This window comes from Trematomus bernacchii, unplaced genomic scaffold (genome assembly GCF_902827165.1).
Source record: "Trematomus bernacchii unplaced genomic scaffold, fTreBer1.1, whole genome shotgun sequence".
NCBI lineage: Eukaryota > Metazoa > Chordata > Actinopteri > Perciformes > Nototheniidae > Trematomus > Trematomus bernacchii.
This window is the reverse complement of record NW_022987708.1, coordinates 4,261,711-4,501,295: the sequence shown is the minus strand read 5'-3', so window position 1 is coordinate 4,501,295 and position 239,585 is coordinate 4,261,711. Positions and strand designations below refer to the sequence as shown.

Sequence of the window (239,585 nt, the reverse complement as noted above, 5' to 3'; positions counted from 1 at the left end):
ATTACATACACAGTTAATCATTTTAAATCTAATTTAGACCGATGACAATCATATTAGATTCATATTAACCCTAGAACTGCAGACAATATAGCTAGGACTCAATCAAAAAGTCTGTTCAAAAAGGCAGAATTCCAGGTAAGAAAATCATATATGGCATTTGCCATTACACATATTTAATTTAAATGTATGTTAACACTAGAACCGCCAACAGCATCAGCACCTACATAGATATCATTTTCAAATCATTTAATTTGTTCCTCTTCATCATTTCCTTATAAACTAAGTAGGACGATTTAAAACTCACTTAATTGGGTTAATTTTGAAATTGCTTCAGTTTATCATCATAACAGATCAAAAAGTTCAGATTCATTTTTACAATAAATCAAGGAATGATGCACTTCTACAAACAAAAACATCATAATTAAAACATTTAAACAAACTACTAAAAGTAGATGAACTACATTATTCAACAGTTTACAGTAACTTCTGATAATAACACAGGGGAAATAAACGAGGCATCTCTTTTCCTCTCTCTCTCTCTCTCCCTCTCCTGACAGCCCATCAGTATCAGGGTTAGTCAAAATGAATCCCTTGGCGGTTCTAGTGTTCATTTACCGTTTTGTCTTCTCTTTGCAATGCTTAATCGATTTGAAACCAAGTCTAACGTAGCTTAAACTTAACGTTAGCTTTCTAGCTGACACAACACATTCACGCACCTTTCTCTCTGGGTTTTTTTGTAGTGACGAATGAAGTTGGATGTTGTGGTCGTGTCACTGATCTTTATGCTGCAGACCCTGCATACCGCTGTTCTCTTCTTATTAGCGTCATCGACAACATAATCCTTGAATCCAAACTTCACTAATTTTGGAGTAACGCTAGCCGCTGCCATGTTAACCGACACTCCTGCCGTCTAGTGGGTTGCCAGGTTTGCGCGCATGGCGCTATAATCACCCAATCACGTTTTTCGAAAAAACTAAACGTAATATCACACTACAAAACAAACGCAAATATTTTATTTTAAACAGTCAAGTCCTTTCAAGTCATCTGTCTCAAGCTTAAGTCAAGTCTCAAGTCATGAATACCAAGTCAAAGTCAAGTCAAGTCTTATCAATGTTAGTCAAGCAAGTCTCAAGTCAAAAAATATGCGACTCGAGTCTGACTCGAGTCAAGTCATGTGACTCGAGTCCCCACCTCTGCAAACTGGAGAACCCAAATGCACGACCCAGAGACACAGTCTTGAATGTAACAAAAATTGTCTTTTTAATGTCATTGAACAGAAAATCCCTCTTAACAGAGTAAGTACTGGAATAACAAAATAAACCCTCACAAGGAGGAAAAAACTAGTGATGGCAGTTTGACACTGCAGCTTCAAACGGAGCTTCAACCCTGGACTTCCTATTCCATAGAAGCAGTGATTCGAAGCTTGCTTCAAATCACGTGACATATGACGTCCGAACCAGCAACTGCTTCAAATCACGTGACATATGACGTCCGAAGCACCAACTGCTTCATTTCCTGGATGAATCACTTGACTGGTTCGCGGTCCAATCACGCGATTCAATGCACTGCCTCGTCTCTATTCTGACAGGTGACAGGTTGAAACAGTTTCGCATTTGAGCGCTTCAACTCTTATAACCGCTCTAAACAATGCGCAATGTGTGGGTTGTTGTCGTAGTTTGCGTTGTTGCTGTTGAGTTGTTGGTATTGCATTTTAATTGGATCATTATAGAGCAAGCCAGGAAGAAAGATAGGTCGTTCTGGCTCGGGAAACACTTCGAAATGTGGAGAAGTTGTGAACAAAAAGACAGTTAACACTAATATGAAAACCATGTTACCAACTTAAGGTATAGATAGCCCAGTGGATAGAGCCGGCGGCCCGAAGCGACGATGTCCTCCGCACAGCTGGTTCAAAGCCCGGAACAGATGAACTTTAATCATTCCTTTTCAACTTTAATACTTTATTAACTGATAAAAGGCCCTCTCCGCCCAAACAAAATTCCAGCACTCTCTAGTCTCTTCTCAATAACCCAATACGCACAATTATCAATCTTTAATTGCAAATAGAACATGATATTCAGTCTTGTGTGTGTGTACATCGAATATTTTTCAAGGCAAAGATACGTTAAACCCACTGCAGCCTTGCACTTCGCCAGGAGAGGTCGCTGTAACTGAAGCTTCGAGAAATGAACCTATTTCCGACACAATTGTCCAATTGGTTCGATGCTTCATTCAAAGCTTCATTTTGCCATCACTAGAAAAAACTAAGCGTAATAAAAAGAGAACTTAAGATAAACTTAAACTAACAAAAAAACAAAACCTAACAAGACTGGAAACGATCCTCTCTTTGCTGAGGCCTGGCACGACCACACGTGGGAACAAACACGAACTGACACAGGACAGAGGGGAGACAGGACTATTTAAACATGAGGTGAGTGGGAACAGGTGGAAACAATCAGGGGCGGGGCAGACGCTGACGATGGCGAGAAAACACACAAAGGGAGGAAGTAACTGGGCCTGAAATGAGAGACAAGAGGTAAGTACAAAATGAAACAGGAAATGGAAAACGAGACACGACATGAAACACGGAGACTTAACTAGAGATGAATGACATAAATAGACAGACCTGACATGACGTGAATAAACATGAAAACCTGACTAAACATGAAATGACAGACATAATACATAAACATAACTAACACATTTGACGAGGCACAACAAAAGGCAATGTTTGGCAAATACATTATCACTATTCTTAGATAATACACAATATTTGAAAACACTTTGAATACAAACAACCAAATGCATGCAGGAATGGACCCTGTACTGAACTTACAAACCTTACACGTGTAAAACATTTTGATAAGCTTGCCGAGTACAGTTAGCTTAACTTGCTTTTTCACTAAGCAGCCTGACGTCGGACTGTCAAACTTTGGCTACGGTTACATAAATTAACTGACAAAATTGTTTGTATTAGTCACTTTCTTTGTCTCTTGAGTTACCATGTCCATTGGGGGAGGTTACTTCCTGGTTCAGCAAAGGGCGTGGCCGAGCGCTGAGGACTCATAAATACTGCAAGGAGCCAATTGGGACAGATTGGGACAAACCACCTGCTTCCATGTTAAAGGGGGGATTTGGGTTTTGTCAGTGTCCTTTGTGTTTTCTGTTACTATTAATTATCCCTTGGTTTCAACTTGGTTTGGCCAAGCCACTATATAGGTTCCTTGGTTTTTCTTTGTAGCAGGTCAGTTTGTTGAGTTCACACCTGTTAAGTTGATGCCATGTTTCTTTGAGGTATTTTCTGTTGACCTCTTTTATAGGCCTAGTTATTAGAAATTATTGATTTATGATGTTTTCTGTGGACTTTTGGGTAAATAAAAAAACCCAGTTTATTTAAACCATTCCTGTGTCCTGTTGTTCATACCCCTCACTTTTATTTATTCATCATTCAATTCATTCTATATTTTATTGTGTACATTATTTTTCACTTTACTGCTTTTTGCACTCCTGGTTAGAAGCTAAACTGCATTTCGTACCTGTAATATGTGCAATAACAATAAAGTTGAATCTAATCTTGAGCAGGAACAAATGTATTTACTTAGTACATATCTGACATTAACGATTAAACACATTTGTGCATTCTTTATAAATGCAAACTGGTCAAGACCACTGACGGAAGTAGTTTTGAAAAGTAATAAGTGGTTCTGTCTTTTACATGTAGGATTCAACCCCCCTTGTATTGATTTGTTTTAAAATGAACAGACACTTGAGTCATTCATTTGTAGTGATATAATTGTGGGATTTCTATTGCATCCACTTCATCCGCAACGAAGAAAGCCAACGCAATTTCCGCCATTGCAAACCGAGTCAAGCCGACTCCGAGCTGTCCGACTTCAGGCGAGCTTTTTGAGACCTCCCCCAGCTGCAATCGGCTATTCTCGTCTACTTTCTAGGCGAGCCGCAGCTCATCTCAAACAAGCCTATTTTTTTCTGTTGACCGTTTTTGTCCCTATAGTTTGTCGTTAGTTTTTGTTTATTAAATATTGTCAGACTATATTACTTCAGTGTGGACTTTCTCTTTGAAAACGCGTCACAGCCTATAGCCAAGCTTAGCCTCTCGGGGACTCAAACTGGACTGGGAATTGAGCCGCCACAATAATAATAAAAATTATGATTATTACCTTACTTTTGTCTATTTTTATTCCTCTGTGTTGCGTTTTTAAGGTGCAATGCCAAGACACATTCTTTGTATGAATCACCATCACATTTGTAGTTCTTCCGGTTTGCAAAGACATACGGTCTTAAAAATATATATCTACTAAGCATATACAATATCTAGTATAGCCAAACTAGTAATTACACTGCATCAAGATTATGTATATTAAGAAAAAGATGTTGGTTTATTTTAGATATTTTAGCTATTCTAGAAATGGGGTTTTTCGGTTGGTTCTTTATTTTTTGGTTACTGTGAATATCTACAGTACATTGTTGGTTACTGTGATTATCTACAGTACATTGTTGGTTACTGTGATTATCTACAGTACATTGTTGGTTACTGTGATTATCTACAGTACATTGTTGGTTACTGTGAATATCAACAGTACATTGTTGGTTACTGTGATTATCTACAGTACATTGTTGGTTACTGTGATCTTCTACAGTACATTGTTGGTTACTGTGAATATCAACAGTACATTGTTGGTTACTGTGATCTTCTACAGTACATTGTTGGTTACTGTGATGTGTTACAGTACATTGTTGGTTACTGTGATTATCTACAGTACATTGTTGGTTACTGTGATGTGTTACAGTACATTGTTGGTTACTGTGATTATCTACAGTACATTGTTGGTTACTGTGATCTTCTACAGTACATTGTTGGTTACTGTGAATATCTACAGTACATTGTTGGTTACTGTGATGTGTTACAGTACATTGTTGGTTACTGTGATTATCTATAGTACATTGTTGGTTACTGTGATTATCTATAGTACATTGTTGGTTACTGTGAATATCTACAGTACATTGTTGGTTACTGTGATGTGTTACAGTACATTGTTGGTTACTGTGATTATCTACAGTACATTGTTGGTTACTGTGATCTTCTACAGTACATTGTTGGTTACTGTGAATATCTACAGTACATTGTTGGTTACTGTGATGTGTTACAGTACATTGTTGGTTACTGTGATTATCTATAGTACATTGTTGGTTACTGTGATCTTCTACAGTACATTGTTGGTTACTGTGATTATCTACAGTACATTGTTGGTTACTGTGATGTGTTACAGTACATTGTTGGTTACTGTGATCTTCTACAGTACATTGTTGGTTACTGTGATTATCTACAGTACATTGTTGGTTACTGTGATCTTCTACAGTACATTGTTGGTTACTGTGATCTTCTACAGTACATTGTTGGTTACTGTGAATATCAACAGTACATTGTTGGTTACTGTGATTATCTATAGTACATTGTTGGTTACTGTGATCTTCTACAGTACATTGTTGGTTACTGTGATTATCTACAGTACATTGTTGGTTACTGTGATGTGTTACAGTACATTGTTGGTTACTGTGATTATCTATAGTACATTGTTGGTTACTGTGATCTTCTACAGTACATTGTTGGTTACTGTGATTATCTACAGTACATTGTTGGTTACTGTGATGTGTTACAGTACATTGTTGGTTACTGTGATTATCTATAGTACATTGTTGGTTACTGTGATCTTCTACAGTACATTGTTGGTTACTGTGATCTTCTACAGTACATTGTTGGTTACTGTGATTATCTACAGTACATTGTTGGTTACTGTGATTATCTACAGTACATTGTTGGTTACTGTGATCTTCTACAGTACATTGTTGGTTACTGTGATCTTCTACAGTACATTGTTGGTTACTGTGATCTTCTACAGTACATTGTTGGTTACTGTGATTATCTACAGTTGGGACGTTACTACTGCTATTTCTACAGTAACTCCAGAGTTGCTGTAATTTTTGGTTGGAAACACGGTATTATACTCTAAAATGGTATACAGTAATTTACTGTGCACAAACACTGTAAATAACTGTGGATTTCACAGCCATTTTTTACAGTGTAAGATTGTCATCCTGTTTTCCATTTTTTTGTTATTAAATGATTTTTTTTATGTAACTAAGGTAATACAGTTCCTTATTGTAATTCTGTAACATGTATTCCGTTACTTCACAAGCCTAAAGTTGTACTATGTTGTGTCTCAATTCGAAAACGTGTTAGTACGCTTCCATATTGAGCACTGTAAACACTTGCTGTCAGCTAGCGAACTACCCAGCATTGTTATCATTCATGGTAGCAAATAATGACAGACTGCTCAATTAACCCAATTAAATGATGATGCCTTCTTTACCTTACTGGCTAAGTGCTACATGTAGTAAATATAGGAAAAAGCACATGTATAGCTTTTAATTGTATAGCGCTCTGTTCACCAGAGCAACCATAATCACGTCTGATCCTGCAACTTTCTATCATAGCGAAGATGGCGGTTGTTGAGTTTGAGTAGCATTCGACACGTTCACACAATCCAGCTTCGTAGTATAGGCCCCTGAGGCCTGTACTACGAAGCTGGATTTTCGCTTAGCCGGCTAACTTCAGAGAAAACTTGGGCTTTCCGGTCCTACGACGCTGGTTCTCTTTTTAGCGGGCTAGATCTCCATGGTAACTTATGCTGAGCGGCTAACCTCCTCGGGAGGAGGTTAGGTTGCAGGCTAAGAGATCAACTCAGTGAAAGCACCGCCTGCTGACCAATCAGAGCTCTGTGTGCGGAGTTTAAAGCTATCAAGTCATATTACAGGATAGAGGAAATACAGAAAAACTTCCGTTGCAGGAAAGACGGCCGGCAAAAATCAACTGACTGTGTGAACGTGAAAATGAATAGAATATCCCCTCCCATCTTCAGAGCAATCTGACTATTATAACATTAGCGTTAAGAAAGCTTACTTAAATATCTGCCACAACATAAGTAACCGGATCAGAGTAACATTAAGTACAGTCCGCGGCACTGTGAGTGCAGACGTCGATGTGTCCCATTATCATTCATATCATATCACATCATAATGTATCATATATTTCCTTATTTGTGTCAGCTTCTTGAGCCGTATCTGGCCGTGCAACACTCACAGTGTCACATACTGTATGCAGAAGTATTATTTTAAGCAACACATTAAGTTGACGAAACACTCGAGTCAAATGTAATTAAAGTCAGATCCACTCGTGTCTTGGACGGGGCAGTGATTTCATAAACCTGTTAATGTACGCATTCAAACGCTTTTTCTTTTACCAGCTGTATTCACCTTGCAGGTGCAGCTATGTGGCTTTTATCCTGGATAAAGTGTTTAAGTCATGGATGTTTAAAGTTTAACTTCTTCATATTTGACTAATATTAAAGTTGACTTTTCATTCAGGAAGTATGACGCTGCGCTGTCAGTACGCTTCTCCGTGTTTGAGATTGGTCGAATGCTCCAAATACCACCCCTTTCATGTGAACGCGCACCTAACTAGATACTACAGAGATATATGAGCCCTCATTTTGCTTAAGTGCTAAAATCCGGCTTCGTAGTACAGGGGCCAGAGGCCTGTACTACGAAGCCGGATTTTCCTAACCTGGATATGTTTGAGTTAGCCGGTTGGCCTAATCCAAAACATACGCGCTCTCGCTAAACTGTACTACGACGCTGGTTATCAAGTGGATCGCTCAAGCCAGCCGTGTCCTATCTAGTTAGGTGCGCGTTCACATGAAAGGGGTGGTATTTGGAGCATTCGACCAATCACAAACATGGACAAGCGTACTGACAGCGCAGCGTCATACTTCCTGAATGAAAAGTGAACTTTAATATTAGTCAAATATGAAGAAGTTAAACTTTAAACATCCATGACTTAAGCACTTTATCCAGGATAAAAGCCACATAGCTGCACCTGCAAGGTGAATACAGCTGGTAAAAGAAAAAGCGTTTGAATGCGTACATTAACAGGTTTATGAAATCACTGCCCCGTCCAAGACACGAGTGGATCTGACTTTAATTACATTTGACTCGAGTGTTTCGTCAACTTAATGTGTTGCTTAAAATAATACTTCTGCATACAGTATGTGACACTGTGAGTGTTGCACGGCCAGATACGGCTCAAGAAGCTGACTCAAATAAGGAAATATATGATACATTATGATGTGATATGATATGAATGATAATGGGACACATCGCCGTCTGCACTCACAGTGCCGCTGACTGTACTTAATGTTACTTTGATCCGGTTACTTATGTTGTGGCAGATATTTAAGTAAGCTTTCTTAACGCTAATGTTATAATAGTCAGATTGCTCTGAAGATGGGAGCGGAAATTCTATTAATTTTCACGTTCACACAGTCAGTTGATTTTTGCCGGCCATCTTTCCTGCAACGGCAGTTTTTCTGTATTTCCTCTATCCTGTAATATGACTTGATCGCATTAAACTCCGCACACGGAGCTCTGATTGGTCAGCAGGCGGTGCTTTCACTGAGTTGATCTCTTAGCCTGCAACCTAACCTCCTCCCGAGGAGGTTAGCCGCTCAGCATAAGTTACCATGGAGATCTAGCCCGCTAAAAAGAGAACCAGCGTCGTAGGACCGGAAAGCCCGAGTTTTCCCTGAAGTCAGCCGGCTAAGCGAAAATCCGGCTTCGTAGTACAGGCCTCTGAACTACAAAACAACCACAAGAGTATCTGCATACATAACACAGAATGATTCACTAGAGGATTACAAATCATGCACCGAGTATTACAGGCTTTCAACTACTTGGACAAAATAATCATAAATATAAAGATGAAAAATAACCGGGGACTCAATTTCACAAACAACTCTCTTTGAGCATGATCAAAGGCTGTGAAAACATCAATGAAACCCATGGACTTGTTACCACAATTTTTGTTTTAAACGTTCTGATGTAATAAACTTCTATCCAGTGACTTCTTATCATTTAAGACCAACAATTAGTATATAGTATATAATTGTTCTTGAATGTCCCATAACACAGTCTCCATCTACAGTGCAGACAGATGTGAAATTATATACAAAACTTAAACAATGTTATTGCATGGGTTGCTTTAGGTCACTCGTATCGCAACAAGACCCATGGAGTGATCTCTATCTGCATGTGGGTCCTTGATGCCAGATTATGGAAGTGTCTGGCTATGCAAGAGTCTCTATGTGTTTCAGTTTAGCACTTAAGCAAAAATGAGGGCTCATATATCTCTGTAGTTATTGAAAGAAAATATAGTGGTAATGTAGGGAATACATCTGCATGGAAAATATATAATTTGGAATTCTATTTTGAGTAACAGAGAGCCCTTAGGCGCTGCATTTGCATATTTAAAATGGTGCTTTTTGCATGCTATTGTACAGTTCTGGTTAAAACTCTCACCCTAACAACTAACAAAGGTAAAGACTAGTTTGATTTGATGTATTTAAATGATTATTTAACATTTCTATTGATATCACAATTTACTTATCTGAAACTCTTTCGGTCACAATATTCATGTGAGTGTGTGTGTGGGGGGGGGGGGGGGGGGGGGGTTAGGGGGTAGACGCAAGTGTGTTTGGACCTGAATTGTCAGACCTCTTCCTGACTCTATACGTGCAAATGCGTGTGTCTGAATGTGTTTTTGTTTGGATTATTCTTTAGTTATACAGTTTTTTGACTAGGGGGCTATGACAGATGTGCACAGACACACACACACACACACACACACACACACACACACACACACACACACACACACACACACACACACACACACACACATAGACAGACACAGACACACGCAAACACCTTCTGGCCATAAAAGGTTAGTGTGTCTATTTCAGTATATCGTACAGTAAATCCCTATGGCCATCATTTTGCATCTGAGCACAAGTCCACACATAAGCATAATATTGCCTCAACAAAATTAGTCTTACTGCATAATGTTTCCCTGAGGCAAAAAACAAAACCACAGTTATCGTGTATTAAAGAAATCAAATATGGGAGAGAGGAACCTTTACACATCAGAAACTTGGTGGACAGCTGTCTATCAACGAGACCTGCAAACAATGGGGAATCACCATGGCTACCTGTTGTCGTTGCTGCTGCTGTACCTGAACGGCGCAGGATGAAGAGGAGATCCAGGGTCGGAGTGCTAGTGAGGCTGAAGAAACGTGGGAACCGGCCTCCTCTACCGAGTAGACTTTTATTGTGGCCAGGGACTAACGACTTCTAACTCCGCCAATATGAAGAAAGTCCTAACAGAAATACCAGCACATCAGCTGCCCGATGCGCGGTGGAAATACACGAGACAATGTTTATTCCCCTTTCCGACATGGATATAAAGCTCTCCCTCGCCCTCCCTGAGGCAAATTAGACAACCTCTCACTGCTGCTGCTGCCTGCTTACAAGCAGAAACTCAAACGGGACAGGCCGGTGACACGGAGTATACAGTGCTGGAGTGAGCATTCTGATTCCACTTGAGGACGACAACATAAATACACACGGACGCAGTCATTAGCTACATTTGCAAATGCATTGATGGCATAGTACCGAAGATTACTGACCGAACATTCCTGAATCAGAAGCCCTGGATAAACGGCGAGTTGCGTGCCAAGCTGACAGCGTGGACTATCGAGGCGGAGACCTTGAAGAGTATAGGAAATCAAGTTACGCGCTCCGGAGACCTATCAGCAGTGCAAAGAGACACACAAACAAAGAAAAAGTCGTTTGAGAGCAGCCAGGCTGTGGAGGTACAGAGGGATCAGGAGCCCTGCCCTTTTGTTTTAAACAGGGCAGATGTGTGCAGATCCTTTAAAAGGGTTAACCCACACAAGGCTCCTGGACCTGATGGCATCCCTGGACGTGTTCTCAGGGTGTGTGCAGTTCAGCTGGCAGAGGTGTTCACAGACATCTTCAACAGGTCCCTGCTGCAGTCTGTAGTCCCCACATCTTTCAAACACTCCACCTTCGTTCCTGTCCCCAAAAAGTCAAAGCTCACCAGCCTCAACGACTACCGCCCAGTAGCACTCACCTCCATCATCATGAAGTGCTTTGTCAAATCATTCATCACCTCCTCGATCCCTGACTCTCTGGACCTCCTGCAGTTTTCCTACAGAACAAACAGGTCCACAGACGATGCCATAGCCCTCACCATCCACACTGCCCTCTCACACCTGGACCAGAGGAACACATATTCCTAGGTGTCCACATCACTGAGGACCTGACATGGACTCTTCACACAAACACTATCACCAAAACAGCTCGACAGCGGCTCTTCTTCCTCCGCAGGCTGAGGAGGTTCAATATGGACTCCAGGATACTCTGCAACTTCTACAGGTGCAACACAGAGAGGATCCTGACCTTCTACAGGTGCACCATAGAGAGGATCCTGACCTTCTACAGGTGCACCATAGAGAGGATCCTGACCTTCTACAGGTGCACCATAGAGAGGATCCTGACCTTCTACAGGTGCACCATAGAGAGGATCCTGACCTTCTACAGGTGCACCAGAAAGGATCCTGACCTTCTGCATCACGGCCTGGTACGGCAGCTGCACCGCCCTCAACCGTAAGACTTTACAGTGGGTGGTGAAAACTGCACAGCACATCACCAGGACGGAGCTGCCATCCATGGAGGACCTCTACTCCCAGCAGCTCAGGAAGAAAGCCCTCAGGATTATCAAAGACCCCCATCACCCCAGCCACAAACTGTTCTGCCTGCTGTCGTCTGGCAGGCGGTACCGCAGCATCAGGACTAAAACCACCAGACTCAGGGACAGTTTCATCCCACATAAGACTATTTAACACCTGAGCTTGCACCATCTTTATATATTTGTATTGTTGTTTTTTATATTAATTGTTTTATGTCTTGTAAATTGCACTGTTGAGGAACCTGCATGCTATCTAAGTTTTTCATACATTACATAATTACACCGTAGTTTTGTATATGTCTTGACAATAAACCTTGAATCTTGAATCATGTATGCTGTGATTAAATACTTACTGTTACAATAAAATATCAATAAATATTAAAATGTTAAGGTTTTATCTTTATTAAAATAGGTTCTTGTTAACCACAGACATCTAATCCGAATAAAGGCAGTTTTTTACAAATGATATGAGTTATCCGTGTTACCTGTACTGCAATTTGAATACTGACAATTAAGGGCTAGAGCAAAAATGAGAATTTATTGTAAGTGGTCAGTTAACACTACCTTATTATTCTTTTTTAAAGGGGAACTATTGTGCTCGTTCATATGTGTATTTGTTTGCCTCTACTGGGACATGTCTCCATGCTTTAATGTTCAAAAAGGTCTTTATTTTTATCATACTGCCTGTGCTGCAGCACCTCTTTTCACCCTCTGTCTGAAACCAGAGCCCAGTCTGCTCTGATTGGTTAGCTGGCCGGCTCTGTTGTGATTGGTCAACCGCTTAGAGATGCCCCACCCCTTAGCCTATCACGTACAATTTGTTGGAGCGTGCTAGCCAATACAGCACAATAGGGCCTCTTTAAGTGGGAACGGGAGAACTTATTTTAACATGTGCAGCTGATAGACGAACCTAAAACAGTACTTTGTATTACTGCCCCAACAACACTAAGAATATAATGCAATATTTTGTATGCCATTTAATTTTCATGAGACATGCCTTGTGTTACAGTATTCATCAAGCATCAGGAATGTCTCAAAAGCCATGTTTATATATGGAGCTGTTATGATAAACTGTAATTAGGTTATTTTACTGTTTAGATTATTTTTGGCTTCGGGGGAGCGAATAAGCACTGCCTCGGTTTCATTTCATTCATTTGGCAGATGCTTTTGCTCAAAGCAATTACAATAAATGAGTTTAAACCTCCATAATAATAGCACTCAACCTCTTATGTGATGTATGAATGTTATACATTTTCTTTTGTACATTATTGCGTTTGAATTTAGCAAAGAAGAGTTGAGAGTAACCTCATTGTGATCAGATTAGCACAGATATTATTAGATATTTAATCACAATACACATCAATTGCAAACTTGGCTTCTCCCATATTTAAATTTTGGGAGGCTTCTAATATTAGGATGTGAGGATTTTTTTACAGCTCTCACAACACATTTTTGTCCCACTCTTTCAATTCAGCACCCCACAACCCCAATGACTAAACTGTACGCACAATGATGTCTGTGTGTGAAATGTCTCGCTCCCTCCTGAACAAACACTGCGTTGCTTCGCTGTGATATCAGACTTCCGCTGAAAAGAAGATGCCGTGTGACTGGGTACAACATAAATGTCAGCTTAGTGATTTACCACTAATGAGACGGCACCTGTGACAAGACGGGAGGAAGATTTGTTGTTCAAAACACACACACACACGAAAATAACAAAAAACACCACTGCTGCTTTGAGAGCTGACAAGGAAACGCTCAAAGGGATCAAATAATTTTACATCTCATACATATGCATGCCTCCATTAAAGTGTTCCACTTTGTTTATTTACACTGTGTTAGGCTTGTGAATACAGCTGAGAGGAAGGGGGATAGAAAGAGTGCATCAAAGATATGTGAAAGTCTGAAGCATCTTCACATTCCATTAATGTATCAGGAGTTCTGGAGTTGTATTGACCCAGTTGATTGCACTAGCTGTCACGTCCAACAATGCTGTGGCAGATTTATCATGCTGCACTCAGAGCAGAGGATCACTGCATACAATAACACATGATCTCAGTATTTGGTTGGATTGTATTACAGGCTTATATTATAGCTTACATACAAGTCATGGTAAAAAATCTGTTTATCTGTGTATGTTATTGGTAACATGGCATAGGTATTATAGATTACATAGTGTCAGATTGTTGTTATACATTGATTACATGTGTTTCTGTTGTGCGATAATAACAAATTGTGTATTTCTCAATTAACCAGGTATTCATCTATTGCCTTCTCATAATGAATGCATGATGTAGAGAAAATCAATATGAGAAACTGCAGTTTTATTTTAGATTTTTTTTAAATAGATACATACTCAATTTCCATCTTTTTAACCTCTTGCTTAGAGCTGAAACTTACAATTATTTTCTTTATCGAAATATCAGCAGATACATTTTTCTAGATTAGTCGGTCTATTCAATTAGCAGAAAATAGTTTTAAGTTGTCATTAAGTTGACGAAACACTCGAGTCAAATGTAATTAAAGTCAGATCCACTCGTGTCTTAACGGGCAGCAGTGATATCATAAACCTGTTAATGTACGCATTCAAACACTTTTTCTTTTACCAGCTGTATTCACCTTGCAGGTGCAGCTATGTGGCTTTTATCCTGGATAAAGTGTTTAAGTCATGGATGTTTAAAGTTTAACTTCTTCATATTTGACTAATATTATAGTTCACTTTTCATTCAGGAAGTATGACGCTGCGTTGTCAGTGCGCTTCTCCATGTTTGTGATTGGTCAAATGTTGCTAACCCCACCCCTTTCATGTGAACGCGCACCTAACTAGATAGGGCACGGCTGGCTTGAGCGATCCACTTGATAACCCGCGTTGTAGGACCGTTTAGCGAGAGTGCGTATGTTTTGGATTAGGTAAGCCGGGTAACTCAAACATATCCAGGTTATGCTGAACCGGCTTCGTAGTACAGGCCTCAGGTCCAGGGAATGGGCAATGTTTCACACAGCCCAATTGATCCTACACCTAACCAAGTTGGGTTTTGCGGTCAATTGGAAGAAGAGCTGCCCCATACCTCACCAGCAGGTAGAATATCTGGGGGTTTTGCTCGATGCAGGCAGACTACGTGCCACCGGAAACCGTGATGCGCCGGTGAAGATGGCCGCATCGTCTTTGTGCTCCTCTCCAACTTTGCCCATTTTCGTATTTTGTACATATTTCTTTTACTTTTGCCGTTTTACTTTTAACATGGTTCGCAACATGCTAGCCGACCGCACCTACTCTGCCATACAATATAGCAGAGAGGAACTTTTCCAATTGCGAAACTTCGTGGACAATATTAACCCTCCGACAAACAATGGAGATTCACCATGGCTACCTGTTGCTGTTCTACCTGAGAGACGCAAGAAGAAGACAAAGCGGGGATGCCGGGCCGGGTTGCTGGTCAGACTGAGAAAACGAGAAAATCGGCCCCCTCTTCCGAGTATTCTTCTGGCTAATGTTCAATCCATTGAAAATAAGCTAGATGAACTCAGAAGCCGGATTGCTTTTCAACGGGACATTAAGAACTGTAACGTGTTAATTCTCACTGAGACTTGGCTCAACCCCGCTATCCCGGACTCCGCTATTGTCCCTGACGGATTCTCTATTTTTCGTCAGGACCGGACAGTTAACTCGGGGAAAAGTAAGGGAGGCGGTGTGTGTGTAATGACTAACAACAACTGGTGCTCAGATGTGAAGATTATTTCATCGGACTGTTCCGCACAGCTAGAGCACCTCATGATCTCATGTCGGGCCTTCCATCTGCCGAGGGAATTCACATCTGTTGTGATAACAGCAGTGTATATCCCGCCGCAGCCACTCGCCGACAACAACACGGCACTCGATCAGCTGTTTGGGTTTATTGATAAAACCGAGACTTCACGGCCAGATGCGGCGTTCGTTGTGGCCGGAGATTTCAACACCGCCAACATGAAGAAGGTTTTGCCAAAATATTACCAACACATCAACTTCCCGACGCGCGGGGGAAACATACTGGACCATGTTTATTCCCCTTTCCGGAATGGATATAAGGCTCTCCCTCGCCCTCCCTTCGGCAAATCAGACCATATCTCACTACTGTTGTTGCCTGCTTACAAGCAGAAACTTAAAAGGGACAGACCGATAACAAGGACAGTACAACGATGGAGCGAGGAGTCAGATTCAGCACTGCAGGATTGCTTTGCATCTACGGATTGGAGTGTGTTTGAGGACAATAACATCAACACACACACGGACACTGTCATCTGCTACATTGGGAAATGCATCGATGACGTGGTACCGAAGGTTTCTGTACGGACATTCCCAAATCAAAAGCCCTGGGTAAACGGTGAGGTGCGCGGCAAACTGAAAGCGCGCACTCTCGCGCACACAGCGGGAGATTTGGAGGAGTACAGGAAGTCTAGGTATGATCTCCGGAGAGCAATTCAAAATGCAAAGAGACAGTACAAAGACAAGGTGGAATCTGACTTCAAAGGCTGTAACACTAGGAATATGTGGGCGGGACTAAGGACAATGACTGACTACAAAGGAGCAGCGGGGGGTGCTGCGGGAGTGTCTGCGTGCGCATCTCTCCCAGATGAGCTAAACAGTTTTTTTGCACGCTTTGAGAGCAGCCAGGCTGTGGAGGTACAGAGGGACCAGGAGCTACACTGCCCTTTTGTTTTAAATAGGGCAGATGTGTGTAAATCCTTTAAAAGGGTTAACCCACACAAGGCTCCTGGACCTGATGGCATCCCTGGCCGTGTTCTCAGGGTGTGTGCAGTTCAGCTGGCAGAGGTGTTCACAGACATCTTCAACAGGTCCCTGCTGCAGTCTGTAGTCCCCACATGTCTTAAACACTCCACCATCATTCCTGTCCCCAAAAAGACAATCATCACCTGCCCCAACGACTACCGCCCAGTAGCACTCACCTCCATCATAATGAAGTGCTTTGAGCGGTTAGTCAAATTATTCATCACCTCCTCCCTCCCTGAATCTCTGGACCCCCTGCAGTTTGCCTACAGAGCAAACAGGTCCACAGACGACGCCATAGCCCTCACCCTCCACACTGCCCTCTCACACCTGGACCCGAAGAACAGGAACACATATGTGAGAATGCTGTTCATTGACTACAGTTCAGCATTCAACACCATTGTGCCCTCCAAGCTGGCCATCAAGCTCAGAGACCTCGGGCTCAACAGCGCCCTCTGTGACTGGATCCTGAACTTCCTGACGGGCAGACCCCAGGCAGTGCGGGTGGGAAATATCACATCCTCCACCCTGATTCTCAACACCGGTGCCCCTCAAGGCTGCGTGCTCAGCCCTCTCCTCTACTCCCTGTTCACCCACGACTGCGTGGCCACACACAGCTCCAACACCATCGTGAAGTTTGCTGATGACATGACCGTCATCGGCCAGATCACAGACGATGACGAGACGGCGTACAGAGAGGAGGTCGAAAACCTGACATCTTGGTGCCAGGAGAACAACCTCCATCTCAACATCAGCAAAACTAAGGAGCTGATTGTGGATTACAGGAAGCAGCAGGGAGAGGGACACGCCCCCATCGCCATCAATGGGACTACGGTGGAGAGAGTCAAAAGCTTCAGGTTCCTTGGGGTCCACATCACTGAGGACCTGACATGGTCTCTTCACACCACCACCATCACCAAGAAAGCTCGACAGCGGCTCTTCTTCCTCCGCAGGTTGAGGAGGTTCAAAATGGATTCCAGGATACTCTGCAACTTCTACAGGTGCACGATAGAGAGTATCCTCACTGGCAGCATGACGGCCTGGTACGGCAGCTGCACCGACCTCGATCGTAAGGCTTTACAGAGGGTGGTGAAAACTGCACAGCACATCACCAGGACGGAGCTGCCATCCATGGAGGACCTTTACTCCCAGCGGCTCAGGAAGAAATCACTACGGATTATCAAAGACCCCCATCACCCCAGCCACAAACTGTTCTTTCTGTTGCCGTCTGGCAGACGTTACCGCAGCATCCTGGCAAGGACAAGAAGATTCGGAGACAGTTTCTTCCCGCGGGCAGTGAGACTGTTAAAAATTGAACTGTTGAAACAACTTCAAACATTCAACTGCTACTCAGTAGTATGTATCTAATACCTAATATATATATATCATTCCAATAACTTGTATATAGACTCATACTGCACTATTCCACATCATAACTTTATTTCATTTTTATAACTATTATTATTTTTATATTGCTCATGCTCTTATTGTTATTATGTTATGTTATTATGTTGCATTGTTGGAGAAGCCTGTGACATAAGATTTTCAACTGCATAATTACTCTGTAGCTATGTCAGATTGACAATAAAGAACCTTGAACCTTGAACCTTGAACCTTGAACCCTGACAGAAAGCAGACAAGCATCCCTGCTTCGGGAAGTTTGCAGACTGCGTCAGGGGGCGACGGTGACAGCTTTGACCATCATGCAGACTTTGGGTCTCATGGCGGCTGCTCACTTTGTGGTGCCACTCGGATTATTGCATACATGTCGCCTGCAGAGGTGGTTTATCGGCCTTCGTTTAGATCCCAAGAGGCACAAACGACGTCTGGTGACCATCCCCCCCTCAGTGGAAGGCAACCTCCGATTCTGGGGGTCCCCAGAGCATCTGCGGAGGGGGGCTCCACTGGGGCGAGTGACCTCCTACATCACGGTCTTCACAGACGCATCCGTGACAGGATAGGGGGGGAGCTGCCTAGAGAGAGCTATAGGTGGTGGCTGGCCTCTGACAGAGGCTCGGCACAGCAACCTCCTAGAGCTGCAGGCAGTAGTGTTAGTCCTACAGCACTTCAAACCCTTAATACAGGGCAAACATGTGCTAGTGAGGAGCGACAACCGCACCACAGTGGCGTACATCAACAGGCAGGGCGGGGTTCGCTCCGCCGCCTTGTTGACCGCAGCAGAGAACCTGTGGTTGTGGGCTTCACAGAAGGTGTTGTCTCTAAGGGCCCTGCACATCCCGGGACGGGAGAACGGGGGGGGCGACCTCATGTCGAAAGGCGGGCCCCTGCCAGACGAGTGAAGGCTTCACCCGGAGGTGGTGAAGCAGGTCTGGACTCAGTTCGGGAGAGCGGAGGTGGACCTGTTCGCCAATCGGTGCAACAGCCACTGTGCCCTGTGGTTTTCCCTGGCTCGGTAGGACAATCCGTCCTTGGGGGTGGACGCATTTGCACACGAGCCATGGCCAAGAAAGCTGCTTTTACGCCTTTCCACCGCTGCACCTTATCCCCCCCCCCTCCTGGAGAGGGTGAGGCGGGAACGTCTGTCAGTCATCCTAGTGGCCCCAGGCCGCCGCTTGGCGCCGTGGTACGTGGAGGTGACACAGATGATGGTGGGCCAGCCCTGGGCGATTCCTCAGGTCTGGGGGGGCGCTGTCTCAGGAAGCAGGTGCAATAGGGGCGTTACCCACTCTGGGCCAACCTCTCCAGGCTTGGCTCCTGAGAGGGACAGGCTGAGACAGGTGGGGCTGTCCGACAACGTTATTCAGACTATCCAGGCAGCAAGAGCAGGATCCACCACAGCCTGTTACAGGCCAAAGTGGCTGGGATTCCAGCGATGGTGTGAAGAAAGGAGTCTAGAGCCGCTATCGTGTACGTTGGGCTCTATTCTATCCTACTTACAGATACTGGTGGACAGTAGGTATCTGACCCCCACCCTGGACATAATGCACTTGTGTGTTTCCCATGCTCCTTGGGGACCTGGGAAACATGGTGCGCAGTGAGCCCCATACAGGGCTGGAGGACTTCCCCACTATTTGTTTCCATGCACACTCTACACGAGGTAAGCGTGTGTGAGTGTGCCTTATCCAAGCTGCGGCCCCGACTTCTCCACGGTTACAACCGGATGGGAGGAAGTGGGGGTGCGGTGGATGTTAGCCAAAAGCCGGTCAGGGGCAGTGTGATGGGTCGATGTTTTTGGACGACAGGGCGTTTATACATCGGGGCTCCACCCACTGTACCCATAGAGTCCAGTAGAGGGCGGAGCCTGTGTGATATATAACGGGGGGTTACGTATTGTAACCCTAGTTATATAAGCACAGGCGGAGCCCTCTACCTGGGGGCCCTGTCTTTCCTATGCCACTCGCTGAAGAGGGTGTAGGATGGCGGTCGGGAGGCGTAGCCGCCTTATATACTGTGGGCCTGCGCGCGCATTCAGGTAGGCTCGCCCTGATTGGCCGGCTACGTTTATGCAACTCAGTAGGTGAATGCACGCATAGCATGATAGAGAGTAGTACCCATAGAGTCCAGTAGAGGGCTCCGCCTGTGCTTATATAACTAGGGTTACAATACGTAACCCCCCGTTATGGGATGGTCAGACTGAACAGGGGTCCGCTGCCTCGAACTTCCTCACAAAACGGCCACAACAGGCCAATCCAGCATTCAAACTTTACTACAGCTGGCTCTGTGCACTACACCAAGACTTCACATGTGGGACAGTTACTCACATGTTCTCACTTTGAGTTAAAATACCTATCAGTAGCAGGAAAGATGAGAAGAATCTTTTTGTAATGCTGGGTTTTATGTCCTCAATCAAAGCAGTAACACATCTGAATTCTATTCAAATGCAGACTCCCCATCTTTTCCTAACAGCATCTGGGGCGCATTAGGAATAATATAGAATAATAACAGACTCCTTTCAAGCATGCTGCCCCTGTCTATTTCAGTTTTCAATTAAAATAGTAATAATAATCTTTTTCTAGCGCCTCTTCTACCTTCTCACTGTGATTGTACTTACTAAAGTAGGTGGGATGTACTCACTTTCTTAGACGTTATTGTGCTTTCATGTATTCAGCATTTTATACTTCACAGAAAACTAAATAATAAGCCTACAATATTATTCCAGGAAAACACAAATATATGGATTATGTTGCCCTCTTATGGATAGTGTGGATAATCCTCAGACAGCTCTGCTTGTTTTTTATTAGGGTAATCTCTATTTAAGGATTTAGACAACTAAATATGATCATATTGGTATTAGGTATAGAAGCATTAGCCTTACAGAAGTATGGCCCTTTATGTTAAAGCAGCATTATATTACGAAAATGCTCCATTGCAAGTTCAATAACTGCATTCAAAAGTAGATGTATAGCAGTGTTAGCAGCTAAATGTGTTTTTAAAACTCACAGTACTCGTTATGCAGGAAGTACTCCTCAGTTTTGTATTATGTCATATAACAGGTGTCATTATTGCTGATGTGACTGGACAGTGTCAGTAGAATTTTAAAGTTCTAGCTGTATAGAGGAGGAACTCATTCTTACTGTTAATACTAACTGTCTTAGACACCAGCCGGCACACCCTGTCCATGGTATACAGACTGGTCTTACTTTTTACACTGTATCAAATGTCTCAATAAAACAAAAAACAATCTGACTCGTCAATCAGGCCAGGAAGACAAATCAAGACAACCAACTCCAAAAAGGCAATCCAGATCTACTATCACTGTATCTTCTCAACCCAACATTTCAGTTTCTGCCATGAGGCCTCAGATTGAAAGTCCCTACTGTCAGTCTCGATGCCCCCTCCCCCCACCTCCAACACACACACACACGCACGCACGCACACGCGCGTGCACACACACACACACACACACACACACACACACACACACACACACACACACACACACACACACATACACACACACACACACACACACACACACACTCACACACACACACACACATCTCATTTCAACTCTAAGCCCCCTTTCCAAGCATCAAGGATGATTTTAGGGACATTCTGCAACCATCGCCCTCAGCAGCACTGTAACTCATTTTAATGTATATATATTAATGTATTGTTAAAACTACTGAATAACATGCATTGTTGTGATATTTTAATGGACTACATGCCAGTGAAAGAACAATCCACTTAGCAATTTTATTATGATTGCCCTTTGTCACTTTAAGATGTGGATCACATCACTCCTGTTCTGAAGTCTTTACACTGGCTTCCTGTGTGTCAAAGAATAGATTTCAAAATATTGTTGCTGGTTTATAAAGCTTTGAATGGTTTGGGCCCAAAATACATGTCTGACCTACTGCTAAATTATGAACCATCCAGAACCCTCAGGTCTTCAGGGACTGGTCAGCTTTCTGTCCCCGGAGTCAGAACTAAACATGGAGAAGCAGCGTTCAGTTATTATGCTCCGAATATCTGGAACAAACTCCCAGAAACCTGCAGGTCCGCTGCAACTCTTACTACTTTTAAATCCAGGCTGAAGACTTTTCTTTTTGTCGCTGCTTTTAATTGAACTATTCACATCTTAAACTGCACTGTAACTTTTAACTTTTATCCATGTATTTTTTCTTTTAATGTTTATTTTATTATCTTTCCTTTTTAATGACTGATTTTAAATGCCATTTTTAAAATGTCTTCCATTTTTGTAAAGCACTTTGAATTACCTTGTGTTGAAAGGTGCTATATAAATAAACTTGCCTTGCCTTGCCTTGCCTAAGACTTTAAGATGCATAACTGTAATGTATTGTGTGTGAACCTGTTATGCTGTGTATGTTGAGTGTTGTCTTAAATGCTGGTGCAAAAGACACACTTCGATTTCATGCATATTTATGGACAAAAGAAGTCATATGAATCTGAACCTATACAAATGTCTCAGATTTAATTGGATGTATAACTCTTAAACCATGTGATGGCATAAACGTACAAACCCAACATCTAAAAAGTAATTATAGATTTGTAAAGTAGCATAACATTAAAATAGTACTTGTATTTGAGTCATTATAATTTGAGTAATTGTACCACTGAGTAGCAATAGTAGAAAGCAACACTTTGCTTAGTTTAAGGAATTACATATTTGTTCATTCACAAACAAAAAGCTGTTTTTACTCCTCACATTTGAAACATCAGGGGCAGAGCCTTTTCCTCTATGACCCCCTCCCTCCTGAACAAGCTTCCTGTCATTGTCAGAGGAACACACACTGTGTCAGTATTTATAGGCAGATTCAAAACTGTAAGGAAATCTGACAACCTGATTCACAACCCACCTTTCACTTTCTAGATCCCCCTGCACTTTGTCTGTATTTACTGCAGGCTGCCCTGGTGCGTGTGCCTCATCTCCACAAATATATTTGAATTGCTCTCCACCTCCAATATTGCATGAAATTGAACTGCTTTTCTACAGCACCGCACTAAATATAACACACATCCCATCACTTAAGTGGGCTGGTTATGGGGGTATCACTGACAGATTGTATATAAATAAATTATATACAGTTTACAAATCTTCAGCCTGCCATAAAATGAATTACATCACTTGACATGCAAGATGTGCATTTGGTTCTCGGTTATAACAGACTAAACACAACTCCCTGTGTTTGCTTTCAGTAGTGAAATAACTTTCTCTTGTAGATACTGAACTGAAAATAATTTAATAAATCACTTTTGGGTATCAAAACCCCAAACCACAACAACATTCCACAGGCTTCTTTCTGCCTTTGAACCTCTTCCACGGGATACTTTAAAACCCATATTGTGGCTCCATCTTGTGGACAACATATGTAAAAGCTCAATAAATAGGTATTAATTTAAAGTCATGTATGAGCTAAACATATTAGATCTAAAAGTATAATGTTTACCAAGTCACTTTGATTTATTCATATTTTTTCATTATGGTTATGTGGAAAAGGTTTGAAGCAGATAAACCATTCCACTGGACATAATATTCTCACTCTTAGTTAATCTGTAAATTCTGCTGCAGAATGTATTAATTAGTGATCTCGATTTGTGATAATTTGTTATTCCATTATAGCTTGCTTTTACCAATCCTTACATAGAAACATTTAAAATGGTGACAGTTTCTAAATTCAGCCCACTCCAAGGTGAGCATGTTTTTATTCCATTTGGATACCATCATGAGAACAGTAAAAGTACAGACACTCACACCTGGCAGGATTATTTAAAGACTTCCAGCTCACAGTTCAGTACATTTCTAAATGATAAAATAGTTATAGATTTATCATGGATAATATTATATTGTTTGTTAAGCTTTAATGAAATATATGAGATGGAATATTTTTCTTTCTTTTTTAAACAAATGTGCTACAGTAGACAGTATGTTTAAGGAAAACCTTTGAGACAATAACCTCAACAAAAATGAAAGTGTATTTAGTTTGCATGTCTAATATTACTTTAATGTTTAATCTTGTTGTGCTTTTTCATTAGATTGTGTATATATACACACATGTGTTTCTGTGTCATTTTTGTTTTAACTGCTAATTTTATATTATTGCAATATGTTAGCTGACCTGAAATAAAAACAAATTCCAGCTCACAGGAAGTAAACTCATGTGTAGTTCGAGTCACCCTGGTAAAGCCCCAATGCGCCCCACTCTTTTAAAGAAATCTGAACTCTTCATTCTATATACTAAGAAAAAATACAATTTAAAAGTATGTGCTTGTGTAAATCGTCCATATTCCTATTATCGTTTTACATTTCCAGTGTTAAAAACCTCTGAATAAAACAAATACTATAAAATACACTCAACTTAGAAGCTAGGGAAGTGCTACAAGAGTTATAATTGATTAAAACATGTCGTTTTATAACATTGAAAGGAGAAATATATTGGCGGTACATCACAGGATTCGTATGGGCACTTTTTGGTAAAGAGCATAGTAAAAATGGGCTGGTTGTTTTTACGTGTTCGTCGAAGCCAAGTTTTTCGCTTCTGTGTCAGAGCATGAAAGCACCACCCCGCCCAGGTTCCAGTTTTGCGTTCGTGTCGACACAGACACACTGCTCCTCGGCTAGCAGCCGGACAGTCACCGGCACGTCCGAGGAGACACCCAGACGAGTAGTGACATTATTTACAAGAGAGTTGGTGTCCCTGCACCCACGAGTCACTATTCCTGTCAACCGACAATCATCCAGGGTCCTTCTGTTACATCGAGTTGCCATTTTGTTAGGCTCAACTCCACAACAAATGTTTACCTTGTGCTTTAGAAATTAGGTTCAATCTACACATTTACAGGAGACACAGTGGGATTTATTTGTTGCATGAAAGAAAATGTTTTAGGCGTCTTTCTCTGCAGAATGTCGAAATGCTACATGTGTAGTTAGTGTTTTGACCAATCAGTTGTAGAGCCTCGGTAGAGGGGTATAAATGTGAGGCGGTTGCCGTAGAAACGTGCCACTGAAGAGTTGAACGCAAGAGCCCGTGATAATCGTAAGGTAATGCTAGCGCGGTAATTCGTAGTAAATGCCATATTTACCAAACGTGAATTAATGTTATGGTAAGTTGTGTTGTCCTGCTAATGATTGAACAATTTGCGACAGTTGTCATAAGTTGGAAAGGAGCCCACGAGGTTAAACACGACTACATCCTAACAGCTAACGCTAGCTAAACGTTAGCTGCGGTAGCTAAGCTAACTAGATGCTTCCTAACAGGTATTGAGTTAAGATGCTCTCGATGGACCGTATCGCCCTGTTTGTGGCAAAAAACAGATCTGTACATAAGATAGAAAGGTGAAAATACATCGGTAGTGCAGTGTCGGCTGTCAGTTAAGTCGCCTGGAAACGATAGTACATGTATTCAATGTCCTTAATATTTATTGGCAGCTAGCTAATATGACTATTTATGCCACGAAAGCGTCATTCACAACATTTCTTGGCCGGGATTACATCTACACCTTTCAAATAGAGCACTATAACTAGCTCCCCTAGCTTCTCGTTTTCCCTGATAACTTGCTCTGGAGGTTAGCTGAGATGCTAGCTAACCGGTGGGCGTGGTGGCTTCACGTATTGGCCTGATCACTGTCAACAGCGCAGCCATGCTTTCTGCTCAACACCACACATTACATCTGAAAACAACTATAAGTTAAAGCCTTATATTAAACCAAGCCTGCAACACCTTACTGAATCTAATTTTAACAGTAGGTAAAGGTAATGTTTAGCTAAAATAATGATTTAAAATGCATAGTCTTTTGTCGGGTTGAGTGATTCAGGTCTCCAAAATCTGCGATGAAGTTAATGATGTTTGTGTGGTGAAACTTTCTAAATTATTTAATTATTAATTCAATATTCCTGATATTTATTTTTTTAAGAGTGGAAAATATCTGGGAAAAAAAATGTTTTGATTGAAGCTTTTTAAACTTACAAGAAACCATCATTTGCGTCCTCCATACTTTCTATCATATCACTTAGTACCACTAAATGCATTGCAATGTCACCTAATAATAAATGACTTGAACAACTGAATATTAAATGTTTGAATAAATGAACTCCTGTCAAGTGCATTGACCAATTGTTTCAGCTGCACGTCCAAAAACATGACAATGTCAGAATAGTGGTTTATGTTTTAAATAATTGTAATTCCCCGAGTTCATCTATATCTGTTTTATTTTAACATCTAAATTAAAGTAAGCTTAACTAGATTCTCATTGTTCATTTATTTGGCTTGGTTGTCATATGAAAATAACTGGTATTTTGGACAAAACATTTTTGAAAAGATGAACTGTGAACAGGCAAACTGTGACAACCCTGTTTATGGAAATGTCTATCGATCAAAAGTGATTCCATTACCTGTTACTGTTTCACTTATTGACATTCTCAAAAGTGCTTTGGAAACATGGTTTTGTTAAAGGCTCCTGAGCCCCCACTGTTCTCTTCTGATGGTGTTGCTATCCATTCAACTAGCATTTTATATATAGGCTTCTGCTGGTGATTTATTATTTATTATTATTTGTGAACATCCAGTCAACTGACTAATTTGTTCAGATAAACAAATCAGAGAATTGATGATACTGCAATCTCGTTGGTGTTGCTTATTTGACATTACCCCAGCCTTGCTGTGTCTTTACAAGTAAGCAATATTGAGCATACTGCAATCAATAAGCTATTTATTTTCAGTATACTATGCTGGAGAGGTTGGGATGAGTGCTGAGACTTCAAACTTCTGAACTTCTTGGCATCCTATGTTTTTGTTCTCACTATCATTTAATCTACAAGAAGGCCTTTTGGGATCGTTGTTTGCTGTTTCAAGACACACATGCAGGTGATCACATCCCCCTGTGTCTGCTGGCTGCCTGATTCTCAACATTGTTTCATGTTGAAATGATCAGACTATATTTTATGAGGGATGGATCTGTTGAAGCATATTGACTATTTTAGTACAGTATCGGCTTGACTTTAAATTGTCATCTTACCTACTAGCACTTTCAAATGTTGGACTGAACAGTGTTGTGTTGCATTGTGGGTAATGTAGGGCACCAGGATTTATGAAGTCTGTTGTAAGTTAGAATATGTTTCAGCCCTGTTGTAGTATTAAGCAGTGACTGACTACTTTTTTTGTGTGTGTTTTTTCAGTATATACCCAATATCCATGTTTACTGAAGCAACTACTTTCTTCTTCTTTAGGAAAACGTGTGATGAACACCAAATTGCTGCAAAGCATTCAACATACTTTTTCCCTCTTCATGGCCTTCAGACAAAACAATGTCTGGTGTAAAAGTCTGTCCCACTGTGAACGGAAACCCCCCTCCCCCGGAGGTCATAAACCCTAAGAACCCTGGACGTGACACCAACCAGCTGCAGTACCTGGAGAAGGTGGTGATCAAAGCCTTATGGAAGCATAACTTCTCATGGCCCTTTCGCCAGCCTGTGGATGCTGTGGCACTGGGTCTGCCGGTAAGTAATGAGATGACTATAGCATCAGGTTTTTCTGGTTTCAGGTAAATAATAGAATAATAGTATTACAATGTTTGAACTGCAATATCATTTTTTTATGGTGGAGTCGCTTCTTTAGACTTTGATCTGTGAAGGAAGGGCAGTGTTTCCCCTATATACAAATAGTGGCGGCGCAGCGCCGCTGCTGAAATATGCGCGCCGCTGCTAGGGGGCGCCAGCCAGGTACCCAAAACAAATAAAATAATATTTTTTTTTTTACTTGTTTTTTTTTTTTAAATTAAAATAATAATAAGTGGCGACCCTTTTTCATTTTGAGGTGTATACTATAGGACAGTAACCAAAAATATCGTTTAAAGTTGGAGAGATACAAAAATATGCATAAATAAATAAATGTTAACTAGGTAAAATAAGATATAAATGAACAACAAAAATAAAATAAGTTACATTTATTTGTTATTGGCTATGGTAGGTTATTGGTTATGTTCACATACTTATTGATTATTAAAATGTAAACCGATCTTTTTCAGATGGGTGTTTAGAGTTGTACCCCCTAGATCAGGTCTCTAGTAATTGTGTGCTCAAAGTGCACCAGATTGAAGCATTTTACTTTAAAATGTTCAAAAAAATCTTCCCGGGGGGGCATACCCACGGACCCCCCTAGAGAATGTGACGTCCACCCCCCAATTAAAACATGTTCATAAAATACTGAATACATTTGAAGCCATTTTGACGTATATTACCTATGTCAATAAGTTTCTGTTTTTGTAGTGTATTTGTCTTTAGTAGAGATTTTTCATTTATTCTTTATATATAAAATCTCGCCTAGGGCAGCAAATTGGCTAGAACCGGCCCTGGTACTAGGCCTCAAGAGCCTTTCTTGTGCTGGCAGACACATAGAAACAAATTGGCGCGGCGCACTTCGCACGCACTAAAAGATTCAACACGCTCATATTATGCTTGGCCCACGTGCCTTAGCACCGCTGCTATGACTCCATCCTAGGGGAAACACTGAAGGGTTTTGTATTCATTCTAGTGTATTTGTTGTCTTTCAGGATTATTATACAATCATCACAAAGCCTATGGATCTGACCACTATAGAAAAGCGTCTCGAGAACAAATACTACTGTGGAGCACTTGACTGTGTACAAGACTTCAACAACATGTTCACCAACTGCTATATGTACAATCGGGTAAGAGAATACTGTTGTGGTGCTGTCAAACACACCAACGTCAAACTGCCCACACAGAAGTAATGGACATATAGAACATTAACAGTGAGGAAGTATTGTACATTTCAAGCAGTTCTGTGAACTGATATAATGTTCACTTATTGCTGTTCTATCATAAGGAGAGGGTTCACACCCAGAGGGACATTTTATTTGAGGCTATTACAGTGCTGGAGATTATTTCTGCAGTTCAAACAGGATTGGTATATCAATACATGCTTTACTAAGTTATTTTATTACGCACCTTCTCTTTCTACAGCCTGGAGATGACATTGTTTTTATGGCACAGACCCTAGAGAAGCTTTTTCTGCAGAAACTGTCCGACATGCCTAAAGAAGAGTTTGAACTTACAGCAAACAATACAAAGGAACCAGTGAAGGGGAGGAAGACACATACAGGTATCATGCACACCCCCAGTCCCAACCGCAAGGAAGTAGTTCTAGTTTGATTTTCAAATGGTTTCTCATATTGTGCATGCATTCCTCTTTGCCTCAGCTCATGCAGGTTCAGTAAAGCACAGATCCCTTATGTCAGAAGTTGTTCTCCAGCAGACTGTGACAGTCATTCCAACTGATGTGCCTAAATGTATCCCACCCAACCAGCTCTCTCTACAAATTGATCCCACAGTAAGTATTTAATTACTTTGAAAGTAGATTTTACACTTTACATTCCGACGTTTAACCACTATGTAAGGTGTTCAACATGTTGAAAAGATTTTTGTCTTTTTTGCTAGATTTTTACAATGAATATCCTATATATATATTCATGTTGCATTGTTGGAGGAGCCTGGGACTGTAGCTATTGTGCATATGACGATAATGCTTTGAATCTTGAATATATTATAGTTTACAATTCAATTCTGATGCTTGACTCGTTAATTCAGTACAAAAAGTTGTATTTGTTTTCTTACGAGTGACAGCTTCAAAGAAAAAAAGGTAAAGCTCCTTGTGGCAAAAACGATGAGGGTCTCTTATGCTCTCCCGTAGTGCGTTCTATAGGTTTTTGTGCATGTACATGATCTGCAAAGGCTAACATTCCAGAGGGAGTTTCTCTCCTCCACACTCCCTCACCCCTTGCCTGAAATGTGATTCGATTTGGCTTGCGCTCAAACACATTGTACGTGACAGGCTGAGGGGCGGGACATCTCGTGTGTTGTTAACCAATCACAACAGAGCCGGCCTGCTAACCAATCAGAGCAGACAGGGCTCTGGTTTCAGACAGAGGGGGAAAAGAGGTGCTGCAGCACAGGCAGTATGAGCATTTTTTTAGACTGACAACTTCCCAATTTGAGAGGGTAAGATACATACTCATTGGAGTTGGAAGCAGTATTACAATAAATCCTAAATGTATCATTCATAGAATTTGGACAATACAATTGGTCTATGTGCCTACAGGCAAACTTTTATCTCATAACACAAAACAAATGGTCAATAATTCTTCCTACAGCTTTTTTAAACTAATATAGTAATTTACTCTAAATTTGCAATATGTTTCTAAATACCCAGGTAAAAAAAGGTTTTAAAAGGAAAGCAGATCCCACATCCTCCACCACCTCCGTCATCTGCCGCAGGGAGGAATCCCTCTCTGAGAAACATTCAGCACCGTGTGCGTTATTGTCCAGGAGAGGCAGTGGAAGGCCCATCAAACCTCCGAAGAAGAGAGACTTACCTGCCTGTGAGAGCAAGGTGCGCCTGTCTGAGCAGCTGAGGTTCTGTAACGACATGCTGAAGGAGATGCTGTCCAAGAGACACTATGCCTACGCCTGGCCCTTTTACACTCCTGTTGATGCTGTGTCTCTGGGCCTGCATGACTACCATGACATCATCAAGCAGCCTATGGACCTCGGCAACATCAGGGTAAGAATATTTGGATGATTAGCATATTATGTTACTTTCAATATATGTCCGATCAATTTTCATCAAAGTCTTATTTTCTCAGAAAAAAATGGATCAAAGGGAGTATGAAAACGCAAAGGAATATGCCGCTGATGTTCGCCTGATGTTCTCCAACTGTTACAAATACAATCCACCGTCACACGAGGTGGTTTACATGGCAAGAAAACTGCAGGTATATATTTCTTGTTCTTTAAAATCACTATGCTAATACTAAAAGGTACCATGTGGAGATGTTTTGAAAACAAAGTTTTGTATGTTTCCCATTCAAATGCATTTTGTATATGCTTAAGGATTCATAAATGTCTAGAATGTATAATCTTCTTCATTAAATATTTGCAACCTCCATTTTTGGAAGAATCTGAAACCTACACTGTGAACATCAACATGTGCTTGCTAGCAGACTCCTTCCTCCTTGTCTTGTTTGGTACGTTGAAGGTCACAGCGTTATATTTCCTGGAATGTTAGCACCGCCAGCTGTTGATCAGTAGAATGGAGTGCAGCTAGGCCCACATGTAGTGCATGTAACAACATGAGGACCCACCCTTAATGTCAATGCTCTATAGCTTTACTACTGGTCGAATGGTACCTGCAGTTTTGTTTATCTGCAGAAATGATTTAGTAAGTAAGTAAGTAAAACTTTATTTATATAGCACCCTTCTCAACACGAATGTACAAAGTGCTTTACAGTACAGTACACAATTCACAGTACAACTAAAATGTAGAATAAAAGGCATAAAAAGGCATAAAACAACAGCAGGTAATACATAGGATAAAACATAGGATAAAACACCAATAAAAGACAGCTACTAACTCACCTCCTCTGATGCCCCAAAGGCCTGACGGAAGAGGTGGGTCTTTAACTGCCCCTTAAAAATCTCTACTGAGGCAGAGGTTTTTATTTTCTGGGGGAGTTTGTTCCATAGCCTTGGGGCCACCACCTTAAAGGCACGGCCCCCCTTAGTTTTTAGCCTGGTTCGGGGCACCCTTAGGAGGCCTTGCTCAGAGGACCGCAGGGCCCGGGTTGTGCTGTGAGGGTGGATCAGGTCATTGGTGTAGGATGGGGCTTGGCCATGGACAGCTCTATATGTGAAAACCAATACCTTAAAGTGGGTTCTGAGATGGACAGGGAGCCAGTGCAGGGCAGAAAGAATCGGGGTGATTCGGGCGGTTCAAATGAAACGGTCACTATTTGTGGTGATTTACTGTACTGATTATTAGTAATTAGCCTAGGCCACATCTCACTGAACTGCTGTAGGTTTTGTCTGTGGCATGTTCTTCAGATGTAGACACTCAAGCTATAGAGAAAAATGTCAGCTATGTATATGTTGCCAATTTAATATATGCTACACAGAAATATTAGGTTAACAATAACCATAGGATCACTAACAGAGTTCTTTATAAATGTCCATGAACTGTGATCCCTACTAGGCCATACTGAAATCAAAGCTCTAGTAGTGGTGTTATCATTTCTAACTACTACAAAACGTATTTTGTATTTTATATCAACAGGACGTCTTTGAGGCCCGATATCTGAAGGTTCCCGAAGGAGCAGATGTTTGTCCCATACCTCGTCAGCAACTCGACAAAGGAAAGGCAGAGCGAGTTGGAAGTGTGTCAACATCAGCCAGCTCTAAAAGCGACAGTTCCTCAGAGGCAGAGAGTTCCTCAGGAGGGGTGTCGGTTCAGCTGGCCAATCTAGAGGAACAGGTTGGTATAAACATGCCAGTAACCGAGCTAAAAGTTCTTTACTTCAGTGCATTTCACCTTATTGGCTCATTAATGGCTGGCTTTTCAGTTGGAAGCTGTCCGCGATGAGCTGAAGAGACTTGCCCAAGAGCCTGTGATGAAACATAAGAAGAAAGCAAAGTTGAAAAAAGAAAAAAAAAGCCAAAGAAAAGGATATCGCTAGATTAAAGCACATATCCTCGAAATACAAATCTATGGTAGAAAAACTGGCCAACCGCAAAAGCTCTACTTTGTAAGTGAACCCACTTTTATATTATATTTTATACTTTGAACAAGGAATTTTGAAGTCAGTTTTTTGAAAGCAGATGCTGAGTTAACATTAGATGTTTTTGTATATATGTCTAGGCATGGCAACAGACACAATATTCATGGAGTACCTTTAACGTGTGAGGATGAGGTCCCATCAATTCCAGTGACTTACCAGGAGAAGAGGCAGCTGAAATCGGACGTGGACAAGCTGCCTGGTGACAAACTGGGCAAGTTGGTGAAGATAATCCATGCCAGGGAGAACTGCCTGCAAGACTCTTCTCTGGAGGAGATTGAAGTTGACTTTGAAATGCTCAAGCCTTCCACGCTGAGGGCCCTGCAGAGGTTTGTTGCAGCGTGTCTGAGGAAGGTCAACAAGAAAGCTTGTAGTAAGTCCTTGCTTAAGCTTTCCTATTTCAGCAAATATACCTCTTCTTTTTACAGAGTCTGTTCAATTATGGAATGCTTAATGATGATGGAGGGTTATTATGTCTTCCTCCTGCAGAAACGAAGCTGGTCACAGGAGGAATGCAGACCGGGAAACTAAAGAATGCCTGTACATCTCAGGTTGCTAGTAAAGAGCAGCACTTAATTAAGAATAAACAACAACCGCGTAAGATCTGGATTTGATTAACAATGTGATACCCCCTTTACAGCTTGCACTTACATGCTATTTGGGTGATTGGATTGCAATTGGATAGGGTTTGACCACATGGAAGTACAGGTGTAAATGCACTCAAAATATGACTCGCAAATCTACATGCCCCTGAAAATAAATGACCCAAACCCTCTGCAACGTCTGTCTGATTGTCTGCAGGACATCAGAGCCTGGATGGCCTTGAACTTTTTAAAATTCAATGAAAAAAAGACCGAGGTGATAATATTTGGACCCAGTGGTGGCCCCAATGCCCCGCCTGTGCTGGATTCTCTTGTCCCATATGTGAAACCCATTGTAACAAATCTGGGTGTACGGATTGATCGTGATTTGAAACTAGACAAACAGATCAATTCTGTGGTCAAATCCAGCTTTTTTCAGCTAAGAATTTTAGTAAAGGTCAAGCCTTTCCTTTCTTTTGATGACTTTGAGAAAGTAATACATTGTTTTATATCCACTAAACTGGATTACTGCAATGCTCTGTACATTGGAGTAACCAAGGCTTCCCTGTCTCGCCTACAGCTGGTCCAGAATGCTGCTGCGCGCCTCCTTACAAGGACAGGCAGGCGTGAACATATTACGCCTGTACTCGCCTCTTTACATTGACTAGCCTACCAGTACATTTTAGAATACAATTTAAAATGTTATTGTTTGCATACAAAGCCCTAAACGGTTTACCGTACCTGGCAGATCTTTTAAAACCGTACACACCCACACGGTCACTGAGGTCGGCTGACAGATTACTTCTGGTCGTCCCAAAATCAAGGCTAAAGCAGCGAGGAGACAGAGCCTTTGCTGTTGCAGCTCCAAAGTTATGGAACAAATTGCCCCTCCAGGTTAGACTTGCTCCAACTCTGCCTGTTTTTCAATCTTGTTTAAAAACCCACTTCTTTTCCCTTGCATTTACAGACCAGGTGACACTTGTGCTTTTAAATTTGGGTTTTTATCTTACTAGTATTTTGTATTGTTTGGACGTCATGTGGGAGAGTTATCAGTCTGTGGCTTCTGATCTGGTTTCAGTGTCACATTTGTTTCATGTCCTGTCTGTTTTTTATGTATTTATGCTATGTTTTTATACAGTTGTTGATGTACAGCACTTTGTTCAACTCTGTTGTTTTTAAATGTGCTATAGAAATAAAGTGGATTGGATTGGATTGGAAAATGCATTGAGGGCAGATTACGATCCAATCGGCTAGACCAATAACAGTGATTTTATTATACATACAACAACTAGGTGGGCCGAAATGCTTAACCACATGCAACTATTCCAAAAAAGCGAGGAGGCAGCCAGTTAGCAAGCTAAGCTACTAGTAAGAAAGCAATTGATAATCAAGATGCTCGTGGTTAGAGACAAACACTCACAGTACATTTAGTACCAGACTGCTGGTGAACTCTGCATCAACAGGACAGCAACGTGGCCATCAGGCAGAAGAGTGGAGGATGTGAAGGGAAGTTGTTGGAGCTTGAGGCAGCTATAGGATTCAAAATGTACTTGTTACGCATATTAATACAAGGTGTTAATATAAACCGGTACAATCATGAAATCTGAAGATGAGATTCATTTAAATTCAAGTTGTAAAGGGGGTCTAATTGTGCATCCACATGCAAGGCACGGAGAGTGCAAATTCAACTTTGACCTTATTTTTCGTTAACAGCTAAAGTCATGTCGGCCCCTGACCCCGGCTGGCTCCCACGCCTCAGTGCGAGCAGCAGCAGTGATTCCAGCTCTAGCAGCGATGGCAGTGTCCTCGATACAGGTAAGCTGCCCCCCCCCCCCCCCCCCATCATCTGTTAGAATTGTTCTCCTCTCTCCACTGATGAAATAAGAGCCATGGGAATAATTCAACTGGGTGCCTTTCCAACCCTTATTATGGTTCCACACCAAATATGATTATTCCTTTTTATTTTATTTATACACACACTTAAATAATCTTTCTACACGTCACATGTGTCACATGCACAATGACATCTGAGAGTATTGTGGTCAAATATTATATAGGTTTAGTTTTTTTTTGAACTGGACTATAAGTGGTATATGCTGAGGCAATGCCAATGTAAATACACCTAAGCAAGTGAAACGTTTTAAATCCGTTTTTGATAGAGTATTGTTCGGGGGGTTGTGCCTGACACTGCCGACTGTGAATTATTGATGTGCATGTCTTTCAGTGCCAAAAACAAAGAAGCAGAAAAGTAAAGACTCTTGCCAAAAGGTTAAGACGAAGGTAAATGCATTCAGCATTTGCTTACTGTAATCAAATGATTAACTGCAAGATCTACAATTTAAAAAAAGTAAGGATGTTGTTTCTTCTTTACTCACAGGTAACTCGTACTGCCTGTGGCAAGCAGATATCGCTGATAAAAGATTTGACAAAAGCCTCTTTGAAGACCTGCCAGCCTCCTCGTGCTGGGCAGTCCGCCAAAGCAGAAACCAAAGGCCTCCCAACATACAATAATAAAGACTGGACCTTTGACAAGATTACTTTATCACCTCCAGGTACTGTTCACATCTGTCCTCTTTGTCCCTCAACTAAGAGGGAATTAAGATTTTTCCAAAAAAGTCAAGTTTTCTATTTACATTTTGTGATTTTCCTTCGAAGTCTGTGGGTCTTTGGCATGTATAAACTGTCATCCTATGCTTTAACAGGGTGTCCGCGGGGTCTTAAAAAGTATTAAAAGTTGATAAATCAATTTAGCAAAAATTAAGGCTATTAAAAAGTATTAAACGGCATTTTCCAAGGTATTACATTTTGTAGCTTGTTTTCAATAAGTATATCAATTGTCCAAAGAGGTTGTATTCTAGTGTGTGCCTGAATGTAATCATTGCGTAGGTGTGTAGTGTGATTCTGTGTCGTTTATTTATGGCATCCCGTTGGATTTGACGTCATCTGAACAGGACATCGCACGCTCACTGCTTGATAGCGCGCGAAGGTCCGTTTACGCCGGTTGTTAAACAACATCGTTATGGGGAAATGCAAGTTTGCGTCCAAATGGTTGGAAGATAAGGAGGAAGGACAATCAATACTGTATATAGTCAATGTGAGGTAAAGTGTGTCGCCAATGTAACCGGTTAAAACTCAAAGTGGCGATGAGGTCTTAAAATGTATGGAAAGGGTCTTAAAAAAGGTCTTAAAAGGTCTTACATCTGACTTCAGGATTCTTGCATATACCCTGATTTAATACTGAATAGTTCAAATGTATATAGTTGTCTCTTTATTGGGCTAAAGTGAAAACATTTGAAACACTTCAAGGGTCCCCATACTGTTCATTTTCAGGTTTCATATCAGTATGTAGTGTCTCTACTGGGACATGTCTCCATGCTTTCATGTTCAAAAAGCTCTTTATTGTTCTCATACTGCCTGTGCTGCAGCACCTCTTTTCCCCCTCTGTCTGAAACCAGAGCCCAGTCTGCCCTGATTGGTTAGCTGGCCGGCTCTGTTGTGATTGGTTTACGCTTAGAGATGTCCCGCCCCTTAGCCTATCACGTACAATGTGAGATATTAGCCTTTGCAGACCATTCACATTCACAAAAACCTATATAACACACTGCAGGAAAGAGAAGACCACAAAAAGCATAATATGGCTAAATCTAAATATATGAACTTACAGTAACGCTGTTTTGTGTTTTTGTCTCGGTCTGGCTGAAACATTGTTGGGTGATCATATGTTAGGTTGTGTTGGTGTGTTTATGTGTTTGTCTTTCTGCAGCTCATCTCACATACTTCTCTACATCAGCTCAATATTGTTTGTGCTCATTAATGACTTCATGCTCAAAGACCTCTTCATTGAGATTCCTGACTTTTGATAAAACCTATTTGAGTGTTTTAAACCAAACAACAGGGCAGAGAGTGCACTCGACCCTCTCGTTCTTTCCCAGCCTTTAGTAGGAGTCCCTCTCAGCGCCTTCTGATACCTCCTGCCACATCAGCAAGAACACCTCTCCAAACCCTGTACTCACAGATCAGCTTTGTCAGCAAATACCTCTCATTGGAATGTCTTATTCCTCCCTCAGTGATATGGCTCCACATCTCAGACTCCCTGTTCTCCTTTTAATTGTCCCATATGCTTAGTGTCATCAGGAGACAGAAGTTTGGAAAGTTGCTGTGGCTTAGTTCTAATAGTGCTGAGGAGGAAATAAGGGAACAAATCACCGCCCTTATGTTAGGCCTGCCCTTGACCAAAGATGTTCCTAGTCGACCAGTAGCCGCAGTTCAAGCAATGAGTTTTTTAGCTTCACAAAATGGTTTCATTACAGGGCTGAGAAACAGTGTAATAAGTATACATCAACATCATGGTTCATGTATAAAACATATTATACATAAGTGTAATAAAGAGCCTAAGCCCATATGGACCGCAAGAAAATAACACATTTGTTTCACAACACAAAATTAAAATGTTGCCTAGGTTTATTATATATGAAGATCTATATTTATTTGTATAAGGCTCGGCTACCGCCTGACTCACTGTCACTGCAGCTTCATTCCTCCAATCCTAGACTTCTCATATAATGAGGAGAGAGCATATCTTTGTCCACGTTGTCAGAGAGAAGTGTCTCTGTGTCTTGCTCACCGAATTTGTGTTTCGGCTGATATGTTGTATCATTTTGTTCCTACCATGCCAGGCACATTTTTGCCTGCAGAGTTTGCATGTCACCTTCTTGGGGTCTTCCTCTACATGCACAAATGATCCAACACTTAGGATTTCCTGCTCAACATAATTGACTCAATGACCAGGCACAACTCCTGAAAGAAGTGTGAGGGGTTTTCCTGCAGACACGACAAAGCACAGCCCCCAGATGGAGTTTATTTTTATTTTCTTTATGCAACTAATAGACTAATGAAAATTGCTCTCGCCAAAGACTTTTTTTTAGCTGACCAACGTTTGGTGTACTATTAGGGGGCAGCCCTTCCTTATTAAATTCAATCTCATGCTGCTTCTTCATGCATTCAGTTGCTTTGACTGTAGCTCTTGTTATAGTCTGTATAAACACAGAGAGGTATTAACACATGGTTGTGATGTGTTTAGGTTTATATCTGTCCTTTTCTGTTTGACAGATTTGTCTGCCCTCTTATCACCCATGGTGTCTCCAGGAGTGTTGCTGGACTGGACTGCAGCCAGATTTGAGGTACGTCTAAAGATATGACAACACTTCACAACGACTGCTGGCTTAATTTATAAAATTAAAAAACGTTTAAAAATATCTTGGTACACACACTACTTATTATTATTATTATTATTATTAGTAGTAGTAGTAGTATTAAAGGTCTCCTATTATACTATTTGTAGGCATATATTATAGGTCTCGGATATATAAAAATATATAAAAAACATGTCTATGAAGTGGTTTGCTCAAAATACCAAACAGATCACCCATTCTAGCCTCATACCCCTCTATTTCAGCCCTGTTAGAGAAGTGCTGATTCTGAGTCAGTAGCTGGAAAAAAAGAAACATTTGAAAAAAAGAGGGGGGGGGAGCTTATGCCTTCTCATGCAGGAGAATTCTACCCAGCTAAATGCTGCCGTGATTAAACACCATATCATGTTCCAAACCACATCAAGGATTATTTCTGAAAGGGTATGGAGCTCAAATGCATTTTCTCTTGCGGGTTTACCACAAGGTGAGTTCCTTTTTTTAAATGTCCTTACACATAAGCCGCTTTCACACCAAGTATTTTGCCATACTTAGTGCCCAGCACTTAGTACCCCCATGGAATTAAGTACAGATCGCGTTCACACCGGAATAAGTACCCTGGGGGAAGATTACGCAAATAAAGCCGCTGACGTCACTTCTTCTTCTTCTTCTGCTTTGGGTTTACTGGCAGGCCGCAAACAACTTCACGGCGTATACTGCCACCCGAAGTCCCCGGAGTTGGGGACTGGCTTCAGTAGAAGCTGCTGGGACTCCCAGCAGCTTCTACTGAAGCCTTCCGAGTAAATCGCCAGAACGCCGACACCTGCTCATCACTCCACCGCTCCCATGTTTTCTTTTGTGTTGCCATAAGTTATTCTCTCTCCGTTGGTGTGCGGGGCTAATGCTAATGCTAATAATGCTAATGCCAGCAAATACAATGGCAGCTTCAAAAAACTTTTCAGAGTTTTACGGGGCGTGGTTTGCAATTCGCCCAGCCAATTGAAATTGGTACTTTTTTCTCCAGCAGGCACTAGAAATGGGGGTAAAAGTTCTCGGAACTAAGTACTCTTTTTGGTGTGAACGCAAAATTCCAGGCACTATCGGAACGAAACGGGAAAAGTACGGATAAAAGTACTCCGGTGTGAACGCGCCTATACTCTCTCCAGTACAGCGTTAGCTCTGAGTGTTAGCAATGCTTGCTAATGTGAACAAAGACCATATTACATCCAAACCACGTCGAGCATTGTTTCTGATAGCAACGTTTCTGATAGGGTCGTGGGTGTAAAGCCAGCCCACATTTCCGATATTACGTCATATCGGACACAAATCTGGATCAGCTCCGTTGTAGCCCCGTTTTTAGAGATTTGGGTACGGAGGAAAAGCGAGAGGGTTTTGTTTTCTGACACTTTGTGAGTTCCCTGACACACCGGGGACACATATTTATGTATAAAAGACATACAGAAGTGCATTTTGCATGATAGGAGACCTTAAGTAACATTTTAAATGACCTTTAAACCTAATGGATCTTCCACATCACTTAACTTCACTTAACACACGTAATTGTCGTTTCAGGTTTTTGGTAGATTTTTGTTGGCTGCCCTGCTGTTAAGCATTAAGGACCGTAAAGATGTTTCATTTACAAACTGAATCTCTTCTTTCAGCCCGGCCCAGTGCTGTCCCCTCTGACAGCCAGCCCGCTGCATCCCAGGGAGGACACCAGGTCCAGTAAGTCACTAGGAGACCCTTACTCTGAGCCCACCATGTTTAATAGACATAGTAATCCTTTTTTTAAATGATTATGGCAGATTTCAGATACGCTGAGGATTTGCCTGCTCAGCTGATTAATGTGCCTTACACCAACACAGCAAGTAAATCTGCTGAAGAGGGAAAAAAAGAAATTCCCCAAAAGGTTAGCATTGTTTGTTTCCCTCAACTGTAGAAAAAACGATTTAAAATATTTAAGTAACAAGACGTGCTGATTTATGATTATTATCTTTTTTTATGTTAAGTTAACCAAGTAGTTTTGTTTCAATTCATAACGTTATCCATGTGTTTAAAACTAAACGTTCCACAATGTGCGAGCAGGTGCTGGAACTTTTCCTGGATGTGAAACATATTTCCTGTGATCACTGATAATGGCCATGATTAATGGGATGATAACATTCCAAACATGGTGATTTGTTTTGTTCAGGACATTGTTCTGAAAAATGCTGAGTCATGGGCAAAACTGGTGAGGCAGTCAGTAACTACAACTGCTATCAAGTCGTCCAAGGAGAGCTTCAAACAGTTCCGTAAGGTTGCTCAAAAAAAGGAAGAACTTGAAAAAGCCCTGAAGAAGAAACAGATGGAAGACAACAAGGAGAGGGAGGCTCCTGAGAAGAGCAGGTATTTAGAGAATGCATTAGATTTGTCTCTACATTTTTTCTTTACTAGAAAAATAATTCCACTTTGAAAGAGTCCAAGACTACATTTCTAACATAATTGTCAGCAAAGCATCCAAACCCTTTTTTCTTTTTTTAAAGCAGTATTTGAAAGAAAGCTTGGTGAGTCAAAGATCTATACTTTTAATAACAAGGACATTCTCCTTCTAGCTTACCAGGCCCTTGTGAAGCAGACACTAATCTACAGCCTATTGGGGAGGGTCTTGAATCACCCGAGAGCGTTTGTAGAGAAACTCTAGACGCTACTAAGGATGTTGAGCTGCAAAAGGCTGCTGTAGAAACACAACCTCTAACCACACAGTCTGCGGTGGATATGAGGAGAGAGATGGCCCGCAGGAAGGAGCAAGAACGACGCAGGCGAGAGGCTGTGAGTTCCCTCATTCCTCTTTCAGTGTCATTGTGTTGTAAACATGACATTTGTTATGTATTTAAATGTCATTTCTGTGGATTGTTTTTCTTTATAGATGTCTGGTATAGACATGTCTCTGCAGCGGGACATCATGACTTCATTTGAGCTCGCCCTGGACTAAAGAAACTACTTGAAAAAGATATCCCTCTGTGCCAAACTGAGCATCGTCTCAGTGAATAACTCCAGCTGCTGCTTCTAGAATAGAAAAAGAGAGTTATTGTGAAAAAAAACATTGAACAAATATTCAATGGGCCCTGAAATGTTGCACTGACACACTGCACTGTTGGATTTGAGAGGATTGGGGTGATGCACTGTCAAACCTGAAGCTGATCTTTTGTGCAAGTTTATCTGTTCTTTTCTCCTTTGTGTGAAAGTTGTGTATGACAAGCTATTTCCTGCATGCATATACTGTAGTTCAATTGTCACATTGTCTTGTTTGCTGAAAAATGGCAGTGTTGTTAAGTTATGTTTGTTAAATTATCCCATCTGATCAACCCTTACCACCATCTTTCACTTCATCCTGACTCAAATATACCAAGCGCAGACCGAACACTGTTATATGTTGATGTTACATGCACACGTGACTTTATTTTCTTGCACAAAAGTACATTTTGACCCAAGGTTGGTAGGTCCTTGTCAATGTTTCCAATGTGGAATAGAAGTTAATAATCTCAGTTCCTTCGCTGTACTACTTGAAAATGCCATATATTGTGTTAACTGAACACACACTGCACTTTGTTGTTCATACAGTTCTCACTGTTCCAAAGCTGCTTTTGGAGATTATCGACATGTTCTATATGTTACAGTTTGTATAAGCTAAATAAACAAGAAATTATTTCTTCTTTTTTTTGGATCAAAGTAATAAAGTTATTTTCACTAAGCAATCTGCATCACTTCATCAGTACTTCTACTTATACTGGCAGTGCAGAGCGGACCACAGCGCCTCATCTGAGGCTCATCTCCCCTCAGCACCAAGCTGGGGTGCTGCGATATTATGGCAATTAACTGCAATAATACAAATGTATATACAAATATCGATATGTAAATAATGCACTTAATATTGTTTAAGTTAGCTAGAACCTCTTGGATCATTTTCATATCCATCTTTGTAATTGTTTTTGTTATGTACGTTCCAACCGTAATGGTTACAGACTGTTCCCTTCCATCGCATTTTGAGTGCAATTCCTTCCCCCCCAAAACCAATTTGACTGATAGCATGTCTTTCAAATTATTTTTAGATTTTACAATAATTTAATGCTTTGGCAAATATTTTGGATTTTGTGTAATGCTGTGGTTCTTTCCTGCAGGATGGATGGATTTATCTTTAATATTTCCATATTTATTTATATTCCAAATAATATTAAAGACCCTATCATTTAAAAAATGTTTGCCTTGGCAGTGGTAGTGTCAAGCTAAATCCCTTTATCTTTGCCTGTCATTTATTTGAATGATGTAGATAATTAAAATCAAACAAATTGATGCTACAGTCGAAATAATAAAGCTTTCCTTTTGGTGAATTATTTAAGTAACGTCATTCATTATTCATGAACGCCTCATCTGGTCCGCTTCGGGGCTCCATATTTCAGCTCTAATAAGGACAATGGTCTCAATCTGTTATCCAGTCACGTGAGGGATTAGGCTAATCTGAAACACGTTAATTGCTTCATCCCGTGTGTCATTCGGTCTCGAGTTGTGTTTCCCACCCATTGACCCGCTGGGCTGGTTAACAGCGGCAGATAAAAGCGCACCTGCACCGCATCACGGCTCATTAGAATATTAATGAGCTGCCCGAAAAACACCAGTATAGCCAGCTAATTAAATCCACTGTTGGCCGTTTACTGTTCTGAAAGTGGTGGGTGTGACAATTGAAATTAACTCGAAATATTTCATGTATTAAAAGCAGGTGCCTTATAGGCTATTTTACATGCAGTGTTGTTGCCATAACAGCGGCTGGAGCCCGGTGCTCTGCGGTGATGCTCCGCTCTCCCCGCCTCTCATCTCCGCAGAGCCCCGCACCGAGCGGCTCACCGCCTCATTTCGGGCTCGCCTTGTATAGTCAACAGCACCGTCTCCTCTCCTACTGAAACAACCCACTGCTGTCACACGCACGCGTGAAATCTGACGTGATGCTGTTGCCACCGTCCCATTCAGCCGTGTGTCGGGATCCTCCCTTCAGACAGTCGTGCGTATGCGCTGCTGGGAACGACATTGTGCAGAGCGGTGTTTAAGCAGAAAGCGAGCTGTTAACAGAGACAAATCAATAGGTAACTAAATCCCGATTGATTTTCCTGCGGCAATGTAAAGATGGCGAGAGTGCTCCAGTACTTGCTGTTATTTCTGATGAGTCTCGCGCTGAGAATCAGAGTTTTGGGCTACTGGTCGCTGATCTACGGTTATTGTGCGCTTTGCACCATCGTAGCCCTGCTGAAACTTTGCTGGAACATCATCCTGAGGCCGACTGCCACCTTCCAATGGGGGGGTCCGTGAGACTCCCCCGGCTTGTCTGAATGACACGTCCTTGGGAACCCACTGCTACGTTCGGATCAAGGTAAGGTGTGTGTTGTGTGTGTGTGTGTGTGTGTGTGTGTGTGTGTGTGTGTGTGTGTGTGTGTGTGTGTGTGTGTGTGTGTGTGTGTGTGTGTGTGTGTGTGTGTGTGTGTGTGTGTGTGTGTGTGTGTGTGTGTGTGTGTGTGTGTGTGTGTGTGTGTGTGTGTGTGTGTGTGTGTGTGTGTGTGTGTGTGTGTGTGTGTGTGTGTGTGTGTGTGTGTGTGTGTGTGTGTGTTAAATGCTACAACACCTTGCCTGCGTGTCGCGTCGTGCACACAGGCCTGATCTCAGAGCAGATCACCACTGTTGGTCCTTCAGACGTGGTTCCGCTGCTCTGGTCTCAGGTGGTGCTGAAGGGACAGCTCCTCTCGGCTCCACAAGCAGAGGCTGCCTGCCAGCCCCCAACAACCTTGGTGTTCAACATTATGTCATTAAATACCAAGGCATGCCTTTCAGTCATGGAAAGTAACATTTACCCAGGCATTGTGCCATTTGAGGCACTTGTACTTAACTACAGTGTTTTATTTGTATGCAACTCTCAACCTCTAATCCATTTGACTTGTCCTAACTGCATTACTTGTTTACTTCATTTACTTCACAGGTGAAGATAAGAGCTGTGAACACATGAAATACAAGGCATTTTTAGGGACTGCCAAGTTTATACATCAGTATGAGAATAATAAATAAGCTTCATTGCAGCCAGCTACAACAGTTTAAAGCATGCATGTTATACAAATGTAATATTCTACTCTAATGTAACAACTAAAGAGCCCATTGGCTGCAAATTAAGTACTTTTTTATGTTTACATTTAAAGTAGCCTTGGTTTTCTGGAGTATGCTTAAATTCATTTACAGAATTAAGATTTTAAATACAGGATTTTACTTAGAAATTGCAGCTATTACAGTGCATCATATAAACTCGTTATACAGTATAAGAAGAAGAACAAATTAACAGAAAATGTAAAAAAGATTTTAAATCCTAATAGGAAAGCTTCTTGACTAAATGTAGCCTACTTAATACATCTTTGGTGTTATTTTGACAAGCAGCCACAAGCAGCCACTCTCCCTAAAGTCTTCTGAGTAGTTATGTTGTGTCTCTGAGTGGCTGTGGATAAAAGCCTGTCTTCTCTTCACCAGGAGTCGGGCCTGAGGTTCCACTATGTGGCTGCTGGAGAGCGTGGAAAGCCACTCATGCTGTTCTTACACGGATTCCCTGAGTTCTGGTAGGTCAAATGGAAATCAGGGTTTGGGGGCATAGCAGCTGCACTTCAGTAAACAGCAGAGTACAGCCACCACTGTACCATGTTTGTGTTTGTTCCCTCTGTCACCGCTCTAAAATTTCCCCTGAGAATGAGCATGCTTTAGCTTTATACCATTAAAGCTACTATTACATATCTGCGCTCTTCCTCCGGGGCTGCAGAGATAATTCCACACAATGCACGAGGAGTCCTCAATCACAGACACGATTTGCCGTCGGGGGAAAAGGGTCCAAAGCATTCAAGATCTCCTCCTCCTGATATGAAATGAAAAAGTGGTGCTGAGCAGCGCTCCTGGATTGGGGCCAAAGAGGTTGTCACAAGCTATAAGCCGTCCATATCTCTAACATAATATCTAAGCTGCTGACAGGACGGGGATTCATTAACGCAAGAGGGGAGCTCTTTCTGCTTCACTCTATGATGAACTGTGCTCAGTGACACAGATGGAGAGAACTCTTTAGCGCTCTCAGAAATGAGAAGAAGAGCGTGTGTGGGAGGCTGTGGCTCAGTGGATAGTGTGCTCAACTTGGAATCAGGGGGTAGCAAGTTCAAGTCCCACTGCAGTCAGCATGTCGTTGCGTCCCTGAGACACTTCACCCCAAATGGCTCCTGTGGGGATTGCCCACAGTACTGAATGTATGTAAGTCGCTTTGGATAAACAAGTGACATGTCATGTGATGTGTGTCAGAGGAATGCTTTCTTTGCTCTAAACCTCATCTATATTCTGAGATCTGAGAGTTCAGTGGTGGGATCTTATACTGACTCATCATAATCTCACTGGAGGAGGAGGAGGAGGATTTCAGTTCTTATGAGGAGCCTCTAGGAGACAAGATCTTCAATTAGGAAGTCATCCCAGTCCACATGATCTGTGGGCGGATCAGAATCTAAAACAGCTTATTTTATACTGAAGTGACCTTCACTCGCTGGAGAGAAAGCTCAGTGCTAGCTTTAAAAAGTTTGTGAGGTTAGTTTGTGTCTCAAATGAGCATGTGCACTGTGCAAGTTTAAAGAGGCGCTTTCCTGACTTTGCAGGGTTATCCATATGGAAACAAGTCAATACAGTTTAAGTGTTAATAACTACATGTAAGGTCAGTTTTGTAGCGCCGCAAAGAGGTATAAGACACTGTTGAATTGCATTATAAGAAGGAGCCAGATAGTTAAAAATATATATTATGTTCCCGTAAAAAAAAAGCACATTCTAAACACATTGACCCGCAAATAACAGCCAACAGATTAACATAAAGGAGGGAGACAATTGCACAAAAAAGAACGCTAAATAACCTCTGGAGGCACAGCTGTGGAGAGGACAACGATCCAACTCTAAACGGTCCCACAAATCATGATTTACTCCCGGTCAAATATCAGTGTAACATCAATTTCTCATCGTTAAGATCATCATCCACTCTTTTGGGATTCATTCATTCTCATCTTTTATCTATAGAAACTCTTCCTTGTGGCAGTTGAGATAGAGTCAGAGGTTACTCTTCCTTACTTTAGTTGCTAAGATCTTTTGTTCAATGGTGTAAGTAACTTCAAGGGATTCCTTCAGTATAAGAGCAAGAGACCTTTAAGACTTAAGTGAACATTTTAAGAAAACATTAAAGAGAAGACAAAAGACACAACTGATTTGATGTTCATTCACACTTCAGTGAAATCTTAAACTGATGTTAAGGTGTTTTGGGCAGCTGGGGCCTGATGCCAAAGTAGGGCCTAAACCTCCGGATATCTTGACTTCTGCTGTGAAGTTTTTTCAATAAAAAGTCTCCTGCAAGTTCCACAATGCTATGATCTGGGCAATTCCAACATTTTGGAGAAGCCCTTTAAAAGGAAGCTGTTGTGAAATAAAACAAAGAGCTTTGTCTCATCAATTATGAAAGTAAATCAAAGAAATGAAGGAAAAAGTTGTTTGTGTGCCTCAGGTTCTCCTGGCGTTACCAGCTGCGTGAGTTTAAGAGTGAGTTCCGCGTGGTGGCCGTGGACATGCGGGGCTACGGGGAGTCTGACCTGCCGCTCTCCTCTGACAGCTACAGCTTCGACAGCCTGGTCACCGACGTCAAGGACATCGTGGAGTACCTAGGTGAGAGAACAGGAGAACCGTGTGTCTGTGATATGAACAGAACTCTTGTTTAGACAGCGTCTCCAGTCTAAAATAAACTTGTTTATCAGTGTTAGGCTGTGGACAGCCTTCAGGCCTGCAGCATGGCATGACAAACTTCCTGTGACTCATTCTTACTGAACATGGGACATTGTGCAGATACCGAGCCAACAGCCTGCTGACTGCATGCTAACACTAGCAAGGAGCTAGCCTGAGGCTGTCTGCACACACCAGGCAGCAGCCAATGGGTTTCTGCCAAGGTGACACTTTCACTCTTCAATTGGCCAGCATTTCACAGGATAATGAGCACTGCTTACCTACTGTATGAAATAACCAGTCTTAGCATTGCCACTTGCCAGCTCCTATTTTAGTGTGTATTCTTGGTGCTAATTACAAGTAAACATGTAAATATATGTTTTGGTTTATAGAGCTCTTAGGGTTCTTGCCCTCCTATTTATCAGACTTGCTTTGAACCCTCTATAACCCTGAGGTCTTCTGGTACTGGCCTTTAATGATATACTGTACCTAAAGTGAAAACAAGGACCCACAGTGAGACGTCTTCTTCTTATTACAGCCCCCCAGAAGACCTGAGGGTGGCAGAGAACATTCATATTTTTAAGAGCCAACTCAAAACCTACATTTTTTATTTGTCTTTTAATTGAATAGCATTTTTTCAACATTTGTATGGAGTTTAGTGGGGTTTTATTACATTACAATGTCATGTCTTACACTGGTTATTCTATAAATGAATACATCTAGAAATGGGGTTGATTTTGTTTCTAAAACCAAAACATTGAACTGAAAGATGCTAAAATGCTGTATGGATACATCTCCAATGGTTCATCCTACGGGCAACACATTACATTTCAATACACACTGTCTACTGGTCCATTGTTAATATTGCAATATTAAGTTGAACAGCTTTAAATGGCGCGAGTCTATTTGATCTTTAACCAAGTAAAAGTCCAGCCCAGAGGAACGCTCTCTCCCTAATATTCCCCTGCACATTCCTAGTTACATTGTTCTAACCGTCACAGTCATTTCTTAACAGGCTTTAAAGCTAATGCATATTGCTGTGAAGAGGATTCACTCAATGCTCATTTGAGTGGAAGTGGGAGGCTTGCATTGATCATAAGATAACTGCCGTACTCTGACACGTGATTGGACTACAGAGCCTTTTTACAGCGGCAGTTAGAGCCCAAATGGTCCACATTACAGTTCCACCTTCACAGCCAGCTAATGGGGCCACACAAATCAGAGGTTTGCCCTTTAACCACCAATGGCACGTAACATTGCCCTTTTCTTTGCTCACAGCAAACACTGCATGGCCCTCTGTAAAGTGGCCCCCAGACTTTTGAAGTGCATGTGATATTAATGTTGAGATGAGGTTCGCTGTGATTCATAACAGTGGTTGTAAATTGTGCCAGCAAAGGTAAGAGGATTACTTTAGAACAGTAATGTGATCAGCATCCCTCAGATGGATGCCCTGACCTTGATCTGCATTTGGCTGTCAGCATGAATAACATTCATTTGATGGGTGTAAATGTCCTCTGAGGGAGGATCCCAGCAATAAGAAAGTGAGAACAGTATTGATTTTGTGGCTATGACATGCCTTAATAAGCAGCACAAACATCCTTTATTAGGAACAACAACAACAGACTAATGCTCCTTTGCTTTTCTTCCAAGGATACAACAGATGTTGCCTCGTTGGGCACGACTGGGGCGGGACTATAGCCTGGCTGTTTGCCATCCACTACCCAGAGATGGTGACCAAACTCATCGTCCTGAACAGCCCCCATCCCTCTGTGTTCACAGGTATGATTGTGCAAAAGAATAAATCCCAACATAGTTTTCCCTGTCGGGACCTATTATGCTCATGTTCAGGTGTATATCAGTATGTAGTGTCTCTACTTTAAAGAGTCCTCTCCTGCTGATGTTCAGGTGTATATCAGTATGTAGTGTCTCTACTTTAAAGAGTCCTCTCCTGCTGATGTTCAGGTGTATATCAGTATGTAGTGTCTCTACTTTAAAGAGTCCTCTCCTGCTGATGTTCAGGTGTATATCAGTATGTAGTGTCTCTACTTTAAAGAGTCCTCTCCTGCTGATGTTCAGGTGTATATCAGTATGTAGTGTCTCTACTTTAAAGAGTCCTCTCCTGCTGATGTTCAGGTGTATATCAGTATGTAGTGTCTCTACTTTAAAGAGTCCTCTCCTGCTGATGTTCAGGTGTATATCAGTATGTAGTGTCTCTACTTTAAAGAGTCCTCTCCTGCTGATGTTCAGGTGTATATCAGTATGTAGTGTCTCTACTTTAAAGAGTCCTCTCATGCTGATGTTCAGGTGTATATCAGTATGTAGTGTCTCTACTTTAAAGAGTCCTCTCCTGCTGATGTTCAGGTGTATATCAGTATGTAGTGTCTCTACTTTAAAGAGTCCTCTCCTGCTGATGTTCAGGTGTATATCAGTATGTAGTGTCTCTACTTTAAAGAGTCCTCTCCTGCTGATGTTCAGGTGTATATCAGTATGTAGTGTCTCTACTTTAAAGAGTCCTCTCCTGCTGATGTTCAGGTGTATATCAGTATGTAGTGTGACTAGTGTCTCTACTTTAAAGAGTCCTCTCCTGCTGATGTTCAGGTGTATATCAGTATGTAGTGTCTCTACTTTAAAGAGTCCTCTCCTGCTGATGTTCAGGTGTATATCAGTATGTAGTGTCTCTACTTTAAAGAGTCCTATCCTGCTGATGTTCAGGTGTATATCAGTATGTAGTGTCTCTACTTTAAAGAGTCCTCTCCTGCTGATGTTCAGGTGTATATCAGTATGTAGTGTCTCTACTTTAAAGAGTCCTCTCCTGCTGATGTTCAGGTGTATATCAGTATGTAGTGTCTCTACTTTAAAGAGTCCTCTCCTGCTGATGTTCAGGTGTATATCAGTATGTAGTGTCTCTACTTTAAAGAGTCCTCTCCTGCTGATGTTCAGGTGTATATCAGTATGTAGTGTCTCTACTTTAAAGAGTCCTCTCCTGCTGATGTTCAGGTGTATATCAGTATGTAGTGTCTCTACTTTAAAGAGTCCTCTCCTGCTGATGTTCAGGTGTATATCAGGGTTAGGGTTAGGGGGCGGAACATCTCTAAGCAGTTAACCAATCCAACCTGGTCTCACCAGAATGCGTGACTCCACCACGACTCCTTAACACCGCAGTGCGTGGTGGAGTCACGAACTTTGCTACATTTACATTGTTACACAACAACCCCAATGTAAAGTGAATGAGGCTCCTTTGTCGTGGTGCACACACGCATTTCTACAACGTCCCGCAGTGAGCTTTTATTCTATAAAACGTTTTTAAAATCTACTTTATAGCTTGTAGTAACTCACGGGAGGCTTCTTTTATTTTATTTGTATTCATAATCATTTATATTTTTCGTCAGAATTTATTATGGTGCATTATTTACGAATGTTTGTTCAGTGGCCAGCGGTCTAGTAGTTAATAAAAAACAATAATATCAAAACAAAATATTACTACTAACTTTATTGTGAAATTAAAACAGAACGGTAAAAGAATAGTTTCCGGTCTATTCTGAGGCCCGATCTCTGTAGATAAATAAAGAACTACGACAGATGTGTAATGTTTAATGCAGCCAAACCATTCATTACAATGCATTCATGTGATGACTTTCAAAGAGTAAAGCAAGCACTGCTGAATAAAGTATGATTTGATCTTTTACGAAACGTTTTTTTTTCATATGGAATGCAGTTGGAGGTCAACCAATCACAGAGCTTGAGGACTAATCACGGGGTTTGTCGAGCAAAGCGGAACGATAGCTGAGGATTCTGGGTAGTGTAGTGTCTTCGGCCATCCTAAACTCTGAAAAAATATTTGTTTCTCTGAATCGAAGGGGAAAAATACAAAAGCATTGCACACAATTTAAACCAATCAATGTTGTGTAATTAACAAGGATAATCTGGTGTTTTTGAGTTGATGAGTAGTGCAGATATCACTGTAAATAAAATCGACAGTAAGGAGAATACTTCCGGGTGTAAAATCCTCCGTTATCCAATGGGAATGGACGCTCACATTGCTCTCTGCGTCCGTTTATGAAGCTGAAGGAGACTCTGCGCGTCACAACTGCACGCCAAAGGACCCTGACCAAGCGTCGCTATTGGACTATCAGGGAGTGAGACTGTGTTGCCGTGGTAACGACGGAATCTTCTTCTGGTTTATTGTTGTTATAATAAAAATGATTATTATTACCATTAAACAAAAAGCATTTGAAATACAGTCAGTAGCCATCGTCATTCCAATGTGGGGGGAGTGGTTTTCACCATCATTATCATCATTATATATTTTGTAAATGACTAATATTAGCCTACAATAAAGGGGACATGATCAAATAGGAATATAATTATCTTGTAAATAACGTTAACTAAAGGGAACAATCTATTTGACACAGCTGAAGCTCTGGCCTTCCTTAAAAACTAACTAATTTAATACAAATCACAGTTGTATTACACACAATGCACTGTTTTTTGAGAACAAACATTGGTAAATAATGCACCATAATACATTCTGACGAAAAATAAAAATTATTATGAATACAAATAAAATAAAAGAAGCCTCCCGGGAGTTACTACAAGCTATAAAGTAGATTTTAAAAACGTTTTATAGAATAAAAAGCTCACTGCGGGACGTTGTAGAAATGCGTGTGTGCACCACGACAAAGGAGCCTCATTCACTTTACATTGGCGTTGTTTGCGTGGTGCAGACACGTAAATGTAGCAAAGTTCGTGACTCCACCACGCACTGCGGTGTTAAGGAGTCGTGGTGGGGTCACGTATTCTGGTGAGACCAGGTTGGATTGGTTAACTGCTTAGAGATGTTCCGCCCCTTAGCCTATCCCAGACAATGTGTTGGGGCACTAACTAACAGAAGCGCAAGTGTTACATAGTGATGTCACTATGTTCAGGAAGTAAACAAAGGAGAACAACGGAGGTGTTTCAAGCAGAGAAAGTCCCTCTGGAGAGAGCACAGAGATGTTAGCCTTTGCCTCTTTAACGTTGTAAGAGAAAACCAATGTTCTTCATACTAATCAGATAGCTCTTGGATTATTAACATAATTATTGTCATTAATTAGGAAGCATATTACTTCAATTCTATGTTTGCATCCATCTGGCCAATCCTCTTCTGTCGTAAGGGGAAGATGATGAGAAGTTAATTACAGGAGGCTAATGTGAGGCTGGAACAGCTGGTTTTAAACAGAGAGGAAAGCCATCCGGAGTCATCACGTCCAAGACCCCTCAGAGGGTGAAGACTTGGCCGTTAATTACTATCTAACAACTGAACTCCTCCTCTCCTCTCCTCTCCTCTCCTCTCCTCTCCTCTCCTCTCCTCTCCTCTTCTCTTCTCCTCTGCTCTCCTCTCCTCTCCTCTCCTCCTCTCTTCTTCTCCTCTCCTCCAGATTACGCTCTTCGTCACCCGAGCCAGCTGCTGAAGTCCAGCCATTTCTTCTTCTACCAGCTGCCCCGCTTCCCTGAGCTCATGTTCTCCATCAATGATTTCAAGGTGGTCTGTTGTGTGGCCTTAAGCACTTTCAAGGTCAAGGTTGTGTGTGCTAGCATCCTCTGTGTGTTGTGTGTGCATGCACATGCGTTCATGCATTGTTGTATGTTGCATGATATCACAGTGACAGGCTTAATATCCTGCTGTCAGAGAGATTATTTGTAGTAAACAAAAGGATCAACTCTGGAGGAAATCCAAAATTAGAGATTATGACCAAATCATTTGTTAAATTGTTTAGCGGCATTTTGTCATCAAAAGGCAATAATACTTTTTGCAAAGCATCTTTTTCAAAGAAAAGTGGGATTGCTTTTTTTGTTTTTCATGTAAATAAACATGATGTGAAAAGACACAAGAAGAACATTCTTATAATAACATAAAGATTATAATTTCTTATTCTAAAAATTGTAAATAAAAACCAACAAATCCAATACATAATAAATACATCATTTATTTGGTGATTAAAACAAAGTAATGTAGATTTTTGTATCTACTTTATTGTATAATAAAATGGTCCTCTTAAATCCAGTAAGATTATAATCGTCATTTGTTAAAATGTGCACAGGGCCTGTTTAGTAAAAGTTTTTGGTTTAAAATAAGCAGGCGGGAACGGCTAATAAACACATAATCTTGCTTTTATTCAAATTAAACAACAACTTCGTGATTTCTACACGTTGGCCTTTTACGCTAAACTAGGCTAATTTAAGCTGGCTGTTTCATATTTAGGCTATGGTTTCAGAGACAAATAATTACCAAAATGTTAAACTTTTCAATGAACTTCAAGACTTTAAGCCGTTGTCTGTGCTGCAGGCTCTGAAGGCCCTGTTCACCAGCCGCAGCACGGGGATCGGGAGGAAGGGCCGCCTACTTACTGCCGAGGACCTGGAGGCCTATCTGTACGCACTCTCACAGCCGGGGGCCCTCACCGGAGCCCTCAACTACTACAGGAATGTCTTCAGGTGGGGAACACTTCACTCACCAAAACATGTTCAGGTCAAAGATATAGAAATTGTTTACAGATATTTGGAAGAAAAGTTCCAATCTTTTCTTAAAGGTCCCCTATTATACCCTGCTGCAAAATTGCTGATTCTGTGTCTGTAGCTTTAAATGCTAATGAGCTGCTGCTGGCCACGCCCCTTTGAGAAGTGATTGAGAACACAATGGTGCTCTTAGGAGGAGATTCAGGTGCTACAATGGGTGGTTGCAGGGCCGTCCCTGGTCAACATGAGGCCCCATGCAAAGTTATATGATGAGGCCCTCTGTTTCGCGAGTGTCAACGGGGGGGGGGTTGCTAGTGGAAACCGTGCCGCGTCACACTAATTGCGCCGCATAAGCGCATAGGTGCGCCGCATTTTCCGCTCAGTTGAGGCAAGATGAGGCACCCTCCGCAAGATGAGGCCCCCTCCGCAAGGTGAGGCCCCACGCAGTCTGCATGATCGGTCTGTAGGGAGGGGCTGGGCAGTTACCTTGGTTGGTTATTGGCTAATGATTGTACAACCCAAAACACATTGTGACATCACAAAGTGGCCAAAATCTGATCAGCTCATTTTCAGACAGGTTTTTATTAGGGCTGTCAGTCGATTAAAATATTTAATCGCGATTAATCGCATGATTGTCCATAGTTAATCGCGATTAATCGCAAATGAATCGCACATTTTTTATCTGTTCTAAATGTACCTTAGTTAGAGGGATATTTTTTCAAGTTTTTAATACTCTTATCAACATATGAGTGGACAAATATGCTTTATATGTTTGTTTATTATCATTTGAACAATGACAAATATTCTCATGAATATTAAACACAACAACCTGAACATTACAAATATTCGCTTCAAATCAACCTAGAACCTCTCTCATACAATAATAGTGTGTGTGTGTGTGTGTGTGTGTGTGTGTGTGTGTGTGTGTGTGTGTGTGTGTGTGTGTGTGTGTGTGTGTGTGTGTGTGTGTGTGTGTGTGTGTGTGTGTGTGTGTGTGTGTGTGTGTGTGTGTGTGTGTGTGTGTGTGTGTGTGTGTGTGTGTGTGTGTGTGTGTGTGTGTGTGTGTGTGTGTGTGTGTGTGTGTGTGTGTGTGTGTGTGTGTGTGTGTGTGTGTGTGTGTGTGTGTGTGTGTGGACACTGTGATCGTTGGAGCTCAAGGCACATATGCTCGAACGGGAGCTGCCTGGACGCTGCAATCATGTTGCGCGCACAATCCGTGCTGAGTGTGCTGACTTTTCGTACAATGTCCCACTGTCTGGCTACCTGCATAAAGTCAAGTGCTCGGCGCAGTTGTCGGCGAAATGTCGCTCCTCTGTTTTCATTGAAACAGCTCCTTATATCCGTTAGCGCAACTAGCTAGCACCAGATGCTAACAACAACAACACGTAAGGTGTGCCTCGCTCGTGCCACAGATACACACACCCTCCCGGTCCTCCCGATGACCAGTCTGGGCCTGCCAGTGAGCGTGGAAGTGTGGTCTGCCACAAGCGGGCGGCAGGAGCGGGGCTGTCAGCATCAGCTTGTAGATGGTATTTTAAACTCGATGCGCTCTGAAACTACGGGGCGGCCGAGGACAAAAAATACACATGCATTAATCGCGTTAAAATAATTAGTGGCGTTAATTTTTTTTTGCGTTAACGCATTATTAACGCGTTAACTTGACAGCCCTAGTTTTTATATAAATGGATCAGGACAACAAAAGAGAGAATCTTTTTTCCTGAAACTTTCAGAATCTCTTTACACAGCGGGGGACACATGTTTATGTATAAAAGACAGGAAAAAGTTGATTTTGTATAATAGGGGACCTTTAAGGATAAGGAGCATTGTTGGAATATGATAAAACATTTTTATATGTAAAGGTTTGCAGGGGTGACATATTCTTTTAGGCAAACCTCTTTTAGCATTTCTAAAGCAAAAATGTAATTGCAAGAAGTAAAACGCATTGGTTGCATGACTTTACGTCACTCCGCAATGAGGCTGTAAAGGCAGACCAGTCAGTGATACCTTTTAATATCCTGACAATCTCTGGAGTCTCATTTAGCCCCTTGCTAGCAGCTGCCTTTTTAAAGACTCGTAAAAGCCTCAAAACTCACATGTGGGGTAATAACTAACATATTGTATGTCCTAGGACAAAACGTTGGGTTACGTATGGTAACCCTTGTTATATAAGCACAGCGTAGCCCTCTACTGGACTCTATAGGCGCGTTCACACCGGAGTACTTTTCCCCGTACTCTTCCCGTTTAGTTCCGTTAGTACCCCTTATTTTGCGTTCACACCAAAAAGAGTACTTAGTGCCGGGAACTTTTACCCCCATTTTTAGTGCCTGCTATACTGGGGAGAAAAAAGTACCAATTTCTATTGGCTGGGCGAATTGCAAACCTACGGGCCTACCTGAATGCGCGCGCACCCATCGCATAAGAGGCGGCCTCGCCCCCTCACTGCTATCCCTTACTTTCTCTTCAGCTGAGTAGCATAGGACAGCAGTGCTTCCATGAGTAGAGGGCTCCGCCTATATAACAAGGGTTACCATACGTAACCCACCGTTATATCTCTCACAGGCTCCGATGTATACCCGCTCTGCTGTCTCGCGAGAACACCGTTCCATCACCCTGTTTTGAACCGGCTTTCTGTTTAGCAGCCGCTGCGCCTCCCTCACTTCTCCCTCGGTCGTAACCAAGGAGAGAAAGAGGCTGCGGCTGGCCGGGCACACCCTGATGCGCTTACCCCGCGGAGGTGTGCCATAACGTAGAGGATTTCCTCCTCCTGTCTTAATGCAGGGGAAAAAAGAAACCTCCAGCCCCTATGGGCCCATGTGCGCGTTCATTTCATTTCAAACCTTTATTTATCCAGGTGTATCCCATTGAGATCATTGATCTCTTTTTCAAGGGAGACCTGCGTTACGTCCCCCGGGGCCGGGGGCCCGGGAAACGTAAGCAAATTACGTCCGGGGAGGGGGTCAGATGCCCACTGACCCACAGTCCCCCTCTCCCTCTTCGCCAGTCCTGCGTTGCCCCAGCAAGCACAGATGATGAAAAGGAGCCAGACATGTCCAAGAGATAAAACTTAATGAAGGGACCTGGTGTTGACCAAGATGCCACCGTGCATATGTCCTCCACACTTACGCCATTAAATAAGGCTGTTGACACAGCCATGGCTCGTGTAGAGTGTGCACGGACCCCCGTGGGGAAGGCTCTCCCCGCCTGTCCGTAGGCATGTGCAATGCACTCGCAAAGCCAGCCTGCCAGGCGTTTCTTGGACAAAGCTTTTCCAGCTACACCACCGCCGAAACACACAAACAGCTGTTCTGTGTGTCCAAGGACAGCCGTGAGCTCTACATAACATGCTAGCGCACGCACCGGGCAGAGGAGGTGCAATTTAGCCTCCCTCACCCCACTATGGGGGGGAGATTAAACCCCCCCAACTGGATAGCCCTCGACCTGAACGTACTCCTTAGGCTCTTGGGCACAAAGGAGGGGTTCGGTCTGAGTGTCGCCCCGCTTTGGTCACCCCGGATATTTAAACAACTCGGGTGCACCGATAAAGCGGTTAACTCAGACACTCTTTTGGCTGACGTTAAGGCAAGTAGCAACGCTGTCTTCCATGACAGTGCTTTCAGGGAGGAGAGCTCCAGAGGCTCAAATGGTCCTGTGACCAGTGCCTCGAGCACCAGTGGCAGGTCCCACTGCGGGGCAGAGGCGTGCACCACTGGGCACAGCCTGCTGACCCCCCGCAAAAACCGCGACATTAGCGGTTGGGCAAAAACTGACCTGCCGTCAAACCCCTCATGGCAGGACGAGATGGCTGCTGCATACACTTTCACTGTGGAATGAGCAAGCCCTCTGTCCACCAACAACTGTAAGTACGACAAAATAGATCCCAATTTACAAGATAGGGGCTCTATTTTTTGCTCCTCACACCATCGCCGGAATCCCAGCCACTCCGGCCTGTAACAGGCTGTGGTGGATCCCGCTCTAGCTGCCTGGATAGACTGAATAACTCTGTCAGACAATCCATCCCGCCTCAGCCTCTCCCCCTCAGGAGCCAAGCCTGGAGGGGGTGACCCAGAGTGGGAAACGCCCCGATTGCACCTGCCTCCTGGGAGATCAACCCCCAAACTTGGGGGAGCGCCCAGGGCTGGCCCACCTTCATCTGTGTCATCTCTGAGTACCACGGCGCCCCCACGCGATCCGGCTCTACCAGGATGACTGACAGACGTTCTCGCCTCACTCTCCCCAGGAGAGAGAGAATGAGACGTAACGGTGGAAAGGCATAAAGCAGCTTCTTTGGCCATGGCTCGTGTGCAAACGCGTCCACCCCCAAAGGAGGGTCGTCGCTCAGAGCCATGGAGAACCACAGTGCGCAGTGGGTGTTGCGCCGGCTGGCGAACAGATCCACCTCTGCTGTCCCGAACCGGGCCCAGATCCGCTTCACCACCTCTGGCCCGGACCACCCGTCCGGGCTGCTGGGATGGCGAAGACGAAGGGCACTCCCTGCCCGAGGTCCTCCATCTCCACCACGTCGAGCTCTGGGTCCTCCACCGGCGAAACGTAGCACCCCTTGAACACCGCCACTCTGTGAAAGCGGCTGGATCGAGTCAACAGCCGGCAGGCGCTGCAGACTGCTGATGGAGGCAGGTTAGCCGCCGCGTGGTCAGACCCAAGACACTCGATACACCGAGTATGGGGATTGTCACCCTCGATAGAACCCGGACACGAAGGACACGGGCGCTCTGCAGGTGAGTCCATAGTCGTTCGTTGTTTTTAAAAAAAAATCTTCCTTGTTTTTTTGTCCGTCTCTCTTCACTCAGTTACTCGTATGCTGCTTAGCTGAAGAGAAAGGGATAGCAGTGAGGAGGCGAGGCTGCCTCTTATGCGATGGGTGCGTATTCAGGTAGGCCCGCTCAGGGGCCGGCTACGTCTATGGAAGTCTCAGTGAAGGAATGCGTGCATGAATAGGATACAGGGGAGTACCCATAGAGTCCAGTAGAGGGCGGAGCCTGTGAAAGATATAATGTGAAAAATGTCTACACTTGTGATAACCATAGACCTAATTTCAGTAACCTAATCAAATATCCAATCAGAAAATCTATTGTCTTCGAGGCGAGGGGTTAAATCTATAACATTGCATCAAATAATACAAGGATCATATGCATGGAAGCAGTTGCCATAGGGACCTTTCACTGATACTAAACTACTTTTTAGTCAGTGATGTGAAAAAAATGTGTACAAGAAACAACTATACAATGCTCTAATTTAATGCAAATTTAGTAGCACCATCTACTGTCAGAGATATTCTCTCCATCCGTCAAATATTTACATCTACATACAGCTCCATTCTTACATGTCGGACTGACCAGATGGCTCACAGAGTGATCGGTATAAATAAGATCAAAAATAGAAAATGTGCATTTGTATCTGACATGTGAACTGTATGCATGATTGAGCATGCCATCTGCTCCCTTCTCATGCAATGAGTTATCTTAGAATAGCTTTTATATGCTTACATAAAAGAAATATCACTGACCCATGCTCAAGTAGCCAAGTGATATGTACCTTAGCACTGGGGACAAAAAAAACATTAACACACAGCATGTATCACATATGTAAAATGCTGTACAAAAGTGGGAAATCTAGAGATAACATTACAGAAAGGTATTTTCTACAGCAGGTCATTGTAAAAAAAAAGCACGGCTACCAATAATTCTAACAATGGGTCAGTTGGTGTTGCAGTCCTCATTGACAGTGTGACAGTGAGGTAGCGTGAACAGACCCAGGCGCAGCCAAGATAAGAGATGGTCGAATTTTCTCTAAATGCTAAGGAAAGGTCCTTCGTTTCTTATTTTCTTTAGCATAGGAAACTGTAATGGCCCGTCCACACGGCGGCGTGCGTTGAAGCTTCAACGCTTCTGCCCATTCACTTTGAATGGGGTGACGTCACGCTTCGCTGAACTGCATTGTGGGAGCGTCGCTACGCGTTGCTCGCTTCAAAAGTTGAGCAATGTTCAACTTTTGAAGCTTCGACGGAAGCGTCAGCCAATCAAATAATATGCCAGTACAAGCTCTAGCCAATCAAACCGCGTGCCCTTGTGTCCGGGGCGGGAGATTCATGTGATTGGTTGTTGGTCGAGTTTCAGACACGCCCACCTGCAAGCTTCAACGCACGCCGCCGTGTGGACGCTGCGTAAGCCATCCTTTATTAAAGGTGTGGTTGTGTCTCGATGTGATCTACACACTCACTTTGGCAAACTTTAGCTGGACATATTAAGGTTAGGCATTAACCTCCGATGGTTAAGGTAAGGTTAGCTCACCAGCCAATGAGTCTTGCTCCCATCTAGACACAACAAAAGGAGATAGTCTTATCACAGTTGATGCACATCAATAACATTAACCTTCACAAAGTTACATTTCCAAGAGTAAGTGCATTGGATTCTATAACCACTGGTTTTCTTTTCGTAAGTCCTCATTTTCTCTAAATCTTTCCTTGATCTCATGATGATTTCCATCGAGGTTTAGGAAAAGACATAGGACATATTATTTGACTGTTGTAGGTCTTGTGCTTGTCATACCATGACATGTCAAAATAGTTTAAATATGAAAGCCTGCTGGCAAACTGTACAAAGTGTAACTTGACATCACAACTTTTATTTTTAAGTTAGATTCTAGATATTGACTTTAGCTTTTGTATGAGACTGCTGAAATGTCAGTATTTTTTCCGTTTTTTTAAACGGTAGTGGTTTGCAAGGGTTTTGGTGCACCTTTTAAAAACTGTCAATTGTTTGTCTTCTGTGGTGTGGAAGTCTGGGAAAAACTAAAGCGTAGTAAGGGAGGATTGGCCCACAGAGAACAAAAAAGAAATTCAAACTAGAGTCTGCATTTCAGATGGTCGTATTGGATACAATGCATGGCTGCAGAGAAAAAAAGGCAGTCCATCTACATTTGAGTTGCTATACTGTATAGTCTTGGCTTGAGTGAACACACAGCCAGCAGGTTAAGTCATTACTTAAACACCAGAACATTATAATTCCATAGCATTGACACATTCTCATATTGATATACAGAATAAAGATACATTTTCCCTTAAAATCTCACACGCAATCATATTTGGGATTTTCTCTTTTGTGTCCTCAGCTCCCTCCCCCTGAGCAAGAACCATGTCCGGTCTCCAGTGCTGCTGCTGTGGGGGGAGCGAGATGCCTTCTTCGAGCAGGAAATGGCCGAGGCATGCCGCCTCTACATCCGGAATCATTTCCGTCTCAACATCATATCTGGGGCCAGTCACTGGCTGCAGCAGGACCAGCCTGATATTGTGAACACCCTCATATGGACCTTCCTGAAGGAAGGAGAGGGACGCAAAAGCCACAGGAACTAAATCCACAGCGATGCCTCCGCGCCCCCCCCCCCCTGCCCCTCTCGCTTGCCACACCTGGCAGCCTGGAATATGCCTGTGATACCAAGCAACATAGTGATAATGCAATCATTCTTTAAATCTTTCACATTCGAGATATTTTTTAAAGACGTCAGCAGCAAAGGAAAAGAAACAAAGCACACCTCACCGGAGAGGACACTGAGCAGGACGTGTGACACATATATTCAAGATGTTTTTTGCACATGACTTCCGCCTTAAAGTTTTTCAGTTACAGCATTACAAATGTGCAGCAGAATCTCTTGTGACTTGTATTGTGTGGTGCCTTTTAACTTTGGAGTTGTAGAGATGTCCTGAGAGGCAAGGATGTGTACTTGTATGTTTCACCGGGTCGATCCACTCTTCTTTGGGCACAGTCCTTCGGGAGCCATCGCTCTCCCACTCCCTTTATCAGGTAGTGTTGTTGAAAGAAGCTTTCTTTTTTTGTATTTTTTCCTCAGAGATGCTCAAATGTAGAGAATGTTGTTATCTTGATCTTCCTGTATAGAAATGTCAGTGATGTTTGACTATTGTACTATTTTGTATCTATTCCTACACACTGCATTTTGAAATTCACAGAGCCAAGTCTACACCTTTTGATTTTATAAATAAACTAAGTGTCAATCTGTTTGACTGCACTGCCTCTCATCATTCCTGGCCTGTTTAAAGATAATAATAACAGTGGTGTGTTTGAAGCTGTGCGCTGGGCTTCATGATGCCTCCAGGTTATACACAGAAGAGATGAAGAACACCAGAAATAGTATTGTATGTGCTGTTAAATATAGCACAGAGCTGAGTAATACAGCAGTTGACGTTGGTTATTTTGGGTTTCCTCTGTAGTACAAACATTTGATATATTTTTAGATCCCTTCCTGACATTGTTGATGTAATGAAATGTTAATGTGAAATTACACTGAGATGTCTATTTATCAGTCTTACATAAACAAGTTTCAGTGCTGTTGTCAGGCGATACATAATGTCAGTTTAAAGACAGCAAAAAACAAAAAATAACTTGCCATTATACACTTTAGTCCTTTTAAGTGGCTTATTGTTCATTATTTATAATACTTCAATCCATTATTTCTCAAACGTATTGGTTTCAATGTAATTCTTAAAATTATGCCTTATTAGAAAGTTATTTTATAATTGCACCAAATGGCTCTGCAGTAGATCTTACTCTGCAACCACGCTGGACATTTGCTGTGTTTGTTTCTCTAATGCTGATTCAAACATTTACAGTTGCATTTCCACTGACAGCAACGATGCAGGAGAGGTCGATGACATCAACAACAGTCAGGGACAAGCTCTTTCGCTGCCTTCAAGGGCAGTGGGAAATATTATGTCTGGCACACATTTTTCAGGTCAGTATTTTTATGGACTATATTTTTTGTTTTTTAATAATCATTGCATGGATTGAAATGTTATTGATAAGCAATATTAGTGTTGTTTTTTTTACTTGTGATTTTGCATTATTTACATTTTTGATTTTGTTGTAGACTTGTAGTTGTAGATTGTGGTCTGTATTTTTTATAGAGTGCCGAAGTCCCTCCCTTTCCGGGGGACCTCCATGGGACCTTATTTCGGTAAAAGTATGTATTGAAGTCAATGGCGAGAGAAAGATTATCTTTCAATCCCGTTTGAATTGTGCCACGAATTACAATTACAAAGAAATAAAAATGTGTCGTAAAACTGTGAAGTAACAAACTTTGTGTGAAACCGGTCAATGAACTACATCTCCCGTCTGGCACCAACACCAAGACGGCCGTCACGTTGGCACATTTCACTTCTTTCTTTCAGAATGAGGCGAAAAGTATTAAACGAGGTGAAAATCACTCCAAGTCTGGGCATGTTGAGAGCTGTACATACACACAAGGGGAGTTAGTCGGTTCCGTAAGAGCCAGCATGCAGGACCGGGATTCTGGGATTTGTAGTCTTTCTAGTTGCGTATTTTTCATAGTCTTATATTTCAACAGTTTTACGACAAACTGTGACTTTTTTGACATGGAAATTATTTTTTAAGATTGACAAACATCATATGTGTAATTCGTGGCACAATTCAAACGGGATCGAAAGATAAGTTTTCTCTCTCCATTGACTTCAATACATACTTTTTCCGAAATAAGGTCCCATGCAGGTCCCCGGAAGGGGAGGGACTTCGCCTCTCTATAGATAAGAGTAACACCTACGTCACTTCCGGGCGAAAATTACGGCCCCGCCCACTTTTGGATGGCGGTCAATACAAATTCTGAAGTTCTTGCCAATCCGATCAGAAATGTAAGAAAACCTTGGATTTTTGGATCTTCAAAGAGCCCGATTACGATGGCCAGTCAGGCAAACAGTTACATTAAATAATTTGAAATCGACGATGGGGCTCGATATATGGTTAAATTAAAATCAGTAGGCGAGGCCGTAATTTCGCCAGCTGTTACGGACCGTCCACACAGCAGCGTTAAAAAATCTTGAAACGCTTCTGCCCATTCACTTTGAATGGGGTGACGTCACTTTCCCTCACTTTTCGCCAAACTGCATTGTGGGCAGGCGAGCGGAGATTTTCAGGATTTTCAGGATTCAAAGTTGAACAATGTTCAACTTTTGAGGCTGAGGTGGAAGCGTCAGCCAATCAAATCCCGTGTACGCAAATCTGACAGTTCAAGCTCTAGCCAATCAAACGGCGTGTATGCTGGGAGAGACATACCGCAGGTCATTTCCTCATATTCCAAAAAATGGAGGAGAAATTAGCGGTAGGGAATCACCCAGTGCTTTATGACCAGTCCCTATTTACCTACCGGGATATAAACCGGAGGAGCCAGGCATGGAGGGAGGTGGCAGAGACAGTGGTATGTTTTCGCCTGTTTGGGGAGTTTATATCCAGTTTACTTCAAACTTTTTTGCTTCGTATGTCGGGGGCGGGAGATTCATGTGATTGGTTGTTGGTGCCTTGCTCGCAAAAAATCCCCAAGCTTCAGATACGCCCACCTCCAAAAAATTTTTAACGCTGCTGTGTGGACGGTCCGTTACTCTCATGAGCGAGGTGGAAAATAATTGTTTTATCATGCCAAAAAGCTTCTGTGTCGTTTATTGCACCTCAAACATTAAAACAAATCCAGAGCTACGTTTTTCTGTACTTCCTCTAAGAAAAAAGGACAGTAAAAGAAGAGCTCTGTGGCTTCAGGCTTGATCGCCATTCAAATGACAGCGTTGGTTTCCCCCAAAAGTGGGGGATTACATAGATGTTACTCTCATCTATGGACATTGATCGCCTACTGCTATATTTAACCATATATCGAGCCTGATCTTCGATTTCCAATGATTTAATGTAATTGTCTGGATGCTCCAGAGCCACTATTTCAAGGATGCTACGTCATCAAGTCCCGCCGAAGGACTGTTCCAATGTCCAGACTCCTTGGAATTCTACCGAGCCCGGCGTCCTTCGTAGCGAGAAATTTCGAGGCTGCACATGTGTATCCTCCGCGGTCTTAAAATCCCCACAATGCTTTGCGCACGGACCAATTTCCCAAATCTTTGGCGGAAATCGCGCTCCATTTAAGGCGGGGCCTCGCATATGACGCACACCTGTTAGCCTGTTCCACCATTCTTCGTTTTCCGAGGCTAGGAAGGATTCTTGCCTCACTTCTGAAGGAAGTGACTCGGAAGACATGTCCTACCAAGGAAGCGTCCTCGACATTGAGAAACACCCCTTATCTTGTTCCAAAAAATATTCATTACATTCAAATACATTTACATATTTCAAACTTCAAACAATAGGACTACGGGTGGGTTCAGATCTAATTGCTACCCGGATGCAACAATAAAGTGTGAGGCGAGGTCTTACTCTGCGATATGAAAATAAAAACACAAGGGACCAGAAGAGTTTAATTTCAAAGTGTTATTAGAATTTCGAGGTTAGGCACAGAACCTGAAAGCATCATCTGAGGACCATGGATGTATAATACTGAGGACACGGCACCTTCCTTGTTTGCACTGCGCATGTGCCGCAGCTTCCGGGCTGTGACGGCTTGGCCGCTCCCCCGAATTGCGAGCGGTGCTCTGGAGGGCGATGGGTGGGGAGGAGAGCAGCGTGCAGCGGTGATGTCAACAACATCGGTCAGTGGGTCAGCCGACGACACGTTAATGAAGATGCTTGAGCTGGTAACCGAACCTCATACTAATAGACAATTATCTAACTCATTTGTGTCGGTTTATTTTTGTCCCCAGACATTCATGGTTTAAGGAAGATAACTAACGGTAGCCCATGTTAGCTAGCGCGAGCATGCTAGCAATGAGAGGGACATGAGAGTAATGTTATTCGGCTAACAGCACAGGCCGTGTCGGGCAGAGAAACAGCAAGTACACGTGTAAGCATAGATATTTGTGTGGGGTTTAGCCGAGTGTGGTTAAATTATTGAAACAAATGTAAAAAGAAGAGAGAAACTGGTTATAATTGGTGTTATCAGTGGTGTTTTCTCGTAAGGAAGCTGAGTAAAGCCGGTTTTCTGTTCAAAGCTATATTTGTCGATTTTCTAATTACGTTAAGGTTGAATAATATCCTTGGACACGGTGAATTTGTTTTGGGTTGTCGAGGTCATCTCTACCCTTTTTAATAGATGTTCTTCATATTGACAAGCAGCAGCACCTCTATGGGTTACAGTGCTGGTAAATGTGAGTGTGTGTGGTGAGTGAAGGTGTTGCAGACTGACAGAGAGCATGTCAGGTGAAGCTGGCATCATATGATTGAAACAGTATTAAAGCATTACATTGCATTTTATTTGGCTTGTGGGATTCAAGCGATATGCTACTGTATCTCTTTTTTCAAAGACCTGTCTCACTTGGCCAAATATATTCTTACGTTTCTTTCCCAGCATGCAACTGGGGTTTTATGTAGCCCAATTACTTTTAATAGTATTAGTTCTTATACAATGTTTTTGACTTTTTTTTTAGCTCATTGAATGTACGCCTGTGGCATGAAATGTCCTGTATAAATGAACTGACCGGCTAAAATCTCTGTCTTGCCTATGTCTCAGAGAACCTGATGAATCATGATCACCACAGAGGCTGCCAGGGAGTTCCAGGCCAAAGAGCGCAAACACAAAGAGCAGCTGAAAAGATGTTTATCAGCTGCATTATCTGCAGACCTTGACAGGTAAGACATGTGACAGTATGCACTGAACGGGGTGTAATCTTGGATCAATGGCAAATGTCAATAACAAAAAGCTTGCCACGCCTGCAACTTATTTTAAAGGCTCGTCAATAGTAGGGTCAGGAAAAGGGATCAATGCTGCTGTCATTTAAAACAAGTGTGTAAAACAATAGTTTTACAAACAAATCTCAACTCAAAGACCACATTTAAAGGGGCAGTTCAGCAATTGTATTCATTAACTTCAACTAACTTGTCAAAGAGAGAAGTACTCAGTTGTTAAAACTGTTTTAATGTATCCTCTTTGGCCCAAGAGGAGCTTATAAAGTTAGAAAAATAACCTTGGTGATGACATGGGGTTAATCTTACTTTACTTGACAAAACATTCTTAAAGAAATAAAGGAAGGAAACTTACATTGCAAACTGGAGGTATGGGCTTTGAACAATTTAAATCATAATTTAGGGGCAGGATAGTCTAGATTAGTCTGAGGTCTATAGTCAAGTGTTTAAACATGCATGCAAATTAGTCGCTTTTCGGCGCCTCCCGCTTTTCTAACACTGATTTGGGTGACTTGTGTAATTCGTGGAGAACCGAAGAGTTTTCGTTTTGGGGGGGGGGGGGTCCGACTCACAGACTGACGGACAACTTCTCACTTCAAAAATGTTTTAAATGACCATTTCTACTGATCATAATACCATTGTTGAGGTCTACTAGAATAGATTTAATGTTAATGTTCCAAAATCACATTGGTTTCTCATACAGCATCTCTGTATAATATGTGTATTCACTCTCTGTCCTAAACGGCTTGTTGGAGCTCCGGTGTTCGAATTACCCATTTGCTTTCGGGGGAGCCCTATTTTTCAGTGCACATCCTGCTACTAAATATGTCACACGCACGCTCTGTTGACTGGCGCAGCAGCGCGGATTCGATCAATCGCTATAAAATCACTCTGCTACTACTACAGACGGTGTCACTACGCCGGCGGCTGTGGCCGTTGTTGAAGCCTCTTCAGGCTCCGCATCGGCAGGCCTCTCCCTCGGTGTGGAGCTGTCAAACCCGACCCTAACGCCGCTTACAGCCGGCCAACTAAAAGTTGTTCAGTTCACGTTGTCAATTTTAGACTCCTTCGCTTCTTTGCTTGTGAATCCAAAAGCTGCGACGCTTGGCTGTTTTCGTTTTGCCATATTTTTTATTACAAAGCCAGAGTTAAAAAAATATCGATATGAACATTTCAAATACCGTTCCGGCATCGCCGCCGTAACCATAGCAACATAAGTAGCGTAAAGAATGCAGCGCCGCCACGTACAGATGGCAACACCCAGAAATATTCACAAATATAAAACAAATATTCAGAAACTGTAATGAACAATAACTATTATTTATTTCAAGAATTGTTATTTACAGAAACTCAACATTTCTAATCTGTGTGACACAAATATGCACGATTGTTTTGGGCTCCCCCTATTTATCTCAAAGTCGGCCTTCAGGGGAGCTCCCTTCCTCTTCGGGGGAGCCAAGCTCCGCCTGGCTCCCCCCCATTTCGAACAGTGACGCCAAACGACCCACGGCGGCGTGCGTTGAAGCTTCTGCCCATTCACTAGCCGCCGCTATTTGTATATAGGGTAACTTGAATGAGCCGGGCGGTGTGTCTTATTTGTTTTAAAAAGGTAGCAACAAAAGCTAGCAATACGACCAACCTTAAACTGCACCTGAAACACACAACCACCCCATTCCGTTTTCCCAGCTGGGAGCAAACACGGCAGCTGGAGATGGAGAGCCCCCACCTTCCTGACAGTTTACAATCAAAGATGCATTTGCCCAACAATGCAAACATGTTGGTGTTCCTTGCTCGAAATCTTTGAAATACAGATTTGGATATGGCCTGTTGAGGCATCTGGGTCTTTGTATGGACAGTGGACTGTACACTTGACTGTTGTTTTAAGGAGTTTTTTTTTGCTTGTGAGACAATGTGTGCTTTTATTTATTTATTTATATATTTATATATATATATATATATGAGAGAGAGAGCTCTGTTTTGCAGCCTGAGTCTATTTAATTGATTGTTTTGGTTGTGTGTGATTTTAATTAATTTGTTATAATTAAATGTATTTGTTTTATTTATTATATATAATTTATATATTTGAATATTATTTCACGTTTCATTTGCAATGTTGAATGTTCAATAAAAAGTTCTATTTGAAAGGATGTACTTGAATTATTATTATATATTATCACTACTGTATGTCAGTGGTCTAAAATGGTCTTACAACGGTGCCGACAATATTATCGTTTATCGCAATAATTTCTGGGAAAATGTATCGTCCAACAAAATTAATTATCGTGACAGACCTAGCCCTTGAGAGGAAAAAGGTTCCCCGCCCCTGCTGTAAATAATAATAAAAGCCCTTCATTTATAACTTAACATCTCTGTCTCCTATTGATCTGAGTATATTATAAAGAATAGCCAGTTAATTGAAGCATTATAGCACAGGCCTTTGTCAGATGGTATATTACGCTGTTTTTTTTCTGCTTCGAATAGTTCTCTCTTTTTTCACCATACGTGTGTTTGCATCCCTGTTTAAAGAGCATGAAACAAAAAGTCAGAATATCCTGGCCTCTGCTAATGCATTCAATTTGACCATCCTTTTTTTGTCTCCTATGAGTCCCCAGTCTTTATGTACAATATTGAATTAACCTTTAACTTCACCTCTAAGTTTACCTTGGAGGAAAGTTTCCTGGAAATTACTTTTACTTTTTAAAATGACCTTTACTTATCTTATTAAGCTTTAAATGTAATAATATTATAATATTGTCCTACTATTTTAGGCATTCATTTGAATTCACACAATGGCTACAGCGTAGCTTTGCAATGAAAATCTTCAGATGAACAAGGACGTAGCTATTTTGCATATTAAATTAAAGCCTTTGAAAATGTAATCTTAAACATACCATAGAAATAAAAGCATAAAAAACTACAACTTATTTTTTTGAAGAAAAGTAAACATCTACTGAGGAAGACCACAAGGTCTGGTTGAAAACTGTTGATGTAAGCTAATAATTGGCCCTTAAGTTAAGGACTACTCTTTCCATGGTCAGGAACCCTTGAGAAAACTATAGAAAGGCCTCAGATAATAAGACTATACATCTTGGTAAGCTGCAAAGTTACAGTAAAGTTCACCCATGAGAAACATGGATCTGTGCAGGTCATTGGGTTTTATCTGATGTGGATGTAGATGTCCTTGTTGCACTAGTGGTTCATCACTTTGGGCACATTTAATCGGACGGTTACAGTTATGGACATAGTTTCATGGTTGAACTTGTACATACCGCACTCTCGGTCTTTAGCTGAAGATTCCTGGGTCACACAGATCAGTCGTTGAGGCGCGAGGAGAGATAAGGATGGTGAAGAAGAAACGCACCGCCTCAGAGTCGGGACTCTGCTGTGTTCGTCTGATAAGGAAAAATAGGCCATCAGATTACTCTTTGAACCTCAGAGATTTTAGAGGTTGGTTAGTTAAGAAGGCCTTACTTGTTCATTACTGTTCATGTATAGAGTAAAAAATCTTCAAAAAAAAAGTTCAGCGTGAGTCCGATTGAACAAGGAATTTACTTGTTTTCAAAAAACTCAACAAAATAAGTTAGTTTTGTAAAAGAAATACAACGTGTAATAAACCGAACAGTTTAAAAAAAAAATAGGAATAGGATGATTAACTAATATAAAACTAAAGAATGAACAGAGGTGGAATGATACGTGGTTCAGTTTCTCTGTCTGTTTTACTACCAATACAGCAAAGGAACTTCAATGTAACATCAACCATTGATTACATATTACCCCAGTAAGACACAATAACATGAACTCAGATTTATCACATTTTGTAATGCGTGCAAAATAATAGAAGGCACATAATGTTCTCTGTTTATTAGAATGTGTATGTAGTCGTAACATTTGGAAAGAGGTTCTTAAGAGGGCGGCAGTGGCTCAGTCTGTAGGGACTTGGCCTGGGGACCGAAGGGGTCTCCGGTTCACGTCCTGATCGGTCAAAAAAAAAAAAAACACGGTGGACTGGTAGCTGGAGAGGTGCAAGTTCACCTCCTGGGCCCTGCTGAGGTCCCCTTGAGCAAGGCACCGAACCCCCAGCTGCTCCCTGGGGCCGGCACCGACCCGCTGCCTCTCCACTCTGAACCTCTCCAAAATGCATGTTTATGTGTTCACCATGTGTGTATTTGTACTGTGGCTCGTAAAACAAAAAATGCATGTTCATGTGTACCTATATACTTGTAGTGTGTGTGTGTGTGTTTATAAAAACAAAGTGAAAGCTGAATTTCCCCTAGGGGGAACAATAAAGGTTAATCTTCTTCTTCTTAAAGAAATTAATGACATTGACAATTGGTAAAACAATAAACATCTCTCCTGCATCGTGCATTTTAGGCATAGATGAATATCCCTCAAAATCGATTAAAACTCATCAAAATCCCCCTCTTCGGTGCTAGACGGTGCATTTTATTAAAGTGGGTGTCAGAAGAATCCCCAAATGTCACACAGTGGATGAGTAGTGTGTTATGGCGCATTTCCACTACAGGGCCTCGCTCGGTATGGCTAGGCCTCGTTAGGCCTTGTTAGGCCCGGCTCACTTTATGCTGCGTTTCCATTATAGTTTAGTAGCTATAGTAACGCAGTGTAGGCGGAGCCGTGACGTCATCTTCAATGCGAAACACAAAACCAACATCAGCCGTTAGCTGTTAGCACTCAAGCTCACAGCTCCTCATATCTGTTCACAAACTAGACAAAAGTTAAACAAGTACAAACCACAGACTGTGTCATGGCGAATACAGTCGCTGGTTTATTTATGTCTGTATAGGCCGTTGTTGTGAGTGTGGACGGTCGGAGCATATACTGCGTTAGCTTAGCCGATCTCCGCATTTTAAAAGGTGTTTCGCCTGCCGTCTGTCTGCAGACTTGTCAAAGCATTAATTCATGTTTTTTACTAACCGGTATCAGTATGTTGTTACTTCGGCATCATTTTGAAACGTGTATTACAATTAAATCACGGTCAAATATGTTAATTTTGTTGTAGTAGCCCCTTGCCAGCGATTCTCTCTCTAGTTTATCATACTCAGCCCAACTCAGCCTGGTTGTTGTCCCGGATAGAACCTCGATTTTATGGGGCAAGAAAAACTGTGAAATAGTACCTGCTAGCCAGAACTACGCCAAGTGGAAACGCAACCAAAAACGGGCCGGGCACGGCACGCTTAAAGCGAGCTCCGCGCTGTAGTGGAAATGCGCCATTAGAGTTCATGCCTCTTGAAGCCCTCAGCTTTTATTTAAAGGGGACCTATCATGCAAAATGCACTTTTTACGTCTTTTATACATGAATATGTGTCCCCGGTGTTCCAGGGAACTCACCAAGTGTCAGAAAACACAACCCTCTCTATTTTCCTCCATACCCAAATCTCTAAAAACTGATCCAGATTTGAACACTTTACTGACGTCAGTAAAGTGGCGCTACGGCTATTAGGCCAACTCTCCACCTATCAGGGGAATGTGGGGTTGGGCCACGGCCGGCCATTGCCGCTCGAAAGCGCTGGAGACGCTGTAGTACATATGCCAGGCCTGTAAGTGGCGCTGTAGTCTGCCACAAAAGCAGCAAAGAAGACTTCCCGCCCATGGTTACCCTTCTGTTTATTCTCCGCTGTGGCTTTTTTTCTCCCTCCCCGAGGCAAGCGTTTGCTCCCGCTGCTTTAATTCAATGCAATCCCTCCCCGTCGAGGCAAGCACTGTAATTCTCTCCGGTTAGTCCACCAGCAGATGACAAACACCCACCTCTCTGCCTCTTCCAAGGAACGAGGGGACCGTGCGGCAGAGTTTCAGTTTCTTTCGCCGGTCAAGATGTCCGTTAAAGTTTAAATCTTCCGGACAAAATTAGAAAAGTGCCGGTCAAAGGTCTTCTTTGTTATTTATTGAGCTTTAAAACAAATGAATAACGACTCTATAGGCCTATAATAATATAATAAAACACGGACGACGGAGATCTTTTTTTCTCCCCCTCTTGACTTGATCAGAGCACGGCTCCCCTCTCCTGCAGGGGGGCGTGGTCAGCTGCAGCTCACAGAATCAGACCCGTAGACAGCAAACAGCACATAGAGCGAAATGAGGCATGGCTAAAATGCATGATCTGTTTGGTATTTTGAAAACAGAAACGTATAAATATACCTTATATTGGTATGGCCCTACAATATATCATTTAAATATAGCATGATAGGTGTCCTTTAAGAGATGAACCGTTTCAGTTTTATAACGTTTGTCCCTTTACCACTTATTTAGGACCTGAGTCCCTACGGACAATAACAGCAGGGCTCTGTGGTCGGGCATGGGGACAATAGAAGTTTTGTTATTGCTTTTGTTATTATTATTCATATTATTTTAATGTCTGTACTATCTGGTAAAAGTTGTAAATACTGGTTTCACCTTTCAAATCTGTCATGTTCTGTTAACCTGTCTTGTATGAATGGAAGAAAAAAAGGTTGACATAATCAAAGTCTTGATTATTGAAAACGTATTGTTTGTTTTTTTATAAATGTGTATTTAAGTTTAATTAGTTAAAATAAACTAAACTCAACTATGTTTGCTTTAAAATGTAATAATATGTTTTACATGTCGCCAACAGGGTTAAAACCAAAGTTTTTCTTGTTTGTGTTTTGTATTACCTTTTTTTTTTAGTCGATAGTTACTCAGACACATTGATGGTGTGCATGTTTTAAATACAGTTAGAACAGGAGCATTTTGATGGTTCTGCGTGTGCTAAAGTGTTGTAAATCCTTTCCCCAGACTGCTGCAGGAGGAGCTGGAGGCGGATGTCTCTCTGTATGCCGGGGCCGGCTCTCTGCAGGCCCACAGAGCCGTCCTGTTGGCCAGAGCTCCTCATGTCCTGCAGGGCCAGGCCCACAAAGATCCCACCAACATCTATCTGTCTGGATATGAGCTGTCCGGGTTAAAAGATTTCCTCAGGTAGGCCAGATTTATAATTACAGCTTCTATTTAAGTCGCTAAGGCCTCTTAAGTTGAGATACCCCTACCCGAGGTAGACCAACCATGTTATTTCAATACTTTAATATATGTCGTTTTTGAAATGGATTGTAATATACAAATATCTTAACTATTTTTCTTGGTTGAGATTTGGAACCTTCCCATAATCGAAAATAGTGAAAATGTAGTCTTCTCCAAGGGGGATCGTGTGTGCCTTATCACAGGTATCTCTGAACATTCTAATAATGATCAGAATGTCACCAAATAAATGTTTACATAGAGGCAACACATACAATAAAGCAATGATTCATCAATACCTATTTCCATCACTGTAATATACACTTTAAAACACGTGAATGATAGAGGGAAACGAAATAGGAAATCCAAATCCAATCACAGAAACAAATATGAGTACCAGAGACTGTTATCTTTCCATACATGTAGGTCTCACCCTCTGCAGTCATAAACCCCTAACAGCTAACCAGTGCAGCCAATCGAGCGGTAGAACCTATGGGTGGAGAAGGCTACTTTTGTATTATTTTTGGTTATGGGAGGTTTCCAAACATCAACCAAAAATAATAATGTTGCAGTAAAATCATTAAAACAGGCATCCATTTAAAAAACTAGACAATAAATCTGGTTTATTTGAGGGGTATCTCAAAAACAAAAACCTTTTTGGGGGGGGTTGTGCCTTTACCAATGTGCCTTTACCAATGTGCTTTCTAGGGGATGTGAGGAGACATCTTTTTTTCTCTTGGTGATACATACTCACAAACTGTCCAGCAGAGGGCGCCAAGCACACCATCTGTAATCTGCAGGATAAGAATCTGCTGCTGTTTGTATGTTTCTTTAAAGGAGCATGCAAATGCTGCAGCTGTTCAATAATAAATTGCACGTCACATTTTAGTTTCAGTGCTGAGACACAAATCCCAAGGTGTTTGAAGGTTTATAATCATTCTAGTGTAGTTATTTCCATCAAGGCTTTGCAGTGTTTTGATCCACTGATGTGAGTCTGGGTTTATAATTAGGGCTAGAAGAAAGAGTCGTCCTTGTTTCGCTACACTACCATGAGGTCTAAAATTAGTTTCAAGCTTTTATAATACATAGTAAAAAAAAAACATCCCTGCATTCAGGTTACCATAAGATGGAGGTTTTTGGCATGCATAGGCATCCTATTAAAAAGATTCAATATTAATGAGTTTAGTCAATCACAAATTAATCAATTAACTAATTTTGCTGCTGGTGTTGACCTTTTTAGCCATTGCCTTCTTGAATTATATTTAAAACTGCCATACCAACCAGAGCAGTTTTAGACGGTTAGTTGGACAAATCAAGCAGTCTAAATGTACTTGTGCTGAAAAACGTTTTGACATTTATCAGTTATCTGGAGAAAGAAAAACGTTATCAACAGTTTCTATGACATGGTCACTGTGGGTTTAATAAAAGTGTGGTGTACAAGAAAGAAGCAAAAATCATTAAGTTAACAAAACGGCATTGTTTCAATGAAATAGTGTGCAACATAAAACAAACATAAAAAATACAAATTAAGGGATAGCAGCACTGCAACTACAAACAAGCTAAAAATAATTAGTGCAGTAGTATGTGTAAGTATGAGTAAGTGTTAAAAAACACATGGAACCAAGTTGTCCAGCAGCAACATTATCAGAGATCCACAGAAACATAAGTATGAGCAGCATGGAGAGGATGATGTTTGTATCTGTTTGTCATGACTAAGGGGATCTGAAACAGGTGCCAGAGCGTAGGGATATAACACGCAGGTAAGATGGTAGGTGCCATCTGTCAAGATAGAATTTTCCCTGTTTACCAGCTGAGGGTTATATAGAACAGGCCGGCTACTCTGCTGGACCATCATCATTGTGCTGTTTGTTATTACTGTTTTAGCTAGTGCAAGCTTGGATTTGATATACAAAGACCATAGGGACTGAAGATAAAACATGTTTCAGGGTAGGATTTGTAGTAGAGGGTCATCAGGGACCTGTCGGCATGAAAGTTGGCAGGTTGCCGGAGACTGTAAAGTGTTTGCACTCATCTACTAGCCTTTTTAAGTCCCTACAGACTGAGCTACTGCAGAACCGGAGGGTCGCTCTTTTAATTCCCAGAACAAAGTATGGAGTGTGGACTGGTACTTTGAGATGTGCTAGTGCTTTAGTCCTGGGTGCTGCCGAAATGCCCTTGAGCAAGGAACCAAACCCTATCACTGCTCCCTAGGTGCTGTATGATAGCTGATGACTGGTCTTAATACATGAATGTGTTAAATGCGTGGACCTTATTTGACTGTGTACGTGTGTGACGATTTAATAGCTTGGATAAAAATAATGCAAACATATTTTTCTTAAAATAAATCTCTTAAAAATAATGCAAACATGTGTTTCTTAGAAAAAATCTCTTTTTAAAATATGCCAATCTTCTCACTGCACTATGTTAAATTAATTGTATAATATATTTTTTGTATAAAGCGATAGTAGAGGAGAAAGAGAGATGAGGAATGACGTGCATTAATGGTCAGACTTAACCCCAGGAATGTTTTTTATTGTCTGCACTTTAACGCCTGGGTTGCATTATCACAACTCACTCGCTTGCTTAACACACTTGTCAGACCAAGCCAGGCTGCCACAGCAGATTACAAAGCACTCAGGGCACATGTACTATAACAGACTGTTAGTAACTTCATCAGGTTCCGAGCCACTTTATAAAATGCTTCACTGAGAAAGAAAGAAAATCCTTTGCAGTGAAATGTATGCCCTGCATACTTTGTCACCACAGTCACATGAGATTGTTATTTAGCGTGAAAGGTCTTGTGTTAATTAACCTTTGGAGTTTCCCTCTGCAGGCGCGTGTACACGGCACACCAGAGCATGCACTCGGCTGAAATAATCCCAGACATGGATGACTCGGTGCCAGAAAGCACTGCTCCTGACCCAGCAGACCTGCGTGGTTCCTCTGACTCAGGTATACACGCTTCTCTATAGAGGGTTATTGTAGGTTATGTGAACTATTAGCCCCCACCTGTCCCCATCCCCATCCCCCTTCTAAACATCATGTTATCTCAGCCATAATCCATTTAAGAGATAATCCCATTTGGATTCCTGTTGTCGTAACTGCTAATTTCAGGATGGCCATCACACGGATACTTTTTAACGTCACAATTTGCTGTGTTAAAAGTTAAGGCAGAGGTGTCCAAACTACGGCCCAGTGGCCAACTGCGGCCCATGGTCCATTTTTAGCCCACAACGAATTCTAAAAGTATAATGGAATATGGCCCACACATTGTACTTCTTAAGTATGTAAAGCCCAATTTTCAAATACATTCAGTCAGTTCAAGTTGAAAACATTTTCTAACAAGTCTTAGTTGATAAAAAAGCCCAATAACCTATTTGCATAACAAGCTTAAATATACCCTTCCTATTTCGGCTTATCGATATATATATATATATGAGGCTTCTGTTTTAAGGAATGAGCTGCCAACACTTGGGTGTAATGTCATCTTTTTTTTCTTTAAGCATATTCAATTATCAAGAATAATTTACCTACATTTGATTGATTTAGCTAACTTATAACTTAACTTATGAGGCATTATAAAACGGACAAGCCAAATCAAGCAATCTGATTGGTTCTTAGCCGTGATATACTGAGCGTATACCACGGGTAGAATTGTAAGTTACTTTTCACAACAACTCAGTATCCCTCCGCGTCTGAGAAAAACTGTATACAGTTGGGACGAAAAGCAAACTGCCTGCAGTTTGCTTTTCAAACTGGAACAAGAAAGCAGCGGAGAAGTAACGGGCAGAAACCCTCCTTTTTACGCAGCGGTCCAGACATAGACATCAAACGGCAAAAACATATTCAGTGTGCAGCTCCTTTGGCATTAGGGCAGGGATATTTAGATACTTTCCAGGGTTTGACATAATGAATTGTGCTACTTTTAAAGCAAGCAACGATGTTTTCAAATCTGTAATCAAAAAGGTCTGCAAAAACGCTATCGACCAATCAGATTGCTTGATTTGACTTGTCCGTTTTATAAATATATTTACATTTCTTCCGTTACGAAACAAACTTACAGAGCATAAGATGGAAACATTTAAGATTAACTTCGACCTCCGGGGGGGTCTTACTATGGAGGAGTGGATTGAGGAGTGCCTATCTCCAGAACAAAAAGCACCTAAACGACGACATGCTACGTGAAGAGCAGGTAGACCAACTTGAAAGGTACCACCTTTCAGTTAAGGGGGTTGTCGACCCTCCGCTTCGCGTCGGGCCGAACCACGGCCCTTAACTGTGATATAATGGCCATATACCACGGCCTGTCGTGAGCTATTGCTTAAATATACCTCACCTCTAGTGAGGGGCCCAACCCTTTTTTTCTGTATGTGGCTTTCAGTGAAAAATGTTTGGACACCCCTGAGTAAAAGGGTTTAATGGTAGATAACTCTGCTGTTCCACAAACACAAATATGCACGTCTCACACTCTGAGCCTCGCTCTTCGTTACTCTCCCTCCCGCCCTTCCTCATTATCCCTCTTTACTCCAGACGCTGTTCTGGAGCCAGCCTCGGGCCTCGGAGCTGACTTGCTGGATCTATACCAGCGGGGTGAGCAGTGTGACATCACCATCCAAGTAGCAGAGCAGGTCTTCTCCTGCCACAGGTAGAGCTGCTCCCACTTATCTTATTCATACATCTGGAATTCGAAAACATTGTTTTTCTTAAGAATAGTATCATATGGGTCCTGTAAGATGTTCAGCTCAGTACAGTCAGTGAGAAAACACTTCAGAGGTCGCACATTGGCAGTGTGGAGCAGTGGTGGGTGGTCATTTTGTGATGCAGAGGTTGTAGAAACTGCTGGTAACCATGGAGACAGGTTTCTCCCAACTCATGCTTAGGGGAGCAGCCAGTGAATGCTTGTCAGAGAGAGGAAGCTGGGCAAGTTCTTTCAGATATGGGCATGTTATCCTGCCAAAAGCATCTATTGGAAGATGGGTAAACTGTGTGTCATATAGGGATGGTCTGCAAAAATACTCAGGTAGGCTGTGGTGTTTAGACCACAGACAATAGATTTATGCAGTGATAACATATTTGTGTAGGCCGACACGAAAGTTAGCATCGCAAGGGTTCCCTCAACAAAAGCAATTGGATTTTTCTATTGCTCTCCAGAATATTGCAGAAAATAGGATCTATGTCAAACACACGTTTATGATACTTCCACGTTTTGTTCAGCAGGATCATCTCCATTATAACACACATTTATAATTTTTTAAGCGTAAATGCAATAGCCAGAAGTTAAAAGCTAATGTAAGGTGAAAACCACGCAAAGCTAAATGTGGCTACTGTTTGGTGTGATGATGTTTAGTTGTCTGATAAAGTCACTTGTTAGCAACCGCCATTGTTATGACCTTCAAACTTTCACCTGTGTGTTTTTGCTGGTGTGTTTTATGTCCTAGAGCAAAAAAAGGTAGATCTCTTCAGCTTTTTTTAACCACAAACCTACTTCAGACATTTAACTAAAGACTTAATCAAAAAACACATTGACTTTGAGACAATTGAACCGTTAGTGAAAAAAAAAAGAAGACTCATTTCCGGGTTGGCCATTCTCCTCTGACCTCTGCCTTCAACAAGGTTATTGTGTAACTGACTAAATGCCTTGAGTTGCTATCACATGATTGGCTGAGCAGATATTTGCCTAAAAGAGCAGTTGAACAAGTGCACCCAATAACGTGGCTGATATTTAGCACACTAATTCATAATTCATGGTTGGTTGTGGTCTCTTCATGGGATTTAGAAAATCACTAGCCTCATCCTTCATTTGAGCTAAGTCAGCAATATAAACAGGTTATTTCCATATTTGTGACAGCACAATCTTCAGAGGAAGTGAGAATAAGAGAATCTCCAGAGACTACAAAACACACATATGTTTTGTTCTGTTGTTGTTTAAGTATACGCAAGCCTGCCAGATGACATGTAAAATATTAAAGTGGTGGGTTGATCTGACTTGCAACTGCCTGCTTTACTGGGTTTCTAGGGCAATCCTGTGTGCGCGGTCCCAGTATTTTCGAGCCATGCTGAGCGGGAGCTGGATGGAGAGCTCCAGACAGTGCATCACTCTGCAAGGGTAAGACTCAGCATCATCCTGCAGCAGGTCACACGGATCAATAATACACCTCTGCTCCTGCTCTGACAATTCCACATTTTATTCCTGAACAACACAGTTGAATTACTGCATATGCTGCATTAATTATTCAGGCCTAGCAACAGAGGTGGCTTTGTACAGTATGGGGTTTCACTCACAATGCCTTGTTTTAACTCCATATATACCCACACTCACACACTCACACATATACACACAGCAACCCACTGCCAGTGGAATCTGAAATGGCTCGCTCAGTTTGTTTCATTGTCCTCTGTGAGGCACATCAATGTCTTCTCATCCACTGCCTGCTGACGGGCCTCCCCCACCACCGCCACCGGCCCCTAACCCCCCCACACAGCCTCTTTCAGAGCGGGGAAAGGCAAATGAAGCCCATTTTTCCTCCGGGGAGAGAGATGCCGCTCGCCTCAGCATCACTGATCTGAGGTTAACGGGGGAAGACGTGTCGGTCAGAATGGAGAGCTACGGCGTTGACGGGGGGGGGGAACCTATAAAGTGTCCCTCGGGCTGCAGTCACGAGGATTGAGTGCTGCATGATATATGGATTCTGTTCACAGCATTCTCAGTTGTGTTTGCAGTATAGATAGACATCTAAACTTTGTGCATGAAGTCACAAAGAAAAATAAATAGGCTATACCAGGGCTATTCAATTAGTTTGGAATGGGGGCCGGTTGATGAAAATGATCCAAAGCAAGGGGCCGGGAAAAAGATGGCTTGAAATATGAGCAATCATATTTAAGAGCTTCAGATACAGTAAATACTACAACAGCATAGTGGAGTGCATATATTGTGTTTAATTCAATCAAACAACATAGCCCCAAGGCCTTTATAGATCTAAATGGCAAGTTCAGAACTCAGTAGGCCTACATGTTTCATTTGATTTCATTTAGGTGAAATGATCTAATTCACGCAGAGATGCAATCAATGACAGGAGTTGTCACTACAGTATAGTAGGTGGGTTCGAAACCCGAGCCCGTCGAAGTTTTCAGGCATTGTCTACCCCTCTATCTCTCAATGTAACACCCTCTCTGGAATAAAGGCACTATGGCACAAAAAAAAAAAAAAAAAAAAATCTTAAAAAAAAAAATTTGATTACTTTTTAACATTATACTCAAAGGGCCAGTAAATATCACCCCGGGGCCGGATTTGGCCCGTGGGCCGCCAATTGAATAGCCCTGGGCTATACTTTGGTACAATTCTTTATGTTTAAGGAATAGTTTGGATTCTATGAAGTTGGGTTGTATGAGATCCATAGTCATTGTAATACAGTATCTACAATAGGTTGTTGGCACTCATTCGGGTACCATTTTGGCCACCTGAAAGAAAATGCCGCTGCCCCATCCTTACAGTAAATTGCTAAGCTTCCTGCTGGTACTCCTGTCAGTTTCTCCTAAAAGGGAGCGTGTCCATTGCCATTTACTGTGGGTAATACACTGACCATGTATTAGTACCCAGTGGTGGGCCGTCAGGGACAGAAAGGCCTTCACTGCTGGCAAGCTAGCAAGCCTGTCGCAGCCTGTGAAAGGGTTTGACCACCACTTTAATTTCACTAACTTCAGCAGTACCTTGGCTCACAGCCTCCGAGGAGTACAGCAAACTGTACTGCTGGGAATGCCTGATATTCGCAACTGACCGACTTGGTGTTTGGAGCCATAGAGGGTTTGCAAACTTGAGTTGGCAGCATCGAGACACCAAAGCACAGCTGGACACTTACAAGCAACGGTGCTTTGGAAACGTTTTTGGGAAACTCGAGTGGATCTACAGCCTAATTAACAAGTGCGCAGGGAAACGGAGCTCCACAATGTTTTTTGCCAGAAATACGACTGGACAAACTGGACTTTCAGCATTAGCCTCCATGGCGATTGAACAGGACTTGGAACTGAAACACTCAGATAATCTGAACAACAGAGTAATTTAACTATTTTTGAGGAAAGAAAGGAGCATGGATTTTGTGTACAAATAATCAAACGTATTGGTGAGTAATACTATAATGACTTGTATTTATATATTTTTAATTTGTTCAAGTAAATATGAATGCTTCTGCTAGAGATGATGTATGCAGCGCAGCTGTGGCTGCAGTGAAAGGAGACTTGTTGAATTGTGTTGTTTCGGTTTGCTGCTTCAGTAGCAGCATTCATTCTCGCTACATTAGTGGTGGTGGTGGTGGTGGTAGTGGAGTACAGAGCTTCACAAGTACGTCGGTACGCAAATGCGCTTTGTGACACAAGTGACGGTACGCATTTCAGATTGTTGCAGCGCATGCGTACCTGCGTACCAGTTATGTGCACCCCTGCTTATACACCCCAACCTGCAAACAATCCAAACTATCCCTTTAACTTTAATAATATCTCTTAACATATTGTTTTGTTGCCCTTTTTTCAGCTTAGGGCCAGATGAGATGGAGGTCCTGCTCCAGTTCATGTACGGAGCCATTGTGGATTTACCACCTGGAGCCAGTGCCAGGTACTGTATGAGACCAGACAAAATTAGAATGCAGATGCAGAAAACAAGCTGACCTGTGTTTGGTGTCTCCTGTCCCACAGTCAGGTGGTGTTGGCTGCAGACATGTTGGGTTTAGAGGGACTGAAAGACGTGGTGGAGATGGTTCTGACCCGAGACTACTGCCGCTTCTTCCCCAAGGTCAGCTTTACATTATGAGGGATGTAATGATGGTCTTTATAGGCTTGTTCTCTTTCAATATGTACTGTGTGTATGGGCTAGGTGGGGTCACATGTGTAGCCTTTAAACATGTTGAATTTGGGGCTGCTATCAATTACGTTCATTTTTCGGTCACACGATCAGTTAATAGCACCTCATTAATCGCTGGCCTCAGGTCATTTGCAAAGTTATTCAAATTAGTTCAAGGGAGTAAAGAACACAGATTTTAAATCTGGTTAACCCGAGCACTGGTATTGGCAGCAGTGGTCGCGTTAACCGAATATTTTCCGTCTATGCCGGATTTTTTTTAACAATGACTGAAAAATATGAAAGCAGTCTGTCATTTTGACGGATTAGAACAACTCGGAACAGCGCCAAAGTTTCCCCGCAGTGAGGCTCCGGTGTTATGCCGTGTTATGCATGCCCGTCAAAAAGGAAATGATATAGTTTCCAAACCGTACTTTGCTGTACAAATCATTGAAATGTCTGGGAGTATGTCTGGAACAAAACGTTGCTTAACCTAGACCTGACCAACTGCAGCAACCCCAGATCATCACACTGACCCCACTGGGCATGATGGGTGCATCACTTCATCCGCCTCTATTCTTACCCTGATGCGCCCATCACTCTGGAACAGGGTAGATCTGGACTCATTGATTTAGTTTTAATAATGCGTTGGACAGTTCTTAACCAGATTTTAGTGGTTTGAGCAGTCTCCTTAGTTGTGTTCTGACCTTTCTGAAAAGGATTAACATCCTTTCCACGACCTTAGGATATGTGTTCCGACATGGTTGTTGAGAAATGGGAAACTAAACACCACATCAGCTAGGGTTAAATAACTTGTTGCTAGCTGAAACATATTAAACATATTAATCACAGATTGGCTTAGTTAAACCAAGTTGGTGACTTTGTTTTTGGATGGGCAGTGTATTTTGCTACCGCTGTCAGCCCCATATGGTCTGGTTCACCAAAGAAATGTAGCCAATTATATAATGACACACACACTTGTGTGCAAATTTTACTTATTCGCATCTGATTGCAATTATTCATGTGGCAAGGTATAAATGTTACCTTTGCGCCAGGAATGGAGAACAACAGTGAAAAATATAATGTTGTAATGTGAGCATGAGCTACAGAACATGATGAACAAGGTGCAGAAGCATTCCTTCAAACTTCAGTCACGAAGTAAAACTTGCGAGAGAGAAAACTATTTCAGGAATTTAATATCCCAGTCATCGCTGCTTTTTCAAAGCACTGCTGTTTGAAATAGTCATTTTAAGCGGATGACAAGAAAATCATGCCATGATCAGCCCCCTGACACATGCGCTTCAGTTACCACCAACTCTCTGAAGACGCCAATGATTTCATTCCAACTTTGTGGTTATAAGCGATATTTCTTTTTTATTTGACTTTTTTTGTTGTCATAGAAAAGGGCGGGTCAATTTTCCTCCAAATGTATGCATACTCTCTAAATGTAATACATTTCAAAATGCTCTGTTGCACCAAAACAATATTTGCTTGGCAGCGCCCTTAGGGGTGCTTAGGAAATGACACGTTTTCTTTAAGTCTTATTTGTGAAGGTCTAGGGGCCTTCCAAAAAACGCAGTTCTTTTCTGTATTCACCCATCAGTGTAGTGATCCCTCGTCCAAAACAACAATAAATGATCACTATGTGTAGTAACACAGCTGAAAACTCAGAGAACAAATCCTATTGTAAGTCCTTTGGCTTAACACTTGTTGATTGAGTATGGTGCGTGCATGTTCAGTGCCAATAATAGTGCTGTTTAACTTATCTGAACACTTTTTCATTCTCATTTTACCATATGCCAGATTTCACAAATGTTGTATGTGTAAATTCCTATTTTTCTTCCCCCTCCTGTGTTGGCAGCCGATTGACGGGGTTCAGAGAACAGTTCTTGAATGTCTGTCACTCACACACGCCTTAGGCCTTCAAAACCTCCACCTGCTGTGTAAGAGGTGAGTGTCTGTTGTTGCTTTTCTATAAATGTGTTACAGCTTAGAAATCTGAAATACATTTAGACGAGACACTACATATAAATAATTGGTCCTATCATTTTAACAGTTGTCAAAGATGACCTTTAAAGATGCTTGTGTAATTGGAAAAAAAGTGCAGAATATTCCAACCTTGCTACTTTCGCTTACATCAGCATCCTGTTGCTAGGTAACCAGCATGTGGGTTCATACTTGTGTTATGAAATAGCCTTGGGTTGGGGTTACATGCCTTAATGTGATTCAATTCACCATTCTGTTGAGTACAATTAATTGCATTTATATCCTTTAAAGCAATTACTCCTTAGACAAGGAAAAACCTACAGAAAACACTCCTTTCATTTTTCTATTAAACCTTTAACATGTCAAATGTAGATGACGATCATTCTTAAGGGCCAATGCATTTCTCAAGTTTGCTGTTTAGTTACAGACACTAATGCATTGCTCTACATTTATAAGTCGATCAGATTTAACAAAAAAAATTAGGCACGTCTTTACATTTCAGTACGCTGCACAGCTTTTATCACTTTCCTTACTGTGCATTTGTTCACACACAATCTCATAATGTTTCACTTTGAGATCTCATGTAGCTGATTCTTCTGTAGGCTAACTAGCGATGTTGGTGCGCTAATGCAGTGAGCTGGCAGGAAGTTTATAATGTAGGATAGGGGATAGGATGTGTTAAGCTGGGCTGTGAGCTGGTTCTGATTTGAGTTGGTGTGGGGGGGACATGGCCTTGCCGTGTTGTCTGATGAGTCACGCATGTATGGCAGTAAATCTTCCTGCGCTGCTCTGTGCAGCAGTGCGTTACTGACCTTCTCATCCTCACTCACTCTGTTGTTCCCTCGAGCAAAGATCGGCTGAATGCTGCCTCCAGCCACAGACACTCCTCAGTGATACACTGCAGTACACCTAGAATACGACTTCACCAGTTTCACTGAAAGTCTGTCCTGCTGATTTTCTGCAACTAATGTTTCATTTTCTTTACTGATTAATCTGCCAATTTTTTTCTAGATTGATCTATTAGTCGATTAAATGTCCAGCGCAGTTTCAAAAAGTCCATGGTAATGTCTTTAAATTATTATTATGCTCATTCCCAGGTTCATATTTGTGTTTTGTGTCTCCACTGGGACATGTCTCCATGCTTTAATGTTCAAAAAGCTCTTTATTGTTCTCATACTGCCTGTGCTGCAGCACCTCTTTTCACCCTCTGTCTGAAACCAGAGCCCAGTCTGCTCTGATTGGTTAGCTGTTCGGCTCTGTTGTGATTGGTCAAATGCTTAGAGATGTCCCGCCCCTTAGCCTATCACGTACAATTTGTTGAAGCACTAGCCAATAGAAGCGCGAGGGTTACTTAGTGATGTCACTATGTTACGGAAGTGAACAAAGAAGTGGTTGAGAGAAGCTCCCTCCGGAAGGAATACAGGGATTTTAGCCTTTGCAGCTATTTACATGCACACAAACTTATATAACACACTACAGGGAAGGGAAAACCACAAAAAGGGTAGAAGAGCCTCTTTAAGTATCTTGCCATGTCAGTCCAAAACTCAAAAGATATTCTCTTTAATATAATGCAAAACAAACTATAGCAGGACATTTCCAAACTTGAAAGGCTCAAACTTGCATTTGCTGCAATTTTTGCATTGAAAGCAATTGATTATTAATCAATAATCAAAATTGTTAATTGATACTCAATGATGTGTATTTTCAGGTGGGTTGCTGATCATTATGTGAAGACCTGGTGTGAGAGGAACTTTTCCCTCTTGTCTCCTGAACTCCAGGCAGCCTGTCTAACAGCTCTAACTGAAACCATGGTGAGTCCCTCCCTCCCACAGTCATCAGCTGAACTGTATGCATGTAATCGCACAAATACCATCAACCCATTCTCCAGTGTTTTTCCACAGGAAGGAAATCCAAACGTAATCTAATCAAAGATGACCTTTATTAAATTCACAGTTATTAAAGACGGACTCATGTTGGAATATAATGTAGATGTAGACAGATGGGGAGTGAACCAGCCGTGTAATTGATAATTGAATTTCGGGTCTGTCTTTCATCACCATCTAAGGGGTGGAGTGCATTCTGTGAGTAAAGTGAGACAAGAGTACTATTGTTCAGTCTTTGCCAGTATTGAGATTCAGAGCTGGCCAAGAACCATTACACAATCCCGGGCCTCCCTCTACTGATCGATAGGTCCTGGGCAGGAGTAAAGACTGCTTTTATGGAGGGCTGTGTTCATTCGACTTGAGTTTTCACCCACGGTATAGACTGTCTTTAGCTGATAGATGTTTCCATTCAGACTGTGCAGAACGCAGTAACCATGCTCTGTGGCACTGAGCAGCTGATTGGCAGTCTCCCAGAAGTCAAGTGGGCCCAGCAGGTGAGGAGTCTCGCCACGCAGCTGCAGGAGGAGAGCCTGCACGTCATTGTCCAGCATCTCCCCGATGTAATCCGAACTCAGGCCTTTCAGGAGCTTCGCAGGGTAAGAGGATGCTGGAGCTGATGCTTATGCTCTCTGCTGTACTGTAACAAACATATTCAACTTAGGTTCTATGTTTTTTCTCAGAGGGAAGAGGTTACCCGTGAGCCCACGTTGTTGAAGAAGCTTTGTTCAGCTATCAGAGAGGGTGCCTCTGTGGACAACTGCTGTGATCTTTTCGCTGCTGTGTACCTCCTGTGTGGAGATGACGGGGAAGAGGACTCCCTCCTACAGCAAGGAGGGAGAAAACAAGAGGAGGTGAAATGAATCAATTTTTCTGTATTTCAAAAATGAACATCATACTTAGGCTGTGCTCACACCTGTTTGTTGTGCGGTTTCCATTTTAGTCCAGTTTGACTTCTGGTCTTCTTCCCAGACTCTGTTGTAATTTGAGAAAATGAATTAAGAAATCATGGTCTACTTACAATATTTTGCCATAGATTTGAACAACTCTTCACAACCACTAGAAAAGGCAAGTGAGGCTCCACTCCCAAACACAGTGCAGTGTAACTTCTTTCAGTCAAGCTTGTAATAAGTCACATTGAATCTTAAACACACTAGTGATACATTTGGTATGTTTCAACCCTGGATTTCTATCGTCCCCTCCAGAATTGGGCAAATACGCTGCACAATTAATTTGTTGGGGCAATTCCTCACTTTCAATGTGCGTTCACTAAAAGTACATGTTTTACCACAGACAGGCTTGTTGACAGAAAATAGCTCTATTAGATATACAATGATGGTGCAGTCTTGCTAAATACTGGATCCATTTTTGAAATTGTTGTTCACCTTTGTCACTTGGAGACAAAAACATGGGGAAATTGGGGCCAGGTTGAAAAATACTGAAGTAACCCTTTAAAAAGCCACAATGTTTAATATGTTCGTCAAATCATCCAAGCTACAGGTTTAACACAGCTTAAGCTCTCTGCTATAAATGTTCTCCCCCTGTCGGCTTGTCTCCCCTTCAACTCAATTGTAAGCTTTGTTCAATATCTATGAAGATAGTTTTAAATCATATCTGTCAAACCCTTAAGAGACTAACAAAATGTATTGAGTTGAGCAGGCAGGTTAAGCTCGTGAGATGACTTCCAGGGAAAGTGACCCGGCTGCTGAGTTAAAGCTCATTCAGCTCCCTGTAAATACGGTACAGTATGGCAGAATGGATTAGGCTGAGGGAGGCTGTGACGTGTGCCAACGGCCTTCACTAATCTGGCCGTGTGTGTGTGTGTGTGTGTGTGTGTGTGTGCTGCTGACGGGTGTGTGGTCAGTGCAGCCGAGGAGCTGGAGCTGGCTCCTCCCTAACCTCCCATCCCTGTTTTCATAATCAGGCGTGGAAACAGGAGAATGGGCATCAGCCACTGACATCACTGATTTCACTCAAGGGAGCTCAAGTGCATTCTGCAACGGAGACAGAGGGGGAGGGAGGGACAGAGAGAGGGAGGCAAAGGGAGGAGGGAGGAGGGAGGGGCATTTGTTGCCATGGTGAAAGGTTCTTGAAGCAGCTGCTGATTTGCCTGTGCTGTAGCGCACCCCTTTCCATTCTTCTCTCTCTCCTCTGTGTTACCGCCAGCCGTTCAGGCAAGAGATTTGTACGCTGCGCGCTCGCCTGTGGACCTTCCTGCTTCAGACCTTTTACGCGGTCCGCCACACGCAGGGATGGGAGACCCTTTCTACCAAACACAGAGAGAGGATACTAGCAGGTAAGGGAGGAAATCCTTGCTGTGAGCTCTCTTCTCTTAGTCACAGACAGAGATTCATGCTGCAGTGTGTGTGTGTGTGTGTGTTTTCTCCTCTCCCTTACCCAGCCTGGCGCTGCGTTGAAGCCGTGGCTCTGCATCATTAGAGATGAAGCAAAGCTCTACGTGCATGCTGGCTGATTTAATACATAATGGCTTTTTTCTACACAGCTGTCGAAGCACTCTTAACCTATTTATTGTCTATTTTAGCTTTATGTGAGCTACCTTTTCACAAGTCTCTGTGAGATGAGTATCGTTAACATGGCATTGCACCAGACACGCCATGCTTGTTTTTAAAGGGTGCGAGTGAAGGCTGGATTCCTGTCTTTGTGGGTCTGATTTGTGGCCCCCACAAATACAAATAACATACTGTTTCCTCACTGTTGAGCCAGCAGTGTGCTGAGATGCACTGCATGAATAATGTATGCAGCTGGTATCAGCCTGTGCCTATTACTGGTACATTTATTGCCACCGAAATCGGATTCCAGATCTTGCATGCAAGCATCACAAATGTATTTCAGTGAAAAGAGTCAATCTGGGTATTAAAAACAAAACATGATTAGGTTTTCAAATTGTTTCTGTTTTAAGCATAGAAAGGGCAGTGCTTTGCTTGAAATATTTGTATTTGAAATAATAGTTTGATCAATATATTAATGTAGTGTTTGTTTCCCAATTATCAAAGGGTAAACACAGAAAAGGACATTTGTGAATGTCTTGATTTGAATATATGATACATGGTTTTGCATGCAGAATACTTTCTTTTTGATGATCATTGCTCTTCCTTTGATCCTCTTTTGACAGATGCTATTGATAAGGGGGACAACCGGAGACTTGGTAAAAAGCCTGTATTCACTAGCTCACAGGTAACATTACCCTCCAACCATATATGTTAAATACATTAACATTTATATAAACTCTTTTTGGTGTTTCAGAAACTAACATTTTTTTTTGTAAATCAGAACTCTGACTCTAAGGATGAAAATGTACGATGTGAATTTATGAGGCAGTTTCATCTCTGAGAAATCCCTGTAAATGTGTTTAATCCCTGCTAGTCATTACAGTGTGGCCATCAGATGCCATATGTCATAAATGCCCCACCCTCGCAGCACAGAGATACACTATAACATTTGCTGCAGGGCCTCTGTAAACAGATGTATTGCTAAGATAAGCCTGGCTGAGGTGATCCACAGAGGAATTCAAGATGTTAGGTGTGAGTGGTTAAGAGCAGTAGAGCTCCTATAGATCATGAGAAGTGGTGTGATTCGGTGAAAACAAGCACTTTGTCTGTTTTAAGATATGATTGCTCATTTGTTCGAACCTGCAGATGATTGTTCTACTGACAAAAGCCAGTTTAGTAATTTGCTCAAGTTCACAAAGTGACACACAGAAAAAAAAGAAGCAAAATTCCTTCCCTTAACTTCTGATAGCAAATCAACTGTTTAGGATAGTCAATCAAGAACAGACTATATGAATTTTGTTTGTCTATTTAGTATTTAGCACAGACTATAGAAATCTCAACGACCGATGTTTAGATGATGTCATCCTTTTTTCTTGTCTTATACTCCAGTAGCTTATTGTAATCTGCTATAATGTTATTCAGTTTCATCAAACCACACTGTGCTTTGCAGCTTAATCATGTCTTACAGTTGCATGACTAATATGGTTATTTCTTTATCCTGCAGCCAAGGGTTGTGAAATGCCCTTCATCTGGACCTGAGAGTCCTCCTGTGCACAGGACCCAGAGGGTGTCTGAAAACACTACCTCTTCCTCCCGTAGTGCTGCGTCAGCCATGAAGTCTGATGGACTGGGGACAGCTAGCAAGCCAGGAGAGGGTCAAACATCCAAGGCAAAGAATGCAAAGAAGCCAGGGGAACGTACTGCAGCAGCCAAAGCAAAGACAGCAACAGCTGGAATACCAGTTGTCAACGGCACTGGAGCTGCAGGGGCCAGACGAGATGTAGCCAACAGCTCCAGAAGCTCTCAAGGGGTGAGAGAGCAGGAAAAGAAACCAAATCCAGGTGCACGGCCTAAAACATCTCCCCCGAGCTGCACATCTACAAGCCAGCCAAGTGTATCCAAGACTCAGAGGAGCTCGACAGGAAAGGCTGACAGCTCTGTTGGCACCTCCCAGGCTCAGCCCAGCGCCTCGTCCACATCAGGCAGCGCTTCGCCAGAGAACGGTGCCAGCAGCCCTCGTAATGACAGCGCAGGTTAACTCTCTTTATTCACTTCCTCTCATTTCCTCATGGTGACTGACACCAATTACAATGTTTGAGCTGAATGTGAATGCAGACTTAGTAGTATGATGAATTTGTGTTATGGCCAAGAGGGACTTTTGGAAGACGAGGGCAGGCATGTTGATTTATTAGCAAAGAAAGCAGCCTGCTGGTACCAGTGTACAAACTCTCAGCAGAACAGCAGAGGTTGATCACTCTGCACTTCCCGTAGAGGAGATATTTTTCTGATGGTTTAGGGAGGTGAGGTATTCTCCACTGATACAAGTGTTCAATGCTTGAGTTTGTCCATGTACCCCACACTGAAAGTTACTTGTTAACCGTCTCTGATGTCCGCTCACATACTCACAGCACATTACCCTACCCTGCTACGTATCCCTGCTACCCTGAAGATGATTTATTTAGGAAATCAAGGTTTAATATGTATCAGACTAAGTCTCTTTTGATTCATCTCAATGCCTGACACATTTTTTTCACAAAAATCATGCATTGTTTTCTGTGTTTAGGTGCGAAGCCCAAACACCAAACCAAGGCGGGGGTCAAATCCACACTGACAAAACCTCCTCAGAAATCAGATACAACGAAGATCAGCAGGTGAGCTCTTCCTTAATGGTTATTATCAGTGTGCTTTCTCGTCACTTCTTCTTTAGCTTCTTGTGTATTTAGTGAAATGTTAGGTGTAACGTTCTGCAAGTGCTTTCCTTGTCAACTTCCACATGGACGTTCTGCTTGTTGTGGGTCCACCATTAAATGCCATTCTACTGTTTAAGGCATTTAAGAACAATCTAACTCAAATGGAGTTAGAGATTTTCTTTTGAGTGTTTCTCAAGTTTCGCAAGTCAACAATCCAGCAAGCATTTTGGTTAATTTCGCCATGCTAAAAAAACTTCCAACTGGAGATATTTCTAAATATTAAACTGTGTTTTGCTTACCCCTCAGACTGTGTAGCATTCCATGTGTTTATGTTATATGTCAGACTTACGCAGCCCCAAGTACCAAGGCAGTGGAAAAAGCTGTTTTGTGATTAAAACAAATGTGGCCTATAAGAACTCAAAGGATGGAAAAGGGTCCTGGAATTTGACTCGTGACTTGTAAAGTACAAAACATATAACAGAATGACAAAAAAGAGAGCGTGAGAATCTAAATCCTCAAGTACAGCATACATGTCTGATATCCAGAAAACATCACCAAACAATGGAATTAGCAAATTATTTAAAACATTCAAACAAGAGCAGTGAATCAAACTGACTATTTCACTATGGCCAGGCCAAGTTGCAACATGAGCTCAAAGACAATATAACCAACTCCAGTAGCTGAAAGCATTCAGGGCCTAGAAAGCAAAACAGAAAACGGTCAGGAGGCAAAAGCAGCTGTGTAACATATTCTGACAAAACTTTAATCTGCCTTTCAAAGATGTTAAAAATATCCTTTTTACTAAAATTCTGCATCATTCAAACTGGGAGCACATCCATTTTGAACAGCCTCCCTGCAAAGAAACCATGTAAGTTAGCCAGAAAAAGCTGATGGCCTAACAAAAGATATTGTTGTTGCATCTTTTGATTGTCATCTTTTGTAAAGAAACAGATGGTGCAGGTAACAGTTAATCTATCTTGTATTCAACGTCTGGATTTGTGTGCTGAGAATGAAGATGCTCTGGAAGATTAAACTCCCCTCCAACCTCAATTTACGTAGCGAGAATAATCCTTTGTACATCGTGTATTTTTTAAACATGGCCCTGTCGTATTAGGTAATGTAGAATCTGTAAAACTGTCCTCAGTGAACTCACTAAAATGTCAGATAATATGCTCCCTGTTCTCTTGTTCCTCCTACACTTAGATTGAGTTAAAATCCAAGGAAGAACATCCTTCAGAAGGACAACAACTTGAAATTATTTGCCTTCATAATCAGTTCATGTCTCAGACGCTTGTCCTTGACAAAATGGGAAAACAACTCTGCTGCCCCCCGCTGGTGCTGAATATTAATCCATGATTTAATTTCTCTGTGACTCTTCTTATGAATATCTTGAAAGATGATGTGAACCATCATGAATTTAACGTTGCGTTTTTGTTTCCGTCAATCAATAGCAGTCCTATCAATAGGTCCAGTGCAAGAGAAAGTGCTAAAGTCAAGACTAGTGCAGCAGAGAAAGCATCTACAGGAGGGACAACAGCAAGAGCAGAAACCAAGGGAAGAGGCACACCAGACCATGGTGAGATGTTCAAAGTCTGCTTAATTTAAATGTCTGTCCATATACTGTACAAAGTACTAATGTTCTATTCTGTCTTTGGGTTAGTCTCCAAGCATGGATCCAAAAAGCCTGCTTCCCCGAGGAAAGAAGACAGCAAGGACGGGTTGAAATCCTCAGCACCAGAAAAAGCAGCCATTGAAGTTCAAAAAAAGAAGACCACAAAACCTGCTTCGGCACCTGGAGCCTCAGCTAAATCAAGTGCTAAACCACCAAAAGCCTCTTCGGCCCCCTCCAAGCAATCTTCAGTAGCAGCTGCCAAGTCCGGACCAAAGCCTACGGAGAAAGCTTCTCCAAAATCAGCAGGAACTTCCAAAACCTCACCTGCTACCAAGAAATCAGCAACTAAAGGAAAAGAGACAGTCAATGGCAAAGACTGTAAAATGGAGTCAGCGCCAACAGAAAACACTGGTGAAGTTACAGTGCATAAAGAGAGTACAGAGGTAGAATTCTCTGACCAGTCTGCAGCACAGCCAACAAACCAGGGTGAAGGGGATTTACTTAGCCAGCAACTAGAATCCAAGCAGCATCTCCAGAAGACTGAAATACTGTCAGAAAACACTAACTGTTCAGCTAGCAACACCCCTCATGTCAAATCTGCTAAGGCGGACACTTGCAAACAGACTGAAGGGAGTAAAGTGAAACCGCCCCCAAGCGGAGTCATCAGTGGAGGGCAAATTCACGAGGACGGCTCCAGAAATTGTCAGAGAGATAGCGAACGTCTCGTAGACACACCATGCAGCGTGTGCAGCACTGGCACCCCCTTAGAGGACTCCTGGAGTGCCGTCCACCATCAGGTCAGCCCCGAGTCTGAGACCTGCAGCACACACACCACCTCCTCCGACGACATCAAGCCCCGCTCGGAGGACTACGACGCCGGCGGCTCGCAAGACGACGACTGCTGCTCCAACGAAAGAGGCGTTTCAAAGTGCGGCACCATGCGCTGCCACGACTTCTTGGGTCGCAGTAGCAGCGACACAAGCACCCCAGAGGAGTTGAAGATGTACGAAGGCGGGGCGGGGTTAAGAGTGGAGGTGAGGCTGCGGGGGCGAGAAGCGGAGACCACTACCAGCGAGGAAGAGGGAGTGAGACAGCTTCCTCGCTCCTGGTTGCACCGAGACGAGCTTCCTGTAGAGGAGGAGCACTCCGAGGTGGAGGCAACGGTGACGGTGAAAAGCATCCCCGACCACCAGCTCTTCTCCTCTGAGGAGGAAGAGGAAGATGAAGAGGCGACGGAAGATGACAGATCTGAAGTCGAGGTGATTCCGGGGCAGGCCCCGCTGCCACCATCTGAATCCTCTCCAAACTTTCAGGGGATCATCAACCTGGCTTTCGACGATGAAGCCGCTGACCAGGATAACGATCAGGCCGACTACCAGACCACGGCTAACTTTCGCCGCTCAGTGTTGCTCTCTGTCGACGAGTGTGAGGAGTTGGGTTCAGAAGAAGGCGGCGTCCAAACGCCACCTCAGCAGCCCAGTGAGGGTGACGTTTTCGAGTCTAACTCCACAACTCCTCAGACCAATTTTGCTCCAACCAACAACCAACTGAACCACCTGAAAGGCCATCTTGAAACTGCAGACACAACGCATACAAAAACAGACGAGGAACAGGATGAAAAGTCCTCTGTGTTCCTTACAGAGATCCAGGCGGAGAGTAACGGAATAAAGTCTAGCGTCCCTCTCTTGGATGCTGACATGAGAGACCTGCCTCCCCAGGAGCGCCCATGCCACCTGGATCTCCGGCACACAGAACAATACAACGCAGGGCCGCGCAAAAATCACTCCAATCCCACAGAAAGCAAGAAAGCTGATTTACATCTAGACTTAAAAGAGCCTCAGCAGACAGGGGACTCTCCTGTACATGCTGCACAATCTCCAGCAGGTAATGTATGATCTACGGACACTTATAGACCCCAAATCCAAATTCACCTCCTATCCCCAAGGTATAGTTTATCCCTGCAAGATTCATCCTCCACTGCTCCAACTGCTAGACCTTACCCACACCCAACATGTACCTATTCCTCTTTCAGAAAAAGGATATAGTGTAGTAACTAAATATAAACACAAGTTCAAATTCAAATGAAATCAGTGGTCATCATTTCCACCCATTGATTGTGTAGCTGTTGTAAATTTGAATTTGCAACATCAATATCCTTTTAAAGACGGAGTTTGGTCTCATCATAGTACATTTAGCTGTACATTTGAAACAACTGAACTACCTGTAGTCAGAGGCATTTAGGCCTTGGTAAGTCAGTTTACACAGAAACAGGGGAAAGCAGTGTACATGTCACTCACACTGATGATATCAATTGTATATGTGACATTAAAAAGAATATGCCTTGTGACAAGGCCTGATAGATAGTTCTACCAATGCACTTTCATGTACATACAAATCAGATTGTTTTGGTTATTGTTGTCATTTCCTTTATGCAGTGGAATAGCAGTTGGCCTTTTTAGAGCCAAAGAGAATTTGACAAATTTGATGGAGCTTTAAATATAGTTTTGAAATCAATATATCGTTGCTAAATTAATTTAGTTCGTATTATTAAAATTGTGTTTCCTAAAAATAGAATACATTCCAAAAAGCCCCATCACTCAGGAGATGTTGCTCTAAAAGTTTTCTTCTGCTTTGTTGTAAAGGATAGATGTGTTTGGCTTTTCCTTCATTAAACCATTGTCATTCTAAGAAGGACAAACATATCTCCAGAAGCCCTTTTTTATTTGTCTTTTGGCTTCTCATCGATGGCCCCTTGTTTACAGCGATTAAAAGAACATCTAAAAATAACATTCAAAAGATTTGTTGATGTGAAAATGCTATATGTAGCACCTGGCATCAAGGTAAAACACACAAATAGATTAGCTGAACTGCCACTGCTTGTCAGAAAAAGGGGAACTTTTCCCTTGCATTTTCTTGCTGATCATCTTTATTTCTATTCATGAATGTACCTGAGTTTTGTGTTTGCTTTTTTTTTTTTTTTTTTTTTTTGCACACATGCATGCTTGAATTTAAAAAAAAAAAGTGTCATCCCCCTCTATCAACCATTTTTGTGTCTTTTTTTTCCCCACATTCCATTACCTCTTGTCATACCCAATAGACTTAAGTGTAGATAGACGTCCACTTTTAAAGAAGACTGTGGTTTGTTGTCTATGAGCTTTTGTTCAGTAGGTTTGTGTAGTGTCAGTAGCCTCCTCTGTAATGTATGTGATGACTCTTGATCAGCTCTCGTGGTCCTGCCATGTCTCTCTTTCTTCACTATCATATTTAGAAAAATAAATCCTGCTGCACCTTTACTGAGGGTATATTCCGATGCAAACATGTCAATTACTTTGTTTTTAATATCAAACAATGATCCATCTTTTGCCTTTCTGGAATTGTACAAAAAATTGAAAACACAAAGAATGTGAATTGAACTTGGTGGTGTGCCATCGTTATGTGCTACTAAGTAAAGCACCGTTTGCTTGCATTTTAGGTTTTTGTGACAAGTCTGTTCATTACGTCTGCCCGTTCAATGACCTGCACGTAAATCTCAAAACATATCACTGTTAGCTACTGACACATGCAAAGTTCACTGGTGCTGGCGATGCATGGCTTACTTTGTTTGAAAAGGTGGATAAAGAGATGCATTCAGATTCCTCTGTGCATTACCTTTAAGGCAACTGTATTCACCTACTGTGGCATCCATATTTTGAAGTAATGATGTTTCAAATGATGACTTCATAATTCTTTATAGTGTTGCCATTTGAACAACCATATTGTGACCATCAACATCACTGCTTTTATAATGTTTTGAACTTCACTATGGATTATCTTTTAAGTGAAACAGTTGCATTAAGGGTAAACATTTAGTCATCACTGTTTTATCAAACTAGGCAGTGACTAGCCTCTGAAATGTGAAGAAAAAGGAGTGAATCAGTTTGTCATTTTGCAGTATTGTCAATTGTTTTTAGGGGACAATGGTTGTGACAGATCGGGTCAAACCTGCAAACATGACCGCCGACCATCCAAAGCACTATCTCCCATTTACGAGCTGGATGTTGGAGAAGCCTTCGAGCAATGCTCGGAAAAGGACAGGAATGTTAAACTCAAGGCAGAGCAAGAAAAGCAAAGAGAGGACGATGAAAAAAGCAATGAGTTTGCAGAGCGGGACTGGAGCATGCTCAGGCAGCTCCTCTCAGACCACGAGTCCAACCTGGGAATCATAAACCCTGTGCCTGAGGAGCTAAACCTGGCCCAGTACCTTATCAAGCAGACTCTGTCCCTTTCACGTGAATGCCTGGACTCTCAGGGCTTCCTGTCCCCAGAGAAGGAGACCTTCAAACGCTGGGCGGAGCTCATCTCGCCCATGGAGGACTCCTCCACCAGCATCACAGTAACAAGCTTCTCCCCAGAAGACGCTGCATCTCCTCAGGGGGAGTGGACCATCGTGGAATTGGAAACACATCACTGACTGCTCACACAGAGGAGAACCTGCCGGACAGTTGTCACCTCTGTGAACGTTGAACCTCTAAATATTAACTTTGTCTTAATTTATTCTTATTTATAATCATATGCTGTCTCAAACATTTTCATCTTTTTTTTTTCTGGAATCTGCAGAACTCTGGACTTTGCAGCAGTTTATTTTGCATTCCCCATCATGCCCTCAGTGGACAGTTTTTTGACACAAACGGGATGTTATGCATGCTAATATTTTTTGTATGTCTGACTGTTTAATTAATGTTGCTTCACAGCTCTAGAAAGAATAGAGTAAGGAAACAAATATATTTTTTCTCATGGCAGTCTTCTGATAATATGGTTGACTGAAGTTTCTTAAAGAAAAAAATAACAATGGCCTACTGGCTTGCATTTAATGTCATATTGAAAATAAAGATTTGTGTTTATTGAAAAATGAAAAGTGTTGGTCACTGACAAGTCACAGAAACGTATTATTTTGTTCAATGTTACCTGGGTGCACTGCACAGATGTAATGTGTTTACTGGTTGGGCTTGATTATGTTATTACTTACACTTGTGCTTATCATGCTATGAAATAAGCACATAATGCACACAGGTATCCCAACTGAATTACCTAATAATAGTAAAAAAAAAAACGAAATTATAAAACAATAGAAGGTGCCTTTACCGTTAGTATTTGTTATTTCTCGTCTCAAAAACGTAAAAGAAAGGTTTTGAAATAGTATCGCAGCGCCTTCTCGTGGTTCAATACACTGACATACAGTCTCTGAATACTGCGACCGTCTCGTGCGAATGGACCGCGAGGACATTCCAGAAAAGACGAAGCCTCATTAACCGCTCTAATATTTAGACTTTCATTGAGCAGTGGGTTATGGCGACACACACAGAAACAACTCCTCAGTGGAAAACAACGATTATAGTCAGCACTTCACTTCAGGTAAGTGATGGGTTAACTCCTGAGTAGTCAAACATTTATTTTAGACTTTAGTGTCAGATATTGGTAAAATAAATAGATAACGTGAAGAATATCGGTTTGCTAGCTATCTAGCTAGCAAAGCAATGCCTAATACAAAACGCAAAGTGTTGGTTAAGATAACAAATTTGACTTATTTAACTTTGTCTGGTTTTAAACAACTTTAGGAAATACATGTATGTAATTACCTGTATTTGTTACACCAGAATCATGACACAAGCAGGATGCTAAGCGCTCAGCCGCACCGAATCAGGTTTTCAGACGGTGTCGAGTCGGGAGCCTTCATCTTCCCTCTGTCAGGTAAACCTGCTGTCAGCTCTGCTGCTGGTTAGATAACCCCCTTATCTTTAAACCGACCCTATAGATCCCCTTTAATACACCTGCCTTACAGTTACACTATCAAACCCAGTAACGCTATACAATATTAAGTTTCAGTAGTGTAAAGTAAATAAGTAGATTTACTCAAGTACTGTACTTAAGTACAATTCTGAGAGACTTGTACTTCAGTATTTCAATGAATGCTACCTTTAGTTACTTTGCAGATTTTGATTAATAATGTGAAATATAAGCGACAAACACTTAAGACTTTAGTTACACCTGGAGTAAATTCACAAGCTACTCTCCGGTATAACATGTATTTAAAACTAGCTGCACCTTTACCAGTTTTGATAACGCTTTAATGCATCAATAATTATATAAAAAAACGTATAATATATATTATTTAGAAATGGGCCAATCTTCATAATGAGTACTTTTACATTTGATATTTTAAGTATGTTTAGATGCTTATACTTTTGTACTTTTACTTGAGTAAAAGTGTTATACATTCATAACACTTTTACTAACCCTTTACTAACCCTTTAACCCTAACCCTAACCACATAACACATGCATGACTTTTACTTGTAACAGAGTATTAATACACTCTGGTACTTTTACCTAAGTACAAGATCGGAGTACTTCTCCCACCTCTGTAAAGTGTCTTTGAGTATCTAGAAAAGTGCCCTATAAATAAGATGTATTATTATTATTATTATTATTATTATTATACACAGAAGCCACTTACACAGGCTGAACTTGGGAAACAAATTACCACAAATATTTGTTTATAATATGTAATGGAAAAGGTCTCACAGTAACATGTTTAGTTTAATACATTTAACATTCTCATAATGTTCTAGGTACTGCATTTCTTTTGCTTGACCCTCAAGACCCCTTGGAGCATTGTGAGGAATCTGGACTCATTGAGAGGATAAAGACGTTTGTGCAAGTACACCGGAACAGCTTTCTTCTTCTATACGCCCCCTTTAATGGGAAGAAGGAATTGGAAATATTGTCGGTGCTTCAAGACAGGTAGATAAATAGCTGTGTTATGTCTTTCCCAAGTTGTAACCCCCTTGTTGTGCTTGGCTGGCACGTATGTAGCTGGTAATATAGGCATTGAGATTCTGACACTTACATTATTTGCATCTCTTTCAGATTTTCTGCCAGCAATCTCAGGATCCTGCCTGTGCGAAACAATGCTGAGATCGTCAAAGGAATGTTGACTATTGCCAAGGTAAAGACAGAGGCAGCACACAACAGTTATTTGGTCAATGTACATTATAAGTTAGACAAGCTGTTTTTCGCCTTGTGATATTTGAAGTAAGCCAAGGCTCATCTGTCTGCAGGCCACCAGTAAGCCCCATGTAGACAGTATCCGCGACCGGATGTCCCTGGCTCGGGCTCACATCATTGAAAACAATCCTGTGTGGGAGATGCTGAGAGACATTCTATGAGCTCACCATATGATTCAGCATTGTTTCACACACTTAACACTTGTGTTGTTTTATTTGATGCTAACTAGTACACGCCTTATACAAAAGCACATTTAAATCCATGTTTATCACAGTTTGTTCTATTTTTACATTCTTTTTGTATTGGTCAAGCAGAGCACATCAAATAAACCTTCATAGAAATATCCCAGCAGTCAGAAGTGACACCTCAGTTTAGTTTTTGGCTCTTCTGCTTTTCATCTGTGATCTCTTCAATGCGGAATATAAGACTCTCCATCAGGTCAAATGTGACCAAAGCACTCTGCAACACCTGTGACACACGAGAATAGTCAGATTGCTTATCCTACAAAGGTTCAAATCCAAATCATTATTAATAGGAAAGACTGTTTCTGTACCTGGTGCTGGACCTCTGGGGACATATTTGACATTTTCTCCTTTTTCACCGTTATGCTTTTGACTAATCTGCTGGATCCTGCAGCATCTCTGGCTTCTGGGGCGGAACATAGAGATATTCCACAGTGTATTTTATCACCTTCTATGCAAGGTTATTTCAACGTCATTTTGTTACACAGATTAGGAGCTATACTGTACCTCTGGCTTTTATCTTTTGATCCTGCCGCAGTGCCTTCAGTTCAGCAGTATAATATCCTCTTGATATGCTGATGCACACACGCAGCATTTTTAGGTATTCATCTTTGATCCTGCACAGCTTCTCCCACACAATCTGAAGGTAGGAGGAGACGATCATCAGCTTTGGGCATTTACCAGGCAGGAGAGTAGTCTTAAGTAATACATTAGACTGACTTACAGTGCTCCTCAGGTCTGTGTCCCTGATAAGGAGGTAGCGTAGAAGATTCAGACTCTCCATTATCCTGGATACAAAAGAAGACAGGACTTAGTCTGCTTAATGTGTACCAGTTCTCACAATTACAGATCTCTCTGTCTTTCGATCTCTTTTGGAAAGCCAAAATGTCTATAACTTCATCACATCCAAAATAAATTGTGTCACGAATTATGCCTAGACTCTGAATTTAAACATAAACAGATCTGTCCATATGTTAAACTATTCAATATCACTCACTTGTCCATACTGTTAAGCAGATCTGTCTGAGCCCCTTGTGGCAAAGACAACACCAGTCCCAACAGCGGCAGAAGCTCCTCCCCCAGAAACCATTTATTGGCATTACCCTGCTGGAGGAGAGTGAAGGATTTAACACCTTCAAAAAATGTCACCAGCTGAAACACTGAATTAGGTTATCATGAATAAGCATGAATACAGCAGCAGGAATTTCTAAAACATTGCTTAACATACTATTATGATGTTTGTGAGACTTTGTTTATCTTACCTTAATAGAACATTCAACCTGATTCCTGATGTTCTTTACTATGTAACTCTCCACTCCTGCATGGTGGCTGGTTTTCAACATGCACCTGCAACAGAAAATATAACCTTTGTTATTAGACGTCAGCAAATGCAGAAAATAATCAAATAATACAGCAAAGACTAAATCAAACATAAATCCGATTTCTTCCCTAAAATTGAGGTACATCAACTTTTGCAATAGTTTGACACTGGTGAACAATTGTGACGTATTGATTTAAAACTACAAACAATGTTTACATGAGATCACTAATGGGTGAACAACTACAATTGTATCCAAAAAATAGTATGAAAACAGCACAAATGTGAATATTAATTATTAGATTATCCATAAATATAAATATAGATATTTAGTCATTTATTTTACATTTGAATATGTGCTATTGAAACATGAACATTTGGTATACTGTTCCTTCTCTAATGATTCTCTCACCTGAAGAACTTGTGCTTTGCTTCAGAATCTAATTTATCGATAAAAAGTTGTAAAACCTGTAGTCCCGTTTCTCTCTGGGGAAGCAGCGATCACACAAAAAAGAAAAGTAACCACGTCATTGTGTTTTACAGTACCACAGATATACAATGAACATCCTAATCAAGCATTGTTGTTTACTCACCAAATGCTGCATTGGGCAATCGGTTAAAACTTGCCGCAGGTTCTGTGAATTTCAGCACAGCACAAGTCACTGATTGGTCAAAAGTACCCAAATAGTTGATTAAACACACAATATGCTATTTCTTCCATGAGTCTTTCAAATAAAACACAAACAAAAGAGTGTTGTGAAGTAAAATACTCCGGTTAAAATATATGTTTAAAATGACCCAGATCAAGACACTGTATATTCAAAATGTAAATGTATGAACACTTCTGGCAAACCGCAATAATGCTGAATCATGCTTTTAGGGCATACAAAGTGTTTACAGGCGGCCAAAGGAAATTGAACATTGATTAAAATTAAGAATTTCTCTGTGATTGAAAATGGTTTCAAACATTTGGCAATATGTAACAGCTCAAGAAAATATATAACACAGGTCTAGTTGTTATGGATATATATACATATGTAAGTACGGTCAGCCAGTCAAAATCACAACACCCCTGCAGAAAACCTGCTCCTGAGTGAAACCTGAGGCTGCTTGTCATACCTGTGGTGCACTATAGAAGCTCTTCAGATCCTGTAGGCTCACCGGAAGGCTGTTGTCCTGCACATTTTCCAAGCTCTTTTCATACAGTGCCTGAGTGAAAATACACAGTTATGTCCATGAAAAACAACCATAGACTATTTTCTACTTTGACTTATTACACCTCTAAGACTGACTGCATGTTGTTGTGGCCTTACCAGTCCTTTGAGCACGTGTGATTCCTTTTTGCTATCGATGAAACAAGATTACAGATCATTAAAAAAACAAACGAATTGAAAAGCATTACTACATTCAGGTCTTACTGTACTGACAGCTTACCTACTGAGTAGTTGATTGATGTATTCCATGTTGCATTGAAGAACAAATACAGGACTGGAACAGCAGGAAACAATACAATGTCAATTGTTTGTCACAGGACAGTCAAAATGGACAGGACTTCTTGGTGACTGTCAGTGAATGCATCATCAGTGTGACCACTATATGGTTTTTCAGTGTTTCACCTGAATACTGCTGGAAAGCTGTCGATGGTGATGAGCTGGACGAACAGTAAATAAGCCAGACACGCTCTGGACTCCTTGGACTCACTGCTGTCCGTCTGGGGGCTTTTCTTCAGAGGGCTGAAGAACAGGAGCTCTGATAGAGACTCTTGGATTGCTGGTAGTGTGACCTGCAGTGATGCACAGTGACATTCAATCACGACACTCATTGTTTAAATGCTTTCCCATTTATGGAAAACTTGCTCTTACCATTATCTCTGTTGCAAAGAGCCACAGTGAGGATTTTCTGTCTCTGTTCAGTTCAGCCTCAAGCAAAGGCTCCCTCAAGCTCCGCATGCAGCTGCAGAGAGGCATTAGCAACAGTGGTTTCATTTTGCCTATACACCAACATGTGTATTTTTAACGTGAGACACTATAGGCCAACATGTAGTTGTTTCAATGCACTGTTTACAAAACATATATTTAAAGGCCGCTTTCTAAGTTCTGTTTTTTTTATTATACCCTGAGCAAGAAATGACTTTACATTTCTGCTTCAAATTGGCAGATATTTAAATAATGCCAAACTTGTACATTTAAACATAACATTTTAGAAAAGTGAAATTACCAAAAAATACAGTTAGTTACATGAGGTACACCATTCACCTGTAGTGTCTTATCTCAACATAATGAAACAAAACAAATGAACTAAAACAGACAACAATGAACAAAGATAACTGCATTGATCAATTGTAATGATAAATAAAGTACATTCATCAAAATACAAACAGAGAAGAAACATTTTGTTAACTCTGCCTTTACCACAGCCAAACGGAGAAAAAAAACGTACAACTTGAGAAGCTCGGTCCTTAGCTCCTCATCCTCAGAGGTGGTGACGGAGCTGCCAATCTTCCTCTTCACCTCCTCTACGAAAGGCTTTGTGAAGTTGGTCAGGGCGTTGTAGCAGCGACACAGACCGTGCTCATCCTCGTCCTCCTGCTGCGAGCTGTAAGGCACAGGCAGGCGGGACAGCTGCTGCTGCAGGGCGCGCAGAGCAGAGCCCAGCCTGGCTGCCTTGCTGTCCTCCAGATGCAGCAGCACTGCAACACACAGGACGATGTTTGCATTAGTGTACAGCAGGGGGAGCCATACTCCATGAATACATCAAGAGATAAAACATATACTCTTTACCATAAGCTGCCACAGGCAAAACTATTGCAGTTGTGCAATAAACCCTCCCTTCATGAATGTTATAATGTCTAGCTTTTGTTGAAAGATGTTTATGGTGATTTTGGAGGCTGCTGTTGAGTTGTATTGCATTATGGTGTTTCAGGTGTTTCTATTATTTCGGTCACATAAATCCATGTGGGTAGGCTAATAACAGAAACATCCCTTCTAATGAACTGGCACCTGAGTACTACTCCATTACGCTGCATGATTGATAGTGTTACCATGATTATTTTGTGTAATACACGTACAAAAAATAGACATTTTGACCATTATGCCTCACTTTAAAAACGTTTTCAAGCCTGTGAAATTAACAATGCCTGCATTTTCCCCAAATGGCTGAAACATTCATTTTTGAATTTGCCATAAGACCATACTATACATTGTGTCTTTTTTCTTCAGGACATAAAAGTGTGATTCTTTTTGCATGAATGATCCAAACCAGTGTAATATTTAACCTTGTAAAATTAAGATTATTGACTGACTATTGTGATAGGACACCAACTCCCTTTTTACAGGTGTCACATTTTGTGAAATTTAAAGTTTTACTGTAGTGTTTTTTTTTTGGAGCACTACTCCTCGGAGGGTTGCGCATGTGTTAGTAGGTAATAACATCTCCTGAGACTTGTGTTACCTGTTTGAAGATGTGGTAGTAGAGTTAATATGGTCTCAGAAATGGCCCCTGGATCAATGTCTTGAATCAGTTCCAGCAAGCTGTGCATGAGTTCATCCGGGCTGCAAGTCTAAACATCAGAACAGACGTTAAACCTACGTATAGGAAGCGTGTTTCAATGTGTGGATGAATTCATGTACATACCATAGTCAGGTGTGTGATGGCAACCTGACAGTGATCTAGACTCTTCCCTTTTTTAACCACTTCATTTACAAGAGGGGTCATAAGAACACAACCCATAGACTTCACTAAACCCTATAAGTGCAAGAAAAAACAATCATTATTCTTTAATGTTAGCTAATGTTCCAAATAATCTCCTCAAAATTGTCTGGAAAGAATTAAGTAGTATGATACAAGGGAAAATCTGAACGAAAAATATTCTAACCAAACATAGTTAGGTCTACATTTTAAAAGCTCCACTGCCACACTGGAAAAAAACGTAGAGCCAGATATACATACTACATCACTGACATGCAGCTTATATTGGTAACTGCTTTGGCTTAAAAAACAAGTCACCACTTCCATCTCCAAGTTGTATTCTCTATGTCCATGTTTAAAGCCGGGGATTTCTCATTTGGTAATCAATCATTTGAACCCCTTGAGAGTGTTTCAGGCTCCGAAAGAGGACGCAGTTAGAAATGACACATGCTTCTAAAAGTACGCTGCACACAACATCTGTGAAGCGTGGAGAGATGGGACAACCCAAGGGCACTTAGAGGAGTGCCGTATTGAAGAGGGTTATCAGTGGAGCGAGAAATCTGACTGAATATCTGCTTGTTTCCTCCCTACACCTCCAGGTCAGGAGGCCAGCAGGCACGGAGCAGTGTCTGCACGTTAATGTTCAGCAAAGCCTAGCTGCTGTTTGCTTCAGTAGCGCTGTGTGTGGCTGTTGTTGCTCAGGAGGCTGTGGTGTGATGCGTGTGTGCTTTTAGAGCTGTATGACAGATTAACACTGAATGTCACTGTCACTTTATATGTGTGAGGTGTGAGTGGTACTAGGGATAGAGGAAGGAGCAGATCTGTGGAGAAATACCCGGTTTTCCTCATCCTGAAGGAATTTCAGAAGTTGTGCACCGTCACCCCCAGTGAGACAGACAGATCCGAAATTCTTGAATTGCTGATAATCCTCTGGCTTCAACTTTTCTTCTGGAGTATTTCGCTAAATACAAGATGGAGTCATTATTTGTTATCAACAAATATCAGCAGATTTTATTCACCCAAAAACCATATGAAACAAATATTTACTAAACCAGATTATTTGATTGACATTTCAAAGGGTTGAATGGTACGTATTACATTTACGCAAGTACTGTACGTTTTTTTAAAGTATTTTTCTATCACTATAGTTCCAGTATGATCTAAAATGTTCTACATTTTCTAAATGTTTTTAAACCTACTTACTTTATGAATAAATGTACACACAAAATATATGAAGAGTTATAATACAAGAGCAACTTTTCATTATAATTGTTTGTCAATTTAAAACAACATTTCATGTTTCCATCTTCTAAATTGTAATTTCTTGATTTTTCTTTTAGTTATTTTAATCAAACTAATGTATTTGAAATAACTAATAATCAATTTTTTCAGAGTTTAAACAGACCAGAAATCAATCAATCAAATCCATTAATCTGCATCTTAATCCATAATAAAAAGTTAGTTAATTAAGAGTTCAAAATGCATTTTAATGTGTGGCTTTAGTGCCTTAAGTCAATCTGAATACTTCTTCAACCACTGCAGATATGTAATTTTAGTGAATAAGTAGGATGGCATGAAATACAGTCCAGACCACCAGCCACTCATGTGTAAAAGTAGTTGTGTTATATGGTTGATTTCTGCTCAAGTCCCCCCCACTTGAAGGTCACACATGATACCTGATATTAAGCATGATTGCCTCAGCTAAATTGTGTTACAGTGATAGAAAACTGTAGACTTACCCATCTCTGGATTATGTCATTCACCTCATCTTCATCCACTATCAGAGTCTCCTCAGTCCTCGTAGGCAATCCCATTATCAATACGTCTTTATTATCAACTCTAGACACTTTTGCGGCTATAGGGTCAGCACCAATTTCAAAATGACCCAATGTGTAACTCCGGGTGTCTCGAGGGAGAGAGACATTCAGTTTGTAAGGAGCCCAAACATAAACCTCTTATCTCCCTTTGTGCTTGACGTGTAATAGGATTAAACCAGAGCACTCGTAGTGACCTGGAACTGTCTGGAAGGATCTAGTCCAATAACACTCTCAGTCCTGTTTACAAAAGAAATAGTGATAAAGACCCCAAATAAGTGACACCCCTCTGTGAATAGTTCTATAATCCAATGAAAGTCCATCATATGTGTTGGTGCTTCGAGCACACACTTACACATCCACACTGCACTATTTGTTCAAAAACACAGTCTGTGATCATAATAGCAGTTCATGTATTTCCATATTGTTGTAACATTTGTGAAAAAAAAATATTTTAAAGGGATAGTTTGGAAAATCATTTGTCTTTATTTTTCAAATATATTTAGCACAAGTATATGACTGCTAACTATTTTTCTTAGCATGCTTCAGTGTTATGATTGTTAAAGAGGCCATATTGTGCTTTTGGGGGATTTCCCTTTCCTATAGTGTGTTCTATATGTTTATGTGCATGTAAATGGTCTGCAAAGGCTACTATTGCTAGCGCGTCAACACATTGTACATGATAGGCTAAGGGGCGAGACATCTCCTATTGGTTGGCCAATCTCAACAGAGCGGGACAGCTAACCAATCAGAGCAGACTGGGCTTTTAGACAGAGGGTGAAAAGAGTTGCTGCAGCACAGACAGTATGAGAACAATAAAGAGCTTTTTGAACATTAAAGCATGGAGACATGTCCCAGTAGAGACACTACATACTGATATACACCTGAACATCAGCAGGAGAGGACTCTTTAAAGTAGAGACACTACATACTGATATACACCTGAACATCAGCAGGAGAGGACTCTTTAAAGTAGAGACACTACATACTGATATACACCTGAACATCAGCAGGAGAGGACTCTTAAAAGTAGAGACACTACATACTGATATACACCTGAACATCAGCAGGAGAGGACTCTTTAAAGTAGAGACACTACATACTGATATACACCTGAACATCAGCAGGAGAGGACTCTTTAAAGTAGAGACACTACATACTGATATACACCTGAACATCAGCAGGAGAGGACTCTTTAAAGTAGAGACACTACATACTGATATACACCTGAACATCAGCAGGAGAGGACTCTTTAAAGTAGAGACACTACATACTGATATACACCTGAACATCAGCAGGAGAGGACTCTTTAAAGTAGAGACACTACATATTGATATACACCTGAACATCAGCAGGAGAGGACTCTTAAAAGTAGAGACACTACATACTGATATACACCTGAACATCAGCAGGAGAGGACTCTTTAAAGTAGAGACACTACATACTGATATACACCTGAACATCAGCAGGAGAGGACTCTTTAAAGTAGAGACACTACATATTGATATACACCTGAACATCAGCAGGAGAGGACTCTTAAAAGTAGAGACACTACATACTGATATACACCTGAACATCAGCAGGAGAGGACTCTTTAAAGTAGAGACACTACATACTGATATACACCTGAACATCAGCAGGAGAGGACTCTTTAAAGAGACACTACATATTGATATACACCTGAACATCAGCAGGAGAGGACTCTTTAAAGTAGAGACACTACATACTGATATACACCTGAACATCAGCAGGGGAGGACTCTTTAAAGTAGAGACACTACATACTGATATACACCTGAACATCAGCAGGAGAGGACTCTTTAAAGTAGAGACACTACATACTGATATACACCTGAACATCAGTAGGAGAGGACTCTTTAAAGTAGAGACACTACATACTGATATACACCTGAACATCAGCAGGAGAGGACTCTTTAAAGTAGAGACACTACATACTGATATACACCTGAACATCAGCAGGAGAGGACTCTTTAAAGTAGAGACACTACATACTGATATACACCTGAACATCAGCAGGAGAGGACTCTTTAAAGTAGAGACACTACATACTGATATACACCTGAACATCAGCAGGAGAGGACTCTTTAAAGTAGAGACACTACATACTGATATACACCTGAACATCAGCAGGAGAGGACTCTTTAAAGTAGAGACACTACATACTGATATACACCTGAACATCAGCAGGAGAGGGCTCTTTAAAGTAGAGACACTACATACTGATATACACCTGAACATCAGCAGGAGAGGACTCTTTAAAGTAGAGACACTACATACTGATATACACCTGAACATCAGCAGGAGAGGACTCTTTAAAGTAGAGACACTACATACTGATATACACCTGAACATCAGCAGGAGAGGACTCTTTAAAGTAGAGACACTACATACTGATATACACCTGAACATCAGCAGGAGAGGACTCTTTAAAGTAGAGACACTACATACTGATATACACCTGAACATCAGCAGGAGAGGACTCTTTAAAGTAGAGACACTACATACTGATATACACCTGAACATCAGCAGGAGAGGACTCTTTAAAGTAGAGACACTACATATTAACATGAAGATTAGCAGAATAGGGCCCCTTTAAATAGTGTACCTAATAGACTGGTATCTTTCTGTACATTACACAACAGTTTGATCTGAGAAAAGGTTAAATATAATATGGTTTGTAGTTATTGCAGATAAAACATGAGCAGCACTGATCTGAGCCGCATTGTGATTTGACAGTTAGACCAATAAATCCACCTGTGCCAACTTTTCTTCCTAATTAAATGGAAAAGCCTGTTGTACAGAAAAGGATTAGGAATGCCTTTCCATGATTGTGTTTCGACAACATATTGCGCTGTGTAAGCACAAAGGCTTGGATCATCTTTGTCCCTGCAGCGTGTGTGTGTGTGTGTGTGTGTGTGTGTGTGTGTGTGTGTGTGTGTGTGTTGTGTGTGTGTGTGTTGGTGTGTGTGTGTGTGTGTGTGTGTGTGTGTGTGTGTGTGTGTGTGTGTGTGTGTGTGTGTGTGTGTGTGTGTGTGTGTGTGGTGTGTGTGTGTGTGTGTGTGTGTGTGTGTGTGTGTGTGTGTGTAATATAATAGAAGTACAATCACAGACTTCCTGCTTCAGTAAAGAAGCAGCTCACGTCCTGATTTGAGATGAATAGGCAGAGAAACGTGTTTGAACGGTCGGATTTAGCCGACATCTGCCGCTCAGGTTTGCTCTCTGTATTGCTGTGTGATGAAAGCCGTAGACAAAAGCCACAGAGCAAACACAGAACACACTGCTGCTCTCTCCATGTTTGTCCCTGATTTTGTCATTCCTAATTGCTGGCTGATGAGGTTTTGTTTCGACAGTGGATCCCAGGTACAGGAAATACGAGAGTAAATAACATCTAGGATCACTCGTGTTGATAATATCTTTTCTTTTTCATTTCTGATATACAGCAGATCATCTAATACAGCAATTCAATGAAAGTTGTTTAGGCTAATTGCTAGAGAGAAAATAATATACAGAGATTGGTAAAAGCTCTGTCCTCTCAGGAAGGCTTTCGAAAGCTCCAGATAAAAGCTAGTGAGTCCGCCTTTAGTTTTAAAAACAAAGAGACACTATTTCAAACTTTTCTCTCTGAAATTATTTGTATGATATTTCAATTATTCACTTGGAAAGCAACCATTTGTAGAACAGACCCCTCAGTTCTGACTTCAACAACATCTTATGAGCGTTGCGGCCTAAAATGAATTATTTGAGAACTGAAAACAAGCCAGAATAAAAGTTAATCATTTCTGCTTTTATGGAAATCGAATCAGTACAATCGGTATTGGATCTTAATTTGCTGATGATTTTTCAGTACAAAGAATCCAAATGCTCGGATGTGTGACAAAAGGCAGTAATCACTTTCAAACTCAGGAGGGCACTGTTTGTCTGGAGGGCTGTCAATCCACATCCAACACCTTATGCACACATAGATCCTTTTCAAATAAGGGTTCAGATTTATACTTAAGTATATTTAGATATATTTGAGTAAAAGTCACAGGATTCAATCATTTCAAGTCTAATTCAAGTACAGTATTTCTTATACACTGATATTTAGACAAAAATATTTGAATCAAGCAACCCACCAGTCAACAGATGCAGATGTTGCTTCAGAAGTATGTGATGTCATTTTTCACAAACCATTTCAAACCGTGAAGGAAGAGCAAAGAGGAACATCGTTTTTTAACTATGCTGATGCCCTAATGTTTATAACATCTTATCAAATATATTTATAATAGTATACACTACATTGTATCACTGCAGAGAGCCAGGCATAAAGGGCAAATTAGAGAAAGAAGTATTTATTTTGTATTTCGTTTTGCGCAAAAAAACTCTATGTCTTATTCCTGCAACTGAAACGATATGTTTTACTTTTCAACTTTATTCTCCTAAAGGTAAAAAAAAGACTTTCATTTTCATTTGTTTCCTTATGCCTTGCACTTATACTCTTACGGAGCATATCCTTTATCATGTATCAAGAGATCAATGTTCCTATGGTGAAATGTGACCCACGGTCTTCTGCATTCCACCTGCACATTATAGTAGCATGTACGTTTATTAGGTGGCCTATCTAAAGTATCCATTCCCATGGATACATATCCTGAGCAGTCTTCAGGTCAGGTGCAGATACTGTATGACAGTCTGTGTTCTGTGCAGGCATGTGGGGAGCGGTCGGCGGTGTTCAGAGGCACACATGTATCTCAGGTCACTGATATCACATTTCCATTTATATTTCATTTGCTGGATGGTTCTGGTAAAAGTCCAAGCTCCAATAGATGAGCTAGGATCGTAGTTTATCATTTTTAAATGTACTTGTCTATGTTTTCCTAGATGTAGCTTATTATTTGTTGATATATTCTAATAGAACACCAGAAGTTCATGTTACTGTTCTATCATGCAGTGTTGGAGAGCATCATGAGGTATGGTATCACTGCCTGGTATGGTAACTTGACAGTGCAGTCAAAGTCACAGATCGCTCGCCTGCTACAGACTGCTATGAAAATTATGGGGGTTAAAAAACACCCATCTCTCCAAAACATATACGAGCAGTCCATTATCAGACAGGCAAACAAAATGGTGTCTGATCCCACCCACATACTCCACCCAGAATTCCAGCTCCTACCTTCTGGTAGAAGATTCAGGTTCCCAGGAGCAGGCTGAACCGCTATAAGCACTCATTCCTACCTATGTCCATTAAGCTTCTTAACATTCACATGAAATGAAATGTAGTCAAATGTAATGAAATGTACTTTTTAAATGTTGGCCATGGGTCGCCATTGTCAGTATGTGCGCCTGTGTATTGTGTTTGTTCAAACGGTGTATGACTGATGATATGTGTATGTCTACTATGTTTGTATATGTACATGTATGCGGAACTGCAGGACGGAGTCCAGAACAAATGTCCTTACGGGGACAATAAAGTATATCGTATCGTATCGTAACACAAGATACAGTGGAATACGTTTGTTTTTTGATCAAAAGGAAAGGAATGAGATTGACTGTATCATTGCAGCTAGAGCAGCACTTATTTATGGAGCAGTGTAGTATACAAACAGGCAGCCATCCTGTGAGAGCAGATAAAGCCTCCACATGTCCCCTTTCCCTCCCATATCTCCTTGGTGACCTCTTAGAGAGCAAGAGGTTCTAAGTGAACTATTTATCCAGGCTGCGCCCCCCCCAGAGGCCTCCATCCACAGTCTGCCCAGAGCCTCCCCCGGCCCCCCTGTGCTTGTCCAGAAAAACTGCCATGTTTAGGGCCCCTCCCTCGGGGCCCGCTCCTGCTGCACTGCTGCTTTCTCAGCCAGGCACATGAATTTGATTTTAAGATATTTTGTGTAACATCCAGATTTGCCTTGTGATTGCTGCTTCACTATTCGATCCATCGATTATAATACATGTAAAGATGTCATGGTTTTATTTGGGATTCAGTAGTAAATACCACACAATGTTAGTACTGCATCACAAGTGAAATACTTGCATTCAAACACCAAGCACACATATCCTCATCAAAAGTTGTTGTTGTAATGTTGTTATGCATGAAAACACACAACCTAATCAGAAAGCCCCCTTTATGTTATCTGATTTAAGTAGCTGATACAACTACGTTACATTATGTTAGGTCATTTCATTGATGTCATTGCATCATATTTTATTAGCTGATTTCCCTTAAGTTCCTCACAGATCGATGTTTTAGTATTTCATGTTTTGCACAAGTCTTTATTGTTGTTATATTCTCATGTAAACACCAAGAGTTACATCCTGTCTGTGTATGTCTTTATGCTAAAGGTCCTCCAGTAGTTGCACTGATTCACACTTTTGTGAAAATCTCTTTCAGTGACTGCAGAATCCTCCTTCCTATTCAATCAAACACAGTGGCCTTTGTTGTTGCTCAAAATCTTGAACTGTATCATCTGCAGTTGTATTTCCATACTCCTCTCTTGGATGCTGATGGGCCCAGAGAGTTGCTGCAGACAGACAGACAGACAGACAGACAGACAGACAGACAGACAGACAGACAGACAGACAGACAGACAAAGGCCTGCCTTTTGGTGATAATAACTCATCTGTGTTTTCAAAGATTTGTAACAGTGTGGTAGCACTAATCTAAAGTCAGACATCTCAACACCTTAAATAGATGAAACTTGAACTACAGTATCTGCATGGCTAGAAGTTAGTAGAAAAGTCCTCGTGAAGTGGAGCTCATTTCACTTGTGTCTTCTTTTTCTTCTTCTCTCACTGATGGTGCCAGTCTAAACCAAGTCTAGAAGAAGAATATCTTGATACCTTCAGGGGGAGAGATACCCCAGTGAACTGAGAGCTAATGGAGATGTTGGTCTCACAAGGGGGAATCTTGACCTTGGCCCCTTTTTGTAAAAGCTTTGCCCCTGTAGCAAACAATTGCAGGGAGGGGCTGCGCGGGTGTAGTCTGAGTGTGTTTAGTGAACATTTGTTTGTGCTCTGGCTGAGGCTGTTGCCGTAATGTAGTCCAGCCTTTTCCCATCTATCAACATGGCGTAAAGCTGCTTTATGTACCCGTGTACCGTGAGGTGAAAGCTCCCAGGGCGAGACAAAGGCCCGGCCGGACGCCTCAGTGTTTCCTGAGCTGCAGCATCTGTCTGCTATCCAGCACCGCTGGGGAACGGCATCAACAAATCCATACTGCCTGGACCGTGCAGACTTCACCACCGCCTGCTCAACCTTTTGTAAATCGGCATTTTGATGACAATTCCCAGTGTTGCGTTGTTCCCAATCAATACACACAGAGCGGACGCCTTAATAGACATAGAAAACTACTGCTTGGCCGCTGTATCTCTGGGCTGCGGAGACTGACACCCTGTCTGACTGATCAATAAGTGGCGCGGTGCACAAGCTTAGCCATGCCCACTCTGCTATCACACACGGGCCCGTTTTCCTCCGGCAGCGGGGAAGAACTGCCCAGCAACTCCCCAAGGTGGATGAATCGGAGATGTTACATGTGAACTGGCTGTCAAAACGATTCTGTCATCTCCCCTTCTCTCCGGTGTTTAAAGATGCTGACACACTGTGTTTGGGGTACCAATGTCTTGTTTAGAAGTGATGGAGGCTTTTAGCCTTTTTTTCTAAACTCCCTTTATCCGTTTAAGTGTGCACTCAAGTGTTAGAATTTCTATTTCACCTGCCACAGACGTCTCCAGGCACATTGTGCGCACTCACAGCTTCCTTCAGGTCATCTGACCAGACCCTTCTTTGAATTTACACACTTAACATTCATGTGGAATCTTTTATTTTGCTACTAGTTATGAAGGTCACTTATCTTCAGATTCTTTATACTTCTATTATACTATTTGTATTTATTTTGTGATCACTTGACACAGACACTCATGCACTGGCCAAATGTGCGATGTTTAGCTATTTTGCTTCCATAACATGTCTTCTTACAGAATAATGACTAGACACTTTTAAAACACACATAGGTGTTTATTTGACTTGCTTTGTCTAACTCTTTTACCAATGTGTGTTCGTAAATTTGACATAAATGCAATTGGAAATGTCATGGTGATAACTATAAGCACACTTTTTTTACTCTTAGCAATGAATCTCCACTTCAGCAGCACTTACAGACATCAGACTTTCCAGGTTTATTCCTCTATTTTCTTCATATTCTGAGTGTTGGTTATATTTCATTCATCTGATTTATCGACCATTTTATTCCTAAACACATGGCAAACAATTATAATTTTTTAATGGCTGTTGACAGTATCTTTTTATTTATTTATGTAGTCATACACATCAAATAAACCCTCTCAGTATAAACATTTGATACTAATATGTCAACGAAATGAGCAAGAATTGTACGCCTTGCTCCATCCAATTGAAAGATGTATGTTCTGTAAATGGATGCAATTGAACACTTATTCAATAAGAGTCTCAATTGCATCCTTACAAATCTATTTTCAGAAAAACTTGTCATATCAAAAATGATTGACTTCATTTAAGTGATCAACTGGTGAAATACCATGGTGATATTGATTAGTTAAATTGATAACCTTATTTATTTACCTGTAGTGTCTACTTTTAACCTACATTTTAATTGTAGTTAAAATTCTAGAAGATGCTTAGGATTTCAGATTTTTTTATATGGAATGAATAAACATTTCCTTTGTATGTATTTGTGATGGTGTTAAGTGAATATTGTGAGTGCAGATAGTGAGTTGAGATGAAGCAGTGAGTAAAGAAGGCCAGATCAGATTCAGCTTGGGATCATTAATGTTTCAGAGGACGCCAGAGGGAGAATGGGAGAGTCACTGCCGGGATCCATTTCCTTTCACTGTGGCTTTGTCATTTTGGATCAATCCCACCCAACGTAGGCCTTTTGTGGCTCTTCTCTAATGGGGAGACTGGCAACAAACTGGCACGTGATAAAACGATTTCAAGGTGTTGGGTTAATGATATGGTTTTAATATGAGCAAACAATTCAGTCACTTTTCATGGATAAAATAGATTGTTGTGGAAAACATCATTTCACCAGCAGGATCTCTCAACAAAGAGGACCTATGCATGAAGTAATGGTTCCCCCTCTCTGGCTTCCTCTTCCCCAGCCCTTGTCCCACTGTAGGCCTCTGGGGCTGCTGAAGTACTTACCATCCTACTCCTCTATGCTGTGATCCCACCATGGCATTACTCTGCTTTGATCCTGCTGCAGTCTGACACATGACCACACAGACCCCTGAATGGGCATTAGCACAGGCTTCAGCAAACCGAACATCTGTGCCTCCCAGCACTGCCACTGCTCAAATCGTTCATTAAATCAGAACACAAAAAGTAACTTTACTTGAATGCCTCAGCATAAATATTTGATCATGGCTGAGAATAAATCTTTGTCGTTTTGTTCTCCTTCCTCCTGCTGTGGGCTCCTTATAGATCTTCCTCGCCTCGCTCTCTCTTAGCTATTTAGATACAGGCACATGCATGGCTAGGTCATTTGTGAAATGGATCTTATGCATTTTTTAGAAAGATTCCTAGCTGCAATCAGGCCTGGTTAAGGTTGTTATATGTCATATGGTGTTATGTTCTGAAAGAGGCCTGTGTGTTTACCGGTTGAAGGCACGAAACATTCCTCTGTTTTAACACGTCTTACTAGTTCATTTACATGTTGGCTACACACAATCTGCTTGTACTGGACATGCTTTGTTTATTCAGGCAAAGACACCCTATGTTTTATTACTGCATTCAATCAAAGTCGTTTTAACAAGGCTTTTTGTCACGGATGTACAGACAAAAAAAAAAAAGGGATTTCAAATATTAAGTTACTAAGTTATAGTAGACTTCATCCCCAAAATGTATATATTTAATATATTACATTACATTACATGTCATTTGTTAGACGCTTTTATCCAAAGCGACTTACATACATTCAGTACTGTGGACAATCCCCACTGGAGCAATTTGGGGTGAAGTGTCTTGCCCAGGGACACAACGACATGCAGTGGGACTCGAACTTGTTATCCCCTGATTCCAAGTCCAGCACACTACCCACTGAGCCACAGCCTCCCTCAATACATCAATGAATCACCCCCATTACCTTCAATTCTTGAAGAAAACTTTATTTTTTCTTGCAATCTTTCACAGTTAGCGAATAATCAAAGAACTTTATTCAATTCTTGATGAATTGAACAACGGCAGAATTGTATTAAAACATCAGACCTTTCACATCAATAGTATATTGCAATTCTCATTTGGTCAGTTGCCCACGTTGTTGCAAACCTAGCTTTCTAATAAACCTTTCTGTTTAATACACTCATGAGTTCATTCATTCATTCAAATCGGGCAGCTCAGCAATAACATTAGGAACTAAGAAGTTGAACATTTCAATGATCCATTCCTGGTGGTTTATGATTGCTTTTCCTTAGCTGACATTTAACCTCTTCAATTCTAACATTTACACATTTAAAGGTCCCATGTCATGGCCATTTCTACTGACCATAATTCCATTGTTGAGGTATAGAATAGATTTATATTGTGCAATGTTCCAAACTCACATTGGTTTCTCATACAGCATCTCTGTATAGTATGTGTATTCACCAGGTATTCACTCTCTGTCCTAAACGGCTTGTTGGAGCTCCTGCCCCCCCTCCCTGTGAGCCCAGTGTGCTCTGATTGGTCGGGACGTTGCAACGCTCGTTGCTGCAAGCTGCTGCGAGGAGCGGACAGGTTTCCGTGTCGGCGATACAGCTAGAACAAGCGAAACTCATCCTGAGCACACACAAACACTCACAGCCGAAGTAAAAACAATAAGTGTGGCTTGATATTGAGTAAGAAAAAGGTTTATAACGCTGTGAGAATGGGTCTGCGGAGAGCATTTCTCCACCATCCCAACTCGTCTATTACCAACCAGGGAGCTCTATGCAAGTCAATGGGGACTCCCTGTTAGTTAGCCAAGGGATCCTGGTGTGTGAGGTGCTCCGCGGATTGGTCCATTTGGGCCAATCCGGTCATTTGTTGTTGATTTGGGTATTCACACGTCACAGAACCCAGGAAGCAAACCATGGAAAATGAGAAATCTCCAACGAGGCGTTCTGGGGCAGCATCTTTTCTGTGTTAGAGTTTTACTCCCTGGTGTACTTTGAGGGTTTGTGACTCTGCAGACCGTTTACATGCAGAAAAACCTACACACAAGGGGACGGGTAATAACCGGAAAAGCATGACATGGGACCTTTAACATTCTAATAATCTGCCTATCAGAGTGAGATTGGCTTTTTGCATCATCTCTTTGATCTTCAGATCCCCCATGGATCCCCCTGTTTCTCTTTGACATTAGGGAGGGTGTTTCTGTTGATCAGTTCACAAATGTTACATTAAAGCACACTTTTTGAGTTACTTACTTCAAGATGTATACAAATGTTTAAAAACCTTTTAATTTAATAAAATACATCTGATGAAAGATTAAATAGAGAAAAGTACAAATCTGAGCGTTTCTACGAGTTTCTCTTCTGATTTTTCTTGCACAGTTGTTCTTATTCTCGCATTAACGGTATAGCATAGGATGTGTGCATAGGTCTTACAGCTTTACATTCCACACATCAAATTCACAGCCATGTCAAACCTTTTACTGGAGAACAAGAATTTAATCTGCACACTAAAAGGCTACAAAGCTCTCTTTCTTGTCACTTGTGTTCATAAGATTTAATTTTCATGTGTTTTCTGTCCCCTCGAGAGAATAGAATACTTTGTTATCAAGCCTTTTAGCCTTAGAAGATCCTTTTAATGTCACCTTCAGGATTCATATGTTATTAGACATGACTTCAGATTAAAGGCGAAACCAGGCAAACAAGACGAGAGCAGAGATGGTAAAAGGATTGAACACAGGTTCTTTTATACAGAATATAAAATGATTTGTGTAAAACCATCCATGGAGCAGTGTGACACACACACACACACACACACACACACACACACACACACACACACACACACACACACACACACACACACACACACACACACACACACACACACACACACACACACACACACACACACACACACACACACACACACAGTGAGCGACAGCAGAGCAGCCTTTCTGTTCCTGAGTGACAGCTCACATCCAAATTGTCTAGTGATATGTAATGCTAAATGAACCGGATAAACATGTCTTTAAATGAATGGACAGCCTTCCCAACCCCCCCTCCCCGCCCTTCTTTAATCAAACCTGTGGGTCCCCATCCCAGGCAGCCCCCACACGCCAGCAGCGGTCCCCCATGGACTCATGCTGTTCAGGGCCCCAGACCCTCAGAACAGAGCCCGGCTAATGGAAAGCTTTCAGGGCGGCTGGAGAAAGATGTCGGCTCTCATTTGGCCTACACCATTTTCTGATCTTACTGTGTGTGTGTGTGGGGTGTGGGGGGGGGGGGGGGGTGTGGGGGGGGTCATGGCTTTAGAATCACACACACGCACGCACACACACCTTGGGACACGCCATTATAAACAGGTCTGAAAACTGAAAACAACAACACTGTCCACCCCCACCCCACACACACGCGTGCGCACGCACACGCGTACACACGCACACGCACACGCGTGCACACACACACACACACACACACACACACACACACACACACACACACACACACACACACACACACACACACACACACACACACACACACACACACACACACACACACACACACACACACACACACACACACACACACGCCTGCATTGGCCTCCATGAATGTTTCATATTATGTTGGGCTTTTCAACACAAAGTCAAAACAGTCGACCATCACAATGACATTCATGATACAAATATTGTAAAAATATAAGACAATGGTATATCTTGCATTGTTAGCAAAAGCATAGTTAGTTTTGGCATATTTCTTGTATGTGAAACCTTTCTGCAATAAACTTCATTTTGACCTTATAAGGCATTAAAAGACAGCAAACCTCAAATAAGATAATATTTTTAAATAATCTCTAACCAAAGAAGAAATATAACAATATAACAATATAATCCCATGTCTAGCTAGTCTAAGGTATTTAGATAAGATTATAATTGCCTTGCATTAAATGTAAAGTAGGATCACTTTTAAGCTGATAGGACATGTTAAGGGTTAAGAATAGGAATACCTAACGGTTTTAGATTCTGATGGAGAAAATGTGTTGCCAACCTAGTTTTTGATGTCAGGTCAGTGAGCCCTATTTGAAGGTATCTACCTGTCATTTGAATTACATTGAATCTCAGCTAATTATAATCACCAATCAAGTGACAAAATGGAAGTCCCTTGCAGCCAAAACAAGTTATTCATTTAGTTTCAATCCTAACTTTGGGTGATAAATTATATATTAAGTGTGGATTTAATCTGCAGACGCTTTGGTTCACAAAAACTACCACCTGGGAAGACTGGAGGAGGACCCAGTCCGGTAGCCTTTCAACTCCAGTAGAGCTTTTCTAGTATCCCTGTGAAGGCTGGGGCCATCGAACCAGAGTGGGCGATGTTCAAAGCCTCCATTCCAGAACATGCTGCCGGGAGCTGTGGTCTCATGGTCTTAGGTGCCTCAAGGGAACACTTTCAGGAACTCCCGAACCGACAACAAACAGGAAGAGTTGGAGAATGGTGGTGGGTCAACATCATTCTCCAGGAGAAGATCACTGAGGAGTTTGTTACGGCTGCTGTTTCTGTCTGCTCGTTAACCTGTCTGAGATTGTTTGCAGCTGTGTGTAATATGTAAATGAGCTGTGTGGTTGCCCCAATGTCGTTGGCTGTCATCTCCTGGTCCTCCTCCGAAGACGCTGATTGGAGCACGCCGGGCCCGACGCTCTCCAATCCCCGTGCAATCCCAGAGCACACCTTCCGGAGATGACTACAAAGCCTGGGGACAATTATCACTCGGGAGGCTCTGCTGCGATCAGACGTCTCACACATATTGCTCCTGTGTCGTGGACACTTCAGTCTTGAGCTATAGACTGTGTTTGATTTGTAATCCGTGTTTAGTATTGTGTGTTTAGTGTGTTTATACGTGTGCTTAGAGTAGCGTATTGATTTATGTGTTTAGAGTAGCGTGTGTTTAGTTTATGTTGTTAGCTGCGTTTTCCTGCAGCCTCCTTCCAATATAGATAATTGGAAGAGACCTCAGGTGTCTTAATTAGGCTCATTTTCAAGAGTCCTCCTGTTACCAGCAGTAGAACTGCGCCCTTTTGGTCTTTGTTTGGCTTAGGCTTATTTTGACCTCATTTTGTTGTGCACCCTTTGTTGTTGCTCATTAAACCCTATTATAATACTTACTAAATCCATCTGGTGTATGTTATCTTACTCATCCCTAGTGGGTTCGTAACAAGTTAAAGAACTTCACAGGGACAAAACCCCAGGTGTTGATGAGATCTGTGTAGAAATGCTGAAGGCTCTGGGTGTTCAGGGACAGTCATGGATGACTAGTCTCGTAGAAGTTGGGGACAGTACCTTAGAAGTACTACATGGGCCCCAGATTACTCAGCCTCCCCAGAAAAGTATACTTTAGGGTGCTGGAACACCGGACCAGCTTTATACCTCCCAAGGATGAAGTTGGATGGATGGATGCTTCCGTTCAAAATGGGACAAACTTTTCTATGAATGTGCGCGACTAAACACATGATCATTCTGTAATACAAACAATTCTCTCAAATGAATATGCTGTTCAGATTAATTGCTGTATGTCAAAGTGCACATGGTGTGTTAAGTGTGTCTAGGGACGTGTGTATAGCCGCGGCTGGCACTGCAGCAGGAAGCTCCTCAGCCCCCCCCCACGCGCGTTCGGCCTGTCAGCCGCCTCGCTGATGTCTCTTGTTATTATTTTCCTCTCATTCTGCTGCCTTTTCTTTGCCGAGTCATGAATAATTTGTGTCTACGCCTTGTTGCTCAATGACAGCTGTGCAGTTGGTTTGCAGTCTGTTTTTCAGATCAGGTGAATAATGAATAAGCCTCTGCAACAAAAGAGCCATGTCCTATATGTGCCCTGCCTCTCTTCATCTGTCCCAGCTTTAGTTGGCGTGTCAGTCGCCAAGGCAGGGGACAGGTGAGCAGGAGAGTCTCTCTGACACAGAAAGTTCCCTAAATTAAAAGTGCATCTGCCACAAACTTCCTCAATCCTTTTCTGCATCTAACACACTAATCAGTGCTTTGGCTCTGAGAGCTTAGAAATCCTGGATCTCTCTCAGGTTATCTCTCTTTGTAACCTGTCTAACCTGTGTGAAATGTGCTGATGAGAGCGTGAGAGCAAATACCACATTATTATTACAATATACACAGCAGGTCTGTCGCCCTCAGGGAAACAATCACATTAGCTCTCTCCACATGGTGTGTCTGCTCTCTCATGGAAAGTACAATCTGACCGTTCACCAGATGTTGCTGATTCCAGATATTCACTCTTGTCAGTTGTTTGGGCGAGATCTGGATCCCTCTTTTTTACCCAGGAGGTTCTCCATGTTTGTAAATCAGGAGATGGAGCTGTGGTGTTTTCCCCAACAATGTTGAAGTGTCATTTTGTTCCATTTTACGTACAAAATTATTCTGTCTATCTGACATCAAAACTCATAATAAATGAAGTCCAGATTGAGAAATCGTCGATCTTGTTCAAACAGAAGAGGATGCACAATGTAAATCAAACAGCATAGTGTGTCTCTAGAAATCTCTCTTTTATTATTCATGTTTAATTTCATATTAATAATGAATCCTCCAAAAACCACAAAACCCTGACCCTGAACTTTCTAATTGCACAAATATGTCAGAGAAAAGGATTACCTCTGGGTATATGCATGTGCGGTTGTGTGTGCACAGATGTGTGTGTTTTCTTGAGTGTGTGCACTTACAGACGGAGACGCAGGCCTAGATTTGAGCCTCAGACTGCAACGCTCTGATTACTCGCCCACTCCGATCGATCGAGCCGTCTTCTATTCATATTTCATATGCCTTGGGGCAGTGGGGTAATGCTTTAAAATATCTGCCGTGCCCTTGGAGGCAAATCTGGCCAGCCTAATGGCTCGTTTTGGAGATTTCTTTTGGAAAGCTCCTCTCTGTGATCGTGCTTTGAGGAGCGTCTCTCAGAGGGAATCCTGCAATACCTCCAGACACAATAACAAGCCGCTGCTCAGTCACCTACAGAGAGTTGTGATGGGAGGTTGATGGCTAATGTTCAGTTGGTGTCTGAGAAACACACCTGAAGTTACCCACCGCCCGTTACTTTATAAGGTCATGGTCGGGCAGCTGCTTCAGGCTGCTTCAGAGTGTTAAAGGCACTTAATGGCAAACTTATATCCTAACACGAGTGACTTGAAAAGGAAGTTTAGTTAGATATACTGTAAAGCCTGATTATAAAAATACAGGAATAATCTGTATGTACAATATTTGATTATCGTCCTCATTTTTCAACTCATTTGAGCCAATATGGAAACGCATATTTATTGTCACCTTATTGGTCAGAAATGAGTCTCTCCTGTGGTGCAGAAGATTGTGCGGCTATCATGATGGCCCACTGGCAGCGGGAGATGAGTTTCAAAATAAGGAAACTATTTCAATTTAGGTTACAGGTTAGTATGGCATATTTTGTCTAATGTAACATTTCAGAGGAAATATGTATTTCTCTGATGCTAATATTTGATTTGAACCCTTTGTCTTCCGGTACCAGTAGTGCCAATGTCATCGTGCATCCCTAGAATTATAATGTTAGACAGAACAGACACAGTATTAATATGCTTTTGAATAATGTATCTTTTATTAAAGTTGTATATGTTTTATGATTACCTTTTTTTACATTGTTACAAGATGTCCTATCTGTGATCTGTACAAATATAAGGTTTTTAAGAAAAATGTTTTGGCCACTATACCATGACCTGAAACCTTGTATCGGTGACATTGGTGATTTCATTTAGAAACTGCACATCTATTATAAGCCCCTCTCTTCACATGTCATTTTAAATTAGAAGTTGTTGCAGATTAAGTTGATGTTTCTTAAATGCCGTGACTCTCTCACTGCAGCACGCTGAAGCTCAGAGGTGCACAGCTCCATTAAGTTGTGCTTGAAATGAGCTCGCCTCTTCCTGTTCTCCTCCAGTCTGTTCATCTGGGGGTTTAAAATATTCAGTATTTTCGCAGGCCTGGATGTTGTATGATTTTGGGGGAAGTGAGGCATAGAAAATCTTTGTGAGTCAGTGATTTCAATCAATGTTGAAGGAAGGCGACTAACTGATTGTTCCTCTTCTATCTTCTACTTTGAGAGTAAAGATGAAACGGTGAACAAATCAAATGATGACAGTCATTATTACAACACCTAACTGGCATTTTTATGACTTAAGTATAAAGCAAAAAGGAAAAACATGATGGAGGTTATATACAAGTAAATGTATATCTCACCCTCTCCATTATATTATTATTAATCTTATTAATAACAAGACAGTTTGAAATGGGAGAAGAGACAATATAAGTAGATGACTGAGGGGGGGGTGAATGTGTATAGATATACTGTATATTTAGGCATGTGGAGAATATACATGTGGATGTACAATGGTATAGATATGTAAATGGTTAATATGAAGAGAAGTATTGACTATATGTGGGTGTACCCTGAAATCAGTTTTTTTTATTTGTATTTCACATTGCTGATGAATGTAATTTTCATTGTTTAACATTTGGAAAAATCTATAAGCAATGAGAAACTGTCTGCCTAAAAATAAATATATATAATAATGGTAGGCCTATATGTAAAATGCTCATCTGATAAACTGATTAGTTGTTTTATATATGACTTATAATGGTAAGTCAATGGAAGTCATTATTACCCCGCCTTTATTTAAGTCACTGTAAAACACTTTCTTTCATTTATCACCTTAATGTCAGAGTCTTAATGATTGATTTCTGCCTGTAATTCATTTCCTGCGATCCACTCGCCTCAGATTAGATCCGTTTTTTATCACCATCAAACTCTTACAAACTATTTCTAACTCCATCCCAGCAGAAATCCCTCTGTGGATCCCAGCTGCTGCCAGCTTCCTGACAAAACGGTTTTTCTCTTTCTTCTCCCTCTTATTTGTAAATAACAGTCATGAGGGTCAAAAGTATCTGGTTAACGGTTCAGTCAGCTCAGTGTTTGGGCTTTAAACACCGGGCTGCATGGTCAAAACAAACAGGAGCCGCGGTGGCCTCTGGGCAATCACAATCACGGCAGCAGCAGGTTTATTGTGCTGACGAAGGCCTTTTGGTTCTAGCTTTAATTATAATTATAATAAAGCAAATCATACGTTCTGGAGATGTACCAATATCCTTCATTTAAAGATGAAGTCAACATTTAGTTTGTATTGCACTTTATGATTTTATCATCAACAACAAGAGAATCAAATTATAGGGGAAAATAAGTTTATTCGTTAACGACAAAGAAGTTCATTCTGACAATAAATAGTGCAAAATGGAAACATGAGAAGCTTCGTGAGTAAGTCAGAATAACCCTCTTGTTTATTAAATCCCTCAGTGAGGCTGTTGTGCCAGCATGTCTCCACTGACAACAAAGTGCCTCGGCTCTTTGGAGAGGCGCAGATTTTCATCTGTGCGGCCTATCGTAATCCGGTTTGGGGCACTCATATTTTTGGGTTAAATTAAGCTGATTTGTCGACATAACAAACATGATACATTTATTTAATCATATGTGCATTTCTCACGGTTCACATGCTTATCTCTGGTTTTCCGGTTCTTTAGAACAACCTGCTAGTTAGTGTTTGAATCCTCTCGTTTCAAATCCGTCAGAAGAAGTCTTATTTAGTGAGACATATACCTTTTTTCTTCAATAAAATAAATAAATACTATACATATTTCCAATGCACTTTCACATTTACAAAGAAGATCAAATTGATCCAAGAAATGTCCTCAAACTGCAGCCATTCTGAAAAAACGCGAAATTGAAATGTCTGTCAGATGTCCTCACTCATTTGAAGAGTAATGTTTGAAGACATGGTGTTCAGAGGTCTCTTCACTTCAGTCCGTGCTGCGTCTCTTTGTGCCTCCTCAGATCCACCTTCCTCTGGAAACCTTTCCCGCACAGGTCGCAGGAGAAGGGTTTGTAGCCGGTGTGTTTCCTGCTGTGCGTGATGAGGTTGGAGCTCTGACTGAACGCTTTCCCACACACCTGGCATTTGTGTGGTTTCTCACCTAAAATCACATAAAGTAAACGTATAAATTGAGTGTTATTTTAATTGAACACAGCTAAATTATATCGTGCATTTTCCGGACTTTTACGCACAAGTTACGCACATATTCTTTAAGAAACCCGGACGTTCCAACCAATTCATCCTTCCTTTCTGCACTTGCCTGTGTGGATGAACGTGTGTTTCTTCATGTCTGACTTCTGGTGGAACCTCTTCCCGCAGTACTGGCAGGGGTACGGCCGGGTGTCGGAGTGGATGAGCAGGTGCGTAGACAGAGTCGACGACCTCTTAAAACTTTTACCGCATATCTTGCAGTCGAAACTTCTTTCCTGAAACGTGAGCAGACGCGTCATGATTTCAGGAAGCCAACACCCTCAACCTCAAAACAGCATGAGAAGGTGCGACACGCAGGATGCGGTTTTTAAGGTTGAAGTTACCTGAGAGTGCACGGCTTTATGTTGCTCCAGGCTGACTGCGTGTCCGAAGGTTTTACCGCAGATGTCGCACGCATACGGCCGAGTGCCGCTGTGCGATCTGCGGACATGGACCTCCAGACCGTGCGGAGTAGAAAACACCTGGTGGTGGAAAGAACGAAATAAGGCATGGAAGTTGTTGGAAATAACAACACAGTGACGTTTTTAGTGTTCTATAAATAATTCCATCTCCATCCTCACCTTACTGCACTTGATGCACTTGAAAGCCCCGTTGAGGATAAGGCTGGAGCACAGCAGGTCAGCCGGGGCCTTCCCGCTGTGGCTCTTCCCGTGCAGGCCGCCCTCCGGAAACAGCAGAGCCGCCGCGTGCCTCCTGTAAGCCTCCTCTCCCAGACTCCTCTCTGCATACAGCGCCGGGTGGCTGCTCCGGTCCCCGTAGAAGCCCAGCGCCGCCGGGCCCCTGTCCACCTCCAGACCGGGGTGGAGGCTCTGCTGCAGCAGCGGCCTCAGCCCGGGCCCCGGGAAGCTGCTCCAGGCGTACGGCCGGAAAGGAACGGAGAAGGGCTGCGTCTCATCCACCAGAGGAGACATGGACTTCTCTGAGTCTGCTGGAGAGGGAGGAGATGAAAGTTTAATGACAGCAGGTCGATGGGGAGCCCGCAGGGCCCGAAGGGGCATCAGAAGTCATGCAATGGAAGAGAATTCCCTGATGATGATACCCTAATATCTGACGCTACTGGGGAGTGTGCACTATAATAAATCAATGGAGAATTGTCAAAGTTATTTTAAGGCCACAATACACTTTTCCATCTTTACAAATAGACACATTCACTCACATCATAAAAGCATCTTTAAAGTAGCCGAGTTAATTAAGTAATAATTATTGTATTTGTATATATTATACAATGTGACTAGAATCATGAAAAACGAAAAATGTTCTCTCTGAAGTCAAATGTTAAAACATTAGCCTACTTGTTAGGGATTGTGATCATAATAATTAATCAAACAAGCATTACAGTATCATGGTTTACAATTGTGCTTAAAAAGTAAAATGATATATAAAAGTGTGTAAGGTGTGTACCCGGGGATGCAGAGGGGGACGGAGGCCTCCAGTAGTCCTCATATTCCGGGGAGCCGCATAGACTGTCGGCGCAGCTCAGCGGGGACTTCGGGGAGAAATCTGCGGCTTCCGCCAGGTGAGAGTCCGGGGAGAGGCCGTACCTGTCCGCAGACATGTCGGCGTCCTCCTGCAGCTGGTCCGCTTCTGAGAGCTCACACGGCGGACTGTCAGCATCTGAGAGGAGGTAAGGAACATCTGATACTTTAAAATCACTGAAAACTGTATTTCATCTCTCATTAACAGGAACATACTGGAGATTAATAAACTACTGAAATGAATGGTAATATAGCAGAATTGTTTAAATATTTTTTAGCGTTGCACAATTACAAAATGTCAAGGCCAATATTATCTTATTTCTAGCAACAACTTGTAATGTTATAGGATTCAAAAAACAGCAGGCCAAAAAAATAATAGAAATGAGTCTCTATAAATATCATAATTGCATTAATTTAAGTGATGTTTCTCTAGCGTGAAATCTCAATAAGGATCTAGCAACTATTAATCAATATCCGACATTTACATTTAAAAAATGAAATATAAACTGTAAGTAATACTTGAATTCATTCACTTTCCATTTGTGGGATATAAATTAATATACATTTACAATAATACATCTACTTTAACATACTCCCAAAAAAATAAAATGTATTAAGCTTAAAAGATAATATTGAAAGACACATTTTACGCAGTGAAGTATTTCAGGGAATGAATTTGCACACACCTGAGCAGATGTGCGCTAGTATAGTGTCCAGCCGGCTGTAGTCCTCCTCCAGCCTGCGCGGCTGGTGGTAGCTGTGCGCCTTCTTACTCTTCACCATGAAGGAGCGAGGCATCTCTGTGCTGCAGTGAGTGAGAGTAATCCAGCTGTGGGGAGGGGGACCGCTGCTGCTCGCGCTGAACTAAACACTGGTGGGGAGGCGCGAGGTCAGGAGCTTTAAGAGAGCGTCCAACCTGACGACAGAGCATGCGCACTGCGGCCGTCCCGTCTGCCAGGTGTTGCGCGGACAGGTGTCACTGCAGGGACTCCTCCGCTCACTTGTCTGCAAAGAAATATCCGCCCGCGGCGTTTCAGTGCGCAGAGTGCGGTTACAGGTCTGCCGCGGGGTGGGGGGAGTTGTTAGATTCACATCAACGCAAATGCAGTTCTTGGTAATATAGGCCTATGATTCAAATTCTCAATAGTCAGAGGTGTAAAAAGGACTCAGATCTTGTACTCGAGTTTAGGAATACTCTGTTACAAGTAAAAGTCCTGCATTCAAATCAAGTAAAAGTACAGAATATTGGCATCAAAATATACTCAGTAAAAGTAGTCATTGTGCAGATTGGTCCATTTCAGAATAATATATATATATATGTTTTATAATGATTGATCATGAAAGTGATCTCAAAGCTGGTAAAGGTGCAGCTAGTTTGAATGACTTTGTATACTGCAGGGTAGCTTGTGGATTTACTCCAGGTGGAACTAAAGTCTGATTTAAGACTTGATTATATTTCACATCATTCATCCAGATCAGTAAAGTAACTAAAGGTATTAAATACATGTAGTGGAGTCAAAGTACACCATTTACCTCTGAACTATAGTGGAGAAGAAGCAAAACATTCAAATACTCAAGTAAAGTACCAAAAATGTGCTTAAGTACAATACTTGAATAAATGTACTTATAGTTACTATAGTTACAGTGTAGTTAAGTCCCAGGCTGTCTTTGCAATATCATCTATTTTAAACATAGAAAGTTAAAGAGAAACAGCAATAAAATAGTGCAAGGGACACAGGGAGCAAGTAGAATGCAGAGATGAGTCAACGTTGATAATAACAGGAAACAGAATGTAGACGGTTTGCCTTTCTCCAATTATCATCAGCTTATTTGATTAGGCAATAGGTGATATCTCCCCCCCCCCCCTCCCCAAACCCCCACCTCGCATCAGACTGCGGCTCGTGTCTCCAAGGAGTGATACAGCAGGCCTTATCAGCGCCTTACAGTCTGACCGGGGGAGAGGAAACACGGAGGCGCACCCCAGGGTGTCTGAGAGCCTGCATGTAGCACAGTGGTAAAATAAAGGGGGGGGGGGGGGGGGGGGATGGCGAACTCTGTACAGGCAGGGACGTATAGAAATACAATAACAGCCGCTACATCAGGTTTGGAAGGACTTTTGCAGGGATTTCCACTTATTAACAATATGATATCATACGAAAAATGGCAATAATTCACATTGTCTTGGCATTAAATGCATATGAATTGTGATTAGAGCCCGGGCTCCATGGGGCCACACATGGCAGGGTTTGGTGGAGCTTAGTCCCGGTCTGGTGGTCAGTTGGGCCGCAGGCTGTCATTATAGTGACAGACACTCTGCAGTGGCAGTTTCACATTACCTGGGGCTTTATGCTCAAGAGGAAGAAGCTTCAAAACAGACAAGTTGTTTTCTGTTCGGCCACATTTGCAGCGTCATTACGCACGGTACAAAGAGCCGTGCGTCCGCGTGCTGTGCACTGCAGGTGCAGAGTGAATCAATGAGGCAGTGACGGGAACTTTGATTATCGCAAGGCAAAGAACTATACATAATTATATGCAATATTTATTGGAACTGTTTATGACTGATCAGCATTTTCTATTTCCATGCTTATTTTGGTATTTCAATGTTTAACCGATGGACATTCAAATGTGATCCATCCGATACATGCACGTGAAATATTTATCAATTAATCAGCTTAAGTTTTATTTTCCATAACGATTTTCTTCACCAACATTATAGCGTTTTCTAACCGCACAGATCATCAGAATCAGTGTGTAAATGTCACAGGGTGAATGTGACACTATCACAGCTGCCCTTTCTGCTACAGGCAGAGCAGCCTATCAGTAAATGGAGGGCAGGAAATCAAAGCGCCGCGTGCCCTGCTCGATTAGACAGCGCGAGGCCGTGGCATCCGGACTCAGTGTGGGTAAAGATATGGAGCCCGGACCGATAAAGAAGCAGCCGCTGCCCGAGAGGACTTTCACAACGCTGCGTTACCGGCATCCTGCAGGAGCAAACACGGAAATACAACACACCTATAGCAACACAAACTATGGCAATAACAATAATAGTAACAACGTTCACAACAGTTATCATTCTAAAATAACATATAATGAACTTGGGGAAATGGAACTATAATGTATGGTAATTATACAGTATACAAAAAGAACAAATAATACTAAAAGATAAATAGTACAAAAAAAGAAATACACAAACTAATAATTATAGCTACAATAATAACATTGTGTGGATTTACCTGTTGTTTTTCAGTTTGTCTGAAAGCAGCATCGTGATCAAGTGGTTGTTATAGTATAGATTCAATTAATTTCCTTATTATGTTTCTGCTAATTTGTTCCAATATTTCATAATTTCTATTGACATTTTACTGTGAAAACAGCAAATGATGCATGCCCCTCCCCCCACTGTCACATTTTAATGTGCTCTTTTTCAACGTTTCAGGACAGACTTACATTATGGACAATTATAAGGTTAGTCAAATATATATTTAAAAAACTGGAGTATGAACATCAAAAGGGATTTGATCTTAAATTCATATTTCAACACCTTTTAATAATCTCAAACTGATTTGTGGCAACTCAATGGGACGCAGGTCTGTTCAGCAGGTAAACAAATACGAAAAGTGTATTTTTTTATAACCAGCCTGATAGAAATGTAATTAACTGTAACCGCCATTAAATGCATGTTCAAAATATCAAGCATCATCAATCACTGCAATAAAAGTACATACAAATATTCTGAGCACACAGTTCTTTGGCCATTACAACCAGACTGTGTAATAAAAATCAGAATTTGGCAGAAATAGGCAACAAACCTGGTTGATGTTGAGAATGCTCGAAGATAAATGCTCCTTTAAAATGTGGTTTTCTGCATGAAATGATTAGTAGTTGAGGCTCCGCTCTGAAAACCGCGAGAAATCACTTCCTGAAAGCAGTCAATCTTAGCGAGAGACTTCAGAGGAACTAAAAGTGCTCACAGTCATCTCCACACTCACTGGGGTCTGCTGCCCACAGTAATGAGACACATCAGCCCAAGAGTTTATCAAACGGTTTATTGTGAACTCATCACACACACAACAATCTCATGTAGTCTCCAGAGTGTGCCGACTGCTCCATAGTGTTGCTGTGTCCTTACTGCACTGCAGACTCAAAAAGTGCCAAAACGTGTTCCTCTCCCATCAAACAACACCGGGGGTCCTGTTCATCATATAGGGACGACATCATCATCATCATCATCATCGTAGACGCTCAGAATCTTTTGCATTTCCAGGACCTGACACGCTGCATTCACTTGCACCTCGTCTTTCATAGAGTTAGTGTTCAATACAGACATTCAGAGAAATGGTTACACCTGCAGGTCCTTGCACATGAAATGGAGTGGAACTGGCCCGTGGATGAGCACGATACAGATATAGTGCTTACTTTGGTAACACTTGAAGACTCCTGATTCCTCCCCACATTGGGTTTATAAAAAAAGTGTACGATGTTGTGTCATCTCCCAGTATAAAGTTCCCGAAAACTGTCATCCATTTCCGTGCAAAATTTGTGATACACAAAACTTGTAGACATTACTCATGTTGACTCATTATCAGAACATATCTGCTATGTGCTGAGTAGACTTACTGCGGGGCTTATTTAGAAAGTAAAGTCAGTACAAGTTAAAAACTAAACCTGTGCTCTTTTCTGCTCTGAGAACACGAGCTGATTCTTCTTACGATGAAACCTCAGCTTTTCCTTTTCTCTTCACAGGAGTTCACTCAACAGGATGTGTGTTACCATATTAAACTAACTCATGTCCCTTTTTTTCTGTTTTTTACAATATATTCTAAACATCAGATATGCAATAGATACATTTTTTCAAGTTCAAAAGGAATTGAAAAAAAAACATAATATACATTTACATATTTTACAAGTATGCAGTTGTCACATGACCTTGTGGTACACCAGTGGAAGGCATGCGGCATGTGCTAAGGCCAAAAAAACATTTCCTGAAGCCAGCTGACACGAGCGGCTTTGATACCGGCCGCTGAGCTCGTCCAGACATCAGATACACACACACACAGCACTGAACACACTCCGCCTCTGCATGATGGACACTTAGTAGTAACGGCATCAATACGCTTTTTAATGTTCATTTATAAAATGCTTTAAAAGTATAAAACCATTGGATGAAGTGTGTGATATAGCATAAAAGGGTTTATTGCACAGTATCTCTCTCTGTGGTGTACCTTCGCTGTGGCCCGGTAGTTTGATATCTCCACAGAATGTCATTCTCTGAGGGTCTGCCAGACTGACAAAACTACAAAAAAGGTATAGTAAATTAGTAAATCCATAAGGTATGAAATGATGCTGCATTTCCTTTCTGATCTCCAGAGCCAGACTGCAATGGCTGCTGGGAACTTCCTCCGGAGGTCACACGGTGGTGGACTTGTGGCTCTGAGGTACGGAGAGCCGCAGGGCGTCCTCGTCCTCCTCGTCTTCCTCCTCCTCACTGTCGGTGTCTGGGATGTTGGGCCGCAGTCGGATACGGCCTCCGCTCCTCTGCTGGGCCCCCGGGAGGCCTGGGCCCTTGCCTGCATCTTCATCTGAAGACTGGTAAGACCCGTTGTCCCCCACGTAGTGATTGACGATGTGGATCCCGTCAAAATTTGGCTGATTGGCCAAACCCCTCGGTCCTTTTAGGCAGCGGATCTGTGAGAGGGAGCAGGAAGAGGATTAGGAGCCACTCAGAGAGGGATCACCGCTGCATGCACAAGTAAGACAAACACATTCTGAGGGGGAACACAAAAGACTGACAGATGTGACGTGTACAAACTGATACAGGCAAACCTTTGGAGGTTACACAGAAGAAGATGTCTTTATAAATCTAACATGCAGGGAGAATACCAGAGGTGGGGACTCGAGTCACATGACTTGAGTCGAGTCGCATATTTTTGGACTTGAGACTTGCTTGACTAACATTGATAAAAGACTTGACTTGACTTTGACTTGGTATCCATGACTTGAGACTTGACTTAAGCTTGAGACAGATGACTTGAAAGGACTTGACTGTTTACAATTAAATATTTGCGTTTGTTTTCGTATGGAGATATTACGTTTATTTTTTTCCGAAACGTGATTGGGTGATTATAGCGCCATGCGCGCAAACCTGGCAACCCACTAGAAGGCAGGAGTGTCAGTTAACATGGCAGCGGCTAGCGTTACTCCACAAATAGTGAAGTTTGGATTCAAGGATTATGTTGTCGATGACGCTAATAAGAAGAGAACAGCGGTGTGCAGGGTCTGCAGCATAAAGATCAGTGACACGACCACCACAACATCCAACTTCATTCGTCACTACAAAAAAACCCACAGAGAAAGGTGCGTGAATGTGTTGTGTTAGCTAGAAAGCTAACGTTAAGTTTAAGCTACGTTAGACTTGGTTTCAAATCGATTAAGCATTGCAAAGAGAAGACAAAACGGTAAATGAACACTAGAACCGCCAAGGGATTCATTTTTGACTAACCCTGATACTGACGGGCTGTCAGGAGAGGGAGAGAGAGAGGAAAAGAGATGCCTCGTTTATTTCCCCTGTGTTATTATCAGAAGTTACTGTAAACTTTTGAATAATGTAGTTCATCTACTTTTAGTAGTTTGTTTAAATGTTTTAATTATGTTGTTTTTGTTTGTAGAAGTGCATCATTCTTTGATTTATTGTAAAATGAATCTGAACTTTTTGATCTGTTATGATGATAAACTGAAGCAATTTCTAAATGAACCCAATTAACTGAGTTTTAAATCGTCCTACTTAGTTTATAAGGAAATTATGAAGAGGAAGAAATTAAATGATTTGAAAATGATATCTATGTAGGTGCTGACGCTGTTGGCGGTTCTAGTGTTAACAGACATTTAATTTAAAGGACACCTATCATGCTACATTTAAATGATATATTGTAGGGCCATACCTATATAAGGTATATTTATACGTTTCTGTTTTCAAAATACCAAACAGATCATGCATTTTAGCCATGCCTCATTTCGCTCTATGTGCTGTTTGCTGTCTATGGGGCTGATCGCTGTGAGCTGCAGCTGACCACGCCCCCCTGCAGGAGAGGGGAGCCGTGCTCTGATCAAGTCAAGAGGGGGAGAAAAAAAGATCTCCGTCCTCCGTGTTTTATTTATATATACAGTCTATGGTTTTATTATATTATTATAGGCCTATAGAGTCGTTATTCATTTGTTTTAAAGCTCAATAAATAACAAAGAAGACCTTTGACCGGCACTTTTCTAATTTTGTCCGGAAGATTTAAACTTTAACGGACATCTTGACCGGCGAAAGAAACTGAAACTCTGCCGCACGGTCCCCTCGTTCCTTGGAAGAGGCGGAGAGGTGGGTGTTTGTCATCTGCTGGTGGACTAACCGGAGAGAATTACAGTGCTTGCCTCGACGGGGAGGGATTGCATTGAATTAAAGCAGCAGGAGCAAACGCTTGCCTCGGGGAGGGAGAAAAAAAGCCACAGCGGAGAATAAACAGAAGGGTAACCATGGTTACCATATGCGCAGGAAGTCTTCTTCGCTGCTTTTGTGGCAGACTACAGCGCCACTTACAGGCCTGGCATATGTACTACAGCGTCTCCAGCGCTTTCGAGCAGCAATGGCCGGCCGTGGCCCAACCCCACATTCCCCTGATAGGTGGAGAGTTGGCCCAATAGCCGTAGCGCCACTTCTGTGACGTCATAGAAGTGTTCAAATCTGGATCAGTCTGTATCAGATCCGTGGCAGCCCCTTTTTTAGAGATTTGGGTATGGAGGAAAATAGAGAGGGTTGTGTTTTCTGACACTTGGTGAGTTCCCTGGAACACCGGGGACACATATTCATGTATAAAAGACGTACAAAAGTGCATTTTGCATGATAGGTCCCCTTTAAATATGTGTAATTGCAAATGCCATATATGATTTTCTTACCTGGAATTCTGCCTTTTTGAACAGACTTTTTGATTGAGTCCTAGCTATATTGTCTGCAGTTCTAGGGTTAATATGAATCTAATATGATTGCCATCGGTCTAAATTAGATTTCAAATGATTAACTGTGTATGTAATGAAGATCATAGTGTGGGTTGAATCCATTTTCATAACCACTGTCTTTTAACTGATTTAAATGCAGAAACTGGGCTTATTCATCAGAATTTCGTATGACTTGACTTGACTTGACTTGACTTGACCTGAGCAATGACTTGACTTGACTTGACTTGCTTGACTCTCACCACAGTGACTTGGGACTTGCTTGATACTTGTAGGTCAAGACTTGAGACTTGCTCATGACTTGCACATGTAGGACTTACTCCCACCTCTGGAGAATACTACTAAACAATGTCATGAGGTATAAGTTGTGTCCTAATACTAAATACCACTAGTATACAGTGAGCACTTCATGCACATTTACATAGTATACTGTTTTTACAGTAAGTACACAATAGTTCAAAAAGAATTCACCGTTGTGTACCTACAGGAAAATAACCAAGAAGAAATGGTTTTGCAAAGTACTTAACTTTATAAATCAGTTTTCATTTTCATTGTTTCCATATATGAGAAGCTGTGGCTTTCTCTTTATTCATTGCACCGTGTCCATTAAGTGCACACTGACTGACTGCATAGTGACATCTTTGGAGAGTCACTCCTCCAGTTCTAAATGACCACTAGAATCAGCATGTATTAAGGGTTTGGGGTTAAAGCTAAACTTAGTTTAAGGGTTAGGGTCAACTCTACTTGGGACTGGTGATTGTTTGTTCTTCAGAGAAGGGACCGTTAATCACAGGTGGAAATGAAAGCAATGAATCTTAGCCAAACAGTCCTAATCCTGCAAGTCTTCTCTTTGATGAGGCAGACATCTCCACGCCATTACCAATGCACCATGTAATGATTGCCCTGTGTGGTGGACGGGGTACAAAACATACAATGCTGTTGAACTCCATCAGCTACATGGGGGGAGATATTCTGGCTGCACCAAAAAAACAAACTGCCACAAACCATACATAGCAGTGTTTTTTGCTGTTAGTGTTTTTTAACAGTGTCTTTAGGTATTAAAAGGTAAGTATAAAAATGATAAGGCTGGTTTGACTAATGAACGTCAGATTTTTTCCCCCAGTTCCAATTTAGTCACTGCTCTAAACCTTTGATTGGAAGCATCCAGAATCGTTCATGAAATAAACAGACTCAAATGGGGCTAGGGTGTAAGGAGGGCACACGGTGGTCAGGTGTAAACAACCAGAGGTCACATGATGGCACATCTGTACTAACTCACCTGAGTGGGCCTGCCATGCAGCAGCCAGACATGTAGGAGGAGACGCATTCAGAGCACAGTCAGTAAAGTGAGCCTACGTTTACCTGCACCTGTCTAAATTTGGCGTTCACTTCCTGTTGTTGCCATGCGAAAAGGAAATTGTGCTGTGATCAACATGTGACTGGCTGCAGTCAACATTTCCAGCCATATGATGCAGGTTCTAACTGTGAGGGAGGAGGGGGGGACTCTGCTTTCAGGTTTGCTCACTGCATGATTCATAGCAGGCCGCTATAACTCTGGACGACCACAAGGAGAACCAGGTGAGAGGGGAAGTGACGGCAGCGCCTTGATATGAATGCAGTCGGTAGGAAAACTAGATTTGACCAATGCAGTTACAGCTACAAATGTCAAGATAAAATATTCTTCGTGTAATAGCTGATCTGCTGGAAGACAACACAGACCTTTATCTGCAGTTCAAAGACATCTCAGTGAAGATACGTTTCTCAAATATGAATAGGGTTGTACTGAAGCTAGATTCATAACATTGACACCAGGAATGCAAACTCATCAGGTATGAAAAAGGTGACAAGGATCCGAGCCCCCCCAACCCCACGGAATATCGGCTTTAAAATGAGTTAAAAAAATAACAGAAATGCCAAAGAGTCACATCTAATAGAAATGTATTAAAGCATTTATTTGAATTGTGTAGCAGTCAGTTTATAATTTTGGCAGCACTGTTGAGCATTTTGAAAATGTATTTTCATGCCTCTGTGCAAGGCTTAGTCTTTCTATCTTTATAGCCAGTGGTGTAAAGTAACTAAGTTCATAAACTCAACAAGTACTATACTTGGGTACAATTTTGAGATACTTGTACTTTATTTATGTATTTCAATGTTTTGCTACTTTGTTTTTCTACTCCACTACAGTTCAGAGGTAAATGGTGTACTTTTACTCTACTACATGTATTTAATACCTTTAGTTACTTCACAGATGTGGATGAATGATGTGAAATATAATCAAGTGTTAAATCAGACTTTAGTTCCACCTGGAGTAAATCCACAAGCTACCCTGCAGTATACAAAGTCATTCAAACTAGCTGCACCTTTACCAGCTTTGATAACACTTCAATGATCAATCATTATAAAATATATCATATATATTATTCTGAAATGGACCAATCTGCACAATGAATACTTTTACTGTCGCTACTTTAACTATATTTTGATGATAATACTTTTATACTTTTACTTGAGGAATATTTTGAATGCAGTACTTTTACTGTAACAGAGTATTCCTACACTCTGGTACTTCTACTTTTACTCAAGTACAAGATCTGAGTGCTTCTACTTTTACTCAAGTACAAGACCTGAGTACTTCTACTTTTACTGTAGCTACTTTAACAATATTTTGATGATAATACTTTTGTGCTTTTATTTGAGGAACATTTTGATTGCAGGATTGTTCCTACACTCTGGTACTTCTACTTTTACTCAAACCTGAGTACTTATACGTTTACTCAAGTACAAGATTTGAGTACTTCTACTTTTACTTAAGTACAAGATCTGAGTGCTTCTACTTTTACTCAAGTACAAGATATATACTTATACCACCTCTGTTTATAGCCTATGAAAAAAACTATTTGAAAACGAAGGCTAAAGCTAACGTTAGCAGATAGTGACATTGTATGCTAGTTAGCTAGCTCAACGATAATATTGCGACAGGAACACTTTTCAGTGCACATCACGCTCTGCCGCTCCGACAGGGAGCTCTGATCTGAACACCTGAACGGCCCGTTCTAACAGCTGTTCACCAGCGGTCCAGTCTGTGCCACAGTGACTCCGGACCACACAGTTAATATTAACGAACGCACCGTAGGTAATGTAGCTGCTGAAGCTAGACCATCATAGCGGAGCGGCAGAGCCTTATTATACATCGATGAGCAGAGCCGATGAGCAGAGCCGACAGGCAGGAAGACTCGAGCACACAGCTCGCGCTGCATTATAATATATAAAAAAAAAACACTATGCGTGTCATGATGGCACATAATGGCACATAACAGCGCGCGGCCGCAGATTACTCCGGGTCCCAGACCCCCCCCCCATACCCCGCAAATATTTGTATTGCAGATCTACATGAATCACACAAACGACCTATTTTGGATTCAAAACGGCGAATTTCGCTGAAAGGTGACAAGTTTGCATCCCTGTGACACACAATGTGTTTACATTTGATATATCTGCACAGCTGCAGATACATTCTAGGCTATGCTAAAATTATAACTGAAATACTTTTTGTAGAATTAGATTCCAGTGGTGGTTGTGTAGCATTTTCTCCTCCTGATCTGATCAAAACATTTCAAGAGCGTAGTTAAGTCTAAAAGCCACATTTGTTGGAATATTCCGCTTTGATCCAAATTTGATGACATATCAATCTCACTGCGATTTTTTTGCAAACCTCAGTAGAATCCTTGAATGTAAAAGGTAAAACACATCTGGTGCTCATTAATGATGAGATGCTTTCACTCCTCTGATGTTATATTCATCACTAATCTCTTTTTTTCTTGTTATTCATTATCATATCTTCAGTTTAATATTGAAGTTCTGAAAGTACAACGTTATGTATGCTGTAGTCTGATCAGCGTCTGCAGGGTACTTGTGCAGCTGTATCTGCAGGAGGACTGAGATGTCACCTCTGCACAGGAAGTCTCTGGGTGTAGTTAACACTTGTACTAATCTGGTAGCCTCACAGAAAATATATCTGAGGGAATGTTGTGAAACCTGCTCAATCGCTACATCAAAGACATAGCAACAACAAAATCAGAATCTCTAGCAGGAAGAAGAAGGTCATGGTATTAGAGCTGATGCTGTTTCAGGGCTCACCTCGTCTTTGAGCTCGGAAATCTGGTCTTTGAGGTGGTGGATGTACTGGCTGGAGTCCGTGTGGTTCAGCTGGCCTTGGACCTTTCCTTCTTCTTTCTGTGAGCAGAGGAGACATGAGTTTCAAAATAAGACGCAGTTCTCAGTGATACACCTGCTAGTTTCTATACTGAGGAAGGTCAAGACATGTTGCAGTTTTTAAAAGAGCAAAGTGTTTCAATTTGGGACAAAATGATACAAACTGTACTCAAGTAAAGACGCATGAATACCCAGGGGCTCAGTGTGGTGAATACTGTATATTCAGAACACACACGGGCAGCTGCTGGAGCCCTCTACAAGAAGCATCACAAAGAGCAGCCTGCTCTCCTAAGATCTTTGTTTCTATACACTGTGAGCACAATTATTAGGCAAGTTGTCTTTTTGAGGATTCATGTTATTATCGCATTACCATGCAGAGGAGTACTTTATACTGCGATGGAGCGTTGTCCTTCATCAAATCACTTCCTAAAGAAATCTCAGGACTTTCACTCAGGAGACGGCAGTCAGTGTCCCATGTGAAACCAAAAGTAACCTTTATCTGCATTTGTGAACCGCCAAAACCATCATTTCATTTTTGCAAAACCTTACGTTACTAACATCTTATTTGAAAGTGACAGATGTGGGAAAACAACACTGTCATTTGTGCTTGGTTTCCTCCTGAGGCCCTGGGGATGAGCTGCATGTTAGCTCTAACAGTTACAACATGTGATGTTTACCTTCCTCAGTGAAGCCATCTGCAGGCATTGGAGACAAACACATGCTTTCAAACCTCAATCACACCCTTAAAGCTGCCAGTTTGACAGTGAGACCAGAGCAAACCACAGGCTGCAGCGCGGGAACACCGAGCAGAAAAAAGGGAAGATGTGTGGAGAGCACACAGCAGGGTGGGGTGTCGAGGTAGAGAGGTGAGGCCGAGCGCACCCCAAAATACACATGGGCTGTTTGGCTCCTGTGGTAAGGGGGGGTTGAATATGGCAGGTCCCAGTAGGGACTTCTCTCACAAGAAGTCTAAACAAGTGAGATTATTCCAAGAATATTTTGTTTTTGAGGTTTAGCCCCTCCAAACACTGCAGCATGAGGGCAGGCAGTTAATGACACTTCCTGGTGTTCAGCTGTGTGAATCAACAGGTGTCAGCCTGTGGCCGGGGACGGCAAACGTCTCACTACAAATGTCTTCCTCGTTCAACTACAGTTCTAACAGAAGAATAAATAGGCTTTCTCTGTGAAAATCACAACTAACTTCTTACTGTACATGGAGTTCAACAGCTTCTGTATTCAGTACACATTCTGTCTAATCCAGTGAGCAGAATCATGGCACCGTACCAGTCATCACGGTACTTTTACACTTTCTGTGCATCTTCGTTGTTTTGGCAACAAGTTATTTTGAATGTGCAAAGACACCCGGAGAAGGATGTGTGAAAACATTTGACTAAAGTGACACCATTTCTATAAAAGAAACGTTCAATTTATCGACTAGCTGCGTCTCAGTCAAGATGAAATTACTCTTCAGGGACACAGTTCAAATGTTTGTACAGATGTGTGTTGATAGAGTTTGCAGTGGTGGAAGAAGGACACAGAACTGTTACTCAAGTAAAAGTAGTGATACTAAAGTGGAAAACATTTAATAAAAAGTGCTGCATTCAAATTCTTACTTTGGTAAAAGGACAAAAGTATTGGCATCAAAACATACCTAATGTAAAAAAAGTACTCTCTGAGGAAAAGGCTTAATGTTAAACATGATTATAATTATTAGGTAATTAATGCATTCTTTACCACATGTGAAGCTAAATGTATTTACTTGATATGCTGCAGCTGTATATTTTAACCTATCATTTTATGTCAATGTTTAATAATTAGTCAATTTGTACTTTGTATTAGCTAACAATATGAATCTGCAACTAGTAAGCAAGTCAGTACAATATTGTCTTCAAAAATGTAGTGGAGTAAAAGTACAAAGATGCATGAAACGCTAAAATTCAAGTACCTTAAAGTTGTAATAAAGTTCAATACTTAAATAAATGTACTTCATTGTACTCAACCGCAGAGAGTTTACATTCTTCGTAGCATATTTAACCTTCATAGGATATAGGTATATATGAATAAAAGCATAAATCTAAATCTGTGAGCGTGTATGTGATAGAAACCTCAGAATAAACCATGTCACCTTTAGTAGAGTCTCTGCTTCAACATGAGAAACCACTTCCTATCAGAGGAGATGTGACTGTGATAGTGAAAGAGGCTCCAACATGAACCTTTCTAGACATCTTAGTTTCACCCAAAATGTTTCCCATCATTACTCAGAGGTTGTTATCATTCATTTGTATCAGTTCAAAAAAATCTCTGCAGGATAATCTGTCTTGTGATTGATAAACGTTTACCGTAAATGTGCAAAAAGACAGGATCCATAAGACATCTTCTGCTCTGAGTATTTAAGCTCACAAAGCTTATCTGATCACACGCTGACCTCTCCGATCATGAAGTGAGCTGTCACCACCAACACGTGTCACACCAGTTCTGACGAGGATGGCGAGAAACTGATTTCCCTTTTTCTTTTTCAAAATGTTCACCCACAATTTATAGGGCAAGTCACCAAACCACAGACCAAGAAGCCAACAGTGGTAGTGATTTCTGGGTAGGGAGAAGCTACAGTAAACACCCTGCTCCTGACAGACAGCTGTAAATAAGGGTAGGTGTACACTCTGTCTGCCACACCTTTATTAGATGCTGATCATATATCAAATAACAAAGATATTGGGTGCAAATCAAGTGGATTGCCTTTGCATTGAGAGTGCATTATGCAGATTCTAAGAAGTGTGAGGGCGGTAGTGGTAAATGTTGGTGTTGCATGTTGCTGCTCTATCACTTAGTAACAAACCTCAGACCACACTGTGTGATGTGTGTGTGTGTGTGTGTGTGTGTGCGTGCGTGCGTGCGTGCGTGCGTGCGTGCGTGCGTGCGTGCGTGCGTGCGTAGAGGAGGAAGAGGGGGAGGTTTTGGCAGGTGTCATACTTATAAATAGTCAGAGTGTTCAGGTAAGCCTCGCTGAAAGACCCTAAACTCTGGACTACAAATACAACGGTACTTTACAAAGTCTGCTGACAGTAAAGAGCCGTGTGCAAACATATTTTATATTCTACAGCTATGTTTTATTATATTGTCATTCTCAACATAAAGGTTATTCTTAGGTTTAATGTATGTATGTTTTGTATTTAGTATATACACATTTTATTTTATCTTTGGCAAGTTTTTAATTATTTACTCATTATATTTAAAATATATAATTTAATTTGTTTAATTTTGATGCTCTTTCAATATAAATTTGTAATACAGATATGTATGTAATAATAATATAATCATCTGTTTTATATCTGTAAATGAATATGATTTTATAATTCATATATACATGGAAATGGGTATTAAAATATACTGTATGTATATCCTTTTTTGGCTCGTTCAAATGATTTGAAATACAAACCATTCATTAAATGCCAAAGTACAGTTATGCATGCTAAATAGGGGGACATTAAGTCAAGTGCAACTTAAAGGTAGGTATGTAATTTTGGAGAAACCAGCTCGAGTGCGCTAGAATTTCAAAGTACGCAGCCGGAAACAATCTGCCCCTTCCTTCAGACTTCCTTACAGAGCCCCTCCTCCAACACACACGAACGCGCACATGACCAATGAGGGCACGAGATAAGTTTGTGCACAGATGGAAGGCTGACAGGCAGGTAGGCCATCCAGTTATTTTAGCCGGGCCGGCTAAAATGTAATGTATTTATTGTCAAAGCATTTCATATATTCATTGCTATCGGGATGTTAAGAGCATTCCATGGAATATAACAAGTGTTTCTGAAATAAATTACATACCCCACCTTTCAATCAATGTTACTCATACATACTATCTACAGTATATTCATGGCAAAGAAATACTTTAGTATTAACATGATATCAGTCTGAAAGGGGTTTGTAGCACTGCTACACATTTAAAAACCACAGGCGACAAAGCGAACAGGCAGTTTGGCTCATCAAAGCACACACTAACAGTATCTACTGATTTGGAAAGAGTGTTGAGCCCACAAACAAGCCTCAATCTATTGTTGATGCTTTATCTGCCGTCAATCAGAGGTGCTGGCAGTGTCACAGCAGGCCTGTATTTCTCTTAGTCACCCTTGTTGAGTGTAGCTTTACATTTGTTTAGGGATAAATACTTATTCACTTTTGCTTGTTGAGACAGATTCAAACAAGGGAGTTCTTTTGATGCGTCGTCTACAGAACTTCATAAAAAGACATGACAGTGTCTGAAGTTGTGTTCTTCAACCACCGTTCGAAAACAAGCTGCTGTTACATCTGGAGTTTGCACAGAAATAAGAAATAATAACGCTTTTGTAGAGCAGTTCCAGACAATCTTACTTGATAATATCATCACCGTGTTTGAAATCCAGATTTCAGGTTTGGAGAACAATTTGTCCTTTTATTGAAGATGATATTTTGAAGAATACAAATCTGTACTGAACTCTCTACTGATTTATGTTCACCGTGCATGTGTAATGAGTGAGCCTCAAAGCACCAGAACATGACCGAACAACGATCAGTCAAAGTCAGAAAAACATGAAATAACTAACGCTAATCTGCGTCATCGGGAATGAGTGGGTGTGTTTTGATCAGATTTTGTTGACATGGGCGTTTCCTGGGCAACATAAGCAAAACGACACCTAAAATGTTATCAGATTCAGATTCTTATCTTGTCAAATTCTGATTGGTGGATAGAAATGTTGGAAATAAAAAAAGATTCTGGCTTCCTGTACATTTCAAAGCAGTGAGAAGAACTAACCCACAGTCAGAAATCTGTCACTGGAAATAACCAGCGATCAAAGTGAGATAGTGGAGGGTACTAGCTCATCCTCCTCCTTCAACACTTCAGCCTCACTGGGGACCTTTTGGCAAATGCAGATGACATAAGTGTTGGCAAAGTTGTGAACTATTTTTTTTGTATTATTTTAGATTTGGAAAGTTCTAGCTTAACTCCTACAATAAATGTATAAATATAGTATATCCAAAATACAGACACCAGGACCCTTAAGAACAAACGTGTTCCCATTGAAACACATTAAAACCTTCATTTACACCATTGGCTTTCAATCCAGAGCCTCAAAACAATTTCGCCAGATATTTTCTCATGTTTGCCTTATGGGTAAATAAATGCTGGTATTCCTTGTTGCCAATTGGGCATTGCTGCTGTATAATATTTGATGCAATCCATCAAAATCAACGTTGTTACTATTCATTGACACATTGACAGATACAAATCTGTGTGTTTAGTATACAGGAAATGATTATATTTTTCTGGGCTGTTTTTCCATAAACAAACAACAGTGGCATTATGGTCGGACATTTAACTCAGTTAAAGTGGCAGCTCATACTCGCATATATTATTTTTTAGGTGACAAGTGGGAGTTGTTTTTCATATCTGACACTGCACATAACAATTCTAATTAATAATTGTCATATCCTCTCTGAAATAAAAAAAACCCTCTCATTTAGTAAACAGAAATTATAATTGTTTGTGTTATTATTCCTATAAAACAGTAGCATTATGTTAACAAACTAGCATTTGATGGAGTTCAAATTATTCAAATGTAACCGTGGTTAAAAAATGTAATTCAGTGAGAATGGAGAATAATATCAATATTTAACCTATGACAGTTTTTGGCACAGACCTTTTTGTGTTGTGACTTCAGAGCGAGTCAAGTGAGTCACAGGGATGAAGTGTGTTCAGTGTGGTTTGTTAAGGAAAGGAAATGGACAGTGTGTTGGGACTCTACCTGAATCTCCAGCTCTGAGATGTGCTGCTGGAGCTCAGCCATGGCAGCGATGTTGTCAGCTTCCCGCAGCCTCACCGCCATCACCTCTTCTTTACTCTGCAGAGAGAACAAACAACGCTATTTCAACAACAGTGCTACCAAAACCCCCGGAGGCGTGATGCCGAATAGCCAGAGTATAAACATGTATTGGACGACCTTTGAGTATTTTCTTTCTAATTGTGTATGCTCATGCAGGGGGGGGGGGGGGATTCCTGAGACATGGGCAGTGTTACTGTGCTGTTAAACACATCTACCAGGATCTGCAGACCCAGCACAAGAAATAGCCAGTGACACCTAGGCCTGCAACAACAAATCGATAGAAATCGATTGCTAAAAAAGTTGGCAACGAATTCAGTGATCGATTCGTCTATGTTGTTACTCTCTGTTTGCGAGCTGGCTACGTCACTCAAAAAAACCCACAAAGTAACGACTAACGATTTGAACTTATTTAAACTATGCCAATGTATTGATTCAGCTATTTCAAAGTGTTTGCAAATGTGCAGAAAGTAGGTCGGGTTGAGACACTGGTCCATTCAAGCATTTAAAAAAAAAAGAAGCAAAACAGACGCATCTTTATTTCCATGTTGTATCGCCCACTGTTAGGTTGGTTATCATTGTTGATCATTTGAAAGTACAACCTAAAGAGACATGTTTTTTGTTCAAAACAAGCTGTTATATAGCTTTTGCATATGTTTTATAGGCTACATTTGGGTTGTTTTCATGTGTTGACGTCAATTTGGAAAGGCAGTTTTCTGAATAAAATAATGGAAACATTTTTTTTTGCACGTTTTTTATCCGATTAATACAGAACTATGTTTCTGATCATTAAAATAAACCTAGAATTCTGTCTATTTCCCACTTGTTTTGGTTACAGAGCTGAGTGTTACAGAGCTGAGTGTTACAGAGCTGAGTGTTGCAGAGCGGAGTCGTACCTTGCACTCAATCTCAGCCTGCCTCCTCTTGATCTCCTGCAGCTGCACGTGCAGGTCTTTGTTTTGCCCCGTCAGTGTTTGCACACACTCCTGGAGACAGCGGCTCTCCTGCTCCGCCCGTCGCAGATGGTTACTGTGGATCTGATTCTGTGTGAGAAAAAAGGTTTGACCTTGATAAACATACAATTCAAACCAAAGAGAATTTGAGTGACACCATTGGATTAGCAGAGCCTGCACAGTTCTATGTGTGAGTTTGGAACAGATGAGTGCTGCCCTCTGAAGGAAACTGTGTGACAATACATGTGGAGGAACCACTTCTGTTGGAGCTTATTTACTGTTTCCACATTGAAGATTTGCACTACTCAAGTCTCTATACTACAGCATGGCTTACATTTCTATGTATTATGGCATTATAAGGACAGTCAAAATCAAAGAATTCAGCACAAAACATTAACAAAATAAAAAAACAGCGTCTTTAGATGAGTGTGAGCTGACCTGTGTCTCCAGCTCCAGCATCCTCTGCCGTGTCTCCCTCAGCTCGGCCTGAGCCTCGGCCTCTCGCAGCCTCACACTCATCAGCTCGTCCTGCAGCTCGCCCAGCGCGTTCTTCTTCGGGGTGTCCTTCCAGCGGCCAGCAGTGCGGGCCAGGTGGCGCTGAGGAGCGGAGCAGCCCGTCAAACTTCCACCTCTTCCAAAACTTCTCTTTTATGTTTCACAGAAATGATTGTTTTGGTCCAACACAGATTCCTTTCCATGAATGGCTTGTTGCTCACCTGCCAGTGCTCCTCCAGGTCTCGGACCTGCTGCCTCAGCTGTTTGAGTCCAGTCACCGCCTCGGTCTCCCTCATCTTCACCCCGATCAGCTCCTCCTGGAGCCGCGCCACATTGGTGTCATCAGGGAGCGACGAGTTCCTCTAAGGAAGGTTTGTAACAAATTAGAATGCAGCATTAGATGTACAGCCACAATTCTCAGATTAACACTGTACATTTATAAGGAACAAACGTGGATGTTCTCCAAGATTTAGGTGCTAAATGTTCAGAGACTGAATACTTGAGGTGCCAACTATGCAAATCTCTTAATTGTTAGTGTACATTTGTTTTTGTCTGTATGTAGTCAGAGATTTTCTGAACAATTGATCAGTCATTGTCAGGAATTATATATTCAATTTCTTTCCAGCAATTTATTAATAATTTCCCCTGATATTTTCTTTTTGAATCATAAGCAACATATGTTTTATACCTTTTGTAAATATTATCTATAATCTTTTTCCATTTATCTATTTCATTCCTTTAATATAATAACACCTTATTCTGAAAACCAGGAGTCACAAGCTTTAAATGCATTTACCAAAAATGGCAGTGTATAGCTGCAATAACCTTTTTATATCGACTGATCGACCAATGAGATGTTAGTGAATGTTGGCTGGTTTGCAATGAAATGAGGTCTATCCATCCTTGTGAAGTGAAATGTTGAGGATCCTTGACAGTTCTTCTCTCTTAAATGTGTGAGAATGTTCTCCTAAATTCACCACCTAATTCTCAGAGCATTTCAGATTGAATTTCTGTCAAATGTATTATGTCTTTATACTTACAGAATACATTCTACTTTTCTGATACATTTTTGTGCTTTTTATTGTATCACTTTAATCTCAGTTGTTTACAAAGTATTACCCCCTTTCTTGGGTCCTTTAGTTTGAAATAGTTGAATCCTACAATGGCCCTAATGTGACATCATATTAAAATGCTATAGCCAAGTCATAAAACGATACTGTACTATGGCTAAGATTGAGGCTGTCCAATGGTCTCTGAGACGACCCACCTTCTCCACTTCTAGGATCTTGTCCTGCATCTCCATGAGGGCGCACTGAGACTCCGCCTCCTTCAGCCGGGCCTGCACCAGCTCCCTCTCCAGCTGCAGGACGGACTCCTCACAGTACCGCGGGGCTCCCTTCTACAACAGGACAGTATGTGAGCGCAGACGCTAAAGCAGAGCTACACATGTCCATACCTGTGTGTCCTAAATATGAGCAGTTATTGAAGTACATATTTACATTCAGTAATATAAACCAGGATCCACAAATACATCTTGATACCTCTTCACTCTCCACTACAAAGAATCCAACCTTAAGCGCAGCTCACACCAACTTTTTGCCTTTTCACTTTCACATAAATAATTCATGAGAACCACGATAAATTATGTTAAACATTGTAATTCTTGCACATTATCATGTGGAATCTGACCATCAATAATTGAGCCTGTTAGGTCTATCTGCAGCGAGAGGATTCTGTGAACAGGCTGCCATATGTGAAATCTACCAGCCGTGAAACTGCTTACAAATTCATGAACGCATTTCTGGGACTGCAGAGGACAATAAATGGGGGCAGGACCGTGTAGTACTCCGTGTCCCAATTTGAATTCATGCATGCCAAAACAGATGATAACCCAAAGCTGATGTGCAGAGTGAGAAAGGCCCTGCTCTGCCACTGCTTGGATTGTGTTGCTAGGCGATGAGTATCAACACGGATATAACGGTGACACATGAAACATATTTACACTGACCCCAGGTGTCAGCTTTAGCACACTGCAAAATCTTGATATGGATCCTGCAAATACACACTGAGTGGGAACATCCCAGGTTCAGCGTCACAGCGCCTGTCACACACTGGGCAGGATCTGAGCCTGTGCAGGGGCCCACTGGGGACTGGGGGGGGGGCTCCTTACCGCTTGTGGCTGCTGCTGCTGCTGCTGCCGGGGCTGTGCGATGGTCGCCTTGGCCTGCTCCAGCTGAGCTAAGGCCTCCTCGCTCTGCTGTTTGACTGTGGCCAGCTCCCGCTTCACCAGGTAGTTCTCCTCTGCCTCCTGAGCCCGGGTCACTTGTCCCTTGGGACGTTACCAACCGAGGGAGGGGGGGGGGGGCAGCGTGAGCACGACGGGGTGAAACGAGAGGGCGGAATGGGATGGGCAAATCAGAGGAGAGGATGAGGGATCGGTGGTTTTTTAAGGACATGCTTAACTCTAGCAACCTGTGATTTATATTGTATTAGCTTTGCTTTCTTTAGCCTTATTTGTGATTCTCTTAGTTTTTCTGACATGCCACAATGTGTTATTTCATGCACTTATTCAACAGTGTAATCATAATCTGGTTTAGTTCTTAATTCAGAGAATCATTAGAGTTAATTGAATCTGCATTATTACTGTTTCTGCATTGAACTAATCATAAAGCATGCTTTGCTCGAGACACAGAAGAAAGAAGGAAGGTGCAACTTAAGTTATAGGGGTAAAGAGAAAATGAGGAGTATACCTGGATCAATCTATCTGCCAAGGAAGCACTTTCCTACAAAACAGAAATATCAACAAGAGAAAGCAGAGAGAGAGACAATCCAGAGGACAGTTTAAGAGCACACAAAAAGAACAACTGATCATTTAAGAGAAGAAATGCAATGTTCATTTCCCATCCGGAAATATTTGTTGGACTGTGGAATGGTGTTTACATTCAGGGGTAGAAAAGGAACATTGCATGCAGGTGTGATGAAAAAAGGGTGCACAAAGTTGGTGACAAAGTGAGAATGAGACGGTGCTGATATCAGTGAGAGGTTCAGACAGGAAGGAGCACAGGACAGCTCTATTTATAGCATGAAGAGTTAAGAGAGAGAGCTCAACACGTTTGTTTGGAGCTAATTGTTGTTTAAAGGGACAGTTCACCCAATATCTAAATATTTGTGTTCCTTTTAGCTTTGGTGCTATTTATTCAATCCACAGTGTTTTGAGGTGAGTTGCGTAATGTTGGAGATATCAGCTGTTAACAATGCAATGTTTTTCCCAGAAATCATCACGTGCATACTCCACAGAACTCTTTGAGAGTCATCCTATGTAGAAACTATTTTCTTTCTACCAAACTGCACCCGACAACCACATCCCTGCACCCGACAACCACATCCCTGCGCAGGAGAAAGCGTGCATCTACTCATGGATGAAGAAAATAGTTCCAATATGAAACTACTCTCAACAAGGTCTGTATGAAAAGGAACCCGGTCATGATTTCTGGAACAAGAAATTGCTATTGAGGCTTTATAAATACATATTTTTGATGCTTTGGGTGTTCATTAAGTTCCATTATATTGAAAAGAAGGTGCACATCTATACGGCCGATATCTCCAACACTCTGCAACTCCCCTTAAAACAATCTGTATGGATTGAAAGCGCTACAGTTAAGAGGAAAAATATGTAATTTGGATTTTGAGGTGACAGACTCAAACTGAACAGAGGCTCCGGGCTTTGATGTGGTTCATGTTTTTGTGAACAGTTAGTGAAGAGTTAAAAGGTCCTGGGAGTTAGGTGACAGAGACGCAGCAGTCTCCAGCTGGACGGTGAGTAGCGGACTCATTTAGACCCGAGTGTTCCTCCCTGCAGGCAAACGCCCCGGGGCCCTCATGCAGGGGCCTTAACCAGGCAGCAGCAGTAGCGCTCATTCAAAGAGACACAAAATGTTGCAGGACGATACAAACGGTGCAGCTTGGCATGCAGTGCTTTGTATCGACTTCAAGCAGACACTTTCACATTCCAACAGGCTCTTTATAGTTAGTGTCTGAGCCACAAAGACAGTCACCGTGACAACAAGACAACTTCAAGTCCCATTCTGATCGTTACTTTATCTGCAATCAGAACATGCACCATAATGCAGCAGCGATGGTTCATCGTGTAAACGCACTTTTAACTAACGTAAGCCCAGTTAGTGAAAGACAAGAGTCCTTCATGAAGCAGACGTGCATGATGTATGAGCGCATACAGCTGTTTGGGGTTAATGTAATGCAGATGAAGAGGTTCTGCTCCACTCACCTTCTCTAGTGTGTCTATCCGCTGCTTCAGGAGCCGGTTCTCTGTGCGCAACCTCTGCAAAACAACAAAGTACAAAAATCACATCAAGCCAAGTACACATATCATGCACAACATTTATTTTACCATTCTACAATCTCCACGCACCTTTATCTCCACCTGCTCCTCCATCTCTTTAGTCTTGATTGTAGTGTATTCTTTCTCCAACCTGAAAGAATGAGGACAAGGATATTAGAGCTGCTCGGGAAATCAAGACAAAGTCAAATCTGTCTAGTGTCGGCTTGAGTGCTAAAAAAAGAGGAAAACTAAAAAACAGGGCCAAATTTCATAACAAGTATCCACGGAAAAAGGTTGCGAGATTTTCAAGTACGTTTTCTTCGTCATTAAAACACTAACAAATATGAGGTTTAAGGATTTTGTAGACTTACAATTACAGTGTCTAAAACATTTAATAAAGCCAAGCAGGCTGAAATCTTATGAGTCTCAAATAGAAAAACATGTCACACTGCAAAATCATACGGCTGCCGTACGATTCATTCTGTTAGCTGAGAATGTATAAAGTTAGAAATAGTTCGAAAAAAGTGAGTTTAATAGTTTAGTGAGTGAAAGAAGCCAGAGCAATACAAATCCTTCAGATGCAGTAGATATGATATATAAACTAGAAAATTCAAAGAAATGTTGAGTGTGTGACTGAAACGTGGGTGCGCGTCCCGCTAACTTAAGTTACAACAAAGAACACCCCTAAGTCTTAACGAGCTCTCCTATACACACCCATTATAAAATGTGAAACAGTGTGACATTTTCACAAAACGTAAGCTGCGACTACGTGAGAACGGTACTAGCTATCAAAAAATATCCAATTAGTCTAATAAAGTCCATAGTCTCGAGAACCGTTTAAACTTGTCATTTCTGTTCTACGTTAAAGTATGTGGAACCTGTATCGGGTCAAAGTGGGGTGTTTTTGAGCTCTGTTCAAATGGATTTCGCATTCATTCCAAAGTTTTCTGCGATTTGCGTGAAAACGGCTATGCGAATCTCTTATATAAGACATAGCAACCCGATTCCGGACATTCCGCACGTTTTGATGTGTTTTTTGTGTGTTTCGTGTCAACGCTGCCGGACGAGTAGCATGACAACATTTCTGGCGGAAGAAGGAGAATAAGATGAGTTAAGTATGTCGAATACTATTCTGTGTGTGGCTTCGCCAGTCACACAGAATAAATGCATTGGCAAAAGGAGTGGCGGTTTAGGAGTTGATGAACTGCTTACTTTTTCATCTTCTTGGCGTTGTATTTAACCTGATAGGCAGCCGTGATGACCTTATCTGGCCCGCTGTCTAGCTGGTGTGGGATGACCCTCTGAAAGTGCTGCAGCACAGAGAGGGAACAGAGACAGTGTTAGTGGCACGCACACGTAAACCTCAAAGCTTCACTTCAAACTACAGCATGTAGTTAGCACAGTAATTGTTTCAATCATCTGGGTGTGGTGGAGGTTCCTCCCTTGAGGTAACAGTAGAAATGTGAGCTGCTTGCATGACGTGTTATGTGGAAGTCATGGAGATGTACCTGTAACATTCCCTCCATGTCAAGCTGGATGAGTTCAGTCTGGTTCATCTGAAGGATGGCCAGTCCCACACGGAAAACTATCTCCAGACCCTAGAGAGAGAGCACAGTACTCACTGAGGAGCCATCTTAAGTAAAAACACGTTGCTCAGAAATGATTTCTAAAGTTGACTGAGAATTAAAGATCAGTAAGATCAGGTTACATAGGAGTGGTGAAACAACTCATGAGTGTGGTGTTCTGTTTGTCTCCAACAGGTGGTGCTAATGGATAACCTTTACATGACAGCTAACTTCATTTCATCTACAGTACCAATGAATTCATCCTCAAACCAGTAGAACACATTTCAACCTTACATCTTTCTAAGTGTAAACACTTTCCTTTAGTGCAATTTTCCTTTAGTGCAATGTCCCTTTCCAAATGTCCCTTCTGCTTTCTAGACATGTTGTGTGAATTACATACAGTAAGTGCAGGATATTATTCAATCAAAGAACACGAACATCAAAAGACAGTAAATTAGGGGTAAAAGTCAAAGACAAAGCCCTAAGAGCATTCTTCTAGAGAGTATAAATACATAGATATGCAAAGATACAATGTCTGTAAGTGGATTCAATATATCATTCAAAGCAGATGAGAGCTTCCCTTCTACTTACCTCACACATGAAGATGTCAAAGATCCTGGTGGCGACGGGCAGAGGGAAGGAGGTGAGGAAGATGGTGAGGAACCAGGAGGAGGCGTACATGGAGGTGTGGAAACTCTGAGCCTGGAAATGTATATGCAGCTCCGGGAGTTGTTCCTGAGAGGCAGAGATAATATGGATTCACGCCATTTACTACAATTCATAGAACCACTAGAAACAGTTTTAGAACCGAGTATGAGGTGTCTACCTGGATCATAGACTCAAACTGGTACATGCAGAGACCCAGCTCCGCCATGCTGGGTTTGAAGAGCTCTCGTAATCTGTAGTCTTGCATCAACTTCACAAACACACAGAACGCCTCCTCTTCTGGCATCTAGGAAAATAACAGGATGAAATCAAACCTCCTAATCTGTCAGTTAATCACAAAAAAACATGACAAGGTATTTGCTGGAAGCTGGTGAATCAGTGTTTGTGTGTGTGGTGAAGATTGGATTGTTACCTGCATGAGTAGAAGTCCTACAATGAATGCACTCCCTTGACAATAGCCAACCTCACGGTCAACCAGAGAATATGCCTGAGGTAACAGATTAGCTTTGGATGAGTCGTTGTTGCACACACTTCATTATGGATTTACTTCTCACAGTCGTTAGAATTCCTTTTTTTTTTGTCTTTTACAACCAGGTTCCTCAAATAGAAAATGGAGACATACCTTCATGACGTTGAAGAGCACTTCCTGACCCGAGCTGTCTTTCTCTTTGAAGAAATCGTGTTCGGGGTAAGTGCGGGCGATGTCTCTGCGAATCAGCTTCTCGCAGGGCGACGTCATCTTCAGGAGTTCCGAGTATTGATCCTTGATGGGCATATTCTGGGCGGTGCACAACAACTGCCACACTATTGCCCGAAAGTGGTGAGGAATCCCTTTTCTGACAAGATCCTGTAGGAAAAGATAATAATAGATACTTTGTAATATTCATTTTTATATATCTATATTTGAAAGATTTTAATGACCATTTCAAGTCTGTCTGTTTATGTTTAAAAGTGGACAACACTGTAGATGGTAAGGAACCACTCCTTTGGGTAAAAAAGGCAGCATTTCTTACAACACGATACAGCCATGTGCAGCTTTGTTATCCAGTATATATCAGGGAAGCAAACTCATCAGGTATGAAAAAGGTGACAAGGATCCGAGCCCCCCGACCCCACGGAATATCGGCTTTAAAATGAGGAATAACAGAGGATTTTAGCAGTCAGAACAACTAAAGCAGTTAATAACAGAAACGCCAAAGAGTCACATCTAATAGAAATGTATAAAAGCATTTATTTTAATTGTGTAGCAGTCAGTTTATAATTTTGGCAGCACTGTTGAGCATTTTGAAAATGTATTTTCATGCCTCTGTGCAAGGCTTAGTCTTTCTATCTGTATAGCCACTGGTGTAAAGTAACTAAGTTCATAAACTCAACAAGTACTATACATGGGTACAATTTGGAGATACTTGTACTTTATTTAAGTATTTCAATGTGTTGCTACTTTGTTCTTCTACTCCACTACAGTTCATAGGTACATGGTGTACTTTTACTCCACTACATGTATTTAATACCTTTAGTTACTTTACAGATGTGGATGAATGATGTGAAATATAATCAAGTGTTAAATCAGACTTTAGTTCCACCTGGAGTAAATTCACAAGCTACCCTGCAGTATATAAAGTCATTCAAACTAGCTGCACCTTTACCAGCTTTGAGAACACTTTCATGATCAATCATTATAAAACATATCATATATATTATTCTGAAATGGACCAATCTGCACAATGACTACTTTTACTGTCGCTACTTTAACTATATTTTGATGATAATACTTTTCTACTTTTACTTGAGGAACATTTTGAATGCAGGACTTTTACTGTAACAGAGTATTCCTACACTCTGGTACTTCTACTTTTACTCAAGTACAAGATCTGAGTACTTCTACTTTTACTCAAGTACAAGATCTGAGTACTTCTACTTTTACTCAAGTACAAGATCTGAGTACTTCTACTTTTACTCAAGTACAAGATCTGAGTACTTCTACTTTTACTCGAGTACAAGATATATACTTATACCACCTCTGTTTATAGCCTATGAAAAAAACTATTTGAAAACAAAGGCTAAAGCTAACGTTAGCAGATAGTGACATTGTATGCTAGTTAGCTAGCTCAACGATTCCTTAAATAATATTGCGACAGGAACACTTTTCAGTGCACATCACGCTCTGCCGCTCCGACAGGGAGCTCTGATCTGAACACCTGAACGGCCCGTTCTAACAGCTGTTCACCAGCGGTCCAGTCTGTGCCACAGTGACTCCGGACCGCACAGTTAATATTAACGAACGCACCCATAGGTAATGTAGCTGCTGAAGCTAGACCCTCATCCCGGAGCAGCAGAGCCTTATTATACATCCATGAGCAGAGCCGACAGGCAGGAAGACTCGAGCACACAGCTCGCGCTGCATTATAATATATAAAAAAAGAACACCATGCGTGTCATGATGGCACATCACAGCGCGCGGCCGCAGATTACTCCGGGTCCCAGACCCCCCCCCATACCCCAAAAATATTTTTATTGCAGATCTACATGAATCACACAAACAACCTATTTTGGATTCAAAACGGCGAATTTCGCCGAAAGGTGACAAGTTTGCATCCCTGATATACGTTTTCCATATCAGCACATTGTGCATCTCACAATAATACGATATCCACTGACAAATATACTCTTGTCAGCGAGGTACTTTGTAGTGTGATTTGTTTCCATGTATTACTGCTGATACAATTTGATTAAGCAATTTCCTGTGCTGACAGAGAACATTGTGTGTGTGTGTGTGTGTGTGTGTGTGTGTGTGTGTGTGTGTGTGTGTGTGTGTGTGTGTGTGCGTGCGTGTGTGTGCGTGCATCTGCTCAGCCCAGGGTGCATCTGGAGCAGAGGTCCACCCACGCAGGCTTCCAGCAGGGATTCCCCCCCCCCTCCCAGAGGACTAAATGGAGCTCTGTACTGAAACAATGCCCCGCCTCATGTCTTCACTGTGTCTGAAGCAAAGCTGCTTTCTGAGCACAGCACTACAGTAAGCAGCCTTTTGTTTCCCCATCAACGCTCTGTGCCAGGCACCAACTAGAGATGGTGCATTTCAAGCAAAAAATACCATAGCATATAACACTGGGGAACTATTATATCCTTCTTAGAATATCGCCTGGTGGTAACCTTACAACAAGGAGGCACCTGCGATGAAAACAATAGAAAATAATCTTTTAAGACCATATGATAGCTCGCATAAAATTCCTGCATTCTGTATTTGAATGATTATTGGAAATTTAAAAAAATCACGAACCAATCCTAGCTTCAACATATCAAATGAGTGTGTTCTGTCTTTTTATAACTTATTTGGAGTAGATATAAACCAACAAACTTAATATAATTATCTTCTTCAGTAAGCCATCCATGAAATATAAAGAATAAAAAAACATAAACACATCAGAGGTTTTGCTGACAAGGACAGAAAGTCAACGTCCCACCCTTTGCGCAACACACACTGGGTCTCTGTGAGCCAAGGGGAAGAACACATCATTTTGTGGAGGCCTCAGCAGTTATGATTAACATCCCTCACCAGCTGCACCCATCTGCTGATTTACTACTTCTGTTAAATTACATAATCGCAATCATGCATGTTCTCGGGTGCTATGCAATACTTCCCTTTTGACAGACAGAGAGTGGGTCAAAAGAAAAAACAGAAACAGTTTCCATGCAGAAAATGTTCCCCTCCTTTTGCATGTGTTTCTTCATCAACAGGTTCTCCGTCTCCACACTAGCAAAGCGCATGTGAACGCATTACAGACAGTCTGACTGCATATGAGAAAGGCGTTTTCATTGGGTGTCAAACACGCAGTTAAGTGTGTCAACATCTAGACTGTGGATCTGCTGCGACAGAATTTCAAATCCGAACAATAATTCTCCCCGTTAGAGAGCAAGAATAATCGGGACAGGTTTGACTTGACCTTGGTGACCTGCGCATCACAAGCAATTCAACCATCAAACTTCTACAGCAGCACCAAGCAAATGCACACCAACTGTCACTGCCATTAGGACTTTTTTTTCTTCCAATTGCCCATTGACAGTCACTTGTGACAGCACAGGACTATCACAAGTCCTCGGAGAGTAACTGTAGAAACAAGCGAGCTAAAATGAGCTTCAAATGTCAAGTACTAAAAAAACACTGAAGTGTCACCTAGAACAAAGATAGCCTTCGAATGTATTTCTGGACCAAGTAAACATTCAAACAGATATGACCAGTGTAGCATTCAGGCCAGCACTTAAAAAGAAGGTTGTAAAACATATGTATCACAAGACTTATAAAGTTTAGGACAATGTTCTTCCAGAAACAGCCTCAGGGAATCTTTTCTCTATTTCTTTTAGACCTGAGGCCTGTACTACGAAGCTGGTTCAACCTAACCTGGATATGTTGGAGTTAGCCGGTTGGCCTAAGCCAAAACATACGCGCTGGCGCTAAGCTGTACTACGACGCTGGATATCAAGTGGATCGCTCAAGCTGCCGTGTCCTATCTAGTTAGGTGCGCGTTCACATGAAAGGGGTGGTATTTGGAGCATTCGACCAATCACAAACATGGACAAGCGTACTGACAGCGCAGCGTCATACTTCCTGAATGAAAAGTCAACTTTAATATTAGTCAAATATGAAGAAGTTAAACTTTAAACATCCATGACTTAAACACTTTATCCAGGATAAAAGCCACATAGCTGCACCTGCAAGGTGAATACAGCTGGTAAAAGAAAAAGTGTTTGAATGCGTACATTAACAGGTTTATGATATCACTGCCCCGTCTAAGACACGATCTGACTTTAATTACATTTGACTCGAGTGTTTCGTCAACTTAATGTGTTGCTTCAAATAATACTTCTGCATACAGTAAGTGACACTGTGAGTGTTGCACGGCCAGATACGGCTCAAGAAGCTGACTCAAATAAGGAAATATACGATACATTATGATGTGATATGATATGAATGATAATGGGACACATCGACGTCTGCACTCACAGTGCCGCGGACTGTACTTAATGTTACTCTGATCCGGTTACTTATGTCGTGGCAGATATTTAAGTAAGCTTTCTTAACGCTAATATTATAATAGTCAGATTGCTCTGAAGATGGGAGGGGATATTCTATTCATTTTCACGGCTGTCTTTCCTGCAACGGCAGTTTTTCTGTATTTCCTCTATCCTGTAATATGAATTGATCGCTTTAAACTCCGCACACGGAGCTCTGATTGGTCAGCAGGCGGTGCTTTCACTGAGTTGATCTCTTAGCCTGCCACCTAACCTGCTCCGGAGCAGGTTTGCCGCTCAGCATAAGTTACCATGGAAATCTAGCCTGCTAAAAAGAGAACCAGCGTCGTAGGACCGGAAAGCCCGAGATTTCCCTGAATTTAGCCGGCTAAGCGAAAATCCAGCTTCGTAGTAGAGGCCTCAGGACTATGTTTATTTCAGTCAAATGCATTCATTTTTGTTACTATCATTTATTAAATGACTGCCTTATCCTTGTTTTCCGCAGATGGCTGGAACAGCTTTAAGCTCTTAATGCTATAAGCAGGGCTGCACAGACTCTGCGGTCGCCTCACACCGGTCTCACCTTAAGCATCTTCTCCTTCTTCTTGCGCACCTCCTCCCACTCGTTGACGATTCGTCCCCACATGATCCACGTGTCCTCCTCCAGGTGGGAGAGGTTGGAGGAGGCGGAGGAGCTGGACACCAGCGAGGAGCCGCTGTTCCTCCTGGAGCCGTTCATGGAGCGCAGAGACTTGCTGTCTGTCTCCAGCAGCCTGCAGGGAAGGGACGAGGGACTGTTATCACTGTGCAGAGCCAACAACATCTCCTCATCAATAAGTCCACAAGCAAGGCATGTTTGTTTCAAGCATTTATCAGAATCTATGTCTCTTCTTTAAAGACACAAATCACAGATACAACATCATTATTTTTTAATGGAACTATCTTGACGTGAATGTCTTGCCTTTCCTTGAGTAACACATTCTGGCTTCTTATACAAAGTGTAGGTTGTTTAAGTACTACATGATACCAACTTCATGTGATGCTGTATTATTGTCCCTATTGGTATTTTGAAATGTCAGTGTTAGTATACATTTAATTGAAATGTAACATACGCAAGAACAACATTCTGAAAATCAGTATGTCAAAAATATAAGTGGGAAAAAAGTTTGATAAAATAATGTTGTAGTCACATTTACTGGAAATTAAGTTATAAGTCTAGTGGCAGACTAACTGGAAAAATAGTCGTTGCCCAATGAACTTTTAATAACAAAACAATTTGAGAAATTTGTATAAATTCACTTTAAAGGCTGGAAGTAAGATATGTTTACAGGCAATCCTATGTTTAAACTTAACAGTTGCAAACAGTCAAACCTGTAAAGAAGAATTACAGTTTGTCTGGAATCTGAATCTGTGTCCGGGAGAAAAAAAGACATCCAGATAACTTGTTCAAAGCATGTTTGACCTCCAAACAAAAGCAAGTAGAACTGATTGCATTGCTTTACCCTCACTTGACCTTAACCAACTAAAAGGCAAAATGCAAAAACCGACAACTCGGACCATTTTCAAGCTGTTTTTGCCGCAAACACAATCCACAACAAATCAAATCAAAGTCGCCCACTATTTTAGGTGGTGCTAAAATGACGAGATCTTATTTCAAAACTTTGCACTGATGTACTAAGCTTTGTGATCATTAGCCAATGCATTACTTTACACATGAATAGTCTGCAGACAACTATTTCCCCTCTCAAGATGTGTCAAATCTTAAATGTCAGATCTGATTAAAGAATTGCTCAGACACAGAATAAATGACACCATTAGTGAAAAGACTATAAAACAGCTTGACCAATTAGATAGCTTGTATTTAATATGAGTCACAATGTGATTATAAACAACAGGAGTTTAAGTAAATTAATGTAAACCGAGAAAATCCTCTTAAATTTAAATCTCAGTTACTAGCAGGGTGATACTGATATGTATGGAACAATTCATGACTTTACCAAAAGCGATATAAAACACTTAAAGGAAGAGTGTTGGCACTGGCAGCAACTTTGAGTGTCTGAAATAACTACTACAGGTCTGATGTAAAAGCTACAATGAATATTGAAGGTCTTGTAAACACTCAAAGTCTGCATTTGAAGTGCATTGTGGGGGACGAACAGCTCAACCAATGTGTTTCTCAGCAGGTCATTCTGTATCACTCTTATCAGTTTGTCACTGGAATTACTGACGGAGTGACCCAATCAAGGATCAGTGTGCAGAGACAAGAGGCTGCGGCTCCCGACCAGTGAGACACACAAAGGCTCAGACACCTGATCTCGGAAAAAGGCCTGGGCCTGTGCCGGAGCACCGTGATGTCAGCGAGGGTGCTCCCAGAAAGGCTAGGGTTACAGCCAAATGTGGGTGGTGTGGAGGAGGGAGTGAAATGGAGGCCAAGAAAGACCGGCCTGCAACAGAGCTGCTTCACTTCTATTCAGCTCTGACGTAAAGCGATTCAAAAGTAACATCATACAGAGAGAATTTGGTAGGAGTTTCCACTTTTTTGAAGCATTTCAGTTATTTGGTCACAAATGGTCAAGCACACTGCACTAACAGGCTGTGTTACCGTGGACCTGAACATAGCGAGGCCTCTGCTAATAATTCACCAGTAGTCAAACACAAGTTCCAAGCCTCAGAAATATGAAAACTAAAAACTGAAGAGAATTAGCTATAGTATAGCAATGTTTGCAGTGATTAAAAAGGTACGTTTGAATACAATTCTGAGCTACACGCCACACAATTAAAATTAAAAGGGAAGGGTGTAACAATCTCATCATGACTTCCTTTTGCAGTTCACAACAGCAAGAGAACAAGCCTATAACTGATCAAAAGAAACCTTACCAAGACAAACTCATGATGTATTCCTCATATTTCTGGTTTTTAGGAATTGTGGAGCAGTAACGGCATGTCCGATATTTGTAGCAGTCAGCCGGGGACTTCCTCGTCTGTGTGAAACTATTGAATGACCGCTCGTTCCTTTTATCTGCTCTGAAGGGTACAAAGGCCTCACCAAACACACAAACACTTGGTAAGCAAGCGCAGGACTCTTCACAGTGTGTTGCTCACATGCTACAGGTTGGTTGGAGTGGGGCAGCAGAGAAATTGGGTCTTGTGAAAAGGCCCCACTATATGTTGGGTTGGAGGCCAGGGTCAAAGGGCAGATGAACTATGAGCCCTTTGACATTGTGCCTTCTGTTCACCAGATGGAAGTCTCCTCAGAGCTTTATGGAAGGAAGTTAGGGAGAAAATGAAACATTTCCCTGGTTAGTTTTGATCAACACTAATGAGGGAAAGCATCACAAGTGTCACTTGGCATTCTGGGCGTACCTATGAGTCATGACATTCAACAGACATTTGCTTTCTACTTCCCTCTAGTTAACTGTGACACAATCCTGAACTCTGAACTGTTTGCTTGGTTTCCATGCTAACACATTACAACTGACACAACGGAGGAAGAATTGGCAGTAGAAGTATTACCCTTTAACAGCACTTTAAAGAGACCCTTTTATGCTTTTTCCTTTTCTTGTCGTGTGTTCTATAGGATTGTGTGCATGTAAATGGTCTGCAAAGGCTAACATCCCAAAGTTCCCACCAGAGGGAGTTTCTCTCCCACACAACCCCAAGCAGTACGAGAACAATTAAGAGCTTTTTGAACATTAAAGCATGGAGACATGTCATAGTGGAGTAAATACTAATATGAACCTTGAAATTAACGTATTAGGGCCCCTTTAACTTCTGACAACACAGTGAACTGTTTTTCTTTGTAATGGAATGGACTCTTGAGTTTGCACGGCAATAGAATTGTATAGGACAGGGGTTTTCAAAGTGTGGGAAGGTGAGCCTCCCCTCAGAGAACATATGAACAGCCGCGCCCCCCCTCCCAATTATTATTGCTATTATTATTATTATTATTATTGTTGTTATTACATTGCATTTCAAAGAGGTCCAGTAAGAGAACATGTCATTAAATGCTCTGTTTTCGCTGTCTACCTTCCGCCATTTGAAATTATTCCGACTGTTTCTCTCCTCTTGTCTCGTCTCTGTGAGTGTTTGAATCTATTGTGCTGACTCACTGACTGCACCGATTTGATTGGCTGAGTAGCGTCACCTCCTTAAAACATTAAACAATCACTTTTTAAAACCTTTTTATCTTTATGTTTTAAACATATTGTATAAAACTCCTCCACTACTTGGACTATTCCTTGCACCCCTCTAGAATAAGCCCGAATGGTCTCAACCATATTGCATCAGTAATAACGTGCACTTGTTGACTTGTTATAACAAGATCGCAAGGACACTGGTAGCGATCGTACAATTGAGTGTTGTTCAGTTTGTGTGTTGTGGAACATGCGTGTCCGTGCATGAAAATATACCACACACCCAATTACAATAGCATGTTCAATTCACTACCCTGGAAGTTAATAAAGTTGTTAAAGTTGGAACAGCCTGTGGACAGCCGTTCTTCCTTGCATGTCAGTCGCCGACACCTTCTTACAGAGGACAGGCACATCTAGCTGCAGCACGACCCGTATATTTTCGCACGCCGTGTTCTCAACACATATCTTTTAAACATTTTTAACATTTTCAACATCGTGGATACATCCTTATATGCTCCCGGCAACACACTGAACGTCAACTTTATCTCCTTATTACACTCACCCCTACTTTAGTGGGAACAATGAGTCTGCGTCTTTGATGCACACAGGAATAAACGCAGATCATCCTCTGGCTGCAGCCTTGACCGGCACTTCCTTTGATCAGAGTCAATGCGGAAAACCCGCACTCACACAGGTAGGTGGAGGTGAAGGGAGTGAGCACTTTAACAGCCTTTTTGGCGAGGTGGGGGAACTCGGTCTCCACAGACAGGCAAAAGTGTGCAAATGTCACTTTACTCGTCTTTTTCTCGTTATTATTTTTTCTCACGCTGCGCCTCCCCTGAAGCTCTCTGGCGCCCCCCAGGGGAGGCGCGCCTCACACTTTGAAAACCGCTGGTATAGGATATCCCTCCAAATATCCAAATAATGTCTCGTATATTAAAGGAAAATCAGATGTACATTTACAGTTCCTTAAAATCACAATGATAAACAAATTGGCAACTTAAAAATCAATGGGTGGATCCTGCCAGTTTTGGCCCCCATTGCTATTATTTTCACTTCTCTTTCACTCCCTCTCAGTAGCTGCAGGATGTGCATTCTCCCACAAACCTGAACCTTTTCTCCCAGGTTCTGTTAAGCCAGTGGATGAGATCAAATGGGCCAACCATCTCTCACACACGCACTGAGAACATCTTTAAACCAGACAGTCTCTTCCTCCCTGAAATTGCAGTCAGGTCACCAAAGGCCAGGTCAAACAGGGTCACACACCCTTTAATTACAAGTCAGCACAGAACCTGTAAAAACAGGAGACTGGTACATCTTCTCCCAACAGTATTTGACTCTTTATATTCCCCAGCCTGTCACAACATGTTGAACGTCACCTTGCTGTATGTGTAGTTTAGGAGGGGGAAGGTGGGGGGTGCAGAAAGATCCTACAGTTGTCAGAGTGGTGCAGGATCCGATGTGTACAAAGGACAAGGCAAAGACATAACAATAAGGTGGACAAATGTCTGAATACTGACTTGAAATGTTGAATTCAAATGTAATAAAACATATTGTTGAGGTCAATGTGAAAATGACTTTATATGAACGTTATACAACATGTTTTCCTTGTAGTATTTGAACAGCGGTTTTACTTCCTGGGGAAGTTGAACTTGTTTGGACACTTTACAGCTCGATCACATGACTGCATGCTAATCGCTCCCCTGGGGACAGGAACAAGCTTCATGTCACAGCATTTATATCACAGCCCATAACCCATCTCACATTTGATAGAAGATGGTGAGTATCCACTAAACCCCCCTATGTACATTCTTTCTGAGCGTCTACCCTCATGGGCCAGGTCAACCCAGGTCAAATTGTTATGTCCTGTGCCATAAGTGTGCTAAAATCTCACTCACTAACAAAGTAAACAATGTTAAAGTCATGCACTAATGATAACTGATGCTGCTGAGTGGGGATAACGTGTTAAATGTTGATTATATGCTTGAGCAGTTGGATATTTTTATTTTATTTAGTAGCCTAGGTACATATTCTAAATGAACCTACATTTTTCTTATTAATCTTCTGGAATTTACCGTCACAAACAATTAAGTAACGTAATTTAAGTAATTGATTAGGATTGTTGTCTGTCTTTAAGGTGGTATGTAAGAAGACAATTTAGTGAAGGGTAACCTCACACTGTAGTAGTTCAGTGGGTCTGCTAACGAGGGGCCATCTCAAATATTTCAATATATCTATATATTGTGGAAATGGACTTATTGTATGTTTTTAATGTTTAAACATTTTAAAAGATTATGTTGTTGTTGTTGTCTTATCAAGCAGACTGTGCTCTCCATCCATGGGTACCTCTCCATTTGATAGGCAGGAGAAGCTCCAGAGAGACTGCTTACTTGTTCTGCTGCTCCAGCTTGGCGAGCAGCTCCACATCGTCAGGACTGAGCAGCGCGGGTGAGGAGGGGGAGAGGCCGGCTGAGGACAGAGAGGTGGAGGAGGAGGTGGCAGTGGTCTGCAGGGACGTGGGCGTGGCCACCTGGCTAGCCATCTGACTGACCGTGTGGGACACCGAGTTCTTCACCCATGAGAGAGTAGAACTCAGCTTACCAGCAACCGTGTCTGTCGCCACCTGCAGAGGACGGAGAATACCTCTTAATTCAGTGACTAGATCCTAGTAATACAAAAAATACAAATATTCTACACCATCACAGAGCAGTCTAACATGAATTTATTTAAACATAATTCCTGCCAGAAATACATTATCAGTTTTGTAATAGCTGCACCGGTAGCACATAGCAGTATCTGCTAAATCCATACAGCTGCATAGTTTTCATACTTGGCATTAGCAAAAAAACATTAAATTACTTTTTAGTAATTGCTTTAATTGAATGACAATTTGTTCCATTTCAGATGTAAGATGCTATAAGCTGTTTGGTATCCTACATGATGGACACATGTCTTCACCTGCACACTGCAGAAGAAATTGGACTGACAAAACAAGAAGATTTAAAGAAATCACCTTGGACCTTGAGTGAAATTAAAATGTTTGACTTTTTCCTGACAATTTACAGACCAAACAACTAATGGAGAATATAATCAGCCCCTATTCCTGACATTTAAGACAGTCATTAAGTTTGTATATTGTGTTGTATACAACTGACAAATGCAAGAATCATGACTAACAGTAAACGTGGTTGGAGCTCAACAATGGCCAATCTACTGTCCTCAAAGAGAGACTTCAGAAAGGATGTGCCACCTGGTTCACAACCAACAGCCTGACCATTTCATGCAGGAAATCTTCTATACTCATACCTGCTATTCCAAATCATCCACAATCTTTCAGCAGCTAACATACTCCATGAAGAAATCAAGTATGTACTCATCTAGAGATGAGTAATCCACGGAGTCCATGGTAATCCACTCCACAGGTGAACCTTCAACCTATTAAATGACAGACTGTAGTCATATGCTGATCACACTGTCAGGAGGGGTCAAAGTGCTCCACTAAAGATAAGACTTATAAAAGGTCTCCTGCTGAAGTCATGGTAAAACAGGAAGTAGACCTCCACACAAAGCGGAAAAAGGGATTCTGAAATTCCTATCGTACCTGAGTAAAAAGAATGTGCCTTTGGTTTCAACCCAACAGGAAGTCTGGATTCTACCAGGCAGGAAACCAATCATACCATGCATCTTACTCGGTACTAAATGATGAGTCATTTGTCTGCGAGTATCAGGTCTACAGAGGGACAAAGATATAGCAGAGAAGGAGAGGTGAAGGAAAGTTTGTGGTAAATATGGTGAGAGGAATGTGCCATACACTGAAAGTATGATGGCTGAGGTTTGTTACCCTCCTGTGCACACACAGACACTGAGTAGCTTTACTGATACCACACAGCAGAGGTGAAAGGTAGTGCAATATTATAGTTGATTCACTTTAAATAAACTATTACTTAAAAATAAAGCAATACTATTTTTGTTTACACTGAATATATTCGGATATAAAGATTCCTATTTTGTATGGACATGCTTTTATTTTGAAGGAGAGTTAGCGCTGTTGACAGGAAGTTGTTGTTGCTATGGAAACAACGTGACGGAGATTAACGGAGAAAAGTCATATCTACATATAAAGACGGAGAAAGTAAACGAGAAGGTTTATGGTTAAGTGTTAGCACCCCCCGAAGAGGCACAAGCTCTTATGTTGATATTGGAGATTTCAATAAATTAAAAAAAAAAAAATATTCGGGTAGGCTACAGCCCTAGAGTGACATCACTATTGCGAACACAACAAAAACAAAGAAAGCTCTTTAAATGTTCATTTGTTTTATCAAGTAAAACACATTAAAAAAAACTTGTTTTGCAAACTCCAAGTGAATATCTCCTCTGAAAAAGAGAAATCGTCCACAAAGGCAACAACATGTTGCTCTTTGGTCAGTGTACTGCGCTTGTCTTCTTCTTCTCTGTGTTTATTGACAGATCCGCAAACCAACTGTAAAGTTGCTAATCCACAATTGCTGTTAGAAGCTGCACTTGTTAAGCCAACAAAAGCTATTTGGCTTTGTATTATTTTCCAATAATATATTGGCTATAGATTGTTAGTGTAATACATTATAATATAAGTTTCCCCTTATGATGATTTATCAACCCAATATATATATTGTGCATCTCTAATTATGAATACACTGCATGGCAAATATACATGTAGTAAAAACATTTGAATATATGCATCATAAAAGCCTCTGTATGTAACATTACACATTCTACCACATGGAAACAGGAAGTGGGGGTACACCACATTGTTACTGTTTTCATAGTAACACCCTGTTCCAGAGCTTTCACTGTGGGGGGGGGGGCGTATTTACTGACCTTCAATCAACAATACGACAGAACAGCTAAACTAACAGATCCACATCCTGTAGATCCTCCTGGGCGGCTGCCAGAGCAACAAAGGTCTGCAGAACAGGTGCACGAGTGTACATGCAGATAGATGTGAAAATAAGAACCCCTTACCTCATTTCAATGATTTGTATTACAAGACTTATCAATAATGAAGGAAGAAATAGGACAATACAAATCTCCAGATAGGATTTCTTGACAGTTTCAGTTTGACTTCCTAATACGTTGTGGATCACCGTGTTATACATATAATTAAACAATCTAAAAAAAGATTTGTCCATATTACAGACGACATCTGTTTATATATATCTCTGGTAACGTGAGGAAAAAACAAGATTTGATTTGTCTCCCATACGACCCAGCACACTTATTTGGCACATCAACAATGATGATTCTGAAAATGCAAGTTGCATTTACCCACATGACTGTAATTAAAAATGATAACAGGATCCACAGCAGTAACAGACGTATGTCGCTTCTGCACGAAGACAGATTATCAGCGGGTGTGTGCAGTGCAAACTGGCTCAGATGTTGATCAGCACATACTGTACCACTTCAACAGCAGAAAACTAAACTATAGACCACTTCAATAGTTCATTTCATTTGCTTATATCACAGAAGAGTGTGACTTCATTAACAAGTACTAAATAACTAAAGAAGGAAATGTTATCTTCCTTAAAGTCACGCTGATCCAGTTACAGATCATTTATGAAATCATTCAATCTTAAATGAATATAAAAAATGAACTACATATTCTTTGTGAAAATAATCAGTAATGTGCAAACAATAGAAAAACAGTTGGTGCATAAAAAGATTCCTCTCTTTACCCAGCTCTGCTCTGCACCACTGAGCCAGCCAGCATTGTATCTGTAATGTGTCTCTGTCTGAAAGCACTGGGGAAATGGAAGGGCAGGAGGTTTCTTCACAGAATGACCCCCAATGTGGGCTGCCATGCAGAACTAACAGGGGAGAGAAAAGAGGACCCTCCCTGAGGACTAAACACCATGCAGAACCCAGCAGAGGTAAGGCCTCCACCTTGCCTTATTTATGCGTGCACTTTTCAGTCTGATCAATGATGAACCTAATTAACCTTATTTGTTGATTTCCTGAAGAAAAACAACACTGTGTCTTACTGTAGTTTTTAGCAGACAAGAAAAACCTGAGGGAAGCAAAGTATGAGCAGATCCAAATCTGTCAGGGCAGGGAAGGCTAGGATTTGAGGGATGTGTCTATGTCCAGGTGGTTTTAGAAAACATTCCTTCTATCAAGTCCAGCCAACTGAAGCAAGGTTTCCCTATAAATTGTGGATACAGAGATTTTTTTTCTGCTTTTGTTTGCCAAAGAACTCAAAGGGGCCCTGAGATGCAGTGTGCATAGCTAATGGAACCCACAGCGAGGCAAGAAGAAAGCCTCAGCGATACAGTTTCGAGACAATTGGGGAACTGAAAAAGACCAAAGGCAGAAGCATTTTCTTCCTTATTCAAAATGCACAGCAGCACCTCACATATATCTCAAAGTGCAGAACCAAGCAAAAACATGTGAATCAACTTTTAAGCCAGGACACATGTAGAAGTCTAAAAGTTGTTAATAACAATCATGCAATAATTAATGTTCTCACTTTTACTTCTCTTTCATCACGTGCCATTTCTAGACGATGAATAAGCACACACATGTCTGTCCCAGCTGGAAAGAGCATGACTATCTTCAGGGAAACATGCTGTCCACTTGCTGAGTGTGAGGGAATTAAAACACAGGCCTGACTGTCCTACAATGACACACTCACTTGGGTAGAAAGGCCTTTCACTCCACATACCGGGAAAAGCTCACTTTTTCCAAGTGTACAATCAGCATTTCAATGGTCTTTCTAAAGGCTATTCTTAATTACGCTGTCACATAGTGAGGGCTACAACCACTCGCTTTTATTTTACAAGTTGCCTGCAAAACTTGCACTGCAAAAAAGTAGCCTTAAAGTAATGGGTTGTGAATTGTATTTTTTAATCAATAACACATAAATGTCAGCATTTGCTAGTGTGTTTTGTTGGAGGGAAAGCTATGGTAACACCAACTACTTATCATTGTGTGAAGCTGTGTGTGTTATCTCCATTGTCTAAACCAGAGACATATGTTCTTCAACTGACTCCTTCTATCTCTTAGCAGTATGCCCATAAGTGGTAGTACTAAAAAAGCTCACTTATTTGACTTGTTCTCAGTCAATTTGACAGGTATTACGACAGCTTCTCAAAGTGTTTCTTATTTATTTATTGTTCCATTCTGAAACTATTTGTGAATAATAAAAAATATGTATACTGCTGAAAAGTACATCATCTGTCCTGTTATTTGTCCCAAAAGATGCATTATAACTCCCTTGGGTCATGCATGCCAATCCTGAGGTTCTGGAGGTTTCCGTTTTAACTGCATAGACATCTCTAGTCTTACAGGTTTGGAATTGACACCTTGAAAAGTGAGGATAATAAAGAAGCATCTGGGTATGTCCCACCAGGAAACTCCCTTTAAACCCATACAAAACCCTGCTAATTGAATCACTATCAATTCTGAGAACAGAAATGCATTGAACTAAATGCATCCAGGTTTGAATGCAGTTGCACACGTGTGGTGAAACAGAATGCCTTCAAATGATGAGCTAGCACTTTACTTGAGAATATCTGTTTGGCAAGACTGTGAAATGTTCTACTTGATTGCTTAATAGACATTGGACATAAGTCACAGCACAATAAGGTTCTACACTTCTCACTCAGCCCATTAAACATTAGGATTTGTTTTAAGACAGCCATTTAGCAAAAACATCAAATGTATTACTCAATTGTGGTTGCTGTTTGTTTTTGCTCCGATACCACATCCAATGTTCCCCATTGGATGGCCCAAATGCTGTGAGTTACAGTAGTACAGTCATGATCATCAAGAAACACTATTCCATAACATCATCGGCCAACACTGAGCGTTCCATGTTCTCTCTTTAACTCCTTATCCATCTCGCTTATATTTGTCAGACCTGCCGCTGTTTACTGTCATTATTTATGACAGTCGAGAAATAAGTACTTTCTGCAGTTTTAAGAGTTATATTGCGGGGTTACTGTACACAAAGCCGCGTTGTTGTTGTCACTTGTAAGTAACTTTCCCGAAGTTGGAGTTCAATATATCCTTGGCTTGAATACAGCCCATGCCACTGCTGAGAGGTTTAAATGCTTAACATCATGCTAGCACCTATGAAAAACATGTTTAGTTTACAGCAGACAGGGCCGATGCATTAGAGAAGTCTCTGCTCCTTATTTGGCTCGCTGGTGTTGTGAGCTGAAATGGAGATCTAGCATCAAATGCAACAGTATACTGTCCTCTTCCAGAAGGCTCTAACGTCGGCTAGCTCGACGAGGGTAAGAGTAGGATTACAAAGTTACATCGATAGAGTCATTTGACATCGCCAAGCAGGAGAACCAGGCGATAGCTGGAGCCCGGAGCCATCCAATTAACTAGTTGTACAACACATAGCTAAGCTTTCAATGACAGAACTGACAACCAGTGTAAACAAGCTGATATTCCGAGAAAACAAATTCAAAAGTTACGTTTTGAAATAGTCTTCTTTATAAATGAAATGTCATGCCATACACTTGGACTGATACAGAGATAACTTCGCTTCGTTTTATGAGTAAGTGGTTATTCCAGTACTTAGTCATAGCCCGAGAAAACAAGAACAACCTTTACCTTGAAATGTTTTTCACCAGCCGCACCAACTGTCCTCTGCTTCCCATGCACAAACGTATAGTCCCACTTTTAAAAGAAAAAGACCGGCTTTCTAACACTTTATCGGAATACATTAGCTATATTTTCCCAAGTTAGCATAGCTAGGTTTTTCTACTAGAAAGCTAGCCAGTGTTGGGTTAGCTAGCTAGTTCCCATTGACTCTCCGGTCCAGCCCATGCAGCGTATAATACGTGTACACAGTCTGCAGAGCAGACAGACGGCGGTGGCCTACCAAATGTTTACATCGCACTGCGCAAGCGCTTACTGCTCAAACCTGACAAAACATTGCCACCAAGTGTTCACGATACCAACTGCACTTCAAAACGTGTTACTACTTCTTCTTCTTCTTCTTCTTCTTTGGTGTTTATTGGCGGTTGGCAAACCAACTTGTAGGTGCATTACCGCCACCAACTGGACTGGAGTGTGGACAAGAGACTATGTAGAAAACAATAACCAAAATAAATAAAATAAAATAAAGAACCAAAACTCTAGATTATTTTAAATTGATCAATTTCTCTTAGAAACGTAATAATCTCACAATACATATTGCCTGATGTTTTCCCTAACAGCCCTGATAGCGACAAGTCATGGAATGTTGCTTTCTTCAGTGTCTGGAAAAGCACATTTCTCTGAGTAGCCTACTATATTTCCTGCAAAGCAGTAAAACATGCTCAACAGTTTCTGGCTGGCTACAGTGTATACACTTTCCAGTTGGATGCTTTCCTATTATACCTAATGTATGATTGAGACCTGTATGACCTATTCTCATCCGAGAAATGACATTTTCCTCCCTTCTTTTAAACCCCACCTTCCTTCCATCCCCCACATACCTTTGCATTTTATAAAGATGTCTTCCTGTATCACTAAGGTCCCAATGTTCTTGCCATGTTGTTTGTGCATATTTCTGTATGAATGTTTTAACCTCCGCTTTGCTAAGTGGAACTTCTATGTCTATGTTCATAATTCTGAGTGTTTGTTTGGCCAGAATATCCACCTGTTCATTACCCTCCACACCAACATGAGCAGGAACCCAGATGAAACGAGTTGCTATGCCTTTGATTTGCATTTTATATAAAAGAGGAAATATTTATTTTATTATGGTGTTACTACTTATTTCCATTCCATGTGTAAGAGGAGTTATAGTTTAAACAAAAAGAGGTGTTTGGGATTGGGTCAGGGGTGGAAGCAGAGACAGAATATCCTTAAGTAAAATTATTATTCTGCTGAGGATTTTCCCCATTATTTTAGTGATGTATTGGTTTAGTGTTTTAGTGTTTAGTGATAAACGTAAGAAATGCTGTCATAATTACCCAAAGACCAAAGTGACACTTTCTCAATGTTTGTTTTGTCTAATTAATAGTAATGCATTACAATTATTAACGTTATTATATTATTATTATAATAGCTAAACAGCTAATATGTTCTCTTGCTGAGATAGAACCATGGAATGCACGCACACACGCACGCACGCACGCACGCACGCACGCACGCACGCACGCACACACACACACACACACACACACACACACACACACACACACACACACACACAGTATTGTATTATGGTATGAGAGAGGTTCCAGGTTGAATTGAGGCGAATATTTGTAATGTTCAGGTTGTTGTGTTTAATATTCATGAGAATATTTGTCATTGTTCAAATGATAATAAACAAACATATAAAGCATATCTGTCCACTCATATGTTGATAAGAGTATTAAAAACTTGAAAAATATCCCTCTAAGGTACATTTAGAACAGATAAAAAATGTGCGATTAATTTGCGATTAATCGCGATTAACTATGGACAATCATGCGATTAATCGCGATTAAATATTTTAATCGACTGACAGCCCTAATATATATATATATTTAAGAAGTATAAGACAAGCACAAGTTTCAGGTAAGTTTCAGGTTTTTTTGATTAAAAAAACATTACCAGATGAATGAATCTATGGTAGATGGAATGATATATACTTTTCAATATCATGTGCAATATGACTTTCAATATAATGTGCAATAATACCTTTCAGTATCATGTGCAATACTACTTTTTTCTCACTATTAAATGTTATGTCCAATACAACTTTCCTATTATAGTTTGCTTATTAAAATAATCTTACTTTTTCTGCTATTCTGTTAGTCACTGATGTCAAATAAAGTTGTATCTTATCAGTTAGATGAGAGGTGAGAAAGGACGTTTCATTCTCCCTGTTCACACACACCAGAAATTGACAATAAGTTGACTTTGACTTAGACAAGTTAATGTCCTCAATCTGTTGTGTTTATTCCATAGCCAAACAAAAGATCTGTGGATTAAGACCATTTGTTTCAGAAAGAGAAGCCGAGTAAAGGAAGCATCTTAGCACCCAATACCTGCTAATCGTTTTAACAACACATCTCTGATTACATATAACTGCACTTGAGACATGTACAATCTTGTTTCATCCAGCACATTATTAAGACTTGAGTCAAGGAAAATGTTCTCAGGCTTCCTGTAGCTCTATAGGTGTATCACTTCTTATCTAATATCTGATCTTTAATAACTTACCTCAGGTTCATCGCTGAGAGAAACAATTCTTTCTGGAAGTCTGAACACCGTGGTCTCAGTGCTCGTAGAATCCGAAAATACCATTAATCTATCTAGAAAAACTCCACCTTTACTCTGTGATAAAGGTTAAACTAAAACTTGAAGTATCCAGGCCTTTAATAAAACTATAAACTGGCTTAGAGCTGCTTTGCTCGGTTTGGTAGGTTCACACAGCTGACTTTCACTGAGCGAGAGATATCAACAGAAACTCATGATGAGGTCAACATTGAGGCAAAAGTGTTCTGATGAAAATGTGACGGAGCAGACTGCCTTCATTCACATACCACACAGTCCTAAAACCTACTCTTCAGGTTTCACATAAGGAGCAGTGACGCATATCTTTTGTCGCTTGTTGGACACTCCTCTGTTCATAGAGGTAGCTGAAAAGCAACTGACGTGGTGGGAGACATGGCAACACCATGCCACTGTATGTGACTGTCACAGTGTCACAATAAGCACATCTCAGCCTGCAAGGCGTAAACTAAGCACCTAAAAGGAATCAAATGGACTGAACAAGAATGCAGATAAATGTTAACAGTAAAAGGACAAGTTACTTTTTCCGGACTTATTTCACCTTGATGATTTTTGCTTGCAGTCACACCCATATGCTCATATACATAAACCTTTAATTCCATCAGGTAAGGGCGGGTAGTAACAGATGATATGCAACCTTGATGATGTAATCAGACTACAAAAAATAAGTCACTTTATTTTGCCCAGTTTACACTTCAATTGCGTTATATTGACATTACACCTTTGAGTGTGTCGCTAAAACTTAACAAATGTTTTAATGATAAAACTCCGTTTTAAGATAACCAATGCTCTTATGGATCATGACAAATTAATTTCGTGTATGTTTTTTTAATTATGATTTATGGATGATTAAGTTGTTATTGCTTTTTGGAAATGTGAAACCTGAACATTTTGTGTAAGTGCTCCTCTCGCATCATAAGCAAAGTTCACCGTCACCATATTGTATATTGTAACAATGGAGTTATTATTAGTAGTCCTGATTTGTAAGGGTATTTTAATTTTATACATGAATATGTGTCCCCGGTGTTCCAGGGAACTCACCAAGTGTCAGAAAACACAACCCTCTCTATTTTCCTCCATACCCAAATCTCTAAAAACGGGGCTGCAACGGATCTGATAAAAACTGATCCAGATTTGAACACTGTCCTGACGTCAGGACAGTGGCGCTACGGCTATTGGGCCAACTCCACCAATCAGGAGGAGACAGCCACGGCCATTGCCGTTCGAAAGCGCTGGAGACGCTGTAGTACATATGCAGTGGCGTTTTTATATGTACAAAAGTGGTGGGGCACAAAAAACTTAGATGTCTATATATAAGCTTCTGCAGTGACGTGCAGTGAGGTTCATGGCTGGTGAGGCACTGGCACTGACTCTTCAGGTTTACAAATATTATATTTTGACCTAAACCAAAATATAATATTATTTTCAAAAGCTTTTTTTGTCTGATGCTTCGATTAATTTTAAACAGACAGTTCAACAAAAGGATACCCAAAAATGTCATTTTATCATTTAAATATTGAATTGTTCTCTCTTAGTAAGATCCCATTTTCAATAAAATGGCGGTCTTACCTTGACTTGAAGATGAAGTCCATTTGCCTATCCTTCTGGACAAACATTTCTATTACTTTTTTGTAAAAGTCCTCCTTATGTTCTTGTAGTTTCAAAAGTCTATCATAAATCTAATCCATAGATTTATGATAAAAAAATTATATAAGTAGGGTAGACATGTGGATGTTATCCGGCTAATCAAAACGTGCATTTATCTAACAGGTACGTTTCCCACAGATCTTATTTCGAGCTATTTTCTAAAATCCTCTGGAGAAATCTCATTGCTTTTTTGTGCTTACTTCCTGGTTTTAGGACGCGCCACTGCAGCTCTCTCGTCTCCTCTTCACACAGCACACTTTTCGCGGCACACGTACTTACAGCCAATCAGCTCTGAATGATTTGAGATGACGTATGGTGGGGATGGTAGCTCCATGCCCCTCTGGTCATTATTTTTTTGCCACACACATTTCATTACAAAATACTCTGAGCATGCGCAGTGAAGTTTTTACAGTCACCGTTGACTTCACAGCGAGAGGAAGGGGCATAATCAGGTTTTGTCCCACATGGCTCTAAACAGCTCAATAGGCACACACTGTGACTGTAGACACACTAATTAGAAGAACACAGACTAAAACAGCAATGTACAGACGAATCAGATGATTAAACATGATCTTAAAATATATTTTATATTTTTTTTTTTTTTTTTTTTTGCATTTTTGTAATCATTATTTGTAATACTTTCTGCTGACACTAGGTGGGGCTGTGCCCCACCTGCCCCTAATGACCAGTCGCCACTGTACATATGCCAGGCCTGTAGATGGTGCTGTTCTCACAGAATCAGCCCTTGCAAAAACAGAGCTAAAAAAATTCAAATTGACCAAAATGAGGCATGGCTAAAATGCATGAGCTGTTTGGTATTTTGAAAAAAAAAAAAGTATAAATATTAGGGCTGTCAGTCGATTAAAATATTTAATCGCGATTAATCGCATGATTGTCCATAGTTAATCGCGATTAATCGCAAATTAATCTCACATTTTTTATCTGTTCTAAATGTACCTTAGAGGGATATTTTTCAAGTTTTTAATACTCTTATCAACATATGAGTGGACAACTATGCTTTATATGTTTGTTTATTATCATTTGAACAATGACAAATATTCTCATGAATATTAAACACAACAACCTCTGAACATTACAAATATTCGCCTCAATTCAACCTAGAACCTCTCTCATACAATAATACAATACTGTGTGTGTGTGTGTGTGTGTGTGTGTGTGTGTGTGTGTGTGTGTGTGGTGTGTGTGTGTGTGTGTGTGTGTGTGTGTGAGAATGTGGAGACACTGTGATGGATCGTTGAAGCTATGTGCAGCTCAAGGCATATATGCCTGTGTGTATGAGCTGTGTTGCGCACACTATCCGTGCTGAGTGTGCTGTCTGGCTACCTGCATAAAGTCAAGTGCTCGGCGCAGTTGTTGGCGAAATGTCGCTCCTCTGTTTTCATTGAAACAGCTCCTTATATCCGTTAGCTCAGCTAGCTAGCACCAGATGCTAACAACAACACGTAAGGTGTGTTTCGCTCGCGCCACACATACACACACCCTCCCGGTCCTCCCGATGGCCAGTCCGGGCCTGCCGGTGAGCGTGGAAGTGTGGTCTGCCACAAGCGGGCAGCAGGAGCGGGGCTGTCAGCATCAGCTTGTAGATGGTATTTTAAACTCGATGCGCTCTGAAACTACGGCGGCCGAGGACAAAAAATACACATGCGTTAATCGCGTTAAAATAATTAGTGGCGTTAATTTTTTTTTTTGCGTTAACGCGTTATTAACGCGTTAACTTGACAGCCCTAATAAATATGCCTTATATAGGTATGGTCCTACACTATATTATTCAAATATAGCATGATAGGTCCACTTTAAGGAACTACATTTTTTGTCTATGTACTTTATAAGGGTTTTGAGTAACCCAAAATATGGAATAATCTAAAAGTTTTCAGATCAAAGACAGAGACAAACATTGCCATGTTATTTGCATTCAGTCACAGTATGTAAATGTATTTCATGGTAATCTGACCCAGCCCTAACATCAGAGGTGTACATTTACTCAAGTACTGTAGCTCCCATGTCATGCTTTTCCGGTTATTACCCGTCCCCTTGTGTGTTATGAAGGTTTTTATGCATGTAAACGGTGTGCAGAGTCAAAACCCTGAAAGTACACCCTGTAGCGAGTAAAACTCTAACACAGAAAATACCTCCCCAAAACGCCTCGTTGGAGATACGTCACTGCCCATTTGATTCTTCCGGGTACCGCCTGATGTCATGCGGTACCCGGAACGAAATGGACCAATCCCGAAGAGCTATGGCCACACCAGCAGCGGCGTGTTCCTCCTCCAGAGGTTCGAAGAACCGGCATTTCACAGACGAAAGCTTCCAAAACATTGCCCAGTTTGAGGCCGGATATGCACAGCTTGTTTGGACCGTTTGGAGCAGGGGAAGATCTGGGTATACAACCTGTAAGTTTGCATTGTTATTTGTGTATTTATCAAACAAGACTGTTTAAATGTGTAAACTGTGTTGGACTGCTAAGCCATTGACACAGTGCTAACTGTGCTAACTAAGTTGCTAGAGTTTCCATATATCAACTCTAATATCAGCAGATGGCCTTGCATACATGTATCTCATAGCAGGAGAATGTCTGCATTCACACACACGGAATACTCATACAGTATACTGTACTGTGATTTACCGTACATTGTGACCGTACATATACCAACACAGTCTCACGGCATTTCGTGTTATAGTCACGAAATTAATCTATTGATTCGTGTTCACCAACACGATTTTGCCATTTTTTTCGTGTCACACAGAACGATTTTAAAAGCAATGTAAATAATAACAAATTACAAGGAAAAAGACATTTAAAAAAATACAGATTTCAGTATTCTGACACAGAACGATTTTAGAAGCAATGTATTTATATTGGTAGTATGTTTCGTGCCTGCACCAAATAATAACAAATTAGAAGGAAAAAAAGATGACATAAAATACAGATGTCAGTATTCTGAGGCTCTGAGACATTTCTTTTCCTCACTGACGGCAAAAAAACTCAGACATTATACAATTTAAAATAAAAGGGATAGGGTTAGGCTTAGGGTAAGATATTGAGTAAGAACATGTTTTTATGAACCACACAGCTTCTGGTCTTCCAAGACCCGACCGGACAAAAAGACGTGTTGCAGGCACGAAACATACTACCAATAGAAATATATTGCATTTAAAATCGTTCTGTGTGACACGAAAAAAATGTGAAAATCGCGTTGGTGAACACGAATCAATAGATTAAATTAATTTCGTGACTATAACACGAAATGCCGTGAGACTGGGTTGACATATACTGCATGTAGCTAACGAGGCTAGCTGTATGCTAGCGCAAAACAATGTATTCATGCAAGTTACATTGTATGGTAGCAGAATACCCGTATACGATTGCAATTATAAACACGTTATTGCTAGCCTAATATGAACCACTAGCTTTTGTTCATAGTAGTTTTATTACACTGCATTATAGTTGCCTTTCCTCCAAGCTAACGTTCATATCGTGTTAGCTACCAAGGTAAACAAAGCTAGGTTAGCATATTAGCAGGCAAGCTGTTCATTACACAACTACTACTAACGAATCTAAAACAACTAAGTTTCTCTAATATTTTGTGATTTGCATTTGATTTCGTCCAGCCAGATCCTGGCGGACAATCCATGACGTGCTAAAAGGCACTTCTACTACTACTGAGGCGTCGTGCTAAAAGGCACCGCACCGACTGTGCGCAGGCAAGATGCGAGGAGGAGGAATGGATGATATACCGTGTATACATGTATATTTATGTTCATTTTGTACATTTCTAAAAATAAAGTTTAATGGAAATACTTAGTAGGCCTATCCTTTCTTCCCTGAATTCATATATAGCAAACCATGATTTGATTTCTCATCAAACAGTAGTAGTTTATAACGGGTAAAAATAACTTACTCTTTGTTATGAGCGGCTCGTAGGCCACAAAGACAAGGAGACATACACGAGTTTACAAAACCACGGCACATTTATTGTGGTAAATGCAGAGATAGGTGGTTGAGAGGATCGCAGAGTTAGTCTTCCTGCAGCCGCTTTGGAGAGAGACTGGGGCCGTAGTGTCCGGAGGTGTCCGTGATCGTGCTGATTAGCCTCTTCAGCTCCACCCCATCGTAAGACAAAGGCCCTGGGGCCGTCACACTCTTCTATAACAACAGTTAAAAATATATATGTATATAAAATATACGGCTGTGCCGACGCCATGATAAGACTGATGTTACGCTGAGAGCAGCCGGGAAAAGCACTGACATGGGCGCAGCCTCTCTGGTGGTTGACTAATCAGAACGAGTGGCCGAGCTGACCAATCGGAGCACACTAGGCTCACAGGGAGGGGGGGGCAAGAGCTCCAACGAGTCGTTTAGTGGAGAAAGTGAATACTGCTGAATACACATGCTTGACAGAGATGCTGTATGCGAAACCAATGTGAGTTTGGAAAATTGCACAGTATAAATCTATTTTAGTATACCTCAACAATGTAATTATGATCAGTGGAAATGGCCATGACATGGGCCCTTTAAGTGCAATTGTGAGGTACTTGTACTTTACTCAAGTATTTCCATTTTATGCTACTTCTAGGTACTTTTACTCCACTACATTTATTGAATCTCTTTAGTTACTTTACAGATCTGGATGAATGATGTGAAATATAATCAAGTGTTAAATCAGACTTTAGTTCCACCTGGAGTAAATTCACAAGCTACCCTGCAGTATACAAAGTATACATATTCTGAAATGGACTAATTTGCATAATACATACTTTTGCTTTTGCTACTTTAAGTATATGTTGATGCTAATACCTTTGTACTTTTACTAGAGTAACATTTTCCTACAGAACATATTCCTACACTATAGTACAAGATCTGAGTACTTCTCCCACCTCTGCCTAACATGATTTAGGACGGTTACAACTGCAGACATAGATGTGAATACAATCTTTGAATATCACCAATAGAACTATCTGCTGCACTATCAACAAAAATATTATGATATTTGTTTTCATTTGCAAAATGTAACAACAATGTGCATCATTGTTGCTGATTTAATCTGCAACTCAGGTATGATTGGTGTATTTAATTCTGATAGGAATTTGGTTTTTACTTTTCAAATATATGGGCTGATCTGAAAGATATCTTGCATCCTACCTCATTGTATTCATCATCATTAAAAAAAAACAATAACATATGTAAAAGGTGGTAGTGTTGAATGGTATTGAAAACTCCCCACCAATTTTGCCCATATTATTTCAAACAGAAAAAAAAAAAATCATTTAAACATGGCGTTAAAATGGTAATGTGCCTAAAATGCGAGACCTTGACCAGCAATGTTGGAATGTAACTAAGTAGGCGACATTTACCAATGTACTACAATGTAGTACAAGTATATGTACTTACTTGAGTGTGGCTTTTTGGGGCAGCTGTTGCTCAGGAGGTAAAGTGGTCATCAATCAGTTTTCTTTTCTTTTATTTCTTTTTTTTCTATCTTTAATATATATTTGTTATGCATGCTACTCAGGTAACATTAAGCTGTCTTTGGCTCTTTTCTGCTGTAACAATGTACATTTCCCCTCTGTGGGACTAATAAAGGTATTTTGATTCTGAGCGTTCAATTACCAGCCCTCCTAATCAACATGCTGAAGTGTCCTTGGGCAAACCCTCAATTGCTCAAGATTGCTTGGCCCTCCCGAGCAGGTGGAACGGCATGGCAGTCTCTGCCTATGTGTAAACATGTGTGATTGGGTGAACGTATAGGCCTATGCCCTTAGGTGTCATGACACTTTACATATCTTCTGAACTACAATTTGAGAAGGCTGTCTTTTACTTGTTATTCAATACATTTGTTTGGCAGCTGTATTACTGCTTAAAAATGGGTATTTGTACAATTTGTCCAATGACCTCAGCACACTTCTGGTTCTCAACATGTAAACATTTTATCTGCCTTCGATGGCGTCATGGGCAGTTATCACCAGAGCTTTCATTAGTGTAATGGCCGCTCCAGCTCGCTAGGGGCAGAGTTGTAAATCCTGTGCAGCATGGCGTCTCTACGGCTCATCCTGTGACACGCTATTTACGGAGCATGCGCACGCTCCTCTTCCTTTTTCCAGTGCAGTGGAGTCAAGCCCCAGTCACTGGCTCCGGGCTCCTTCATAAGGAGACAAAAAGACTGCAAAAATGGTTTGTAATTCGTCCCAATATGTGTCTTCATGCATACCTAAGACATACATTATGTGCTGTGTGGTGTCAGATATTTTGAAACATGCTTCTGGTGTTCAGATGAAGATAGATTAAGTCATGCTAACGCTCACCCGGGTCTGCTTAAACGTGGCCTAATGGCTTCCCTCACAAGCTCACTGCTTCCTTTTCCCTGTATTCTACTTTCCTGTCTTATTTTCCCATGTTGTGACCAGTTAGACCCTTAAGTTTAAACCCCCTGTATTTCCATTTTATACAGCTAACTATTTTCCCTTTGCTTATCGCGAACTATGCTTTTTGTGCTAACAGCTCGTTCATTTTCATTGGCCAAGCTAGCTAATGTTAGCCGGGTCTAACGGAACCCAAATGACAGTGACAGCCAGCTACTGTGGACAAAGTAATATACTAAACTGACGTAAAGTTAGCTGTTGTGACTGCTTGGTTAGTCCCTGATACTAAATCAATGCATGTCTTCTTGCAGGGTTTTGTAAAAGTGGTGAAAAACAAGTCCTACTTCAAGAGGTACCAGGTCAAATTCAGGAGGAGGAGAGGTAAGACTCCATATGACAGTTACATTTCCCCCCACTAATGTTGGGTATTATATGCTAATGTGTATGTTTTACTTACAGAGGGAAAGACCGACTTCTTTGCCCGCAAGCGCCTGGTTGTACAAGATAAGAACAAGTACAACACCCCCAAGTACAGGTTGATTGTCCGTTTCTCTAACAGGGACATCTGCTGCCAGGTGAGCACATGCTGAGATCACCCAGTTTTTATTTTCAAAGCAACAGGGCTATGTTTGTAGATGGGTACATGCTTGTATTGACTGCAATACTCCAATACCTATAGTTCTATGAAAGACAATGCTAATAGCTTTTCACTTAAACGTGAGAGAAACATGCATTGTCGAATCAATAAGGCTTTTTATAAAATGCTATTTGGATGTTTGAATGCTGCAACATTACATGAGTTACAATTATAGTATGGCCTAATCTAAGATCTATGGACATAACCCGAAAGTTATGTGTTGACTTAATGCAATATTTATAAACATGGCTATCAGTTTTCTACTCTATGATCCGTTGTGTTTACAAAAGGATGTCATCAACCTGTAGTGAGACTAGTGTGGTTTCCCTTACAATTTTAGGACTCAAGCATTGTGTGGACATTTTCTTTGACAGAGCTCAAGAGATCATGTTTTTTGTTCATGTTCCAATGTCTGAAATGAAGGGTTAAAAATGCAGTTCTCTTTGACAAGTTATACTTGCATCATACGATCATCAGTGGTGTAAAATAGGGAAGAAATCACCCAACAAAGGTTATATAGAACATCCCCTGTGTTCTGTAGAACAATGGTCGTCAAGACTTTTGCAATCCACATGTTCAAGTGTGCCCTAAATTCATGTTTACTTGTGATTGTGTTGCAGATCGCCTATGCAAAGATTGAGGGTGACACGATCGTCTGTGCTGCCTACTCACACGAGCTCACAAAATACGGCATTGCCGTGGGTCTGACGAACTACGCAGCATCCTACTGCACTGGTCTGCTGCTGGCCCGCCGAGTAAGTATTAACATGTTATACGTGCTGGTTCTCTGCATCATAGTCACCTCCAAATGTTGTAGGGAGACTTAGCCAGATGAGCTCTTAGAGGGAATTCAGTCATAGTGGTGCTGTGATGATGTATTTTTGTAGGCCGACCCGGAAGTTGGCATCACAATCCCAATATTAACATTACTTTGTGATTTATTGTAGTGTTCATGAAATCGCCAGGAAAGCTAATGTTGGACTATGAACAAACCACATCACAGACGCAAGGCTGCACATCCTCTAAACCAAACTAAACGCTGTCTCGTGTCGCTGTGAGGACGTTTAGTAGTCTATTCAGTTACTTGTTGGCAGCCACATGGAAGCCACATTCACCTGTGGGGTATTTACTGACATATTTGATGTCGTAGTACAAAAAGTCAAAATCACTTCAGCTTGTCTTAACCACAGACCTTATTCCTGGCTTCGAACCAAAAACACATTTTTGTCTTAAGAACTTATTCCTCCACCACTCTTTATTAAATCTAATAATTGGCACCAGGAAGAGAAGATGTGTTTTGATTAGTACATAAATGGAAGTTGTCTGCTGAACCAGATGTTCATCTTGACTGATTTCTGTCCTCAGCTTCTGCACAAGTTTGGCCTGGATAAGGTGTATGAAGGCCAGGTGGAGGTGACAGGCGATGAGTTCAACGTGGAGAGCATCGATGGTCAGCCAAGCGCGTTCACCTGCTACCTGGACGCTGGGCTCGCAAGAACCACTACAGGCAACAAAGTGTTCGGTGCCGTGAAGGGGGCCGTGGATGGAGGTCTGTCCATCCCCCACAGGTAACTTCCTGTCACATGATTGTTTTGCTTGGCAATGTGGAATGAGGTTTTGTTCCTGAATGAGATTTGTTTTATTTGATGGAGATATGCTGGCTTTATAGATCATTAATATAATTCTGACATGTTTTCAGACTGATTTTTCACTATGGTTGGTTTTCCCCATGCCTACGAACTGCTTAAACTCAGATTTTTACATGTAATGTATTAATTTAAAAAAAGTCAGAGGAGCTTGAATGCAGTTTCCCCAATCAGACACACCGCAATGGGGTCAAAACTAGTGATTTCAGAAGACTAGGAGAACAGGCATCGCTCTTAGGGATGGGGATAGTGAAGACGTTGACAATGGAAAGTATTTGCACAGTGAATGTTTGATCTGGGATGCAGTTGGATGAAATGTTTAAATTAAAAGTGACTTGTTGTGTAGAGGCCTTCAGTTCCATCAGGCCACACATCCTGTCAGTTCTTCTAGCAGAGGCAAATGCAAGACTTTATCTGAGATTTTAAAAACACTTCACTTATGTTTGCAAAATCTGTTGTAACCTATTGGACAGTTTACAATGAAATGTCATGTTGACATTCTGATTAGTTTACTGACGGTAAAGACATTCAAAGTGTAAATCTAAAGAGCGAAAATACTCTATGATTTCTCTCAGGTGTTAAAGTAAACTGAATAGCAGTTAAAATAACTATATAGGAGGGTCAGTTTCCTGTTTAAACACTGTTTCATGCCATCTGTACAGACTATAGTATGCCTCTCTGGATCAGCTTGTGGGTTTTTGGTTTACACTCGCAGATTAGTTTAAATGCGGTCGATACTGTTTGTTTGCATTCATAAGTTGAAAATGGCACGTGGCAGTTTGACAGCCTGTTATAATGAAAAGGGTGTGATATGTCAGAATACACATTTAGATGGCGTTTTCATGTCCGGCCATACTAACATGTTACATTGTTTACGGCTCAATGCGTTGCTCGCATTTGCGATTGAATGCATTTTAGTCAAATCCCATTTTAGGAATACTGTTACAGTAAAAACAGCACTTCACCAATGCACAACATCTCAGTAAAACTGTTGCGTTTAAAAATCGGTACAGTGGAACTGCAGTTATCAGTCCGAATAACGCCAAACATAGCACTACTTTTCCACTGTTTGCTGTTTTTGAAAAACGATACGGTATATTACAACATTGTAATATTGTATTGATATGATCTTACACTTAGTTTTGATGATTCACAAGTAAGAAATTATGACCTATACGAGCCATAAAGCAGTGATGCGTTCATTGTGCGTTGACTTATGTCATGATATTAAGTCCGGAGGTTCTAATTGGATGTCTTGTAATTTGTCATGTAAACCTTAAGTTGATTTAGCTGGGCTTTAACTTTTTTTGTTGTTTTTCTCTCCAGCACCAAGCGTTTCCCTGGTTACGACACAGAGAGCAAGGAGTTCAACGCTGAGGTTCACCGCAAGCACATCATGGGCGTCAACGTGTCCGAGTACATGAGCTACCTGATGGAGGAAGACGAGGACGCCTACAAGAAGCAGTTCTCCCGCTTCATCAAGAACGGAGTCGCCCCTGATATGGTAAGTCCTTTTCATGCACTGTTATTAAACTGCCTGTCCACAATGTACTTATTCAGCAGGTAGGGGGTGTTATTGAGTTGGGAGAAATGTGATGTGAGGGGGTGTTATTGTGTGAACTTATTATCTCATGGTTGAAGAGCTATTTATCATTAGTGGCAGATTTCACATGGGCATTAGTCATTCCTCATAAGAAAGATCTGAGTCATGGCACAGGAATTTCAGCCTTTGACTCGGCAAAATAAGCAACAAATCCTTATGAATTTAGTACGGTCAATGCCACTCTTTATTTCATATATTTTGGACATTTAAACTAGCTTTCAATTCAGCCATTGAACCTCTTACTGAAGAGTGACTCCACTGAGGTGGCTTCTTCCTACATTTTGCAATAGAATATACATTCTGATAAACGGGAATCAGAATGACAGCCGAAAGATATCCTCAAATTAAAAAGTTGTGGACTTGTTGGTGTATAAATCCACCAATCACAATACATGTCTTATTATTCAATAAACAGACATTTGCAAAAAACATATTTTCATATACATTGAGATTAAATATTTGGGTTTACAGAATTTGTGTGAAAGGTTTAAGAAAGCTAGTATGTGTAAAGAATGAATTCTGAGCAGTAAACACTTGGACAAGCATTTGACTGGAAATGTCTTTCAGATCGAGGAAATGTACAAAAAGGCTCAAGCTTCCATTCGTGAAAACCCAGTCCACGAAAAGAAGCCCGTCAAGGATGTCAAGAAGAAGAGGTGAGAAATGCTGACTATTTTGAGAAACCCTGTTAAAATGTGGATGAAATATTCACATGTGCCAAGTGTTGGCTATTTGAAACTTTTAAGACACCTGGAAAACACAAACACTTGGAACAGCCTGTAAATGCTAATGGTGCCTCTGTTATGACAGGTGGAATCGTGCCAAGCTCTCCCTGGCCCAGAGGAAAGACCGTGTCGCCCAGAAGAAGGCCAGCTTCCTCCGCGCTCAGGAACAGGAGGATCCAGAATGAGGAGTCACTCTGCTCCGTTCCACACATCAAGATTTGTTCTAATAAATCTATTGAAAAAGAATCCAACCCTCTGGTGTCCTTTCTGTAAACTACAGCAGTGTCTGGGGCTTCTTGATGCCCTTTAAAGGGAAATCTTTACAATAGTGTTGTTTAACCACTCAACAATATGGTTTATAGACTGATTAGCTTGCTATAAAAGCACATAAAGGATTCATAAATGAATGCAACTAAACTTGGCATCCAATTCCAACCAACAGGTTAAGAGTGAAAATGTCATTTTAACTTTAGTGTTACTTGCATGAATCGAACATTGGGTGACAGTCTTTTCAAATCTTATACCAGGGTGTCCGCGGGGTCTTAAAAAGTATTACAAGTTGATAAATCAACAGGGATGCAAACTTGTCACCTTTCGGCGAAATTCGCCGTTTTGAATCCAAAATAGGTCATTTGTGTGATTCATGTAGATCTGCAATAAAAATATTTTTTGGGTATGGGTCTGGGACCCGGAGTAATCTGCGGCCGCGAGCTGTTATGTGCCATCACGCATGGTGTTCTTTTTTTATATATTATAATGAAGCGCGAACTGTGTGCTCGAGTCTTCCTGCCTGTCGGCTCTGCTCATGGATGTATAATAAGGCTCTGCTGCTCCGGGATGAGGGTCTAGCTTCAGCAGCTACATTACCTACGGGTGCGTTCGTTAATATTAACTGTGCGGTCCGGAGTCACTGTGGCACAGACTGGACCGCTGGTGAACAGCTGTTAGAACGAGCCGTTCAGGTGTTCAGATCAGAGCTCCCTGTCGGAGCGGCAGAGCGTGATGTGCACTGAAAAGTGTTCCTGTCGCAATATTATCGTTGAGCTAGCTAACTAGCATACATTGTCACTATCTGCTAACGTTAGCTTTAGCCTTCGTTTTCAAATAGTTTTTTTCATAGGCTATAAACGGAGGTGGTATAAGTATATATCTTGTACTTGAGTAAAAGTAGAAGCACTCGGATCTTGTACTAGAGTAAAAGTAGAAGTACTCAGATCTTGTACTAGAGTAGAAGTAGGCCTACTCAGATCTTGTACTTGAGTAAAAGTAGAAGTACTCAGGTCTTGTACTTGAGTAGAAGTACTCAGGTCTTGTACTTTAGAAGTAGAAGTCCTGCATTCAAAATGTTCCTCAAGTAAAAGTAGAAAAGTATTATCAAAATATAGTTAAAGTAGCGACAGTAAAAGTAGTCATTGTGCAGATTGGTCCATTTCAGAATAATATATATGATATATTTTATAATGATTGATCATTAAAGTGTTCTCAAAGCTGGTAAAGGTGCAGCTAGTTTGAATGACTTTGTATACTGCAGGGTAGCTTGTGAATTTACTCCAGGTGGAACTAAAGTCTGATTTAACACTTGATTATATTTCACATCATTCATCCACATCTGTAAAGTAACTAAAGCTATTAAATACATGTAGTGGAGTAGAAGTACACCATTTACCTCTGAACTGTAGTGGAGTAGAAGAACAAAGTAGCAACACATTGAAATACTTAAATAAAGTACAAGTATCTCAAAATTGTACCCAAGTATAGTACTTGTTGAGTTTATGAACTTAGTTACTTTACACCACTGGCTATACAGATAGAAAGACTAAGCCTTGCACAGAGGCATGAAAATACATTTTTCAAAATGCTCAACAGTGCTGCCAAAATTATAAACTGACTGCTACACAATTCAAATAAATGCTTTTATACATTTCTATTAGATGTGACTCTTTGGCGTTTCTGTTATTATTAACTGCTTTAGTAGTTCTGACTGCTAAAATCCTCTGTTATTCTATTAGATGTGACTCTTTGGCGTTTCTGTTATTAACTGCTTTAGTTGTTCTGACTGCTAAAATCCTCTGTTATTCCTCATTTTAAAGCCGATATTCCGTGGGGTCGGGGGGCTCGGATCCTTGTCACCTTTTTCATACCTGATGAGTTTGCATCCCTGATCAATTTAGCGAATATTAAGGCTATTAAAAAGTATTAAACAGCATTTTCCAAGGTATTAAGAATGTCCACAGCAACGACAACATGAAACACCCTTGAATTTACTGCGACGACATGTCGGGAAATGCTGCTTCTTTTAAGTTTCGTTGCCTTGCTCAGCTCTGGGGGGGGGGAGGAGGAGAGTGTATTAGGGCGCCACTGATGGGGATCAAAGCTGTCCGGTCCCACATGCTAAGTGCTAGCCAGAAAGTCGCGTTTAATATTCCCGATGGTCACTCCGTGCCTCCCCTGACTGCACGTTGCTGACACACACCGCTCCAGTGCAGACTCTCTGCACGGAGGAGCCACGGAGCAGCAGCGGAGTCCGGGCGATGCTGCCCCTCCAAGGAAGAGACACACGTTCATTAAGCCACAGATCTTATTTCGAGCTATTTTCTAAAATCCTATGGAGAAACCTCATTGCTTTTTTGCAGCTTACTTCCTGGTTTTAGGACGCGTCACTGCAGCTCTCTCGTCTCCTCTTCACACACTACACTTTTCGCGGCACACGTACTTACAGCCAATCAGCTCTGAATGATGTGAGATGACGTATGGTGGGGATGGCAGCTCTGTGCCCCTATGGTCTTTTTTTTTGCCACACACATTACATTGAAAAATACTCTGAGCATGCGCAGTGTAGTTTTTACAGTCACTGTTCACTTTGACAGTGAGAGGGTGGGGCATGATCAGGTTTTGTCCCACATGGCTCAAAACGGCACTGTAGACACTAATTAGAAGAACACAGACTAAAACAGCAATGTACAGACGAATCAGATGATTAAACATGACCTTAAAATATATTTTATATTTTTTTTAATTTCTTTTTTTGCATCTCTTTACATTTTTTGTAATCATTATGTGTAATACTTTCTGCTGACACTAGGTGGGGCTGTGCCCCACCTGCCCCTAATGACCAGTCGCCACTGCCTATATGGCTGAAGCTCACCAAAGTTTAATATATTTCATAGTTCAAAGTTTTGTCAATTGTTTTGTTTATTGGTCAAATACTGGTTTCTAATGGTTTCTGAGGAGTTTTACTGGAATGAAAGAGCACAAAGTGTGTCTACAGAAGCAAAAAAGCAGCATACTGCATTAAACCTGACCTTGACAGAGAGGTTGAAGTTCATGTGGAGAGGAGGCTTCAGTAGTCTGTCTGTTTTATCTCTTGGGAACAATGCCTAAATCAAATACTTTCTAATGGTTTCTTTTTCTAATAAACCTTGCATTGGGTTGGTCACACAATTCATTCTCTTGTGCTTTGTTCTATCTGAATTATGAGAAGGAGTTATCCCAAACTGTTAAGTTGTGCTATCTTACAATCAATCCTGTAAAGTAAATGTGAGGTAAAGTGTGTTGCCAATGTAACCGGTTAGAACTCAAAGTTGCGATGAGGTCTTAAAATGTATGGAAAGGGTCTTAAAAGGTATTATATTATATATATATTATATATTTGACTCAGTTCGAAGTAGTTACACGAGGAACTCTTCTTTGTTCATCTTTAGTTGTGTTGTTCTCACTGTTCTGTATATCGCCAATAAATCAATCGCACTTGTGACGGAGAAGGGGGGGGGGGCGGGGTCGGTGTGTAGCAGGCTGCAGCAGGCAGCAGCAGTCTGCACTCTGCGCAGCCTGCGCTGCTGGCTAGGGGTGGGCGGATCGATCCCAAAATATCGATACTTCTGATATTACGTTACGTTTCAAAATATCGATACTAGAGCCAATAGGATCGATACTTTTATACTTTTTTCCCCTTCTCCTCTACTCGTCAATTTCATCAAAAACGATGTGCAGACGAACACAAGTAGGCCTATATACGCTCTTTTCTTCTCTCTCCACTGCTGTCCTCCTCTCCAGAGGCTCGCGCACGCGCAGCGCGCTCCCTGCCTGAACGCCGATTATCAAGCTGACTGACAGCAGCCAGCAGGGCAGGACAGCAGCAGCCAGCGAGTGCGACACACGCGCATGATGGCTGAGAGAAAGAGGAGCGTTGTGTGGAGCTATTTCACAACTGTCAATGAAAACTTAGTGAACTTTGATGTGTGCAAGAAGGCAGTTCGCTACTGTGGCCACTTTGTATTGTTGTTTTTCATGTTTGCACTTTAAATTTGCAAAAGTAAAACGTTTATTTGTCTATAAAAACTGTCCTGTCTTTAATCATGAAAATGAATTCAGATTTAGTCTATTTATGATGCATTCAGCTCAAAAATCATGTCATGCAGCTCTCCCCTACATGAAAGTACATAAGAAGCTTTTCATTTAAAAATGTATCGGTATCGGTATCGGTATCGGCGATACTGGCCCTGAAATACTTGGTATCGGATCGAATCCAGATTTTGTGGTATCGCCCACCCCTACTGCTGGCTTCCTCCAAATTTACAGTAAAACAAACTGGTGGTGTGACCAATGGCCATTTACAATTATTAATACTATTACTATTATTAGCATTAGTCTATATTTTAGTTGAAACTAAGCCAGGAAAAAAAAGAAAAACATAAATAATAATAAAAAAATATATAAATAAAATCGAATTTTAAAAATAATTTTCGATTATGGAGACTGTAACGAATATTCGAAAAATCGCTGGCATCCCTAATACGTACTGTGTATTATATATAACATGTAAACATTTTTGTACAGTAGGATACCACTTTGAACATTTAATCTCATAATTTTTCTCTTTTTTTTAATCTGGGTTGGAATAAAATTGTAGAGTTTAGATTTGAATGTAGTCTCCTTTGGGCATCCATAGTTTAATGATTGTCAATTAAATAGTTTCTTCAACCGACATAACTTTTAGAACTTGGATAAGCACGTGCAAAGACAAGTGGAATAACAGTTTAAAGTGCTCTCAAACTGAAAGACTGCACTGCAAAGAGGTTAAGCAAGATCTCACTATCCAGGTGTTGCATTTGTCCAATTTATTGATTTCCCGGTTTCAAAAATGTGCAAATATGTTGCTCCAGTACTGACAAAGATTACTTTAATAAATGTAATAAAGTCACCATGCCTGACAGCTTCAGGGTTTACCATCAGTTACACATGTCAAAGGGATATAAGGTGAATCCTAAACTTATGTAAAGATTGTACAATATTTAAAAACATATAGGTATGGTTGTCGTGCCTCTCAGCGCTTAGGAGTCTTTCGTATGAGAGATTTTCTTCCAAAGCAAAGTCTTGAGATTGTTCAGAATTAGTGAGTGCTCAATCTCCATCTGTTCTGAGGAACCCTTCAGAGCGATGCAGGCGTACAGCTGCTTCTCCAGCTCCTCCTTCACATCAGCCGGGGCCCCCCTCAGAGTGTAGTCCTTCAGGGCCTCGCAGGCTTTGGCTAAATTGGGCCTGGTGACCTCGGGGGTGCAGCGGTGCTTGGTGAGGTCACAAGAAGTGAGGCAGTCTGCCCCGTAGAGACAATCCTCATCCACATCGCATCGTTGCTGTCTAATGTTTTCTTGGAAGATGGCTTCAGGAACAATATACCTTGCGTCCATCACCTTCAGGTCGTGACGCTCATTGTATCCGAACCTGGTGGCGCTCACGTCGCACATGAGGAAGCTGCCGAAAGTTCCGTGGAAGACGTCCTCCACCAGCTCCAGCAGTCCGATGGAGATCTTTGCCTTGTGAGGCCAGGAGGGGGTGAACCACTGGTCTATGCTGCGGCGCACACCGGCCGGGATCCACACCTCCATGATCCAGGGCAGACTGATCCCGTACAGGGGCGAGTACGGGACCTTCTCCATCACATACAGGTCTCCACAGAAGCCCAGCAGCTTGGGCGTGTGCTCTCTGTCCTGCAGGACCAGCGCTAACAGGAACTCGTTGAGCTGCAGCAGAGCCCAGGTGGAGCGGGCCTCAGGCAGCGAGATGTGGCCGTCTTTGTTGGCGTCTGTTATGGACAGGACTTGTGTTGCCAGGTCTGCAAGGTTGGCCTGATCCCCCACTTTAGACTGTCAAGAAACAAACGTTTTAAAACCATTTTTAATCACACTTCATGTTGGATTGTATTTTTGTTAGATGGAGGCTTCCTGACCTTTAGGTGGTTGAGGATCATCTCTCTGAACCTCTCCACAGATGTCCCCTTGGTGGGGTGGTTGAAGGCCGCAGACTCCTTCCTGTGCTGCATCGCATTTCCCAAATCATAATGAGGAGCCTCCTCCATCTGGCACTTAATGACTCCCTCCAGGTCTCCCCAGGTCCCAGAGTACACCTTAAAGAAATGTGTAAGGTCAAATGAATATACTCATTGTTTGAAGGTTGTATGAGGTGCTAGTCAGTGTATTTCCTATAGATTGTGATGTCGGGCTTTGTGACAGCCCTAATTGTTCATACTGTATTTTAATCGTTATTAACATTGAACTCATTTTAAAACGTTTTACACTATAAGCAAACTTAACACCAATTTGTTGAAGCAGGGCACAGCCATAGCTACTACACAGTCAACAGCAGGGTTCTAGGGTCAACAGCAGGAAGAGGGAGTGAGGCAAGTTACCAAGTTTTTATATTTCATAATATGGCATTACAGTGAGAATACAGACATTTCATATGGGAGAAGAACGAGAACCTACCGATGCACATTCATCCGACAGGACAACCGCACTTTAAATATCCAAACAATCCCCTTGAACAACAAGCAGTCTGTAGAGGAGTGTTTGATTTATTGAAATATTAAAAACTGACCTGGCTTTTGGGCTTCATGGTGAAGCACTTCCCCAGGTAGAGCGTGTCTTTGTCACACAGACTGCTGCAGGCCGAGCCGTCAATGACTCCCTTCCTGTATTTGTCACACTGAAAATACAATGGAAATAATGGTAAACTGCACAAAGAAAACTGGAAATAGAACAATAACATCAGGAGAGAAGATTATAGGACATATGTAGGACGAGGCCTGGATAGGTGAGGTCGATGCATATTAAATGAGAAATAAAATACTCACTATTGAGTTTTTGCAGTCGTGCCCTCGACACAGCTCTGTGTAGGACGAGTACTCCACATACACGATCCAGCTCCCCACAAACACTGCCAGCCACGAGAAGAACAGGTACTTCATGTGCAGGTAGGAGAACTTGGTCTGTTGGACACAAAGATTGATATCACCGAAAATCACGATTTAATGGGCCAATGTGAAGGTTTGGTTGTTCATCAGTTTTAAATGGATAACTGAATCAGATTCCTACTCAATAAATGATCTGTAGTTTGATGTTTTTGGAAATGAATTTGCCTTGGTATATAATGGTACATATTTAAATATAGTAAGATAAATACAAATGTAAAGTAAAAGCAAATATATAAATATCATTAAAACTATTGCAAAAGATATACATTTTTACAACAAAAGTAATACAAAAATAACATGACAAATTAAAATATGTGCACAATATCTGCATTTAAAAGTGGAAGAGCTATGCTGTTTAAAAAAGTGTTTGAAAGTGGACTCTTAGGATTGTGCAAAGGCCTGGTGATCTGAGGCAGCCTGTTCAAATTGGTTTTACATATACATCATCAAGGAGATTTATAATAGTGTTTGCGTCATGCTTCTTTCGCCTTCACCATGACATTTCTTCTTATTCTGTAAGCTGAACATTCTTAGAAGCAGTATTCAGTCTGGGGAGCTGCACAATATATTACTGTCCACAAAATAAGTGCCAAATGTGTTTTCTCCCACACTTTGAACATCACTGCACTAATATTGACATATTATCACCTTATTGAGTTGCTATGGCAAAAGTTATTATCCGGCAAACATGACACCATGCAGCAACATTTTTACATTACATTACATGTCATTTGTTAGGCGCTTTTATCCAAAGTGACTTACATACTCAATACTGTGGCATATCCCCACAGGAGCAATTTGGGGTGAAGTGTCTTGCTCAGGGACACAACGACATGCTGACTGCAGTGGGGTTTGAACCTGTGCTCCCCTGATCCGAACACCAACGCTCTATCCACTGCGCCACACGCCTCCCATTAACATTCATTTCGAGTCTTGTCTGACCACGCAACAAAAGCACAAAGAGTATTACAAGCTAATTTGGTATATTCAACGTAGAACCCAGTTTCCCATGTGTTTGTTTTAATTTATAATAGTTGGCGTAATATTGCTTGAGTATAGCTGAGGAAGGGGGGAGAGAGAGACATGCCTTACTTTGGTTCCAACCCGATCCACGTGTTTTGGAAACACCTTTTTAAATGTTTTTTTGTGTCCAAGTAACTAATGGGGACCACAATGTTTAGTCCAGTATCGAGTGAGAGCTCTTTACACTTCTCGGGGGCAAATACATGCACTTGTAGTGATTGTACATTGACGGTGTGGAATTGCTCGAAGGTTTACTTTACAGCCCGTTTAGCAGCTGTCAGCTATCAACATGTTTGTCCCCAAAAGTCACTTAGACTCTACAACATGAGAAAAAAGTTTGTTTTGAGATTGTAGAAAAGCAAAGTTACCAGCTTTTCTTTTACCTGAACAGCTTCTTTCCTCAGCCTGTGAGACTCTCAGCTTTTGATTTGACTTGTTGTGATTTTTACTTTTAACATCAAGGGACTACAACTAGTATTTCAATCTGCAGCACTGTTCTGTAAATGAAGCTCAGCGCAAGTTCTTTCAGGAAGACTGGGTATATCTATTCATTCACTCCGCAGCTGCATATAATCAGCTCATCACGGTCGTTCTCTTTAACCAATTACATTTCACCTCAATCTCCAGCAGCCAATCATCGTGCTGCAGTCACACTTTAAAATGGTTCTCTTCTCTCCTGCAGTCAGCTGTGATTTCAGGTGTTCATGCTGCGGCCTCCTCCCCATCACCTCCTTTCATCACATCCAGGTCCCAGGAGAGCTAATCCAAAGACCTCATCACACCTCCTCTTCATCCCATCTCCTCATCAAATCCAGATCTTCAACATCACCACCAGTCTCTAGACCCTGGGGGGGTTTCCTATATGCTCGCGGCTGCATACCCCCCTTAAGATATATGATTTCAGGATCGGGGTCTAATCGCCAAAGACTTTTAACATTTTATCATATGGCGCATGTGTCAATAAATGTACTTTAAACTAAAAATGAAGTCTTTCCTTTGTCACTTTTGAAATGACAAAGTGGAGCACTTTGGCCCACATCTTTGGATCATTATAAATAAAAGGGAACATGCATGTAGAGATAACAATATGAGTAAAAAGTCAACATTGTAATTATTTATTTGATGTTTTCTATAAATTATTTGGCCTATAAATAAGGGAAGAGACGAATACTGTAAGTGGAACACAAATGAGCTCCAAACGTGGCCGTGTCACTGAGTACATCATTAATGTACTAGCTTCTAGATAGCTGGACGGTCATTAACAGTAAATGCTGTTTGTGGGCTGGCAAAGCACCAACATCCAGAGCGACTCCAGACTCATTACCTTGTCTTTTGATTTACTTTCTAATTCCCACACTGATAAATACATTCTGCCTGATCAATAATGGCATCCTTCCAATGGAGAACATTAGTGGGATGACAGAGTTTTTAGCAGTCCTGATATGAATGATTCTTGCACTCAGTGCCTGACAGTGATGGACTCCCTCTGCTCCCTTTCACTTCCAATATTCTTTATTGCCGTGAGTCTCTCTATTCCCCCCCCTTCTACTTTTTCTTCCTGTAACACTCTGGTGCTGCATCTTCCTCAGAGATTTTCTAACCCAACTTTACAGTTTACCGGAAGTAGCTTAGACAGTCACTCTGCTCTTTTCCCATACACTCAACCTAATACATTTATTTTATTTTTTGCTTCCATATTGGCAAATCCATTACATTTGTGTCTGCCTGTAAATGGATATTCAATCAATGTAATGTCTTTGACACCACATATCAGATAATACATAAATCAAGCTTTCAGACAGCCATATGTCACTCTGTAATAGTTTCTCTCCATGCTCGCCTTTAATGCAGCACTTTTAGTCAACGCTGCGCATGTTTCGTCAAGTTGGTGAAGATGTTCCTTCATTAGCATGTGTTTTGGCATATTTCGTCTTTTTTATTTGCATTTTTTTTTAAGCTGCAGCGTGTTTCTCCTAATGGAAATATTTTGGGCCGTGTTTGCACCTGTCGGCCACCATACTATCCCGATCATTTCGAGACTGAATATCTTCTAACTAGTATTCATTGTTGTTGTTTTTGTCACTTGGGGCCAAAACAATGAGTTTAGGAAGAGCCTAAAATGTTTTCTGAGGGTGCATCAGCTACTACTTTCATATTTCGTAAAGTGATTTGATCATTTGCTAATATAAAGGTATTGATAAGTGCATGGTTTATCTCAACTGCGTTGGTCACTAAAATGAATGGATTAAATAATAAGAAAGGGATTTCTTATTTGATCACACGTATACAGAAATCAAACATGTTGTCTCTTTCTGACTGCTCATTTTGCTGTAAGAAAATAGGTCAGATTGACATATGCAGCTAGAATATACAAACAAATCATCTTACAAACACCCTGCAGAAATGATCCAATCATCAATGATTAACTCAATGCTATTTCTGCTTTAAGTATTGATTGGTTTATTTACAAATCTGACCCGACAGCAGTGACTGACCGCACAAGTGCTGCCAGTATACCTCCTATTGATCTGTCCGTCGGTGAAATGCATCAGCAGCAAAAAGCATTATGGTAATAACACTCTGCGGAGAAACAATGTATGGTTGGCTTTTCTCTAATCGATCATTTGTGGCTTTCATTTCAATTCTGCCCGATGCATTTGTATCTCAGGGATTATGTATTGACCCTTTGTGAAGCCAGAGTTACACAAACATGGCTAATGAGGTGATATCGATTGTGGCTGCTGTGACAGCTATTAATTAGAGACTGATGGGAGCTGTGGCCATGTGTGTGAGGTGGGCGGAAAAAACACAGTGTGCCGTGAACTGGTTGAACTGCTTCCTCTGCACCCCCTCACTGCTGGGTAAGGAAGCCTGCATGTTCAAACCATCTGAACCCTGAAAGATCATGCATACACCCTGTAGAAAGACCCACTGAGGGGGAGAGGAGATTAAAGCGGATCGAGAGCAGCACATTACTGTTCGACACACGGTTTTTGCAGCCTGCACACCATTCATCCATAATGTATGATTATAAAGCTATCCCTCAGAGGTTGCTTGGTAATGGGCTGATATGCAGAGCCAAAAGACAGATGTGAAAACAGAAAAACAACAGGATGGGCTGGAGGAGTGAAAACAGCAGAATTTGCCTGACAAATATGAATACCAGCCTTACAGTATGTGCATCAAAGATTGATGTCAAGGGCTACCTGGCAGAGTCAGTAGCATTCTCACTTGTCACAGACTTTAAAGGAAAAAAGAATCCAACACTGTCTGACACTAGAAGATCTGACTCATCACAGCCTAGACAGCAGAACCCCCGTCACACACACCACCTCCTCCACCCACACACACACAACGCACACTTTTCCATGCTGACTCAATACTGCGACATTAACACATGGGAACATTACTTTATCAGCACTTGTTCTGCCTGTCATCATGCTGTAAATATAACAATGGTGTTCAACAGGGGACGAGTCAGGGGGGGGGGGGGGCAGCACCAAACAAGAACAGGACTTTTACTGGGAGACCGCTGCTCGTGTCCCATGTGTTTACCAACAATATGTCATATGACTAATATCACGTAATGTTGTCATGTGACGCTACATCGCTGAGTGACTTCTACAAGTGTTTAACAAGAATAATATGAAATGTATTTATAAAACATACCCATGGTTGAACAGAATCACACAATGGAAACCTTGTTCGAGCGACTGCATTGTCTGCTATACTTAGGCTTATCTCTAAAATACATTTAGTCATATCTCAGTTTATAAGATATGAGATATATTCACAAAGCCTCAAAATGTTTGCATATGCGTAGGCTTTGTATCAAATGTCCACTCTAATACCCAAGTAGTTTATATCTCTACCTGTTGTACTGCTGCTTGTGAAAACATGCCAGCAAATATTTGCATTAGTATGCAAAAAAGTTCATCATAGAGCCAACTAAAAATGGATAATTGGCAGTTTGTGCATCTTATTTATGACAAGCAGTTAAAGTTAATGCTCACCTCAAGAGAATATATCATCATAACTTTTAATTATTCCAAAATGCATAATGTTTAAATGCTTCTAGTTGCCATATTTCTTTAAACTAACATTCATATAATTTCTGCAGAAAAAATATGATATAATAATTCATGTTATATATGGGTTACTTTAAATAGAGAATTCTACATAAACTATATAACATGTAATCTATTGGACAAATACAGCAGCATCAGTGGAAAAGAGCCTTTAAATAGTCATGTAAATAATACAAAAAGAATGATGCTAACATGGCTTGTTCATTTGTTGAAATATTAAATTGCATTGAAAACGTTTCAGAATGAACAAGGCAGAGAATTAGACTCAACACATGTCACTATGCAGCACCAGCTTTAACATATGGACACTGAAGTGTTCATGCTTTTACTCGTCACTTTTAAACGATATGTTTGAACTCTGAAGCATGACATGAAGACATAGGAGACACAATCATCTTTTCATCTCGCATAATTATAAAACATAAAGATGAAATATCTGCATAGGAACTGGACACACATTTCCGTCTTGCAGGACTTGTCAGTTCTTGTATTTCAGTGGAAATAGCTTCTCTCTGAGGATCACTAAATGACACTTCTGAAGTTGTCACTGGAAGGCTGAGGTGGCCTAGAAAGCTGAGCGGTGCTGGTGGCTGTCCCTGGAGACCGCCTGTTTCTCACTCTGTTCATAGCACTTGACAGTTTTTGTCTCTTATGGCGCATTTCCATTATAACATAGGGTAGGCAGGAAGCACACGGCAGCAGAGAGATCAGACATTGTTGGAGCGAAATGAGGGACACAAATGACTGTGGGGCCGAATGTCCCGACGATAAATGTGTGAGTGGATAAATCAGTGGATGATATGTTTGTTGTTAAAAACACAAAGATCAAAATCATACACAGAGCAATCTTTTCTCCAAAGTAGTCCTTACCCCATACACTTATAACCTACAAGTTCCTGCAACATAGAACATTCTAAAACATAAACTTTCCCTTTACCAAGGAGTATATGAAAAATGAATAGAATAAAATACAGGAATGTATTAAAGAAGACATATCCTGCTCATTTTCAATATCATATCAGTATGTAGTGTCTCTACTGGGACATGTCTCCATGCTTTAATGTTCTCATACTGCCTGTGCTGCAGCACCTCTTTTCACCCTCTGTCTGAAACCAGAGCCCAGTCTGCTCTGATTGGTTAGCTGGCCGGCTCTGTTGTGATTGGTCAGCCACTTGTTGTGATTGGTCAGCCGCTTAGAGATGTCCCCAGGGCCGGCTCTAGACAATTTGCTGCCCTGGGCGAGATTTTAGCTGGCCCAGATCGGTTTACATTTTAATAATCAAATAAGTAAGTGAACATAACCAATAACCTACCATAGCCAATAACAAATAAATGTAACTTATTTTATTTTTATTGTTATTTTACAGTTAACATTTATTTATTCATGCATATTTTTTTATCTTTCCAGTTTTAAACGATATTTTTGGTTTACTGTCCTATAGTATACATTGAAATGATTTCAAACCTGTTTATCCCAATAATTATAAAGGAGTGCCTTGGAGATATGTGTTTACATAAATTGTGATCAAACCGTTTGAGACTCACTGAGATAACTTAGACTAAAGTGAACTATCTAAAACCCTCAGAGAGTCCTTTACCTCACTGACCCCTAGATTCCACCGGGTCCGTCTGCGGCGCGTTACGGGCGCGTTACGGCTGCGCCGCGGTGCTCACGGCGATCGCGGCCACTCTAGTCAATGGGTGCTATTCCACCACACGCGGCGCGTTACGGCTCAGAAGCGTCCCAGAAGCGTCCCAGAAGCGTCTCGGCGCAGGGCTCCTCTAAAATTAGGATCGAATCCTATTTTTGTCGCGGCGCAGCCGTAACGTAATGTCGGGCAGGCAGGAAGTGGAACGTTCAGAGCATATATAGCATATATATATATATACACACACACAAACTAATTTTGCATACCCTATCCCTCCGTAGTCTTTCAAGTAGGAGGAGAAATGCCAGCGTTCTCCTCCGGAGACAGGAGACAGGCACTAAATTATATATATAGAATAATTATGATGATGAATGCATTTTTTTACCACTAAAATACAGCAACACGTCTTTGATTCATGTCGTTTATAACTGGAATATTACAGTTATTATTAACTTTGTCTGTACAAAGTAGCCTGTCCAGGAAATATGCCCAAATCAACAAAAACTGCGAGCCGGCAGGCAAGACGCTCCGCTTCTGAAATGCTTCTGAAACGCGCCTGGTAGGGTATGACCAGGAAGTGCGCCGGACTCAGATGAAAATATTTGTGGTGGCCAAACGGCGGTAGTACACTTCCGTTTGGTTGCCAGGCCCGGAAACACTTTTTCCCATTGACTTACATGGGGAAAGAGTGGTCTGTAAATAGTTGGATAATTTTTTTTAAACTAAATAAACTACCCAGTATGAACACTTGTATAGCCCTTATTAAAAACATTCGTTCCTCAAGTTGTAAAAATGTGCTAATAACGTTATTCTGAGTTATTTCCCTCTGCATTATGAACGCGCATCTAACCCACGGGACCGCGCCGCCCGGCATGTTCATGTTACGTGTTCCGCACTACATGCGTTTATCTTTACCCATGGATGCACAATAAGAACGGACCCATATCGCCTTACTGCCAGCCCACGGAGCTGTAATAATGGATATATTGCACATGTTTGCTGTAATTCATCATTTGTAAAATATTATACGACATGGGCTGTATGATTAAATCTTGTACCGTAAATGTTGTATTAAATAAAGTTAATATTACCGACGTAGATTAACGTCCCTGTAGCTTTTTATTGCACTAAGAAGCTTATTGCACTGTATATATATATATATACATATATATACACATAAATATATATATATACATATATATACATATATATATATATACATATATACATACATATACATATGTATACATATACATATATACATATATATATATACATATATACATATATATATATACATATATACATATATATATACATATATACATATATATGTATATGTATATATATGTATATATATATGTATATATATATATACAGTGCAATAATTCTTTCATGCTAAATGAAGCTCTGTTGCTTGGATATCACTAGATCCTGTTACAGCGTAATATAAAAGTACATAACGATTGATGTGTAAATTAGCATAATTACTAACTAGTCGCTAGCTGCTAACTGCCACCTCGTTAATATCAAATCCATCATAATAACAACCCATTACCATGCTGTCACGAACGTGCGGTGCTGTTACGTGTACGCAAATTGACGTGCTTGATGTGAACGAGCATTTTGGGGGGCATGGTTAAAGTTGCGCATGCGCTATGAGCGCACATACGGGTACTTCTCAGGCATGCCGGGTAATCTGTGACGTTTCGCTCTCTCAAAAGTTGGGCCATTTTATCATCATGCGCGAATGAGCAACTCTCACAGGAATGAATGAGGCCCCGCCTCCCACGCTGTATCCAGTTCTTATTATACATCCATGGGTATGACGCCGGAGGAGGCCGGACCAAAACCGCGGCGCAGCCGTAACGCGCCGCAGACGGACCCGGTGGAATCTAGGGGTGAGCCTCTCAGTCTGACAGGAGAGCTCTCCTCCACATTATTGTAGAAACATCTTCTTCTTATATCCGTTAGAGCAGCTAGCATCAGATTCTAATAACAACAGCGCCGGTACCGGTGCGCCCTCCCTCTCTCCCTCGCTCGCTCCCACGCTCACTCGCCCTTTGGCTGTGAGCTGCGGGCGCCTGATAAGCCAACATCCCCCATTTTCATCACTTACAGCGCCCATCGTACAGGGCAAATGAAAAGTGTAACCGGGGTGAAAAGGGTGTTACATTTACTTAAAGGTGGGGTAGGTAAGTTTGAGAAACGGGCTCGAGATCGCTAGAATTTGAAAATACACAACCGGAGAAAATCTGCCACTTCCTTATAGAGCCCCTCCTCTAACACACACGAACGCGCACATGACCAATGAGGGCACGAGATAAGTTTGTGCACAGATGGAAGGCTGACAGGCAGGTAGGCCATCCAGTTATTTTAGCCGGGCCGGCTAAAATGATTGGTCGTACTTTTTACAGTATTACGGCTTCCACAGATGACATTTTTTTATGGATTTTTTGTCAAAGCACTTAAGATATTCATTGCTATCGGGATGTTAAGCGCATTCCATGGAATATAACAAAAAGTGTATCTCGAGCCGGTTTCTCAAACTTACCTACCCCTACCTAACTTTAATTATGAATATTGTTACATCAAGGCCGAAAATTAGGATGAGCACCAACGGTCAAAAAAATGTGTTTCCCTCCCAGAGCTACCAGCGCAGCGCTTCCCCAGATCTGGCGCCCTATAGGCGAACATCTATAACGCCAGTGCTACGGGCCGGCCCTGGATGTCCCGCCCCTTAGCCAAGCGTGTGTTACATAGTGATGTCACTATGTTACAGAAGTAAACAAAGGAGTCCAATGGTGCGTTGGGATTTCCTGCCAGGGATGCTAGCCTTTGCAGACCATGTACATGCACACAAACCTGTATAACACACAACAGGAAAAGGAAACCCCCAAAAAGCCTAATAGGGCCTCTTTAAAAAACAAGAAGTAGGCTATAAGTGAGCCTATACTAAGACTAAAGAGTTATGAATACGTATGGCTTTGGCAGTATGACTCAGAGACACATGTATTCAAGTTGATTTTCAATATATTATGTTTTCTCAAAATCACAAAGAGCTAAATCATACAATGTCCACATCATTTTTTATTTTCTCTCACTCAATCACTCTTTCCATCCAGTATACCTCCAAAGTCTCACGGCCTCAAAAGTAAAATAACAACTACCATAGAGTATACAAAATAAATGATATACAGGAAGTACATGAAAACGTGTTAGGAGCCCCCAAAAAGGAACTCAAAGAAAGAAAAATGTGTTAATAGAGGCAGTCTTTAATTTATCAATATATTGTATTTAATTACACTAAACAGATCAGATAGCCTATTAGGTTTACCCAGCAACAAAAGATAAATGTTTTCCAATTTTATAATTATAAAAATAATACTATACTTTCATCACATGTACAAATTTGGGGGATGATGTGACTTCCAACCCATTCGGAGTCTCCTATGTCTCAAAAAGATTGAGGTCCAAGTTGACTTTCTAATAATACTCTGTCTGTGTGGAGTGTAAATGTTGGATCCTGAGACCCCGTGTGTCACATCAAACTGTTACATAATGTTCAGCATCTGCTTGATGAGATTCAGTGCCGTGTCTATGCTCATATTTGTTTGTTCCAGGTGCATGCCCTTTCTTGTTCTCTCACAGTGAGCTGTTCATTATGTAAGGTGATAATAAAGTTGTTAAACCTCTCAAACATCCTCTATGAACACAAGGCTTAGATGCATCATGGACCTGGTTGCTACAGCAACGGGATCAGAGGATGGCTGATTCCTGTCGAGCATCAAGTGACTTTCTGATTCAGTCACAAACACCTACAGTGATGGCTGCACATTACCAGCAATCCACATGCAGCATGAAGGTCAAATGATAATCAGAATAGAGCATAACAGTGATCAGTCGCTTCCGGTAACGCGCGTGTAAACAGATGTGTCACAGAGTGGGATTCCCTGAAGCCTACCTGGATGTACAGAGGCTTGGTGAAGATCCCCCATGGAAACAGACCTCTTGCCATTGCAAATGCAGAACATCTCACACCAGCTGCAGGAAGAAAAAATCAGTGCACACTTCAGCACGGTATCAGGCGACGCCCACTGGAATAACCGTGCACATTTCCCCGCTCTGGACACGGTAGTCCTGTGGAGCGGCTGCGGGCTGCGGAGCACTGAGCGGCGGGCGGCGGAGCGCTGAGCGGCGGGCTGCGGAGGGCTGAGCGGCGGGGCGACTGCAGCGGAGCGAGGCTCATGTTGGATCACTTGTGGGGCTCTGACCAATTACAGAGAGGAGGGGGGCGGGGGGTGTAACAGTTAGTAACCTCCTGTGGCTCGTGTATGTAGCCTGACAGGCGTGCTATGGTTTGATAACAAACTACATTTCTTTGAAAATGTTTATATTTCACGAGTTTATTATTTTGCTCTATAAATGCCCTTAAATTCATGAACAAAAATGCAAAAGGGAAGCGCAGTGGAATAGTGCGCTGGTGTTCGGATCAGGGGAGCACAGGTTCAAACCCCACTGCAGTCAGCATGTCGTTGTGTCCCTGGGCAAGACACTTCACCCCAAATTGCTCCTGTGGGGATTGCCCACAGTATTGAGTATGTAAGTCGCTTTGGATAAAAGCGTCTAACAAGTAAAATGTAATGTAATGTAATGCAAAAACGGATCTGCAATAGAAGAACAGGAGAATATGATATGATTTCCCTAAAGAGCCTTTGCCCTTTCATATATTTACTTTATTTTTGAATTTTCGGTCTTTATATATATATATATATATATATATATATATATATATATATATATATATATACACATATATATATATATATATATATATATATATATATATATATATATATATATATATATATATGAAGACAGGCCCAGAACAAAATGACTTGGGGTGCATCTGAGATTACAGGGGGTGCAGCAGGTTTATGTGAGCAATAGTGGCCGGCAACAGCAATGAAAAATAGCAGTGATGTTATGGTCCCCAATGAACAGATTATGGCATTTGTTATGTTTTGAAACCAAGCAAGTGAGAACATTTCAAGTGTGTTAAAAGTGCAATCCTGAAATATTTCATCCAGTCCAAAGTGGACTATGGCAAAGAAAAGCACAAAAGCTTCTAAACTGTAGCCTACTGATAAAACAAATGAGAACATATTGTAAATCAAGGCAAATATTATTTGAACCAGCTCATGGTTTGAAATGGCAAACATTGAAAGGCAAAAGTATTATTAAAACCATGTACATCATCACCTTGGTCCCATACTCTGGGAAGAGAATATTTACTGTGCTTGAAAACTGGTATCACATCATCATGTGAGGTTGACTTTGTGACCTGGAGAACATTTCAGCTACAACATTAGCTTGTTGATAAGCTTGGGATATGAGTTTTGTAGCCATTCATGGTGAAAGCATATGTGCTATTGTAGTATGCATTATTTTTGACCCAACATTTCTACAGGCATGGCAGAATATGGCATTATTTTAACATGAATATTCAAGCCATTGTCTATTTGTATACCACGAGCTGCAAAATGACCGCCTTACCCCACTGTACAGGCGAATTAGGTACTTGTTTAGCAGTGACGTGCGGTGAGGTTCATGGCTGGTGAGGCACTGACTCACTGAGTCAGATTTACAAATATTATATTTTGTACGGTGGCCCGGAAGTGCAAGACACCACAGCATTTCAGAAAACACTACAGCATTTCAGAAAACGCAACAGCATCTCACAAAACACAACAGCATTTTAGAAAACGCCGCAGCATTTCACAAAACGCCGCAGCATTTCAGAAAACACAACAGCATTTCACAAAACGCAACAGCATCTCACAAAACACAACAGCATTTCAGAAAACACAACAGCATTTCAGAAAACACCACAGCATTTCACATTGGACGGAAAGGGTATTCCTTTAGGGAGAACACTTCTTGTTTGTGATTGGACAGAGCCAGCCAGAGAAGCACTGCTGTGATTGGTTGTTTTTGCTGCCAGTCAAGAAATGACGCTTCGTGATTGGTCAGCACCCGACAGCGCAACATGTCCCAACACAACAACCGTTAGCTGTTAGCACACACTCAGAGCTCACAGCTCCTCATATCTGTTCAGAAACTGGACAAAAGTACAAACCACAGACTGTCTATGTCATGGCGAATACAGTCGCTGCTTTATTTATGTCTGTATGACGCTGTTGTGAGTGTGGATGGAGCAGCTACATGTTAGTTTAGCCTGATGGATCCGATTCCATTCAGAAAACACGCATTTTAAAAGCTTTTCGCCTGCCGTCTTGTCTGCACACTTGTCAAAGCATTAATTCATGGTTTTTACTAACCGGTATCAGTATGTAGTTACTTCGGCATCACTTTGAAACGTGTATTACAATTAAATCACGGTCAATATGTTCATTTTGTTGTAGTTGGTATCTCCCATAGGATTTACATGGAGATACGCCCCGCCCCCTCTCCAGCGCGTCTTGTTTGAATGACAGGAGCAAACACAGCTGACAGCTGCGGTGAAACTCGAGCGATTAGAGCGATGCGAATATTGGGTAGTCTACCATAGTATTTACATGGAGATAAGCCCCTTAAAAACCATGAATTAATAAAGCATTAATTCATGGTTTTTTCGCATCGCTCTAATCGCTCGAGTTTCACCGCAGCTGTCAGTGTTTACTCCTGTCATTCAAACAAGACGTGCTGGAGAGGGGGCGGATCGATCAGGCTAAACTAACATGTAGCTGCTCCATCCACACTCACAACAGCGTCATACAGACATAAATAAAGCAGCGACTGTATTCGCCATGACATAGACAGTCTGTGGTTTGTACTTGTTTAACTTTTGTCCAGTTTCTGAACAGATATGAGGAGCTGTGAGCTCTGAGTGTGTGCTAACAGCTAACGGTTGATGTGTTGGGACATGTTGCGCTGTCGGGTGCTGACCAATCACGAAGCGTCATTTCTTGACTGGCAAGCAAAAACAACCAATCACAGCAGTGCTTCTCTGGCTGGCTCTGTCCAATCACAAACAAGAAGTGTTCTCCCTAAAGGAATACCCTTTCCGTCCAATGTGAAATGCTGTGGTGTTTTGTGAAATGCTGTTGCGTTTTGTGAAATGCTGCGGCGTTTTGTGAAATGCTGTTGTGTTTTGTGAAATGCTGCGGTGTTTTGTGAAATGCTGCGGCGTTTTGTGAAATGCTGTTGTGTTTTCTGAAATGCTGTGGTGTTTTGTGAAATGCTGTTGTGTTTTCTGAAATGCTGTTGTGTTTTCTGAAATGCTGTGGTGTTTTGTGAAATGCTGTTGTGTTTTCTGAAATGCTGTTGTGTTTTGTGAAATGCTGCGGTGTTTTGTGAAATGCTGCAGCGTTTTCTGAAATGCTGTTGTGTTTTGTGAAATGCTGCGGCGTTTTGTGAAATGCTGTAGTGTTTTCTGAAATGCTGTAGTGTTTTCTGAAATGCTGTGGCGTTTTGTGAAATGGTGTAGCGTTTTCTGAAATGCTGTGGTGTTTTCTGAAATGCTGTTGTGTTTTCTGAAATGCTGTTGTGTTTTCTGAAATGCTGTGGTGTTTTCTGAAATGCTGTGGTGTTTTGTGAAATGCTGTTGTGTTTTGTGAAATGCTGTGGTGTCTTGCACTTCCTGGCCACCGTAATTTTGACCTTAATCGAAATATTCGGTTATTTTCAAAAGCTTTTTTAGTCTGATGCTTCGATTCATTTTAAACAGACTGTTCAACAAAAGGATACCCAAAATCTAAATATTGGATTGTTCTTTCTTAGTAAGATCCCATTTTCATTACAAATGTGGTCTTACCTTGACTTGAAGATGAAGTCCATGCTATCCTTCTGGACAACAATCTCTATTACTTTTTTGTAAAAGTCCTCCTTATCTTCCTGTAGTTTCAAAAGTCTAGTTTGTTGTTTGCGTCTACCGTCTCTGCGTAGAATTACAGTAGCAACAAGAACCTGTGGGCTCACGTGCGCCCCCTTCAGTGCGGCAGAGGTTATGGCTGCCTCCCCTGGTGCTTTTTTCATTGCCGTTGTATGATGAGACCAGCGAGCCTAAATATCATATATACGTGAAATAAGTTATTTAGAGACTATGGATGGCGAGGATAAATGTAATAAAGGGATCTACAAACATTACATTGGTGACCTACAGTGTCATCTCAAAGGGTCTGAATATCTCAAAGGTTGTGGTGACTGATGTTGCACTCTCTGATCATTCCTGTGTTTTCTTTGAGAGCTCTAATTCTGTTCACAAAAATGTTCAGAAAGAGGTAACCACAAAGCGATATTTAACAGAAAATACTAGGGAAATGTTTACTCATAATTTTTCATCCACACTTGCCCCTGCTAACATCTCAGTAAATTAGCTAGTAGATCATTTTAATTCAAAAATTAAAAATGTTATAGATACCATTGCTCCAACTAAGGTAAAGGAAGTGATTGGCAAGAAAATATCTCCATGGAGAAAGGCCATGACCGTGAGAACAGAAAAAAGAGAGTGTCGAAAAGCTGAACGTAGGTGGCGAAAAACAAATCTCCAGGTTCACTTTGAAATCTATAAAGAGAGACTTGGCCTTTATAATTTGGAATTGAAAAACGCATGACAGTCTTTCTTCTCTGACATCATTACCAAAAACAAAAACAACGCACGTGCCTTGTTTGCTACCGTCGACAGACTAACTAACCCCCCAGTGTCAGTAGCCTCTGAATTTCTATCCACCAGGGCGTGCAATGATTTTGCATCCTTCTTCACTGACAAAATTCAGAAAATTAGACAAGAAGTCAGTGCCTCTGCATCAGGTACAGCAAATGTTTTGTCCCTATGTCCACCTAATATCAATTCAAACACCATGACACAATTCCATCAGATTAATGGTAAAAACTTAGAGGACATTATTCAACTTCTGAAATCCTCCTCCTGCTGCCTTGATATTATTCCAACAGGATTTTTCAAAGATGTTTTTCCTTGCATGGCCTCAGATCTACGAGATGTGTTTACTATATGAATATAGTAAACACATCTCTTCACTCAGGTATTTTTCCAGAGGCCCTGAAAACTGCAGTCATTAAACCGCTCTTAAAAAAGAATAATCTAGATGCCTCAGTAATGAACAATTACAGGCCAATATCAAACCTGCCATTTCTAGGTAAAATCATTGAAAAAGTTGTATTTCAACAGTTGAGTAACTTCTTGCATTTAAATAACTGTTTGGATGTGTTCCAGTCAGGATTTCGTCCAAACCACAGCACTGAGACTGCTCTTGTAAAGGTCTTCAATGACATCCACTTAAACACAGACAGTGGCAGAACTTCAGTGTTAGTATTATTAGATCTCAGTGCTGCGTTTGACACTGTTGACCACAACATATTACTAGACCGACTAGAAAACTGGGTGGGACTTTCGGCAACAGTTCTAAATTGGTTTGAGTCCTACTTAAAGGACAGAAAAAACGTTGTTTCTATAGGTAAATACACATCTGAGTTGACAAATATGACATGTGGGGTACCTCAAGGCTCCATCTTGGGGCCTCTTCTCTTTAACATCTACATGCTACCACTGGCTCAGATAATGAAAAACAACAAAATAAGTTACCATAGCTATGCGGATGACGCAAAAATGTACGTAACAATTTCACCAGGAGATTATGCTCCAATTCAAACACTGAGTAAGTTCATTGAACAAATCAATGACTGGATGTGTCAGAACTTTCTCCAATTAAACAAAGATAAAACTGAGGTAATGGTTTTTGGAGCCAAGGCAGAACGTATAAAAGTTAGCGCTGAGCTTCAGTCTGCAATGTTCAAAACAACAGATAAAGCCAGAAATCTAGGTGTAGTCATGGACTCTGACCTGAGTTTCAAGAGTCACATTAAAACAGTTACTAAATCAGCCTACTATCACCTAAAGAAAATATCTAGGATTAAAGGACTAATGTCACAGCAGGATTTGGAAAGACTTGTCCATGCTTTTATCTTCAGTAGACTGGACTACTGTAATGGTGTCTTCACAGGTCTCACTAAAAAATCTATTAGAAAGCTGCAGCTAATTCAGAACGCCGCTGCTCGAGTCCTCACTAACACTAAGAAAGTGAATCACATCACTCCTGTTCTGAAGTCCTTACACTGGCTTCCTGTGTGTCAAAGAATAGATTTCAAAATATTGTTGCTGGTTTATAAAGCTTTGAATGGTTTAGGCCCAAAATACATGTCTGACCTACTGCTAAATTATGAACCATCCAGAACTCTCAGGTCTTCAGGGACTGGTCAGCTTTCTGTCCCCAGAGTCAGAACTAAACATGGTAAAGCAGCATTCAGTTATTATGCTCCAAATATCTGGAACAAACTCCCAGAAACCTGCAGGTCCGCTGCAACTCTTACTACTTTTAAATCCAGGCTGAAGACTTTTCTTTTTGCCGCTGCTTTTAATTGAACTATTCACATCTTAAACTGCACTGTAACTTTTAACTTTTATCCATGTATTTTTTCTTTTAATGTTTTTTTTATTATCTTTTCTTTTTAATGACTGATTTTAAATGCCATTTTTAAAATGTCTTCCATTTTTGTAAAGCACTTTGAATTGCCTTGTGTTGAAAGGTGCTATATAAATAAACTTGCCTTGCCTTGCCTTGCCTTACAGTGAGATGGTAACAGGCATGCGCTTAGGGCCCGCTTTCCAGACAGTTTCTGTGGGGTGACGCATTCTGAGGTGAGGCAGAGCTCATCTGTGCCTCACCTCACCCCACAGTAACTGGCTTGAGCGCGCTCACAAAATAAGTGCCCGCGCTATAGTGCCCGTGCTCCAGCAAGTTACTGTGGGCTTACGAGAGGCAGAGCTCATCCCTGCCTCACTTCTCATCGCTCCCGTAGCGGAGCTAGGAGCTCGGCAAATTTGCTGATTTTGACTATAAAAAGCGATTGGAATCATACATAAATCACACTTACAACACAGATCAGTGGAGACATTTTATTATTATTACTATTTAGTTTTTCTTTAGTTGTTTTTCCGTTACATTGGAGTATGACAGGTGAGGCTCTGCCTCCCCTGCCTCCCCTGAGAAGTACCCCTCAATGCAGTGCGCAATGCCTCAATGAGCTCAATGTGGGCGGGAGCTCAACCTTTCTCAACCTTTGAGGCACGTGACGTCCCGACTCCCGTGTTGTGTACTTACCCAGTCACAAAAGTAACATATTATATCTTATATTATTAATATATATATAATTCTGATGTCTGTGGTTATTTAAACATTCCCTGATAAACGTTATTTCAGCGTCAATAAATGAGTGTTAATCCCAGTGTGTTTAGTGTACAACATCACATGTCATTTCACCTTCAATTCACGGTTTTCACAACGTTAGCCACATGCTAATGCTAACCGGAAATGAAGACCTTTCAGAATAAAAGTGTTAAATTAATAGTTAGTGTGAACTTCCGGTTTTTAAATTAAAACCCTGTATTTAATTTAAATTACGTCATATCAACATTGATTTTAATTTCTTACAGTAGGAGAGGTTTTGGGGTTTAGGTTTGGGAGGGAGGAAGGAAGATTAGGATTAGGTAAAAAGGTAGGGAGTTGTTAGGGTTAGGATGGGGGGAAGGGAAGGGTTAGATTGAAGGGAGGGAAGAGAACTGCTACCGGGAAACAGGATGCAACGCGTCATCTGTGAAGCTCCGCCCACGTTGAGCTCCCGCCCACATTGAGCTCATTGAGGCATTGCGCACTGCATTGAGGGGCTTCTCTCCCCTGACTGCACATCGCTGTTGTTTAGATATACCTGGGCAGGCTCTGTTTTGTCGAGGTCTCCTGGCACCTGCGGGCTGTTTCCGGCGACGAAGACTGCTGCTCCGGGGGTGAGGGCGGCGAGTCAGGCGGGAGTAAGCTAGTGTCCACAACGGAGGGTAACGTGATGTCCCCATCTGACCTGTTGCTATTGTCTGCAGTAGATGCAGTGTTGCTGGCGTTTAGTGATGGTTGCTTTAACCATTATCGTATATCCATGATTATCCACACAGATGTGTGTCACTGCTTTGGAAGCACTTTGGAAATGATGCACGTGCAGCGAAGCAGGTCACGCGCACCTGACACAATTTGTTGTTTGTGTTTTTCGCTCTGTTCTCTTTTTTGAATAGAGGGTGCATAACATTCAAGTGGGGGTGCAATGCACGCCTATGCACCCCCGTAGAACCGGGCCTGTATGAAGAGCAGCTGATTTGAAAAAACAAACTCGAGAGACGGCTGAGTTGACCGCAGAATCGCTGCAGTTTAAATCTCTTTACAATGTTGTCCATTTTAGACATAGGCTTATTATATTTACAGCCCTTAATAACATTATGTTTCTAGGCTCAAAATGTGTCTTGGCCGATTTCATTCTGATCGCTAAATTCCCCTTGTTTATAATATTATCACAGTTCCAAGCAAACGAGTGCTTTTGTTTTGAAATCACTTCCGTGAGTTTCGCCCCGCCCCTCGCTCCAAGCAAAAAGCAAAAAGGCCTCTCAGACGCTCTTCCGTTTACTTGTTTAATAAAACTTTTTTTTTAAAGGACGGTAGATACACGGATTCTGTTCTAAGTAAACTGCTTCATTCGTCTTCACTAAGCAAGATGTTGTTTTAACAATGGATCTAGTGATGTAAGTCATTTCAATTTTGAGAAAATCTACAAACAGGATCCAACAAAATGGCAACATTAAAGGTCCCATGTCATGATTTTCCAGTTATTACCCGTCCCCTTGTGTGTTATGTAGCTTTTTATGCATGTAAACGGTCTGCAAAGTCACAAACCCTCAAAGTACACCCTGTAGCGAGAAGAACTCTAACACAGAAAAGACCTGTCTGCTGCCCCAGAACGCCTCGTTGGAGATTTTTCTTTTTCCATTTTTTTCTTCCCGAGTATAGTGACGTGACCATACCCAGGTCCAAATGGACCAATCCGTGGAGCTCCTCACACACATACTCAGCCTTATCTTTTCTCAGCCGTGCTACTCCGCGGAGTTTCGCAGGCACACACACTCACTCAGCCTTATCTTTTCTCAGGCTGTGAGTGTGTGGCGAACTGTGTGGCGAACAGCCTTGCTGTGTGTGTGCTCAGGCTGAATTTTGCGGTGTCTCGGTGTCTCGCTGTCTCGCAGACCCCACGCAGCAACCAGGAAACTACACCAGTAATACAGCTCACACTGTCCGCTCCTTAAGCCTCACAGGGCGGAGCAGCGAGCCCCGCAACGTCCCGCCAACACGGCACCCAGACCCCACGCAGCATTCTCATCTGTTTGTCATTACTGGTGTCATTTTCTGGTTGCTAACAAACACCATTGTAACACATAATCACTGATGTTCCGCTGTGCTCTGATTGGTCAGCTCGTCCACTCTGTTCTGATGAGAACAGAGTGGACGAGCTGACCAATCAGAACACACTGCGCTCACAGGGAGGGGGGCTCCAACAAGCCGTTTAGGACAGAGAGTGAATACACATACTATACAGAGATGCTGTATGAGAAACCAATGTGATTTTGGAACATTGAACAATGTAAATCTATTCTAGTAGACCTCAACAATGGAATTATGATCAGTAGAAATGGCCATGTCATGGGACCTTTAAAGTGCAAAGCCTAAATCGTGAGAAACCATGTTACTGTAACTGGATTGAAATATGAAATTGTGTTGACATTACATTGCATTAAAGTCATATGCTTCATCATCATTAATTCTCTAAAGTGCACTTTGTCTCATTTTGCTTTAAGGGATGTGTCAATCTCAGCCAGGCGTAAAAACTTTTAACATCCACTTATAGCTTTAGGCTACTGTTCTGCACACAGCCGTTCAGAACCAACTGCTAAACAGACCAAATGAGCGGCTGGTGAACACCGTGAAGCATTGAGCCGATAGAGGGCGATATTTCCCTCAGTGTGTGGTGGAGAATATGGGACTTTCAGTGATGTATTGACCATAAAAAAATACAAATTATTGTTGATTTGTCGCTGCTGGAGATGTTCAAAACTTAATAACACCACATCATGTTATCAATGTGAAATGGTTAAATGCATGAATGTTTAGGATCTTACTACATTTTTATCACAGTTGTCCAATATATATAAATGTAATTTAGCTTTATGTGAAGATATAGAGGGACATACAGTATGTAGTGCTCGAAAGAGTGATAACGGTAGACCAGGGGTCGGCAACCCCTGGCACGCGTGCCAGCATTGGCACGCGGCACCGTAACCAGTGGCACACTAGGAATAAGTCGAATAAGTGTGCAAAATATTTAAATTGTATTTTCGGATCCTGAACGAGACCGCTGCCAGAGCGCGTCTCCCCGTTACCTGCAGAAGGAAGCCATGCACGCAACGCAGCCCCGCTCTGTTTAACTCCAGGTGACTTTCTGCCGCTTTCCTCCGTGGTGCAGGGCTGTACCAATTGCAGTACCCATAAGGAGCTTTACAAATGCCGCAGTTTTTGCGTGGCTGTGTCTTTAGTTGAAAGCCCAGTGGCGATCTGCTCATCTCTCATTGAAATAATATGCTACAAAGGGGCGGACTGGCCATCTGTGTGTTGAACTTTCCTGTCGGCTCCCAGACCGTAGTCGAGGAGGGCAGAAGCAACAAGCTTCAGGTTCAATAACCCACTTTAGCTTAAATGACTGGAGAGAGGCGAGCTCTTCTGGGGAGGCCGTTGCATTTATTTAGCTGTTCTTCTGTTTCACAAAATACATCACAGAGCTCTGTTTTTCTGCTGCCTCGTTTCACTTCCAGAAACATACACACACACGCTCCCTCACTGTCGCTCTACCATCCACACACACACATGCACACGCCACACCCCTCTCTCTCTCTCTCTTAAAGGGACAGCGATCTCATCTCACTCTGCCTGACCCTAATATCATAACATGTGTGTTCTGGAGAATCACAGAACGGACGATCGTCCTTATTATTATGCCGTTTAAACCAATTTAATTAAATGTGTTTGTTAAATTCGGCATCATGTAAGTTGTGCTGACAGGTACACACACACACTGCTTCCCCGCAGCGAGGCTCCCCCCGCCCTCCTGTTGAGAGTTCACCAGCGTTAAGCTCCTCAACCCCCCCCCCCCCCCCCCCCCCCTCCGTTGATAATTCTCGATCGTTGGCACGCTGATAACAATTTTTTTTTTTAATGGCACTTCATATCAAAAAGGTTGCCGACCCCTGCGGTAGACCAACTAGCCATGGGGTTTTTTATGGGGGGAGTCTATGATACAATTTGTGTGTTGCTGCAAAGACTGTGCTGTAACCTGAAACAAAGTTAAATTGGTCTAGAACTGCCACTAGCGTACTATAGTTCCCATAATTGAAAAATAACGCATGTACAGTATTACCCCCTGTGATTTGGATCCACTCCAACCAGCGAATCAAACCGAAAAAGTAACCTCCTATTAAAGCTAACAAATGGCCGATACCTTACCTCAATTTCCAGAAGATCTGGCCGCAGGGAAGCTTTGTAGGGCATTACTGGTTTAAAACCACATGACAAAAGTCATTTGAGGCTGACTTTCAAAGTGTCATTGGGAGATGAGACACATGTTTCTGCAGGGTCATGATGTCTCACAGTTCAGCTTGTGTCAGGAGGAGGACAAATAATGAGAAGTGTTTTCAGCTTGAACACCAGAATGGAGTCATGAATAATTCCATCCTATTTAAAATGTTTTATTAATTCATTATTTACCGGGTAATTTAGCAAATAGGACCATCCGAGGAGCAAGTGAATGCACCACTGGCATCATCCAGTCCATAGGGTTTAAACTATATTCATATTGAGTGCATATGTTGTATTTCATCATTGTTTTTTTAACATTTGGAGAGCAGAGGGAACATGCTTAGATGATCCTCTTCATCATGCTCAGATGGAGATTTGCATTAATAAAGCATAAATATCACACTAATAATCTGTCTATGGTTTTGGATAGAGCTGCCTGAAATGTGGAGATTTCTAATGTTTCCCCTGCAATGTTTTCAAAGTGTCTGTACTTGACTCGCAGTGGGAAGGGAGATCTCTCTAGCTGGCATCTTTTCAGAGAACACTGTTAGACTGCATCTCGAGGGAACGCATCATCAAAGGTAATGTGCACTCAGTTATATAACAGATTAACGTGCAGCGTGTGCATTATCATCCATCAGAGCAGACAACACTGACTTCTGTGATTGAAACAAAATTGGCAAGTGTGAAAGCACAGATGCAATGTGTCTTGAAATGACATATTTGATTGCACAAGACATAAGAATGCATGCAGCACAACAGAAAATTATATCATTTCTTTATACAGAGAATATTAAAAGAAACTTTTCTGGAAGATGAGCTTGGAGTTTGGAGGAGACTTGTTTGAGCCTGGAGGACAGAGAGTGGATACAGATAAGGTATTTCCTGTGATTATGTAATGCTGATTACCTTGAGGCACTTTGAGTGGGCAGATAAAAAAAAATCTATTTCCATATTAGAACAAACAAACAGCAACCTTGCTGACGCCGTGACCGAGGCAGCAGCACCAAGAAAATATCAGAGAAATGCTGAGATGGAATATGTAAGACTTCTATTTTAATGAATGTATTATATAATGAAAGCCTTCTCCACAAACTTAACCTTCAGAATGATAAAACTATAAAACATCTGCAAGAATTAATATCCTTAATCCGGTTTACCTTCAGTTAACATAACAACACTAATCCCTGTTTACTCTGGCACCAGGGGGGTATACTAATCTAGTTCAACATATCCTGGATATGTTTTGAGTTATCCGGTTGACTTAATCCAAAAAAAAAACGCTATCGCTAAACTGTCCTACGACGCTGGCTGTCAACTCGATCGCAAGCCAGCCGTGTCCTATCTAGTTAGGTGCGCGTTCACATAAAATGGGTGGTATCTGGAGCATTCGACCAATCACAAACATGGAGAAGCGTTCTGACAGCGCAGCGTCATACTTCCTGAATGAAAAGTCAACTATAATATTAGTCAAATATGAAGAAGTTAAACTTTAAACATCCATGACTTAAACACTTTATCCAGGATAAAAGCCACATAGCTGCACCTGCAAGCTCTGTTGCTTGGATATCACTAGATCCTGTTACATCAGCGTAATATAAAAAGTAGCCTATCAGTGGCGTCGCCTGGCCTGGGCATCCGGGGCTTTAGCCCCGAATGTTTTTTCTGTAGCCCCGGACAATTCTCCCTCAATAATATAATACATTAACCGTGCTTTACGTGAACCTCATCATGACACGAGAGGACGGCAGCACTGTAATTTCCCGTGTTCAGTGAATGCAACAGAGGCATGACTATGGGCATAGATATGTCTCATAATTATTTGTGTGAACAGAAAAATAATTTGTGTGTAAATATGTGATTTGTAAATGTAAAACACCATCCACAAATGCATTTAAAAGATTTGCAAACTCACAAATAAATTTGCAAATGTAAAACGGATCTGCAAATGGGAAAAATATTTTTACAAATAAAAAAAAGGTCTTTGAATATCTCTTTAACATTTACAACTTTCGATCAGGCATTTGTGAATCCATTTTGTATTTGTCGACCAAAAATGCGCTTGTGGATCTCACATTTCTGCTTGTGGATCGTCTTTTTACACACACGGAGTTTTGAGACAACCTTTCCGCCGGTCTCGGCTAAAATCTACTCGTGTCACTCGGTTATTTTCGGAAGCCACGTGATGGCCTGCTGATGACGACATTTCCGCATGGTTTTCAAAGTAAGAGCATGATGGTTTGTTTAATGCGCTGTTTTTTTAATGAACAGCGGAACGTTAGATGCATGCCATGGCCATGGGAAGTAGGGGTGCTGAGGGTGCTGCAGCACCCCCTGATGGAGGACAGGGAATCTGCACGTCCACAAGATTAAATGGAAATATAATACAAAAAGAAATGTCGGCATTGATGTAACAACATTCATAATTAAGTAAAGATAACACCCTTTTCACCATTTTCCATTTCCCCTGAGAGGCTCAGTGAGGTAAAGGACTATGAGTGTTTAGATAGTTCACTTTAAGTTATCTCAGTGGGTCTCAAACGGTTTGATCACAATTTATGTAAACAAATATTTCCAAGGCACTCCTTTATAATTATTAGGATTTGATCACAATTTATGTAAACAAATATTTACACGTTTACAATTTATGTAAACAAATATTTCCAAGGCACTCCTTTATAATTATTAGGATAAATAAAAACAGGTTTGAAATCATTCCATATACTATAGGACAGTAAACCAAAAATATCCTTTAAAACTGGAGAAATTAAAAAATATGCATAAATAAATAACTGTTAACTAGGTAAAATAAGATATAAATGAACAAGAAAAATAAAGTATGTTACATTTATTTGTTATTGGCTATGGGTTATTGGTTATGTTCACATACTTATTTGATTATTAAAATGTAAACCGATCTTCTTCATATGGGTGTTTTAGAGTTGTACCCCCTAGATCCAGTCTCTTGTAATTCTGCTCAAAGTGCACCAGATTGAAGCATTTTACTTTAAAATGTTAAAAACAATCTTCCCGGGGGGGCATACCCCCGGACCCCTTTAGAGGATGTGACGTGTTAAAACATGTTAATACAATACTAAATACATTTGAAGCCTTTTTATATAAGCTGTCCAACATGTCAATAATGCAGCTTTCACACCAGCGCTTTTCCCATTCTAGCTCCGTGCTAGAGCTTTTCTGGTTCAGCTACGGTTTCCCTTTTCAGCTCCCGCTTTGTTCACACCGCCCAGAGCTGCCGCTGCTGCGTCATGACGTCACCGTTTACATCGCTGATTTGCTCCCCAACGGCGCTCACAACAACAACAACAACAACAGCAACAACAACGGGGGACTGCGTCGGGTCGATGACCGTGTTGCTTTTAATCATACGAAGCCAGATTAAATTAAATAACGACTTCTCCAACCTTATACTTTTCTCCAGAGTGCCGTGGTTCATTGTTTATTAATGTGTTTCAGCTGCATTTACCGACCGCTGCAGTGCTGGCTGCTCTTCAACGGGAGTGTATTCTGCCGTTAGCTCCGGGTTAGCTCACACGGCTCTAAAGTATTCACTGTCTGACTGTCACACAAGCAGCTGATACATATCCCCAGATCCCCTTAAGTTGCAGCCCATGTATTGATTCCATCCGATAGCTAATACAAAACAAAACGTCTGCCTGCTCTCCACAATGATCAATAACAGCGAACGGATGGTCAAAGTAAGGTACAAATAAACAGAATCACACGAAGCCTGGTTAGTGTTGCCTGACTTTATAAAGTGTGTTTTTTTTTATAAGTGTGTGGTTGCCTTCTAGTCACTTTGCTTAGCGCTACTTCTTGTAGGCAGGCATGACGAGACTCTTCAGTCGACCCATGTTCAGGGGAGGTGGGTTTAGTTTCCTGCACGCCTCGATGTAAGAGAGACGTAAGCGACGCCGCCTCTTAGCTCCGGAGTCTTGCTTCTAGACTGACAATTTTTTGGAGCTGGAAACGAACCGGATTCCGGAGCTAAGAGGCAGCGCCGCTGCGGTGTGAAGAGGAAAAACCGGTACTTTTCAGCTCCAGCTCCGAGCAGGAGCTGAAAACGCGTTGGTGTGAAAAGGGCATTAGTTTCTGTTTTTGTAGTGTATTGGTCTTTTGTAGGTTTTTCCTTTATTCTTTATATATTCTATTGTGTATTCCTTGGATACTCTATCGATCTTTATCTTTTCTACTGTACGTTTTTCAGGCTTTGGGGGGGGGGGGATGCCAGCTAAAATCTTGCCTAGAGCAGCAAATTGGTCAGAACCGGCCCTGGTGTCATCCCCACAGCACCCCCCAACATGTTCCCACGGCTATGTTAGATGCACTCTTTATCACTGTTACGCCCAGATTTAGGGGAAACTAGGCGCAGCATAAAATTGCCCTCTCCCAACTCTTCCCACTCTCAAGAACATGGACACCGAGACAGAGAATGCCATTTGGTAATTTTAATTACCAAAGTTTTTAACAAAGAAACGCAACAACCCACAAAACAAACAAATCTCTGAACACATAAATATTGCCTAACAAATAAGAAAAATAAACGTACAGGCTTCTTACCTACTCTGCGTATAAACAGGAGAAAACGAGAATTAACCAAAAGAAAAGGGTTTCACACTTTTGCATAAATTAAAGCGTGTCCAACAAGGACAGGTTAAAGTAGTTTCTTTTCTGAGGTTTTCAAGACAAGCAAGAGGACCAGTATACGGTATAAGTAGGACCACAGCACAACAGGACAGATACAGGAGGAGGGGAAAATATCTACACACAAATGACATAACGACCCAGGGTCGTAACAATCACCATCATCATCATGTTATGATACAGTTAGTTTGTGTTAGTTTATTGGTTCAACTTTCTTCATTGTTTTTTGTGTATTCAGTCAAGCGGGTCAAAGTGACAAAGCACTTCACAATGTATTAATCGGCCTAGTGCAGTGGTAAGGTAATCTGTAGAAAAGCAACGTATTTAGGTCAGCCTTAGTAAGGCTACATTAAATGTTATAATATTCATCGCGTCCTTACTACTGTATATGCATATATTCCTGTCTATTGCTTTCATTTGTAATTAATGTTATTGTTTCCACACATTTCACAATTTGGGATGAATGAAGTATCTATCTATCTATCTATCTATATATCCATCAATCTATCCATGATCTATCCGTCCGTCCGTCCGTCCGTCTGTCCGTCTACCTACCTACACCTACCTACCTACAGATAGATAGATAGATAGATAGATAGATAGATAGATAGATAGATAGATAGATAGATAGATAGATAGATAGATAGATAGATAGATAGATAGATAGATAGATAGATAGATAGATAGCTCTAACATGTAGGGTTTCCCATTAATGCTATGGGCTACAGTGAAATGTTCTACTGCAACACTCCCCACACGCACATACAGCCGCGACTGTTACAATGAAGGCTCGATAATCAGCTCACGGCATATCGGAGAAGATTTTTTTTTTAATTATTATTGAAGTTAAAAGCATCAATCTGGTGCACTTTTGAGAGCAAAATGAAGAGATCTATGGATACATCTCAACACCCATATGAAACAGAACTGTAAACAGATTGACCTTTTCTTTATGGATATTTTACTAATCACTCCCCTTTTAAACTGTATTCTTGTTTTACTGTCATATTGTATTTCATACCTGTTTTTCATTTATTCTCTTATTGTTTTATAACTATAATGATCATATGAAGTGTGCCTCGGAAATACTTGTTAACATAAATGGTGATCAAACTGTTTTGAGACCCACTGAGATAACTTAGACTAAAGTTAACTATCTAAACACTGAGAGAGTCCTTTACCTCACTGAGCTGACGTTATCTGACAGGAGACGACTTTCCTTTCACTTAGTTGTAGAAACAGCTTCTAATATCGGCTCTCTCTCTCTCTCTCTCTCTCTCTCTCTCTCTCTCTCTCTCTCTCTCTCTCTCTCTCTCTCTCTCTCTCTCTCTCTCTCTCTCTCTCTCTCTCTCTCTCTCTCTCTCTCTCTCTCTTCGTGCCACACAGACACACACGGAGCCGAGCTTGAATGAAACACCCCGAAGTAGGCTACTTGTACTGTACTGTAGCAGACATATAGATAGATACTTCATTCATCCCAAATTGTGAAATGTGTGGAAACAAGTATAAACATAATAACATGAAATACAAATGAAAGCAATAGACAGGAATATATGCATATACAGTAGAAATGACACAATATTATAACATTTCATGTAGCCTTACTATGAAGGCTGACCTAAATACGGTGCTTTTTTACAGATTACCTTACCACTGCACTGGTAAAGTAAAACTAGGCCGATTAATAAAATGTGAAGTGCTTTGTAACTGTGACCCGCTTGACTGAATACACAAAAAACAATGAAGAAAGAGTTATCTCTGGGCTGCTTCGCTGCCAGCTGCTCCCCCGGGACCCGAAAGTGGCGTATAGCCTGTACTTCAACATCAATGCATACGGATGTGCTCGATATATGCTGTATTGAACCAATAAACTAACACAAACTAACTGTATCACTATAACATGATGATGATGGTGATGAAGAATGCATCTAACGTTCCGCTGTTCATTATAATAAAAAAACAGAGCATTACACAAACCATCATGCTCTTACTTTGAAATCATGCGGAAATGTCGTCATCAGCAGGCCATCACGTGGTTTCCGAAAATAACCGAGAGACACGAGTAGATTTTAGCCGGCGGAAAGTATGTCTCAAAATTCCGTGTGTGTAAAAAGACGATCCACAAGCAGAGATTTGAGATCCGCAAGCAGAGATTTGAGATCCGCAAGCAGAGATTTGAGATCCACAAGCAGAGATTTGAGATCCGCAAGCGCATTTTTGGTCGACAAATACAAAATGAATTCACAAATGCCTGATCGAAAGTTGTCAATGTTAAAGAGATATTCACAGATCTTTTTTTTATTTGTGAAAATATTTAGCCTATTTGCAGATCCGTTTTACATTTGCAAATTTATTTGTGAGTTTGCAAATCTTTTAAATGCATTTGTGGATGGTGTTTACATTTACAAATCACATATTTACACACAAATTATTTTTCTGTTCACACAAATAATTATGAGACATATCTATGCCCATACATGACACCAGACCAATCAGAGAGTTGCATGGAAATAAACGTGTGCTTGTGTCATTCAAGCTCGGCTCTGTGTGTGTGTGGCAATAGCGCATTTAGTGTGATAGAGAGAGAGAGAGAGGGAGAGAGGGGGAGGGAGGGACCGGTGGCGGTGCCAGCAGGGACCATGTTGTTAGCATCTGGTTAGCTAGCTGCACTGACGGACATAAGGAGCTGTTTGTTCCACAACAAGCTGGAGGAGAGTCCTCTCCTCTCAGACTGAGAGACTCAGGTGAGCTAAAGGACTCTCTGAGTGTTTAGATACTTAACTTTAGTCTAAGTTATCTCAGTGGGTCTCAAACGGTTTGGTCACAAATTATTCAAAAGATTATTTCTGCGGCACACCTTCATATGATCATTATAGTTATAAAAAAAACAAGAGAATAAAGGAAAAACAGTTATGAAATACTATATGGCAGTAAAACAAGAATAGAGTTTAAAAGGGGAGTGATTAGTAAAATATCCATAAAGAAAAAGTACATCTGTTTACAGTTCTGCTTCATATGGGTGTTGAGAGAGGTATCCATAGATCTCTTCATTTTGCTCTCAAAGTGCACCAGATTGATGCATTTAACTTCAATATTTAAAAAAAAATCTTCCCGGGGGAGCATCCCCCCGGACCCCCCCTAGAGGAGGTGAGGTCCGCCCCCCACTCATAAAAAATACCACTTTACCCCTGCCTATATGCCGTGAGCTGATTATCGAGCCTTCATTGTAACAGTCGCGGGTGTACTGTGTGTGTGCGTGTGGGGAGTGTTGCAGTAAAAAATGCCACTGTAGTGCCGCCGCCACTGTGGGCTAAGCCCCGAATGTTTTCAGGTCCAGGCGACGCCCCTGGCCTACATAACGACTGATGTGTAAATTAGCATAATTACTAGCTAGCCGATAGCTGCTAACTGCCACGGCCGCCTCGTTAATATCAAATCCATCATAATAACAATCCATTACCATGCTGTCATGAACGCGCGGTGCTGTTACGTGCTTCTTCTTCTTCTCTTGAAATTGACGTGCTTGATGTGAACGAGCATTTTGGGGAGCGTGGTTAAAGTTGCGCATGCGCTATGAGCACACATACGGGTACTTCTCAGGCATGACGGGTAATCTGTGACGTTTCGCTCTCTCAAAAGTTGGGCCATTTTATCATCATGCGCCAATGAGCAACTCTCATAGGAATGAATGAGGCCCCGCCTCCCATGCTGTATCCAGTTCTTATTATACATCCATGGTCACTACCCGATCGGTCCACCTGCCCGATCTGTACTGCGCATGTGCGAGATGGTCCGCCACTACATACGGCAACTCTAATAGGACACTTGACACAGTGGCTTTTGGCAAAGCAGAAAAAGAACCGAGAGATTATTGTTATTACAACGTGACTTCACTATTATTTAACAACTCTTTTTATTGGGTTCTTTTATTTGGGGTTAAATACATTGTCAGAATAAGTGAGAAATTGATTTAACTTCTGTTAGACAGCTATCATACTGAATAAATATTTACTCTGAATGTATGCAAAAATGTATGGCATATAGCTGTCTAACAGAAGTTAAATCCATTTCTCACTTATTCTGACAATGTAACCCCAAATAAAAGAACCCAATAAAAAGAGTTGTTAAATAATAGTGAAGTGACGTTGTAATAACAATAACTAATCTCTATCAGTTCTTTTTCTGCTTTGCCAAAAGCCACTCTGTCAAGTGTCCTATTAGAGTTGCCGTATGTAGTTGTCCAATATGGCGGACCATCTCGCACATGCGCAGTACAGATCGGGCAGGTGGACCGATCGGGTAGTGACAACCCGTCCCCGACCTCATTTCACAATGAGTGGCCAACAGGTGAGTTTGTTGATTTCTCTGGTGAAAAAGCCAATGTTAACTCAACTAAGTTACTGTTTCATGAGTATGAGCAGACTGCAGGAGCTAGTTTACAACAAGCTTGGCTAATTTTCGTTTTTTTATTTTCTTTAGTAATCGGTTCTTGTAAACATATATGTAAATGAATAAATACATAAATATATATATTAGACTACATGAATGAGACAAGTCTTTGTGGTTAGTTGAAAAGTCTGTAATAACCATACCGCTAAAGACAGGGATTCTGTGATTTTATGAGAAAATCTGTGAAATTATCGTTTGTTGCCTCGTCTAACATGTATTTGCTTATTCTACTATACCACCCGATTAGCACCATAGTTATAGTCTTCTATTTGCTTGTGTTCCAATCATTTTTAAACAGTATTGTGTTGGTGCTGCCTGTGTTTTGCCCACAAGCTACTATGTGGCGCCAACCGTGACGTCAGATAGTTTGATCCTATTGGTTCAGTGTTAGTGTCAGTTCAAATAGGGTGTGCAAATTACCCAATTTATAACTTAAACTGTTTTCAAACTAAACAGAGGGCACTAACACTTTATGCAGATAGTGGACCACCAGGTACACATTTCACATTGGTTATCTGCCAATATCACATAGAATATAGAAACTTATCAGCAGGGGTTAAATTGGGTTCTCTTATGTGGGTATATTTACAATGAAAACTGAAAATAAACTTAATGTGTACCCAATTCAACCCCTGCTTACCCGCCATGGTTAAATATCTAAGTTACCAAAATGCTTCACCTCACACTTGCTCATCCTTTTCTTCTATCTCTAGGAATTGCTCGTACAAAGCATGTTGGAGAGGCTCCATACACGAGTTCTACATGTTGTCCGTCAGCAGCCACTTGACATCGATTACCTTGAGTTTGTCTGTTCTCAGGAGGTTGTTCTTTTTAGTGCTCTCTCTAATCAGGTTCTCATCCCAAAGGCTATTGTAGATGCACTCACAGAGCTACACAAGTTGGTTGTTGAGGAAAGACAAAATAGGGTCCCCAAAGTATTAGTTCAGGTTACCCATGGAGTCACTGGGCGTCCAAGATTTGATTTATCTCCAGTGTCCACTCGTACTATTTACAGACGAATGTCAGAGTCTGCCTTCTCTGTCAGAGCACTCTATAGCACCTGTTCAGATACAGAGTTAGACAATTTGGTAACTGACATTAAAAAATACATGCCTCATGCTGGGTACCGCCTGGTTAAGGGAACCTTGCAGTCCAGAGGATTCAGAGTCCAGTGGGAGAGGGTTCGGGCCTCCATGCACCGTGTGGACACTGTAGGCATCCTTTTCCGAATGAACCAGCTAGTGTGTGTTGTGCGTCGCACCTACTCAGTTCCTGGTCCCAAATCCCTGATGCACATTGACACCAACCACAAGCTGATTCGGTGTGTATAATTCCATTTGTAACACAATATTGACCAAAATTGTAGGCCACATTTTTATTTTAATGTTTAATAATTGTTCAGCCTAAATATGTGTCTTATTATAGTTTCTTTCATTTAATCAGGTACAACATTGTCATATTTGGTGGTATTGATGGCTTTTCAAGAAAGGTATGATTCAATAAAAAAAGAAAAACATTAAACGAGACATCTATAAAAGGATACGTTTACATCCTTTTTTATTTAACTTTTTAGATCATGTTCCTGGGTGCAGCAAACAACAATCTGGCCTCAACAGCCCTTGCCTTCTTTCAGAAATCAGTGGACAGATATGGATTTCCATTAAGGTAAGTGACAATACATGGGTCCTTTCATGTCAACTTGAGACAGAAGTCAAGACTACATTTTGACACCCCATATTTGTCAATTTGACAAATGTAAATTTAACGTAGAATAACAGAGATTAGGGACTCAGAGTGTTCATGGACAAGTATGGAACATCAATATTTAACTAAAGAGTAAAGAACTGAAAAGGTTTTCATGATTATCATGTTTTTGTTGGCTTTTATAATAGTGTGTCTATATGATATGTTTATAAAGATCATTTAAAGACAGAGAAGATAAAATGGTTTGGACCACATTTAATCACGCACTATAAATGCTATTAATTTGGTAGGGTAAGAGCAGATCACGGAGTTGAGAACGTTGACATTGCACGGCTGATGTTCTCTGTCAGGGGAACAGGAAGGTCCAGTTTCATCGCTGGAAAGAGTGTGCACAACCAAAGGCAGGTTCAGTCGCACTTCTATATATCAAAGCTAGTTTTTCTTTTTGTATCATGCAACATCATTATTACTTGAATTGATATCTCAGCACTGTGTTTTAACTTCCATCACTGGTTAAAAAACATGGAATAATAAAGCATAAATGTATGTAAACCATATCTTATCTTACAAACTATCCCTCCAGAATTGAACGCCTCTGGAGGGACGTGTGGTGTGCTGTGACCAACGTATTCTACAACGCGCTGCACTCGCTAGAGGATGATGGTTTGCTTGACCTGTCAAACTTTGCACACCTCTTCAGTTGTCATTACGTTTTTCTGCCCAGACTACAAGCTAGTCTTGATATATTTTGTGGTGGTTGGGATAACCACCCACTCAGAACTGAGGGAAACTTAACTCCTAATCAGTTGTGGCACATGGGAAGCATCCAGCATCCTGTGGCAGAACCAGAAAATGTGGAGGTAAAGGGGGCATCATCGTGCCATCTATTATGATATTATGATAAAAAATGTATGGGAATATTTCAACATGGTTTGAACTATTCAAGTATATCACATACAATGTAATACTAAACATACAGTATCTTATAATATCTGGGTCCCTAGGGCAAAAATCTTTTTATTTGTCGTCCACAATGAAAATCAACTTGTTCGGGCATAACCTGAAAATTGTTACAGTACACCCTTGCTCTAACAAACAAACACAAAACTCCTGCACACAAGAATGTTTTGCATGCTCATGTCTTACTAGTGAGTATATATATTTCACATTTGGACATTTAAGTTATTTTTTAACTATTTGTTTTAGTTTAAATCTGCAACTGGTTTTCATGTATCACATTCTGGTGTCTTTCTTTTAGGAATGATACCTCCCTCATCTTGACTGGGAGGACAGTGGCCTGCCTGATGATCCACACCATGGGGTCACTGTTCCTGAGACAGGCCATTTGTTGAGCCATCAACAAGAGGCAGCACTGGGGGCAGCCATAAATCCCCTGGCACAGTCCCAATCACATGGCTCAGACATTTATTTAGCTACTGTCCAGTATGTCCAACACCTTCTAGGCTTACAGTAAAAGCACAATACACTTGCAACAGACATGTTGAGTAAGGTCAAATTATCTGAACTGAGCAAACAAGAACATTGAACAGTTGACTATAGCTTTAGGTACAAGCTGTGGTATAACAGTCACACATTTTGCTGCCAACATTTACACCAGCCCAAATCCAGTGTCATTTGTGCTGAGACACGCCATCAACTCTTTCTTGAATGTTGGGTAGTCTTGGTAGTGGGCAGGAATACGGAGTGTTTCAAAGCATGTGGATGACTTTGGTAGGCCACCGTTAATCACCTCCACTGTGAGGGTACTGGAAGGAGCCTCCCATCCAACCCAGAACTTTACAAGTTCCTTCAACTCATCACTGGATGCTGCAGAAAAAAACAATATATAAATACATAAATGCTTGCAGTAAAGGAGAATGCTGCACTTGATACACATTTCGCACAAGAACAAAACCAACTACAATTCTTGTGTCAGGTACTGGGAAGAAGGGTGGCTGAAATCTAATACATTTGGATTTGGATTAAATACACTGCACAAATCAATATTAAGGTGCTCTGACTCTTTAATCTGTTTGATAAGGCTAGAAAGATAAGACTCAGATCTGGTGTTGTAGACTACATTGTAACTAATATGACACGTTTGTTCTTCGACTAGGATAGATAAGTGGATAATGAGAACACATGTGAATGCATTACACTTAAAACATACATACAGTACATGCATCAATCATTGCATGAAGGAAATATACCATCTTGAATGAAGCGACGAAGGTATCCTGTGACACGGCTCTTATCTTCCAAAGAGCATTCATCATCATCACCAACGTCAATCATGGTCGGCCAGTTGATGCGGTCAAGAATGCTCGACATACAAAAACATCACACAGACAAGCCATCTGGAATAAATAATTTTTCTGCAGTTTGGAAAATGTTTCTGATTGAACACTTCATTTCCAGCTATGATCAATACTACCGGTCTTATTAGACGTATTTACCTCTGGGGTCAACACAGCACTTGACTCCTGTGGAAAAAGAATTGGAGCTGCATCTGGACGTTGATTAATGAGGGGCCACAGCATAGTGTCTTTGAGTCCTTTTCTGATTTGCTTGATTTGCCTCATGGCTCGTCCAATTACCTGTTGAGATCAAATACAAAAACAAATCTTTATACCTTCAGTGGGATAAAAGTGTTATACAATATGTTTAATAGTTTCAACAGTATTCAATACCGCATGATAAAGAAGTCTCTCAAAGAGCCATCGCCGCTTGTCGTTAGACATCACAGGAAGGTCCCATGCCAGACACAAGGTGTTCACACTCTCCTTCTCAGCAGCCGAGAATTCGGAGTTCCCTTCGAGCTTAAAGACACAATATGGACACACTTAAACCGAATCTAAAATGTGTTCAAATATGACACACTTAAACCAAATCTAAAATGTGTTCAAATATGAATCATGTGCAATTTGCAGAATACACACTATCTGGATTTTCTCCCTTAGATCCATGTCTGGACAGTCACGGATGCTAATGGTGGCAGTTTCAGCTGTGCCTCCACACAGGATATGAACAATCAGTGGCGACTGGTCATTAGGGGCAGGTGGGGCACAGCCCCACCTAGTGTCAGCAGAAAGTATTACACATAATGAAAACAAAAAATGCAAAAAGATGCAAAAAAAGAAATAAAAAAATATATAAAATATATTTTAAGGTCATGTTTAATCATCTGATTCGTCTGTACATTGCTGTTTTAGTCTGTGTTCTTCTAATTAGTGTCTACAGTGCCGTTTTGAGCCATGTGGGACAAAACCTGATTCTGCTCCTCCCTCTCACTGTTTAAGTGAACGGTGACTGTAAAAACTACACTGCGCATGCTCAGAGTATTTTTCAATGGAATGTGTGTGGCAAAAAAAAAAAGGCCAAAGGGGCACGGAGCTGCCATCCCCACCATACGTCAGCTCACATTATTCAGAACTGATTGGCTGTAAATATGTCACGTGTGCAGTGCTGCGAAACGTCACGTGTAGTGTGAAGAGAAGACGAGAGAGCAGCATATAGCTAACATCACCAGCGATTAAAAATAAGTAAAAAACGGAAAGAAAATGAATGAAGTTGACCATTTACTGGAGCACACATTTGAGACACTTAGTCTCGGAGAGAAACTGGAGGTAAAGCGCCTCGGTGCCCACCATCCACCGGATTTCCAAATGGTCCAGACTGCGGGCAAAGTGAACCGCGGGTTTAATGCTGAGTGGTTTGCTAAAAAGAAATGGCTAACGGCGAGCATCCAGAAGAATTCCCTCTTTTGCTTTCCTTGCCTGCTTTTTGGTGAAGATCAAGGTACTTGGTCGAGGACAGGTTACAAGGACTTAAAGCATCTTTCGGAGAGGACAATGAAGCATGAGAGCAGCAACAGTCACTTGGAAAATGCCGTAAAATTGGGATTACTGGGAAGGGTGAATGTTGCAGCTCAGATTGACAGCGCCTACAGACGCGGCATTGATGATCATAATAGAAAGGTGGAAGAAAACAGGTACGTGTTGGGTCGGATCATCACCTGTATTAAACTGTGTGGGAAATGTGAGACAGCACTGCGGGGCCACGACGAGTCGGCGGACTCTCTGAATCCAGGGATATTCAGGTCAATTTTCGAGACAATGTGTGAGGGCGATTCCAGGCTTCGACGGCACTACGAAGCTCAGCCCGTTTTCAAAGGGACATCAAGCACCATACAGAATGAACTCTTGGACTGCATGTATGATGTGTACAGGGAGGAAATATCCAAGCAAGTGGACAACACATCATTTGTTGCCGTTCAGGCCGACGAGACAACCGATGTCTCATGTAAATCGCAAATGGTGATTGTGCTGCGATACATTATGCCTGACCTCACAGTTACAGAGCGTTTTTTGGAGTTTGTGGAAGTAAAGGACAAAACTGGTGTAGGTCTCTCTAACAGCATCAAGGCTGTTCTTGAACCCCTGAAGCTGAAAGAAAAGCTAATCGCTCAGACCTATGACGGGGCGGCCGTCATGAGCGGTAACGTGCGCGGGGTACAGACGGTCATGAAGGAGACGTACCCAAACGCTCAGTTTGTTCACTGCTACGCCCACCAACTGAACCTGACCCTGCAGCAACTGTGTTCAGCAAGGATGAGCATCCTGAAGGTGTTTTTTGCAGATCTAACTGCTTTTTCCACTTTTTTCTCCGGTGCTCCAAAACGTGTTGCAGCTCTTGCAGAGGCAACACAGAGACGCATACCACGGCCACCGGCTGTGAGATGGAACTTTAAAAGCAGAACTGTGAACGCGGTTTGGGAGACCCGAGAAGCACTTCTTCAGTGTATGGACCATATACGCACACAACCAGGATGGGATGCGGTCACCATAAGTGAGGCATACGGCCTGTCAAAGAAACTGCGGGACCGAGCATTTATGCAGCTCCTGGAGTTTTTTTCGTTGCTTAGTGGATGTTTTATACAACACTCTGCAAAAACGAACCATCGATGCACCTGGGATCAACAGCGCGCTCTGCCGCTTCAAGGAAAATGTCCAGAAAATGAGGCAGCAAACTGATGCATTGGCCGCCACCACTCATGATGGAACAGACGAGCCAGGCCGACGAGTCAGCAGCACAGCGCCGGTAATGAAGGAGGCATGTGACACAGTCATCTCACAGGTGGAACAGAGGTTCTCACAGAGTGACCATTTGATCGCTGCAAAGCTCGTTGACAGCTCATTCTTCCCACAGCATGTCCTGTCATTTCCTACACCTGAGCTTGACTGCGCAGTGAAATTGTGGCCTGCTTTGGGAAACAAGGAGAAGTTGAAGTCTGAGCTGACCACGCTCTACCGCCACAGTGAACTTCACACTGGAAACACTGCCCTGTCTCTGTTGAAATCCATTCACGAGAACAACTTGGAGGATACGTTTGCTGAGACTGTTATTTTGGTCAAAATAATAGTAACAACTCCGATGACGACATCCGAGTCAGAGAGGAACTTTTCCACCCTCAAAAGGATAAAGACTTTCACTCGCAACACCATGGGACAGCTGCGACTTAACGCATTGGCCATGCTTTCAATTGAAAGCCAGTTGATCCAGCAACTACAGGACTTCATCCCCAAAGTGATAGAAACATTCTGTCAGAGGAAGGACCGCCGTGCCGCTTTTCTTTTCAAGTGAGCCTTCAGCTTTGGTAAGTTCATTTATGTCATATATTTTGTTGATCTTCTGTGTTTTGCCTCTGCTGGATCGATTGATATTGTGACCTCGGTGATGAGTGTCTGTGTTTTCCTTATATTTACAGTCTATGGTGTTTTAATGCTAAAGCATTATGGTGGTTGTTGTTGTTGTTAAGAATTGCTTTGTGATGGTGCCCTTTACTTATGTATTAAGGTGCATTACAATATGACATCCCCACGCTGTGTACCGTACATTTACGTACACAGTGTACGTAAATGTATGCGCTGACAGTGTTGCTCCGTGTGGTCTTCAGTATGTAATTTGACACTCCCCCTCTCTCTCTCTCCCCCCCCTCTCTCTCTCTCTCCCCCCCAACTCTCTCTGTCCCCCCCTCTCTCTCTCTCCCCCCCCACCTCTCTCTGTCCCCCCCTCTTTCTCTCCCCCCTCTCTCTCTCTCTCTCCTCCCCCCTCTCTCTGTCCCCCCCCCTCTCTCTCTCTCCCCCCACCTCTCTCTCTCTCCCCCACCTCTCTCTGCCCCCCCAGTTTTGTACACATAGAAACGCCACTGTGAACAACAGCTGGGCTTAGGCCTGTCAGTGCAGGACCTCCATGCAGGAAGCAATGGCCAATGATTCTGCCCACCATCAGAAAAAGGTCACTCTCAACCAAGAATGCAGACGATGAAGGCACAAGGTGGTCTGGCTCTCCATCGAACAGCCTTGTGACACAGCAATTTCCTGTGCAACAGAAAAAATCCGTGGAACAATGATCATGTATTATATTACTCAGCAATTCTGTGGTTGTACAGAATAAAATACATTAAAATATATATGTAGGTCTGATCGTATCTTAAATATGTTTTTATTGGATAAATTATAGATGGATTAGGAATATTGCAGCATGAACACACTTCAACATATATATAAGACACCCTACCAAAGTTCAAGTTAAAACCCTCTTTCAGCTTCTGCATCACTCTGGAAAACCAGTAGCGGTTCACTCCCTCTCCAATTGCAGGATCACCTAGCAATTATAAGAAATGTAAATATTCTGGGTATTTATTTGTGAAAAAAACAACTGCACTAAAACAAAAAGGGCAAACCTTCAAGTCTGCATTGCATAGGATTTGCCCACTCTACAATGCGTGCCTTGTAAAATGCAATGAAAGCCATTTCTTGGTCTGAGATGCTGTCTCCCAGGTTAACATGCAAATGCAGCGGCTTCCCTGATGCATGAATGTCCAGCATTGTTTCTCTGTACAACCGAGCAGCCCTGGCTGGGTCTGGTATAGTTTTCCAATCTATAATTTAATAAAGATTTCAAAATGTCAAAAGCAATAAACCAAAGGTTTTAAACTAGGACCACTAGCAGGTTGTTACAATACACAACACACCTTCAGTTGTGTTGGCAGAACTTGTTGGCTGATTTTGCCATGGTGTCATCTGTGAAGATGTGGCAGATGGTTCTTCCAATGCCTCTACATCCACTCCGGCGCCACCATACGAAAGCCCTTGCAGAGTTGATGTCCTCAAAGACAAAATATTCTCCATATTGAAATATTACACAATTGAGTCCAAAGTTAAATTCAAAAGTGGTCTAAAGCTGTAGGGAAATAATGAAAATACTCCAAGTTCTGATGTTTTCCTCCACTTTATAAATTCTGGAACGACCTGCATGTCCTCTGTCTTTTAGCGGTCCCTTTAAGTTGTACATATGTGTGCTATCTCAGATTGCATGGTGAAATAGAGATTTTCTATTATACTCAGATCGGTGAGGCCACGGCAAAACTTTGACTTTATTGTTTCCCTTAAAGTATTGTTTTCCACAACAGCCTGGAGTAATGTTAAATATGTATACTCATTAGTAACCATGTTAAATGCTCAGCGTATTTTGTGTAATTTTAAGGAAAGAAGAATTCAAACTTTGAAACAGTTCAAATTCAAACAGTTATCTATGATTATATGTGAACTTGTATGCATCTGATGAAAAAAGGCACATTTGTTAAGCCTCAAGGCTAAACTATACAGGACAACAATATACCTCTCAACGCAGGCACTGGCATGCATCTCGATGATGTCAGCAGGGTACACTACTTGGCATATGGGACACTCTTTCTCACTCGCGACTGGGGAAGCTGAAAAAATACAGTGAGCAGCATTAGTTTAATACAGGTGTAGCAATGAAAGAAAAATGAAGCCAAAATAACTCTGACAACGGCTCTGAAATTTCAAATATAAATGATCTGCGCAAGCAGAGGAAACATTTCAACAACAACTTTGTGGTCACTGGGAAACAAATAAGAAAGACATAGAAGGAAGCAGATCAGACTAATGACTAGAACAATTATTATATGAATAAGTACACCACAAGTGAAGTTATATATTATCATTGATGAGTGTAGCATAGAATTATGTTAAGTTTTATTTTTTTGTGTCATGAAAGTGTATTCACACTTACTATTGTCTTGATCATCATGGTCTTGCTTTTCATCTGAATCTTCATCAATTTCCTGTTAAGTGGATCAGATTTACAAACGTTATATGACAATACTATAGTTTGGATATGCACTCACTGAAAATAGAGATTCAAGAACAAGGTGCTTTAGCTCAGCAAGGTCTCATGTAAAGAAAAAACCTACTTGTTCAGTATCTTCTGCAGACTTGCTACAAGACTCAACATGTAGAGCAAGAAACTGTAGGGGTAACGTTTCTCCACAGGTCCTGCATTGAGATGTAGGCATTTTGCTGAACTCAGGGGCATCAGCGGGAAGAGGCGTGGTGTCTAGTTCCTCTTGAAGTGGAATAACGAAAAGCGTGTGTTTTCCATTATTTGAAATACCCTTTAGCATTTTTGCTGTGTAGCCTTCGGACTCGGGTGGGATCACAGAAAGTTTTCTCTGGCCACTTCCTCCTTCAGTATTTTTGAAAGTGGTAAGTGAGCATACATCAATTTATTTGTATTTGTTTTCAACATTGATTAAAACATAAAAACAAAAATGTAGTTTAAAATCTCAACCCATTATAGTTGTGTGACACCATTTTTAAATAATGCTGAATCTGCTTACCCGATGCTTTATAAATTAGCAATCCACCAGTCAAAGTCTCCAGTTTCGGGTATTCAGCCGAAAGAACTGTTGAAATCTTAGTAGGAAGACAATATACAACCAGTGGCGTTTTTATATGTACAAAAGTGGTGGGGCACAAAAAACGTAGATGTCTATATATAAGCTTCTGCAGTGACGTGCAGTGAGGTTCATGGCTGGTGAGGCACTGGCACTGACTCTTCAGGTTTACAAATATTATATTTTGACCTAAACCAAAATATAATATTATTTTCAAAAGCTTTTTTTGTCTGATGCTTCGATTAATTTTAAACAGACAGTTCAACAAAAGGATACCCAAAAAATGTAATTTTATCATTTAAATATTGAATTGTTCTCTCTTAGTAAGATCCCATTTTCAATAAAATTGCGGTCTTACCTTGACTTGAAGATGAAGCCCATTTGCCTATCCTTCTGGACAAACATTTCTATAACTTTTTTGTAAAAGTCCTCCTTATCTTCTTGTAGTTTCAAAAGTCTATCATAAATCTAATCGATAGATTTATGATAAAAAAATTATAAAAGTAAGGTAGACATGTGGATGTTATCCGGCTGAACAAAACGTGCATTTATCTAACAGGTACGTTTCCCACAGATCTTATTTCGAGCTATTTTCTAAAATCCTATGGAGAAACCTCATTGCTTTTTTGTCGAGGGAAGCCATGCGCAGCTTACTTCCTGGTTCAGCTCTGAATGATGTGAGATGACGTATGGTGGGGATGGTCATTATTTTTTTGCCACACACATTAAATAGGAAAATACTCTGAGCATGCGCAGTGTAGTTTTTACAGTCACCGTTCACTTCACAGCGAAAGGGAGGGGCATGATCAGGTTTTGTCCCACATGGCTCTAAACAGCTCAATAGGCACACACTGTGACTGTAGACACTAATTAGAAGAACACAGACTAAAACAGCAATGTACAGACGAATCAGATGATTAAACATGATCTTAAAATATATTTTATATATTTTTTTATTTATTTTTTGCATTTTTTGTAATCATTATTTGTAATACTTTCTGCTGACACTAGGTGGGGCTGTGCCCCACCTGCCCCTAATGACCAGTCGCCACTGTATACAACAAGGACAAAAAACAAAACATTAGCACTACAAATCGTATTAAATTACCATGGCTAGCCTCTTAATGAAATATAATTATTTTAATGGTCACCTCTGCATGGTTGCTCTGTTCAGGCAAATCAAATCAAATCAAATCAAGTTTTATTTATAAAGCACATTTAAAAGCGATTTTTGGTCGAGCCAAAGTGCTGTACATGTAATAAAAACACATTACTACAAAACACAATAAACGACAATAAATTACAACAGATATAACTTAAAAAACAAAATAAGAATAAAACACACGGAATAGTCAGGAGTCGTGCTCCGCTCTAACTAGAAAGCCAGAGAGAAGAAGTGTGTTTTTAGTTTTGATTTAAAAACCCCTAGGGTCTGGGCCGACCTCACATGGAGGCAATGCTATAAGGCGTTTACCTAGGCCTGCCATCAACAGCCTGAGCTCCTGAATCCCTTGTGGAGTTCTGCTAACGGGTTTTGGGAGCAAATAAAACTTTACATTAAGGGTCTTTGTGGATGTGGCTGAAACTGTTCTCAGTGGCGCAGGAAATCTACGTTTGCCATTGGTTCGCTCTCTTCTGAAGAGACCTGGAAAAGACCTGGAAAGAAAATTGAAAGGCATGTCATACACAATCTTAACTACCAACCATACTTTATACATTGTAGCAACATTGTAATTTTTCTAACTTTGCCATCTCCTGCTGGACATTGGCCGGCCTCACTCTCAACTCCTGACTAGTTCCCTGGCTGGAAGACTGGCCCTGATTCTGAACCTGAACCTGGGGCTGGCCTTGATCCTGAACCTGCCCTTGGCTGACTGTTGCTGTTAAAAGAGACAGCAAGTTCCGTGCAGCAGTTTCTATGTGTGCATACTCTGGCTTCTGGAAACAAATACATACAAACAAGAATAAATAAAACAGTATAATGTGTTTTTTGAATTAGCTTAAAAGCAGTTTTGAGCAAAGAACACGTTTGTATCTGTAAAGTGAGAGAACTTAAACAGATGATATCAAAATCCCTAACTAAAACACACATTTTGCACATTATCTTACACACATTATAGATGATGTATTATCTTACTCTGTTACAAGTAAAAGTATAAAAGTATTATCATCAAAATATAGTTAAAGTAGCGACAGTAAAAGTAGTCATTGTGCAGATTGGTCCATTTCAGAATAATATATATGATATGTTTTATAATGATTGATCATGAAAGTGTTCTCAAAGCTGGTAAAGGTGCAGCTAGTTTGAATGACTTTGTATACTGCAGGGTAGCTTGTGGATTTACTCCAGGTGGAACTAAAGTCTGATTTAACACTTGATTAGATTTCACATCATTCATCCACATCTGTAAAGTAACTAAAGGGATTAAATACATGTAGTGGAGTAAAAGTACACCATTTACCTCTGAACTGTAGTGGAGTAGAAGTACAACATTTACCTCTGAATGGTAGTGGTATACAAAAAGTACCAATACAAATACAGTTGAAGTACAGGATCGATAAGCAGTATCGGTAAGAGTAGTAGTAGGCCTACCAATAAAAGCTTTACTATACCCATCCCTAGTTCCAACAGCTGTCATAGTTATTGAGTTATCTTTGTAAAAAGCGGGCACTCTCCAATACAACAATAAACAATAAGAGTGTCTTGGTGGAGACCTCCTAGATATGTGTAATTTACACAGCGGCTTTCAACTACAACGTTTTTATAAACATTGAATCACTCAATATGTAAATTGGTCGGTGCAGGTAAGCATTCTCTGGCTGAGGGACAATCTAATTATTAAGACATGCTCAACTGGGGCGGTAGCTTAGTCCTCATCCTAAATCAGAACCAAAACGAAAATTAGCCTAGCTTGTTGTAAACTAGCTCCTGCAGTCTGCTCATACTCATGAAACAGTAACTTAGTTGAGTTAACATTGGCTTTTTCACCAGAGAAATCAACAAACTCACCTGTTGGCGTTCATTGTGAAATGAGTTCGGGTAACAGATCGCTGGATCGCTAGAAACACCTGTCATCAGACTGGCAAGGGCTGTTCCATGCTCTGCTCAACCTCCCGCCTTCCCAATGGACTCAGTAGCGCCCCCTGCTGCCGTGTAGCATGTGTGAGTGAGCATGTGTGACTGTGTATGAGCCAGCCACGGCGGAATATTACTGCCAAAAGTCACGTGACTCACTCACGTGACTTTTGGCAGTAATATTCCGCCGTGAGAAGAAAAAGTTTTGTAGTTGTAAAACAAAGTGTTGTAGTTGTAAAAAAAAGTTGTGTACTTGTAAAAAAAAGTTGTGTACTTGTAAAACCTAAGCTGAATTTGTCTCTGAAACATGATTTATTAGAAAAATGTTATGTGTTTGTTTGATAGATACGTTTTTTCTTTGCAAAACTAAATTCATTAGTTTGTAGATGGTGTTTTGTATTTGCAAACCACATTGTGTTTGTTAGTGAATCATAAGGCATTTGTAAAACCTGTTTAGTTTGTTTGTGGAGTTATGGCAGGAAATTAGCTCCATAGATTTTGGCCGGCCGTCTTTCCTGCAACGGCAGTTTAAACTTCCGCACACTGAGCTCTGATTGGTCAGCAGGCGGTGCTTTCACTGAGTTGATCTCTTATCCTGGAACCTATCCTGCTTCGGAGCAGACTAGGGGCCTATACTACGAAGCAAGATTTTCGTTTAGCAAGCTAACTTCAGGGGTTTCCGGTCCTACGAAGCTGGTTCACTTTTTAGCAGGCTAGATAACTTATTCTGAACGGCTAGCCTCCGGAGCAGGATAGGTTCCAGG

The 239,585-nt window shown here is 41.3% G+C and overlaps 9 protein-coding genes across 13 annotated transcripts; 5 read left to right on the top strand and 4 right to left on the bottom strand.

The window, feature by feature from the left end:
• Nucleotides 1–24,518: 24,518 nt before the first annotated feature.
• Nucleotides 24,519–41,965, top strand: brdt (bromodomain, testis-specific). Its single transcript, XM_034140691.1, is given in 21 exon segments — nt 24,519–24,974; nt 27,097–27,366; nt 28,419–28,556; nt 28,852–28,990; nt 29,097–29,218; nt 30,098–30,448; nt 30,531–30,659; nt 31,997–32,194; nt 32,283–32,366; nt 32,368–32,465; nt 32,579–32,868; nt 32,985–33,092; nt 34,790–34,891; nt 35,301–35,356; nt 35,454–35,628; nt 38,186–38,256; nt 39,924–39,987; nt 40,068–40,171; nt 40,454–40,647; nt 40,854–41,070; nt 41,168–41,965. Coding segments are annotated over 20 exon segments (2,898 nt in total). The 5' UTR covers nt 24,519–24,974; nt 27,097–27,174; the 3' UTR covers nt 41,234–41,965.
• A 1,178-nt stretch (nt 41,966–43,143) lies between these two features.
• On the top strand, nt 43,144–61,559 carry ephx4 (epoxide hydrolase 4). The gene is given in 8 exon segments (XM_034140778.1): nt 43,144–43,584; nt 43,586–43,660; nt 44,797–44,882; nt 46,835–46,992; nt 48,697–48,825; nt 52,464–52,567; nt 53,372–53,520; nt 60,670–61,559. Coding segments are annotated over 8 exon segments (1,110 nt in total). The 5' UTR covers nt 43,144–43,416; the 3' UTR covers nt 60,911–61,559.
• Nucleotides 61,560–64,945: 3,386 nt separating this feature from the next.
• btbd8 (BTB domain containing 8) lies at nt 64,946–97,514 on the top strand. The gene is made up of 19 exons (XM_034140759.1): nt 64,946–65,092; nt 65,965–66,083; nt 72,906–73,085; nt 75,955–76,073; nt 77,652–77,766; nt 79,138–79,227; nt 81,646–81,726; nt 81,807–81,903; nt 83,810–83,898; nt 85,643–85,745; nt 86,231–86,413; nt 86,498–86,668; nt 87,981–88,110; nt 88,948–89,009; nt 89,829–90,357; nt 90,888–90,975; nt 92,466–92,590; nt 92,675–94,510; nt 96,577–97,514. The coding sequence occupies exons 2-19, from the start codon at nt 65,980–65,982 to the stop codon at nt 97,074–97,076; spliced, it is 4,602 nt and encodes a 1,533-aa protein (XP_033996650.1). The 5' UTR covers nt 64,946–65,092; nt 65,965–65,979; the 3' UTR covers nt 97,077–97,514.
• A 437-nt stretch (nt 97,515–97,951) lies between these two features.
• On the top strand, nt 97,952–99,830 carry LOC117490929 (uncharacterized protein C1orf146 homolog). The gene is made up of 5 exons (XM_034140711.1): nt 97,952–98,017; nt 98,260–98,353; nt 99,234–99,405; nt 99,532–99,610; nt 99,723–99,830. Exons 1-5 carry the CDS (start codon nt 97,952–97,954, stop codon nt 99,828–99,830), a joined length of 519 nt encoding a protein of 172 aa, XP_033996602.1.
• A 108-nt stretch (nt 99,831–99,938) lies between these two features.
• LOC117490953 (glomulin-like) lies at nt 99,939–106,730 on the bottom strand. The gene is made up of 18 exons (XM_034140737.1): nt 106,656–106,730; nt 105,752–105,877; nt 104,863–104,973; nt 104,680–104,788; nt 103,669–103,918; nt 103,092–103,182; nt 102,846–103,012; nt 102,664–102,717; nt 102,543–102,573; nt 102,349–102,438; nt 101,823–101,864; nt 101,642–101,715; nt 101,174–101,258; nt 100,909–101,018; nt 100,636–100,699; nt 100,419–100,551; nt 100,223–100,317; nt 99,939–100,137 (listed from the first exon to the last, which is right to left on the bottom strand). The coding sequence occupies exons 1-18, from the start codon at nt 106,728–106,730 to the stop codon at nt 100,036–100,038; spliced, it is 1,809 nt and encodes a 602-aa protein (XP_033996628.1). The 3' UTR covers nt 99,939–100,035.
• An 18,395-nt stretch (nt 106,731–125,125) lies between these two features.
• Nucleotides 125,126–128,725, bottom strand: gfi1ab (growth factor independent 1A transcription repressor b). 2 transcript variants are annotated; one of them, XM_034140703.1, is made up of 6 exons: nt 128,205–128,725; nt 127,445–127,657; nt 126,604–126,971; nt 126,367–126,504; nt 126,093–126,258; nt 125,126–125,933 (listed from the first exon to the last, which is right to left on the bottom strand). In XM_034140703.1, exons 1-6 carry the CDS (start codon nt 128,314–128,316, stop codon nt 125,755–125,757), a joined length of 1,176 nt encoding a protein of 391 aa, XP_033996594.1. In that variant the 5' UTR covers nt 128,317–128,725; the 3' UTR covers nt 125,126–125,754. The 2 variants fall into 2 exon arrangements, with proteins under 2 accessions (XP_033996594.1, XP_033996595.1); XM_034140704.1 differs by having other exon boundaries at nt 126,604–126,968.
• Nucleotides 128,726–131,549: 2,824 nt separating this feature from the next.
• evi5b (ecotropic viral integration site 5b) lies at nt 131,550–174,218 on the bottom strand. Of its 4 annotated transcripts, none has more exons than XM_034140699.1 (20): nt 173,932–174,218; nt 165,132–165,364; nt 159,192–159,381; nt 154,224–154,448; nt 154,014–154,088; nt 153,762–153,887; nt 153,527–153,670; nt 152,879–152,968; nt 152,583–152,680; nt 151,461–151,521; nt 151,317–151,370; nt 149,782–149,814; nt 149,202–149,360; nt 148,299–148,430; nt 147,253–147,393; nt 146,975–147,133; nt 146,480–146,626; nt 145,509–145,604; nt 139,651–139,746; nt 131,550–133,203 (listed from the first exon to the last, which is right to left on the bottom strand). In XM_034140699.1, the coding sequence occupies exons 1-20, from the start codon at nt 174,013–174,015 to the stop codon at nt 132,925–132,927; spliced, it is 2,622 nt and encodes an 873-aa protein (XP_033996590.1). In that variant the 5' UTR covers nt 174,016–174,218; the 3' UTR covers nt 131,550–132,924. The 4 variants fall into 4 exon arrangements, with proteins under 4 accessions (XP_033996590.1, XP_033996591.1, XP_033996593.1 ...); XM_034140701.1 differs by lacking the exon at nt 173,932–174,218 and adding an exon at nt 171,346–171,576 and having other exon boundaries at nt 132,925–133,203; XM_034140700.1 differs by lacking the exon at nt 149,782–149,814.
• Nucleotides 174,219–181,734: 7,516 nt separating this feature from the next.
• Nucleotides 181,735–186,885, top strand: LOC117490922 (60S ribosomal protein L5). Its single transcript, XM_034140698.1, has 8 exons — nt 181,735–181,840; nt 182,340–182,409; nt 182,488–182,603; nt 183,286–183,420; nt 184,031–184,233; nt 185,638–185,815; nt 186,482–186,570; nt 186,725–186,885. Exons 1-8 carry the CDS (start codon nt 181,838–181,840, stop codon nt 186,822–186,824), a joined length of 894 nt encoding a protein of 297 aa, XP_033996589.1. The 5' UTR covers nt 181,735–181,837; the 3' UTR covers nt 186,825–186,885.
• Nucleotides 186,886–191,748: 4,863 nt separating this feature from the next.
• LOC117490990 (divergent protein kinase domain 1A-like) lies at nt 191,749–204,892 on the bottom strand. The gene is made up of 5 exons (XM_034140790.1): nt 204,613–204,892; nt 193,769–193,903; nt 193,513–193,620; nt 192,866–193,042; nt 191,749–192,782 (listed from the first exon to the last, which is right to left on the bottom strand). The coding sequence occupies exons 1-5, from the start codon at nt 204,664–204,666 to the stop codon at nt 191,970–191,972; spliced, it is 1,287 nt and encodes a 428-aa protein (XP_033996681.1). The 5' UTR covers nt 204,667–204,892; the 3' UTR covers nt 191,749–191,969.
• Between the last annotated feature and the right edge of the window lie 34,693 nt (nt 204,893–239,585).

What these genes read in the sequence shown, in the direction of transcription:
- evi5b (XM_034140699.1), bottom strand. Translation starts at nt 174,015, where the DNA reads ATGGTATTTTCGGATTCTACGAGCACTGAGACCACGGTGTTCAGACTT. An exon ending in TAGGACTTCTACTCATGCAG is followed by an intron (nt 153,888 to 154,013) that starts GTAACAATCCAA and finishes TTATTTTCCTAG; the next exon opens with ATGCCAGAAGAGGAGGCGTT. An exon ending in TGCTGGAGCTGGAGACACAG is followed by an intron (nt 146,627 to 146,974) that starts GTCAGCTCACAC and finishes TTTCTCACACAG; the next exon opens with AATCAGATCCACAGTAACCA.
- gfi1ab (XM_034140703.1), bottom strand. Translation starts at nt 128,316, where the DNA reads ATGCCTCGCTCCTTCATGGTGAAGAGTAAGAAGGCGCACAGCTACCAC. An exon ending in ACTAGCGCACATCTGCTCAG is followed by an intron (nt 127,658 to 128,204) that starts GTGTGTGCAAAT and finishes ACCTCCTCTCAG; the next exon opens with ATGCTGACAGTCCGCCGTGT. An exon ending in GTCCCCCTCTGCATCCCCGG is followed by an intron (nt 126,972 to 127,444) that starts GTACACACCTTA and finishes CTCCCTCTCCAG; the next exon opens with CAGACTCAGAGAAGTCCATG.
- LOC117490990 (XM_034140790.1), bottom strand. Translation starts at nt 204,666, where the DNA reads ATGGCAAGAGGTCTGTTTCCATGGGGGATCTTCACCAAGCCTCTGTAC. An exon ending in CCATGAAGCCCAAAAGCCAG is followed by an intron (nt 193,043 to 193,512) that starts GTCAGTTTTTAA and finishes CATTTCTTTAAG; the next exon opens with GTGTACTCTGGGACCTGGGG. An exon ending in TGATCCTCAACCACCTAAAG is followed by an intron (nt 192,783 to 192,865) that starts GTCAGGAAGCCT and finishes GTTTCTTGACAG; the next exon opens with TCTAAAGTGGGGGATCAGGC.
- btbd8 (XM_034140759.1), top strand. Translation starts at nt 65,980, where the DNA reads ATGATCACCACAGAGGCTGCCAGGGAGTTCCAGGCCAAAGAGCGCAAA. An exon ending in GCGTGGTTCCTCTGACTCAG is followed by an intron (nt 76,074 to 77,651) that starts GTATACACGCTT and finishes TCTTTACTCCAG; the next exon opens with ACGCTGTTCTGGAGCCAGCC. An exon ending in CTGTATTCACTAGCTCACAG is followed by an intron (nt 89,010 to 89,828) that starts GTAACATTACCC and finishes TTTATCCTGCAG; the next exon opens with CCAAGGGTTGTGAAATGCCC.
- LOC117490953 (XM_034140737.1), bottom strand. Translation starts at nt 106,730, where the DNA reads ATGGGATTGCCTACGAGGACTGAGGAGACTCTGATAGTGGATGAAGAT. An exon ending in TTCAGGATGAGGAAAACCGG is followed by an intron (nt 104,974 to 105,751) that starts GTATTTCTCCAC and finishes TTGCACTTATAG; the next exon opens with GGTTTAGTGAAGTCTATGGG. An exon ending in ACTACCACATCTTCAAACAG is followed by an intron (nt 103,919 to 104,679) that starts GTAACACAAGTC and finishes TGTGTGTTGCAG; the next exon opens with TGCTGCTGCATCTGGAGGAC.
- LOC117490922 (XM_034140698.1), top strand. An exon ending in ACAGGGACATCTGCTGCCAG is followed by an intron (nt 182,604 to 183,285) that starts GTGAGCACATGC and finishes ATTGTGTTGCAG; the next exon opens with ATCGCCTATGCAAAGATTGA. An exon ending in ACGGAGTCGCCCCTGATATG is followed by an intron (nt 185,816 to 186,481) that starts GTAAGTCCTTTT and finishes AATGTCTTTCAG; the next exon opens with ATCGAGGAAATGTACAAAAA.
- LOC117490929 (XM_034140711.1), top strand. Translation starts at nt 97,952, where the DNA reads ATGGCGACACACACAGAAACAACTCCTCAGTGGAAAACAACGATTATA. An exon ending in CTTCATCTTCCCTCTGTCAG is followed by an intron (nt 98,354 to 99,233) that starts GTAAACCTGCTG and finishes ATAATGTTCTAG; the next exon opens with GTACTGCATTTCTTTTGCTT. An exon ending in GAATGTTGACTATTGCCAAG is followed by an intron (nt 99,611 to 99,722) that starts GTAAAGACAGAG and finishes ATCTGTCTGCAG; the next exon opens with GCCACCAGTAAGCCCCATGT.